Source organism: Strix aluco, chromosome 1, assembly GCF_031877795.1.
Source record: "Strix aluco isolate bStrAlu1 chromosome 1, bStrAlu1.hap1, whole genome shotgun sequence".
Taxonomy (NCBI): domain Eukaryota; kingdom Metazoa; phylum Chordata; class Aves; order Strigiformes; family Strigidae; genus Strix; species Strix aluco.
Window position 1 is genome coordinate 139,167,732 of NC_133931.1, and position 243,486 is coordinate 139,411,217.

The window sequence follows — 243,486 nt, forward strand, 5'->3', positions numbered from 1 at the left end:
CTGTTTAAAAGAATACTTGAAATGAGGGACAGTTGAAAATCAATGAGGATGTAATGCAGTAACTGATAAAAGGCAAGTAAGAAAATATTTGTGAAATGTGAGCTTACTGCAGCAGAGTCCAAATTAATTTGCTGTACCAGTCAGTAAAGGAATCAGCTAATGGACTTGCTATAGTTCTGATACTTATTCAGATAGAGCACTAGGGATGTGCTAGCAGACTGGGGAAATAATATATCTCTAGCAAGCAAAGGTGCTTATTTTGTTGATGGTTACAAATAATTTGAGGAGATTCTAAAGACAGATCATCTGGCTTGTAGTAAGGCATCTGATACAGGCATTTAAGAGATGTCAGATGTTTATGTACCAGTGATTAGGGTTAGCAATTAGAAACATTGACGAGGAAGTGAACACTTTTTGTTTATAGTCCACCTCCCATGTTCTAATGCAGAGGATAGAGAGGAACTGTGATTTGATATTTACCTGGACAATAGGAAGAAAGCCACAGGTTGTGTTTAGACAATTTAGTAGATATCTAGTTGTATTTGACCTAATAAGCGCCAGCTGCTGAAGGAAAAATCTACACTACTAGTATTCCAAGAGACAGAGAAAACTGTAGAGTTGAAAGATTCTGACGGTAAGTGAGATACGAAGCCACAATGGTTTAGATCAGTAAAATGTAGTTTGAGCTGTAGGAATCTCCTACAGCTGTGGTAACACTGCACTTAGTTCTGAGCACACAGTTGCCAGAGAGCTGCATAATGAGTAGAAGGAGATTCAGAGAGCAAGCAAAGTGATTGGAAATGAGGATTTAGGAGGGAAACTTAAGAGCTGAATAATTACTGATTGGTGAAAGCAGAGGCTGTGGCATGGGATGACTGTCTTATTGAAAGGGTATCCTCTCAGAAAAGAAGGGATTTTTTTTTTAAGGCATTTTGACAAGTAACCAGAATGTTGTGGTACTTCCTTAGAGATGTCTTAGACAGGAAGTTTCCCACCTGGAAAAGTCCATTTCTTCCTCTGTTAAGATCTGGCCAAACCAAAACCAACACACTAGAAACAAATCCCTACTTGTCAGGACTAACAATACGTGTCCCTCAGAGATGCAGCAGTCAAAGTAAGTAGATCTAATCCCTTGCCTTTGAACCAAAATAGTTGTGAAGAGAGTGACAAGAGTGCAATGCTGAGCATTTGGGGCAGGCAGTTGTATGTGCCTGTCACCTCTCCTGAGAATGATTTAGGGGGCTGCCCATAAAGAGGGAACCTCCCTCCACTGAGTTTAAAGAGGCAGATTAGCTCCCTAACACTGGGAGTGGATGTGCCTCTTGGTCTTGAAACTCTCACTTGCAATTGCCTGGTTTTCCTGTTAAGAATAATCAAATAAAAAAACAGGGTATTTCTCAGCAACTCAACCTTAGGCAATATTCATATTTAATCTGCAATGCTGTTGCAAGTTTTCAGTTTGGTCTGCAGAATAAAGCTAGGCCACAACAACCCCCAGCAGCGCTACAGGCTTGGGGAGGAGTGGCTGGAGAGCTGCCAGTCAGAGAGGGACCTGGGGGTGTTGATTGACAGCCAGCTGAACATGAGCCAGCAGTGTGCCCAGGTGGCCAAGAAGGCAAATGGTATCCTGGCTTGCATCAGAAATAGCGTGGCCAGCAGGGACAGGGAAGTGATCTTACCCCTGTACTCGGCACTGGTGAGGCCGCACCTCGATTACTGTGTTCAGTTTTGGGCCCCTCACTACAAAAAGGACATTGAATTACTCGAGCGTGTCCAGAGAAGGGCAACGAAGCTGGTGAAGGGTCTGGAGCACATGTCGCACGAGGAGCGGCTGAGGGAACCAGGGTTGTTTAGTCTGGAGGAGGCTGAGGGGAGACCTCATCGCCCTCTACAACTACCTGAAAGGAGGTTGCAGAGAGCTGGGGATGAGTCTCTTTAACCAAGTAACAAGTGATAGGACAAGAGGTAATGGCCTCAAGTTGCGCCAGGGAAGGTTTAGACTAGATATTAGGAAGCATTTCTTTACAGAACGGGTTGTTAGGCGTTGGAATGGGCTGCCCAGGGAGGTGGTGGAGTCCCCATCCCTGGAGGTGTTTAAGAGTAGGGTCGACACAGTGCTTAGGGATATGGTGTAGTTGGGAACTGTCAATGTTGGGTTAATGGTTGGACTAGATGATCTTCAAGGTCTTTTCCAACCTAGATGACTCTGTGATTCTGTTCTTACAACTCTGTGTCATGCAGTGGGCTCCTTGGTGGGACTTACCCTCCTGCCACAGAACAAAACCAGATCTTAAAATGGAGGGAAGAAGAGCAAGAATAACAAGATTTAAATGTCAGCAGGCTGATCAACATTTTTGTTTGGGTATGTGAATTACTTTGTCTTTCCTCCACAGTCAGTAGAGTTTGTTCTTACCATGTCACATGAGATGCATAAGAAACAAGTTTTACCTCTTACCCCTTCCAGCAGGCAGATCTGTTATGTTGCTAATTGCATAGTAGTCATCAGAAAAGTGATCTGGTGGTTTTAAAGTCCCTGCAGCAATTATATCCTGTTCCACCTGAATTTCTGTTTCATTATGGCAGTGCACTCTTAGCAAATTAAATGCTTTCTAGTCATCATCAAGTCATACTTCTGTAAGACTTCTGTGGAGATTTATCTTTGCAAATCACATGAAATATGCCCATTGCATATGCCCTACTAAGTATTTAGATTAGTTCTAATTATACAAAATAAACCCACCCTCCTGTATGAATCAAACAAGCAACATTTGCATGTGTGCATGTGAAACCACAGTACATCACTTTTAAAGGGAGACTAATGAGGTACAGTTTTGATCTCTGGTAGCTTAGCTTTTCTGTCTAACCAGTGCTGTTGCGTTTTTCTCAGCCTGACAAGTATCTGTACAGTTCTGGCTTGTAAGGCACTTCAGTATGAAAGCACTTCTTACAGTCACATGAGATTTTGTTGTTGTAGTTTACTTCTGCAAGTATGAGCTTCTCTTTAAGTATCTGTAATGATAAAATAGAACTAAAACTGTGTACGACTGAAATAGTAGTTTATAACCATGGGTTGCCTTTAAAAAAAAAAAAAGAAAAAGCCTGGTATCACTGTTTCTGTATGATAAATGTGCAGTAGATGAGGTGGAGAAGAACCCTCTGTGTTCTGTATACGTTAACTCTTCTGGGCAGGAGAGAACCTTCAGCCTTCTCCCATGGCCCACATGCTTGCTCAGCAGCTCCCACGGGGCTGGGGACCAACAGGCCCTTACAAAGCCAAGCACTGCTTGAACTTCACTGTAGGAACTTGGCATAGCATAAAAGGGAGATTCAACCTGCAGGCAGATCTGCCTGCCTCGAGATAAGGCTGTCTCAGATTTCACTGTAGATCCTCCTGCCTGGAATCTGCTTCAGACATCTCTGTCTCTAACGTACCTGACTTCCTGGAGCCTTTACCCCCTGCCCTGTGTGCCTCCCACTCTCCCCAAGCTCCCTGGTCCCCCACTTTTGCATACTGGGGGACACAACTCCCTTGGCTGCCCCATGCAGGTTTCGTGAAAGGAAATGGCCACCAGAAACCTGTCCTCTCCAGGCATCTGTGCCTCTTCCTGAAGCCTACATGAGAATTCACATGTGCCTACAGTGCTGATGACCCTGTTGGGACATGGTACTAATTAATTATTTGAGACACCTCCAAGCCAGCCTGAGAACACAAGCAGAGCTGTATATCACAGGTAGGTATCAATACAGCTCCAGCATGACGTCTTTCCAGCTGGTGCTGTTTCAAGCTTCTGTCCCATCAGTGCCCTTTACTCACACAAACTCCATGTGACATGAGATCTCTAGCAAAATGAATCCCCCTTAACCTTCAATGATCACCTATAACCACTGGTCAACTCCTCCTGCCTGTTCTTCCCAGACAGCTGTCTTTGCCTGTACTTCTCAAGACCACACCTAGAAACTCAGAGATACTAAAGCTACCCCCTGTCCCTGACAAGAGAGTGCTTCTGGTTCTCCAAACATCTGCAACAGGTCAGAAGGTTTCTTTCCTTGTAAAAAACACTGATACAGGGATGCATCTTCCTGTCAGCCTTGTCCTCTAGTTCCTGACCACTTCAGCAGGGAGAGAGTGTACTACAGGGATGGTCTCTATCCCGGGCTGTGTGGTGGAGGCAGAGGCTGCACCAGCGTTTTGTCATCCATCAGGTGTACAATCCAGGGAAGGAGGAAGAACCTCTGGGCCTCCACACAATAATGACTGTAATCTGTCTGCTAACAGTTGCTTAATTTTCTGTATCTGCTAACAATTAGATTTGTCCTATTTTTCCCTTCTGAGCAATACTGTACAGAGGATGAGGATAAGAAGGGAAAAAAAGGGCAAAAAATACTCAGGCAAGTTTGATGAAATCCATGGTACTGCCAGAGGAAAAAACCTGGACATCCTAACTTTTGGTTATATGGCTGGAGCACAAGTCCACCCTTTTCACAATAAAACTACAGAGCAATGCCTATCAAAGAACACACATTATACAAGCAACACAAGCAATATAGGTTAATCCTTGCAGCAGGAAATACATTTTGTGGCCAATAATAGGTCTGTACTGAGGTAACCAAGTTATGTTGAACATCTGATGACACATAAGGCTGTCCTATCTGTGCTGAAAAAACAGGGGGCTCTCTCTGAACTTTTCTTCTCTATCTACTTTCGGTTTGGAAGAATATTGGGTAACATTAAAGAGATTAGTAGAGTGTCTCAATATTAAGTACAGTACTGGAGAACAAACAAATAAATGCATATAAGATGCTTCTTGATTGCAGCTGCAATAAACTGGTTCTGGCGGCAAAGAGATTTTCTCCTACTTAAGTGGTCACTGGACACATTCCATCCTTATGATGATCTACTTTGAGAAGGTTTATTCTTCCAACAATAACGCAACAGAAACAGTCATGAACAGAGGGAGTCCTATAAAGTAACTAAAGAGTAGATGAGAACAATATGTGGGGTTTTTTGTTGTTTTTAAAAATCTGTTAGTGTGTGTGTGGCTGTAATTTATAGCTATGCCTCCTAGATCATTTACTTAGGAATCTGTATATGTTGCAGTACTTGGTGTAAGGGAAGAGGAAATAAATTGCTTTTTACAGCATTCCCACCTCTGATGCTGGGTCTGTGATGATTCACACAGCCCTCGAGGTCAGCTGGAGGACTCCATAGCCGAGAAGCCCTGGTGCACACTGTGTATTTTGCGTGCCCTGCTCAGCTCTCGCAGACCCTCAGTGCAGACCCATCTCTAGAAATGATGCCCCAGAGCTGTGATGCTGGCTGTTAACCATCTAAAAATTTCCCTATGGAAGCAGGACTTCCAAATGGCAATTTAAGTCTCTAACATGGTGCACAGGAGCAGAAAACTGCTGAGGTCCAATTCATGATGTTTTCTGGTTTATATTCAAAATTACTCAATTTTAGCAGGTTTCCTAAGAAAATAACATGGTTTTGATTATACTGTCTGATCATTTGTCTGTAATTCCTTCTGCACCAGTAACTTTTTTTTAACCCCATGGCCAATTTCCAGGTGCTTAAGTCTCAAAAATGACAATATTCTCAAGGCTGTAGTAAGAATTGGCAGTTGGATGAAGATGGAGATCAAAATTAATGTTGCAACTGAAAGGAAAACAGGCAAAACTCAGCTGCTATGAATACTGCTAACAACTGGCTGGCTGAGCAGCACACATGTAAATCTCGTATCTAGAGTAGTTTGCCAGACTTTTGCCCTATTGGGGTATTACAGAGGACAAAGGACACCAATCTATAAGAAACTAATTTTCATATGCACATTCCGTGGGTCAAAACCAACTTGTTTCAAATATCAGGGCAAAATTCTTCCTATGTTCAAACATGAAGTTAACCTAGAACAAGGAGCAATACTGTGTAAGTTTAAATATAACAAAGAATTGAGGCTCTTAACTTCACACTGGATTGCTAACTGGTTGCCAATTTCATACTTAACTGAAATCAATGAAATTATCCATGATCCAAGAGCTGTGCTGATGGACCTCAAGCCTCATTATTCCTAGGATCCTGCCACTGTAGAACCTTCCAGCCTCCCAGAGCTTATGGGGAAAACAGGTTCACTGCAGAAGAGCTTCTAGAATTAAATAGAAACCACGAATGATTTTTTCACTTAAATGAAACTGGAAATAACAATCTTACTAAAATAAGACAATTGTTACAATATTTTTTGCCTTCTGGCCAGTTTCTAGCAATAATTGTTCACTCACCCATTACTGTGTCACTAACCCTTTATCCTCTCATATGACACACTATATTAATTTGCTTGCTCTTTCCTTTGGCAAAAAATATAATTTCTGCCAAAACACGTGAATTTTTTCAAGACATTTCACATATCCTCAGATTATTTTTAATAAAGTGCTGGCTATAAATATCCACTGAGGAAATTTGCAACATATTAATTCATCTTCTAATCTTAAACCTAACAAAACTTCCTCCATAAAGCTTAAGGTATGGGAGAGTCTGAATGTGAATGAAAGATGATTTGAGATGTTTTTCCATCACACACAGCAGACTCGAGAATCCCAACCAACTACTAGCTCCCTCTGTTCAAACTGGAGAGAGTTGACTGTGTGTCAGTATATGTAGCCTCCTTTACTTTGCAGGGCAACCGCTGCCCCCTCAAAAAGGCTCCAAAACATTCAAGGCAACCCAGGTTTAAGTAAGAATGTTCAGACTCACCAGTAAACTGAAGTTCGGGCAGACTCCAGAACACAGCTCTGATGGGCTTTCCACAGGAACCACCACTGAACCAGTAACCACATCTCCTCTAACTTGACATAGCTTCTGCCTGCTCATATACCATCATCTCCAGATGGTGACCTCTTACACAGTTAACATACAAAGCTTGATAAAACTTTTGAAACATTCAAGCAAGACTTCCCTGTTCCCATGTAAAACAAGAGAAAACAAAGCAGAAAACCACTAGATCAAGCTTTCAGCCCTATTGCATTGCTTCTAGAATACCTGCACTGCCAGAGAACAAAGCCTCCTTCCCACTTCCTTCAGCTGTGGCCTTTTGCAGTTTGAGAGGGTGAAAGCAAGGAAGCAGGTGTTGAGAAGTCCCTTACAATGATAATGAGAAAAGGATGACTGTAAAAGTTTGCTTGGGTCCCTAGTAGAGGACTGTATCTCTATGCACCTTCTCCTCTCTGTGGGCACATACATTCCACTGGTGGTTCTGTCCTGGATCATCACAGCATTACCCTAATCATATGAAAAAAGGCGTAACTTTGCTACTTATTCTCTGCTGCCACACTCTCTTCCTGCCTCCCAAGTGTTGCTATTGCTACCTGTATTGGCCAAGTTGGAAGCCACCAGAGATTACCTGCAGGTCCTATGGCTACCACAAGATCTTGAGTTAATACAAGAGCAACCTTTGCTTACAATCAATGAATCATAATGGATCATAGGCAAGTACTTAGAAGGGTTGCGTTTATCCAGGGCACCAAAGCTGACATGGTAGAAGACTGGCTGAGCCAAGGCCATACCATAGAACCACAAGAGCACATGAAAACAGTCCTGCAATACTGGTGCTTGGCTGTCTGGATGATCATTATATGGGCATGAAATGTTTAGCACAAAGCAGTGATAGCTGATTATGCCTGCTAAATACTGCTGTGGTACTAACACTACGTGGTTCTATTAGCAAGTTCGTTTTGCCAGTTCTTAATTACAGAGAAACTTTGGAAGATAAAAACATCAAAGAAACCCTTTTCCCTAACCAGATAAGTCTTCTCTTTATTCCTATGAAATTTTATAATTTCTCACCCTATTCAGTTGGAAAACCTGCTGTAAGCTGTTAGGATTTAAATCAGTACATGCTTATTTGGAGACTTTAAAGGTAAATGAAAGGTAACATAGACTGGTACAAAATTGCTTCCTTTCAATGGTTTGCAGGTGCATAAGAAATAGAATTAAATACCTTTCTGGCCTCCCAAACTCTCCACTATAATTCCCCAGGCCAGTCATTTTTTTACTGAATTTAAAAGCTCTCCCTAAAGACTATGATGTATTTTGAAGCGCAGAGCTGCCTGCTCTCAGTATTGTCTCTGTAAATTCTTATTAGCAAAAAACTTTAGTCCAGCAACTCTTTCTCCACGCAACCTTTTGCAAAAGCATTAGAGGGCTGACTTAAACACCAGAGGAATCAGGATTCAGAAAGGAACTTAACCAAAGGTCACTACTGAGAAACAGACCCTTACAGACATTACTACAGCCCTTACAGCCATTGAAATGGCCCTAGACTGAGGTGTAACAAAAGCAAAGGACCTGTTCAGCAAGAATGTAATGAGTAGGGATGGAGTCTCTTTCAAACTGTCTGCTCTGTCTTAGTCTATATTTGCTCTGATTTAAATAGTTATTTATGTTCTAACCAGACGTAGCTCTAGAAAGCCAAAGACTTCCTTGTGTATCAGGGATGCCTGTTTTAAGGAGAAGCCATCTCAAAGCTCTGGATGACTTGGTGGTTCCCACCCAACAGGAAATCACCTTTCTTATGTTGTAAATAACCTGAAACATTTTTTTTTAATTTAAAAATAATATCTGTTACAAATACATTATGAGAGAGAGTTCTGTGTAGTCTGAAAACACATGAAAAACATTCAAATACTAGGAGTGAAAACTATAAAACCTGCTGTAGGTAAATAAAAGACTGAGTTTACATGTCCCTCTGCTTTCAGTACAGAGTTGTGATGAAGAGGCAGGTTCTGTAATTCAAGCAAAAATTTCAAGAAGATTGTATTTTCTGGGGCTTTTGACTGCTATCTGCATGAACACACCATCTTGAAGCTTTCCAACAAATGTCACCCGATGTCCAAAGCATGTGACTATGGAACAGTGTAAATGTCCTCCCCGTGACTTGCAAGATACTCAGATATTGTCCTTAAGCCTTGCTACATTTGACTTCAAAAATTTCATAATGCAGTTTGTTCCTTACTTGTTTTATTTATAGTTACCATAATTCTAAGAGCCTTGAAGACCTGGCACTAAATTCTTAATTAAATACTTTGTTATTTTCATACAGTTTTCCACTGAATTTAGATAGCCAGAAACATTTTTAGCTGCTTAAACAAATGACCAGTTGTCAGTGTAGTGTCCATCCTGGGGAAAGACTGTGTTAGCTCCTGGGAAGACCATGCTGGGTTACCCAGGGCAAAAGGGAGATGGCTTATGATGTTTTGGTGGGCTGCTTCACTGAACCAAAATGTCATTTTCAATCACTTTCTCTCAGAACCATCCCATTTCATATGAACTAAAGAAATAAATAAAAGTTGCCTTCAGACATTTCCAATCACTGCAAGCATGAGTCCTTAACAAGATATTAGAGGCCCTGGGAGGATGTACGGGGTCAGGAACACGCTACCATTCATCAGCACAGTGGGCAGAGCACTGATGGTGGTTATTGATAATTACAAATACAGCTGCATGATATTTTTACATAGTGTTATGCTTGCAGCCCTCATTTTGATTAAGGTGTTACTAACCCTCCCTCCTCTTGATTCGCCTCCCTTACCCAAAGAGTACAGTGGCAGTGCAGTCCCCTTCTTCATATTCATGCAGCTTTTTCCCAGCTGCAGAAGATGTTTTGAACACCCCACACCATCGTGTTTTCCCTCTTGCTGTTTGGATGGCTGAGATAGAGGATGATGAAGAACCCTGTCTTACAGACTCTCTGCAAAGCATCCCCAGACAGTAGTGATGTTTTTAATATTTTCTTTCTGAAAAATCTCTCTAGCTTCTTCCCTCAGTCACATGGCCCTATGCATTTACTATGAAGCTTTTTATCTTGATTCACTTAGACAGGGAGATATGCATCGTAAGTCACTTTTGTGCTAAGTGTTAAGACACAAGCAAAAAGTTAAAGCAAACAAACTGATCTCACAGTTCTGATGGTTTAGCTGTGGTTTAACAAGACAATTTTGAGATGTCTTACAGTTAAAGACATTTACCAGAACCCAGAGCTGGATTTCTTTTGAGGTATTGGTGAAAACTATATCCATGTAAAATACTGATCTGAAAAGTGGCTGCTGCTGCCAGCGCTCCAGCCCGGTGACACGGTGCCTCAGTGATGATATTTTCTCACCCTGCTGCCAAGTGGCAACATCACTGCAGCTAACGGCATCAGACGGTGTTCTCACCGTGAGGTTCATTTGCTCATTTTCACTGATCAGTGACCTCCAGCTGAGTTTTACTACTCAGTAGATTATTTCTGCCTAGAAGTGTAAACATTTGTATGAGCCAAGTAAAAGTATAGGGGCACAGTAGAGGAAGGGAACATAAATGGGTATCTGGGTGAAATCCAGTAATTCAGCTGCCAAAACAGGTAAGCAGCTTCATCAAGTTTGCTCTCAGCTTCAGACTTTTGAATTTCATCCTAGACAACAAACACCATGACAAGGTAAAGAAGTTCTGACTTTCCATTATATTCTAAATAAAATAAATATAGCCATTTGGGCTGTATACTACATTTCTTTAAATTTGTCAACATCTTGATTAAACTTTGTGATTTGAAAAAAATTCAAATACATGGAATTCAAATCAATACAAAAAATTCAAATACATGGGTATAGACCCATCTGATATAGTTTTTATTTGTTATCAGAACATCCACAGAAGTTGAACTGTTAAGAAAATTGCTCAGTGAAGAATGATTTACAACTTGAATTTCCTTGGTGTCTATGTCTTAGCAAACACTGATTTTTCTTATGTTTTTATTTTTCATTCTACAAAGCACCATTCAATAACCCATTTTCTTGCCTAAAGTTCTTTTCTATTGTGTAATAATAGAACTAGGTACTCAGAAATGTAGCAAACAATTGGTAACTAAGAGATCAAATTATCTCTAGTTTCATTTTATCATTTTGTTCTTATTTCATAAAAACATAATTTTTTACCTTCATCTGAACACCACTCACCACAACTGCAGCATGACAAATCAATGTAAATTTATAGAGGTCTGAATGTACAATCCATTTTCCTCCACTTACACTTCTCATTTCTTCATTTTCTTTTCTTCAAGACTATTCCAATTTTTATGCTTTGATATCAGAACTTACAGTACAGGATTAAATTCAGACCATTCAAATTGGGTATAATGTCCTTTACTGAGAAGAACTGCAACTATCTTACATTGGATCTGAATTATTTTTTATAACTGTACAACTTCTTTCCATGTGCAGCAGAACTGAACCATTTGCAGTGAAAATGTAACCCCCTTGTGCTAGGCACGGAAGAGCTTTCTCTTCCTTCCAGACCACTGGCATACAGCAGTGCTCTGAGTAACCAGCTGCAATTAAGCAGCATGGCTGAGGGAAGATTTGTTAAGCTATTTTGCTCTTTTAGGACAGACAATTTAAACTACACAGCTAAGAACCAGATTTTTCTGTTACATGATGCTCACACATTTTCTGTAATGATTCTTATCAAGTCATATAGTATGTCATGTCCAGAGCTCATAGCTCTGGTGATCAGTGCATTATATATGCTAGACAGAGAGATTTTACCCTTAGTATTTCACTTAAGCCAGGGATTGCAAGTAGACTGGTGTATTAAATCAATTTTTTGGTTCTCATACAGTAACACAATAAAGTCATGTTAGGTTTTCCAGTACTGGCAAAGAAACTTGAAATAAAATATCCATATTCCAGTGCAGATTTTAAAAAGAATCAGTGAAAATTTACTGCTCCTATCACAGAGAATATAAATAAAGGATATTGGTGTTTAAGACAAACTTAGAAGACCAACTCCTATATAATACATGTAATGATATATTTCTCTGCCCACATGTGATCGGAACTGTTAAAGATTATTATGTAATGCATTTGGGACTAAGTCATTAAAAATATACTTTTCTCCCAGTGAAGGAAAAACAGCAGCTTCCAGATTTTGCAAGCAGGAGCCCCTCCAACCATGCGTAAGAGGGCCAGAGCAGTAAACCATGCTGATCTGGGGACTGCACAGCTGCATTACCAGCCTGGACCTCCTCCCGTCCCCTGCCAGTGCCGTATTGCCACATCATGCCTGATCCTGTCACCCGAAGACGAGTCAACGTGGTGATGCATGTGTGCATGTGGGAACGAGCATGGCACAACCAGACTGCTCCTCCTGTGCCTCAGCGGTTAACCCATGGTCCCAGCAAGCCGTGGCCACGCTATGCAAGTGGCAGCAGGTAAACCTGGAAAAACCCAAACCAAACCCAAACCTATATGACCTTTTTCCTTCTATTTCCCTCCAGACCTCCAAATGACTCAGTGCTGTCAGCCACAGAAGGAGGATCCAGGTGGATTTAAGTCCCAGGGTGACAGCAATGCATCACTAGGAGCATAGCTCCACTTTCTCAGGCTTTGCCTTCCTTTTATGCCATAAATGTCACTATTTAAATTGGGCTTCTAGATAGAAAGCTGGTTGCTATATAATATATTAATCTTTTTTCTCCTCTCTCCATTGCCTGTATATTCACTGCTGGATCTAGCCTCTAAGGAAGAGATTACTGTCTGAATTAATACCATGAGTCAGTAGGAATACAGTCTAAAAGATGCAGAATTTTGTCCATATTTTTGCTGTTAACACATTAAAGGGTATACTATGCTAAAGTTCAGCTGCCAGCATTTTCATTTATTCTGACTCCTATTTCAGGGAAGTGCTAAGGTTATTTCTTGAGCAGTCAATGCAATTTCACTGGACCATAAAACAACTAAGCTTCTGTGCTGAACTCTTATCCCCAGCCCATAATAAATGAAACATACTATATACAGGGACTAAAGTAGAATTGAGTACATTCTATTTACATTGTTTCTTAGAAAAGCTTTAAAGGAGCAGACTTTGGCTGTAAGACTACTTCTCCTTCAGTGTCCTCCCACAAAAATAAATACACAGCAGATGTAAAGTATATTCTCTTTGATATGTCACATTTTTGGTTGGGTTTTGCTGATTTGATTGTTCCTGGATTGCTTTTTTTTTGAAGACATTTTTCTCTTTTTCCTAGCCAAAATATCAGTGACTGCCTTTAGAGAAAACAGAGCTTTTCAGCAACAGTTTGGTTGCTCTCTCCTGAGCTGAATGATACAAAACCTATCTTTTAAAACCTCTCTGAGCAACAGGGAGGCCTGAATGGATTTCGTTATAATATGATGTAAAATATGGGTCTCACACAGTCATAATCATGCAATTACCTGCTTTCCTGATTGGAATAGGACTGTGCCTTGATGAATCATTGTGAATATAAGCCACATAACTAACAGTTCATTAAATCAGTATGAGAAAAGTAGTACAGTAAAACCAGTGTCCAGACTGTAAATGAACTGTGGCAGCTTCAAGACTGCACACAGAGCGAGCCAGAAACTTACAGAGGCCTTTAGAAGACAATGGACTAGAGCAGCAGAGAACTGGGACTACCAGGATAGCTACACCTCCTTCTTGCAGTGACACCACAGTTAAAAAAACCACAAAACCTGCCTAGAGACATTGAATAAACTTTCTTTGTTTACACACCTTTAAAAAAGGATGCATGGTGTGGCCTGAAGGGTTGGTATCTGTTATGATGCTCTGTCATCAGCTGCTGCTCATCTGCACAAATTAGTGAGAATTCTCATGGGCAGGGAAGCCAAGTCCACCTGTGGGGGATGAGTGGACTAGGGTGCTCTCCGGGTCTGTATCTCAAGGCTGAGCTCTCATGAGGATTTGTTGATGTCAAAGCACTACAGATGATTTCTTGGGTTCCCTTATCTTCCCCACAAACTGCTTTTATGAGGCATTTTGGGGCACTCTGTCACACACATGGCTGTGACTGAGCAGTGAGTTTAGCATTTGTAGGGAGGGACTAACAGAGAGACACCCCCTAAAAAGGTAGAGAGCTGGCATGCTCATTTAAGTTTTTCCTCTAGAGAACATCAGGCCAAAAATTACTTTTTTCACAAAAAAAATCTCCAGAATTATACCAAGTTTGGAAAACATCAACCCCAGCACAGGAATTTGGAGAAAGTAAATACCTTCCCGTAAAAAATGGTAAAATGCATAACTTCAGCTACCACAAAAGCAAAAATTGAAGATGCTGGAATTACTAAAAGCCTCTTTGTCCAGTTGCAAGGGTTAATTTGTTTTTCAGTGACAAACTGAGCTGGATGGTGCCATAAACTGATCAGGGGCTTTTGTAGAGCTTCCCCCCCCCCCCCCCCCCCCCAATGCAACAAGAAAGACTGCAGACTGCTAACGTAGCTTTGTTTACGTGTTCAGTTCAGTCAGCTGATGGCCACTGCCACATGTGAAGTGAGACACACATGATTTCTTCCCAGAAAGGAAATTTGTCCATGTCCTGGTTTTGGCTGGGATAGAGTTAATTTTTCTTCTTAGTAGCTAGAATAGTGCTATGTTTTGGATTCAGTATGTGATTTGGTATGAGAAGAATGTTGATAATACACTGATGTTTTCAGTTCTTGCTAAGAAACAGAGGACTTTCCAACTGCCCATGTCCTGACAGCATGCGGGTACAGAAGAAGCTGGGAGGAAGCAGAGCCAGAGCACCAGACCCATATTGGCCAATGGAATATTTCATATCATATAATGTTATGTTCAGTATATAGAAGAGGGTCAGCTGGGAAGTGGGGTTTGTCTCTTGCCTCCAGAATTGCACTTTTGGAATCTTGACTTCTTCAGCATCGCTAGCCAGGAACAGGCTGGGTATCGGTTGGCAGGTGGTGAGTAATCTCATTGTGCATTACCCATTTGTATTTTCTATCATTGTTATTATTGTTTCATTTTATTTCAATTATTAAACTGTTTTTATCTCAACCTATGAGTCTCCTTAACTTTACCTCTCCAGTTCGCTTCCCTTTGCCCTGGGCAGGGGAGGGTGAGTGAGCAGCTGCATAGTGTTTAGCTGCCAGCTGGGTTTAAACCACGACACTCCAGCCTGAAGCAGAGTTCCCTCGAGAGACCACTGGTAATGGCAGACAGCATTTACCTAAAAGTACCTGGCTGCACAAACAAGATTGTTTCATTTTCCTTTGCTAGTTTGGCCAAAAGTCAAGTTAATTCTTCAAATCCCTTCTTTTTTTCTTTTTTTTTTTTTTAAAGTTCCCGTGAGCAGTGATTAACAATTCCTGTACTCATGTTGCAGCGATGGCGTTATGATAGTGGTGCAAGCATACCAGCTCTGTCACAGTCTAGACATGCAGGTACACATGATATGCTCACACCCTGTCATCTGACAGGCCTTCAGGTAACAGAGATGTATATCTCCTCAATGAGTTTTAATAACTGAGGCTCTAAAGCTGTGAAGTACCAAGTACTTCCTACCCACCCACTTCTTTGTCAGATTAAGCCCTAAATGTCTCTGAATGTGTGTTTCTTTGCTAGAAGAATATTTAGGATCTATTTTAAGTCTTTTCTACAGCTGCACAATTCAGTTCAGTTGTTTTAACTGCAAAGCTGCTTCTCAGAGACCAAGAATAGTAACGTAAAAACTGTAAAGTTAATTTAAGATCTGATGATGATCAACCAGTTTCAAGCAACTCTTCAGTGTTTCAGATGGACTCATTTCCAGACATAGCCAGTTACGGCTGGGACACTTACAGAAGTCAGCTCAGTTTTTGGATGGTCCCTTCAGTCTTCATTTCTCATGCTTTTCCTTGGCTTTTTTATTCTTCTCTTCACTCCTTTCACATCTCTGTTCCTCCTAACTCTTCTTCCCTTCTTATCCAGGTTTCTCCTCTTTTCTTGCTAATGCTATCAGCTGCACAAGTTGATTGAAACATTTTCTGTGTCAGCCCTCCAGGAATGTGTAGTCTAAGGCCCAGGAGGGGTAACACAAAGGACTGGAGCGTCACAGTACGGCCACCTTTTAGTCATTACCCCAGCCCTGATGGGTTTGGATTCCTCTAACCGCAGGCCTGATCCTCAGTGCCCCTGAAGTGTATTTACGACATGCTGAATAATTTCCACCAGCTGGCCCTTATTGAGAGTGTCACTCAATATTTATGTAACAATTTCATGTATCAAATAACATGGCAAAAAACTGCATCTTAACCAACTTATTGTTTTTAGGCTGATAAATTTTTGTTTTTAATTAACAGGCATTTGTTGTCCACAGTTTTCCTCTGGAGGTTCTCAAAACCCTGTTGGGAATGATGGTTCAAACTCCCTTTCTCCCCAGCAGACTTTGGATCAGGCCCCCAGTGCTGAAAAACAGTGTTTGAAGGTCACTTTTCACTTCTAGCATCAACAACCTTGAAACAAAGGAGTGCAATTAAAGTTAATGTCCCACATGGTTTAAAAAATAATTGTGAATGGCTTCGAAATCTGACATTTCAACTGGGAATGTAGCTGATTTAATAACAACAAAAAAGCAACAATCACATGAGGACGCTGCAGTCATATGATTTTTTTGCATAGTCAGTCACAGCTTTGACTTTGATTTATGCTCCCTCTCCTTTCTGCCAGATAATGAGGGCTTAGTTTAAACAAGCCTGGTATCCCTAAGGCTATTGCCTTCACCTTTTTCCTTGGCTAGCAGTAGGAGGGAAGATTGGCTCCAGTCCGGAGGGTGTTGAAGCATAGAGTCTACATATGCAAGATGCACAGGACTGGACATCAGAGTCTGCATTACTGAGAGAAATGCTGGCTGGGGAACTCCAGGTAGTGACAATAACTTACACAGCTAACAGAAAATGCTAGAAAAATGGAAGAAACTAAGAACAAAACAAAAATTAAAAATAATAAGTAGTCACAGTTCTAAAATCTCCTTCCATCGGGCAATCTCTTCTTTCTGTTGACAGTGCCTTGGATTTACAGACTTCCACCTGCCCTGCCCAAAATAAAAATGGATTAGTATTGCCCAACTTGCTGATTTGTGGCTATGCAGCATCTCAGTTGTCAGCGCTCTACTTTGGGATCACTGAAACCACTACTGGACCATATCTGCTTCTATGCCATGTTGTCTCACCAAAGCTTGTTCTTTGCTGCAAACAAAAGCAAGAAACTTCACGAGGCTGCCAGGGCTGCAACGAAATTCTGTTGCTGCACTGCCTGCAGAAGAACACCTGGGCTGGTGAAGCATGTTGAACCTGAATCTGAACCACTAAGTGCAGCGTTTGCCAATCTGCCTGTATTATCCTACTCCTCTTGAGCCATTGGTTATATCTCATTATTAGGTTGGGCAGCAAAGTCTATTTTTCCTTTATCTCTACACACCATGAAGTATATACAATGAAGTACTTGGCTGTGTGTAGGTCATGGCAACTTGTGAGCTAGATATTGTCTGGCCATCACTACATATAGTCTGTGATCACACTAACCACGGGCACATCATATTGTGCAACTGTGGTCAGATGGTACACGCATGTGCCCACTAAATGTTTAAATAACGTTTTCCTTAACAATCAACCCTGATCAGGAGCCAAGTCCAGAGATGTGTTAGAACTGGCCATTCTCCATTTAGTTTACAGTTGTTGCCTAGCATGTGGGGAGAGACACATGTTTAAGTAGTGATGGGTCTATCAAATGCAGTGAGCTGTTGCAGTAATACTTGCAAATCAGGCTGGGGCAAGAGTTAATTTGGATTTCTGGAAATAAACATTCCTAATTTAAAAATAAATTAAGTACAAAAATTGATCATAGTGCAAAACTAGTAAAAAATGCCTGCGAGGTAAATGGTGTGGCTCTAAACAGGTCTCTCAGAAATCCTAGGGAATGCTGAAAGCAAAAGGAGTGAGTCATAAGCACATGAGCTGAAAGAAGCTAAAGACACAATCATGCATCTCTGCTTAATTCCATCACATGATGAGTCCTGGGGCCCTTCATTTAATCGGAGAGCAGAACAGCAGAGAAACTTCATTCTCACTTCTCAGTGGGGACCAGCGGAGTTACCGTGTGCAGGCACCAGGCACCCTCTGCTCCTTGGCGCGGGCTGAGCCGACGCAGGGTCTCCGGCACCATGAGCGGTGTTCGCCGCCACCTCGGATTCCTGCTCCTGGCCGAAGTGGTGCTGTGTGCTGCCGCCACACGTGAGTGCTTCCTTCACCCCATCCTCTCTCCCTGCCTCCACAGGTTCGAAGTCCCAAGCCAGTGTGGTAAAAACGGCTGCTCCTTGAACATGCAGCGGTTGCTGGAGCTGTGCTTGGGAACTCGTGGGCGACAGCCACCTTCACCTCAGGGTTGCCTGGCTCTCGGTAGAAATGTCACCTGAGATGGAGAAATATGCCAAGAACTGTTTAGTTATCTATTTCCTGTGCTCCACAGATACACACAGCTGACCAGAGCTAAGCCTTGGCTCATTCTAACAATATTTCCCCAGCTCAGGCATGGCTAAAAAGACAGATGCAGACTGGACTTCTCCAGTTTGCTCTGCTCAATGTAACTGGGGGAGGTCAGGTCAGAGGCAGTGCTCCCTGCTGGGACGCCCAGACCTGTGGGTCCCCAACCTCAGGGAGCCCAGTCAAGGAATTAGATCCTCAAGCAATGGTGGGCAGGCACTGGGCTGGTCCTCTGCTTCTTTCTGGGCGCCCAGCTTGACTCAAGTCTTGGGTTGACTCCCTGAGCTCAGGGCTGGGAACCCAGAAGTGGGATTTCAGGCTCAAATTCCAGAACCTACAGTAAGGAAACTGAGGACCTTAAAAGCTGAGGTCCAGCTGAGCATCCACCTAGCCTTGTACCTGTCTCCAATGGGAAACAGTAATGGATGTATAACTGGGCAAGTGTATACTGGTATTTACTCAGGACATTTCACCAGCTTCTGATGATTTATAGCACCAGAACTGCCTCTGTCAGATGCGGAGTCATTGTATTTAGCAGTTTTTACTGGACTTTTCTTCTACCCGTTCATGCAATTGTGTTTTGATTGCAACCTGTGTAAATTTTTGACACACACAACATCCTGTCAGCAAGAAATCTCACACCTTAACTGTGCTTTACATGAAGAAATACCTTTTATGTGCTTAGAACCTGTAACCTGCTAGTTTCCTTTGATTCTCCTTAACTTTTGTACTTTCAGAAATAGTGACAAATTGCTTTTTCCCTCATGCTGTTCATGATTCTGTTTTTATATTCTCTGTTACCTCTTCTCTGGGCTCAAGACACAGTCTATTTAGCTGTTCCTCATGTGGAAGCAATTCTATCCCTTTCTAGTACCCTTGCCACCTTTCTCTGTATATTTTCAGCTCTCTTATACCCTGCTTGAGCTGCAGAGAAGAGGGCAATACACAGTATTCAAGACGTGAACACACATGGAATTACACAATGCTGTAATGACATTTTCATCTTTGTTCTCTATCTAGCCTTTTACTAGTTTTTCAACTACCAGTAAGCACTGCATTCAAAACTGGAAAGCTACAAGTTCTCATTGCTGAGTGGCAATAGCTAGTTTAGAGCCCCTCATTCTTTAAGTAAAGTTAACTATGCTGAATTTCATACAGTTTTATTCTTGAGTCATTGAGTCTCATTCAGTCCTCCCCTCTACTACTTTAAGATGCTGTCTTCAGCAGATTAAAGAACTTTACTGTTTACCACTTTTCCAGATTACGAATATTTTAAATTATTTCAACAATTAAGAAAACTATTTGTAACTTTTGGTTCATATATCCTAACTAATTATTTATTCAGGTTAAATCCTTCATTCTTATCCCACGGTAACTTAGTTCCTTTATGTGCCTTTAGCAAGGGACTTCATCAAATGCTGTCTGGAACTCAAACAGACTATAACAAGTGGGTCAGCCTTGTTCCCATGCTCTCTGGCTCCCTCAGTGAAACTCAAAATTTGTGAGGAATGCACTTCTTTTACGGCATATCATATTAATCCACTGTATCTGCTAATTCTGTTCTTCACTGCTGTTTCTACCAGCTCCTCCAATTAAAGCCTCAAACTTTCTGTAATCCTCTAAATCTTCCTTGGAAGGGTTTTTAAAAACTGTCATCACATTTGCCAACTTTTGTTTCTCGGCTACTGAGGCATTTTTAAGCAAGATGTTACATGCTATGTTTAATGGCTCATTTATTTCACTCTTGAATAACTTCCATACTTTTTGAGCCATCCTATCTAGACAACTTCATTTTGTTGATTTGTTCTATATTTTTTTTTGTGCCAACACTTCATTTTGAGAGAGATTCTCCATCATTGTAAAGAAAAATTCTAGCATAGAAACTTCTTATGCTCCTCCTTTGTGAATGAAAATGTAAACTATTGTATTTGACTTTCGTGCCATCCCTTTATCTTCCCTGAATGCTTTTTTTCATATCTACATAATCTTTTGGCCCTCCAGACTGTCTGGCAAGCTTTCCACTACTTTTGTATTTGAAAAAAAGATTAATTAGTAGTTTTTATGTTCTTGCAAGTTGTTCCTCAAATTCTTTTTTGTCCTGCTTTATTATGTTTCGGTATGTAACTTTAGAAAGTGTACATTATTTTCTGTCTTCTTAGCTTGGCCATAACATCAGCCTTTTTACTTCTAAAACACTTTCATCCCCTTTAGCTGGGCCATCTTTTTATTGCTGTTGTTCTAACACTGGCTTTCGTCCTCTCTTTCATGGCTAACACACTATCACAGGAAATGCTGAACTTCTTGACTTTGCTACATTTTTCACCAGAAGGAAAACCAGAATGAGAAAGAAGAAAGTCAATCAGAGTATAAGATCTTTTCTCCTATGATCACCTCACCAAAACTATTACAGTAATCAGTTCCTTGGAGTGTAATATTGCTCTGTCTATTTTGAACTGAATTGCTCTAATTTTGGTTATGACCAACATCTGTTCTTGAGTGCTTTACATTGTTGAAGAAGAAATACATTAAAGATTTTCGTTCCTTTAAATTCAGCAACTGAAAATCTTCAGTTCCATGTGTTAGGGAAACTAGTGCTGAAGTCTTTGCACATCTGAAAAATGTCTTTGTCTTGTCCTGAAGCTTGTGAAATGTTTTCTATTTGATTGAAATAAACAAAGCACATCAGGGAGGCACAGAAATGCCTAAGGAGCCTGTGATTTAGAAGCAGTGACCACAGTTATTACCAAAACTGAACAAGAAAATGACTTCTGAATTCAAGGATTGTTATTGAAAATTCAAAATTAAAAGCATTTATAAAATTAAAAGTGCCCCAGCTCTTTTTGACAAATTGAGCATTTGGGAAAAAAATAAGGATTGAAATGTTTTGATCTGACAAAATCAAAACATCTTTATTCATAAAATAATTTTTAGATAAAATCAAAGAGAATGCGAAAAAGAAATTAGGAAAAATCCCTAGCCACTTACTTTCAAATAAGATGACACATTAATTTAATGACCTTAAATATAATTGAGCTTGATAAGCCTTTGTGAAATACTTTTATAGTTGCTAATTTGTTTTTTTCCTGAGAAAAGTTTCTGAAGGACATTACCAAACTCTTCTTCTGACCAAGACTGAAAACAATACAGCATGTGATATGGGCCATTAAGTAAATACCAGTCATGATGTTATGCTTTGCTCACATCAAAATATATTAAATCTGCAGGAAAGACTTGTTTCAAGTGATTTAAATGAGACTGTGGGGAGTTCCTGTAGGGCAAAAGACCGTGGGAGAGTATGTCTCTAAGCACAAAATCTGTTCTTTTCCTCAAACATTTCGGTTCTCAAGACTGGGGAGACAGCTACCAGCATCAGTTCAGAGTGACCATTGAGATGGGACTGGCCAAGGGATGTCCTTCCTGCCCAGCAGAAATCTCACTGGACAATAAAACATCACGAGAAAACAGCTCCTGCTTCTTCTTCAGTGCTGTTTCTCTGGTTCTCCCTTGCAGTAAAATTAGGAGTCACATGCCCATAAAGACCGTGCTTAAACTGGCTATATTTGTTTTGTGTCATTTCCAAAACTCAGAGAAATTCCAACACAGCCAGTTACATTACAGTGCACAGGGCCATTCTTGCCCTTCTTACAAGTCTCTGCATTTTCCCTGAAGTCATCCAGCTCTTTGTTGCACTTGGGTATAAATCTCAGAAGCATTCAGCATCAGCTACCTTTTAAAATAAAGCCATGAAAAGCAGAAATCCTAACTCCCTTGATGTTGTGACAGAACGGCACACCCAGCAGTTACCTGATTAACATGACAGAGTTGTTTAAAGACCCCCAGGCTTTAATGGAACTCTGCCTATGAGCCTACTTACAAACATATTTTTATGGCATCCTACAGTGTTCCTACATGTTCCTACAGGTTACTTGGGCATTTACTTTGCTTTTCATTATGTGTACTTTGTGACAGAAAGAGGGATCCTAGAAGGTCTGGGAAAAGTTTGAGCCCATCATTTGTAGTAATATGAGAAGAAAGGGGTTATTAAAGTTATTTAGTATCTGAGCCATTTTAAAGTAATAGGCATGAAGCTAATATATTTTTGTTGTTATATTATAAACACATTGAGTTTACTATTCAGCTCTAAATTTCCTTCTCTGGAAAGACCAGCTTCTGCTACAATTGCTTCCACCCCTCCCACCCAAACCACCAGCCCACTCACCAGAGAAGCTTTACTGGCATAACTTCCACTAAAGCACAACTCAGACACAGAGTGAATTTATCCTGTTAGCCTTTTACTCATAGATCTATTACCAGGTGAGCACAAAGCAGTCAGCAATCAAGCAACCTCTGTACAACTAGTCTGATTGTTGCAGGGTTATGTCCATTCATACAATTGCTCTGATATGGTCAAAATATTGTAAACCTTTTTATTTTTTCTCTGGAAAGCTTGCAATAGTGCAAATAGAAAAACGTCAGTCTGTCAGTGGTGGAATTGTCTTTATGTTGGTTACAGTTGATGTGTTTATAGCTGTGATGATAAAATTCCATAACTTTCTACTGGTGAAGAGTTTTCTAATCAGTACAAGAATATAGTCGTAGTAAGAAGGCTGTTCAGCACAAGAGCAACATCTTTATAGGGTGATAGGGAAAATGCATGTTTGTTTTTCTCTCTAGGTTTTCAAGATGTGCTGAGCCATGAAATAACTCCTGTTACACCCTACAAGAAGATACAAGGCTGGTCTAGCGATCAAAATAAATGGGATGAAAAGCTTTATCCTTTCTGGGAAGAAGGTGATCCCAGATGGAAGGACTGCTGGAAAGGTGATTGCACATACGCATTTCAAAGACACTGAGAAAACTGGCCAGAAAGTCCACTTCATTGAAGAGTGCAGGTGCTATAGTACTTTTTCACAGGTGCAATATCCGCCAGTGCTGCAAGGAATAGCAAATTAGAGATGACTGGTTTTGGTACCGTTCCCAGTACATTGTCTGAGGAAGCAGAACAGTGAGTTGTTACAGTAAATGCTTTCCCATGACTCATAGTCTCAGACATTAATACTTATTAAGAAGTATTGATGACCAGGGCTCTAAGAAGATCCATTATTTGAAATACACCCTAGAGGACAGGTAGCTTCAACTGCTATCTCAGTCGGGCACTGTGGGCTTCAGTTTGACAACTTCTGTGAAGACCCTGTTTATTATCACCTGGTCTGAGCTGAGGTCTAAAGGCTGTATCTCTGGGGAAAAACAAAAATACTCTCCTTTGGAATATATTGACCTCCATGGGTAAAAAAACATATCCTTAGCTCTAAGAAGGAAATGAGTGACAGAGCAGTAAGTAATGTAGAGGGATATGGTGAGTCCCTCTGATCATTCTAAGTTGGGGTTTTGATAAGAGCGCAAGTGACTTAGGAGCACAAAACCCCTTGGAAACAAAGGAATCAATAAAGCATTTCTAATGTAAATAGTGCACAGTTGAAGGTAGCTCCTGCTCTGGTGCATCCTTTAGTACAGTGAACACCAATTTTCTTTTCTACAGGTGGAAGAGTGACAGCCAAATTGGACACTGATAGCCCAGCACTGGTAGGATCCAACGTGACCTTTGCTGTGACTCTCCAGTTTCCCAAGTGCCAGAAAGAAGATAATGATGGCAACATAATATACGAGAGAAACTGTACCCAGGGTAGGTAATGGCAATCTCCCCGCACTGTAAACATGTCTGACTATGGCGCTGATGTGAACATGTCATGAATCTCTGAAAACATCAGAGGCGTGCCCTATGAACAACAGCCATGTTGCTTTTAACTGATAACTACACTCGTGTCTAACCTGTGCCACACCAGTTTCTTTCCTCAGCAGATCACTGTGATATTTTCACTCTTCTACACCCGCTATATATAATGACCATGTAATTTAAGATTTGCCTTCACTATAAAATTACCTTCCCAAAACAGTGACATTAATTTGGCTTCCTAACAAAACTGTTACTGCTTTGCAGCTCATTCACAACGTTGCACAGTCACACTGTTTTCTTCCAAATTTATAAAGATGTCAATTTATAAAGTTGAGATTTTTTTTTTCAGTTAGGAATTGTGGAACTCACTAACCATCATCTGCATCTTGAAAAACCCTCAAGAAAGAGTAAATCTCACATTCCCACATTTTAAGAATTAAAAAAAAAATTACAAAAATAAATAATCTAAAGTCAAGCAAGCCATGATCCTTGATCCTGGATCACATTTTTTCATCTTATTTACTGTTACTCAGGGCAAAAAACCTATCATAATTCCAGTGTTTGAAGCTGCCGGCTCTAGAGTGAAACCGGCTGTTGTACCTTCTTCTTCAGAATTCATAAACATTCCAAAAATTTTTTTACTGATCAAAGTAATTTTTATTTCAAGGCATATTACCAATTTTTTTGTCAGCCTGAGTTCTACTTTTTGACTGCCTAATGTTTTGTTAACTGCTGATATCCATTCTCTACTTAATACCGGTTGTGCTGTTTGGGGAAGGAAACTGTCTTTCTATTATTCAAAAAGGAACTGAAATTCATGTCTAAGTTATTTAAAGGTGCCATAGAAAACAAACTAAATCACTTCCTCACAGTTCTTCCACAGCTGCTATTTCTACTTAAAATTTTATATTCTGCTTGCCAAATGCTCAGGTAGCCTCCCTAACTCCAGTGAAACAGTATCATCCTGGTTAGTTGACAGCAAATTTTGGGCAAGGAATTTTAAATTGTGTCTGGCCCGTGAGGCAATAAATTTTTTCTAAGCTTCTAAATAAAACAATGCCAAGCCAGAACAATTTGTTGTTTACAATAAAAACTAAACAAAGAACAATCTTAGAAAAAAACTAATGTCGGTCTAAAAATACCCCACTTAGTCTGTTCTTTAAGTGCAGTAACTGCTGTAACCTGGGGTGTCTGCCTCCTGTTTCCTGACTTTCTGCAAATTTCTCCATTGACCGGGAACGTGTCCTATTTCTACACTTAGATCCTCCAGCTTCCCAGGATCAGCAAGTCTATGTCTACAACTGGACTGAATGGATTGACAACTGTGGCTGGGAAAACTGCACAAGCAACCACAGCCATAACGTATTCCCAGATGGGAGACCTTTCCCTCATTATCCTGGGTGGAGGAGAAGGAATTTTGTCTACGTGTTTCACACGTTTGGTTAGTACTGCAACACATCCCTTGGTTTGGCTGATGCTGCAAATTCACTTTGTACACTAACTCATTTGTCGAGTATGTTTTATTAAAAGTCCTTTAAAAAGCATTCCATGCTCTTGAGCGGAGATCCCAAATCCATTCCCTGCTTTCCAGAGAGGCCATCAGCTGCTCGGTCTGGAAATCATGGATTACCAGGAGATTCTCTTTAAATCTGCATTCACAGTACTACCACTGAAGAAAATTAATGTCCTTTCAGTAGTACTCAAGATCCTTTTCTAGAAAAACAGAAGGTCCGAGCAGGTCAGTCAGATGATCTGTTGACTGCCCACTGCCACTTCAGATTCTTAAATTTAAGAAAGACCATAGCACTGTATATCTTTATATCAGTTTAACAGCGTAGAACTTCTTGCTTCTGGGGGGGTGAAAACAGACACTGACTGTGTGGTACTGCTCTGGTCTCAGATGCTGATTTTCAGTGTTCCCAGCTCCTGAGTACATAACGGTTGGGCTAGTCCTGACATTGGCTACATAAATCTTAGTATCCTAAGTTAGCTTGGCCAAATCAGTATTATCAGCAGTGTCAGCATGAGTAATGATAATAATGTCCCAAATTTTACATAGAGGTGATACTATTTATCTACCTCAATCAGCTATTACAAACAAAAATAAGCAAATGTATACAAGGTATACATCTAGGGTATGAAGCAAGAGGTATTATATCTTCTTGCTACATTGAAAGTGTACAGGCACAAGATAGCTTAAAATGCCTAGGAGGTAACATCATCTGCTCCATAATCCTAATGACTTAATGTAATGTAATTGTTTTGGAAAGATACAGATGCCTTGGCAATTTTTTCTTAGATTAGTGAAATTTGGGACATCTTTCCAACACCTTTGAAAAAAAACAGAAATAATGGGAGTAAACACATTGTAAAAGTATCCAGTCCTCCAAAAACACCTGCCAGATAACTGAACGACAATTCTAAACTATTGATTTAGACAATCCAAGAGTCCCAGAAATACTACTTCACTTAAAACAAATTGTAGCTAGGCTGAAGGGGAAAACATGTAAGTTCACATTCTCTTTCAGGTCAGTACCACCAAACAACTGGACGATCTTCCATAACATTTTCAGTCAACACAGCAAACATCACTCTTGGCAAACACACAATGGCGGTATCCATTTACAGGAGGGGGCATTCAGCATACGTTCCAATTGCAAGAGCAAAAGCCACTTACATTATAACAGGTGAGCGTGCTGGAATAAACTGTTATAAAATACTGGGGGTATTTGTTGTTTAGGTGTTAAAAGAATTCAGCAGATGCATCATCTGGCATGAAAAGAAGACATTGGCCTGAGAAAAGTTTTTAATATAAATGTGGACTCTCTAGTAAATTGCCTTGAGTAGTGTAATTTAGCTTTGTATCTAGCTCAGTTGTGACACCTCTACTTTGTAATGAAAAATGATTTACGAGAGGGAATGCAATCTTCCACAGATGCCTGTGATTCCTCATTCATTCCCATACTTTTCTGGATAACTGTTTCCTGCTGACATTCACTCCCCAGATCAGTAAATTGAATTAAAGTAGAAACCTGTGTTAAAGATATAAATGTTTCACGTTCTGACTGTTGCTGTTCAGGGACTTTGGAGCTGTTTGTTGTTTGCAGTCAGGTATGTATGCTTCATTTATTTATTACTTCTTTTTTCCCCTCCAGACAAAATCCCCATATTTGTGAGTATGTACCAAAAACATGACCGGAACATCTCAGACTCCATTTTTATCAAAGACTCACCAATCACATTTGATGTGAAGATCCATGACCCCAGTTACTATCTTAATAATTCTGCCATCTCCTACAAGTGGAACTTCGGAGATGGAAGTGGCTTATTTGTAGCCAGCAGTTCCACTACGTCTCACACCTATACTCTGCAAGGAAACTTCACTCTGAATGTAACTGTCCAAGCCATTATACCCATACCTTGCAGGCCAGTAACACCCACTGCACCACTGCCCACCTCAGCAGGTAAGAGTTTATCAAACACCAGTGATATTTAGAACTGTGCTAAAACTCTAAATTCTGCTGGTTTAAGTTCATATCTTTAGGAGTTTTACTTTCATCAATGAAAGAGCTGCAAGGCTCTGCAAACCCTCTATAAATTGGTTTAGAGATGGAATCAATAAGCATAAACTCTTCTATGATTCTGTGGTTGGCATCACTTACACATTCCACATCCAGTTCTACCACCATAGTGACAGCATAGAGAGGTCTTTGGGTGGACATGCTGTACATACAAATTTGTTTTTATACCCTCTACCACACCAGGTCAAGTGATTTTAGCCTTGCCTATTCAGGGTCATCTTTTGAGGCAAGATGTAAATTTTAAGTGAAAGAGGTATTTCAAAATACTCATAGCCAGTTTCTTTCTGGTTTGCATTAACTTCCACCCAAAATTAAATGAGATTGGATTGAACTACAAAAAACTTACTCATATTCCAAATATGGGATCTCCATATGGCATTAACCCAGAATGGCTTTTCCACTTTAAACTTATGCACTATCATATTTCAGAATAACTTTCATTATGTTCAGCACTGGTTTATCATCTCAGAGGGTTTGCAAAAGGCCTTCAGTTTCAGCCTGGGTGTTATAATGCTACTACTATTAAATTGTAAATGTGGCTATATTTTTCAAATTTCAGAATTTTAATATGTGCTTTTACCAAAATGTTGAGTGAGAATGAAAAATTAAAGGAAAGATATAATTTTCACCACTTCCCCTCTTCATTTTTCCACTAGCTGTAATGTAGAGCAATAGGAAAATACCTGCTTTTAAATAGAGCATTTTAAACTTTTTATTGGCCTTTGGATTTCTTCTATAATTGATTTGGGAATTTTAAAGAAGTGTTTAATTATATCAAACCTTGCAGTCTCACTTTTATTTCAGAGGTGGGTGACTAGCAAGGTGGCTTTTAGAGCGAGGCTACCCAGGTCATTCCAGGGTTCTACAGCTGGGCATATGTGTTTTCTTTAAGGATTATTACCATGATCCCACAGAGATACATACATGACTGCACAGCTGCAAACCAAAGTCACTAATGACCTATGTAATGAATGTAGTTGAAACATATGGCCATGTTGAGAATGCCTCTAAGCAGAACTTGTTCTAGAGCTGTGTATCTATTCTTTCTCCCTCAACTCAACAGTAACGACCGGAGCATCTTCTAATTTAGACTCTTCTACCACTGTTGAATCAATGGAAGATAATCCTGATGGAGGTTGCCATATTTACAGAAATGGATACTATGGATCTGGTATCTCTGTTGTAGGTAAGGGTATGGGTCAACACCTAAACAGAGTGATGAGGTTAATAATGTACAACAATGTATAGTAGAGATAATGCTTATTTAGACTCCCTTTTATGAACTACGTGAGAACCACAATAAGATCCTTCTCTTGGACCTAGCTGACATCTTTAAAGATTAGTGTACAGACAGCTAACTGGCTGACTTTGGTTTCTTTACATGCTCTGCCAGGATCTAGTGGCAGAGGTTATGGCCCCTTGGCTTCAGGTGCATGAGGCTGGGCCTTGGTCTGGATGCCTGCTGATGGCTGGCCCCATGCTACAAGTGGTGATTCCAGGCATTTAGGCTCGACAATGGCTGGTGGGGCTGTGCGCCATATCGCTACTTTCTGTATCATCAGCTTCTGAACCTGCCACACCTGAAGCATACTGGCCTGGGGGATCACATAAGGTTGAATTGACCTTGACATGCACAGAAGTCATGGGTAGTGGGATGGGGAAGTGATTTAGTAAAATAAGTAAGCAAATAATAATACTGGAAAAATAAAGCAGAGCAGATAGGAGCAGCCTCACAGGGAAAGCACTGGAAAATTTCTCAGCTTTCAAACCCTTCAAGAGGAGTGCTAAGGGAGGGAGGAGACTATGGAAAGCAAGACCTGAACTGAGCATCAGCCAAACACTTGAGGTTCTGTACACGCAGACTTCAGAGCTTGTCATGTGTCCTATCACTGACATCTGTTTCCTCTCCCAGAGGGAATCCTTGAGGTAAATATTATTCAGATGACGAGCATCCAGATGACAGAAAGTCAAGCTGAAAACTCACTGGTTGACTTTGTTGTTACCTGCCAAGGGAGGTAAGTGTGTGAATGAAACTGTCAATCTTCCCTCTTTAAAAATAATTAGGTGCTGGAACACTGTCTGCACTTAGATGCAGCTGCATGAACAAAAGTTGGGAACTGCAGTGTTTCTATTTCTTGACTGGAACTAAAGATAATGCAAGTCTCATTTGTAAACTATGGCAACAGAGGTTACTGTCAGGCTCTTAGGATTCAGAACAAATGTCAAACCTCAGTAAAAATAAGAACTAGATAGTGGGGAGAAACAATTCTATATTTTCCTGGCCAAGACAAGGTTTCAGCACTTACTGTAAAATGGGAAGCAGTCTACTGAAATTAGAAGGAAACCCTTTCTTTTTGGCCATGATTTTTTGACACTTAAAGTAAATGGGTGTGTCCAGGCAATTTCTTGGATAGGAAAACATTGCACTAATATTCCTAGCTCCTAGAACTGAATCAGATTTGAGAGGACTGAGAAGTACAAAAATCGTCTCAGTAATGTAATTGGAAAACAATTTACCTCTCTTAAGTTAGCGTTTACTTTTTTAGCACATGATACTACATGTAAGAATCCGCATTCCTTTCTTAATGATGTGTATTAAAGGTAACAGACTTTATAAGCTGATTTGAAGCAGGTAATTCTGTGATCACCATAAAATGTTACATGATATATAAAACAAGCAAATAATGTTATAGATTGCACATATGCATTTTAAGTAAAATCCTATAAAATGTATAGGCATGTATGAAATATATATATATAATGTATCAATAAAACACTCTTAAATCACTATAGTGCCACTGATTTCAGTAAACAGGCACCAGCATAAAACTGGGGCATCAGTGCAATGTGTCTATGAACTGGGCTAACAGGACTCCACAGATGCAGTGTGTTCTCTCTTCCCATCCCAGCCTCCCCACAGACGTCTGCACAGTAGTTTCTGACCCCACGTGCCAGGTGTCCAAGAGTGTGGTGTGCGACCCCATCATCGTCACTGACGAATGTTTACTCACCATCCGGAGAGCTTTTGAGGAACCTGGAACATACTGTATAAACATCACCTTGGGGGATGACACAAGTCAAGCCCTTGCCAGCGCACTGATTTCAGTAAATGGAGGTGAGGCCACACAGAGCAGATGTGGGTCATCTGTGAATAGCATCTCCCTGTGGTCATTTCCCTGCAGGGGGGAAGAGCACAGGAATTTATATGGGATTTTTATTATGCCTGGAGGCCTCAGCTGAGGCTGCACCAGCTTGTGTGAGAGTCCATGCAAAGATAAAGAGACAATTCTTGCCCTATGGCAATTTTAGATGCTAGAACTTGGTTTGATTTACGTTTATGATCCAGTGAGTAATTGTACAAACTCTTCAGTATCACAGAATATGAACAGTTCTTAAGCCATAATGTATTTTTCTACAGTATAACTCTGTTGAGCAGAAAAGCAGGTGGGGGACATGCCAGCCAGCCTACACCACACATGGAGAAATAGGAGAAACGGAGAGGAATTCAGCTCACTTGAGACAGAATCAAAGTCTGCAGCTGAGGTGGCTGCCATGAGCTTTCTTTGTAGCCCATTGACTTTGACCAGGTTTCTCCTTCTACATAAGGATAAGATAAATCAGATTCTGGAAAGGTCTGTGTAACATTCATTGACTACAGAGTTTGCCCAGGGTGACTATTTCAGAACAGGAGGTTTACCTTTGGTTGGATGAGTGTCACTGTGTCTTGCTCATGGTTATCCAAGCAGTCTTTGACAGAACCAGGTATTAAACTCCACCTCAGTCAGAAGTCTAAATGATCGTTCTGTCTCTCTGCTCCCACTCCATTGCCCTCCTGACCTCCCACTGCAATATAACTCCTCTGAATTACTATCAGCCAAGCAACCGACCCTTTGCGATCATTTGCCACAGTACTTTTGGCTGATTTTATTTAATATAGGTATAAATTTAGCTGTATCAAAATCAGTTCATGATGACTAAGGCACAATGCTTGACCTCTAAGTGCATTCCAGTTCCTAAAGATGAAAATAAGCATGCAGTAGGATTTTTCAAAACTGTATTCACAAAGGCTAACTTTAGCCCAAGGCTGGTCTTCCTAGGTTTCTTTCAGAGGGCAAAGCTAAGACGTACTTTGGGTCCTCCACTATAATCAAAGCAGAATTAGGGTCAAAGAGAGTTTGCTGCTTTGAGTCATCTTCTGGAGGAGCCTATCTAATGTTTGCAAACATTTCTCATGTGCCACAATTTTCCACTCATTTCAAGAGAAGGCAAGTATTTACGAATTTCTGAAAATCCCATAATTTGGTGCCTAAACATCTGGCCCTTGAAATTTGGCAGGACCGTGCCTGGGTTATGCAGGCAATGCACAAAACATCCATTCTTAACTTGCTTAAGCTGCTGTTGAATGGGTTGCAGTCCTATGATTTAGACCCATACCATCAGTATGTGTTGCTTTGCAAACTAGTCCAAGGACCTGCTTTATTCATAAAATAAGGTAAATCCCTACAGTCTTGGCAAAAATATTGTAAACCAGGAATGAGGTCAATCCTTCACAAACAATTGTATCAACAAACCGAGAAATATATGAGGCACATGTACCAAGTAAATGATAAACCCTGATCTAGTATCTCAATTTTCATGGGCAGCAATTATAAATTAATAACTGGAAAGGTAAGCCAACATGCACCTCTAGGTTACTTCATTGTATAAACACTGTTGCTAATATGAGGACCAAGAATGTGTCTCAGTGTCAGTAAACTCAGTAAAGGTGCAGTCTATGGACTGGAAAATTAAGATATTTAACACAAATTTTTTGAAAATACTTGTAATGATTTGGCTTCTTCCATCAGATATGATGGAATTAGGAGTAGATGTGAGTGAAATGGTTGATAGGAAACCAGAAGGCAGACTTCAATGACAGGCAAAGCCCAACAGTAATTTCCTAGAATGAGCACATTAAAAAAAGCAGAGCCCTTAGCTCTTGGATAAGACAAACAATCCTAAGTCCACCAAGCTCTCAGCCACACTCTGCCATCTTAGCATATGGGGCTGTAACAAACAATAACATTTAAGAAACTCTCAGTGTAAGAGCAATCAGCAAGGAGCAAATCAGCCTCACCTTGTGGGATACCAGCAAGACCCTCCATTCCCTTCCATGCTGGAAGGGCAGCCATGTGTCTCAGGAGCATGGCTCATGTGAGAAAACTGGCAAAGCCCAACTCACACTCACACTCTGGTGGAACTGAGAATTAGGCTGAGTAGGATGTGAAAGTACCACCTCCTGCCAAAGTCACTGACCTCCAATGCTTAGCATATTACAAGTATCAAGTGTGCTTCAATCTGTACAGCAATCAAGTAAAAATTATGTTTTCTTTAGAAAATCTATCTCACTGTATAAACAAGGCTAACTTTTAAACAAACTATTTTCTGAACTCTAGGGTCATCATCAGGAACAACAGAAGGTGTCTTTATCTTCCTTGGTTTGTTGGCAGTGTTTGCCGCCATTGGGGCTTTTGTCCTCTACAAGTAAGTTGCTAATTTCTAGGATTAAAACAGTTCAAGGAACTGTCAAAAATATCAGTTTAAATTAACAAAACCAACAGCTTAAATTTGCATTAGTTAGATATATTTTTTTTCTTTTTTATTGTTGTTCACAAGTATTCTGGCAAATATTCAAGAAAATTAGATTACTGTCTTAAGCTGAAAAACCATTGGAAAATATGCAAACGTTAAAGACGTTCACAGAAAATTACATTCTGTGCTCATAAGCACAAATAGTAATACTAGAAGGCCAGGGTAAGCATGTAAGCAGTAAGCAAACTCAAACCGCATGATGTGATTCACATATGTAGTAAAAGCTAACAAACAGAAATTTAATTTAGCTCTAAAACTCTTACAAGAAGTGTTTGTGAATGACTGACAGATCAAGAATTACTCTTCAAAATTCTTCATCAAATAATTGACAAATAAATTCTTTGGGGAAAAGGTGCTGGGCATGCAGGAAAGTAGTTAACAGAGCACATGTTACTGCATCATTAGCTTGGATGCTTCTCATGAAACTTTAAGATTGCACCGAGACTCCTCAGTCAAGAGTATTCTCAACCTTCACAGTCAGTGGTGAGAAAGAAACACCTCCACAGAGCAACAGTACTCCACCAAGCAATGGAGCCTTGTCATTAACCAGGCCTTAGTCAGCACTACTGACCTATGGCTGTTAACAATTAGATGGGATTGAAGTGGGAAGGAGGAGAATATATGTTATGAATACATGATTAATTCTCTTATGCACTGGTCACATGCTAAATGTGGATTTTCATTTAAATGCCTTTCAGCAACTAACTGTGCACATTCCTTGCAGGAGATACAAGCAATACAAGCCTATTGAGAGAAGCACAGGACAAGCAGAGAACCAGGAGGGACTAACTGCTTACTTCAGCAATTTCAAAGCAATTTTCTTCCCTACTAGCACTGAGAGAAATCCTCTGCTGAAAAGCAAACCAGGCATTGTTTAAATTTTTTGTCTCACACTATTAGGTTACGTACAGGACTCATACCTGAACTGTACTTTGATGGGGTTTTCTTGCTGTTATAAAGAAGCAGGGGGTAAGGTGAAAGCACATATAGATGGGATGGTAACTTTGGGGGCATTGGTGCAATTAGAAATATTAATATAGTCCTTCATAGAAAACAATGAGGTAGTTTTGAGCACTTGCTGTTCTTGCTTGTGATCTAGAATATACTAACACCCCCCTCCCTTATCTGGGTTTTCTTACTTCTAGGTTAACTACCTGCAAAACTAATCAGGTCTGTAATCTGGAGGCGGGGGGGGGGAAGATTAATTTAAAACAAACAAACAAACAAACAACTTGTAAATCTTAAATAGTCCAGTATAGCTGCTTACTGCCTTAGCAATGCCTTTGCTAGAAAGACAGACACGGGGGGCAGGCACATGTTATGTCTGTGGAATGAAACGTGCCATGGCCTATTCCCAGGCATTGACACTGAACTGCTGACACTGTTACACTGTTCAGGAGGTCCTAGCCCAGTCTTGCCCCAGGCAGCCTAGCTCCCCACCAAGCAAACCCCAGATTCTGGGAACCACCAGAGGCACTGTTCCCCACCGGGAGTTTGGCAGCAGCCACCCTGTTTTGCAGGGTTCAACAGCATGGATGCAGCTCATTACATGCCAGTTGGCCTCAGGATCAGAAAACAGGGCTGGACACATTTAGTTTCCTACTGGACATGGCTACCAGTGCACGAGCCTCACTATAAACTAGACCACAGACACCCGAGCAACAAGATGAGGCCCATCTGCTTGGCCCTCCCTGTTGAAACTTTTATTCTGAGTCCCATGTAAAATGCTTAGATGCTGTCTTTGTCTCCTTTGTTTCCATTGGTCTTGAGACACTGAACTGGCACCACCACTCCCCAGAGAGCAGATATGTGTTCTGTGTACAAGGGTCAGCAGAACAAGGGTTCTAGCAGGAAGGAGTAGCATTCAACTCCCTTTTCCCCCTCTCTTTTCATTCCTCTCTCTCCTGCTGTAAACATACATTAATTTCTGCTTGCTCCTCCATCCCTCTGTCTTTGACCACTTAATCAAATATATGAAAACCTCAGTATAAATAAAGCACTATGTCCAATTTCTGCTTTTGCATGATGCTTAGAAAGTATAAACTTCTGCAAAATCACCGTGCCTCCCCTTGTTCACTCTAGCTGCAATTCTGTGTTTAAAAACCTCATGTTGAGGCCTTTCCCAAGTGGTCTGGTCTTCCAGCCATCTGTGCTCATCGTTCTGCATCGTGGCATTTCACAGTGCAAGACCAGAAGTGAACTCCTGAAGGTGGGATTACTGGATGAGGAGAAAAGGAGGGCATCTTATTTGTAGAAGGGAAGAGGTTGCTAAAAAGGTTCTCCGAGATGAGAAAACAGATCAAAAATGCTTTAAATAGTTCCATAAGAGCCTTGTTGTTAATATTAAAGGTTATGATCGAAGTGAAATTAACTTTCAGTTGGGGGCTGGGCAAATGACCTTATGCAATCTATTTCTAAACCCTGAATTCTTTGAAGATCTATATATCAATATAATTAGCTTATTTACTGTGTCTTGGAACATCTCTGATACATACTGTTCTCAGTTCCTGAGGTGATATATAAGCATAATCATATTTTCCTGGTATCTTAGCAGACCTGTCAAATGCTTGTTGTTATCTGAATCTAGTCTTCACTACCACTTCCCCAGTGTGCACGGACACCTTTAAATGACTTAAGGATATAAAAAAAGCAGATTCAAACATTCCTGTGAGATTAGTTCTTTAGTTGTAATGTTCAACAGCCTCTTTTCTTCTTCTGTTTCCAGGTTCTCCAATTATTTTAATTCTTGTGTGGCCATTTCAATTATATTATTAAAGGCACCATATTTGCCATTCTTCCATCTTCCTATATACATAGCAGCCTATTGTCTAACCATAACTGGGCATCTAAAACTATTCTCTGACTTAATATTCAGGCAGTAATTTTTGGAGGAAAAGTGTTTTCTGTTTATGTCCTCTGTTATCAGCAAGGCTGTTGACAGGAAGGACCGTAATTTCTATTTGTTGCTCTAGCTTGAGGCAGGAGAGGGGTTTAATGGAAAGCTTAAGATGACCTGTAATGCATGAAAAAATTAAATCTGTCACAGCTATAACACTTAGGATTGGTGATGACGCAGGCTACCGCTGACCTAGGCTATATGCAGAAAGCATCTTGTTTCAACAAAACACTGCATGTTAAGAGCTCAGAGACATCTTAAGCTTTTGCATAGAGAACAGATTTCAAGCATACTTGAAGAACTGTTTTATCCTTTAACCTAAGTATACAGAATAGCTTGCACCATCTTCCTTTAAATACCATATCAGAATATTAAATTTTTATAATTTGATTTTGCCTTTTCAGCTGTAACTTCCATTTCATACATCTTTACTTTTATACAATGGAATCTAACTGCTGTATTGACAAATAAACCATCTAATGACTTTAAAGAGTACATTTCCTTTGTCTCAGAGAGATACCATCAGGTAAGAAACTTGATGAGTTGCTTAATTACCGATCACAACAGTATCTACCTCCAGAAAACACAACTGGATTTGCTTCAGTTCACTTACGCACAGCTGGTAGTACCGTGGGTTATCTAGCCATTTTTGCAGTCTTCCTCCAAGTGTGCTCAGAGCAACAGCACCACAGGCCTGAGAAGCGAGGAGACTTTCTTAACAACCAGACAACAGCTGAGGAACCCAATTTCAGAACAGATCAGGATACAAATGAACTTCATGTCCTTCAAAGGCAAGAACAGCTGACAAACAACAGATTTGTGAACGTCAGCAAATGTTACACGACAGGTTTCAGGCATCCCCTTTGGAGAAGTAACATGGAAGAATGACATCAAACATAAATGTATATCATCTTTAGAAAGAACATCTTTTCAAACATGTCACCAAGAGAAACAGAAACATTAGTTGGGCAACAAGTTTGTTAAAAAATACTTTAAAAAATGTATTATTTCAAACTGCTTGTTTTGTTCCTCCCGCCTTTTCTTTTTGAACACTTTTTATAGCACACAATTAAGACACTCATCAGATGTAGCATTTTTTTCTCACCTCAAGTATTTCTAAACTGAAACTAAGGCTAAAAGCCCCTGAAGGAATTGTAGATGAATCAAACTAAACCTTGCAAGAGGCATCCAGACACTGTGGCCTATTAGCGTAACTGACCACCTCCAGCCTTGTACAGCATAGTTGAATTTCCTTTAAAGCTAAAACTTTTATCACTACACGTCTCTATAATTCACAAGATTATGCCTTTTAAGTCTTAATAACTTTGCTTTACCATCATACTCAGCAAGGGAGGGAAAAACAGTCTGAACAGTAATTCTTTTATTTTATTGTCAGCATAAATGCCAATATCTTCAGGGGAAGGGGGTGGAGGGAAACAGGTTTCACCCACAGTAAATACAAATGCTTGAACTTGCCTAGGTCATAGATTTTTAACCCTTGACAACATTCTCCGTAGTGAAACAAATATAGCAAGACTACTAACCTGCGCCCATTAACAGTACATGGGAATCACACAAATGTAAAATACACTTTCCCAAGAAAAATGTGTTAGTTTCAAACCAGCTGCAGCTTTTTAGGCAAAACCATAGCCTTTAAAAAGGGGCAAAAGGCTTGAACTGGGATACGTGATTAGGGTTTATGTGGCAGTGCCCACGTTTTGTGGTCAGCCTCTTTCCAGCTTCCCAATAAACCATCAGAGCAGAGCGATGGTTACCGGTTACCGGTGTCCAGGTCCCGTTCCCTGCCCCCGATCCCTCCCCTTTACCACCTCGTGGCTCAGGCACCCCTCAGAAAACACTGACAAGCAGCGCAAAACGGGGACGGGGAAGGCGAGTCCGACCCCGACGCTCCCATCTACGCACCCAAACCCCCGCACCCGGACTCCGACAGGGGAGCGGGGGCGCCCCGGGGCTGGGCCGGAACACGGCGGCCCCAGCGGCCGTTCCTGTGAGAGAAGCCGCTGCTCAGAGGGCGCCCAGTCCCAGGGGAGCTCCCCAGAGCCGAGCACCCGAGCACCCGGCCGCCCTGCCACCGGCACCGCCGGCACCCACCCTCCGCGAACGCGCGGGCACAGCCCAGCGGCGCCCGCCGCCGCCTGGCGGTAGCCACTGCGCATGCGCCCAACGTGCTTCCCCGACCGACGGCAGGATGCGCCAGTGAGGGGAGAGGCGCGTCTCCGCCGCTGGCCAATCGCTGGGCGGTATGTCGGGGAGGGGCGGGCCGCGGTGCCGAGCGCGGCGGCGGGCATGTGGCGGGCGGTGGCGGGGGGGTGCCGGCTGCTGCGGCCCATCTCCGCCGCGGCGGGGGCCGCCCTCCGGCCGGAGCCTTTCCCCCGGCTGGCCGGGGCTCTCGGCGGGGTCTGCGCGGCGCCGCGGGGCGCGGGAGGCGGCGGAGCCGGGGCGCTGGGGGTGGCGGCGGCGGAGCGGCGCCAGGCGGCAGGTAGGGCCCAGCGAAGGGCGGCCTAGCCGAGGGGGCCGAGCTGCCGGCGTAAACCGGCGGGGCCTCTCCGTGCGCCACACCGGTCGTGGTCCTTGAGACTTCCCGCTTGGTACTTCGGTCTGGTTCTCTCGTGGTTGTTAAGTGTAATCGCTCTCGAGCTGTTCTCCTCAGGCTCCCGCAGGCCCCCGGCCTCGCAGCGGGTGAGGGAGCGCCTGTGTCGCGTGCCCTCCCCTGCTAGGAAGGCACGGCCGGAGCGCCCTCAGAGCTGGTAACCGCGGGGGTGAAGCGCTGGTGTCACGGCCTCGGCGCCAGGTAAGGCGCTGGCCCGGCAGGCCTGAGCGTGGTCGTGAGGCGGGATGTCAAGGGGACCGAAGGCCCTCAGCTCTGCCCCGCGCTCCCCAACTCTGTGAAATGGTGCCCTGAGCAAAACGTAGCCCCTCGGGAAGAAAGTAACTGCTGGGGATGCCTGGAATCTCATTCTGCAGCTGCGGGGGGATCCTGGGGGTGCCTGGTGCGATGGAATCGCCCTTACCTCGGCTGAGACCACAGGCCGCCGGGTCACGGCGTTTGTGCTGACCTGCCATCGCCTCCTAAGCCCTGCTGTAAAGCGGGGAGTCGGTGGCTAGCATAGACCAAGCCTCTGTGTAGATACATACAGGAACTTCTGTGAGGATAGTGGTGCCGAGTGGGAGGTGTGTTTCTCTGATGTACACTCTCAAAGAAATTTCCCTGTACAGGTAACAGTTTTAGCAGCACAATGGCTGGTTATGGATATAAAGCATTGTGTGCACAGAGCTGGCTTGTTGTTGTAGCTCTTCTGCAAATCTTCTCTAGCCTAGATCTGACCATGACTTGCAGTGTGGCAGAGTGTGCCTGGGGTTGTTTAGACCATTCGTTCTCTAAGTAGGCACTAGAGACTTCACATGTGGCTACCAGGCAAATATTTAACTTTTGTAACTGCTGCGTCCAGAGGAGCTGTGGCCACTGCTAATTTTCTGCATGTGTGACCACAGCAAAAGTTGAAAGAGTGCATGAGTCCCTAAGCTCAAAGGCTTTCATTTACAAAGATCTGATCCAATTTCATATCCCCATTCATGCATATAATATGTAACTATTGTTCTTTTGTTTGGCTTTTTCTTTATATTGGTAAATACAAAGCTTGGCTTTGTGCTGATGCTCAGTCTGCACTAAGGTTCACTTTACAGTGGCAGGCATGCATTGCTGACAGATTTAGATTATGCCTTGAGTATGCACACAAGTTGCATCTACATAATTAGAGCAAATTAGAAACAAACTGATTTCATGGTGTGAACAGAAGGTAGTTGCACAAACTTACTAGTTTTTAAGCTGGCTTGCTTAAACTGTTGAAGGACTGAAGCTTTGTCTGCAATATCACAATCCTCTGTGGCAGAACAGGCTAGGGAAAAAGAATTTAAGTGGCTTCACTCAATGTGAAGATAAAGAGTACCTTCACACTATATCACATCAGCTCTGTTTTCAGTATATTGATTTAATCTATTTAAGATTTTAGAGTAATTTCATCACCATGTATTGTCACAGGCCTGTTGAAAAGCATTGTTCTGAAATGCTTTTAATTTTGTCTGTTGTTTTAATAATGTCTGTTGAAGTACTTAGGTATCATTCATCTTAATTGACAAATACCTGATGATAGCATTGACTCTTAAGTACTAACTACATGAAATAAGTAAGTTACCTAAAAGAAACTTGATGTTTGCTAACTGCTATATCTAGTGATAGTGTTATTTATCTACCAGAAGAGTGCTTAGTTCTTCATTTTGATGGTTTTAAAAATTATTTTAAAAAATCTGCAGTTCATGTTGCATTGTCAGTATGAAACTAGACTCCACAATGAGTGACTAGCTTGGGCTATAATTCAGTTCATTGTCATTTTATGTAGTCTTAAGTGGTTGATTTTTGGAATCAAAAAGATAAATTGCCACTGTATTATTTTTTCTGTCTGTACCAGGTACTGTTCTTCCAAAGTTCAACATTGACTTTGTTGTAGCTCTGCTGAGGCAAGAAAATGCTAAAGACATCTGTGTCATCCAGCTACCTCCAGAAATAAAATACTGTAATTATTTTATAATTGTGAGTGGATCTTCAACACGACATCTCCATGCAATGGCACATTACATGCTGAAAATGGTAAGACAGTTCCCACTGCACTCTCTGGGTTTTGGGGAATGCTTTAATTGTTGTGAAAGGAATTTCTCCAGGATTGCACGTATAGGGGTGTACCAGACAAGATGAAACTACTTATCCTGATGTCATTTAGTCCTGAATACATCTAGCAACTACTTGTACTTCTTTCCTTTAGTGGTACTACTCAAAATGTAGAGAATATATTTTAAAAACAAACTTCTCTGTATTTAGAACAGTGGTGACGTTAGCACGGTTGGGTGGCTAGAACAAGAGTGATGTGAAACGGTGATGATGACCTATGTCCAGTTTTGTCTTCCATCCGGCAAGCTTCATAGCTATTTGCACTCATTCAAAATAGCTTAATCTGACTGTTCTCAAACCCTAATCCCTAAAATTTCCAGGTTCTTGGGTGTATCGTAAGGCTGGAAAAAAGGTGGCATGTTACGAGGCACAGGGACCCCTCATGGGCTTACTAAAGCAAATTGCTAGTTCATAGTCACCATACTGTGCGTGTACAGGAGAAAAGGAGAGGCAGCAGCAGCCATCCTTGCACAGAAACCTTGCACTGTTTGGTACAGTGTGAGGTATGTGACCAACCCCCATCTCAGTCAGGTGTCTGTACTCAATCTGTAGTTTGTCTTCTCTTCACACGCTTGCTTTCCCATCCTGACCCCATTTTTCCTTTGACTCATGGTTTTACTTTCTTCCTTCCAGTCCCATTGGTTTCAGCTGTCACTTGAGAGAGGGGGAGATGGAATTGCTTTTGAGTGCCTTTCTGAGCACGTGATGGAAGTTTCAGTTCCTGCAGAGAACACAAGATGCAACTTTGCAAACTAAAATTTTGCCTCAAACTAGAAGTTGTATTAGTGTGATTTGAATGTACTAAATTTAAGCACTTAATATGTACTGTATAACTTGCTAGTCTCAAATCAACAGCTCTTGGTATCCCCCAGAGCAGGAGAGAGGAGGGAATACCACCCACCCTGCAAAAACATGCCTGTGCCACAACTGGCTGCTCCCTCTGGTGGCTCTAAGAGCAGCTCTTTTGCAAGGGCAGAGCCTCTGGGGAGACGTGGCATCCTCCGGGGCATCACGAGAAACCGGGAAGCCTGGCTGAGTACTCAAGAGTGGTTCGGCTTGCCTGGTGGCATTGAAAGTTTTCTAGGCAAAAAGTAAGCTGAAGCTTCAGATGCAAAGCAGAGTGGGTGCTTGGGAGTGCTGCTAGGCAGCTGTCTAGCTTTACCATTACACTACCTAAAATGTTATGGTAAATCATGATTTACTCACACTAAAATGCAGAGGGGCTCATGTGTAGCATGAGGCCGTCCTGCTTCTCTTCCAGTAGCTTGTAAATGGCAGTCCCTAGTTGGGGACTGCGTACCCCTTCCTGTCTGGTTTCGTGTTGGAGGAAGAAACTAACCCTTGACTTTGTTATAATCTGTTCACCATTACAGAGCCTTTAAAGACAAGGCTGAAGAAAACTTGTAGCAGAGATCAGCCTTTCCAACCTGTGTTACATAGCTGATGGTAGTGCACGCTGGGCTCTTCAGTATTTTAACCAGACTTTCAGAGAGTCTTTGACAATTACGTGTTTTTGAGGATATCTCATAAGCTATCTTAAAGGAAGGTAGAGCTAGTTTTGAATTACATTTTGAAAGTTCTCCATTCTGTTTTGAGAACTGGGGCCATTGTCCAGCCGCCAGCATTGTGGGGGAACCGCCAGGAACCGTTGTGTTTTGTGATAATTGCTTTCCCAGTGAAGCGGGACTCACTTGCTAGCCAGCCATGCTGTTACAACCTGTTACTTTGTATTTTGTCTTTCATGGTAGGAAGAACTATTAGAGCCATGCAGTTTTACTCTCTGTTTCCTTGTGGACTTGTGCTGAGATAAATGTTTGGTTTGGCTTTTAATTTCAGCTTGAAAAAGATTTCCATGTTTTTTTCATTGACTGCTTCAACTAGAAATAAAGTAGAATAAAGAAGGTCTGTGAAGATGCAGTCGACTTTACTCCATTTTTTTTTTTTTCTAGTGATGCTTCTTGTAAAGAAACAAGTAGGTTATGGCCAGATCCCAAAATGACACTACTTAAGCCTCCAGTTGTCAAATTTCTTTAGCTCTGGTGGGTGCATAGGTTCTTTCTGTACTAGGTGGGGAGAGTTGAGCCTCTCCAGCTGGCATCTGTGAAAGCCACTACGTTGTATAGGGAAGTAACTACCTTGCCCTACCCGAGAGTTTGCCATCGTGCTTTGAGCTCCCTTTTCCCACAGTGGTTTGTAGCTTGGAAACCTGTGTGCCAGTCGTGCTTTCTCCCATCTTGCAACCTGAGTGTTGAGAGCGTGCGCTCAAGAGACAGGAGGCTTGTTTGAATGCCTTCCTTGTAGCATGGGTTGGAATTTGTTCTCTCCCCACTCTCATCTGAAAAGAAGATAAGCTTGGCATCTCTATTTCTGCATCCTTAACTGTCCAATGTAAAACAAACAATGAAAGGTATCTGAAAGGAAATAAAACTGAGTGGTAATGGCAGCTACAGGGAACCGATAATGGAAAGACTACTTTAATGCTAAGTAATTGTATTCAATATTCATCTTGAGAAAAAATGGACACTTATAAAATTCATGGATAACTGTATGGGAATTCTGAGCGCTAGGATTCCAGATTTGATACTAAATCCCATTGAGAAATCTGTACTTATTTTCTAGTGCTGCAAGTATATATTATTCTTTTTATGTGCAGACCCCAGAACCAACACAAAGTAATCTAACCCATTTAAGATTTAAAACAACTCTAGGTGACTCAGCAAAGCCCAGCTTATCTGTCGAATGCTTTTAAATAAATGCAAAGTATTTCATTTTCTGCCATTGCTTCTTCTCTCAGTACAAGCATCACAAAGAAGAAAGTGATCCTCATACTCGGATTGAAGGGAAAGAGACAGATGACTGGCTGTGCATTGATTTTGGTAAATATTTGTAAATCTGACAAATATTAAGTTCTGCATGAGCTCTTTGTTGAAGGAAGCATCTCACTATGGAGAGTTCACAATACTTTGCTGTTTTGGAATTCCAGTTGTTGCTTGAACTCAATGAGATACTAAATAAATTTTCACTAAAAGTCACTGGCACTAAGAAGAAAGCAGGAACTACTCTTCAGTTGCTAAAACAGGTCTTAATAAATTGAAGATAACAGTAGTGGAAAGAAAAGCTACTTCAGTCATTTTTCTCAGGTTTATGTAATGCCTGTTTGGGTGTGTGGGGGCTCTTCGTATGCTGCCCTCATAGTGAACTGTTGAACAGACTTTTCTACTGTCCAGATCATACCATGACACAGTGTAAAACCTCAGTCCTAAGAAACTGAGTTTAATTCTTTATTCTACAGCTGTGAAACTCTCTACACAGGCATAAAAGACTCTGCGTTCAGAAAGCATTTCTCCTTCGTTACTAGCTCTAGAATCTCACCCTCTAACTTTGTGTTTTGGCTTAAAAGAGAGCATGGGTGGGTGAGGGGCACTGCAGCCAGTGATGTTAAGCCTTGGTTACTTTACTGTCACTGATTTTGATAGTTATAACTGAAAACAGATTGAAATTTAAAGGCATGACTAGAAAAAAGTGCATTAGACATACACTGGCATTAATGTTCTCCACTATTGTTTGCACAGAATTAATGAAAACCTGTAAGAAAAACCTTATTATATCAAAGTTTGGACCTGTTGCGTTATAAAAACTGCCTGAGAATGGTGAGCAACACACCTCAGGGAAATTACTTGGCTAGAGCTGTATGTTGTTGGTCAGATAGGAAAGCTTAAAGTCCATCTATAACCTCAGGGAGGGGACTCTTTCGAGTAAAATTTCTTTTGATGTCCTTCTGTCCCCTAGAAGTCATAACTTCTTTGGTCTGGAGTCTCGTGATAGTTTTAATTTAAACCAGAATATTGTCCCTCTCATTCTCCTGGCTGTAGGCTTGGAGTCTTTTGAAGGACTGACCAATTCCTAACACTGTTCAAGAACTGGAATCTGCAACTTCAGAAGAGACCTCCATCAGATGACCCATTATATCTAGCCACAATGGGGGTGGAAGATTTAAACTTTGCAACTGGAAGTGTAGCAGTGCTTTACAGTTAACGTTAATTTGTTGTAAATTTCTGTTCTGTGCAGGTAGCATAGTGATACATTTCATGCTGCCAGAGACACGGGACACTTACGAATTGGAGAAGCTATGGACTCTTGGTTCCTACGATGACCAGTTAGCACAGATGATTCCACAATCATTGCCAGAAGACTTTATATTTGGACTGACTCCTAACAGCAGTGATCAGCTTGAGACAAGAACTTAATGCAGCTGCTGGGTGGAAAGAGAAATGACTGTGCCCTCACAGATGAGACAGACATATAGTCGTGATTACTGAATTAATAGTCATTACAGTTGATCAGCACAAAACAGTGTATTTATTGGATGTGCCTAAGTGAAGTTCTGAACAAGCTACAAAAATTATCAGAATCATAGAATTATTAAGGTTGGAAAAGACCCTTGAGATTAACCATAAAATATCAAAGAAGGAATCCTAGCATAAAGGAGCTTCCTGGGGGAGCCACTGTCTCAGTGGAACCTGTAGCAAGAAGAGTGGAGCAAAGACAGCTACTTAAGCTGCTTACACTGAAACTCTACAGTAATAGTTTTTCTTTGAAAGACATGCCTGGAGAGGCAGTGCAAAAAAGACTTGAGTGCTGCAAGGAAAAACTATGTGTAATAGTACAGTTTGGATGAGGCTTCTTGTATTAAGCCATTTGCTTCTGGTCACAATGAAGCAAGTCATGTTCTGAGTTGAAGGAAGAGAGAAAACAGACTGGTGTTACTGAGCACATAAAAGCCAAGAGCAGCAGTGACAAATACAAGTGTCTTAATGGAACAGTAAGTCAGTTTTTCAGCCAAGTCTGTTTTTAATAATAATAAAAAGAACTGAAGAGCTTCAATTCCTTGTCTTCATGTTAAAACATTCAATGTGCAGTCAGCTCTTCTAGTTTTCCTCTCACCTAGTTTCTGGAAAAGGACACTGAGGCAACGTGCTCTGGCAGTGTAAACATTCAGCTCCTTTGAAGTGGGCAAGAGTCCTAAAGGAAGTCCTTCGGCACTGAGCATTACTTGCTGCTAATGGCCTGTTTGGCACTTTCAGAAGTCATTGCACAGTGTGTTCTTAGTCCAACTGGTGCACAGTCTAATAACCAGTTAGAAGAGCTTCAAGATGGTAACAGAACTTATCTATGTAAAACAAGATGCTTTTCTCCACTACAGGACAGGGCTTTCATCACTAGATTAGGATCTGTTCCTTCTGGAGAAGCTTGCTCTGCTGTGCATCAGGAAGCAGGAAGAGTAGACACTGAGGGTAATCACCTTTTTTCCTCCATAGCCCCGCAAACTGCTTTAAGCCCTGTCTGCATCTCCTCCCTGTACAGCAGCTGCTTGTAATGCTCAAAGAAAGTGTCTTTGGTTTTCTGTGCCTGTGGTTGTGGTGTTGAGGGGGAATGGGGTGTGTATTTTTTTAAAAAAAACCAAAACAACACACAAACCAAAAAACCTTCTCCTTCATTTCAGACTGGTCATGTTTTCTTGCTGTGTCTAGCCTCTTCTTTCAGGAATAACTGCCCCTGAGCTCACCTGCTCACTGATACAAGGGAACAGATCTGCAAATTAAGCAAGGAGCATTTCTTGAATGTAGTTAAACTATGCAGATAAACCATCTTTGCCTACAAAATAAAGGTATTGGTGGTAAGTCTGACTGCAAAGAAAGATTTGTCAATAAGTAATCCACATGGGGGAAAGATAACCTTGGCCATCTTACAGAGCGATGGGTTCTAAATTGGGTGTTTCTTCCTAGGAGGGATACATAGGAGTAACTTTGGATCATTCCCTGAAACCATTTGTCTTTTACTGCTGCTGCTGAAGATAAGTAATGCTAGATGAATAGAAGCAGGTTCAGCAAACATCATGTCATTATATGAACCCATATCTAGTAACCAGAAATGCATACTGTATCCTGTTTCAAAGAGCACAGTAACAAAAGAAGCACCCAGAAAAGAACAGTAAGAGATAGGGAACAGCTTCCATGTGAACAGACTAGGACTCTTAGCGCCAAAAAGAGGTAATAGTCTGTAAGACAAGACAAAAAAAAAAAATGAACAGCGGAGACAAAACAGGAAAATAAAAAGTATAACTGAATTTACTGCCAAAGCACATTGTGAAAAGGAGCTATATGGAACATCCACTGGTTGCTGTTAAATAATCACAACTGCCAGCTCAAGGAAGGCACTTCCTCATCCCCTATTTTCACAGCAGCAGTCAGCCTGTCCTGAGTTACCGCGGTGCCCCGGCCAGGTTACCTGCCTGACCTCAGTGAGCCTTTGGCCTCAGCCTCTTAAAAACTGTGACCTAGGAACTAACAAAGATGGTCTGGATGATCAGTACTGTGCAATGTTAAACCCCTTTTGGAAGAAAAACAGGCTTCAGTTCTATGGATCAGGTGATTTCTGTGTAAAATAAAAATACTGAGCAGCTTGTCCATTGACTATAGATTCATCATTCAGTCCTCCTGTACTGATGTACATGCAGGTTTGGCTCAGTGCAGAATGCCTCGATGGTGGGATGAACAGGAGAAACAACTACCAAGGTGGGACTTTTGTCATCATTTCACTAATTTGCTGCCCCATATTCAAGTAACTTCATTACCAAGCAGTGTTTGCATCCATCAGTTGAGCTAACATCTCTGTTGCAGCCCAGCTCAGGTACTTACTCCACAATTTTTCATGTTTATTTAAAAATCCTATGCCCTGATACCATGTTGAGACCACACTGCCCTGCACAGCACACATGCTTCATTTAATGAAAACTAATACAAAGAGCGCATGCCTTGGAAATTGCAGCTTAGGAATAAAAGCTTTGACAGGTTAGAAGCAAATAAAAGCATCATGATTAAGCAAATGCTTAAAACAGTCTGGGGTTTAGCTGTCAAATGCACCAGAAATACAGAGGAAGGCTTCTTATGTTGCTCAAATGGCAGTGATGCTGGTTCCAAGAAGATAGCTCAATATCAGCATAGAAAAATGAGCACAGAGGTGCCTGTGAAATGCAATACCCTATGCAGTGTCTTCTACAGACATAATTTCAATTGCCTCTTTCAGCCGGTTGGTCCCAGTAAATGAGCTGTAAAGATAAGTGGGAGGGTTCAAGAGTTTGGAAAACAAGATTGGTTTTCCACTCCTCTTCAAAAGGTACAGAATTATATTATTCACGACAGTGCTTCACTCCCCAACCCTTCCCTCTCACACTAAAGTGCTCATCTAGTCTCATTTCTATTCCAAATAACATTAACAAAGATCTAATTGGAGAGGTGATACCGCCTCACTGGCAAGAGGTGTGTGTTCGGGTGGTGGGAGTGAGATACAGGTTGCCATCACATCTGTTTGCTAGTGTGACTGGTTCTGCCTATCCAAGCTTCTAGGCCTGTTACAGAGTTTCAATCACCCTGAGAGCACCAAGGTAAAGACTGGGTAAAAAGCAGCCCCCCGCCCAAAAAAAAAAAAAATTTAACTGCGATTCAGATCTCATTTCAAACCTGTTAAATATTCCTGCATGTTTGCCCTGGGTCAAGGCAGTTGAGTACACATCCCTTCCACAGCAAATCAGCCTAAGTGATCTGCTAAACACTGAAACCGTGAACTACAGGTTGTACCACAGACTATAACGTCGTTATTTGAGAGAGAGAAGGTGAATTGTAAGCCACAGAAGTCACTGCTTGTGTTGGGAAGTGAAAACTTTGTAACCTGGCTGCTGGATGCCCTGACAGCTATGGAATACCTCTGGGTGACTCTTCATCCTTATCCAGTTATTACGGACAGAAAACCAACTTGATCAAAGTACCACAAATACTTAGAACAGTCTGTCCTTATGCCTCAAATTTAAAAAAACACCACACAACTTTATCTGATGATAGGAGTTAAACTCTTTATTCCATTCAGAGGCATCTGGCAAGTGGAGCTGCATTGGGGGGCACATTACAGATGAAAAATGATCCATACTTTGTGGATATTGAAATCATTTACAGTATTTACTTTCTAGCTATTCCCAAATACTCCAAATTACCAAGTCTCAATTGAAAAGAAAAACATGATTTACCATACTAAGTCTAGAAATTTAAGAGAGATGACAGTATTTAAATCAGCAGATGTAAATGCAGCGCCTATTTGTAAAGGAATTTTTATGGAAAATAATGAAGTCAAATCCTTCTCAAACGTTAAGAAAGGAACGTCAGACTGACTTAAGCCTCAACAAAAATTAAAATGCTATGACTTTTCATACTTCAGTAATTTTAAATTCATTGTAAGAAAAAAAATTATCCTAAAGGCTAGATGAAGGTCACTGTCAAAAAAGGAAAAGAAACTCATTTTTCATTGCTAAAACTACAACATAAGTTTGTGGTTTTTAAACCAATTAGTAAAGAAGAGATGCAGGAAAAACACTTCAGACCATTTTCAAAATTATCTAATCTGTACAACAATGATCTTTGGGAAGATTATCTAAGTCTATGTAGTAATGCCTCTATTTCAACATGAACCTAAGAGGTAGATAACAAAATGATGAAACAAATGTTTTTGCTCGTTGTGCCCCTCAAATCAGTGCAGCATGGTGATTCTGATCATCTCATGCACAAAAAACATCACAAAAAAAGGTTCAGAGGTAATAGCATGGCTCTGTCGACCACACACATACAGGCGCGCACGCGCACACACACACACACAGCAGTCTTTATGCACCATGTGTTGCCACATTTTTTTTTTCTTAAACTGAGGTAGACTGAAGTTTATTGTAGAAACTTGAATGTGTCACTATTACCACAATCATCATTCAAATTACATTCGGAAATTAAAAAATTTGGTAACTTTCCTGTTATCCCTGCCTTTTGACATTTTTTTTCTTCTCTAATGGTTGGTTGCAGAACGTGCATAAATCCTGCTGCATCTATTATAAGCCAGGCTAGAGAGGTTGTTGTTTTTGTTTTGTTTTTTTTTTTTCTTGTAATAATTTTTAAAACCTTCAAAGTGGCTTAGTGTGGCCCATAACAGCGGCTGGATATGTAAACTTAGCCTTTCATTATCTTTCAATGTGATCAAACACTGTTTGACCTTCCCCCATCGTGGTAACTGAAAGCAGTATGATGTGATCCGCAGACAGCAGAGACCCTCGTGGCCTCAAATACGCTCTAGCAGATCAAGTGTTCTATCAAACTGAAGATGAAGCTTGCTCTTTGAACAAAATGGCAAAGTCCAAATGGGCTGCAAATGGTTAAATGTAGCATTATTAGGTAGTGATGGTCAAAGGCACAAAGGGTTCATGCATTCAATCAAGTAGCACAAAAAAAAATTCAGCCTCTTGCAGCCTTCTAAATTTTTCCCCCAACCCCAGCCTCTTGCCATCACTTCCTTGTCCTGTTCCCAAAAAAGTACCGTCACAAACTTTTTCATCCCATCTTAAAAGAAAACTAAACGGCATTGCTGCTATCAGAATGTTGGCATCATTCACTATCTTTTGAACATTCACTGAATTTTTTTTTTTTAAACAAATGATGGTGTTGAAGCCCTCAGAAAATCTGAGGCTATGTTTTTTTTACCCACCTTACTCCCATCAGCCAGCAGCTAGAAGTGCTCTACTATATTTTTCCCCGATAAGCCTGTAGTACTCCTGGCTGGTGGCTGATCAAATTTTAATTTTTTTTTAAAAAAATAAAATGCTCAAGAACTATTAGCTTTATAAAGTATACAAAATACCAAAAAAAAAGCAAAAAAGGAACAATTTCTCATTGAGGTACTAAATGCCTGAGGTAGTTTAGTAAAATGCATATTTATCTTTTTATGCCCTGGCCAACACCATTCAACACTTCCCTTAGGTTATTCATGGCAGTGTTATGTAAAAATGCAACCAAATTCTTCTTAAAAAATGCCACTTGTTTCAACGTTGGGACTAACACTTAAACTCTTGTCAATACCCTTGCTCTAACCCTAGCCCACCCACAATCCCACCCTCCAAATGTGTTTCTTCTTTTACAACTGGACCTATAAGAGCAATGCCTTTTCTTTTTTTTTGTTGGTTTTTCTTTTTTCTTTTCTTTTTTTTTTAAACCAGTGAACTCAGAAGAGAAAGCTTCATTAAACCAAGTTCTAAAATTGTTGGGGAATAATAAGAACAATAAAAAAGACTAACGAGTTTATGTTAAATTGTGAGAATAGAACAAAAGGGAAGTGAAGGGGTCCTTATTTTAAAGCTGGGTTTCAAAAGTTTGAGAGAGCCTAAAGAATACATTCTCAGAGACAGCGTTCAACGGTTGCCTGGTCCTCGAACAGGTGATTGGCTTGGTGGATCTTCTGCATATAACTTCAACAGGTGCTCACCACCCGTCTCTCTGTCGCACAGTCTGTCTTTGGTCTGGCATCTGTCTCTGATGGGCCATTTTCTAAACCTTTATTTTCGTCTTGGCTGAGGCTGTCCGCTTTGCAATGTTTTTTGCTGTTGCTGCTGCCTTCTTACCTGAGCCAATATTTCCTGAATTTTTCTCTGAGCAAGCTGAAGGACAAAGAAGAAGAAACAAGCTATCATGATGCCATGCTGCAGTGACTGCTGTTTATAACCGACTATAGATGCTACTTGGATTAAGAAAATCTGGAATAACTAAGTTCCCAGTAGTGACAAGATTACTCATCAGTTAAAATACACCTGGGTTAGTCATGATGTACAACTTAATTTCTAATTTTTCTTCTTTTTCCACCTAGCACACCTACCTGCATGGTCAGTTTTCACATCTGCAATATAGAAAACATCAGCATAGGAAAATGACTACCAACATTAAGATTACTGATGCTACAGGCTACTTTCATTTTACTGCTTTGAAGATACTAATGTTTTATAAGAACCACTGTTTTAATAGAGTGGACAATATTTTTTTTTTTTTTTTTAAACACACCAAGGAATCCAGAAGGTCAAACTTACAGGATTTACCAGCCCTCCCATCACCTTTCTGAATTACAAGTCACCTATAGCAAAGCATCAAAAGGAATTGGTCTGAACTAAGAATGTGGTGAGGGGAAAGAATCTTGTGATCCTTTTCTTTATGATATTAAATCAACAGATTGGGCAATGTGGACAAATTGCATATATAGGTGCAGTTCTTGCCAGGCTTGTACCTCCTTTCCCCATCTGATTTTCAGTCCAATCACAACTTGGGTTTTCTTTTCCTCAGAAAGTTTGAGCAGTGCCAGAGCCTACATATATCAATAGGACAATTTAAGAAAATTGTTTTACATATGTAACAGTGCAATATTGTTATAAATGTGTCTCAAGGCATGAGGGAAGTTTATTGCACCAAGACAACTAGAGGAGCCTGGCAAGCAGTGCTTTCTGTATCCTGAAAAAAAGTCTTCCATCCCTTGGCTCTAGCACATGGATATAAAAGACAGACCATGGAAACATCAAGGTAATACAGAAAATCATTCCAGTCCTCCTACCTGGCATGCATAGAAGTGACCAGTTATTTTCACAACCACCTGATCATTTTCATCAGGTGTCTGGTCACGAGGGACTACAACTTCTGCACTTGTCAAGTTTTGAAGCTCATTTACCTGTAAATAGATAGAAGAAGTCAAAATCTTAAACAAACAAATATCCCACAGCCACCAAGCCTCAAAGATACTGCTCACCACAGAAACATCATCCTCTAAGTTATGTTTAAAATAAGAAACCCACTAACAGAAAGCATCTTTGTGCAGCAGCGTGCACGTGGCAAGATGAGCTTCTTGTGTCTCTAACATAAATTAGCACCAAGTTCTCTAGATTTGTAGAAGTGTTTTAAAGACTAAATACAACACACAGAAGGCGTTAAAATACATGACTTAAAAAAGGAAATAGATGCCACAGTGTTTACAGTTGAGTTTACAAGTTTAAGGTCAGAAAACTCATACAATGTATGATGTAGGGAAGAAAAAAAAGTCAAAGTATTTATACGTTTTTCCTTGAAAAACCACCACAAGATGGAGAACTCCAAAAAGAACAATGAGAAGTGTCCACATTATTTTCAGTAGCCTATCAGCTTCCATAATGTTAAGTAGAGGTAAGGTTAGAATCCTTGCCCTGCTTACACTAATCTTATTTTAGAAATGCACAGCATCATTTAATCAAAAAATGTTTTAGATTAACAACTTCTCACAGATGTTTGTCCTTAAACCTCTTACCACTGCAAGTAAGGAAAGAGGCCATGTTTGTCTCCTGACAATTTCAAGACCCTGTTGCACTCAAGGAGGGAGACCCAAGACTGAACTTTGCTAGTAGCAGCTAGCTCCTGACTTGAAACCATATAAAAATATTAGAGTACCAACACCTTTTCGGGACTGAAAAATCTGAGTGATGTTACTTCATGCAACAAACTGAGCTTAAGAAGTGCCATCAATTAAGTTGAAGCAAAAAAAAAATTCCCCCCCCAATATTGAGGTCTGAACATGTCAATTTCCTACCACTTATTTAGAAATTATGCTTTCACTAAGTTTTGGCCAGAAATGCCACCTTTGGACACACTGGATTTAGTTTTAGTTCCATGAGATTAGTGAAATCTTTTTGCAAAATCTGGCATAAGATAAGGTTCACAGAAGCAGGTCTTGAGTGGGAGTGTTTTCATTTTAAATAGAAAAACTACATTTCTATTAAAAGCCCTGCAGATCTAACCAATTTTTGTTAAACTCTGGAGTTTTTTTGTTTTAGATTAAATAAATCATTCTATGAGATCAACTTCTCTTGACTCCACACTAGAAGAAAGGAAACCTTAACAAGTACAGCTAAGAGACTAGCACCTGCTTTAATAACTTCAAAGGATTAGCTATTAGTTAGCTAAACATTTAAACCTTATACATGTATACACACACTGAAATAAGAAACATAACTGAACAACACTAAGAGTTTTATTTCAGCTACTTACTGTTTTGCCTCCTTTACCAATAACTCTACCAGCAGCATAGGATGGCACTTTTATATGAGCCTCAAGTTTCACTTCTTCTTTAGGTCCAAAGAAATTTTCTTCTTTAAGTTTTCCATAGATTCTCCCTTGAGCCTGCAAAAATGCTTTCAGTTAGAGAATGTGCTTACTAAAATCTAGTTAACTTCAAGACATTCCAAAGAGGAGAATTCTTAATACATAACCCTAACAAAGCATTTTCCCTAATAAATATTTTTCTAAAAGAAGTCTCTGTAGTAAACTAGGAAGCTGACTGTTCAGCTTTAAAGATTGCATGACAAACCAGGGAATCATTGAATAATTCAGAGATCATTATTATTCTGCTTTTCAGTAGAAATACTGCTTTTAAAAGAAACTATTGCAGCTCTATAGAGGTAGAGTGTGGTGGGAAAAAGAACTGTCATTTTTTTATTACACCCAGAAACACAGAATGCAATCAATTGGTTCAGAAACCCATTCTTTTAAGGATACTTTGCTTAAAAAAAAAAGCAGCCCCCCACCCTGCCAAGTCATGGGATAAAGACTCCAATTAGAGCAAATAGCTTACTTTTACAATCCATTACAACATACTGTTTAAAAATGAATAAATCTGAGCTTTCTCAATTTCCCAAAGTGAAAAATCAAACTACCTAGATCTAAATAGCACCATGGGAACAGTATTACCCCAACCAGCACACAGTTCACTTTTCTGGGGAACACGCAAATGCCAGGTAGCAAGAAGAATGTCCCGAGACTAAGCTCATGAATCTTGACAATTTTTAAACATATTTATTTCCTTATTCCCTGCCATTCATCAGTAAATTCTTGAGAAATAGTAACGAGATCTTCTACTCCACATCTCCTAGAGCATCAGAAGAACATTTCTGTTGAGATACTGAAGAGAGATGCTCTGTAAAGACCATAAAACCTAAGACCATAAAGCCTTTCCACTTCAGATTCTTTATCACCTTCTTTAAATCACACTCACCAGCCCTGTCACTGCATACATGCTGAAACCAACCATCTTACAGGCCACCACTGCCACAAAATAGAAGTCCAAAAAGATTGCACAACGTGATAATGATTTTAAATAGTGGCAGCTTATTTTATCTTATTTCTAGCTCACATTCTAAAAGCCTACTCAAGTTCATGCTATTCTAGAAAGCGTAAGATGTAAGACATTTTGTGACTTTGGAGCTGGAAGTACTCAGTATTTTGGGTAAGTCAGACTCCACCTGAAGAGTATGGAAAAATCTCTAATGCATGGCTTTGACCTAGATGGGATACTGCAGGTCATGGGACCCTGTCACAGAGGACAAAAGCTATCATTTTTTCAGTGACACAAAAGACAAGCCATACAAGAACTACCATGTTCTGTCACCATCTACAGCCCTAGAATCAAAGATTCCTGTTCCAGGAAAACTTCAAAAGGGTTTGCCAAGAGCAGATAAACCACTACTCCCAGCCATCATCTTGAGCTGGAGATTCTGAAACTATTTCCAAATTTGTTAGAGACAGACAGTAGCCAGCATAGCCCTTTTTATTTCAATAGCAATACTTTTCACGTGCATAAGACCTTGACAACTTGCACAGGCTGCAGGGCTCAGTGGGAGAGGTACTATAGGAAAAAAACATGCATTACTGCTGAATTATATAAAGCAAGGTGAGATGTTGACTTTTTAAAAAGACAGAAGATGTATTTCCAACATCCCAAATCTTTCAGCTCTTGAACAAGTCTCAAGAAAAAGAAACCACCTAACTGGGCTGCAGCTCCTTCACAGTAAAATAGTGGCTGAAAGATGTTGCCTACACTAGATTCCACTTTGCTTGCATGTGTCCCATATCCAAGGCAACATGATCATCTCTGAACATTCATGTCACAGGTGTGCCTAAACTCTAGGGAGCACTGCAGCAGAGGCTGTAAACAGTGGCATATTCTCTTCCCATTGCCTTGCTAATAAATAGCCCTGCATACCACGACATCCTCAGACTACTGCAGCTGAGGAAGAAAGGGGTGCAGCCACTGCAGCTACTATGGACATGAATCACAGACAGCAGAACACAACGTAGTAGGGAAAGGATGCCAAATTCACAGGCTCTGGGATGACACCGCCTCTCCAAGAAGTGGTTACTCATCTGAGCAGCACCTATACCCTCTTCAAGTTGTGCACCCAGATTACATTCTTGGTGCCTAACAAGCAATAGCTTATGCTCAAAGATAGAGAAGACCTTTCTTAAACAGAGCTTAAGGACAGCATTAATGAAGTTTAGCCCTGACTGTAGGGCATGCTTCAGGTTAATACTGGTGATAAAAGAAAGGACTGAACTCTACCTCTGCCCATCTCAGTCAAGAGGGCACTGCTCAAAGAGTAGTAAAAGACTACAAGGACTGGAGCTGAGGGAAGCCCCAAGGCATAACCCTTCTCCTTCACAAGGCCAGCATACTCAGAGGCATCAGCTGTGCTAGTACATTGATCCCTCTTTTGCAAGTGGAAGTCCAAGTGTAGAGAATTGACTGATTGATATGGTTTTAACCAATGTATGGGGTGCAGAAATGGGAGACTTTCCTCCTTGCATGATCCAGAGTGGGGAGAAGAGCTGGCAAAAGAACTCTGTGGGAATTCAATTCTATCTTAGGGAGGAAGCCTGAGGACAAGCCTTTGCCTACATGAAAAGTCAGGATAAGGGATGCCCAAATCTACTTCGGCCTGCTACTTCTTGAGGGTAAGTTCACTGATATCTGATGGAAAGAAAAGGTAGCCAGAGTCTGACCTTGTGCCGATCCCAGATCACAAGAGCACTCCATGTATGGACCATGCCCTGTGGCCAAGCCCACATGCACACAGAAAACCCCAAGGAGGCAGAGCTTCTAAATTATCCTTTGCCTTCAATAGCTTCTTGAATGTATATGGTAACCAAGCAATAATCCCAAATGTATCTAGTTCTCTGTTACCACTGCAAAATACCTGCCCTGATGCTTCTCCAAAATTCCTAAAGGCATTAATGAAACTGATTCTAGATATGCCTGAAGTTTGTGCACCTCCTTCTTGCAAGATGCCCCAAAGCAAAAATACGAAGACAAAAACGAGAACAGGCAGGAGAACGATGCCAGGACATGAACTCTCAAGTGACTTTCTACCTGCTCTGGGCCTCATCTATGATGAGGCCAGGCTGCTGCACTGAGCTGTCTGCATCACTCCTAACATAGTCAACTCCTTTTGGGGTAACTAGATTTACCCCTTGGCACTTAAGGCAGATGGCCACTCCAGGACTCAATTTGAACACAAATGGGATAATCAGGTTGAGTATCTCCTTGCAGTTGTAGTGTAAATACAATTAGAAGTTCTGCATTTATCTGCAGAGCTACCCAAAAAACATTTTCCGTTTGGCACATAACAGTAACCTCGGAAGACTCAGTCTCTCATCTTGTCAGCTTTGTTATTCCAATTAAACACACTAGACTGTTGCATGTATTAAAACAGGCTTGAAAGACTGAACTATTGTGCTTGTAGATAAAAGGGAAAAAAGGAATGTAACATGGCCATATTTTCATGCTAGACTTGGTTCTAACTTACATGAAACTCCCACCAGTTTTCAGGTGACCAGAATGTGGCCTGTGATAGTACTGTATTACTCAAATTCACAGGATACCTTTCGGCAAAAGGAAAGCAAAAATCAAGTGTTTACCAAACTTCTGAATAAAATGGTGCTTGGAACCAAGTGTTTTGTTTTCAGTATTGTCCGTTACAGTCCAAAGGCCACTACAGACTGACACATTTTTATATGTTGTACCTTGAACTGAGCTTCTGGAGGTCCAGTGATGATAACCATTCTCAGCTTGGCATCTGGTCCTTCAGCAGGGGCAATCTGGAATGGATAAACATAGTTTTTGGTTGCTGTCTTTTGAAGGAATAGTTTAAAGCCACCTCCTCCCCGCTTCAGTCTCACATTCTGTTCAAGAGTGAAAAATTATTCGTTACAGCCGCAGCATTACACTTCAGTCACGACGGGTTTGTTCTCTTTAAAGTGCATTAATTAGCTATAATGAAATACGGAGAAATTGGCTAAACTGTAGCAAATTTACTTCTGAAAATTAAAGGCATAGCTACTCATCCACATATGGCAAAATCCCACAAGCCATTTTCATGTGGCTATGAGTGATGCAAGACATGTAGCCTTCAAAAAGACAAGTATGGTTAATAGACCGAGATTCTCATCCCTACCCACTAACTTAAACAATCTTTCTAACAAGTTTGGCTCGTTAGCAAAAGTTTGCATCTGTGCCCCTGAAAACAGAAGATCACTTTACTTTTGTAACTAACCAGATCCAAAACATTCCTCTATACTGGACAATGAGTTCACAGTTTCCAAGGGGTTTGTATCTACAGACATTTATTTGTGTGACCCAAATAAAAATTAAGCTCCACCAGAGCTGAGACAGAGACGCCTGTAGGGTCTTTAGCAGTTCATGTCACCACAAAAGTAAGATTTCTGTGGGTGTTGTTCTCAGACTCCAGTGGCATTAAATAATTCAAACTAGCCTCTGACATTCTGGATGAATCTTTTGTTTATCACAACTGACATTTCCATTGTTGCATCTAGTATTACATAGCTGCTGTTGAATGGGCAATATATTAAACACTACAGGATTTCATCTTAGCTGTTGGCATAGGGATGTTATTCATATTTAACAGCTGTAGTTTATTTCAGACAAATTACCAGTCACCATGCATCATTTTCACTAAAGAATTTTGCTAACGAAAGTTTATATAATTGTTCATATTGTACCCCAAGATGGAGAAACCATTACATACTAGTTATCTGGTTTGCATATTTATTTTTCATGCGATTACTGTGTTCCAGTTGGCTATATCTAAAAATACACATTCATTTTACAGCCATACATTTATACGACATGACGTTGTGGTAGGACAAGCACAGACTAAATCCATTCATTCTTTGAAACACAAGTATTTTAGAGACACAAAATTTCGAGGCACATTTGGAGGCAGCTGACTGAACAGAGCTCAGCCTGATAATTGCCATTCATATAAAATGGACATAGTAGTTTGCCTCTCAGTCACCTCATGTTTTCTTAGTGAACACCAGCACCTTCATTGAAATTTTAGGAGAAGTATTTTCCATCAAGCCTTCATTACATCTTACACATGTTTAAGTATTCTGGAACATTTCTTGCTTTGCTTTTATCTTAGAATATCCTGTTCTCAGCAGCTGGAGTAAAACATGGCTGAGGGCTGGGAAAGAAACATGTACCAACTAATATTTCAATGTCTGAAGGGGCAGCCTAAGAGACTTCAGTGTGAATTTTGTCTGTCTGGTCTTGGAGGGAGAAGTTACATACATACAAATAGTATCCAAGTGGTGAATTTTTAACTTCTGAGAGAAATAGTTTTACATTTCTAACTGGAAAACAACCTATCTTCCATATGCCAAGTCACAAGCTGACAACTTCATACACCCAAAACCTACAACGGTCATCCCAACTCCTTCAGGGACGGGAAGGGTGTAATTTATAACCAAGATGATGTCAATAGTTCCCAGCACTAAAGTACAGGGTGGGCAACAGACAGCCCAGAAATCTCTGCCTGGCTCCTTTGCCAAATAATTCCATCTGCTGGTGCCCGTATTAACCACGCAATGACCCCCAGCACAGGGATGCAACCTGAACTCATCAACAGCCTCATGCACCTCTTTAAGTGATGGGCTGGACACCACAGCCTTATGCCGAACCCCTGTGTATCCACACAGTTTATTTATCTTACTTTGTGGCTAAAGAGTTTCATCAGATCTACAAAGCTCAGCACAAGAACAAAGACAATGCACGGGGATGTAAAATGTTCTCATCTGTAACAATCTACAGCACAACTCAAAACAAGTTCAGTGTTGTGCACAAAAACTCACTTCCTCCACAAACTAAAATTACTACAGTTGGGCAAGTTAAAAGTTACTCAGGCAGCACTCCCTCCAACTCTTAGTGAAAAGCACAGACTCCTTGATGGTTCACAATTTATTATTTTGCTCAAAAGTTATGATAAAGGGCAGGTGGTCAACAAAACGTGGTCAACAAAACAGAAGTTTTGAATAAGTTACTACTGACACATTTAACACTTCACACAGAAGCAAGTGTGCTGCTCCATACTGTTCTGTCAGATTACTGATGAATCTGCATTTTTATTTTAGTTGATCAACATACATACAACTTCCCAATTTAACAAGCATACCCTGTATCTGTACAGTTCTGTTAAGATTTAATCCCATTCCCACAAAAATCGTCTTTACTTTATTCCTCCTGAAGGAACAAAAGACCAGAGCTTTAACAAACTTTTAACTGAATTTCAATTAATACAGATATGTTAAGTGCGTAGAGTAGAGGGGTGCCAGCCAGCAAAGGAAGCCTGAGGCCACTGTTAGCCAGATGCATGAGAAACATGGGAAACTCCCTTTCCACTAAACTGTCTTCCAAAGACCAACTAAAGAACTAGTTTGAACGGGTTCTTGGAGGTCCAGGTTATTTCACATTTCTCTCTCCACCTAGCATTACTTTCCATATACCACTTAATTTTTAGACACAAACTATGGGAATGGAGAAAGAGGAAATACATGCGATACATCACTCCTCCATGCAACACAGTTTTGATAAAGAAAATTCAACACCTTTCACTTTCTTCTATTCCATTTTTTTCCCCTAAAAATATGATTATTAGTGCTCTACTAACATAAACCATCTGGGTAGTATAACAACTATTTAATATACTGCTCAATAAAGGATGGAATTGGGCAGTGTGCCAGTTGGTTGATTGGCCAGTAAATGGATCTGCATTCGGCAAACCACACACAAGATGCATTCATCAGGGTTCCCCAATTATTTTTCTCTGCACACTTAGATGAACACCTTCCAAGCCAAGCCCAGCCTCACTGGCTTCACCAAGCTCAACTCAGCACAACCAGCTCTGCCCCAACCTTTGGCAGATCCCTGCCATAGCATTCACTAAACAGGCCACATCTCCTGAGCAAAAAGAGAACTGAGAAGAAAATGTTTGCTTCATCTGTGCCGGAAAATGTCAGTCTAACAGTGCATAACAAAGCTACATGCTGTGGGTTTCTTTCTTTTTTAATTTAGGCCAAAACATTATCTTTACAGCACAGAATAGCAGAACTGGCTATTTACAAGAAGCTCAAGCATCTAGAGAAGATGCTTGTGGTTACAATGGCATTAGTAGCAGAAACTCCAGGCCTTCCTACAAACCACAACTGGTACTAAACCCTACACACAGCCAAGGAGGATTTCACTAAATTGACTAAAATTCGAACTTAAGCTACCATTAAGCCAACCTCTGCAAACCATCGTCTTCTCAGCTACATTGAGGCAGTCAACAAACAGCTGGATGTTAAAGCAGGGTGCCAGGGGTAAACATAATGTTAAAGAACCAACCAACCCCAGGAGCTTAGAGTACATGGGTGATTTCAAGACAAACCCTTCAGCGTGAAGCCATCCAAGCCAGCCCAGACCAATCCATCTGGAACAGAACAAGAGCGTCCACAGCAGTAGGAGACTTCACCTGTGCTGCTGTTTTTAGAAGGGGAATTTACCTCACCAATTTTCACTTTACCAAAAGCAAGAATAAAGCCTTTAAGCACTGCATCATTAAGGCTTAAGTCTGTTTCTAAGAAATCAAGACCACCAAAGTAGTTTTCTTTGCAGCTTATATTTCACACCTCAGGAGACGTTTGAAAACATGCTTCTAATTATCTTGTCTCAAGGAAGATTAAAAGATGATTTATAAACAAATGTACCATTTATCACATCACATTCTAAGCACGGAGTGGGGGAGGACATTCACGAAAACATGGCTTGTGCAAACTTGCTGAAAGTGTCATGTAGAATAGACAGAAAGTTAGTCAGTGTAATAATACCTTAATAGATGCGCCTGCAAAACGAGAAAGTTGTTTGATGTGCTGTCCCTGCTTGCCAATAATAGCTCCAACTGCCAAGGCTGGGATGAACAGATGAACAGTCTCAGACTCAGGCTGTTGCTGTGGGGAAGAAGGAAATATGTAGTGAATGTTTTTGAACATTACGAATCAGACTGACAGGAAAACGCGTACAGAACAGGCATGCATGGAAATGAGGGGGAAATCTTACTATGTCCTGTGATGTCTGAATATTAGGGTCTGGCTTTTTCTGGGAATCACGAAGTTCACAGAACATGAAAGAAGAGTTTGAGCCAAAAGAGGATTATTTTATCTTTTATAAAATACTTACAATTTTAATGCTTAGGAGTTTTTAAAAAATGATTGAGGTGTTGCTTCTTTGCGAGGCTTTCATTCTTACCTGTCACTATCTGGATTCTCTTCCACATGCAAGACTGCAGATGAGGCTGCTACAAGCAGAGGGGCTACAGCCTGAGCAGGCAAACTCTTTCTAGTTTTCCTAGTTATTTTTTTAATTTTAGATTGTGCTGAGAGTGGCACAAAAAGCCTCAGAGTTACATATATGCTACAATTTCCTTTGTGTGGGAGTGATCTGGAATGATAGCCAGCTTGAAAACTGCCAGCGATTCCTCCTGTGTAACATTATGCAACAGTTGGAGCCTTGGCAGCAGGCCTCAAGCAGGCTAGTAAATTAAACATCAGATTAGGCGTTCTTAAAAGCAAGAGGACCCTAACGTTGCACCCACTGGATATCAGGCACCACTACAGCTTCCTATTGCTTTCAAGCAGATGCCCCAGCTGGAGAGCACATCATAACACTTGAGATCCTCTCTACATGCTGCATAGCAATGATTGAACCGCAGGGTTACATATGCCACAATAAACCATAACTATTTTACCAGCCTCAGAAGAGCTCGTCTCGGACTACTGGAGCACCACCAAGTACCCACTACGCCAACCGTACCATTAATCCATCCACTTATGTCAGGGTTACTTCTCAAAAGCATTTCACACAAGCCTTTCTTTGAACTAGAAGGTATTTAAGACCCACCTCTTTTAAAGCATTTCTTCCTCTATGTAGCCCTCGTGTATTTTCAAAATTTGCTTTGCTCATCCTCAACAAGATCAAACCAACAAGCCCTTTTCCTGCAGGGGTATTTGAAGACAACACAGCCATCCTCATCCTCACTTTCTCTGTGCCCACCATGCAGACCAGCCCAAACACCAGTGAGCAGAGCATGTGGGACCAACTGTGCTCATTTAGATTTGCTCACTTGTATATTTTGGTAGGGACACAGACCCACATACAAAAGCCTACCGAAGCAGCTTTTTCTGGGATATTTTCAGAAAAAGATATGCTATATGCAACACAAAGCAAAAACCAGCTGCAATCCTAAAAAAGCTATCTCTACTTATATTTAAATTTCAGTAACTTATTTCAAGGGGAAGCAAAGTCCCAGTGCATTAACCATAAAAAAAAAAAATCAGAACAAAATGCTTGTTTCCAAGTTTTACCACTGTATTTTTGGTAAACGCAAGTCAACTGTAACCTCAGGGGAAACAAATTCCAGGCACAGCTCCATGTACCAGGTGAAGAAACCCCAGAATAGGATATTGAGAATAGAAACACAGTCTGCCAGACGCTTTAGGTGATCGCAACAGTTGCACAATTTACCCTGTGTTTTCACACGTACAAGGCATCAGGATTCAGTCAGTTTATGCTGGTTTAAACCCACATTTTCCCCAGACACAGGTTGCAGCCCTCCTCACCCCGCCTCCCCACTGCCCTGTGTGCTTTGGGGCCAGCAAGATTGCAGGTCCAGCCGATTTTTAAGGCACACAGTGGGCCCCTGACCCAAATAACCAGAGCACCACACAAGCAGCAGTCCTGGAACAAGGGAGGAAGCAGCAGCAATTAGGTCATGGCATGGGAAAAGGTGGGAACAGCCCTTTTAATCTGCCTACAGATCAGTTTAAAACGATCTCAAAACTACGCCCTGAAACTACATATTTGTAATGAAAGATACCAGTCACTTCAGTATATATGTTAAACCGCTTTCCAGAAGATTACTCACTTTCTCCTCCTATTATCACAAACGTCCGGTGAATGTACTCGTAGTAAGTCCTTTTACATGTTCATTGTGAATCCAGCAAGATTTCCAGTAATTCGGAAATGCTACTGTGGGTACTTGGTTGATCTCACCACTTCAGAAAACTGTTTCTAAATGAATACAAATTCACGAGGCATTTGTTTTTTTCTGGTTTTGTTGACCCATACTAACTGCAACGTATGTAGAGGTAACCTCTTTCTGGTCCAGGTGGAGACAGCTTAGCCACCCCTTACTCACTTATCTCCTTGACCTCTACCTTCAATTGTCCACACATGCTCCAGCTCCTCAAAAGTCCACTGCCAAAGTTTGCCCTCCAACATGCAACTCCAGCCACCCTCTTCCAGGTAAACTTTGAACTAATGCACACAAGCTTTCCAGCTAATTCATACAACACTGCTACAAATCAAACACGTAACCTGACTTGGTTTTCAAGAATTTACACAGCTTCTACCTAAATCCACCTCCAGACACATTTCTCTACCATAGAAACAAATCAAACTTCATTACTTTTGTTTGCAGATATTTCCTGCCTTCCCTCTGTTGCCCATCTGCCTGCAGCACAGTTTTCCCCTCTCCTTCCCGAAGCTTGATTTCAAGCCACTTTCTTGGCTAGATTCAATTCACCACTGAAATTCCTTTCTGCTGCCTCACCCTTAAACATGGGCAGCAAATGCAATGAAAGACAAAAGATGTACATGTGTCTTTCCAACTGTACAGTCAGCTCACTGTAGCACTCTCCCCTCATCCCTCCTCATAATTTTGACTTGTTGATACATTTCAACTTCTTTTTTCCTAAAGGACTACTTTTATTATTTGTGTGAGTGAGATTCTTTGATATTACACTTCCGTTTTGATGTAATAGTGATATATGTTTATTAAGGAACAGTGGAGAATCTGTCAATACTGAACTGTTTATACATTATCATTTTTCAGATTCTTGTCTGCAAAACACACTGGCACATACGTAAAACAAAATTCATCTCCAGTATAACATCACACAGGATTTAGAGAAATTATGTCCATTTCTTTACCCACAGTGATTTTTAACCACTCAAAAAACCATACTGTTTGATTTGTTTTAAAGCATGAATGTCAAAAACAACAGCTCTTTCTTTTTTCTTCTGGCAGAAATCAAGTCTAGCTAAAGCTTTTAAGAGAGTATCATAACACCAAGTTCAATTTATTATCTGTCCACCTCCTTACCCACAATAATTTTAAAATCCTTTTGTATTTACTGGAAGACTATCCTCCAAAAGAAACACATCAAAACATAATGCAATGACTACACCACCCATCAATCTTACAGATGCTTCTGAGGATCTCAGGATGGAAGAAAATCAACTATAATTTAATCTTCCCCGTGCCATGCTGCATAAGTCATAGAGCTTTCCAGGAACTTCTAGCATAAGTTATATCAGAAATAGATTCCTAGATCTTAAACATATGTTAGAAGCACTAAATTTAGGGAACTAATTTCCCACTGTGTGGAATCTGAGCTTCAACGTTCACTCCCTTAACAAGGCCAAGTTTGCTTAAACATATACTTAAAATTTAAAAACTAAAATATATATGTGTATATATATCTTGGAGAAGATCTGTCTGTAATGACTCGAGAGCATCCTGCAGTTCATCTTTTACACTTCATAATTTTAAGGCCCTTAACGGTATAGTTATAAATTTAAATACTTTTTAATCTAAAAGTTGTGTGCATTAGTTACTGAAGTTGTAAAGTTCATTAAGTCATGGAATTAGTTGACAACAGTAAGGTCTCCTGTACATGGAGAAGTCTGTGCAATTTTCTTCTCTTCCCCATTGACTTTATTCCCCACCCACCCCCCCCAAGAAAATAGTTTATTCAAGACCAGCCCAGCCCTGGGAACTGACCAAAATGTGGAAAAATATCTTTTTAAATAGTAACCTAGGTTCTCCAAGATGTGTGGTCCACACATCCATCCTAATTCATGAGTAACTCTCTCAGAGGTCTGTGATGCACTGTGATGTCTCCTCTGCCCTAGCATATTTGTGGGGTGGGCTCAGGACTAGTCCACCCTAACACTGAACAGGTCTAAACAATATAAAGCAATCTACATACTCCTCTGGGTGGTGAGGTGGGAGGCCTGCATACACTTGAGGAATATGGCTTTGGGGAGAGAAGTTTGTCTTGCATAGCCAGAGCACACATACAACACCAGGATGTTCACTCAGATGGAGAACTTAAATTTCTTAGAATTTAAAAAAAGAGCTCCAGAAAGCAAGATTCAGAAACCAAGATTTCTTAGTTCTAAGAAACAGATTCTTGAAGAGCATGCTAACCAGAAACAATTAATTCAGTTCATAAACAGCTGATAATACTTGCTTTGTTTCTACAAAAATCAGTATGCTTTAAACACAAAACAGGCTTGATAAGGAGTTTTCGTCTATATCCAGCACATTTAACTAATGAAAACAATTTTAAATGCTAGTTTTGTTCATTAATTGGATTCCAATTTCCATCCAAATGTAGCCTGATGAAAATCAGAAGTTAAAAATTAATCAAGCAAATAAGAAAAGCACCATTCATCATTTTTTTAACAGAAAATGGAAAAAATATATTAACCAAAGCAAATGGTAAACTGCATACTTGTTTAAATAGAAAGATATATTCACTATGTTAGCAAAGGGTAGCTGTGGTGGTACAGACTACAGTAAGGCTTTCAGAAAGGTAACTAAAGTACAGATGTAAAACTTGATAAGTCAACTTAAATCAGATTTCCTGCTTGCTCATTTAAATCATGATTGAAAACAGTGATCTAACAGAGATGTAAATTAATCTACCCCATCGGATGAAGCTAAGCAACTGCTTCTGCACACCAGTAGCTCTTAACATTTTAGACTAGTTGACTCTTTCCTGTAGCAGCTTGGATACACCTCCTTCCATACCTCCTGCAAGTCCCTGAACACCAGCCATCTGTCCCTAGCCTAACAGCCCATACCAACTATTTCTTTTTTTTTTTTTTTAAATATTATTTCTCTATTAAATTCCCATCAATTCCATCCAAGATCTAGCCTAATCTGTTCCTGAATCCTGTAACCCCTGTCATCTTTCTCACTATACTGGGCTTGCCTGGAGCTCCTGCAATGCATGTATCATCAGGATGGTCCCCCTTCACTCCAGTCAGACTCTGCAGTCCTACAGAAGATTTTCTCAGAATTGCTCCTCTGCTGACATCCCTACCACATTATAGTTTACTCTTAACAAACTGGCTTAGCAGAGCAGTCATTTCTTAGTTTTCCTCAGCTGGCTCTTCCCCTCCTTGGGATATTTCCCCATGCCCTTCACCATGAGGGTTACTGCTCCACACCAGAGCTAGAAGCTGAAGACTCACAGCCAAGAAAATTTGCAGATTTACTCTTCTTTCTGCAACTCTTGCTTGCAGAGTTAGAGCCCAACAGGCTGCCCTTGGGATAAGCTTTCTGTTGTAACATTTCTTCTGCCAAGGCCTGGTGCATCAGTCCTACAAACTGCCCAAAATCACATACAAGGAGAGCTTTTCCCTTACTTGATATATCAGAAGCAAAAACATTCCTCCTCATCTGACACTTGCATAACAGCCAAAGCATGGCCAGGCAAGGATGAAAACTGGGAAAAATAAAGCTATGATTCTTCAGACAGATGGTGGTAGGTAAAAAAGTAGGTCCCAAGCCACCAGAGTTAGGGGAATGGACACTGTATTGGGGAAATTATATTAAAAAAACCACACCCCAAAAACAAACACAAAAGGAAAAAAAAAAAGGGAGTTTACCTCCTTGGTTCTTCCCCAAGATGAACCCCCCTCTCTTGCTTGCAGCTGACATGGCTGCTAGGTCAGGCCACAGCTCCCTCAGTCAGTATGACTGTGTGATCCCACCCAATGCAGGGCTAGTAAGGGGACATGTTTGTTCCTTGTGTTAACTTGACCATTAATCTAGGTCTTTTTCTGCAAGCCTACCAACAGTACAAATTTTTTTTCCAGTCATGTTCTTAAGTATCTCCAGGCCCCTTGCTCCATCAAATGTATGTGGTTGGTAAATCCATGGCAACATTTGGGATAAGGTTGTAAACCTTTAAAAATATTGTACCTATTGAAGTACATAGGATTTTGTGCCAGACATAATGGAAGCAGAATCAGATCTTTGTTGGTTTCTAAGGCCGTTATGCATCTCCAATATATGTTTTCATTTACTCTAAATGTGTTGCAAATGAATTACCTTAGGATGAGGTGTTTATTTTAAGTCAAAGTCACATTATCCATTTCTAGCCAGCATCAGTTTTTTTAGCTGTGAGGGAAATAATTAAAAACTATTTTAAGACTGCATGCAACAGTCTCAGCCAATGTTTGACTACCATCTAGCCTAGTGGGTTATTGGTGGTTTTTTGTTTCCAGATAGTAAACAAATCCACTACGTAAAGTAAAATATACAACTAGTAGATGGCTGCATCAAAAACTTCTCTTTTACCACTCTCCCCTTCCTAACTGCCATGACCACCACTGGCAGACTTACAGATGACTTCGTCTTCAGAACACCATAAGCTTTGTCAGGAAGGGAGGCATCTTTTTATTCAAACCCTCTACCAGACCCAAAGCCAAAATTCAAACCATGTTTTTGAAATGCACTGTGAAGAATTATCCTGGCCTACAGCTATACTAAATGCTCTTATTTATTTAGTAATAAAAACTTGCAGCAAGGGGAAACCAACATTAAGCCAAGTATCCTTGAAGACATTCCAGTAGGATTCAATGCATTAATAAAAAATAAGCTTTTGACACTGGTGAAAGAAATCCTAGAGTATTTATTTTCCATTGCTAACGCTGAGAGTTTAAGCCTTCATTGGAAACAAGAGGCTCATTAAAGGAAAACATTTAAAGTCTTGGTAGATAAGTCTAACATGATCCACAGTTTCACAACATCCTTGCAAATACCTCTTGGGTCACCATCTTGTACATCAGCTAAAGTGGTGCTGGCAGGGTAAGTTAAACTGAAACCTGAGCTTTCCCCACCCAACGAGCTTTTCTGGTTTATTTAGAACAGATTTAAGCCCATGCTGTGAATCTAAAACCTTCTGCCATGTTCCCTATCTGAAGAGCCGGGACTCAGAAGGTAACAGAGTTCTTCACTGCTGAGTTCAGTCAGTCAAGAGCTAGCAAAACAGAATTTAAAAGGAGGAATGTGTATTTTTAACTTCACTCCGGACACCCTGAGGCATCACCCATTTTCCTGCACACAAACTGCACTGCCACCATCCACCCAGGGCTTCATCTTCACGTGAACCCCAGATTGATGCGAGAGGCAGGAGTGGTGGGAAGGGTGTCTAAGTATGACAAGGAACTCCCCCACAGCAGCTTCAGCATCACACTTGCAGCAACCTTCTCCTAGGGTGGCCAGGAGCTCATCACACCACCTCCCTCCACTATTCAGGTCCCTGGCCTGGCAACATGCTGTGTTCAGAGCAGAGCTGGCTCCCTGTTACCCTGCACGCATTATTGCTGCATCATGTAAGAAACACTTGTGTCACTAGATGAACCAAGAGCATGACCCTTTCTGAGGCAATCAGCCCATGGCAAGGCCATGCAGTTCTACTCCCTCACCGCCCCCAATCAGTCCTGGACACCCAGAAAGTATGCGGTGCAGGTGGGAGCCCTCTGTCCAACTAGCTGAGCTGGTCATCTCAGTTGAAAACCTAAGCAATAACCCCTGTCTGCGTTTCCAGTTTGGGGACTACTGCATTTCAACACCTGAAACTCAGACACAGTTGGTTATTACACAATGGTCAGTACCTTAAGTGAGATGCTACTAAAATCATCTCACTTAGTACTACTCACTTCACTTCTTGGCTCTCAACTTGAGTGCTTTTCATCACCATCGTCTTCTACCTGGCAAGCCATGGGGATCTCCTCAGACTACTAGAAGTCAGTAACAGGACCACACCTATCAGAAGTGTTTCCAATGTGAAAACCTAGCCAGGAATGAGGGGGTAGAAATCGCAGAAGCAGAGAAGGAACATTTTCTGACAGGCTGGTTATAAGGCATTTCACAAGCAGGAACAGGTCTGACATATTTCTGAACATGACATGAACTTTTTGTTTTTGCAAAATCTGATTGGCCACAATGCCAAAAAAAGCAATCTGCCACCTTTTATTCTGAGTAGACAGCCAAAAGCAGAAATCAACATAAGGAACAGATTGTGAAACTACGTAAGCAGGAATTTTGCTGGTCATTCACAAGCAGCAAACATAGGTATTTGGTGTTGCAACACTGCACGATCACCAAAACAAAAGTGTTTATGTATAGAAACTTCCACTTCAAAGATTGTGTCTGTGACACACCAGCCACATGGGTACTCCAGACTCCTAGAAGTTGCCCATGAAATCTGTGGCTTTGAAAGATACAGGTACTCATCAGCTCTGATTTACAAAGACACTGCTCTTGATTCCTTGGCAGCTGCAAGAAAAACAGGTTGTGAAAACACAGAAAGGTCACGTATTTTTCTGTCACATTTAATGAACAAACAAGCCAGAGATGGAGCCAGCTACACCAGAATGAGGACTTGACCTGTTTTTGTTTCTGGCCTGAAGGAGCTCAGCATACTCTAGTAACAAAATATTATCTGGCACCTTAAGGAATTAAATTTCCCATTTAGTTTAACATTCAGAAGATGCTGAGCCTGGTACTTAGAGCTTGGGAATCTGAGATGTTCAAGGAACGCCAATTAAATCTTCTTCCCACGACAAGCATTTGGGAGCAGGGGAACAACACAAATTCTTATCTCTTGTCCCAAGGAACTACAAATATCACTACAAGTATTGAAACCTGCAGTGACAAAGAAGCCATTTTTATTTTAAAAAGTGTGCATTAGCAGTTAGCGAGCAATGCTATTTGCATTATGACAACCTCAGAACTGTAAAAAGAGCTATTAAGAATAACCAGAAGCTTCAACACCTCAGAAAAAATACCAACTGTCAACTTGCCAGATCTTTGTACATCATACAGTGCCAGTTGCATTTCTGCTTCCCTCACTGGGGGCCAGTCCATCTCCAGAGGCAGAATAGTTTCTGACTACTCCGGACATGGATCCCTGCCAACACAGCATGGTAGGAGCAGGAGACTTCGAGGCAGTGGGAGGACCAACCATTTTCTCCACAGGGCAGAACAATCCCACAGTGTTATGCACTACAGAGCAAATTTCTTAGTTGTCAAAAATACATCATTAATGAATTTAAGAAACTAAGCAGCAGGAAAGGTGTATTCAAGGCACTGAGGTTACAATCTTCAAAAGAAATCTAATTAGCTAGTAGTAATTTTTTCAGACAATGTTGTTGTCCTACAGTGCCCTCGTCGAGATTGTGTGCTGTACACGTATGGTTTTCATTTCACTAACATAAAAACCATTTTCTAAAAACACCGACAAATCCTTCTTCACCCCCCAAAACCACATCCTCTTTTGGCTATAGGACAGCTCCTCTGAGTATCATCTACTGCTTAACAAGCTAGCCAAATTAGGGTAAAGCCACTTATGACTACGCACATTATAGGTGTACATATATTACTACCCCTGGGTAGTTTAGAGAAAACAGTTGCACAAGCTAATCCTATCAAACCCAGACATCCAAAGGAGCCCAACTCCACCAAGTAAGAGTCAAAGTACCTGGAAACATAGGACAGTTTTTCCTCTTCCTTGTCTCTCATCTATGCTCAGGGCATCAATGAAGGCCCTCAATGAAGCAATTTTTCATTTTAAATTACTTTTCTTTCCTGCCAAAAGCACAATACAGTTATTTCTTCTCTTACATCTATGCGGTATAGAAGATATCTTCTTTACTATTATTATTTAAGAAAATTACTGGAGAATAAAGAAGGAATCTCTCTCAACCACAACATCTTCTAAGGAAAAAGTTTTCCATTGACACGTTCCTCACCTGCAACAAAAAGCTTCAAGAGATGGCAAAAAGAGTAAAGGAAAGCAGCCTATCAGCCTAGCTGTACAAGACTTTTTTGTTATCAGAAAAAGGTGGTTTGATTTCTTGGTTTTATTTACTGTAGGAAACTACTTCCTCCCCTCCCCACCCCCACCCCCCCCCCCTTTTTCCTTCCTAGAAGCCTTTATGCATATCACAACCTGAAAATTAACTGGGACACTAAAGAAAAGGTAAGGAAGAGTGCATTTTGAGGGTAGAGCTTCAAGAAGCTACAACAGGTATGCAAAAAGAGCAGTAGAGAAAGCAGTCCTACTGCGAGTGGAGGAGTGTCTCTTAACCTTATTTAACTTTCACACAGCAGAAGTTCAGCTGTCTCTTACAGGACTTTACAGATGCAGGAGCAGCTGGTGTGAACTCCTCTTGTGGAGGAAAGTTGTCTACTTCTCACCTTCCTATATGTTTGAGTACATCTGTTATGCGACAAACAGAGAGAATTAATTCTACCACCCTGTTTCAGGACATTCAAGGGCAGGATGAGCTCTCCACAGGTTAGCCCTCCTTCCTCCATACCCTTGGGATGTCACATTTCAAACCCAAAGGCTACAGAAGAAATTCAGTCAGATGTAGAATTAAACATGCAAAGTTTCAATTACAAAAGGAAAGGTGCAATCCAGTTAAGCCCACCAGATGGGCCAGGTGTATTTAATTGCATGACTGTACACAGTTGAACTCTTAAGACAAGGATTTCTTGTTTGTGTGGAACTTTAAAATATTCAGTGTTGCATGAGAACAAACTTCTATTCTTGAGACACAAGTATGTGCATATTCTCCCCAAAGTTCAGAAGACAGAAGCAACAATTTCACCAAAGCAGCTCTCAGCAGTACAGCACTACATCTGAAGGAGTTTGGCTGGGATACTTCCTAAAACATTTTTTGTGGCAACATATCTTCTGGAAAACAAGCACAGGGCATATCCACTTTTGCAGAATCTTACTCTCCTCACACAAATCCCAATTCTTTGTGCTCAGCTCATGACATTCATTACAAATTACAGCAGGCAGAATAATGAAGCTATTTGCAATTGTGTCAGAACTGCAATACACACAAGCATTCAACTGCAGAGTTAAGGAGAAAGATTTAAGGGTAAGCAGAAAGTGGTGGTTCTCCAGGCCCAAAAGCAGCTGGATAGGACATCAGCTACAAATAGGCACAGAAAGGCCTTAGTATGGTCACACAAGGGCACGCATTCATCAAAAAACCCCATTGATTTTGTCATATCACCAGGATAAGAGTAAAATCATGCCCGTTTGACAGTAAAAATAATTTTTAACTCCTAATATTCTTAACAGAGACCTTTATTAAGTCCTACTTTCTCCTCAAGCACCTTTCAGTGATTCCCACATGTTCCAATTTACTCGTCTTTTAGGAGACCAGAAGAAAGTATACAGATCTTCAATGTTTGCAAAAAGGGATAGGAAAATTCAGGAATCAAAACACAATATGGAATTCCATTGCATCCCTTTTAAAGGGCTACACAAAATGAGTGCTTTAAACAGGCAAACAAGAGCTTGGACTTTGCAAATAAATTATATAGTTGCAATATCAAGAATTATTGCTAGTGACAGGTAAATACAAAAAAAGAGAATGGTTAGCCTGCACTAGATGGGGTGCTCAGACACCGTTAGCCATGTGCAGCAGACAAGTGCACACACACGTGTGTTTATATCTAAATAGATAAGTACCCGGGACAGCCTGTGCCTTCCTGCATGGACTCTACTGTCAGGACCAGATTCTTAGTAAAACAAACTGCATCTCATTAGATTGAATTAGATGAGGCTCTATGCAATAAGACTTTGTTGTCATACACCAGTGTGAACCATCATGGAGATGGACCATACAAAGTGAGGTATCTCAGTCACATGGAAATTGTTCTCCTGAACGTGACTCAGTCCAAGGAGCTAAATGCAAACCAGTGTTTGATAACATCACCATCTCCCAAATTCATGACACTGGACTATTCCTGAAGCAGCTGAACAACAGTGTTTATGCTCTTATCAAATATGCCTTAAAGTTTTGTATGAAGAGAGAGAGGATGAAGCATGACACAGGTCACATTAACACAGCCAAACTTGCCTAATTATTCAGTCCCAAGCTCTGGATACTCAGTTTTAGGAATGCTTGGCTACAGCTGTATAATATATGGGTGTTCAGACCTGTCATTTTAAGCTCTGGCAATATAACAAAATCCTAGATCTGTTTACTATGCAGATTTTTCTCCTTCCACCCATATAAAAAAGCAGTATCAGGAATGTGACAGACACTTGTTTCAATAATTAAGATGACACCTCAGTTTCCTTGGGAACAAGTTCTACAGAAGGTCACAGCAACACCTTATCACTAGAAAATACATATGAAGGATCAGCTCCACACGGAAACTCTTCTGCAAATCCCCAGAGCTCACCCACCTACCTCTTTTGACCCAAGGGAGAGCCACTTGTGAGTTCATCCCCACAACAAGGTGAAGAAAGGGTCCATACATTCAAAGGTATTCAAACAAAGGCTTCATATCTCTCAGGCACATCTCAGTGGGGGTCCCATGGCTCACTGTATGGTTTGTTAGCACACATTCACAAAAGGACTTCAATGACATCAGATGCCAAGAGGCCCCTGATGATAGTGTAGCTGAAATTGCTGAGGAACACACCTTTGCTCAGTCAAACAAACAGGAGACAGGGAAGAGCCACTCATGTCCAGCTCTGAGCAGAAGGTAAAATTTGCATAAAATAAAGCAAGAACAGCAGCAGGATACACTTCTTACACCCTGATGCCAGCAATGTTTTCAGAAACAATTTTCAGCTGCCTGAAAGGGATACCCTCAATGCCAGCTAACCAGTGCTCACAAGCGTACAAGGACATCTGCTCAAAACAAGTTAAAGAGACTTGGGTTGCCCAAACGCTTTTGCCAAAACAAGGAACTTGGTAACAAATAGCTCACAGGTAAGTGAACATAAGTGTCCCTGTGATTGTCATTAATGCTTCTTCTAAAGACCTCCTTTCCCTGAAACCTCTTTTACTCACACAGATTTTTATTTTTTAAATCCCTTAGGCACTCTCCTAGATCCCCCTCTGCAGTTACCTTTAGCCTTTCAAATTGTTTCCTTTTCTTCTTTAAAAGAGCGCCATTTGCTCCTTCTACTCCTACATGCCCCAATACCCTATTTAATCAGTGTCTTAAAAACTATTCTGAGACAAAAAGAATTAGGAGAGGAGTAAAACTCAGAAATTACAGAAACTAACTTCATATACAAACAAGATTTAAAAGTCTTTGTCCAATAAAGTAAAAAAAAGGAAACTGTTTTCTAGAAAAACTGCATCCATTAAAAGATAAATTCATACTTTTCCTTGTTTTCCTCTTCCCAGAGAGGCACAGCTACTCCAAGTAATCTGAGGGGCTGACTCGCCTGAAGCACACAGAACCACCTGCTCTTTTCCAGATAAGGTCACATATAAGTAAGAAAAGGTGAAATAGTTTCAATTGTTCATACATTTGTTTCAGAAGCCCTTACTGTCAGGCTCAGGGACTGTCTTGATACCACCCCCAACCTCCACAAAAGCCAGAGTTTATCCTCTGAATGTGTGAGTTTGTCCTTTCTTTTTGCATGTTAGCTTGTCATACATCTAGACTACCTGGAATGAAAGCTTATTGAGAGGACTGAGCAAACAACATGAACAGGAGCAAGAGAGAGTTCAGATAGTGTGGTCCTTCCAGCTGCAAAGTTTCTACACTTTGGCACAGTGACACTTGTTTCTTGATGCCTTTTTCCAGATGTTGCCACTATCCTATTTCCAGAAACATAGAAACTGCCAGAGCTCCTAGCAGGCCAAACATATACATATTGGCGGGGGAATAAAGGTGCACTAGCAACAGAGGGGCAGACAGGAATAAGACTGAAATCACCGAATTCAGCACTGTTTAGGTGCATATTTAAAGCAAAAGCAAGAAAGAACCACAACAAAAGGAAAAAGTGGGAAAGAAAATAAACCAAGCGAGGAACAGAGCTGTAGGCTTACAGTACAAATTTCAAGAACAGCAAGGTAGTTTGCAAATCTGGAGTAAAAAGAAAGAAAAAGCTACACTTTTCATTACTGCTGAAGTTATATACTGTTAACAAATCACCTCTAGTTTCTCTTAAAAAAGAGGAAATAAATTGAGGCAATCCATTACCATAGATGGCATTTTATAAAATACAATGAAGCAAAAACTTTTATTTTTTAGCTTAGTCTGCCACTCTAATCAAAGTGCAGGGGGACTAGAGCAGGTAGAATTTATTTGTCATAGATGCACTGGTATTAGCAATAAAATAACTGAGTATAAACATATTTCCCTTGTAGTTTTCATTGGAGCACTTTTTCCTGATAAAGCCACTATTATACTCAATATTGTTTATAATACATTCATAACACCCAAGTTGTTCATTCCCACAAACAATGCTATGAGTGTGGAATTTTTCCTGTTCCTCGCAGTGACATTTTCTTGGCTTCTTCCTCTGGGAAAAATATTTAGGCAACAACTACCCTTTAGTGCAATATATATAGACCCACTTGAGTTATTTGATAAAGTTCAGTGTGCTGTGCTGCATTTTCACTTTTCTAGTTCAATGAAGAGTCTCAGACTTAGCTCTCTAGATGTTACTGTTGAACAAAGAAGAGGGCAAAGTCAGCCATGTCAGAGTTTGTAAAGCTCTGTCATCTACTTGTTAGAGTTCATTTTGATAATTCATCTTCCATTGAGTTGCTAACAACCACCACCACCGGAAACAGGGAAGAGATGAAAAATTGCCTTCTCTGTGCAACGAGGTTGTCTTTTCTTGAATAGCAAAGCACCATCTCTTTCCAGAAAGACTCTTGAGCTTTCTGATACAACAATTTATCTTCTGCTCCATAGCAAAAGACCTCATTTATGATTATTAATCAGCACTGCATTTAAATAAGATCCTATTGAACTTTTTCACATATTTCTTAGAGGGCAATGTGGCAATTAAATCACAGCTCTCTGGAAGTTAATCCATGGAATTTAAATCCTATATATTTAGGAATACGGCATTTCAACAGGCCTTGTATATTTCTAGAACTACTACATTCAAACAAACATTTTAGCTACATATAGATCCCCACTCTATGACAAGAGAATTTTTTTTCCCTTACATATCAACAGGAATAAAATTGCAAACTAACATTACTAATTGCAAATTCCAGCAATTTTAAAATTCTATTTTATATGAGACTTCCTTCTGTAACATTTCAGGTTCTCTAGAAAATAGGATCTAATACTTTAAGAAACACCGTTTTCTGGTTTTACTGAGCATTTCATCAAGTGACCAATGAATGTCTGCTCCCAACTGCAGACACATGAAACGTTTTCAGTGTGCAAGCAGGAATACAGACAGACAACATTTAGAAAACTGACAGAATACAGCTACTAAAAACACTGTTCCCAGACCTTTGAGGTGATTTGGCAAGAATACAACAAACTGATTAGTTTTGAATAGCAGCATTGTACAGATTAGTACCACCATCCACTAGCCATCCAAAATCAGAGACTTCCCTTACCCCAAATGGTGGATATGAAGCAGCAGCAGCAGCGGAAGCAACACTCACTGCAGGAGGTGGTATTCCTGAAGAAGAAGGTGGGAACAGACCCAAGGCATTCAGATTTAATCCAGGAATTAAATGTGCTTGAAGCTGCAATGGCAGAAGAGTTATTTAAGATTTACAATCCTGGTTATTAACTTTAATCAAAATCCTAGTTGGCATAGGCTATTAACCTTTTGAGAAGATGTCAATATGTTATTTAAAAAAAAAAAAATAATTTCCATTACCCCAAGGACTCTGCTTCAAACCTGTTTCCTAGACATATGCACAGACCAATTAAAAACATGTAGTAGGAAAGGCAGCTGGGAATCACTTGCTACAACTTAATTGGTAAATATATGACAAACTTTATAGCAAGAAATTCAGGCAATAATACAGTTTATTTTCAGAGTGAACAAAATTATCAGAGAAATAATATAACAATTTTGGCTTTATATTAAAGAGACAGCCCTGAATAAACAGAGAAAGCCCATGCACAAGCCCTGACTTTTCATACACTGGGGGTATATGCCACACTACAACCCCATCCTCCCTTCCATGCCTTGCAAAAGATAAAGTAAGATACCCCCAGAGTTTGCAGGGAAAGTAACAACTATGAAGTTGCACGTCCCTTACTTGGCCACACCTGAGAAAAGTGGCAGCATCATTTGGTAGGAAGCATTTCTTGTTCACGATGAAAAACTTGTTAGTACCCTTTTTCACTTTTCCAGATTATTGCCCAGTAATATGACTATGCTTTAGTTTCAGCTAGAGACAAACACCATCTCAGGCCATCCAGATAAGCCAACCACAAGACACCAAAAAACCCCCAAGACTTCACCAGCTAAAAAACTACCCTAATAATCACTACAAACAAAACTTTAAATCCATCCAGTAACAGAGGTAGCTTTCTGCTTACCATACCTTTGCCAAATAGCAGAGCAGCCTCAAGCTCACCCCGTGTTCCTGCTTGCTATATGAAGTAAAAATGGACCACTATAAAATACTTTGTGTCCTTGTGTGTAGCTCGTGTCATGCAATTTGTTTATAGTGTGGGAAGGAGTGGAAAAGCAGGGAGAATATTCTCTCCAGCCGGTAGGAAAACCACACAGAGCAACCATTTCTAGAAAATCAAAGACTACCGTAAACTGAGAAAATATTTCCAGTCTGATTCTAGACCATAAGATTTGGATACACACACAAAGAGTTCTTCATAGCTTATCAAAAAACTGGATCATTTCTCAATACGCGTTGGTAATACTTTGGCAAACTAATGAGGTGTGTTGTTTTTATTCTATAATCACCAATCATCTTTGAATAACTAAATGCCTTTATCACCTATATCAACAAAAACTTTAATAAAGCCTTCTTAAATTAAATACTTGAAAGCAGGAGAGATCCTTCTTCCAGATGTTGATGTGCTTTTAACATGAAGAGAGTGGGAACCACTACTTTAAGAAACATACAAACTAGAGCACATAAAACCACAATAGTACATAAACACACATTCCTTTAGGTTTTTGCAACAAGAAAAAAGTGAAATGCTCATTCATTCAATCTAAATCAATTTCTCAATCCCCCTTGATTGAAACCAGAAAAAGCCTTCATTAAAATAGCATAAATAAATAATAAAAACACTCACCCAAGCCCTGTGAATTAATACAAGAGGCAATAGAGAAGGTTGCAACAGGGAAATTCTGACGTGATATTAGGAAAAATGTTCACCATGAGAGCACTGAGACAGGGCACAGGCTGCCCAGAGAGACTGCAGACTTCCTACCCATGGAGATGTTCAAGAGTGGACAAGTCCCTACATAACCTCATTTAACCTCAAAGCGGGCCCTATATTGAGCAACACCCTTGCTGGGCCAGGTAACCTCCAGAGGTCCCTCACACCTAAATCTTTGTGATTCTAGTTCCATAAAGGGCCCATGTTACAAGGCAACTCACATTCATAGCAGCAATATCATTTTCATAGGACTCCCTGATTTTCTTCATAATTTCTTCCTCAGCCTTGGCACAAGTTTCAATACTGCCTTTAACTGTAATGGTCCTTTCCGGATTATAGAGTGTCAAGTCCTGCAATCTGCAAATGAAACAGAAGCACAGCTAATTAGCAAATACCAGAGCGTAATCCAGGTTTATCATTCAAGTGCAACAACATCTGAGTGTGTCAAGTTTGCTCTCCAAAGAGCATAATATCAATTCATAACAGGGCTCAAACAGAGAATCTGGAGAAACTCTGTCCTCACAGCAAACGCAACAAAAACCACCACAGTGAGGTTTGGGATCAGATGGTTGAGATGTACTTAGGTGTAACACAAGATGGAAACCACCATGCTCTGCAGGAACATGAGCTGCAGAGCAGTGCAGTACCGTTCAGCTTCACACTCCACACCAGCCCTACTAACAGAGAGAGGGCTTCAAACATTTTAGACATCCCAGAAACACAGACCATTAGACCATTTCTTTCCTTGAGAGAGGAGGGGAAAAAAAGCCCAACCCTCAGGGAAACTGCAGGAGAGCCTCCAAATCCTCATAATGGTAAAACCAAAATCTGTCTGCAAGTCAACATTTGCTGCGAAACATTAGTAACTCCTCAGGGAAAATGAAAGTGTTACAGCATTAAACTAGTGCTTTGTTAGGTAACAAGTGCTGACCTACTATGGTGAAATGGAAGAAACCAACTGGGAAGCCATGACATTATCTATGTACTAAGAAAAGGTGAGTTGAAGAGGTGAAGACCAAAAAAAAAAGTCAGAGCAGGATGCAGGAGGGGTGAGGAAGTCCATGGCAGGAAGGAGAGAGGAAGAAGCATGCAAGGCTTGCTTTCTTGCACAGCAGGCAGCATGGCAACCTGCACATCTCAGCTAAGCAGCAGCGAGCACGAAACACATCCACAAAGCAATCTAAGTTTCCAGCGTGCGAGCACTGAGTTACTGCCTCGGGAAAGAAAGTGGTGGAAAACACCCCAAAGAAGAGGGGAAACACTTTCCCAAACTAGCTGCCTTACTTTAACTTTATGGACAAGCTTACCAAAAAGCCTAAATGAAGAGATCAGGAGAAAGGCTAATTAGACAAAGCAGAATCAATGGGCATACATGCTCTCTGTTATGCACCGATTAAACCAGGCAACTTCATGGGGCTATTTCAGGCATAGCATGACAAGTATAATCTTGAGGCCAAGATTTTAATGCAAATAAACCATTAACTTGCTAAATTAAAAAATATTCTGCAAGTGTTTACAGACAATGTGTTCTGTTATCATCAATGAAGACAAGTTGGTTTCACAGAATGAAGACCATTATCCCATTTACCCTGTACATATTTTCTTTCCTTTAAGAAACAACATTAACAGCCTGTGTACTGTTTGCAAACAAAATGTTCATGCCAACACATTTGAGAGAGCATGGTGGCCTTACAAAACCTATTCTTGAAACACACTTATTTGGGTGTTGCTTCTCCAATTGATTCACTTCTCGTGCTCAGACCAATTCCATAAAAGTCTACATACCTTTAAGGAAGGTCTCAGGTTCTTTAACCCAATTTTGAATGTGTTCTTTTTGAGGAGTTCTCTTAGCTCAAATAAAGGCAAGGAAGCTATTTTCTGCAGTATACTTTTTTTTTTGTCTCCTGTATGTATTCACACCTCTTCAAACATCTGCGTGTGTCTTCCAAACTTTCTCCCTTTTCTACAGCCTATAAGGCTTATTCTCACCCTTTCTGACTAAAGATTAAGTCCAGGATGCCCTCAAATGCTTGAAAGTTCATGCCAGAGTATTCGCTGTTCAAAACAGGAGGTTCTCTGAAGATATTACTCCAGGGTAAAACTACTATTAACAGCCAAGCTTCTACAGAGATGTTGATCTAATCAGTGATTTGCAGATTTCCAGTGAAGTTGAAAACTCCTGTTTAATCTCAGCTAAATTTGCACAGGTTTCATTTACCTTCACAAACTCACAGACTAAAAGCTATTATGGTGAAGCAGACTAGTCGATGTACCCCAGTTCGGCTGTTAGTGGCCAAGAGAGGCAGAACTGCCACTAAAAATTCTCTTTCAATATTCATTTGATTTCCTTCCCTCTTGTCCAAAAATTTAATCTATACCAGAAACTAAGACATCACTAGTTTCACTCATTTTCACACATAGATCAGAACTGATCCAGGCTTATAGTTTCAAACACTCATCATTACATATGGTATAATATGTTAAAAACAACCGACGCTTAAAATATAGTCTAACACAGGCTTTACATAGCCTATGTTATTTTTAGACTTGCTCTTGACTGAGTTTACAGTGAAGACTCACTGTTTACATTAAATTTAACTGAGCTTAAGTAACAGTTTAATCCACATTATGGAAAGCCCTCTGAAAGGCTGTTATCTCAGCCTTCAAAAACACATGATATTGTTGTAAGAACTCTGTACCTGAATGTACCACAGTGGCATTGCTACTATTTGAGACATCTCACCAGAAGAGTAGGCCACCGAAAACTTACGGAGATATCGTGATTTTAGTATCTGTATCCTGTTCAATTTTCTTCAGGTTTCTTCCTTCTTTGCCAATAAGTCGGCCAACAAAGTTGTTATGTGCCAATATCTTCAAGGGAATTTCTTCTGTACTGTAACGGAGGTTACACCCAGTGAGACTTTTGGAGACCAGAGTGCAAGTTTTTATGCATGTTAGAGATAAATTTTATTTTCATAGAAATGTCTACAACTCCCATTCACTTACACATGTTGATACCAGAAGCAGAATGAGTCCAAGTACAATGCACATTTCAGCACTATCATCTATAGCTTAAAAGCTTTTAGTGAGAGCTCACAACTTGTTATGCTCACTCTGATTAAAAGCTATTAGTTGCTGAAGAAACTCCAATATTTGCTCCAGTTCACCTCAAAATCACAGCCAAACAATGGCTGAAAACATAGATGTGCGCTGGGGCTAATTAAGCAAGTGGAATGTCCTGAAGGTAAAAAAGTCTTAGTTCCTTTACCTGCTTAAATATGGATAATGGCAACGGATTCACTCGTTAAGAGTTTTTAAAGACTAGATCTTTAAATGGAGTCAACATGAATTCAGAATTTTTAATGCTTCCACAATGAAATGCTTTTTACTCACAATTTAGTATCTTGAGCTTCCTTTTGCATGATCTCCATAATAATTTTACAAGCCGTTGAGCAGCCTTCAGGAGTTGAGTGGATAGTAATTGGTTTCTCAGCAGCACCTGCATTCTCTTTACGATGAATATCAATTCTTGAAAGAAAAACACTAACTGTAACCATGTACTGTATGGTAAAGACTTGTATATTTCCAACTCTCATAAAACTAATTTATTTTGAGCTAACACTGACTACATTTAAGTGGTTTAATTTTACAAAGTATACAACAACTTAAACATCTCCTAAACACTATTTTTGCATGTTATGAAAAGCCTCTCCTACCCCAATTTCACCAGCTAAACCCTATCTTTGTAGACACTGGGATCTCCTTTCCTCATTAAACTCCCTTTAAGATATTCAGGGGAGTTGTTAGATAGACAATGTGGTAAACCACTGAAGACAACATTTCATCAAGCTTTCCCAATACTCTATCACCAGTCCTGTCACTCCACTGATAATGACTGTGCATCTACAATACAGTCAGGCTTTGTCCCATCTCGTCTTTTTTGACGATTTCAGCAACAGAGTTTCCTAGCACTTCTCTGGTAGCAAGTAGCATCACAGTACTCACATTCATCCTTAAAATTACTTCCCTATGCTTTTTAAGCCCGACATTTGTCCTGACATTACCTTTCCTCTAGCTCCACTCTCTAGCACCCTAAAACTACTAGCCTTAGTCTACACCACTGCTTATTTAGCTCTAGGAATTTAACAAAAATTAATTATGACCTGCATCAAGACAATGTCTTGGATATTATTTGCCCTCTAACAATAACTACAGATCACATACACTCTCCATCTCTGCTTTTTGCTTCCTCCCCTCACCTCTCCCCTGAATCATAGCTGTTTCCAAACTTAAACAACTGTGCTGCTTTTCAATAAGCCTCTTTATTTTTCCAGTTCTTTCTGATATTGAAAATTAATTTTGTTTCACGATGTAACATTTTCTAAGAAGCCCATGGCAATCCTTGGTGCAACTGGAAGTAGATGACATCTCTTTTTTTATCCCCAAACCAATGAAAACATCATTCTTGAAGTCACATATCTGTGAAGTTAGCAACCTGAGATTATTTCTGCTCTAATCAGCCTTCTTTTAAGAGATAAAAGCTTTCCTTATGCCAGTTTTTCAGGATTTTTATAGTCCAAGAATTAGATGTTTTAGATATCACCTGAAAAATTGGTTACCCATAGGCAAACTACAACCAAGTCTTGTCAGGACACCACAAATCTCTTAAACCTGTGTTGTTAAACACAGCAAATAATCTCCTGGGTTACGTGCTAATGAGAGGTTGGAAGGCGCATCATGATCATCCAGGGTTTGGGGGAGGAGGGGGAACCTGTTTGTTGGGGGTGTGGGGTGTGTGTAATTAGAGAGGACTGCCTTATCCTCATTAACTACTCTTAAAACTGAAGTTGTCCCCCCTCGTACAGCTCGCACACATACAGCTCATTTCCATGTCCTTCCTGATGTAGCTACAGAGCTGGGGGCTCATACCAATGTACTGCTGAAAGCAGCATCTTTCACTCTCCACTCTTGGGGGTATCCTGGAAGAATTCTTTGAATATGATTCCCACCTCTCTCTGCATCTGCACTGAAATTTTCCTTGTGGGTAGGGATTTAACACACACTGAGAACAATCTCCTTCAGCATCTCCCGACCCTAGTGCTCTACACTTCTTAGGTCACTTAGCAGCTTGCTTTTTGCCTCCCATGCATTTCCTTAATCTGTGTTTTGGTGTGGTCTGCAACTTATTAGCAACAAATGTATTCACCAGAAATGCATGGGGGTGAGGCATAAGGAGTAGCAAGAGGAGATAAGGTTATTTTTTCCTTCCCCCACCCTCCTCCCCCCTTGAATTGAAATAATTTATAATCCTAAGAATGCCCTAAATTAAACTAAAACTAGAATGAACACTTAAAGACTTGGATATGTCACTGACTGTATGTCCCACAGACCAACACACTACAGCTCTTTCTGTTTCACTTTTTGTGCCAGAACCTTATTAGCACATCTGTAAGTAAACTCTCCAGCATCAAGTACCATCCCACTAATACTGCCTCATTTCTTTTTTTTTTTTAAAAAGAAAAGAGAGAAACAAGTCAGCTAGTATTTGAACATGTGTCAAGGGCAGAATCCAGTCCTTAAATAAATCTTGCAAAATATTTCCTATTCACTGTTATCTTCATTTGCTCTCTGACCACACAGGTTAGTTGTGAAATTTTACAAGTTTCCTTTACATGGGAGATGAGGACACAGTATTAGAGCTTACAATTACAGTTCTGTAAAATAACTTACTTGGACTGTGTCTGCTTTGTAATGTTTCTGATTGTCGCTCCTTCTTTCCCAATAATGGCTCCTACGAACTGCGTGGGAACCAGCATCCGTAGAGGAACGTCCGACTGTGGTTTCTGCCTTGTGGTTGCACCGGGTGACCCTTGCCTCGGAGGACCCCTCTGTCCAAATCCACGTCTTCCCTGGGGATGTTGTTGCGGAGGTTGTTGGGCTGCCATTTCATCAGGGATATATGCAACTTTCAAGGAATAGTTTTCAAGCTGAAACCCATTCAATTTTTCTATTGCTCTGTTCATTTGCAAAGAGGAGGAGAGAGGAGGAAAAAAAAATAATCACAATCACATGCAGGGCCTTATGAAATGACAAGTCATTCAGGTATAGACTTCTGCTCACTCTAAATCACACAACAAAGCTAAAAACTGGTTCCAAGATGAAAAGTTGCATTCAAAATTCTCCAGTCAAGATTTTGATTACACAACTTTTTTTTAAAGTTGCCATATTAAAGACTACAAGTTAGTTCTTGCTTGCTCTGGGCTTCTGTGCACTTTAAAGGTTTTGCTGGTGCAATCCTATCAGCAAAACCTCACAGAAGACAGAGCTTATACACTCAAAAGCATTCTTTTGCCTGATTTAATTTAAATCAGTTTCCCAAATAGAATTAAAGCTGCACCAGAGGGAAAACTTTTTAGCTGCTATCACAGCACCTTCATTAGGTTTTTTGCCAGCACAGCTATTTGGCTGGAGTTTTTGCAATAACTGACATAGCTATGACAGGGAAGGGAAAAAAAAAATATTTGAAAGACAGCTCCTGGTTCATTCTCAGCAGAAAAGAAAATATTCAAAGCCAGTCAATGGCATTTGAAACACCACTGAGCAGACCACGACAGCACCTTGTAACTTACCAAATAGCCATGTTGTAAGCAGGTTTAAAAGTTAACCAGGAAATTAAAGCCAACACATCTGTTAAACTCTTCATAGATGCAAAGGTGTTAGAAAGCATTTTAACAGTTCTCTTGTGTTTTTAGGCAAAGCAGAGCCCCCTTAAATATGACAGAGGGGTATTGCCCTTGCACACAAGGCCCTTGGCATCATGGTCCATCATGAACAACTGAACAACCACCCAGTCGCTCAGTTCTGCCTCTGCCCAGCCCCCCTAACTAAGGTGGGGCCAAGTTTGCAAGTCAACCTGACCTGCTGGTCGTCTCCTCTTTGCAGAGGGAGTACAACTTTAAACTTAAAAATGACAGATTTCTGGAGAGTTGAAGATCTTCCACTCACAAAGTACAGTCAAGACAAAGATCCAGGAAGCAGTAGGAATAACTAAGCTACACACAACACACTGGTAAGACAGCAGTATAAAATTAACACATATGCACAAGACAGACATTTCAAGTTTTGCTACGGAAGGCATGTTATTCAGATTATAAGCAATACATTGATATCATCAAAACATGCATTGATTTGGGGTAGTTTATAAATGTCAGGCTTAATCTTGGACCAAAAATTACTGATAGATTTTGTTTAAAGATAAAATTTAAATTAAAAACTGCAGTGGGAGTGAGGAGAGAATCACCAACATTTTCATTAAAAAGCTCCAATAACTGTTTGCTCTGGAGCAAGGCCTCTGAAATTCAGAAGCTTAACCCAGTCCCTCCATTCATGCACATTTGCAGGTGGTTACTGCCAGTTTATCAAACACTACTCTCAGGAACACTTGCACTCCTGCCTCTACTGCAGAGATAAATGACAATGCTGGCCAATCACCAAAATTTTTAAAGGTAGCCAGCGAAAAGTACTATTCATCTCCTGGGTGTCCCATTGAGTCTGGGTCTCAAGCAGCTGTTGAAACCAAGCAGCAGCTTTGCAGGTAAAAAGTGTTATACGGGTACTGAGGATAACATGCCCCTCATCTCCCAGTGGTTGAACCAGCATCCTCAAAATACACCAGTCAGACAATAAAGAGCTTATGAGAAAACAAGTAATTTGTGTCTTTGAAGCACTTTGTTTAATAAGGGTTGGTAATAAATAAGGCTCAAGGCAATGTCAATGAACAAGGAAAACTAAATATTGAAAACCTGATCACTGCTCATTAAATACTTCTGTTCACCAAATGAGACACAGGCCCTTGGGAACAGGACAGAAGTGTAATTGCTCTCATAACAGAAGAATCTCTTAATGACAAAAGAGAGCTGGATTAAAATTTGCTGAGGCTATTTCAAAGCTGATATTTCTTAACTTTTACTCCATAGACTTTGAAGAGCATTTTATTACACAGAAAGCCATATTTGCAAAACGGTAAGGGCAGTGAGCAGCCAGATCAGTGAAACTTGTGTTCCTATGGATTTGTCTCTCAAGTTTTAGTTTCTGCATAGATTTCCAATGTCTGAAAGGCATTTCACTGAAATCTCTCTCCATGGAGACCCTATCTGGGAAAGGGGTCTGGAGCCTTTCCTTTTCATGCAACCTGAACATACTAAGTTCTTACTGGTTGCAAATATCAGAGACCTCTATTTCCAAGTTGAGTTTTACTGAAATCAGCCAAAAAGCTGAATTGCTACCAGGGAGAGAAACAGCATCACCAGACAGTGCAGTTGCATAAGTCCTGGGTTTTTTGGAATCAAACCTCAAGATGCTGGAGAGATGAGCACCAACAATTTTGTGAATGTGCTGGTAGGCTCTGGATTGACATCCAGCCCAACTCATTCCCTTCCATGCATTCATTTGACAAGTTCAGACATTGTTTCTTTCCCAAAATGCTTCAACCTCCTCTGGTTTTAAAACATCTTAGACCAGAATCCCAGCACTAATACAAAAACTTACATTAAATGAGTGCACAAGACTTCTCACTCTTGCTTAGAAGTGGCAGGGGAAGAAAAGACTAGGCTTTTTGTTTGCAACCAAGCTACATAGCTATCATGTTTTCACAACAAAAATTATACAGCAACAACTGGCATATATATGCACCATACTTTCTTGGAAAGAAGGTTGGAATTTTTCTACTTAAGAACAATTTATAAATTCCTAAGTGGTTCTATATAACTATAAGTATCTTAAATTCAAAGCAAGCTGAGAAAAGTTCATTTGCCATTGTGGACAATCAGCTATGTCACAGCAGTGAACAATCCCTGGCCACCAACACTATATGATGAAATGGAAAAATAACACACTAAATATTTGATAGGTTGGTTTTGAGCAAGTATTTGAAGGTAATTCTGCTTTAAAGTTCACTTGTCTATTTAGACACTAGAGATACTACAGTATGTGTAGAACTCTCTACTAGATTCTCTAGTATAATAGATACACTACAGCAGTATTACTTGTTTAAATTAGTTTAGATATTTATAGAGAAAACTTTAAAACAACTAATTCACCCTCTGAGTCAGAGTTCTCCTTATTTTATAAGTGGACTTGTTTTATAATTTGACTTGTTCAAGTGATGAGAAGTCAGAAGAGTCAATAATTAAACGCTGCTCTCCCAAGCCTTTTGTGGAACTGACATTTCCTGGGTAGGTGGTCCCACATTCTGCACTGATTCGGGCACACACAGGGGAATGCCAAGATAACTCATTTTCAGTGATGCAGCAAATACACAGTTCTGGTACATTTCTTACAGAAGACACAAGCCTAGAGCTTTTGAAATGTCACTTTGGCTTTCACATTCCAACACCTGACAGTTTTCACTAGGTTTTTAAAGTATTGTCATACATCTTTATTTAACCTTTCTGAACTTATTTTTACAATTTTGTGGCACAAAACATAGGGCTGGAATTGGCCAAGGTCATGGCTCAGTAGTCCTTCAGCATCATAACAAGTCCAAAATTTTAGAGGCATCTAGGCACTGCTTCAGAAGAAGGGGAGGGAAGAAAAAAAAAAGGAAAAGGAAACAAAAAAAATAAATGAATGATTAAGAACTGTCTTCTAGATGGATGCAAAATATGTAAAACATAGAAGATGTAAAACAGCATCTAGGACAGCACTTACTACCAGAAGAGCCATTCCTCAATCCCTGGGAAAGCCAGCATCAGAGGAAAGCAAGCGACTGGTTCTTCACAGCACTAGTGGCACCTGTTTCAGTCAAGGTTATCACATCATTGTTGCAGTCCACCAAACACAAATTAAATCCAGCTACTTTTGTAAAGCCCATACTCGCACTGACTGACCACCTTGGAAAATCAAGTCCAAACCACAGCAACACCACCTTTGCCTTCCCAAGAGGGTTGGGGGTCTCCTTCCATGATCACAAGTTAATAAAAGCCATACAGTTTACCTCTGTCAAAGTGCACTACTGGTACCTGCTGAAACAACCCACAAACCACCTTTTAGGCAAGCACTAAAAGTCTTAGAGTCACTTAATGAGGACAAAGATAGAGAAAAATTCAGTAAACTTCCTCATTAAGAGGTGCCCTCCTCCCCCAAATCTTCTTTAAAAAAATTAATATTTAGTGGAAATGGAAAATGTTTCCATTTCATATATCAGCAAGAGCAGTACACAGGAATCTCATAGTGTAGTTCAGAATTTTTTAATAAACCAAATTCACTAAGTGACTGCAGTGACTACTACCTATACTCTGCTAAGTTGTACAGCAGCCTGGCTTATGCTCACATGACACCTGCCCAGAAGTAAGAGGATTCCTACATAAAAATGAAACCTTTAAACAAATATTTTTTAAATTAGTCACCTGAGTTTTTCCCATCAAAATGACATCTCACCACTATCCTCTGGTGAGCTCCCTATGAGATGATCTTTGCCCAGCCTTCTCCCTTCTGATGCTAGTGGAGGTTAAACATCCTAGATAAATGAATACAGTAAAAGCACCGAGTCTTGTGCTGGAAATCATTCATCCATTGATAGCGCAGTGACACTAAGCACTAGATGGAGAACATATTTCACTCCCACATGCAGCTTGTACATACACCACCTTTCTTTTTTCCTCCCTGAACAGATACATTTGCATACTGAGAAGACAGATATATGTGGTAATTTTTCTTTGGCATAATGATTTTTTTTTACATTAAATAAAAATATAGTTTTCATTAGTATTTCTGAAAATAAAACCAAAGAAAAACATAAATCTAAGCTTATAATCATACACCACTGAATTTTCACTATTATTGTTCCTATGGCAACATTAGCCCTGACCTATGATGGCATGTAAAAGTATTAGTTATGTGAACTCTTTTTCATTCATCAAGGGTACGTGTTGTGTGCGCACACACACAGCTTTGTGGTTCACTGAGAAGGGTAAAAAAAAAATGTTTCTTTTTGCAAGTATTGTAATTAAAAGGTGACCACTAGTGTCTTAACACTCAAAGTAATATACCTACTTATATCTGCAAAGATGCAGATCCTGAGCTACTCGCATTGCAGCCTGCATTTAAAATACACTATCAGTTATGAGACACAACCAACACACATGCCTCATTCCTGAGCTAAAAAGGTAAAAAAATAACCCTCTAGGCCCATACTAAAACAATATACACCTACACCGTATATGCGAGGCCAAATTTGCACAAAATTTCCCTTCCAAAATCCTGGGTAGAGCTAAATCCTGTAGCATGCACTAGACACCTACACACTGGAACATTCTGGGGAGGGAAAGAGGAGGTGGTGTAACTTTTGAAGATAACAGACATAATTTAGGTGGCAGCACGTCACAAGGACACAGTCAACACATCTTGCTGGTTGCAATCAGGGATCAATATTGGGAGAAGAGCAGGTGCCCTTTGGCAATCAAGTCCCAAGCTGCCTCGGTACCTACGTGCAGCTGGTTGGGTTGTTCACACTGAACCACAGGCTCCAGGCTCTGACGTTGACCCTCTAAAGTCCTCTCTTCCAAATATTCCATAGCCTGCCTCGATGTTCAGTAATCGCGTGTGCCACAGCAGCATGCACATGCTTTGTGAGGCCCACTTCAGTTTCCAGGAAGGATAGTGGGAGAGGCAGTTTCTGAGTTGAAACAACCACCACCACTTTCCCCTCCCAAATGCTTGCAGGAAAGGAGGGCGGGGATGGGGTCACAGAGATGCCCTGGCAGTCCCAGACTTCTCCTTGCTACCCACAGTCCTGGAGAGCGAAGGGTGGTTTTCTCAGGCCCATGCACGGCCCTGTGCTTGCTGTACACCTCTCCACAAACCTACTGAGCTTCCCACAAGTACCTGATCTGCCACGCTTGCTCCCCTGATCTGGACACATAAAGACAAGGAACACCATCCCTACTTTTCCTGCCAAGACAGCCTCATGCCTGTGCAGCCAGGAAAGAAAGGCATCACTACAACAGGTCAAAGTCACAGATCTCCATTGCACCTAGAAGTCAGTAACTGTGCACATCTCAGATTTTGCATGCTGTGTGCTCGGTCCAAGACTTGTTTCTCAAAACGACTGCAGCATTCTTCACTGATTTCAGTTTCCAAGTTAATTTTGGGTCCAGCCCTATATTGAATATGCTGTAACTGCAGAACCAGCCTAAAGATAAAAGGCCTCTGCCACAACCATTAGACTTGTAAGGCTCACTTTCCCAACTGGGTGGAACCAAAAGTTTTGTTCAAAAGTAACATCCTCCAAGCAATGCATACCACACTTGTTTAGAACTGCTTATGAAAAGTATCTCCAGATTGTGTTACAATACCTTCACCGCACAGCATCACCCGTACACACTCCAACACAGCAATGCCACACAGTCTATCCAGCAGGGAAGTAATCAACACTGCCTGTTTTGTCAGCCAGCACTGCTAATTTGTGAGATTAGTACATGTGTTGTAAAAAGCACAGAAAAGGCACAATTAGAACTGGGAACCCACTGTATGCAGAGGCATAGAAAAGTTCATAGCACAGTGTTTGCTCCAGAAGTCATGGCCAAGATCATTTAACCTAAACAGCTACATTTCAAAATGCAAAGCTTGTTATCAGCTCAACGACACTAAACAGCTTTCAATAAAGTCAGTTCTTGTTATTCCTTGTACTGCATAGGCTGACCAACACTGCCTTTTATCAGCTATAGGCACCCATATACCACTCCCCCTCCACAGTCACTGCTCTCCACCACAGCCAGTTCCAAGAAGCAAAGCTAGGTCATCTCTGGGAAAACCATTCAACTGAAACACCACCACAGTCACTACGGAAAAACAACACACGCACAGATCCTGTAGTGATTCTTCATTGCAATTCCTCGCAGTTTTTGCCTAGAAAAATCTCCATCCTGCCACTTTTTCTCTTAGGGGTTTCCAAATAGTTGCAAGGTTGTGTCCTGAACACAGACGACCTGAGCTGACAGAAAATGGACTCATCCGCTTAGAAAACCCTGTGTCTGTATCAAACCATTCACAAAAGCAAATCAAGGCTCCTCTTCTTGCTCTACCTGTTCAAGGAAACCAAACTAAGTCATCATTCAACCTGTGTCACTTCAGGTCCTCCTCCAACATTCATGCTGGATGCTAATTCACCTGCTTCAGACTCAAGATGTTTTCAGTTATTGTCATGTGATTTCCAATGCAAAACAAAATTATCTTGAACACTTCTCCAGAGTCTTGTCTTATCTCGGCATTTCCTTAGGATTGACCTTAAAATTTAGCAAGTACAGTTTGTGGGGGGAGAAACTGTACATTGTTGTTTTCAACTTCAGAAGCAAGTGCACAAGTCCAGGAACCTACTACACATGAAAAACAGCTCAAAAATATGTATCATGCTTCTCTCCATGGTATTTTAGGTACTTTCTTCTTACATTTTCGAAGGAGGAACTGGCACATGTAGCATTAATTTTCAACACTGCACAATAAGTTTCTTCAGAACTAGAAATTCAACTTTTTTCTTAATTACTGTGCAACAGAATTAAAACCAACAGAAGAACCTGAAGAAGAACTTGTTGAACAATTCAGATGAGAAAAGTTAAATAGTGAATTCAAGTAGAACATTGTTTCCTTCCACTCCAGTGTACACAGGAGACACCACTGACACAAGTTTCCCATCACATTTGCTTAGAATACATTAACAAGTAACCTAACACTTAAACAGATTAAATGCATGTGTTGCATTCAAGTTACACAGAAGTCATAATTACTTAATTATATGTACAAATATTATTTCATTTGTAATTATGAATTAATGCATACCATAAGCATACTCTGCATCTTAACTGCTGATTTTAGTTAGCCACAAGGTGGCAGAAATTTCAAAGTTAAAATAAAAAGATCATTGTAGGCTATTGCATGGGTTTGGTTTTGTTTAACCTGTTATGGCTAGAAAGAGGGGAAAAATATGTTTATGTCACCAGATTAAAAATTAAGGAACACACAAGTCCTTTTTCTACCTGTGGTGGAAAAGCAAAATGAAACCTATAACATAACATGGATATTTAAGGGAAAAGAATATACAACCATTAAGCGTTATATTTTTCAATTTTAATATCTATATTAAAAGTTACCAATTACTGAAGATATAAGCAAGCATAAAATACGCGACCCAAAGGTCAAAAAGCTCAGATAAGTTATTTTAGGTATTCAGATTATGACCTTTTGTGTCTGGAAGCAGCATTAAATTTTCTAATTAAAAAAAAATAATTTAGGAGAAAATTGTAGCAAAATAACAGAAACAAATAGGAGAAGAATGCAGCTGCTAACCAGAAGACAGACACAGAACAACAAACACCGTAAAAGGGCATCACAAAACTTTTTTAGGATGTGACTAAAAATTATTAAGCAATAACTCCTATCCTCTGTAACTGACAAATCACTAACTTTCTGCCCTCCCCAGTCAAGGAATTTTACCCAAATTTTCAATTTTAAAAATTATTAATTTATTTTGAATCAAAGTGCAGGAAAAGTTGATGACAAAAAATAACAAATTAAGGTAAAGCACACAAGACCTGGTGAGGGAAAGACCAAGAGACTTTCTTAAAAGTTAAAGCTTACATGATCATTTTATCGATAAATTAATCAGAAGCAAAGTCGCATATAAAACTGCAACACTATTTCCAAAATGCAAGTTAGACAACAGTAACAAGTAAATAAGATACTTACTGTCTAGCCTGGTCCTTATTGCCATATGTTACATTTACAACTGCAGTCTCCGTGTCAGTGTTCACTAGAGAGGAAAACACATTGAAAAGAGGTTAAGTTCCAGTGCACTCACTTCCCACTACAAATTTAAAAGCAATTTGAGAGTAGAGCCGTACCTTGCTCACAGTTCTCCACTGTTCCATACTGAGCTAACAAACTATCCAGCACCTATCAAGAGGTAAAAGAAATTACAGATTTCAATTTCAAAACAGATTAACAAAACTAAAAGTGTAAAAACACTGAAATTTGTAACAGTTTTATCAGAACACAGAGCATTCAAGACATCTGCTCCAATAAGGAAGAAATTTTAACTATTTTGGGAAGAACCAGCACACAGTTTTCCTTCTCACGTCAGAAAATCTGCATTTAAAACCTCATGAATGTGAAAATATAGAACATAACTCCAAGAAGTCACACTGCACTGTAAGTCCCAAACTTTGAAAATAAACCTCCAAGTCCCCTGTTCTTAGAGTGGGCTAAAGCAGAGGTGGGAAGAATTACAGAAGAGCAAAACTGGAATAAAATCTTTCTGTCTATCCCAAGCACGTATATATAACTTTGCCACTGTTTGGCGTTTGGGGTTTTTTTCCTTCCATTACACTTAGGTCATACATGAAAATGTTATTCTCTTACGTAGTTGGGGCTTATCTACATAGAGAAGTTAACCAGAAAAACCAGCACATCAAGAGCTGTTCCACAGTTATTTTGACAGTTTTCCCAAAGATCCATTCCAAAGGAACCTCTCGGAACAGTATCTTCACAGTTATTTGAGGGTCACAATTAGCTTTCTACCAAATGACCAATTAAGGAGGAACAGGTAAAAACGTATGACAAGGGGAAAAAGAAATCTGAATAAAGTAGTTGTATTTGGCATAATTTGTTTTATTTTCTTCATCTTCCATTTGACTAAGCTGCAAGAAACAATGAGACTTCTTGGAAAATCAAAGTGTCAGAATATTCCATTAAAAACATTAAAATACCCACAGTTGTATCGCTTTAAAATTCACATGGTATATACTTTCTTCCTGGTGAGAAATAATGTTCCAAAAAACAGTGACTGTGGCAGTAACTAGCACAGAACACAAGTACATCATTGTTGTTTATCATATCCTCATGTTTTGTCTCAAGAATTAAAATGATGCTGGAAAAGTTCAAACACCAAGAAGTGAAAAAGTACACTTGCAATCTCTTCCATGACCAAAGTGCCATTCTTCACTTCAGTCAGTCCCTTAAGGCAAAATGTCAGTATGAAAGGGAGGAAACCCTTTTGGGAAAGGAAGGAAACGAGGAAGCAGGGACAGAAGGAAAGCAGTAGGCATAAAACCACGTATGTGTAGTTTGTCATTGCAGTATGCTTCCACTTGCTATAACCAGCAACTGAGTGTGCACAAAAACCCAGTCCCTAAAAACGTAAAATTTGGAGTCCTTATCCTTGTGAGATTAAGAATTCAAAATTATAATTTATTAATGGACTGTATACTTTTACTACAATATAAAAGATGTTAAGATAAGTTTGGCATATAAACTGCCATTTAATAACAACTTACATCAGTATAATTTCCAATCTTTACCACACTTCTAAAATTGAAATTGCACGCAGACATTTCAACAGTAATATTTCAAATCAGGTATTTAAAAGGCGACACACTGCTCACCAAGTTTGAGCAATGCATTACTACTTCTAACTGCAAAATTTCCCCATCCTTCTTGTATAGGTTCTAGTAAGTTTTCCTGGCAACTGTTTTGTTTTCATAGACAAGTTATTAATTGTCCTCTCCTCATACAAGTAGAGATTAGCCTAGTCTAAGAGAGTTTGCTGTTTCAATCTCCTAAAAAAATTATTTTTCTGCCATTCCTCAGATCTGACAATTTGAAACTTTCTAAGGAAAAGTTTTCTCTGAAATTGGTAAATATTACTGAAACAGAGATGCTCCAGGGGGTTAAAATAAATTAAGAGTCTGTGGAAGATCCTTTTAAGACAATTGAAATGTTGGCACAGACAAGTGGCAGAAGTGCAAGGTCTTGCAGGTCTGGGGTCATACTTCCACACAAGCCGGGAGAGTCACTGCATGCGATTAGAGGAAAGCCTTCTTCCACAGACAGCTTAAGTGATTGTGCCACCACTGAAACCAACAGGTGAACAGAATCTCAGGTGGGGTCAGGGTTTTAAAACAAGAAAAGCAAAGCAAGTCCCAGGCTTGGAGATCCACTCTGAGATGTTTACTTGAAATAGGATACTGAAGAGCTCATTAGTCTGATAAAGCAATTTCTTTGTCCCTACAGTATTGTCAACACCCATGCTGTATTACACAGCAGACCGTATCACAGCATGAGCTAACATCTTTAGTTAAGACAAATTTTTTATTACATTTGAACTATGCAGACCACCAGGTCATGTCTACTTTGCCCCAAAGCTGCATCACTTCAAAATCACATAATTTCATTTTCATCCTTAATGATACAGGAAAAGAGCAAAGCTGGAATGTCAGCAGTACCAACAAAAGACTTTGCTGGATAATAATTGATACTTTGTAAGGTATTTCCGTATTAAATTTTTATTCTGGACTAAACATACCTTTACATTAAGACCTATATGTTAACGTCACCAGCTTCACCAAGCAAATAAATGCTTTAAAGCTAAATCCATACAACTTTTTAAAGACACTACATCCTCTCTAAAAACTACTACTTTCAGAATGTTTCTGATCAGCCATCAAAAACTTCTCAACACACTAGCCTTGCATCTGCTCCAAGAAGCCTAAGAACCAAAAGGGTCTTTTGCTGTTAGTGCTGAGGAATAACCCAGGGTAGCACATTCAGCATCACACCCCTCTTCACCAGGAGTTCTCCACTTATACTGACCCTTAATCCTCTTCTGAGCCGTTTCAGTTGGAGACAGTGTCCATCTGGGCGTTAATCCAAGTGATTTGAGCCCCCATGTTCTAAAGAGTTGCTTTACCAAACATTTATGAGAAGTTTCCTCAAAGGATTGGAGCTTTCTTTAAACGAAATGAGAAACAATCCTCTTGGGTCAAAGACACTTGCTCTCCACAGCACTGTCCTCAGATGCTTGTATTTTCATCACCATCAGTCTCAGGCAACAAGGTTTTAAGTGTGATCAATACCTCAGGGGTAGCCTTTTAACTAGATTGTATTTAAAATGAACTAGTAAAAAAGTTTCAGCAGCAGCTGGGGTATATGTGTGTGAGGAGCAAGCTTCATGGGTAAGAACACTTTTAACTGTACCAGCTGATCCAGTTGGGAGAAGGCATTGCAACTGTATTCAAAGCCAGATCTCTCTCGTAACTCACTTTCAAAACACAGAACTCAACTCCTGCATGTGTTTCTTGCTTCATATGTATTTACTGCAACAGCCAGTTTCTAATCACATCCTTCATTTGTTCATATTTCTCTTTGCAGTGTCTTTTCCCTCTCCCCAAATTTTTTTCTCTCTAGCCCAAAGCCTCTAGTTCTGCTGCAAAACAAACATGTTTTGTTTAAGCTGCTCTTCCGTAACACTCTTCGTGTACAGCCTTGTTGGGCAATCAGAACAAAATTCAAAGCCAAGTTGGTGGTGCAGCAGCAATTCTGATGAGCAGCTGAAAAGAAAAGTTTATTTGTACAAATATTTAATCTAAGCTAGAAAAAAAGTCTTTCCTTTTCTTGAGCTCTCCTTCTAGCAGTTGTCTAAATTGGGTCTCCTGCTCTTGTTATAGCACAGATGTCTCTCTCACAAAAAGCTGCAGTCTTATGCTGTGGACTTTCATTCATGAGGCTCTAAAAGCCAATTCTGACTTCATTATAAACAGCATTACCCTACACCAAGCCCCACAAATCAAGGCTGCTTTACAAGGAAAAAAGAAACAAGGAAACATTACTCTTCAGTAGAGCCGAGGGCTCGAAGAACACATTAAAATATCCCGGTTCTCATGCAGATTTCACAGGTTTAGAAAGTAGTGCCTTTGAACAAACCGGAGCAGTTTTCCGCACTTTCAGAACAGACTATTTCATACACATCATCTTCCGGTGCTGCAAGATTTCTGCCCTACACTGTAAGAAAACTAGTCTCAAGATGTCTGGTCCATAAGCACAGTTATCCATACTGTTTCTCTCTCTCACACACACACATTTGTCAATAGGAACTTCACAGTGGTGCTGTAGAACCTTAAGTTATTTCCTCCACTCAGAGCAAATCCATGAGACCACCACCCTTGCCTCCATGACTTCTGGTATGTTGACTGGGAGTTACAATTAGACAACACCACTGAAATCACAAATAGCAGAGGCAGAAAGAGACTTAGGATCATTCAATGAAAGACCACGTGGAGATTTTTGGCTGCAAAGACTTTGAGTGTTCTCGGTGATTTAACAAAAAAGGAGGGAAGAAAGAGTCAGGCAACAATATAAGAAAAGAGAAGTTGTTAGTGCAAGTGGCTTTTTGATTTAAAAGAGGAGAGCTGGGGTGAAAGAAAATGAAAGAGCCAGGTAAGGAAAGGAGGGGGTGGGGGTACAGAGCAATGCTGATATCACTCCAGACATAAAGCCTGGCTGAACCGCTAATGCCATCTGCACACCTCAAGTGCTCTGTCTGTATATTCAAGTCCACAAAAAACCTGCAGTTTTAAATTAATTATATTAATGCAGCACAGTGTGAGCAGAGCTGACATTTTGTGACTTCAGTGTTGAAACAAGACCTCGGCAGAGCCACCATCGCTCTCCAGCCCCATCAGCTGCTGACAACGGACAACGTTAAAAAGGTTTTTCAAAGTGCCTTCAGTTTGGCATAGTCCTTCCATTGGTAAAAACCACATCCCCAACATGGGGCTAGCACGGCTTTACAGAGAAAATTAAATAAGAAGCAGCCCCTAAAAATCCCTGAGGAAGCAGTCATTTTTGAAAGGTGTAATCAGATAATGCTGCATCACCTATGTGGAGGCCACGGCAGACCTGTGAGCTTGGCACCAGGACATCTGGCACACCTCCCAGCCTGCCAGCCAGAGCATGAGCACTGCGACTTCACCCATTTCCACCAAAAAGAAGGTCAGAGCATGAGGGCCCCTTGTAAAGGCAGAGCAGCATGGACATGGAGCACCCAAACCAGCATGCAGTCTGCTGGGACAAAATTGTTCCTCCAAAACCTTATGAAGGCATTTGAATAGGCAACACCAGTTTGCAATGGCTCAATGCATTGCAACATGTGGTGATGGTGTTTTTCATCTTGTAGGCCCTCCAATACCCATGTCTCATGAAACCATGACCATAGTCTGGAAGAATCAGAAAAATAAGTCTGGAAGCTGCTGAAGTCATTGTTTGCACACACCAGAAAGGCAGCGCCTGAAAACAATAACTCTGGCTTATTTACCACATCCCATACAAACCCTGGAGTGAATTCTTCTCCTGGGAACTTACAGTTATATCCAAATGTTCAAAACTATTAATAAGTTTACCCTATAATACAATTCTGTTTAGGTGGCATTACCAGGGTTTTAAGAATGTAAAGTTGAACCACAGAGAACAAAGCCAAAATTGTCAAAGGGAACTACTAATTGAGTGACCAATTTGGACACCGAGGGCTTGATTTTCCACAGTGCTCAGCATGTCTGCATTTTCAAAGCACAGCTTCAAAGCCACTTTCGGTAGCAAGGAGAAGACAACACTTCTGCAAGAGAGACCTGAGGCTCATCACATGAGACAAACTGAGACAAGTCACACTGTTAGCAACTGATGGCAACTTCTGTTTAAATAGTTCGCCCAGCACCAGAGACTAGAAGGTGCAGAATTCAATTTGCCATGGCAGCATTCAATTCCCCTAACCGAAGGGGTTTGTCTTCCTGAAAGTCCTCGGCTTGCTGCAAAATTAAGAAAGTGTGTGGTAACTAGGGCACAACTCTTACATACAAGTCATCTTCACTGCACACGCTGGACTTGTTAGTTGACAGCAGAGTCATCCTCCAGCCCAAGCCACCATCACTCCCTGTAAGTGCTAAGAGCAAACACTAGGTCCCTATCTACCTTGCTCTCATTATGGAACATCCAAAATGCTCAACTAAAAAATAAGGAGGGTAAGAGACGATGTGGTCTATTTCAACTTCAGTTTTTCAAATTAAGCAAAAGATATAAAGCAACTGAAAATAGGGTTCAGGCAGAGCATCACGTGTAACCATGACTACAACTATTGTAATCAACTCCACATACCACATGTGTTTATAAGTATTTCCAGATAATACTGCTGGACCATTTAATTTTTTTTATATATATATACACACACACATACACACACCCCTATATATATAAAATAAAAAGATAATGGAAAGAGAAGACTAAATGCTTTAGAACCACACTAGTATTCAAAAACAACATTTAAAAAGGACCTGCCTGTATAATTAGCATAATTTACAGATAGAAGAATGTTAGCTTCTACAGAAAAAGTTAAAAGGAATCCAACAAATGTAAGCAACATGGTAAACCCTTACAGATGAAGATCAGCATCAGAACCTCTCTCCCTCCTTTTTTTAAAACAAAAATTCATACAATGAAAAGAATTCAGAGAGAGTATTCTGATGAAGCTCTGAAAATAGAAGAAATTGCAAAAGAAATTTTTGGGCTACAAAGTTAGTCCAGGTACTGAATGCAGCAGGCTAAAAGTTCTTGCATGCTTTCATGCAACTTCCCACATAAGACCCTAAACTGAAAATAGTCTCCTGAATGTGTGATAGGGAGGAAAGATTAGTGTGCATTACACTAAGGAGGTATGGGATGCAAAAAAAAAAATTCATAGCATCAAGGTTGACAAATGGCATGAAATGGTCTCCAAGGTTAAAAAAAAGGACTTAAGAAATGTTTAGAGAAAGGAAAAAAAACCTTATTAGATGCATGGGTGGCCTCCTTCACAAAGAGATTAAAGGGAGCAGGATAATTCAGTTTGGAAAGGAGCGAGAGGGAATATGATACAGGTATTATGAAATAACGAATCATGTAGAGATGGCCAAATTGGCAGCTTCTATTCACCCTTCATCTAAATTAAATGAAAACAAGTTTGAAAACACAGAGAAATAAGTATTTATGCAACATTATCTGAATGCAAATAAGCACGGCACAATATCTGATACAATACTTTATTAATCTTCTCTCTCCTCATGCTAAAGGTATAACTTCAAGAGCAGTTTCAGATAACGTCAGAGTTTATGAACCAGGTTCGCACTAATGCAAATGCCCCTGATTCAGTACCCATCCTGATTTCCAGAAAATTAAAAAGCACCATCATGCAGATCAGTCCTTACAGGCAGCAACTGCTGTTTTAAGCAGCTAATCCTCCTTCCCAGGATCTCCTCATGGGCACTGCTGGGGCCCCCTCCTTCTCCTCCTCCCCAGGCAGACAGGCTACCAGGACATTTCTGTGGCTCAGTGTGAGGGAAAGATCACATGCCGGGCTGGCACATGGGTGTTGTGAAACGTAGTGGGAAGCAGCAGCAACACTAGCTCATGTTCATCTGCCTCCTCTCGCACTGAGACAGCCAGTTTAAGTGGAAACACTCTCCACTACTTCTACGATCTCATTTGTAGTTTGCCAAAGGGAAGGAAAAAAAAAAGGCCATAAAAGCATTACTATCCAGTGAGCATCCATTGCTCAACTTTGATTAAGTGATAGACTACACAAAAGCAAGGGAGCCAGCAAGTTTTAAAAGAATGTTTGGAAAATACACTGGGATAAAGGATGAATTTTCTGCTTTATTCGCAGCACTATATTGAAATACAATTGGTGCTTTATTGACAGTTTCAACACCTTCCCACAGAAGCACCCAGCAGTGATCTCTGTCAGGAGGACTGTTGCTCAGCCCCACAATGCAAGTTGCAATGTCCTTCTCAGTGCCGTGAAAACCAGAAAGGAAACGGTTATGTTTTTCCTTTCCCCCTCAACCTTTCAAGTCCTCCCAGTTTTGTTAACTCCATATCATTACAGAAAATATGTTCTTTTTAACTGGAAGATTTATCAGGGAAAATTGTATTTCTCATACACTTTACTCCTTTCTCTGTGTGTGTGCACATGTGTGTGAAAGGCACTTCTGAAAGCTATTTTCTGTACCTATTAAAAAGTCTTGATGCCACTTCGTTACAGCTCTACAAGGCTGGTGCTAGTCTGATATTTTTAGTTTCAGCATAATAATAGTTCGTTCATTTAAAAAAAAGCCTTCTTTAAAGTTAGAAACCTGCAACTATAACAAATCTGTCAGACTAAAAATCAATTTTTGAATCATCTTTTGGAACCGATCAACAATTACAGGTTCCAAGAAACCTCTCAACAAGAGCACACGGATAATTTCATGAAGAGACCACATGTATGAAAAGTGTTTCTCTGGTACACGTATGCTGGTACACTGCAGAAACAGAGCCAAGTCAGTGCTTGATACCACAGAGATCTTTCCTGGGAAGATTGTTCCATATTCTAACATTAAGCATTTTCTCTAGGATCTGCTTATAACGATCTAAAAATGGTAGAGGGAATCGTAGAGGAAAATCCTGTAAAATGGATTTAGTTCACAGATCAGTGCAGATAAAAATAAAGTATATTAGAACTCAGAGGGAGATCACATCTGAGATGTTCCCTCTGTTGCGCACAAGACTGAAGATGACAAGCTTTCAGGAAAAAGATAAGTCCTTAACAACCACTTCATGAATATCTTAGATCTCTTTATAACCAGGAAAAACTATAAAAAGATTGAAGCATTTTACATGAGTTATATTTACAGGATTCCCCTTCCCCCTTTTTAAATTGGTCAACCATAAGGTGCATGCTATGCCTTTAGCTTCCCAGCAGTCCTACTAATGGACAGCATTGCTGTGGACCAGACATTTAAGAGAAGGTTTGGCCTCTAAACAACGAGTCTCTGCAATACAAGAGACTACTGAAGGGATGGAATTGTTATCTGCATTTACAGAGGCTTACAGACACTTGTGGTGGGTTGCTGGATATTCTCATACAAAACCTTCCCTCAAGATGTCAGTGCATGTCACCTACCTCACCTCCCTAGTTATTTTGCTGGCATGACAAAACTCCTGTACCTGAATGCAGATCAGCAGCAGCAGTCTCATAACACATGGGGCAGCTCAGTCACTTGAGTAGTGGTAACAGCTACACCTGAAATTGTTAAAGTCATCCCAACAGCTGGAGGAGACAAGTTTTTCTTAACTCACTTCTCCTGTATTGTATGGCTATTTTCAGGGAGAGGGGAGGAAGGGGGACAACCTTATCTAGTCCCTGCTGTGGGGACTGGACACTGAAATAAATAGAGGAGGCTGGAGCAGGACTCAAGAATTCAAGCCTGAGGTCAGACAGAAAAAAGTTATATACACTTAGCAGCAAGAATGAGAGATCTTGGTAGAGCAAGACCACCACCTGCAAGTATTTTAATTACTTCGAGCTGCCAAATCGGATTAAAATAAAATCTACAGTAAAGGTCTCTACAGGGCTAATACAAAGATGAGAGCTTTTCAAACAACAACAATTAAGTGCTGTCAAAGCCTTCAAGCTGCAGAAACATGAACCTTGGAGCAAAGGGAAATCACAGGATTTTTGAGCGTAGAAAATTTCTGTGGTAAAACATATTAACTAACAGCTACCTAATCATTTAGTCATAAAAACAAACATATACATATTTAAAACATTCAAAACCAAGTTTTAAAAAATTTAGAGATATTATAATGAAATTCTGTTAAACACACATTTGCCAAAATCTATGAGATTTCCAAGTCTAGCTTAAAGTATCCCAGCATTATGGCCAACTCATGCACTAATCTGAAAGGTAAGATTTAAGAGGATGTTTACAAAAACTCAAACTTCTGAATGCTATTATCTAAACTAGAAATTAAGATTGCAAGAGATGCACTATGCTAATATCATTTGACCTATATATACCCAAACAAAACAATTCAGAGTGTGAATGCTGAGTGCTAGCTGACAGATTGCAGACTATAAATTACTTCTAAGTGTCAATTTTGAAGGATCAATTGAATGACAAGTAAGATGACTGAAACAATTCAAGGAGAATGGCCATAGTTAAATGAGTTAACTACGCCTAAGGTGGTTCAAGAGCAATCTTTGCTTCCATCTACTTGCATTCAGAGCCTTCTACAATGAGAGGTGGAAGAGTTTTCCGTTCAAAGCCTTGCAGGATCTATTCAACCACCAGCAAGTGCTCTCTGAAGTTTATTGTACAGCCTCATTATTATAAAATTAGACTATGTTTTTCCTTCTTACAAAGATAAAACAAAAGACACAATCATGAAGGAAGCAAGTTTACTCCGTTCCACTCGCTTTGCGGTAATATTCTGTGATTGCACAAAACTGAAAACTGAAATACCCTTATTCCTCATGAGCACTGGAATTCATAGAAGAAAAAGGGACTACCACCTAACATGGTTGATATAATTTTTTGGGTTGTTTGTTGTTCTTTGACTCAAAGAGAATTGCTTGTCTGGAACATAGTTAAATCACCTGCTAGTCCTCAGGCCTACTTATGAAAAACACAAGAAATCAAATACAACACAGCAGAGGTCTTCTCTATTCTTACTGGTTCCAGTGGCGCCACAAGAAAGTTTAGACCCAAGTCTCTGCCTTTCATAGCCAAGTTTTCAGTTCAACTAAATTGTCAGCTCTGCCCAAGACGTCAGGCTTTAGCAGCTAAAAAAACCCATTAGAGCTATCATTTGCAAAAGTCACCCTTGTGCAAGCATCTGAGCAGTTTGGTAACACCAGGTGCAAGGCTCATATGTTTAAAAAAAACCCAAAACACCAAAAAAACCCCAAAACACACACCCCACTTATTTTCCAGAAACCTGGACACTCAATTTCAATGAAACTGTTCTTATTTTCTGAAACAGGCACTGCAAGTATTCAAATAAGTGGCTCCAGTCCCATTTCACTGCTGCTCTGTAAGTAGCTCCACAAGCTATCCTCCACTAAAAGTACTTTAGCTCTCTACAGCAATATTCCCCTGAACATGAATCAAAAACATCTGTAGTAGTAATAAATTAAGAGTAAAGGTGAACAATACTGCAGGGCACGAAGAAGTTGCATGCCATTTACCAGTTTCACATTTACTATACAGTAAACAACCTCTTCTTGTCAAAACAACTTGTTCTCCTTAAAAAGCTTAAAATTTAAATTTTTTGACATTTAAAAAGCCAGCACTGTTTAAAATAAGGGAAGTGGGAGTGTAAATCCCCAGTATACGCCTGTATGAATGTACACTTCATTCTGATTTTTCACTGATTCATAGCGAAATGCTCAGCCCAACAGAAGGGGAACTAGATTTTTAGGCACAGAGGGAAAGAGTACTTCAGTGCTTTGCTATTGACATGAGAAGAAAGAGGAGGCGGTGTAAGAGGAACTAAGAAATCTTGGTTATTCGCCTGCTGAATATTTAGGGAGCCACAGCTCTTAAAACCCTGCTCATGGCATCTGGATGAGAATGAAACGTGTGCTATTCAGAGCTGAGCATAGCAAGAAGATGCAGAGAGCGGTAGTAGAGGACTGCTAGAGCAGTGGAAAAATTGATTTCAAACCATTAGCGGTGCACACCTCTTGCATTAAACAGCGGCTGTGCAGAACAAAAGCAGCAACAAGCCAGGGTGACTCTCACCTCAAAGATCTTGCACAGTGTAGGCAATGGGTGCAACAACTACACAGGGAAGTATTGGGGAGGGGCGGGGGGACAAATGGAAACATCCACCTGATCTTCTGGTTGAAATTCAAGGTTGTCCTCAGCTAGTCTCACCTGCTCCAAAAGTGTGAAGTGGGCTGTCCTTCCTGCCCAACCATAGAAATGAAGAATAGACAGCCTGAGTGCTGAAGGAAGTGTAGCCTGGCTGGGAGGCCAGGGAGGCCACGGCAGCAACCCAAGGACCAGTGGCCCAGCCGCTGCCTGGGCTTCTGGGGATGGAGGTGAAGAGTGAGGCAAGAGTACCCAGGAGAGATTTCACAGGGAACTGGTTCTACGCCATGTAGGAAATGCCACAGGGGAAGTGAGCGGCTACTGTGGGAGTAATAAGTACTGGAAGTGCTTCTAAGCTATGAGGAGCATTATGAAAGAAAGCTCTCCAAAAATCTGGACAACAGTTTAGGGACCAGCTGCATCACAACCAGGTCAGAGAAGGGAGCAGATAGGAAGATCAAGATCCCAGGTCAGTGACCATGCAAGAGCAGTTTCTGAGTGTAAGGGAATATAGGATGAATGTGAATGAGAGAGATGGAGACAAGCAGTAGCAGAAACCTCAGAAATCAACTATTATACACTCCTGTATAACTACATACCATCACACATACACGCCAATGCTTGGTTTGAAGGACATGGAAACAGCTCAGCATACAAAAGCAGCCACATACAAGACACCTTCAAGCTGGAAAGCACGAGACACAAAATACTGATGACACGATTTTCATCACCCAGATACTCGAAAGGATCAAAACTAAAAAAAAAAAAATCAGAAGCATGACAGACAAGACCCTCTAACAAAGTGTTGCAGAGCTGTGCTCATCACTGAGATGATGAGCTTCAGACAAGAGTTGACTGAATAAAGATGGGCCGGTTGCACATGTTCTTCTATAAAGACAGGTTCTTAAATTATGAATAACGACCACAAGATGCATACAGCACGGCATCCCAGAGGAGACAAGAAATATTTAAAATGCCAAGAAAGCAAACATGAAAACCCAGATCACCCTCTTCCCCTGTGATGCTAGAAGCAAGCTTCCCAATAAACAAGAAAGCATCAGAAGCTCTAAATAAAATATGGACACCGAATGTGAAGAACAGGCATTTGCACCAGCACTGCTCCTAGAAGCACTACAAACAGCACCTTTATGTAAACTTACTGCTCCTAACTGCAAGGTGGGTGAAGAAGCCAAGGACACCCCATTTTCAGATGCTTTTTTTACTTTAACTTTTGAAGTGTCCCACTGCTTTGGGGACCTTTTAACAACATTTTTTAAGGTCTTTGACTTTAAATGGATTTGAGAGGTTCAGTCTAAGAGGCTGCCATATTGTCCCCTCCAGGACATCACAACATCGCTGGCAGCAGGGCTGACAACACTACAAGAGCTGCTGCCAGCCACAGAGGCTGGCTTAGAAACCTGAACACCCTTGGCTAGAATTTAAACTCTAAACACTCTATACCACCCCAAAAATACATGCAAGCGTTTGGCCATTCTTCCACATAGCAACAGTAAAATTACTTTTCCCTCTGCTTACCCGAGAGCATGCTTAACTTTCAAACTAGCATAAATAGTAAGCTCAGCTATGGCAGAAAAAAAAAATTATGGGATGGGGTAACATGGCCGAGTATGCTGCAGCAGCCTGTGGAAAGCAATACCCCATGAGGTCTGGCAGCAGATCAAGGGCAGTCACTTCAGTTGCTTTTCAGATTATATAGCTTTGTGAAATTATTTTGGTAATATTCAGCCTTCTAAAAACCTCTCTATGGAAAGCAGTCTTTTCCAGTCCCTTATTGTTGAGCTCTTACCCACCAGCGCACAATGTGCTACTGTAGTTGTGCTGGCTACCATGCCAGCAGCGCAGTAGTGGTGCATGCTGCTGAACCAATGAGACCAGCCCAGAACATGAGGAATGTCTCCCTTTCCAGCCTCCTCTTTAATTTTAGCGCGAGCACAGCTCTGCTGCCAGGACAGGCCATGCCAGGCCGATATTTGATTTGTAAACAGACACTCCAACATGCTCATCTTAGCTGCGGGCTCCAAGTTATCTGCTGTTACTCCCAACTGGCATGTGGGAAGACTTCTGCATGTAACCTTATCTGCAACAGTGAGCTTTCACAAGAAAAAGGCAGATAGTTAAACATATTTTGATGATGATATTAGCTTTTCCTAGAAGAAGGGAAAAATAAACCCAACCCAGACATTCCCTTTGTCATCCTCCAGCCCAGGTTCGGGGGGGTTCAGGAACAAAAGCACAATTAACACTTTGCCTCTGCACACTACAACATGCATGGAGGTGTGTCTTCTTTGTGTTTAATAAAGGCTCTCATGCTTTCCAGTATGATAAAGGAATCACCCCAGGGTTAACGCTCTGAAAATACGAATAGATAATGACATGAAGACATACCAGCTTTGTTCCTTGTATTGTCTCCCACCAGTACAATGCAGGGTGTCCCTTAACCTGTATCAGCACTGGCTATCCCAGAGCAGCTCCTGAAGTGCACACCAGGCATTATCACAGATAAACTTAACTTTTAAAAATTAGCTTGGACTCTTGTTTTTCTGCTAGCCATTTGGATACAATCTTTGATATCCAATTTCAGTCAACTGGAGTCTTCTGAGGTTAAACTTATAAAAAGAGTTCATTTTATGTTCATGGAGACAAACAGATTTCATTTTCATTTTATATGGGTTTTTTTTAATTGCCCCTTTCAGAAGAATCATCACAGGGATGGACATACAAAAATGGCAGCAACCTATTTCTAGATTGGAAAAAGACCCACCTTCTGTACTGATGGACCAACTGGTCCACTTTGGCAACCATTCCCTTGAACTCACATCAATACTAACGGTAATGCTTTTTTTGTTTATGGTTTGTTTTCCATCTGTGAGTCTTGCCTAAAAATTAAGGGGAGAAGCTTTTTTCTCAGTATATTTACAAGAACAGGAATAATACTTGCAGAGATCAAATATGAGATAACTAAGCAATAACAAAGAACTGAAAGGTAGTAAATAGGCTTTTTAAGGGGGGGTGGGGGAGAAAATCAGAAATCACTCACCTCACCCCATTTCTCCCCCCCCCCACTCTTTTTTTTTTAAAGTAAAAAAGCAAAATTAGCTCAATAAATCAGGTTTTTTCCAATATCTAGCTAGAGAAGAAATGAAGAAATGCTCACTGATAGAGAACTTGGGTCTCTGAACAAAGATGCCTGTACGATATTATGTTCCTCACTGTTTTGGCTGCATTAAAACTACCTTTAAAAGTCTCAGTACTTGTGGTATTTTTATACCTTCAGACAAGAAATCAGGAAACAATAAGAGATCTCTGTCTAAATTCTGGAAAAGGGAAGCATGATTTATCTGCACTTTGATTACATTTGTGACTACATGTTACATAAATAATCAAGTCCTTAATTTTAAAAAAGCCAACAAACAAGCATTACCCCCTTCCTCTCATCAGCTTCTTGTTAAGGTGCAGGTACCAATGCCTTCAACTGGATTTTCATCACAGGAGAAATGCTAGAAGCAGGCTTTAACAAGAAGAATACGAAGATAGTGGTTTACTCACCTCGAGTTGTACTGTATGGTAATGAAAACAGAAGTACTTCACAAGTACAAATATAGTTGTCATATTAACCATGTTGGTACATTCTCCTAGAATCCTCTTAGAAGAGCATTCAAGCTGGTTTCTGCAGTTGACAGACATAAGTCCTAGCAAATCCATCCTCAGGATAGTTTAAAAGATTGTTCACAAAGGTGGTCCAGCCCCCATTTCTCTCCACACGCCTGCATTTGTCTTCACTACCACTGCTACAGATGTGGATTACAGCTGCTTGTGCTTCAATGTGTGCAGCTGACTACTACTATTTTTAAAGTTTAAATAGCTTTCTTTACATATTTCTGTGTACATATGCATATATACACACATAACATTATACATATTCATTCATATCCCGCCCACTTGAAGGCTAGAAGGACTCAGAGCATGGAAGAGCAAGCTGATATGAGAAGCTGCTTCAGGCGTAAAAATATAGGTTGTGGGATGTGTGCACAGCACACACATCTCAAAGAACTCTGTGTAGCATTAGCATAAGATGAATAATGTTCACTTCACTCATGATTGGCTCATTTAAAAAGTGACATCTCAAAGTCTGGTAGGACATATGGAATATTGTTTAATGAATTCAGCATCTTATCATAGGCTTAAACTATTTGATAAATAGAGCTCAAGCTGGCCTCCTGAAGACATAAAAAATTAAATACTTCTCAGTCAAAATGGAAAACAACATGACTTGAACTCAAATCAGCAGTTGAGAGCAGGTCTACCAGGAGAAGTTTTACAATGTGATAGAAACACCAAAAATGACTAATTCCGAAACAGATGTATAGATGTATAGTAACCCCATGCACTGTCAGGTTTCATGTGCATCTTATCGTGAGACACAGACACCCTGTACTTGAAGACCCGAACCCTGTACATGTACACACCGTGTACATGTGTTCCCTTACCCTAACATTAAGGCACCTGCCGTCTTCCCCCTCCCCTACTTCAGAGAGAACAATGTCAATACAGACACAGTGAAAGCTGCTTCCAAAGAGCACTGACTTAAAGTTCAAGTGCTTTTAATGACCTTCCATATCTGCTGAAGTCCAGTCAATCCAACCACCACTGTTCACACCACAGTAAGACTGCAGCTGGAAGACCAGGTCTAGAACTTATTCCATGACAGCCACAACTACCTGGTTTCAGAACCGAGATTTGTCTAATGAATTAGATCTTTGACTGAAGTTGGTTTTGACTTTTGGTATATCCCCTCCCAAAATTCCAAAAACAGACAGCCATATGAATCACCACCACCAGAGCTATTCAAGATCTAAACAAGTCATTTTACCCAGCATAAGGTACAATCAGATATACCTCAGTAATTTCAAGCCAATGTTTGAATCTGTACCACTGGAGATTTTTTAAGTCTGGATGACCTTTAGACACTCACCACTAGAGACACCCTTCCCATACCACCACAGCTTTTATAGAGATGCCCTCAAAGGAGTGCACATACTTCTTACAATGGCACACAAAAAGCAAACCCAGGGGTCCTGAGAGACACTTGACTAAAGAGACTAACATGACAGGACTAGCTGAGAGGAGGATGTTCATCTTACAGACGGTGGCAGTATGAAGCGAAGGGAAATACCTACAGCCATTCCACTCAGCACTGGGAAAATATCATCTGCTAAAACTCCTGTCTCTACAAATATAATTTGATATATCAGTAACTGGTTTAGAGTAAGCCTATATCCATCAAATCCTTGAATAAATTTCACTTTTAAATCATCCAAGAGACTTCAGAAAGTGAATGTTTAGACTCTGCACTTCATCATTCTCTATTGCTTTAGAAACAGTACCTTAGTTTCATTCCCAGTTTGAGCCAAATATAAAGTGCAAGTTATGCAGCATTAAGAGACAGAAACTGGGACATAAAGCAAAACATGATCTGTTAATACAAATCTCTATTTGAGTGCATAGGCATATCATCCATCTATTATACAGTTCACATACTGGGGGAGCAGACATGTACATGAATGCAGGCAGCTGTGTAAACACACTTGCAGTTAAAATACAAAATATGTAAGGAAAAAAAGTAATGTTACAAGAAGTTAGACATTTTCCTCCCCTTTAGTTTTTCAAAATCTACTTTCTATTGCGCTCTTAAATGGAGATGAAAAGCGTTGTTGAAAAAGTATCAGGTAGGTATGCAGTGGTTTGAAGAAAAAGGGAGAACAAAGCTCTAGATCTGGTGAATGCTAAGGTTACATGGAGCTGTAAATACTAAAGGGTAGTGAAGGTTTGGAGGTTGGCTTTTTTTGCATTTAAATTAATTTTTTCCCATTGATTTTTTTCAGGTCTATAAATATTGCAATGGGAACTGACAATAAACAGCTTAGCACTCAGGACTGCAGAACAGCAAGTAACAACAAACACCTTATCACTTGTAACAATGCCACAGAAGACAACCTGCATTTGTAACAGATGCACTGAGATACACTAGCAGGGACTACAAAATGCCTTATGCTTAACTGTAATCAGCTTTGAAAAATAAAGTTATTAAATTTGCTTAGAAAAGTTGGGAAAAAACTTGCAATTCCAGCTTTAAAGCTACAAAGCTTAAACTGCAATATATAAGCACACATCACCAGCCCATCACCCCCAAGAAGTGCTACAAGCATACCTACCTGTATGTCTGTCCTTCATTTGTTACACCATGAGGAAAAAGACATTGGTCACTATAAACCATTAAATTAAACACTCATTTTCTAACCGTTAGAGAAGACAAATGGTTCAAGTTCTGGAGTTACCAACTGCAAGCTTAACTAGAACCATAATTACAAAATTCCAAGTGGTAAATTATGCGTGGAGAGGATGAAATATTATGTTTTCTCATCTAAAATACAATCACCTCCTCACACTGGCCAATAATAATAAAAACTGAATAAATGCTCCATTGTGTATACTTCTAAACTACACCATGCAAGTAGAAGTTGTGCTGTAACAGTGGTTACAAACCACCAAACTATCAGATCAAAAAAAAAAAAGCATAGTTTTCCAACTTGGATGTCAAAAGTTAAATTCCTTAATCCAGAACAAGTCAGCAGAAGAGCTCACAGCACCCCTGCCCTTCTTGGCAGAAACAGCAAATATTCCAGACCTTCAAAAATGGGTCCAATCTTAGTTATTTAACTTTAGAAAACTAAAGACCCCAGCAAGTATATTGGGATTAATTTTTCTGAAGTGTCAGCTGCTAGATGAAGCAAGCTGCCCTCTACTAGGCACTACCAAAAAGAGTTGTATCTGTGTAACCTTTAAATACACGGGCAACTACACAAACACCACTCGCACACCGCTCCAAGTCTAATAATGAACACGCAGTTGTAAATCTAGTATGAAACAGACCACGTGAGGATATGACCATCTGTATATCAACTGCAATGCACATTACTGGTGTAGCATGTAATGTTCTTCCCTCATTAGAAACACCAGCACAAAACCATATATGTGAAGCACATGCCTGTTTACAACAATAACTTCCCCAGAAAAGCTAGAAAGACCACAAAGCTGGTGACAAGACAGAGCAGTTGAGCCTCACACAGCTGTGTGAAGTGTCATGAAAATGAGCTCATGCCCTGCCACGATCATCCGTGCTGAGGAGGCTGCGCTCACAGCACACGAGCACAAAAAAACAGACCTCAAGACTTCCCATGCAGAATCTCCTGGTAACGGCAGCCACGTCAGGCAGAGCTTCATTTTGCCCGTGCACCTCAGTGCAAAGCGGCCAGTGGGCACATGAGCAGCAAGACGGGAGAGGCTGCCTTACAACTGGGAGAGAGGAGGGAGGAAAGTCAGAGGCAGGAGCTAGACGTGTGCCTGCAGCTCCACCGGCAGCAGCCCACGCTCTCCTACACCGCGGCTCCACACCACAGCTCCGGCTGAGCCTGCAGTGGCCGATGCCAAGAGCCATGGCAGATGGTGATCGTGGGCCGAGCGGCTGGAGAGGGCAGCTGGCCCCAAGTCTCACCAAGTGAGCCATGCTACTGCTTACAAAGCGTCCGTACAGCCAACCCAGCAAGGGCGTCAACCTGTTGGCTCCCAAAGGAAGGCCTTTTGCCCATGGATATTTTTTTTCTTTAAAGCTGTATTTCTTCTCCTTTTAGATTGTTGCTTATGAGCTGTGAGAGATTGGAGTGAAAAAATATATTTTCATGCACCACAAGTCACATTCTTCTTCCTCTTTATTTTGTCCCAGCCATACACCATTTCTGCATTCGATTCAAAAATGTCAAAACAGGGACAAGCGTTTCTCTCATACAACAGGGTTTTCAGAATTATTCATAATTTAGAAACGCACAGCTTAATTTGGACTGCTTTACAGCCTGGTCTCTGTCTTTTAATGCTGAGTAACTTGTACTTTATAGTGGATCAAGCTGGGAAAGAGACTAAGCACAGCTTGCAAACTCCTCAGTTCTGCTTCTAAAGCAATAGAGAATGATGAAGTACAGAGACTAAACATTCATTTTCTCAAGGATCTTGGATTATTTTAAAGTGAAATTCACTCGAGTTTGATGGATATAGGTGTCAAGGAATCCTGTGCAACACTAACAGTTGGTATAAGGCAGGATACAGTGCAAGCACCAAGAGCTATTTTGTTTGCAAAGGCACTCAGTTTGGAATAAGCCAGACTATATTCACAGAGACAAGATTCTCTGCAAATGCTGTTTCCCAGCACTGAACCTGCAAGGGCTCTTCCCTCTCCCTAGCTAGTCCTATCTGGTCTTTCTCCAGAGCCCTGCTTGCTCACCATGTGCCACCACTTGAAGAAACACACAGACTGCTTTGAAGGCATCTGCAGCACAGGAGTAAGAGGCCTCCAAAGCCCACAAAACATGACCTCCAAGAAACAACCAAAAGACTTACAGTCATGCCAGCAACAAAAAAGAAGCCTAAGGGAAGTCTCCCATCTGCAGATGTATACAAGGGAGCAGAGAGAGAGTGGGCACAGGGAATTTCTCCACCTCAGCAGTGGATCTGGTGAGCAGTAAACAGGCTACAACTGCACCTAGGGAACGGGAGGTTGAACAGCGAGGCAATGCAAGGAGGCCATGAGATCCCTACCACTGCTCTCATCAGCAACAACAGCACCAAACTAGCAAAATGAAGCCCTGCCCTGCCAAAACCAGCACTTGGTCTCATCCCCCCACGCTTTCACAGTCCAGCCCTTTGTGCTGCTGCTCAGCCTGTCCCCATCCCCACACACTATGCTCCACTGCCTTCAAGGTTTCCCAGCTGCCAGCGTGCCGCATTTCCTTTCCTTCCATGCTGGGGGGTGAAGGTCGAGTCCTCACTCAGCTCCTTGCATGGCAGCCAACCCTGAGGGCAGCAAGCTGAACTGCAGCCCCAGCACTCTCCCCTGGCCAGAGACTGCCCATCCGTGTGCCACCCAGACACCACCACCACGCCACCTGTCACAGGCGCCCTGGGGACAATTTGGGGCAAAAACACCTATTCCTTTTGGGCAGCAGCAGTAACTTGTATCCTGTTACCATAAAGGTAAAGCAGAGGGCAAAGGAAGGAAGGAAGAAAACTACATAAAGCTTACCATTAGTTAAAATAAATCTCCCTTCCCCTTCCCCCAGGACTCATACACCCAGCTCCAAACACCCCCCTAACTACTCTGAGCACAGCAAGCCGCCTGTCTGGTTCAGGCTCTACTGCAGGCTTTGTACTTCAATCAGTCCTGAGCTGTGCTTTGAGGGATAGCTTCCTGCAGGACCCGGGGAAACGCCATTTGGTAACACAGCAAACCGCATGGGTCCGAAGTACAGGTTTTGAGGAACGCATCTGAGGGAGGATGGCAACCTTCATGTGATGTACATGGTGTCACATTGGTAAAAAACAGCGTGAAATGCTTTCAGGGGCTTAACTAGTTCAGCTCTGGGAAGAAAGGCATGACGAAAGCGCAGTCATAAAAATAGACAAGCTTTGGCTAATATAACCGATTATTCTTCTAACGAGGTCTCAACTGCATCTGAAGTAGTTTCAGTAACAGTGACAATAACCAGCGTGAAAGACAATGATGTGACTTCACAAGCAAGAATAACAGTGCTTAAAAATGCTCAGAAAAGCACCAACATCATAAAGAAAAACCACAGATGCCTTAAAAAGACTGAAACCAACCTCTGCTCTCTCCCAGTGAGATTATACAGTTACTTGAGAGCATTATGAATAGACATGCCACCTAAATTTTTGGATATTGAAGAAATAAATTCAGTAGCTCTATGTATTAGAGTCAAATACAAAAAACCCAGAACATCTGAGTACTTGAGAATATTTACTCACTTTCAGAAAAAAAAACCTTGGCCATTCAAATGATTGCTTAAATAGGGGAGCATCTTTTTAGACAACTAGGAAGGCTACGAGTCTCTAGCGATGTCAAACTGCCCTATTTTTAGCATTGTGTGTCAAGGGCACATGCCTAGAAAGCACTTTCACTGCTTCAGCAGTTTACAGGAAAAACGAGGTAGACAAGCACATGCTTATTTACAGATAGATGAGCCTGAATCTCATGGGACTGTTTCGGTTTTACTGGGTGACTCACCGGGGCAGCCCCGGAACTCAGTGCTACTCTGATGATATCAGAAGGAAATGGCTGCATAGCACTCAAAATCCTGAAGCAGCATAAGAGGACTGGGGCAGTATAAACTGAAAGCAAATGGACTAAATTAATTTCATTCAAGTGAAGAGTAAACATTTCAGATAAACAAGAATGATAAAGGGTCAAAAAAAAAAAAAGAGTAGCGAACCATTGTAAAAAGCCTTGCATTCCCCACTTGTCTTCTCTTTTAGGTTTCACATATGACTTTTTCAAACTTTTCCTTACCTCTAGCATCAGCTGTTCAAAAAACCCAGAAAAATGTTTCATCTGTGGATGAAAGTCTGTAGAGTCATCTAAAGGAAGCAAGAAATCTTATCATCTTGGCCACCATTTCTAGTATTATTCAATACTTCCAAAACTAGACCACAGTGTGTAATACTGTAAAGCCATGCATCATCTGGTAGCTCTTGTTTGTTAATAGAAATAGTTATCAAACCACAAAGGTTTTACCAATAAGTACAGTGCTTAACTTTCTACTTTTGAATAATATCTATACACCCACAACCATCTCTAATCACTCTCCCAGGCAAGTTTGCTGCATTTTTCACTAGCAAGTGTCCTTTATTTGAAATATCATTTGAATAGTTTCAAGCAAATTCTTTACTGTGCAACACTGGCAGACTCACTGACTATCCTTACACTTACTAGTTAATAAGCTATACAGTGAGGAAGACAAGGACTAAAAGATGCACAAGGTTGCTATGAAAGTATGGAAAACTGAATGTAAGTTCATTTTTCCTCCATTCTAGTGGCACAGGGGTGCCAGAAGAACTATGCTTAGGCCATCTCCAAGCAGTTAAACAAATGCTTTGGCAGAGGCAAGGTCAGATAGCCAAACACTCACTGGTTGAATCAGAAAGCTAGCAAAAGGATATGCCATATATAAATGAACAGAACAACTATGAAGCCACCTGAAACATGGCAATAAAAGCAACAATAAATACAAAATAAGATTTTAATAGGACAAAGGTACAAACTAGAAAAGCAGTATTCTACCTAAGGGTACTAAACAGTTTCTGTACCCAAAAATTGGTTATTATTTCATTATGTCAGTGCCTATTCCACCAAGAAACCTTATAATTTAGTAAGTATATGGTTTGCATCATCCTCAGCATGTTTGCAAGAACAGAAATACCAGAGCAGGTAATTAGTAGCCTCTGATCATTCTAAACAGAAAGATCTCGTTAGAAGATACCAACATTAGCTGCTACATGTGCTCCAAAGTCCTAATGGAGGAAGTTGTTTGGCTGTTAGGATGACTGAAGTCAGAAGACAGAATCTGTAGGGGGGGGGGGGGGGGAACACAAAAACCACACCACACCAAAAAAGCACACCACAAAAAACCCAACCCAACTAGCCAGTTTGCTTGAATGTTCTACTTGTACAGAAACTCTTCACAACTACACTGACTTCATCATCTGTTTTCACTAGTTTGAGATACTACCTTAAGTTATGTTTTAGGAAACTTTACACAAGATTTTCAAGAATATCTTTACAATTTTTTTTTTCTTTTTAAACTCTAGAAGATAATGAATCATTAAGTGTTGTGTGCTGACCAGCATGGTCCCAGGCTACATATACTCCAACAGCTGGTACCTGTGACAACTACATCCAGTGCTATACATACAAAGATCAGGAAAAAAGACAAGGTTGGAAGACAGGAGCGGCCATCACAAGATGCAGACAGACATGGCTCTGAAGTGTTACCAGAATGACAGTGTTGCTTTAACAGCTTCATATGGCCTTGCATGCTGTGACTTACCTGCATAGTGTGATGTTCTTAAGAACAGTAAATAAGGACAGCACAGGAACTGCTGTGTAAAATTACTGTTGCCAGCAAAGTGAGCAAACAAGCACAACTTGGAGGGGGCGGGGGGCACACAGAGAGGAGAAGATACTTGCATCTCCTTTTTGGCTGCATTAGTAAATAAGCTGCTGAGCAACATAAAACCCATTAATTTTCCATAGGAACAGATGTTTGCCTAACAACACCTCAGTTTCAACACTCACTCATAGAGAACACATTACACAGAACATGCTGCTAAAACAATAAAGGAAACCAAAAACCAGTTCTGAGTTACAAGATATTTCTGTGCCTGTTTAAACAAAGTGGGACATAGGCTTAAACCCCATACTACAGCTTCTCTCCTGAAATACTTAAATATGGTCATATTCCTGTATTATTACTCAGGTGACCCGTACAAACCATTAGTTACATTTTAACAAACTAGTCCAGCGTGGCTGCTTTGTGAGCATCCACATGGCTGCAGTTTGGAGAGTCCAATGCTTACTAAGCTTTTGGATGTCCTCCTGCTGAAAAAACACCCAGCTAAAACCCACAAAACCGAGGGGTGAAAGGCAGAGGTAATCTACCCTCCAAGCCCAAGCAGCTACTAATTGCTTAGCTGCACGTTGCCCTAAAAACCTTGAGATCAAGTATTGCATGTGGTTACCTTTGCCCTTCTGCCCCCACCTCTCCCAATCACGAAAAGCACAAATCATCTCACCCCAGGCCACCTTTAACCCTCAGTCCCAACATCACAGCTATCCCCTGCCAGCAGCAAAGCCTGCCAGTGCCACTGGCCCTCCAGCTCTGCCCCTCTGGGACCCTCTTGAGAGGGGGGTTTGCACATGGGAGCCAATTTGATCAGTGCTTCACTCTGCTAGGAAGGAGACCAGGGAGAGCAGGCGAGAATAAGAGAAGAGAAGCAGCAGCAGCAAAGGGGAAAAGCAGCAGGAAAGCAAAAAAAAAAAAAATAGGGGGGAATAGGTATATAGTTGCATAAGGTTGAAAGAATCAAGGTTACACACATGCTTGTTATTTTTCCACTTTGCCTCAAACTATTAGGTAATTCAAAAAACAAATTCTTAATTCTGAATTAATTTACCTAGAAAAAGAAGGCAAATATTGATTTAAGAGTACTACCTGTCTTAATACAAAATGCACCAGCTTTTCAGTGGCATCTGTTAAAACTGTCAACAAACTAAGTGTCCAACAAATCAATAGCTTGCTTATAAATCAGTGTTTCTGATCTAATAGCAGTAAAATATTACAATGTTATACAAAGCAAGTGTTTTATTTTAAAACTTCAGTTAATACTCTAAATCTTCATTGGAAGTGTTCTGAAAATGTGGGGGTTTTTCTTTCAGATGAGCAGAGGGTCTGACAGAAGTTTCACCCAAAACCGTTTACATTTTTTAAATAATGGAAAAGCACTATGGATTTCAAGACCTGATTATACACACATGAAGAAGCAAGGCTGAGAAAAGCAGACTGGTTTAGAACCTCCCACGAGTCACTGAATTTGGAGTTCCCGTTACTTTAAGCCCAGCCTAAATGCCTATCTTTAGAATTAAGTTCTGCTAATTGGAAGATGTGAAGGCAACAATATTCCTAAGAGACACATTGCTTCAGTGCAGAACCCAGCCTCCATTAATTGTTTTTCCTGAAACTTCATGCATAGACAAGCCTTTGTAGAAGAATGAACAGGTAGTGACACTTCTCTGATATTTAAATACATTAATTTTTTTATCAGTGTAACTTAGTTCCTATATTGATGCAAATTTTAGAAGATATGCATACTGCTTTTAAGTCCAATACTCTCAGCAAAGTGCCAAATAAAACAGAGTGATTTATATAACTACTCATAAAAAGAAGCCTCACTCTTAAGAACTGGTATTACAGCAAATATAAGAACAGATGCAGAGCTTTAACTCTTCTCAAGCTTAATGACAGCTGAACTACTTCTTGTTAAGATTACTACCAGTGTTCAAGGAGAAGAATTTTCCTATATGTAGTGGAATTGGTCAACCAGGTATCACTGAAACATAAAGGGAAGGAAAACTATATGCATTAAGTTAGGCAAGCCAACAACCTCACTCACTGAGATGACATACAAGAAGTTAGAATTACACTGGCTTTTAACCATGACTTCAGTACAGTAACAGGATATGATCTAGTACTGCAACAAATAACAGAAGTTACCATAATGTTAAGACTGGCTTCATTCTAGCCCTTCCTTTAAGCTGTACATTTGCCCATGCTTTACTTTCCTGACATCAACATCTCCCAGTTTGCTGCCACTGCATTAAAGGCAAAGAGAAAACCGGTGAGGTAGGCAGTCATGGTTACACCATAGAGAATGGTTAGAAGGATTCCACTGGAAGTAACTCCCAAAATAACTTTAAAAAAAAAAAACACTACACAAAAATAGCTCTCACACACACAACCAAGTTTCTTTTTACTATACTGCTTTTAAACCATTAATGAGTCATCTCTTAAATCACTAGCTATATTTATAGGGAATTATTCACACAGTAAACTAGACTTCATAAAATGAAACTGTATACATTTCCAATACAAACTATTTTTCCCCCCTTAAACTAGAGCCACACAGGAATACACTGATTTAAATCCTTTTTTTTTCTTTTCTTTTTTTAAAGATTTGCTCACTAATGACAATTTTAAAGTACATTTACCATAGAGGTTTTGTTTCACCTCACAGCAAAAAATGTCTCCTACTTAGCCTACACAAAATTTTCCTCTTTACCAGAAGGACATTCCACCAAAATAAATGAGACCAAGAGAGATCATGGTGTAGCAGAACAACATAAAAAACAGTTAGTGGTAAAGCTTTTGTAGGTTGTGTCATTTCATATTTTTTCTGTGCCTTCATGGGGCAGCAAAGACTTCATTAGAACAAACTCTGAGCAAAGATCAACTCCTGCAATCACTGCCCACTTTGATTAGTCTTAATCTTAGTGGAAGCCTAGCAATTTTCACTGATTGCTTGTTTGAGGGACACACTATTTGCGCAATGTTTATTTTGGGCCCTCACTGAGGGAGGGAGAGAGGCAGAGGTGTAGCCAAATGGGCAGTCTCCCAATCCAGATCACACAAAATACAGCATTCGCACTCTAGGAACATCTCAGCCTCAGCCGAACCCAGGGAGCCTGCCGGTGTTAGGGAGGGTTGCACGCCTCAAGACCCACCCAGAGGACTCCTGCCAAGATGGAAACCACATCTCTGTGGCAAGCCCCATCAGCTGCAGCACAGCCCAGAGAAGGCAGGGGAGGATGATGTGGGCAGCCTTCGTAATGAAGTATTACAGGTTACAAAATGAGGAGTGCAGATATCCCTCGAGTGTTGCAGGAGGAGCTATGAAGAACTGCAAAACACGATGTGGACTCTTTGTGAGCAACAGGGGGCTGCCAAGAATGTCTAAATACCCAACACACTTCAGGAATGTTAAAAAAGAAATTTTATTCCTCACCTAAACCAAACTAGAAAGCCACAATGACAAATACCTTTACTTCCAGAGAGTCTTGCATCCACACACAACCTCAGATTCCATTGAAATCACTGAAATATCACCACCCTTTTACAAGGCACACATTAATAAATAAATGCTCTGCTCATTCAAATTACTCTTTATGAACTCAAAACAGATTTAATGTGGATCACACCACTTCGGTGCAAGCTATATGTACCATAGTATGTGTAGTCTACAAAGTGCTGGCTCTGTGGGTCGTGTATTTTAGTGATAGCACATGTACTCCCAGTACTCAGTGATCATTCTGATGAAATAACCATTAGGAGTAAGAAACAAATTTAACATTCATCTGCACTCAAAAGTGACTCTGTATTTTATGTCCCAAGGAAACAGAAAGGAGGAAGCTATGTGTTTTAGCTTCCCACAGTTCCTCTTCAATTTTTTTGTCTTCTTGCTCCCGGGAGTAAAGCTCTTCTCACCAATAAACTGCAATGGGGTGGGCTGCTCAACAGATACACAACAGAGGAAACAACAGCTACAATAGCACAGGACAACAGAAAGGAGTGAAGACCATGTTAATGACCCCCTTACAGCTGCAGCCAAAGTCAAGCAGCAGGATTTCCTTAGACAGCATTGCTACATCTGGATCGCTCTCAGAAGGAAATGAAAAGCAATGCTTCTGCAAGATATGCTGTCAGATATGCCAAAGCCACAAAAGCATGCAAGAGACAGCTGTAAGATGAATTAAATTGCTAGCAAAAATAAAGGAGAAGAGAAGTTAATGCATGTTAATGTCATAGTTACCTCTGTTCAGGTGATCACCATACCTTGTCAAGAACATTTTGATCACTAGAAATCAGTTACGATCAGCAACAAGACATGCAGTGGGGTGAGAAAAGCAGCTTTATGAACACAACCAGGTAAGGTAGACCTGGAAAAGTGTAAACAAGGAAAGCGTTGCTCGTGCTTTTTCTGAACAGATAGGTCATCTGCAGAACTGCAAGAAATCCCTCCAGAATTTGATTCCAGAAGTGGCTTGCAGAACCATGTAACCCACAATCAGTTCTGTAGGAAGCATTTGTAGTGCTGATAATTTTTATTTTATTCCCTCCCACGCCCCAGAATTCAACTGATATTCTTCTAAAACCATAGGGCAGTATAACTTGATAGTAACAGAGAATTAGGAGCCGTAAGGTTACTTATGGTGACTTCCCTCCTCTATATTCAATTTTGTAGATTTTTGCATTCTTAATGGACCACAAACAGTTGATAGAGGCAGAGTATTATATACATTATAGCTTTATTCTCAAGACTGCCACAACATATCAAATCTTAATAATTTCGGATCTTGTGTGCATCTGATAGACATGCTGACATTTATCAAAGGCACAAAGATGCCTGTTGTGGGTTAACATGGAATTTGTATTAAGAACACCTCCTTTCATCAGTACAATATAAATTGTACTCATCAGTACAATATAAAACTTCCTTGCAATTCTAGTTATACAGAAAATTTTTTTTATTTTAGAAACTTATTTCCAGTTTTCTTTGAAATGAAATAGAAGTAGGAATTTAAGACTGAATTCATAGAAAGCATCCACAAAGTTGCTAGTGAAATAGTCATCTACTAAGTCTAAAGTAACATTTGCAACATTGTCCATAAGTATTTCTTAAGCCTACAAACAACTATGGTGTTTCTATAACTTTAAGTCATGTTCTTAGCAGAACAAGAGAAACCAAAGGGCTCAGAAAGACTACCTATTCTTGCAGAATAAACACTCACAATTATGTAGTTCCAGCTACTAATTCCTCATATTCCCAAAAAATAATAGGTTTAAGATTGCCCACCCCTTTGCTGTATGCATCTTCAAGCACTGCTGGTATGGTAGATGTCTCTGTATCCTCCAGCTTTCTGCTATCAGATGATTTGGAAAGCATTACACCTTTGGCATCAGGATATCACAAAAACTGAAAAATCCATGTGCACAGAATCAAAGCTCTTTAGTTTAAGCTCATAAAACATCTTCTTCCCCATACCAATGTGACTGGACACTGGTCCCCAGCAAAGAGGACGAGGATAAGAGATGCCCTCTGCCCCTACCCCTGCCCTGGTCTTTGATGGAAGCAAGAGCCCCAGGAAAGCTGCAGGTCCTACACATCCCGGGAGGATCTCTAGTATCCAGAGAATACAGCATAAGGATGTTACCATGTAGCTGCTGTGATTAGAGAATAGGGGGGGGAAAGAAGAAAGCAGCTTCCTCCAACAATGAGTTGAAATGAAAAGCAAAATGGAAATTACAGAGCACTCTTATCCACCAAAAAGGACAGAACCTTGGCTCACAGGCTAGGAGTTTTATTTTGGGGCAGTAAGCCTTTGGGTACAAAGCCTCACCCAATAGTTTGAGTCAGTCTGAAAGCCTACAAGCCACAGTCCAAACTGCCTGCTGAAAAAACAAACTCATGTGCAACAGGATTGTGTGCATCACCTGCACTTGCTTTTCTACTAACATCAACATCAGAAAGGTTAAAAAACAGGTAAGTTAATGGAAGCTTATTCTGCTTGCTTTTTGCTCAGCGCTGAAAAAAGAAACTGAACTGGTGAATAGCAAATACTTTGCAAGGAGGAAGGCAGGGGCTTCAAATGAGAATAATTCATGGACAAGCAGAATTGTTTTGTTTCAGATAATGTTATGAAAATGCTTATTAGCAGCTTTCAAGAGAGGCAAAGAAGGGGTTTTTTTGGTTGCTTTTTGGTTTTTTGTGGGGGTGTTTCGGTTTTGTTTAACTTTTCTTCTTTGCAGACAAAATTTGAGATTCATCTCATGGTAGAATTTTCTTTTACTGATTTATAGAAATACCCCTGAACTGTTCATCTGGCATCAGACTAACAGTCTGGGAAGATCTATTTAAAAGCATTTTTTTAAAGTTTAAGTAACTGTGCATGAGATGTTCAAACTCAACTAGAGACTTCAATTTTCAAATTTTTTTTTTTTTTTACAATCTACATTTTTCTTTTGCCAAGTTTAAGATGTCAAAAAGAAAAGCAGAACTAATATACAGTATCTATAATTAACTTGTTAGTCACAATTTGAATGTGATATCACTGTCCTGCAACTTATTATTAAAATGATCCCTCGCTTGATTATAAACTTACCATTGCCTGAATGAGAGAAAACTTATGAGGAAGTAAACTGGTATCTTTATTTGCTCCAATTAGATCACAAGAGATAAATACTCTCAACAAGAATTCCTTTTTCAACACTTTCAAAAACTTCAAACTCTTCACTTTTACCACAAAGTACTGATAAAGCACATTTGCTCCCAAAGCAGCAACAATGAACCAAGCCAACGTGCTGCAGAAGTGAGTAGGGTTTTTTTAAGGGGTTTTCCCGCACATGCATGCTGCACTCTGGCAGAAGAGTCAGCAGTGCCCACTCTTACATTTTGCACACTACCTCTATCATTACTCATTGAAAATTTCCCATTGAGACCGAAGGCAACTTTTTCGTATTGCTTGCAAAGTGAAAATTTCATCTGTCCCAAACCTAACCACCTGAATTTGTTTAGAAGTAAGAAGGCTGGAGAGACCATTTCTACCACATACACACTAGCAAGTAGTCAAAGTGCTGCTGGAACAGCTGTTGATCACTTCTGGTTGCATTTACTTCCACTAAAACGAGAAATCCAAAGAACAAGTGTCAAATGCCACTGCAGCTCAGATTTGTCACTCCACTAATTACAGTGCAGTCTACAATCTGCTCACTCCCCAAACACAATTTTTTTTTGGTGTCAATAGAGAAAGCAGTATATAACTTCACTTCCACTTCACCATTTGACAAAACCTGTACCCACCTGCTTCTCTGAAAGGGGCAGATTCTGCTGCAAATGAGAAGCTCCATGATTTTTTCATTTATTGGTGGTATTCATGTTTATTAAAAATATTTTTTAAATGGGCCTTAAAAATGCTTGGATATATGCTAATGCTGCAGAAGTGCTTACCTGTGACCACACTAACAGGGTAATTCATGTGCACGTGGTGACCCTTCCTGGCTCAGGGCACTACAAGGGATGGCTGTCAGGAGCAGCAGAAGTGATCTCTGACAGGAGAGCACCCCAGACACTTCTGTGCTCTGCCACCAGAAAACTGTTGCCCTTCAGCCCAGGACAACACCTCCTGCCTTGCAGAAGCCTGGGGTCAGCTCCAAGCAGCTTTGCATCAGCAGCCTGGCATCGCCAGCAGCAAATTTTCAGGTTCACCACTACCCCAAGCACAAGAAAGCACATATGGACAGACAGACCTGATAAAGTCCCTCCCTAATCTCAACTCCAGAAGGCCTTTTCTCCATTTGTGAAGCTCCCATCAACTACTAAAGCATCTGGTCTTGCTGCAACAAAAATGCAAAAGACAGTATTGTACCTTCTTTGTCAAGCAGAAGACGGGCATCTAACAAGCTACATGTAGTAGGGCAGTGCTTTTAATCCCACAAAGCTCAGAAGCTACTACCACACAGAAGGATTAGGAGCAATGCTGGATGTAGTCCAAGGATACTGGAGGCTGAGCCTCCAACATCCCTTACATGTTACAGTCTCATTGACCCATTGCTTGGCTCACCTCTGAAGCTGTATTAATGCACTATCTAAAGGGTGGGGAAATTAATAACAGTTTCACAATGGAAACGAGCAACCAAGCAGAAGGATGGCCACTAAACAGGTTGGTTCTGGCAAACTAATGGGAATTGTTGGACATGCAGGTATACATGATCTCAGAAAATCAAGTATTCCCGTAAGAAAATAAACCCTTCCTGTCTTTGCTTTTACAACAGACAACTTCGCAAAAGAACAGAGGAGAGGATTGCCTGCAGACTTTAAACAGCAAAGCAAAAGGCAGTTGCGAGCACATCAATGCCTCACGCAAGCCAGGGAAGCTGCAACACCACAGTTTGACAAGCTGAAACAGAGCATTGCATAGCTTCTATTTTGTAAATAAATTCACACTTCCATAATGAAGCAGGTTAACATATTTTGTTAGTCAGGTAATGACACTACTTTGAGAGCTCTCCTATCTGTTTCATCAAGACAGAAATTATTTTCATAACATACAGCCACACAAAGCAATCACCAACACGTGCATTTCTACAGAGACCAAAGGCATCACTGAACATTGGCTTAGACCAGAGGCTAGGTCATGTAGCAGAGCAGTGGAAGCCATGAGCACTTATCTATAACACCTAGCAGCAACATCAGATTTCCCTCCCCCACCCCCAACTCCTGAACTAGCAAAAGTTCTGGTTCTCTTCTGATACATTTTGTAGTCCTTCTACACTCCTTCTAGATCCCACAATGAATTTCACAACCAGTCAGCTGTGGACCGGAGATCTGAGGGCTGGTTGTAGTAGGTATGCACAGCATAGCTAAGAGAAGTTCATATCTGCTATACAGCTACCTGCATATATTCCTAAAGGTGTTCATAGTCCATCATATCTCATTGGAGATTGCACAGTTGGAAGAGTCCCAATCACAAATTTAGCATGAATTCCCTCTGCACACACCCGCTGCAGTCCCAGACACAAAGCCACTTCAAGTCTTCCATATCCCATCACCACTGCATTGTTTCTTCTACTTACTACATGTATAAAAACCAGGATGTCACCAGGAACAGATGCCTTCTGGGTATGAGACCCAAACCTACTGATGGATTACAATGCACACTAGTTACTGAATATATAGTAAGAGGCTGATATGAAGGGACAACAAGAAAGTTTCCTATAAAGATGCAGTCACTCAAGTATTTAACAAGTCATCCCAGCCTGCAATAGTAACCTAAACCAGCAACCATTTGGGGTGCAACAACCAATACCCACAAATCATAAAGTTAGGGATAATGAGCTGATGTCACACCACCTGCAAGAATGCTACAGGTCCACAGACGTCCCATGTTTAAAAAGAGAAAAAAAAAAGTCCTGTAGTTGGGATAATAAACATCACTACAGTGTACGCTCACATGAATGGTTCCTGTAGACTTCCACACATTTGGATGGAGAAACAGTTAACAGAAAATAACAGGCCAAGAAAAGGAGAAGTGTATTGAGAAGGCAGTATGTGAAAGTTTCCCAGACCAAAAGCCTGCTGAACCCACACAAGGACACTAGCACTCACTAACATCAACTGCAGACTGGTAACTCAGACCAAATATAAAAACAGTGACAGCTGCTGTATGCAGTCAGATGAAGGCTACAGATTTAATTATACATCCTATGCAACAAAGGACTAAGCAACACCTACCTAGAAGCCACTGGTACATTATTATAACCCTCCAAGAGTACATACTTGAGTCGGCCTCCTGGTTGCTGCTCACACTGGGTAACTATGAGTTCAGTAAGGGAACTATGTGAGCAAATAAGTGAAAGTGTTGCATGAATAGCTATCTACTACTCACATAACAACAGCCTGACTCTATTACTAAGAGCAACAAAAAACCCAACACCCAATAAAAGGTGTCCCAAGAAATGTTGATTTGGATTTGGTTCTTACACATGCATTCAATCCCCTATTAGGCTTTGTAACAAGGCAGCTATTTGCAAGGATAGTTTTAATGTATCTTCCCTCCCCCCCAAGTTAGTGGTGGGATAGAGTTTTCAGAGTGATTTCCTGTTTGTATTATATTCTTAAAATCCTGCTCATTTGCTCCACTAGAAGGCATGTGCTTGGAAGTGGTTTTGATGACTTTTAGTCACATCCCCCCTTTTGATTGCCACAACATCCAAAGCATCTGAAAATAAGGGAGCTATTTCCAGTTACATTCCCTTCCTTCCCTGCCCACATGTACTTGGCTACCAATTTGGGACACAGGATCAGAGGGAGTTTCAGGCTTTAGAATAACACAAAAGCTTAAAAAAGGAAATACATTAACATAACTTCATCTCCCTCCCCCTGCTCAGCAGGCTTTGGCTCAGCTGGTGTTCACCTACATCTTAAAGATCTCCTACCTATTTCTCATGTCCTCATTGCCACTTTCCAAGGCCTCAACCCAGCAGCCAGTATCTGACCTGCCACAGCATCCAGACTCTTGGAGTAAGCACTAGCTGCTGGATGAAATGGTAGAATGCAGGTGCAGATTGTGTTGGCATCTTTTGCCTTCCCATAAGCCTGTGGTGTTTCCCCTTGCTTGGTACAACAGCTTCACTGCTTGCCTGTCATGCGTCTCCCTCTTTCTGCAGGATATTATGCAGCTGAGCTCACCTTGTTCCTTTTCCCCATGCATCCAAGAAATAACTCAACATTTTTCTGTAGCACTAGATGAAAGCAAGTAGGAGCTGTAAGAAAAGATGGATGGGGCCTCAGTCTTGAATGGTCTAGTTCAAGACCACAACCAAAACTGTCACAGAGGAAGGGGAACACAGAGACAATGAAGCAGAGTGCTTGTACAAGTGGCTGTAGGAGACGTGTAGCTGCAGCAGCATCACAGCCTTTGCAATAGTCTCAGCAGACTTGCTCATCAGATAGGTAGCCTGAGAGACACTTTCTACTTGTTTAGCGAACAAGACAAAAAAATCCCACACGCCTAAGCACAAGTGTGAGGAGAGACATGCTGACTACCATTGCTTTATAGAATCAGCTGAGCTGAAACTAGCCAGCCTCTTGGAAATAAGCACATTTTGTTTCCCTCCCTCCACACAAGAGCCAGTTGCATAAAGCTAGGTCAACATGTGGTACACACATGATTCAAATGTAATATTTCCTGGCAACCAGCAGCAAGCCCAGAGGAGGATCTAAACTATTGATAACGTCAATTTTTCCCATGGTTGTCAAAGTCTGCTGATTTCTTGAGACATAAGCAGCAAGCCCCATTCTCTGACCAGCTTTCCACTTGTTTCACTGCAGGTTTTGTTTGGTGTTTTTTTGGTTTTTGTTTGTTGTTTTGTTTTTTTTTTTAAAAGGAGCAAAACGAAAGAGATACACAGAGGCCTCCAACAGCAACTACCTTCATAAAATGAAATAACCTAAAATGAATGATATAACTGTGTGCAGATTCAGTCCCTCAGCTCCAAATCACTCTGTAAAATTCCCAAGAATAGGACAAAGATAATCAAAGTATGGGGAACAGCTTCCACACAAAAACAACTAAGCAGGCTATGGCTGCTCAGCCTGGAAAAGAAAAGGGTAAGGAATAAAGGTCCTTAAAATAATAAGGGAAATCGAGAAAAAGGTCATGGAGCTACTACTATTCACTCTTCCCTCCAAGACAGAACCTGGGCAGCAGGTGGAAGTTCAAAGCATGTGAGATGAGATGGTTCTTCCTGCAACATGCCCTAAAACCATGCAACTCTTCACTGCAGTATATTGTGGATGCTAGGAGTTTGCATTGGTCCAGGAACATGTCTGCAGAAACTCTAGATGACTTTCTCAAATACAAAGGCACCATTTCTGGGTCAGTAGGTTAACAGGGCTGCAAAGTGCTGAAAGTCAGGAGGACGCTGCTCTGGTGAGCTATCACTATATCCTTGTCCTTATTCTTGTACCCCTTCCAAGGCACAGCAAAGGTAGGATACAGGACTATACATAAACCTTTCTTCTGACCTGGTGTTGCTGGTTTTATGTTCTTTATGCACAAACTAAGTGGATTAAGAAAAGAGTCATTGAGGCCGCTTGAAGTTAACATTTTTCTATTCCTTTGGCTACCATCAACAAGAGCTCATAACATTTCTCTTATTATTGCCTGAGGCACAACTCATTTATGCATTTCCTTCAATTCTTTTCAAATTATACAACTGGTAAGTCTGAAGAGACAGTCCCTGCTAGTGACATCTTCTTTCAAGGCAGGTAACTGAAATTACTTCAGAACTTCTCCAAGAGCAGGACATAAGTAACTAGTTTTTTAATCACATTAATTTTACAACACTTGAAGTGCATTTTTGTTTATAACAGCATGTTGCTTTACCAGCTACTTCATACATGCCAACAAAAAAGGTTCTGCCATCTAATTTCATCAGGAATTTTTGGGCTGCACTCCCAGCATCTAAAACCAGCACTTCCACAAAAGACCCAACACCAGTAAGAACTACTGGTTCCTTATTTCAGAGAAAAACTAAAATGAACAAGCTTTAAGGTATGAGGCAGCATGAATAATTAATTAGGAGAGACTAAGTTTACGCACAGAAAAGCTACATCAATAGATGGGGATAAGAATACATTCTTACCAAAAAGTGTATTCTTTCATAGGTCAAAAACATACTTTGGGACTTCTATTACAGCTTGCTAATTCAAATCATAAAGAGTTTTCAGAAGCTACAATTTTCACCAAGTAGTCCCTTGGTGGTTTGTTTTTTATGTTATTAGAGTACCAGTGAGAAACAAGATCATGTGATTACATGTGAAATAAAGCACCAGTGAGTTGATGCTGCTTATTTCACTTCCAGGCTGTCTCACTTAAGGGTAGTTTGAACCATGGGTTAATATATCCTTTTGTTTAAGGAAATTTAGCCAGCAATGGCATGCAGCCTAAGTTCTATCTGCAGAGATGCAATACCATTTCCAGACATGTTTCCCCTCCTATGCATGCAGGTGACAAACTGGCAGAGATTCCACATCCAGATTAATTTCCAGTAATAACACTATAACAAATAACAGTTGGGCTCAGAGGACAGTACTCTACCTGGCAGCCAGTAACAAGTGGCTTGTCCCAGGGCCCATCATGCTTAACATCTTAGTCGATGACCTGGAGGTGGTGTTGCAGAACACCCTCCTCAAGTTTGGGGATGAGACCAAACTGAGGGAAACAGTCAACATGCCAGAAGGCAGAGCTGCCACGCAAAGAGACCTAGGCAGGGTAGATGAATGGGCCAACAGCAACCTGATTAAACTTAACGAGGACAAATGCAATGTCCTGCAACAGGGAAGGAATAATCTCTTGCACATTGGTACAGGCTAAGGGCTGCCTGGCTGGAGAGCATCTCTGCTGAAAAGACTATGCAGGGTGTTGGAGGACAGCAAGCTGAACATGAGCCAGGTCTGTGTCCTGGCAGCAAAGGTCAACAACAACCTGGACTGTATTAACAGGGGCACAGGAAATGGATGGAAGAAAGTTAATGAATGCTGAGTGAAAGGAGATAATCAATCACATGTAGATACTGCATCCAGTTTTGGGACCTCCAGTGCAAGAAAGACATTGAGAACCTGGAATGAGTTCAGTGACGGGCCACCAAGATGGTTGAGAGCTGGAGTACCTCACCAGTAAGGAGAATCTGAGGGAACTGAGATTGTTGAACCCAAGAACAGACAACTTTGAGGGAAGCATAGCAGCAGTCTGCCCCACAGGTCATTGAGCAAACAGAGCCAGGCTCTTCCCAAAGGTGCAGGGTGGAAGGATAAGAGACATCATGCTTAAGCTGACACAATAGATGTCCTCACCAGGTATAAGGAAAACAATTCTCGTTAGCAGAAATCTTAATCCTTCGAACTGGTCACCACAAGGTGAGGTTGCACAAACTGTGTTCCTAGGGATTTCCAAGATTGGACAAAACCCTAAGCAATGTGGTTTCAATTCAATACCTTTCTGCTCAAGACCTTGCTTTGAGCAGAAAGTTGGACTACAGATCTCCTGAGTTGCCTTCCAACCTGAATGGTTTTATAATTCTATGAAGGGGTATGTCACAACACTGGATAAAAAGGTTGCACATGATTAAAGTGACTCCTTAAGTAAAAATTATAGCTAAGGGGTGCAAGACTTTGACAGCTGTGCCCTTGAACAGAGGTCTTCACAGACACCTTTCCAGAATCGCAAATAAAAAGTAAGATTTGGTGGCTGGCTTCCCAAAAAGTGTTTTGAACCAAGCAAGCTTTGTGTGCCTTTTAAGATTTCTCAAGTTTTAGAGTCACTGTTAGTGACATGTTAAACAAGTAACCATATTATTGTAGGCTTGTGAGCAACACAGTGTTCTAACAGTGCCAACCAACCCCATGGTGACAATGCCAAAATTCTTGCACACTAGCAGCTGTTTTAAGTATTAGAACATTTCTGAAAAGTTAAGGGATCACAGGTTGTGCCTTCCTTTATCCTAGAAGATCAAAAACTGGTCGTGAAAACAGATTTTTCTTCATCTCAGTCACAGGACAATGGAACACATTTGGATGGGGGGGAAGAGTTTGGATCAAACAGTCATGCTGAATCTTTTTTTTTTAACCCCTTCACTTAGCTATTCCTTCCACTGAATGTTGGAAGGAAAATAAGATATAGGCCCATAAATGCAGTCTCCAAAGACATAAAGCTCCTGTGTGTCTTAGTTGGAATGGCCACATTTAACACTTAAAACTCACTCACTCATTTTCTGTGCTTTGACATTAGAGCCCATTACAGCCAAAAGCATTCATACTCCAACATGGAGATCTGACAACTCCCTGAATCACAAAGCTGTGTGACTCAGATGAGACAAGAGATTAAAAGTCTCAGGTCCAAGTGGGTGCTTCCCTCCACCCTTTGTCCTGTCCCCTTCACAGTAAGGTTGATCAACACCTCGCAAACCATGCCCTGAAGTCACTGCAGCTTACTACTCAGCATGTTCAGAGAAGCCAGTTTTTCCTGCTTAATATTCTGGTCAAAAAGCTGTGGCACTTCAGCACCTTCTTCAAAAGTTGCTCAGTCAACCTTCCTGCCTCTGCTACACAAGTCAAAGTGGCTGCCTGAACAACCACACAACACCACATTTCCTTCAGCACAAGCCCAAAATCTTCCACTTCCTATTCTTTCAACTTATCACCTTAGCCACCTGGAGGAAAAGCAAACTTCACACCTCTAAACTGTGTCAGTCAAGCCATCTCTGACCTGGTGACTCTTCTGATTTCTTTGAAGCAGACTACTAACATTATGTGGAGTTCTTGTGGTTGGAAGACCACCTTTTGTATCTTCTAGGTGCTCAGCACAACAGAGCCCTGACCTCACCTCTAACTCATCTATTCTTTACTTAAGCTAGTACAATACAAGCTTCCAAAATAAATTTAAAAAGTGTTAATTAATACAATGCTACCTAAGTATCTTCACTGGGGGCACCTGGGATATTAACTCTTAAATGGGTGCAAATGTTTGATAAAACTTTTAATAAGATCCCGATTTAAGTAAAAAATGCTGTAGTGCAATTCTCAAAGAAAATTACTTTCCCTGTTAGATTTTTCCCCTTGTCTATAACAACTGTAAGGCGATTATCAGCACTGCTGTAGCCAAGACAGTCGTATGAATAAATCATTCTAAGTGAGAAATATGCTTATTGCATGTTTATCCAAGGACCTTTACTCCCACACCCTGTATTTTAAACACCTGCAAAGGTGTTTATTACCTCACATATACCTGTAAATATCACCCCCTATAATTAAGCCAGGCAATTAAAATCCCAACATAAGCCAGTATGTCTTAAGTGCAAAACTGAGTGGTCTGACACAGACACGGTCACTTTCCTATGTCAGACTGACTCACCTGCTGCTAAGCCCAGCTAGACCATGGGAAATACCTGCAGCTCAAGCAAAATAGTTAATTTGGAGTATGGGGCCAGGGCAGATAGCAGAAAGGAAAGACCAGTAGCCTCTCTTTTCTCTTTGGCAAGAAAGGAGCAAAGGCAGCCCCCATGTTCCCCTGGCTATAGATCAACACCTGGAGGAGGCAGTGCTGCCCAGGGGCTCTGCATTGCCCCAGGGACTGCTCTACTCTCTGATGTAGTTAACATCAACCTTTGTTTGATGTGCATAATTCTTGATAAATCTCTCCAGTTTCTCATTAGAACATAATTCACAGTCTATGTGTGTGGGTATCTCTCTTCAGAAGGCTTTTGACACTGTCCCCCTACAACAGACTCATAAGGTAAACACAACCAAAACTACAACAGCAGGCGAAAAGTTGACCTCATGATCACTGCCAAGTAACAGTTATTACCAACCTACTGTCATACTAAAGAGCTCTGTTTCATTGGGTTTGCAGGGACCACCACATCTAGTGTTATATCAGGTTTCTGTTTATTAAATCTGAAGATGGCACAAGGCTGAAATGGAGTGCAAATATACCAGAGAACAAGATAAGAGCCCAAAGTGATCTTAAGCTACAGAAAATAAAACTACAGAAGCTACTCTGGAGAAGCCTTATGGGACTTCCCAGGTGAGAGATCTAAGAACAGTCCAGAGAAGAGATTGAAAGGATTTAAACTTTCTCTTTAACCCTGCCTGAACATCACAGGCCTTCAAATATGTAAAAAGCTGCTGCAGAAAACAGACTAACATGTTCTCCATTCTCCTGCTGAGGAGGACTATTAGTAAATGGCAAAAAGTACAGCTTAGTGCCTGATGTAGCACTTTGAGGAAGAAACAGAAAACAAAGATCCCTACTAGAGATTCCCACACCTAGTAGACAGTAGCAGATAATTTGTGCATGCTTAGCATTCTACTAGCATTTTTATAGCTATACATTATTTTTATAGCACTACATTAAGTTAGGATTCTTGGAGGAGACTTGAGGTGAAAGATCATATTTCAATACTTTTTTAATCTCTTTACTGTTGATTTATCTTTCTTCTAGAATTCTTGTCATTGTAGCTCAGCTCATTCCTACATCTCCCCTTTACATCCTGCTTTATGTGCAAAATCTGCTTTGTATAATCCTCATTTATTCTTAATTGCAATGGTTTCAAGTTTTTCTTTTCCTTTCTTAATACCCACAAGTTCCCCACCTGTTCTCTTCATATCCTTGGTATTCTAGAATGAACTGCATTGTAACCATTCAGCAAGATTGGGTTTTACACTGCATCTCTAGATTAAAAAACACAAACAAATAACAAACAACCCACCCCACCCAGTTTAGCTGTTTCAATCAAAGAAGCAACAGAAACTACTACAAATCCTCAGGACAAACAGTTATTTACACTGTTAGAAGACTTACCAACATTTATTCACAATCAGAATCAGTCTCAATTCTTTTACAGAAACTGAAAGTTGTCTTACAAAACATGCAGATGGGTGGAGATGGCTCAAACCATTCTTGCATTGGCAGAAATCTCAATACAGAACCTGCACTCACATTGCAACCCTGATCCAGAAATCCTTTTCCATTACTACTTCTGCTTGGAGAACCTAAAACATCAGACATCTCAGCATAACTATGAAACTTTGTTTTTCATTTCCATGAAAAAGTGAGGAAAAGCAAGCCCTGTTTAGTAACATCCTTTTGCCTTTGGAAGAGCTAAATCAGACCTCCCTTCCCACACATTTCTGTCCCCAAAAGCAACCTGCAAGTCTCTCGGCAAAGCTAGAAATACACATCCACAATGTTTTTCTTACTTCTCTGCTCACTCAACAGGTTCACACTCCACAGACTGGGCTCTTAGTCTACCTTTTTTGTTACGAAGTTCATCAACACTGTATCTGTTTATCTGTTTTTCTGCTCCATACAAACTGATAAGGAAATAAGCCCACAGAAGATAAGTGGGAACTCTTCAACAGCTACCTTCCTGCTGAGCCAGCAAGTGCTGTTTCTGGCACCATCTGTGTCCTGAAAGTCTGTTCTCTAGCACTTTTTTCACTAAACATGGAAAAAAATATTTGAAAGAAAATCTCTTAAAACATCTTCTACACTGAGGAAGCTAGTTTTAAGATGTTTTAAAAGAAAGAAGAAAGGTAACATTTCACATAACAGTTTCTTCTCAGAAGAGCTCTACTTGGATCCCTATCACGATGAATCAGAAATAAACTCCAGGTACTTCAGTTTTAAATCACCACACCTAGACCTCCTTCTAGAATGCATATCATCTTGTCTTGTAAATACACCTCCAGTGCTGAATACTCACAAGCTAAGTGAGAGATTACTTGCAGTCACATATTAGGACTCAAAACAGTATGTTGCAGACTGCAGTTCAGGAAAAAGTAATAGAGATCGATTTACTTTTCTGCAGAGACCATAGAACCAGGGCACTTCTCTCCTATGAGGCTGGTATGTGTGGAGAAGAGGAAGAGGTGGTGTGCCAAATCCTTCACTTATCATGATCTTTACCATCAATCTGTACTTTGTATTTGATGAGTAAGGAGAGGAAAGGGGAGGAATTATACACACCTATCACTAAAAAGGTGTACTCATTGTTTGATGGCTTGCTTCAAGCAAGCATCATAACAGCTGAAACCAAATTAAAAAAATAAAATCTGATCATGCACATGTCCTTCAAATTACTAAATTGATATAATAACCTCTATATGTGATTTATATGCAAACAGAATAAAAGGAAGAAGATGCATTCCAGAAATGATGATGCTTTTATGGAACTGGTCCAGAGTCCTCAAACCCAGAGGATGGACGAGGGAAAAATGCAAGTGACCTCCTAGATGAGTAGAGAACATGATCCTGGATAAGCCCCTACCAGTCCAGACCCCAATTTCAGTCTGAGTCCTAAATTTTCTTGGTTCGGACAGAGATGTTGCCTTCCCTCCACCTCCAGTTTCTCCTAGCTGGGCAAGGAGTACAAGAATACCCAACCCACAGGTATAGAAATCTGCAGAACCTTGCCAAAAATATTCTTGTGAAGTTCAAATTAATTACCAGGCAAGTTTTGTATATACTTAACCTTGAATGCCTTGGAATACATTAGAATTTTATCTTTTCCAGCTGCACTTTAAGAGTGAGCTCCTCAATATAGCAACCCTGTGGTTTTGTTTCAATGTAGTACTCAGCAGATTATAGCAGGTCATTATCTGCCTTTCTTCTACCACTTAGCCCTGAATATGGTCTAAAAGGGTTATCTTACCTTTTTTACTTATACCATGATAGTCTGATAAGTACACAGTGAACTCTTATATTACCCAGAGGAAACAACTACAAGTCCAATTGCTCTGGCTGGTTTTAAGAGTCAATATTTTGTTCAGTAACTTCAACATATGTGAAGAAGAAAACTAGTTCGAAGACTTTTCTCCAGAAAAGCAAATAGTTAATTTGAATTTCTGTACTTGAAAAGTACATGAGAAGGCTTATTAATAAACGCTTGTTACTCTGTGGCCATTTGCACCCACTGCTTATTTCCCAATCTGTATGTAATAACTATGGGTGAAGTGTCCTACCTCACAGGAGTCTTCAGGATACCCAGTTTCTTCCAAGGGGAAGTCAAGGTTTCCTTAACACCAAAGTTCATTGTTTTCTCTCTTCTGTGCTACTACAAGGCACTAGATTTTACTAAATAGGTGCACATGCCTCTTCAAAAGCTAAGGTATACCAGTGAAACAGTTTCAAAGTTTCCACAGTAAACTTACTTACTTCAGCATTTCATGAATCTTAAGAGACACCTCCCATCTGTGTGGGGAACAAAGCACTTTTATCAACAGTGGGGCACCTTCCTCAGCTGATGTATTGCAAAACAGTCTCAATTCAGATTAAACTTCAGTTTAGTCCCTGAAAGGTTTTCTGGTTTTGAAAACCAGGAGGCAATACTATTCTCTGGGGTGCTCAGGAGTGGGATCTACTACCAAACTGTTACACTTCACACTACAAACACTTTGGCTGCATTCCTGTGGGACCAGCATCCCCACCACTCTTCCAGGCCTACTTTCTCCAAACCTGATGAGTTGCATTTCAGAACATTATGAATGCCTTTCTTATAATAAGAGGTTTTGTGGGTGATTTGTTATAAGCCAAGAACCATCTCTGTTGGGTGTGAGTGTGCACAGAGACACTCACTGGGTCCCAGTCCCACGTGGTGCAGGACTTACAGATACCACTGTGTGACATGCTGGCCACAAGAACATCTGCAAAACACCAAACTAGAGACATGTACACCAACTGCTAGGGGCACACCTGTAGGCTTCCCATGTAAAATGCTTGTTTTCTGTAAAGAATAAAATTAAAACAAGACAATTATTTCAACAGAGCTGAATAAAATACTTCTGCAAAGAATAAGGTAACCTTCCTGGTAACAGTTATACTAGGAAAAAAATTTCACAAGAACATTAATCCTTCTTCCGTTCTTGTCACGTATCCCTATGTCACTGTAAAAAGAAAGGTGTTGCAGGGTACTAATTGTGTTTTCGATATCAAACATACATGAGGGCTGATAGACTGAAGTAACCTATAGATCTTTCAGTGGGTATTTTTTTGTTTGGTTTTAAGGATTTCACACCCATTAGAAGTCAGTCTTGATTCAAGCAATTAACAAAGGAGCAATGAGGCAAGCAGATTGGCACAGAGGGACTATAAGAAACAATTTAAGTAAAAATGCTCCAGCTGCCACACGTGCATGCACACACACCATCGCCTCAGAAAACATTATGCAAGAACATTGCTTCAGTATAAATCCCTCTCTGTATGTATAAACTTTTAGTCTCCTTACCAAGCAACTGGTTGCAAAAGAGATTTGATTTAAGGAGGAATCATCCAAAACTTTGTTATGGAGCTCAAAGGAAGTTTTTACAAGCACCAAAAAAAGAAATAAATAAATACCAGAACCCAAGGTAAACTTGACATAAGACAATTCCCTGATTTAATCACCAGCTTCTGTATTTTGTCATCAGCACACTTTTGAGGACACACAGAACTTACCTGCTTAGTGCAGAAGTGACAGAACACCAGCACTTACAAAGAAAATCTTTAGGAAGTTTGTAGACAAACCATACTTGGCAAGCAGCCTTAATGTCACAAGAGAATGCAAAAGTATTGTAGACATTATTTTGGGACCTCATCCCCCTAAATTCTGCACCCAGACAAAGGGCCAGGTCTGTACAAGCAACTTCAGGACATCTAGGCAAGGTTGAGATTACAACCTTGGGAAAGGTATGACAAATAGGGACAATTTTAACTCTTCCTTGGGAACTTTAGGAAGACACTGTGTTTCAAAAAGTGGGGCAGAGGGAACATCTGTCTGAGACCAGGTGTCACCACAGAAACTGCAGCAACGGAGAAGGAGAGATAAATAATTTAAAAATCAGTGAGCAGATAGGAAACAGGGTAGATACCTGTAACATACAAGCAGTAATAGCTGCATACATGTAAGGAGGGACAAGCAGGTGAAAGCATTTTGATGTACTCTGCTCAACAGTGCTTACACAGGTGTTTATTCACATTTTTCCCACTCATATGCCTCTGCTCTGATACTCACTATTCCTACACAAAATCCTCAGGGCAAGTTTGTACCAAAATAATTATTCCTCAAATCAGCCACCCTCCACCATTTCTATTACTAGTCTTCCCAAAAGTTTGACAAAAAGCAGTTATGAACTTGAAATAAAAGGCATCAGGTGGATACAGTTCCACTGAGGGGAGCACAAGGTTTGAGAAGTGCAGAGGAAAGGCTTATATGGACAGCACACACCAGAAGGACAGACTGAAGCCATGAGAGGTGGTGTGTGCCGATATTTTACAGAACCCAGTGGTTGACAGCCTAGGTTGGAGAGAGCAGTGCCTCCGTTTTTCTCCAAAGCTAAGAAACAAGCAGGCAGTGCAAACAAAGTAGTAGCTGCAGATGAAAAAAGTCAGATGAAGAAGACAAACCAAACCTGCGCAGAGAATGCTACCAGAGCTTTATCCTCAAACCCTCCACCATCTAATCTCCCTCAAGCAAAAGGATGACTTATCACTAGCAAAACGCAAAAACGTTTTAAACACGCACAAGGTAGAAAAAACAGTAAACAGATCCGTTCTCACAGTAGCCCATCCACTGCAAAAATTGTAACACTATTTGAGGAGTGTGAACAGCAAGTATACAATATATCAGTGAGAGCCATTATAGCATGAACAAACAATTTGCCATAATGCCACCACTATAGAAGAGCGAGGAAAAACAAAAACACAAATGAAAAAAAAAATCAAAGAAAAATGATCAGCATTAAATTTCTGCTTTTGTAAAGGTTTTGGCCAGGTATTTATATATGAACTTGTGTTAAGTTTCCTGAACTCATACACCAGGCACCAGCAAGGTCCAAAACGGACCAGCTTTCAGTCAAAGAGACTGCATCAGGAAGTCAGCATTCACCAAAGAATCCATTTCAACATTTTTCATGGTTAACTCGGAGAGCAGAAATGAAGGCAGTTATCTGAATTGCTTAGAAGGCTCTATTGTTCCCTCTTCCAAAGGATTTTTCCCCAGAACAGAATGGGTGGTGTGTGCAAAGCAAGTAAAAGGTGGGGGAAGGGGAAAAGTCTTGTGGATAAAGAGAGAAACAGAAACATGGTTTTAAGCACAGATATCAATTTTTAAAGTAACTTCCTACCTCCCACTGCAAGTGAGGCGGGATATTTCTGATCTGAAGCTTCCGACTCCTGCAGATAAATTAAAGAAAATAGTTTAAGAAAAAACAGAAAGAAAACATTGTTGCAAGATAGACTATACATAGCAGTGTCGTACATTTAAGCATCTGTTGTACTAAGAGGGGCAAAACCAAATACACAACTCAAAAAAACCCAACAGATCACGGGGGGGGGGGGGGGTGGGGGGGGGGGGGGGGAGAAATGTCAGGTCAAAACCATTTCAAGTCCAAAGAGCTGTTACAGAAATACTTGTTACACATTTGACAGCTGTTACATTTCATAAAATCTCCACTTTTCTTGAAGACTATTTCTATTTCAATGTTAAGGCCTTCAGTATCTAAGTCTCCATAATAAATGGGTGTGATAATCCTATGTATTCCTACTGCGTTCCCCTCCACTTTTCTTTTAATTCACCCGGATGATACTTCAGGATTCTACATCCCTTCAAGGAAGATAATATAAATTTGAATAAAAACATTTGCTTTAGTATTAAGCTTTTTGTTAGCCTAATGACAGCCTATTTTCTAACATTTATATGGTTGACTTTCTCCATCCCCGATTGGGAGGAAGGGGTAAGAATCAGTAAATTCCTTGTATTTTCACCCCAAATTTACATCAGTTTTCACTTATCTAGTAAACAAAACATTCACTTTGAAGTGCTACTGCAAAGGCTGACAGTGTGCTGGCTGCCTTCACAGCCAAGTCCTTTGTCTCCTCCCTTCCCCCAAAGTGAGAGAACAAATAAATGCCAGAGATGCCACAAAACCCTTGGGATTTGCAAGAATGTGTAGATTAACACAGTTTCAGCTGGGCTCAGGTAGGGCATGCTGGTTGGGTCAGTCTGGCTAGCATGGGAAGATCTGGGGAAGGGAGAGGGGACAACAGAGTGGTCTAGCTTAGAAGGATCTCAGCTGCATTTTGGTTCACCAAAGCAGCTAAAGTGTCTTGTGTTCAAACACTCAGCTTTACTTAGTGCTTTAATTGCTCAATACTGACCTCTCACAGAAAAACATTTCACATTTTAAGGACTTTTTATAACAGAATAGAAGTTTGTTAAACTTATACAGGCCAGTAAAATCTTGCAACAAAACAAGTTTTAGAGATGTTCCTGTCTAGCAATAAAATCGAAAGCTTTCGTTTTCCCCCTCAGATCCTTTTAAAATACACTCCTTTCCCTAACACCACCACCACCCACACAGGCCTGCAGTGAGTGTTTTACATCTTGAAATGCTCTTCTCAACAGGCTTTTTTGGGGGTGCAGCCAGAGCTTACAGCACAAAGCCACCTTGCCCAAACTTCTCACATGGAGGTGTCACCCCCAACACTACGGCGACCATAAGATCAAGCGACAAGCGTGTTTTCTCCAGAAAAGATGAACAGGTCTCAGTTGTGCAGCATTTCTCAGCTGTTTTCATTCCCCCTCAAGCAAGTAAGAGCCAATTTCAGCATTTGATCATACAAATAGGCGAGGAAGGCAGAACAAAAACTCAAACTGCACACAACCCTATTTAAGCTTTCATTTCCAATAAAGCAAAGAAAGAACCAGGAGCTGCTTCTCTGTAATAGGGAGGGGGGAAAATTTCCTTGAAGTCTGCAAAGATTTCCTTAAACTGTAATCTCGGCTAGTGATACCACTACAAAACAATCGCCCTAAAGTAGCAATGCACTGCTCTAAAATACCAAAATAATCTCACACAGCAACCTGAAAGTTGGGTCCTAAAGTAGAACATAAAAGGGGATGTTCATTCAATATTAAAAATACTGGGAAGTTTTAATGCAGAAAAATCCCAAACCACAAAATTGGCAGCCAATATGCTATTCAATGTGCTTCAAACTGTGTCGTGCCATTAGTCTCTCACACTTGTAGATTCAAATTAAAATTCATGAGTTTCGTAGCAAGGAGTGCCACTCGCAGAAAGATCCAAGCGCGCAATAGCCCAGCCAGCAGACCAACAACAGGTCTCACCACAACTCAGCAACAAATGCTCACACTGAGAAGTGTATATCCACTGGTGAGAAGAGGGGGAAGTGTCCTTTCCAGAAGAACATACACAAATTTCATGCACACAACTGCCAACTCACATTTCATTTCAGAACGAAAAACTACATATCTTCTCCTTTATTGCCCAACACCTGAAAGATGGACACAAAAAAAAGCAATCTCTACATTTAAGCAATCTCTACATTTACTCAACAATAAAGGATGTAACACAAAGTTTGGAGTTTTTTCTTCTTCCCACATGACTTCGAGGGACTGAAGAGTTTGACACAATTTAAAACTTCTGTCAGCCAACATTTGTAGCACAGAAATAACTGAACATCCTGAAAGAGGGGAGGAGGAGGAAGGGAGAGGACCAAGGAAGAAATGCCACCTTAAAATTACCGGTTCCTCTACCACATTCATAAAGAGCCAAAGGAAATGCAAGCCAAGTACAAAACGGGTACAGTCCACTGTGCACCTCAGTTTATGGCAATAGTGAGACACCTATTGTACAAAACTGAAAGGTCACCTCAAAAATACAAGAATAGCTATATGAACCATTTAATTTGAAAGTATTTACACCTTCATCAGTCCCTTGGCTGCACAGCAATTAATTTCAGCTTGTCACCCAATGCACAAGTTTGAAGTCTGGTGTTTATTGATGCATGTGAACATTTTTTATATATATATATACATTATTGCTGTATCACAATTAGCAATAGCAAAAAAAATGAGTAAAGCTTTGCATGGCCAAGAGAGGAATCGCACAGAACCGGTGTCAAAATAAAAGATCACGAGCACCTTTGAGACTTCTCCATTTCAGTTACTATCAGCTCCTATTAAAAAAAAAAAAAAAAAAAAAAACAAACCTAAAGATATTCCTTAAAATTACCTAAAAAATACACAAAGCTTGTAACCCCTTTCCCCCCCTCTGCCATCCTCCCCACACAGAAAGAATAGATAGAAATGACAAAAGTGTTTTTGTGTTCCCAGGACCAGAACGAGCACTGAGCTAGCAGCGAGGAGAGACGGAATCCCCCACACACTGCGATAACCTGCGCAGCTCCTCTCGGAGACATCGCTCCTCCCGTCCTTCTCCTGCACTTCGGCAGCCCCGTACAGCTCCTTGCTGCAGAGCAGCATTAGCTATTTGCAGTCCCTTCTACTGTGTGCACGTGAATCAGCTCTCAACTTTCTCAAGAAAAACCCCAAACCAAATGCAAACGTACAGCAAAGAAAAAGGGACAAAGCTGTGTCTGACTGAATTTACCAGAGTGGCAACAGCTTCCATGAGGATGGGTTCTGACTTCAGAAAGCATCCTTTTGCACAGGGACAAAACTCTACACCATAGGTGGGGAAAGGAAAGAGCGAAATATAGGAGCAGCTTCCTGGAAATACTCTCTCATCTCAGACACTGTCAGCTCTTTTAGGATGTTTTCCATCTTCCTCGTAACTATTTTCTTCAGCAAAGTACAGTATATGCAAAGCTCCTATAGCTATCACATCCCAGGCAGCATAAACCTACAGAGAGTTTTGTTTTATTTTGTTTTGAAATAATCTTAAGTTTCATTACTTTACAACTACTTGCAGTCATACCAGGTATGTAAGACAAGAAACAGTCCTTTCAAATTCCATGAAGGTATTTTCTTATGATATTTTCATTTAATATATAGCTCACCTAGACTTAATAAATCTTCAGTAAATAAAACTTTGCCAGTGTATCTCGATGCGACTCATATAAGTCTTGTGTATGCACTTTTTCCAGTTTAGTCAGATTTCCTCATTCATTTCTTCCATTCTAAATAGGCATTGCAAATAGACGTCAACTGAAAAAAATTTTGTGATCTGTATCACATGAAGGTTTTTGAAAGCTACCTATAGTTCACAGCATGTGAACAGGTATTCCCACTTGTTTCTCTTCTTCAAAGACACACCTTTTATTAAGAAGAAAACAGACTTCTCTAGTTTCTATATAAAGTTAGTCCATAAGGAATTATTTGGCAATAATTTGCTTTTCTTTAGATGAATTGCACATATTCCAATTCTTCTTTTCAAGTATTATACAGGTAACTGGATTCAGTTACTTCAAACCGCTGCTGATGACCGAACATCAACATATTTATTCTGGGGATGTTGAGACATTGAGCCTTGTGTTTGGGGGACATGCAAATCTCTGCAACAATGAAATCAGGTAAAACAAAAATACATCATTGTGCCCCTTCACGAGGAAAGCAGCATATTTGTGCTACATGTGTGCACAGAGACAGAAAGGGCAAAGCACCATAAAGATGGATAATTTACTAAAAGCCATCTTAGTGATCTCACATGTAAATAGAGAACACATGCACAGAGACAACTAGTGCTCTGGACCCATGAGAACCCTCCACACATAAGAAACAATACTAAATGTTTTAGGAAAAAGGTGATGGGAGGAAGGAAGACACCACCTCACAATTTCAGCATTCTTTCTTTTATATGTACTCTTTCCTTCTCTCTCTGCCCTCACTATATACATCACTTTTTCTTCAACCTATCAAAATCCTCTTGGATTAAAAAGGTCTTGAAAATTGTCCATTTTTGCATCCTTGTGTTAAATAAAATCTCACACACTTTCAATAGTACAATCTCACTGTATGCTTTTATCTCACATTTAGCAAAGGCAAATCACATAAGACTTGTACCTTCCCTTAAGGGATAATAATTTTAAAAAACACAGAAGATAGACAATTATAAAGCAAAGAACAATAAAGGATCATGCTTTTGCTCACAGTTCCAACTTTTTTGTATCTCATAGGTGTGTCAAAATTTGACTGTTTCAGAGGGGAGCACACATACAAGTATCAAAGCAACTGCACTTCCACACTTTCCTGTACCCATGCTCTTATCAGACCCTTCTCACCATCCTCCCTCATTCCCCCCAGAGACCTGCTGCCTTCTGCTCCTTGATTCCCATTTCTCAACAATAACGCCGCGTAACAGTCTCTTATTTCAACAGCCATATTAACTACACACAATGTTAATGCCTTAAACCAGCACAGTGCAAACCTACTCTTTTTAAACAAGAGTCTGTGGTAAAAAGAGTTAAACATGTTTGAGAGGAGATCAAGTGAACATCGGCAATGTTAGTCCATTCAATTGTTTGAACTCAATACCTATGGGATAGAAAGTAAATGGTCTACCTTTTCCACTCTTCGGAATGTGCTTATTCATTTCATCCATTCTAGGTAAGCACTACTACACTGGTTACCTGGAAAAAGTCTTGGCTCCTCACACCACCAGCACAGACACAGAGTATGCCAATATCCACCAGCTCTGAGTGTTGTTAACTCCCGAGTGCTGCCTCCGAGCTCACAGTCCCCCAGCTCTGACAAATACACATAACGCCCCTGTAAACCCACTCACTGAAACAACCCTCTTTCTCCCTGCATGAAGACAAACCCCATAATTTCTCAAGCTTACTTCACTGACAACACAAGCTTAACATAGACATCTGGAGATGAAATATTAAAAAAAAAAATAACAATACACAACAAAAAAAAAACCACACTATGGGCTGTGGCTAATACCATATGGTAAGAAACAACTTCTGTATAAAAAGTCCTGACATGAACAGCCATAGAAGCAAAGTTAACAACTCCTATAGCCAAATGGAAAACTGTTGGTAATCAGCTGAATTTATAAGGGAAGGAGAAGTGTCTTATTGTTTACTCTGCAGCTAGCAAAATAAAAACAGGCAAGAAAAACCCAACACAAAAAGCTACCCCCACACACAGAGTTTATTAGTTTCTCCCCCTCAGGTTGCTCCAAGTAGCTGTTGCTTGATCACAACAGAGTGAATCAGTGTTTTTAATGCTCTTCTAGTGGGGAGGAAACAGGTTTACAGGACAAAACAAACAATCCTTAGCTCTCAATTCATATTAGCACAGTTGAAGAAAACATCAGCAGCAGTTTTTTAGTTACAAGGTGAGGAAGGGAATTTCTTTGCGGTAAATACAGGTAGTAATACAGATTAAGCCACTGGAGTAGCTTGTCTTGTAAGAGGTGCTGCAGTCTCTGCCTGCGTCCTGACCTCATACAAACTAGGGGTTTAAGCAACCTTTTCAGTCTTTTTAAGTCGTTCACATCTGAATCCTGAAAGCACGTAACAAATAAGTCCATCCAAATAAATTTTACTGAATATGCATTCTAAGCTATCCTTTTCTATACATAAAATCATATATAATTGTGTGTGTATATACATATATCTCAATTTGCTTATTCCTAACAAGTAGTTCTGATAAATACAAAAGCAAAGGGTCACACTCCTTACCTAAAAATAAGGTATACTGAATTTCTGTTAAAAATCCACTCAGGTTCAGTAAAAGTGACAGAGGTTTCTGTACCACTCCTGTTAAAAGGTAATTAATTTCTAGTGTATATTACAAGGCACACTGATGACACAGTTACTGTATTTTATCAAATCAGGCCATTAGTTTGTGAACCAGAAAGTTCATCTTGATGCCTTACTAACAGAAGAAAGGAGAATGGTTTCAAATACTGACTTGTTAACAAACTTCGCTTTTTATTTTTACACACTGATCTGGACAGCAGAATACTTGAAGAGGAAATGTTACTGCTCCAATTTCAGACCCAGTTCAGCAATTCAAGCACACAAAGCTTGGCTAAACCACAGACAAACTGCAGCAATACTTCTTTGTGTTGCCTCATTATTTAATCCCAGACCTGGATTTAAAAGCACTCTGTGTTACCCCTCAGAATAAGGATTTTCCATAAAATTTAGACAAAGAAAATTTTTTCTCAAAGCTCATACAAGACATAATAGTTGGCTCCTAACTACACTTTTCCCCTTTCATTTTGCACATACAACCCACCAAAGTAGCCACTTTGGAGAGGTGTATTATCTCAGCATTCAAGATGAAAATCTGGCTCCTGGATTACCTCACCAATCCCTCTGTCCCGATGATCAAATTTCCTACCAGTGCCTGCGAAACATCGCATCTGCTTACTACTTTCCACCAGGACAAACAATCAGAAGGCTGTCCATGGGGCCAGTAGACCATACAGCCCCACTCCCTGAAGCCACCAGCCAAACAACTGGGCACAGGCCTGCCCTCTCCTTGCAGGATAAACTCAAATACAGAGAGACTGGATATTTGTGGACAGGATATGATAGCTCAAGAAGCACAACCAGGAGATTTATAGTGGCACATCCAAGTTACTTTATACCAAATCGGTAAATCAACCAGTGTAAGACTGACTGTAGTTCTTATGTTTATGTAGATTAGCCAGATAGTAGGCTTTCATCTATTACCATTTGCTTCAGGATTTCAGTTCGACAATTCTTCACATCACTAATTAGACTAAAAGCTTATATTCATTATTTGTAAATTCCCTTGAGTGGTCCAGAAAGGCATTTTTAAAAGAAAATTCTAAAGCTTCTGCCATTACCATATTAATGTTGAATTTCTCATTTTAAAAAAACTTTCATTTTCCAGGTGTTGTTAATGAGAGAAGGCTGTTAAGATTTTTTTTTTAATTAAAGAATTAAGCACTGCTTTAAATTTAATGGGAAGTTCCAGTGTCCTTTAGGAAAACGGACTTTCATCTACCTTTGTGGCTTCTGACATTTCAGGTCTTTTCACTCATGCCAAAGTTTTTTGGAGAAACTGAAATGGTGTTTTTTTGTTTGTGTTGGTTTGGGGTGGGTTGTTCTTCTCCCCCCTTCCCAGGCTGGGGGGCAGAGGAGTGGTGTTTAGGTTTTTCCTAAGTGCCACAGTTTCTCTTTCCCACCTCCTCCTCAGTGCAGGGGGTCTGTATCCCTTAAACAATTGTACCACTGAGCTGATTTTGTTGACCAAACATTTTAGAGCTATGGTCACTTGCCATTTATTCTCCCACCCCACCACTAACTTGCAATTAGCTAGGATGTGGATAAAAGTAAAAACACTCAGGAGGTATATGGAAGACTGAAAATAACACCTTTAAATACAAAAGTGCTTCTAAACATGCAAAAAATTGTCTATTTAAAATCCTAACCAGTATGAACTAGTAATTCCCTAATGACAACACAATGCTCACCTTTTATCTGTCTCCTCCCCACCCCTCCTTTCCTTCGGCCACCAAAATAGCTAAAGGTTTCTTCTTTCCCTTCACCTGTTTTCCTAGTGCCCACAGGGGCTGCTGGCTGGAGCAGTCAGTATTTCCCTTATGGATTAAGTGTGAAGTTTTACATCAGCTGTAAGCAGCAGCTCTGGACTGAAACTTGCATATGATGTCCTTGCAATACATGGCCAAGTTAGGGACTGGGGAGCTCTAGATAGGGAAATGAAAAGAAGGAATTTACTACTTTTTTTCTTCTTCATTTTCAGTGAATTTGGCTCCTTTTAAAGAGCTCAGGGAGCAGAAAGAATTGGTATAGGATACTTCTATGTCATTTCTGAAGCAAAAAAGGGTACCAAGACTTAAATAATTTAAAAACCCAACAAGATACTTCGTTCCACAAAGCATCTGCTGGATATACCCTCACAGTGCTTTTAATTTCCATGTCTTCTCTACTACCATCACTTACTGCACAGAAGTTTGCTCATCAGTTAGAAACTCAATGGAACTAAGTGACACAGATATGTACAATGTAAAAGTTTTTGCAACTTTTTTTTGGTATGGGAAGTATGGCACTAGATTAGATCTTGTCTTAACAACAGCTCAGTGATTCATCCTTTCTCAGATTGAAGTATCTAAATAAAGTTAGCAGCGTTCATAGACAAACTCAGTAGCCACCATGCTGCTGACACCAGCTTCCTCAACCATGAACCAGTGTTTGCAGAGAACATCGGAAATGCTTTCCAGATGCCCTATGCCACAGCTACAGACAAGGAGTCTAACCCATTTTGGTCTCTTTCAGGTCACGCTCAAGTGAAACTAAGGTTGTTCATACTCAGTTTAAATTCACTATATGCTCCAAATTAACCAGTCAGAATCAGTTCTGGTTTGGGGGGTGGGGAGGGAGCAAAAGAAGGCTTGAAGTAAAATAGCAGGAGTTGCTGCGTGTATACGCTTATAGCATGCTACAGGCTCAGAGAGCAGGGGACCTCTGTTCTCTACTTTTTTGCTATTAAATATCTGATTTAAACCTTTCAGGTTGAGAGCAAGCTGCTTGAGAGCTTGAATTGAGTGAGGTGTTAGGGTAGTTCAGGGACTCATCCCAGCGTGTACTCCTCCACTGCCTCACTGTTTCACCCCACACACAGACTTTTTAAAGAAAAGCCTGTTTGCTGCCTCTCTCAGGCTACTCTACCAAAAGATGATACAAATTAATCTCCAGTTCCTAAAATGATCTTAGTAAACGAAGATCCTGTGGGGTCTGGGAAATGGAAACACACTGAAACAGTTGTGCTGCTGAAAGCACCATCTAACTTCAAAAAGCTTATATGCTATAACTAAAGTAAATTAAAATCTTGCTTAGTCTGATTTTAAGTGTATATGTAAACTTCAGCTAACAGACAGGCTTGCTAACATTTTCAAGTCTCTTCTATGATATAAAAGGATATTAACAAGGGCAAACTACTTCATTTAGACTACTGTCTATGTAATAACCAAAAATATGAATAAAGTTCTTGTGCTTAAAAGAACAAAATAAACTAAAAGCAGAGTTAACAAGACCACAGAGTAAACCAACACTTTCAAATGTGCAGCCACACATTTCAGGCTCTTTCCAGTGTTTAAAGCCCCTCAAAGAATGTAGTGGATGTCTGTGTGTACATGCACATGCATACATGGCTTTTCTCTGCATCCATCCCGGCCAAAGCTTCCGTTTTTATTACTTGTTTCATAAATATGTATATTACTCAACCTTGCAAGAGGACAGCTTTATACTGACATAATTGAGCATTTAAAAAATACACTATGCTTATCATCTGATGTTCTAGAAAAGCTTAACAAAGACCTGCAGTGAGCCTGCTCATGTGGCTAAGATTTTAATTTAAAAAAAAAAAAAAAAAAATCTATTTCCTCATTACTACTTTCCACCCTTCAATCTCAAGACAAACCAAGAAAAGTTTGAAAGGCACTGGGGCAAGACAAATAGCTTCTTTTAACTCTTCTAGACCACACTAACAAGAATAGATTAAGTAGAATCCTTCACAACTTTTACAACAGAATGTCAAATTTACTGTACATTTCCTATTATTTTTGCTTTAAAACAAGTTCCTCGATCTCAAAGGATTCAGTACAATAAACCTTATTCACACAAGTTTAAAAAAACCCAGAAACTTTTAAAGTATAAACTGATGCACATGATAACTAAGACACTGCACAGATACCAATTCTTGCTTTGATGTTCTAGTAATTATTTTACTTGTACACTCTGTTGAACTAATTGAATACCAACAAGAAGAAATAGCACTCAAGTGCTAGCCCTTACTAATGGCAATTCCACATGGCCTTCAACTGATTAAGTGACCTAAAGCAGATGAGATATAACACCTCTACCTGAGGAGTGCTAGAATGTGTGGGTTTTGCACTTTCACCACCAAATAGTGTTCCTTCTTTTCTCTTGCCCTGTCAAAACCCAAAAGTCATAGAAAGTGACCACTCTGCTCTTCGGCTTTGCCATTTTTATGCTTAATATCACCAGATGCAGAATTAAAAAAGAAAGAAGCCTTTGCTTTTCTCTACTTAAATTACTTGCAAAGAGAAACAAAGTAGGCTTATGATTTTTGGACGTTATTGTAACTTTTTTAAAGTAATTTTCTCTGAAGAGTTTTCCCCAGAAAATGAAATCCTATTCATTTACACACACACACAAAAAAATGTGTGGACAGAACAGCATCAAATAAAATTATTTCATAGCTGTACTTACAGCAAAAAGTTACATGTTAGAACAAGTGTGTACTCTCCCCTCAAAAAATTTTATACCCTCAAAGTATAGAATGCACCATCTTCCAGTTGGGATATAGAGCTAAATAACATACACACTTTGCACATATACACAATATTTTCTACATTAAGTTTTGATCTAAAGACAGGTTACTGGAAAAAAATTAACTTTTTATAAATTAACTTCTGAAAACATGTTAAAGTAATAACGCAAAGTTTTCTGTTGTCTACAAAGCTTATTTTCTCCTTTTTTGTACTGACATAGTTAAATTATCACAACTTGTGTGTAAAGAGCCTTTTGCAATTTTTTTACATTTACTTAATAGAAATATTGTTGATTATATCTTTCATTAAACTTTTTTAAAAATTACCAAAACAATCTTCTGTGCTTTTGCCATAGCACCTTTGATTAGTGCACACAGGCCTACATATATTATATGAAAGCTCGGGGATTGCTTTCACACCAGGCCTTGATGAAAGCCTTAGAGTATCATTTCATTCTCTTCAACTGGAAAAATCAACAGCTAAAATTAATTGTTCACAAATTTTAAATTATGCAACATCTCAATATTACAATTTCTTTCAAAGGCAAGTTATGCTGAAAAATCACTTGCATAAGAGGTGTAAGTATATTTTCTTTAGTAACCTTTGCAGTTAATATTTAATAATTTCCCCTGCTTTCATAATGCTATAAGAAAACTGCCATGACTTTCAGAAGTGGCATATAAAGCAATTACAGGATAGTCACTATCACCTTTCAAATAACTTCATTATTTTTCATTTCCTTTTTTACAGAAAACATGGAATATAGTGCATGTTTTGAGAATGAAGATCACAGTAAGCGTTGACTTTTTCACTGTCACTGTGGATTTAAATACACTTATGATCAGAGCACAAAAAAATAGAGTTTACATCTCTGCGCCGAAAACCTCACTGTCTACATAGGGTAACATGTACACTATTTTGGTTCACTCTGCATTAAACTGAAATTGTGAATTCGGATCACTTAGTTTCAAAGCAGAGAAAAGGCCTATACCATGCAACAGCTAACCAGTTAATTCATAAGTATAATTCACAAGGTAATCATCATTAACATCAAGGTTATTTGCATTTAGTAACTTGCAGTCTTCACATGCATAACATTTTGCTAGATATTTAAATCAAGATTAGGAACAAAGTTTATATGAGTGATGATGAAAATTTTGACCAAGTTTAATAAATTATTTAGCAGTTAATTACTTCGACTTTAGTTTGTATACAGATGTGCAAACTTATTATCACACCAAGACAGTAATTACTATCTTATTTTTACAATCATACACTACTGATTTGTTAACAGAGATACCTAAATTAAGTGGTACCTGCCCCCACTAGTAGATCAAGTTGCTTTTACCTGAGCATAGCTTAGCATAGTTTAAATATGCCTTTCAAAGTTTTGAAATTGAACTGTTCCATCTGCATATAGATATGCTAACAACTGAGGATTTAGGAAAAACATTTTAAAGAAATAAGAGCAGAAGAAAGCTAAAAATACAGAATTACAAAAAAAATCAGCATAAGGAAGACTATGATGTTATAAGATAAATATTCAACCACAGAAAGTACTCGTCCTTCTTTAGGGGCTACTGATCGTTTTTTGCTAACACTGCTGTTCGTATGTCTCCACTCATCTCCCCCACCATTACCCCCCAAAAATCAGCTCATTTCAAACCATGCTGGCACCAGCTTGGTGCCTAGTACTGGACTACACAATGAGGCACAACTACCAGTAACAACCAGAACCAGAGCTACCAAAAGCCTCAAAACAAAGCAGTCGCTCCTTCCCTCTCCTCCCCCAAACCTCAAAGACATGCTTTAATAGTTTGTAACCACATGCACGTTATCCACAGAGTGCAAGGAAAGTTCACGGAGCTGGATGTTAGAGGAAAACGAAACAGGTCAAGGCACCTGCTCAGCCCCCCCAAACCAGGCAAAGCTCTCCTCATCTAGCCCAAGCCTCACCAGGCAGGACACACACCACAGCCACCTCCAGAAAACTATCACTGCTCAAACGCCATTTCTTCATCAGGAACTTGCAGGGCTTCATCGTGGTGAAACATGACCAAGTTTTGGACAGACTTTTCTACGCCTTGCATTTTCTCCACCCCCCCACCCCCCCCTTTTTTTTTCCAAAAAAAAGGGTACCACCCAAAATGATACCCTCAGTGACACAAGTCAGAACTATGTCAAAGAGCAGCTTTCTGAAATACTGAACTATGTGTGATTTCCAACAACACTCTTTAGCTAAAAAGTTAAGATAGCTTGAACTTTCATTTGAAAAGCCATTTTGAAGAGCTGCAGTACAAAACACAGCACTGCTATACAGCAGGAGACTGACGTAACCACACGTGCAATGCTGGATCTGTACTGTCGTTCATGCATTCAGAAGTAGCATTTTCATGTTAAGATGCTGAACTTAATCCAACGTATGCAAAACCAGTAACAGTCATAGTAAGTGAACTGTGTGTATCAGGTGATGTGAGCAAATGGGCCAGGAAGAAAAGCAATGTACATAAGCTTATTATTTGCCACAGAGGCAGACAAAAGCCAATCACAGCAAGTGAATGCAATTTTGTGATATTACTGAAGCTAGTCAAACATAAAGGTAAAGCAATCTAACTCAATCTAAAAGCTTGAAGGGCTCTACAAATTATAATGATAAATCTTTACCCAAGATTGGGATCACCACTTTTAAGGAGTGATGGGTAGCTTCAACTTTATGTGGGTTAATCACATGCTACATACCTGAAAAGATAATTCTGTTGCTCATGATTTGAGTTTAACTGAACAACTGTCATCAAGTCCAGTTGTACAAAGGGGGTGTACTCCACAGCTTCAGGTAAAAGTTCACAGTTCTATGTTAAATGCAAAATTTGGGGCATTGTCAACAGTCACTTCTTGTTTAAGAGAGCAGCCAGCGTAGAAATCAAATTATTTATAAAAATTCCCTCTCAACTGCATAACAGAAAAAATGAAAACTTCTAAGTAGAGGTAACAACTCACTCTAAGCAAACACATTGTTAATGTAAACAAAATAAGCAGCAACCCAAAACAAGTTACCATTTGCTGTTAGGACTCAGACCACCAATGAGAAACAAACTTAGTATTTCATAAATAAATGAAGGGTCTTTTGATTACTTTTTGATTATCATAACTTAATGTAGGGTGTTTGGATGGGGGGGTTGGGGGGTTTTTGGGGGGGATGGTGGTGTTCTTGTCTTTAAGAAAGATGATTTAATAGAATAAGCATTCTGGTGCATCTTGAATGAATCGGTATTAGCAGTATAAGAGCAATTATACACCACTGCTACTCAGCACCAGCATTAACCTCTGAAAAGAAATTTAATGATGAGTACACAGTATTTTAAAGAGATCTCTGCTCTGGCTTTAAGAGCTGTCAATTTCTCATGTATTTTGTACAGGTTATTAGAAGCAATTTAAATACCTGTACTGTACCCGAGGATCCTCCAATTCCTTCATTAAGTGTTAGTAAATCTACAGAGCACATGCTTACCATCGTCTCCTAGGAAGCATTTAAAACTAAAAAATAATCTGAATTTGTAGACAGTTTTAAATGCTTATCATTCTTGAAAGTTGCACATTACTTAAAATTAACCTACATTAAAAATATCTATGCAGGTACAAAATTCATACAATTGTGAAACAAGTATTGAGATATTCCAACACTTCTGTTAGGGTCAAAAGGAGTAACCTCCTTGTTAGAAATGGCAGATTTTAGCTCTCTGTCACCAAGTTACACAGCTGTCCACCACCACCTAGAATTTGCTTAAATAACTGAACTTCTATTAATGCAAAGCTCACCCTGTAAGAACTCTTGTTGTTGACCAGCACCAGCACCCACTGTGGTCAATACCGCTAAAAGACACTTAGCATTGAATCCCTCTCTTGACCCTGACGAATAGCTCCCTCTGCACACCGGAGTGCTGTTTTTCCACAAAGACAGATGTGATTCATTCAGGGATCCAGTTCCCTTGGCAGGAAAGACCCGTGTGCTCTTTACAGCGCAACATTACACATCTGTAACAGACCAGCACCTCAATGGCAAGGGGAACCTGTGCAAGCTGATATACAATTTGGAAACTCATCTGAAAAATCATTTCAAGATTAGTAACAATATTCCAAGACAGACAATTTTTTTTCCCCCCCCCCAACCGTTACACGCTTGAGGTTGCCACAAAACTTTCACTGGAAAAATCATTTAAAGCACATTTACCAGAGTTTTAATTCACATTAGGAAAAAGACATGGTTTACAAGTGTAGTCTGTTATCTTGGATTAAACTACTACCTAAATTCCTCAAACATCCTACTGATTATGTTTTACAAGTACCATCCCAAAGAGACATTGTTTTGAAATTTTTACTCTAGATGTAGGAGGAAGAATTGAACTATTCTTCCACGATAACCAGGAAGACACCATGACATAGAGAATCTGCCCTATGTGTATAAACCAAATAATCCACTCTCTCACTGTAAATAAATTTCTGGATGATCTGTTCTGTAATTGTTTTAGAACCGCTTTTAGAAAACAGACCCTTGTATCTTTTGCCTTTGCTAGATGATATATGCATTTTCCCTGTCAAAGCTAGAGCAGTTTTGCAAACTCAGTTTCCCAAGAGCCTCCCCGCAGCACGCTGGGGACTTCCTCTGAGGGCAGGGGAGAAGGGGCAGAGTGCGCCCAGGATCAGGCCCCAGGATGAAAGCTGTGTGGAGCAATGGCATAGTAACACTCACTTGAGGTGCTTGGGGTTTTTTGTTTTTTCACCCCCTCCTTCTCATAGCTAGCTGTCCAGCCCTGCTTATTCTTAGATAATTTTAGTCCAGTCTTGATCCATGCATGCTAGATATTCAACAGATAATTTCAAATCCAAATGCAACAAGCTTTTTACTTCATTCCTAACCACTATTTAACATGAAGTTTCAGTAAAATAAGTAATTGTGAACCCAACTAATAACTTAAGACTTTTTTTTTTCCAATAGAAATTTTTGTTCACACAGACTAGAGTTCCCTCTATCTGGAATTTTGATTTCTGCACTACAATATTTAAGGCTCCATTAAACTGAAGGGAACTCCATTTTTGGCAGAAAACCTACAGGACCTGTACATTTCATATTTAAAAATAAAACCAATTTACCAAAACAATAAAGCAGTGCTATTTTCACAAAGAGGAAAAAATGTATTAGACACACGGTGTGGACTACGTATTTTAAAATAGCGTTCCTAAAGTTCAGCTGAGCATGAAAGTTAATCTTTCAAAAGTGAACATTCAGCTCCAGTTGTGTTCAAGTGTACTAGTACTAGCAAAAAAACCCCAACCTTACTATTTTTATAAATTCTCCAGATATTTTTAGCTGGTCTCCTAAACTACAAATTATTTTATGGTAATATAATCTTCTGAAATGCATGTGTGTGTATATATATACACACACACAGACACATACACATTCTCTTTGAAACACTTCTCTGCATTTATTCCTCACCAATCTGACTACAGATCAAGATACAGAATGATCAAGATACCAAAAAAAAAAAATCAAAATGGAGTAAGGCCCTTCCCAGCTGAAGACCTTTCATTTCAAAGCAGGTTTGTTTTAATATTTAGTCCCATACCCAAGAAGAGTCAGATCCCTCTTTGACTCATTGTTATCTGTGCTCTTAATCCAAATTTTAATTTAATTAAAAATACAGAATGCCTTATTTCACCTGTTAGAGGCAGCTTTCCATCCATCCAGATTTGAAAAAAGGATAGTTTTAGTTGATGCTGATTCCACTGCACCATGAAGAGGCAGGCAATAGGGGAGGAACATTGCTAGGGTTAAACTGCACAGGAGTCAGCATTTATACTACAGGTTTCTCTTGTGCCAGCTGCCATGATAATACACTTCAGCAAAATAACATTTAATGTTATAATTTAATATAATTTTCCATTTTGAAGTTTCAATGTATTTGCAGAAAAAAAAAATGGAGAACAACACCTTTTTTGGTCCCACTCTTATTGTCATTACATATACAGCATTTTAACATTTACCCCAATATTGACCCTAGGTAACACACTTTATTTGCTAAGTATCCAACCGCAAACATGAAGATTTTCTTTGTGGCTAAACATGTGCATCTTTCAACACACACTCACAAACCTATATTGCAGATCTGGAAAGAAGCAAAACCAGGAGAGAATACAATAATATATTTTTTTGTTAGTTACCTGAAACATACTCAAACACACAGGAACTCTTGCTGCCATACATAAACTTTTCAAAGCCAAGTTACTTACTCCAGGTGATGAGAAGAAATAACTGTCACTGAAGTACCCACATGGATAAACATGCCCAGAGAGGATGGGTAGCATCAGTAAGCACTGGGCTTACTTATCTCCCCAGCACACCCCAAACCTGGATATCTGGGGAGATTTTGGATGGCTCATTCAACAAAATTTTTCTTTATTTAGACAGAAAATGTAAGACTCATACAGCAAAGATACAGAATGAAATGATATACAAGTGTATACACTTGACATACCCAGAAAAAAAAAAAGAAAAAAGATAAGAATGGAAGCCTCAGACTAAAACTATAAAATAACACACAGGTATTTCTGATAACATTGTCACATTTCTAAACAAAATAAGAAAGAGTTATAGTTTTATCTCAGCTTTCAACAGTAATTAGCATATAACATAATTCTATACCCTGCATCATTCAAGGTAAAGAATGGACTGACATGCAGATAAAACTTTTTGCATATGAAAACAAAATGAGAGAACACACATTGAAAGAGAATTGTATTGAAGCACACTGGAACTACATGCTAAGTGCATAAATCCAATACAAACTCTTCTATCTATCCCTCTCCCTCTGTAAAACATGAAAGTTATCTTCCTTACTTAGATTTTATAGCATTTGATTTTTGCACCCATTCTCCATCTATTTACTGATTCTGAATAATCAAATTCCAATAATAAATTTGACTCTTAAGTTACAAGAAAAAAAAAATCCTACATCAATATTGCCCTGGGCCCGTCTCATGGGGCTTGTGTAAGGATGAAATCACCAGAAAAGAGTCTCTAACTGTAGTCCATGGCACTATGTATTTGTTACCAAAATCCCAGTAGGATAAAATCCTAAAAGCTGAGATGACATTAAGGAGAGGAGCAGGCTTAAGGAGTGAGGAATCTCTTTTGTGAGGTTCCCTGAAGGGCTAGCCCTGTCCGTGGTTAAGTATTAGGTGTATTTTAATTCCGCCTGGGTTCCTCTCTCATGGCCATTATAGGAAGCTTCACATTTTCTATTAAGTAGGTAAATCCCAGGCCATTTAAGATTTTTTCGGGTCAAAACTACGCATTTGAAGTCCACCCAGTAGCTAGCCAGAAGCCATAAAAGGACTCCAGCACTGTAGAGTCCTATGCTCTGCACTTAAAAGAGCAACTGAAATGAACACAGCCCCATTTTACAAAAATACCACCTTCAAGGTCTCAGAAATGTGGAAAATGTTATTACCCCATGCTTGAGAAGGAAAAAAGGGAGAAATAAAAAAATTTTAAACATTTCCTGATTATATTTTACTACCCTTGAATTACACTTCCAAAATGTTATTTTTTTATTCCACCCCTTCAAAATTCACCATATCTACACACAATTTAAGGTTCACTACAAGTATGTTCTCAGGGTACCTTCTATAAAGCGAAGGTAAAAAAAAGTGCAGGACCACCCTTTCAGGACATGCTTTTAGAGCTGTGTTTCATGTACTCCTGCTTATTTTTTAAAACTGCAACAAGAAACAATTTTTTTTAAAATGATCAAACAGTATGAGAAGTTATAAAAATTAAACTTCCAACAACATAACAGTTAACATGATTAGTGAAGAATTATCTGTTCTTGCCATAACAATTCGTTGTCTATATAAGAATCATCACAAGTATCCAGGTTTGTTTCCACTCTAATTGTAAGTTTTCAAAGATTAAAAAAGAAAAAAATTAATTTCCTGTTCACATCTGCAAAAATAAATGTGGAAACAGAGAATAAAACCCCCAAATCACTATGCATAGTTTTGGACCTTCACTCTCAAAAACATTCTAGTTTGGACCAAGGCATGGTCCTCTACCTCTTTCTGCAGAAAAGAGCACAAATACAGCTAATAAATGACATTTTCTATCATGTCTTCTTACATTTAGCATGTTTCTTCCTACCTGATATTTACAGAAACCAAACTAAAAATCAATGCCACTGAATTTTATTTTTTATTAACTGTGACCACTGCAGCCACCATACATACTTCAGCCTCCAAAGTCATTTCCCACCACCTTGCACACACAAGATACAAGCCCTCATTATACTGAAAATTAACAATAAAATCTGATGCCCATCCAGCAGCACAATGATCACCCCAGAACAGAGATGGTTGCACAAGGGATTTTGGGCCTGTTTTCCTCAAATCAGCCTTTGGATACTTCAGTATTACAGATGACGCACAGCTGGCAGGTCATTGCGCTCCCCATAGCATGGCACATTAAGAGGCAACATTACCTACAAGATGCACCTTTGCTACCCTCTTCTCCTGCTCCTCTCCCAAACGAACCCCCCCAGAAGAGATGCAGTGAATTTATTTTCTCAAAGAGCCCTCGGGGTGGGGGGAAGAAAATTAAGCTTCTAATTGGAAAGATACCTCATCATTGCCACAATTGAGGTGTTCTGAGCATTTTAGGCACCTGAAGGCCCCAGGAAGAGGCATGGTGGACCACGTCTGGGTGGGAAGCCCACCTGGACACGGGAGTCAGGGCCAGGAAGCTGCACCAGGCACATCCCCAGGTGCCCACAGTTAGCACCTGCCCTCCCCCCTCATCACACACAAGTGACATCAGGGCCAGTTGAATAATCAGATTGCAGCATCCATCACCTTGCAAGATACCAGCTGCTCTTGGATTGCAGCAAGGTAGTACCCAAAGCCTTGCACCACAAGTTTCATGGGCACAGACTCACATACACTATGGGTTGCCACCATCCTCCTCCCACATTGCTACTTTGGGAGAAGAAAACCCATCTAAGTAGCAATCATATAACTAAGAGCACCCTGCCTTCCCTCACAGAGCATGACTACCAGTCCGAATTATTACAATACCTTCTTCAACTTTCGCATAAAGTGACCTAAACCTTTAAATACTGCAATAGCCTTCCTCCACACCGAGGGGTCTGAATGCAGAAATGCTGCATTCCTTTGGCATTCCCTTGAGATTTCAATAGTAAGTCAGGAATCTACTCCGAGCTTATTAAATACTTTGCACCTCCCCCAGAATAATTCTCCACCCTTCCATCAAGGAAACCTTGACCAGGCCCCTTCTTTCAACTGCAGTGTATCCCCTTGTCTGTTTTTAAATGCTTCCGGGGGGGGGGGGGGGAGTGGGGGGGAGGAGACAAGGAGACACACACCGGCTCTCTCCATTCCACAGCAGGTAGGAAGGTAATTTTACAAACCTGGGTGTGCCCATTTCAAATCTGAAGATCCAGCAAGGGCTGGAATGCAGTGACTACTGGGCCCAAGAATTTCACCCTGAATAACAAGCCAGGCACACTCCATCGTCTTCTGGATTCAGCTCAACTTTATGGCAACCCTAGCTGACACCACCTCTTGACCTTCCTTTATGTGACAAGGATATGGATTACCAAATCCTTACCCTTTCCTCCCATGCACCTCAGCTGCCTCTGAAGAAAGATACCCACAAACTACCTTTGTGAGTGATAATATATACACTCTACTAAAAAAAAAAAAAATCGTATTTAAGGAGGTTGTAAGGAGGGGAGCTAGGACTCTCTATGAAGCAGCCTCACAGCAGCAGAGGTCAATACAATGTATTGAATAATTTCAGTGCACTACAAAACAACTTTTGCTCTTATGAAGTAATCATTTGACCAAACTATTAATTGTACACTCATGCTGAAAGGCAGACTTGACACATTCACTTTTTTTTTTTAATGGCGTCACCTCTCTAACAGTATCTCCCACACTGGAGTGTACAGGGCTCTCTGGAAAGCGCTCCCCGGCTCTGCAGCATGCAAACACACTGGGTGGGCCTAGTGAGCAACACCCCCCCCACACCCAGCTGTGTCGACACCTTTCCCTTGTGTGAAAAGATACAAAGACTTCAAATAAGTTACTTTGAAAGCACCTTAATAACCAGTTTTACCAAAATACTCAACATTTGAAAACTCTGTTTTTACAGTACCTAACAACTCTAAATACACACCCAGTAAACAATGTTTATACAGACATGGAAGAAGTCTCCAACTTTTTGACACACACACCCCCCCCCCCCAAAAAAAAAAAGTATTAGACAACTATAAGAGGAATGAGAGAGTCACTTTTACATATGGAGGCCAGTGAATGAATTTTAAGTGGCTTTCTATATTTGATTTTGGGAGAGGGGGAACAGAAACAAAGGGGAAGGAAGTGCAGTTATGAGAAATGCAATTTAATTTTCTGTTAAACAGCAGTATAAATCTGAACTATATCTAATACATTCCAAGATGATACTGCACGATGAAACAGTGTTTTAACAAATAAGGGCTTTGGGAGAAGCAATATGGGTATGCTGATACAATTACATTCCAAATTTTTTCAGTATGCCTATACATAGGCAACGGATGCCTAGAAAAGTGCTTAAGTTCATTGCAGAATTCTTTTCAACAAGTTAGATGCGTTTTTCTGATAATTGCTAATTCAGACAAATAGGAAGACGTGCTACCCAATATGAAGAATGGACTTTTACACCATTTCAGCTGACAGCTGAAAGCACAAGAAAATACTTTTAAACACATTAAACAATGATTTTAAAAAGTGGGGGGGCACCGGTGATTTTAAATTTACCTTTATATGAGTAAAATGAATTTGTTTTCAACAGCATAAATAGAATACTACTTGTGCAAGTTTAAGATTAATAAGCATGATAATAAATTTATTTATTACAGAGACTAATAGGAAATTATCAATTCTTATATGTCCCATGGAATTTTCTTCTTAAATCTAAAAATATATTCCACCTACAACAGAATTTTTATGTATAAAAGATCTGAAATATAGGCTACTGTAAATCAAAGCCATATACCTTGCATATTAAATGAGAAAGAGCATATACAGCATATTAATTTCCAATGAAAAGTATCAAATAAATATAACCATAAAGATTAACATGCTGAGTTGGTTCAGAGAGGTGTTCCCCCCTCCCTAACTAGAGCAAAAATCCTCACTTTCTCACATGAAGCTTTCCTCTAAGACTAAATAGTGATTAAACTTCTAATTCTCAAAATACCAAGATACAACATCCATCAAGACAGCTATTACACCTTTTCAAATCAACTATTTCAAAAAGACTGTGCTTTTAAAAATAACCCTGAAATAGTAGAAGCCCCTTCTAACAAAGTTACACAGACAGACATACTTCCCAGATTGAATAATGGAGTACAGGAACAAGCACGTGGAAAGTTTGATCTATTTTGCTTTTAGTGTCTAGTGCACGCCAGGTTTTCTATAATCTAAATATTTCTGAAAGAAACAGGCTGAATTGCTATAGGCAGTATAAAAATACTACCCTGCTTTATTGTAAGTATTGCTTCTTTACATGAGGCCCAACAAAATTACTGCTTTGCAAAAATTAAACATACGTTTAGAAATTAAGGATGCATAAATCCTGTCCTTATTGGGAAGAAGTCATTCTTCCTGCTGCTTCTATAGACCAGCTCAAAATAGTGATGAAAAATCCTCTCAAATACAGATGAGACTTCTACTACGTGCCTATAAAACGCTGCAGACTCCAACATGGCAGGATCAAAAAAATATGTGTACCAGTATATTTACAAGATGATTTTGCTGCTGGAGCACAGCTCATGTGCTTGCCCGTTATGCAGTTCACAGCACCACATTTCATTTCCTGCTAACACCCAGATTTTAACTCTTCTCACGGAACTTTAAATTTTAAAATCTTTGCAGTCATTTGCCATCAGACCGTAATAACTTGCTTCTCCCACAAAAAGGCTTTTTTTTAAAAAAAAAAAAAAATATAATTAGATACTACCACTGGCTGCCCGGCCAAGACGCTACATTAGAAATACATGGGGTGATTCTAGAAAACCTCTAGGACAGCACAGAGTGCACGCCTGTGGGTTTAAGAAAGCGGTCCATTTATCTACAGGGAAAAGAAACACAAACCTAAGCATTTTTCCAATCGCTTCTCACTGGGTAACTGAGGGCAAAGGGACGGGAGGGGGGAATAAAAATAAATTACCTTTGTCTTTTAGGGACTGAATGTTCAACTTCTATGAGTTTCCCATGCAGCTCCACTTTACCTGCAGAGAGAAACAGAAAGGGGGAAATATCTGAGCGCGGCTGCGCGCCCCCCGCGCCCCCGTCTCCCGGAGGGGTTTGCAGGGGTGTAAAGCCGGGAACGGGAGCGCAACATGTTATCGCCCATTCATCGGCAGCCCGGGCACCGGCGGAGCGAGGACCCGGCGCCTGGGAACGCGACGGGGCCCGGGGCCGAGCCGCCGAGCGGGGGAGCCGGGGCCGCCCGCAGCGGGGCCCCCTCCGCCGCGCCAGCCCCGAGCGACCCGTGAAACGCCGTGTGCGGGACCCGGGCTCGGCCCCGGCCCCGGCCCCGGCCGGGAGAGCGGGGGCTCCGCCGCCCCCCGCGCCGCCGCCGGGCCTCCAACTTCGGGCGGTTTTCTGCGCGGAAGCGGGTGGGAAGGGAGCCGAAACGAGACGCCGAGCACACAGCCCGAGCCCATCTTTTCCGAGGGAGCCTCTCCCAGCAGACCTCCGCAAAGCCGCTTGACGCGGAAAAAAAAAAAAAAAAGAAAAAAATTTCATTTATTTTTTTTTTTAAGCACACAAAAACAGGATGTCGGGGCCAGGAGCCGGCGCGCTGCTGGAGTCGGTGATGGGTGCATGAGAGCAGCGAAGAGAAACCGAAATAAATAGCAGAGCAGCGCAGGGAGGGGGGGGGCAGGTAGGGCTCCCCCCCCTCCCAAGTTTGGGGCAATTCGGCAGCTCGCCCCCAGCCCTGCGGCCTGCGCCAAGCCGCGGGGAGCCCCCGCCCGCTCCGGGGGGAGGCGGCCCCTGCGAGGGGCTGCGGGGGGGGGCCAGCTGTGCCCAAGAAGGGGGGGGGGAGGGGGTGTATAGTGTGTGCAGCCGCTGCCCCGCGGAGCGCAGCGCACCCCGCGCAAGGCTCCGCGCCCGCAGCCCGCCTCCGCCTCACTGCGCCCGCCGCCCGCCCCCCCCCTCAATGCAGCGAGGGCCCCTGGCCGGGCAGGGCTGGCCGTGGGGTGTGGAAAAACATGGGAGCCGCCGCGCCGCGGGTCCGTGGGCCCAGGCTCCCGCCCCTCCCCGGCCCCACTCCCCCGCCACGCCGGGCCGGCCCCTCCCGGAGGGCCGCCGCCGCCGCGCAAGCCCCGCGCAAAGCCTCCGCGGGAAGGCCGGGCGGCTCCGGCCCCGCTAGGGAAAACAACAGTTTGCACTTCACCTGGGGGCTGGGGGGCAGGGACACCCCTCCCCAACCTTCCCCCCACCCCCCAAACCGGCGGCGCCGCGCGGCCCAGCCCGCCGCTGCAGCGGCTCCGCGGCCGCGGAGGAGCGCGGGCGGCGGGAACCGTCGGGGCTGCAGAGAGAGGGGGGAGTGGAAGGGGCCGCTCACCTGAAAGTGCCTCGATGGCCTTCATGGCCCAGGTCTCGTCGGGGCAGTCCACGAAGGCATACCCCGTCTTCACCAGGAACTGGCCCGAGAATGGGATCTTGGAGTCCTTAAAGAGACTTTCCAGGTCGAGGGGGCTGACGTTCTCGCCCAGGTTGCCGATGTAGAGCTTGTTCATCTTCCTGGCGGCTCGGGGAGGCGCGCACCGCGGGCTGTAACCCTCGTCTTGCGAGAGGAGGTGGGGAGGAAGGGGGAAATAAAACAAAATGCGATGGAGGAAGGAGAGAGAGAGAGAGAGAGGACAGGGAAAAAAAAAAAATCAGATCTGCAGCTTGTGTCCCTCCCTCTCTCTCTCAAGGGGTAAAAAAAAAAAAAAAAAAAAAAAAAAAAAAAAAGCGTAGCCAAACGGGAGCCCTAAGTGCCTGCCGTGCTACCCGGGCGCATGGGGGGCGCGGGGGAAACACCCAGCGCCGGGGCCGCGGATGGCGGGCTGAGGAGAGGAAAAGGAGGAGGGGAGGGAAAAAAAAACTACTTTTTTTGTCTTGCCCCCAAGCCCCTTTGGCAGCAGCAGGCGGACTATGAAAATGTCACACTACGTGCGTGCAGGCGCCGCCTCTCAGTATAAAAAAAAAAAAAAAACAGAGAAGGGGAGGGGGGAGGGAAGGAGGGAGGGAGAGAGAAAAAAAAAAATTACTTGAATATTCCGGCTTTTTGAATGAGCCACGTGTTCAAACTACAAATCAACTTCTCACGTGAGGAATCCCAGCTCTTCAATTAGCGAGTGGATGGGGCGCGCACACACACACACACTCACGGAGGAGGAGGAGGAGGGCCGGGGTGAAGGACGGGGAGAGGGGAGGCTGGACAGGACAGGACAAGTTTAGAGAGGGCCGTAAGGCGGGGGAAGGGGAAACCGGAGTTGGGTGGGCGCCGGCCTCGCTCCGCTCTACGCCGCCTCTGCCCTTCCAGCGGGGGAGTCCGCTCCGCTCGCCCCCGCCGCCCAAAAACGGCTGGGCGGCCGCACCTCCCCCCGTGCGAGCGGGGTGTGATCCCGGGGAGGGAGGGGAAAAGGCACCGCAATGCCCGCCCCCCCCCCCGCTCCTCCCCCGCCGTGCCAGGCTGTGGGGATTATTCATCGGGGTCGTGCCTGGGCGATCCCGCTCCCCGGCACCATGGGTCGGGGGGGAGGGTGGGGAGGAGGAGGAGGAGGAGGAGGAGGAAGAGGGGGAAGAAGAAGAAGAAGAGGGGGGAGGGGGGGTGCGGGTGTGGGGGGAGGCGGAGGGGGAGAGCGGGGATCCGCTCCCGCGCAGCGCTGCCGCGGCTGCGTGCTGGGGGGGCTGCGCGGGGCGGGGGCGGAGGGTCCCTCCAGCCGCGGAGGAGCCCCATATGGTAATGTGTCTGCATTGCTCGCTGTGCCCCTTGCGCTGAGCCTTTCGGAAAGGAGGAGAAAGAGAAGGAGGGGAAAAGAAGGGGGAAAAAAAAAAAAAAAGACAAAGGGGTGGAGGACAGTTGGGGGATGATGAAGAAGGGGAGAGTCCTGGGACGAAGGAGCCGCGCTCCGGCGCTGCCCGTCCCGGGGAGGGGCGGGGGGGACCACGCTCCCTTCCCATCCGCGTAATGGTGGACGGCGCGGGGGGAAACGCGAAGGCACCGTTGCCCTCGGCTGGTAACGGCACACAAAGGGATTTGGCGACCCCCCTCCTCCCCCCCGCCCCCCCCCCCCCCCCCCGCCCCCGGCCCGGTTTAAGGAACCATTCATAATTCCCCACATTCGTACAGATACAATGGTGGGCTTGTGGGGGAGGGGTTTGGGGGTGTGGAGCCTTTCCAGTGCAAACAAAATGTTGCCTGAAGATGAAGAAAGGATACGGAAATGAAAGCCAGCACTGTGTTTAATATAGCGATCTAGTAGGTTTTGTTTAATAATTCAACGCACTTTAGCCGAAGGTTTCATTTATTCCGTGGTAGGCTGCTTGCGGTACGTTTTAATAGGTATATCCATGGAAAATGGTTAAATACTTTTATTAGTGAGCAGTGAATGGATTTCCACATGTCCTGTAGTACGTCTGGGAATCCGTAGTAAACAGGGACGCTTCCTAGTTTTGTGGCTAACTTCTACCAAGTATACAATTAAAGAGGGGTGATTTAAATCTCCTTGGAAGCCGTGCGGGGGGCCGGCTTTTGTTACCCGGGCTCCGGCCGCGGCGGCTCGGCGGTGGTGGCGGCGGTGGTGGCGGTGGTGGTGGTGGCACGCAGGGCTCGGAGGGGGCGCGGGGGAAGAAAGCAAGTCGCGAAGGTTTCGCCTGTGGTGGTATGATGCAAGGAGACATGTCCTCGCCATGAGGGCTGGAGCCCCAGACCGCTGGGAATCATCAGGGGCTGGGGGAATGTTGCAGTCAGTTGGGAGCACGGCCCTTTTGTTGCGTGCATCCAAGCGCTTGGCTTACCGAAAAAAACTAATATTTGTGATTTCAACCCATTGTTTAATCTCAGTGTCGTTTTTTCTGAACTTTTAATTGTCAGCTTGCGATTGAGGAAAGCGAGTGTTTCGTGCTCCACTCCTCAGAATTTAATCACAACTTCCATTTTGTAGAAAATTGGCAAATAATTATCTTGGGGATAGAGAGAAATATTTTTTTTTCCTACGGTATTAACCTGTTATGACTTTTCGATGCTGAATGTGGCATTTTTCCTAAATGAATTTGTATTTCATAACCCCGTCCTGTGTAGTCTGGCTAAAATAAACAACTGCCTGTCCAAGTTAAAAACAGCCCCCTCCAAACTACTGAATTCTGAGTTAAACTTGTGAAAGGAATCAGTCACTGTTCTTGCAGAATAATGGCATTCTGTATAAATGTGATTTGTACTGAATCTACAAGGCAGTCTGCATGTGCTCATTTCTACATGGTTGGTCTATAGCGTTATCTGGCATTTCCTCTCAAAACTGCTAAAGAGGGTGCATATATTTCATTTAATATTCTAGTTTGATAATCTGTTTTGCTGGAAGATTTTTTTTTTAATTAAGAAATGAAGATTGAGAGTTCATGATAACAATATGCATCAGTTGTCCAACAACACCATAAACCGCTTTGTAATCAGATGATTGGAAAAAAAAACCCTTGCTTATTAGCAATACTCTTTTTCTGGTACTCTGAAAACATCTTGCTAATAAGCTGAAATATTTTCTGTAAACCTAAATAATGTATAGCTTTGTTTGTCAAGAAGTGTGGGTTGGTTAGTGGTTTCAAGAGTAAATCCAAATCCTGAATGCCAAAAAAAAAGGCAAATCAACAACAAAAACTTGCTCATGCTGCCTGACAAATCTCCGCTTCACTGTGTGGATGAACACAGTTCAAATCAACTGGGCGCTCCCAAATCTTAACGTTATTGAGAATATAGTTTTACAATTTGAGATGTAATTTATTTTGGCAGTCACAAATCAAATGCATGAGCTCACACCAGAGCATTCTCTCAGTTAACGTATTGTTCGAGCCACCTCTGTAAGAAAAGGCATTATAAATTTTATTTTTTTTTCTGTATTTCAAATGTTTATGTTTATCACCCACCCAAACCAAGAAGACATTAAAATACTTACATAAATATTCTACCCAGGGAAGCAAAGCCAATCTTTAATTAGCAAGGGCTTTTACGACAGTCTGCCATTTAGAATTAAAACTCAACCATGTGCTTCTTCCCACCTCCGGGTGACACACCGAAAGCCTCCGCCGTGTCCGTCCCCCCCCCCGTTCCACGGTCACGGACGGGCAGGGCGCTCCCTCCCTCCTTCCCTGCCCCCTCCCCCGGCCAGAAGCTCCCCCCCGCTCCCGCGGGGTCCCCCCTCAGCGCCCGCTGGGTGTGGAGCACGTTGGACCGTCCGCAGCCTCGACATTTACCATCAAACGTCTTTTTTGGGGGCGGTTTTGCTGTTGGGGTTGGTTTTTTTGTTTTGGATTACCGCCGCCCACGGAAGGCTCCCGCGTGGGTCTGCGGCCGAGGCGCGGCTGCCTACGCGGTGGGCAGCGGGGGCCGGGCAGCCACCGCGGGGCGCAGGGGCGGCGGGCGCCTCCCGCGCTGCCGCGGGGCCTAACGGCCGCCGGGCGGCCACCCGCTGGGCTCCCGGCCTCCGCCCGCCGCTACGACGGCGGGGGTGCCGCTGCTGCCGCCGGCCCTGCCTCCCCTCGGCGCCGCGGGCGCGGAGCCGCCGCCGGTCCTCGCGGGGCGGCCGACCCCGCCGATGGGACGGGACGGGACGGGACGGGACGGGACGGGGCGGCCCCGCCCCCTCCCGGCCCGCGCCCCGCCGCGCGGCGGCCCCGCCCCTCCCCCGCGCCGCGGCCGCGAGGCGCCGCCAAGCCCCGGGGGCGCGGGGCGGCCCCGCGCGCGCCCAGCCGCGGGGCGGCCATAGTCGCTCGTAGTAAAGCGGTGCGGGCCGTGTGCGCGGCGCCGGCTCCCATTGGCTGCGCCCTGCGCCTACCAGCGCCGCCCGCCGCCGCGGCGCGGCCGCCCATTGGCTTCCGCCCCGGCCCCTGCGGCGCGTGGCGCGAAAGCGGCGGCGGCGGCCGAGCGGCGGGGGGCGGGGCGCGGCGAGGGGCGGGGGGCGCGGCGGCGGCGGCCCCGGCCCGGGCAGGGCAGGGACGGGACGGGGGAGTCAGCCCGCTCCCTCCCTCCCTCCTTCCCTCCCTCCCTCCCGGCGGCGGGCCGGGGCTTTGTAAGGCGGTAAGTGGGTGCCACGCCGCAGAGGTGGTGCCGGTTCCGGGGGTCTCCGGCTCAGCTGCGGGGCCCGGGCGCCTCTCCGCAACTGTGCCGGGAGGGCGGCGAACAAAGGAGCGGCGGGGCGCGGGCGCCGAGCGGGAGCGGGGACGGCGGGCCGGCTCCGCGGGGTGCCCGGACTGGGGAGCCGCGGGGCGACGGTGGGTCTCCAGGGTCTGGGGGATGGCGGCGGCGGGCGGCCCGGCGGCGCTGGAGCGGCGCTACCGGCGGGTCTGGCAGCCCTTTATGCTGCGCGCACCGCCAGCCAGCCCCGGCGGCTCGGGGAGGTGGCGGCGGCCGCGGCTCGGTGCCGGCGGCTGGTTCGGCTCCCGGGGCGGGGAGCGGGCTCCGCTCGGCTCCTCCTCGCCGCCCCGGCTGGGCGGGCGGGCGAGGCGCCCCGTCGAGCGCCCGCAGACCCGCTCCGCTCCCCTCCGGTCCCAGGGCTGGGGCTGCGAAATACGGCAAAACCCGGGGAATTAGGGACCGGGAGCGCGGCGGCCGGCTGTGCTGACGTGAAGTGAAAGAAATAAATTACACGGTTGCATCGGAAGTTTTAGGGCTTGAGATTAATATTGTAGCCAGCTCTGTTCGAGACGGTTTTTTCAATAAAAAAGCATTCTAAAGAGGTTAGCTGTCTGTGCTGTTTTGCTCACCGGAAAGTTACAGGAATTCTTTATTTTGTAATGCAGTGTTATCACAGTATTATGGTATTAAAATACTACAAACAATTTCTAAATAAGTATTCTGGTATATAAAACATTGTGACTGTGGCTTAGAATGCTTCTCTGCATGCTGATTTGAAAGTAAGTATTTGTTTTTTTCCATTTTGTCCAGGGATCTCTTTATTCAAACACTGATTGCTCATTTACCTTATTTTCAGCTTTCAAACATTTGCAAACAGACCTTGCAAAACAAAAATCTGATCACGTACTTTAAATTATGTGAAAATAGCTTACAGTCTTTTTTGAATACTTATATACATGAACTTTTCATCAGTGTTCACTTTGCTTGGCACAGCTGGATTTAAAATGGGACTTTCGGAATAGAACTTATCATATTTCAGTTTGATATCTGAAACCTGAGATCTTTGCAATTGTGGTGGAAAGAGAATGTAGGGAAAAGATAAATATATCATGTATAATGCAGCCAGACAAATTCAGAAGTTTATTTGATCAAGTGACAGGAAGAATTGCCAATATGGCTTCCTCTAGCTACAAAATATTTTGTGGGGCTTTTACAAGGAGTGGAGAACTGAAAATGAAGGCGTTATTTCAGAAGTAAAAGTGTTTCTCACTAGTTAAGTGTATTTTAACTCGATTCAGATGGGGTTTTGTTCTGTTTTTGTTTTGGTTTATTTTCTTACATTTTGGAGAAATCAGAATATATTTCTTGTTTGCTCCTCCTTTGATCAAGGAGATCTTTTGCAAAGGGGGAAAAAAATATCCAGTAAGGGAGTAAAATGGGGCAGCAACCCAAGCATGAAATCCCTTTGGCGAGAACAATGAGACCCTCCTCTCCAGAATCTGTTTTGCCTTACTAGTACGATAGTGGTGTTTTCAGCTAGCAGTATCATAGGTCTATGGTGAATTCAGCCCCTGGACCTTCCATATCTTAAAGTTATAGGGAAGGAATGTTAAATTTGCTTTTCAATACCTGGTAGTGGTTAGATTTTGATGCACAGAGTTCCTTCCAAGTAGCCATTATTTATTAATAAGAAAAAATCTCCACTTCTTTTCCTATAAAAATTCTGGTGCAATGCTGGCCTTTGAAGAGACTCTACAATGTTTGGGTTTTAGTATTAAAAAAAATATTTTTTAATATATAAATTAGTTATTTTGTTATATTAAAACAAAGTTGGAGATGCTAGCTGATGAAGTTTTATAGTTTATTAATTTTTTGGTTTTAATTTGATTGAGTATCTTAAAATATATTTATTCTGTTGCCTGAGGTTGATAAGAATTCATTGCCTTCCAGTTCAGGCAATAGTTTGGTTTAGATTTTGGTTATGCCTTTTACAAATTTCATCAGGAATAAGTGTTTCAATTTCAGTGTAACATTCATGAAAATAGCTGTTTAAATTGGCCATTAATACATGTATCCTTTGAAGAACGTGATCATGAATGTTTGTATTTAAAATGTGTTTTCCCAACACAGTATATATTTTATCATTTCCTACTTATTATTTTTCTCAAGATCAGAAAGCAACCTAATGTTAAATACAGTCAAGTTTTTGTTTCTGCTCTGTTTCTTAAGCAGACTGAATCGTTGAGCCTGTGAATTATAGAGTATATGGTAATCTTAAATTACCTGTGAGGCTGAAGGTTGAGCTGCAGGATTGTTGGCTCCTCCTGCAGACATTAGTGCTTATATCTGAAAAATTTCATTAGTTTGTTTCAGTTATTCTTTATCTGGTTAAAATAAATTAGGCTTAGTCTTTTGTGTTTCTCATGAAAGCCACACAATATAACTGTTTCCTTTGCAACGGGTTACCTTAATATAGTGTACATATTTTTATGTATAAAATGTTAGGGAACTTTTATTACAAGAGATCTATTTGGGTAAGTATTGTCAGCATAAAATGGCTGGCACAATCTTTTATATAAGGAAATACCTTTTTTTTTTTTTTTTTTTACCCCAAGTTACGGTTCTCTGACAGTTAACTGGTCAATGAAGTTTGACCTTATTTTTTTCTAAAACATTTTATGTACAGCCTAGTTATTGCCAAAAGTAGCTAAGTAACTAGAACTTCTACAAAAGTAAGTATTTAAGTAGGAGAAGAGAGATCTGTAAAACAAAAATCCGCTGCACCCCCATAAGGCATAGCCTGTGAAAATAAATACAAGTCTTAGTCTGACAAAATTGAAGTGCATACATATAGCGTTACTTTCATGCTAATTAATTCCTGTTTTAAAGCTCAATTTACATCTCAATTGAGCAATCCTTGATACAACTGGAGGCACACAAATATATCTTAGACTAAGTAGTAGTTTGTACAAATTTCAGATTCAAGTTTTTCTTCAAGAAATGCTTTTGGTTTCTGTAAAGTTTTGCAACAGTAAACAGTTTATCTGAGCTTTTAAATGCTTTTAAAGTACTACTTAAACCAAAGTTGGAGAATCAAGTAGGAAAATGTGAAACAAATTATATATTTAAATAAACCTAGGTCTGCAAGTCTAGTTTGAAGCTATTTTTTGCAAGTCTGTTTTGAGTCCATTGTTTGAACGTATAGTTGTGCTGTAGGAGTGAGGCTGAGCTCACAGAATGCACACTAACAAGTACCATAATGGGGTCACAGAGGCCAGAGAAAAAATTCAGCTTTCTTGCATCAGACCTGTGATAAAGCCCCAGCCTATATGTAAACAGTCAGTGAAACATTCTCATAGGCAACAGCTAGAGGCAAGGCTAATACCTACCTTATTTGCCATCAGCTAAAAATGTAAAAATATAGCCAAAGTTGTGTTAGCAAAGAAATGCCAAAATTTGTTTGTTTTCGTTCTTTGGGCGAAAAAAAAACGTTAATTGTATGCTTCAATCTACTTTATTACATTAAATGATGGATCCAGAAAAATTCAGAAGTGTTTTGTACCCTTTTGTTTTAGCTTTGTGTGGGTTCCTAATATTAATGCTCAGTGCTGAAATTCTTATTTTGAACTGAAATATGGATCTAGTCAAAAAATGATCTTATTTTTTCAAAACAAAAAAAATCCAAATATCAGTTCTGATGTCAATGAAACACAGATGTAAAGTAACCTATTTGAATTGAGTGTTCAAGTTGCTTAGTTAAACGCTGAAATTCAGGAAATTCTAGTTAAAATTCCTGCAGTGCTGGCAAGTTAGTAAAAATAGAGTTTTCTCAAAGAAAAAAAAAAAAAAGTCAAAATAATTAATTCTGTATTTCTAAGATGATAAGAATAAATGGGGATGTTTCATATCAGTACTATAGTCTAATTATTTGATTGAATAACTTTTTTATATCCTGACCTTTTAATTTTAATTGCACACTTTTAATGCTGTCTTAAGTTTTGGAAAGCTAAAACTAGCTCAAATGTTGCTAGTTTTGAATGTGTGTATGTTTTCAGCAAGTTGTGGTTATTTACTTTGAGAAAGAAAAAAGTGTGGGCAGAGGGAGTTAAGCAGTGGAAAGAATAAGACAAAAGTGTTTCCTGGCTCCGCTAAGTCAAAGGCCAACAGGTGCCCGCTCAGTTTCTTAGGAAATCGCTCCCTGGCCTGGCTAAAAGGTTATGCTTGAGAGCTGCAAATGGGATTTTCAAATGCTGGCTTTTGAAAAAACAGAACAAACCAGATCAGTTTTCTGGATGCAAATGCTGTCAACCTAATTTATGGTTTTTGCCATGTCCTGTAAGGAGCTTGCAGAGGTTCAAAACTAACTTTGAAGAGGTTCACGGATGTATTCCAAAGAGAAGCAGCAAAATGTCAAGTTTCAAAGTTCAGTTGTCTTAATAATTAGGAAAGAGGGAACAACCCTTTCTTTTCCAGTAAGAAAAACAATTTTTTGCCCCATACATGCTTCCAGACAGCTTAGAAACTGTTTTGAGCAGGAAGAAAAAAAAACTTGACAAACTGTAGCCTAAGGGAAGATTTTGTTTTCTCTATAAATTATGAGTGAAAAAGGGAGTGAAAAAAGATATGAGGTTTTATACCTGAAATCCCCACAAGAACCCTATTGTGCAGGCATACACTGTTTCCATCTGCTGCAAATGAAGTTGCAATTGATTAGTTTTATTCTTGTGCAAAATGTTGAGGTCTGTTTCTTTTTTCTTTTTTTTTTTTTTTTTTTAATACTGGACACCTTGTTGGAAACCTATAGCATAAGACATTGTATCTGTGCACGCATGGTCTCATCTTAAAACTTCTGCAGAGCCTGGTGAAGAGGCAAAACAAGCCAGGACTTGCTTTGCAGTTCTGAAGTTGTAGGTCAAGCAGTGGAAAGCTCTGAACACCTTTGAGATCTGGTTATCAAATTACTATTTCTAGTTGTAAACATCATACATGTAGAACCCATAGTCAAAATTTAAGAATATATACTAAATCGAGGGTTTATTTTTAAAACTGTTAAATTTCTAAAATAATAAAGCTAATATTTTCTTTGAGATCTGCATTATACTTTGTAAGTGTATAGTTTTTCTCCTGTATTAATTTGTTCTTGCTAAAGTGTTAATTTACCAATATTTTTTACTAACACATTTTCTGATAAGTTTTTTAAAAACTTTTCTCACAACCAACTTCATAGATTATTTCTTTTGTTATTCTTCATGTTCTTTTTATACACTTTAAGAATACAAACATTTCTTAAATCCTGAACAAGTACATCTAAAATTAAGAAATAAACTAAAAAAATCAAGAAAGAGTAACAAGGGAGTAAAATAAAAGGGGTGTTTTGTTATTTTGCGTGAGAGGTGAAGCATTTGTTGCAGTTAAATACTGAATACAGCACTTAGTCTTTCTAGGAAATCCATTATTTCTCATAACTCTTTTTACATGATCCCTGAAATAAATTGGGAATAAGTTTTAGATATGACAAAATACTGTGCTCCTGACTGCATTAGAAATCCCCATCAATGACTAATCAAATGACAGATAAAAACCTTTCCTTGCCTTGGAGTGAGAACCTGCATTATGGTTAGCTGCTATTTTAAACTCTGATCTATATGTAACTAAATTAACCAGAAAACAGCACCGAGAGAGAATATATTAACACAAAATCTTACATGCCTTTCAGCTGTGGCCAATAATCTCTCTTAACAGTAAAGAGTTGTCCTAAAAGAGGAAGGGGTACCTTTCTGGCAAATTTCTTCATTGAAGAAGTTCAACAGTTCTCAGGAAAAGAGCTCAACAGTGTAATGTTGTAAGGAATATCCTGGATAGACGTGGTGGGGCTGCCTTTGACTGGAGACACCAAGTCGTAGAGGAAAAATAGAGCAATAGTGGCCAGTGCAGCTCATTAGCATCACAGATGAAATGCTGCCTTTTCTTTGACACATCCCAAAACACCTGCCTGTGGGCACAGAGAACTGCCCTTTGGGAATGGGGGAAATTGTCCTTTTTCCACTCATCATGTAGTATTTTTTCCAAAAGAACAGCCATGCCCCACTGATGGAGTCAAATCTACGCTGGTACTGTGGGTGGTAGGTGGCTCCAGATACACCATTTTAACTCTAAAATGTAAATTTTCTGTATTCCTGTTTTACTATGGAAGTCCCTGAATTGAGGCTGGATAGAAATGTGCATTACCTGCTAAAACCCAACAGATTTAATGGCGTTTACAAGCCCATAAAACAGGTTCTGCAGACACATGGCCAATCTAACAGATAATTTAAGGGCAGTAGTGGAACTTGGTTTTACGTCGGCCCCATTCCCCTGCAGCGGGGTGTTTGGACAGAAAACTCTTTGGGGTGAGTTGGGTTCACCGATGTCCAGTTGAGTAGGTGGGGCATTGACTGCAACGACCCTACAATGTACCCAAAAACCGAGTGGGGAGGCTTTAAAAAGGAGTAGATGACACTTTCTCCTCTCTTTTTTCCCCTTTGAGATCAACAGTTGCCTCCTAAGGATCAATTAAACAACCTGCCAAAGGGTCAGGGGAGGCAGGGGACCGGCTTGCTTGGGCAAGTTGGGCAGGAAAGACATCTTCTGTCCGGGGAAGGCAGGGCAGGGCTGGGCGAGGCAGAGCTGCACCGGCGATGCCCGGGGTTGGCGTCGCTCCGGACCCCCGGGGAAAGCGGTGGGTGAGCAGAAGCGGGGAGCGGGGCTGCTGGGGACGAAGGTGGCTCTGGGGTTGTCGGGCGCTTCGTGGGATCACCTCGGGGCTCCCTTCCCCTCCAACAGCGGTCAGATGCTTTGGGAAGAGGGGTGCGGTTCACGCGCTGAAATCGCGTGTGAGGTTCCGCCCGCAGGCGTGGATGTGCAGAAGAGCCCCGGGAGGTGGGGGAGCCCCCCCCGCTGCCCCCCGCCCCCCTCCCCCTCCGGGTCGCTGGCTCGCTCGCAGCCTCAAACCCCACATGGCCGGGGAGCGCGGGGCGCGCCGCCCCCCCGCCGGCCACCCAGACAAAGCCGGGGGAGCCCTCCCTTCAAAAAAATGGCCGGTGGGGCTTCGCGCGGCTCCCGCGGGCTGGGGGCGGCCCGGGCGGGGGCTGCGGGCCGGCCGGCTCCGCCCGGGGGGCAGCGGCGGGAGCGCCGGCACGGGGAGGCCTCCCGGGGCGCGCCAGCGTGGCCCCCCCGGGGCCCCCCTCCCTTCCCCAGCTGCCTGCTGCTCTCCCATCCCCCCTCGCCCGCCCGGTGCCCCTTCACACCCCACCGAAAGCCTTCCCCAGCCCCTTCCCCCCCCGCCCAGGCCGGCTGCCCCCGCCGGGGCCGGGGAGGGCTGGCAGATTGCGGCGGGGGGCCCCCGGCTGGAAAAGGGCCGGGAGGGCAGCAGCCACTGGGGAACAAGCGCACGGTGCCTTCTGGACGATGCTCCTTTGCAGTAGTCACAAAAGACCGGGAATAAAAACAACAGAGATCCTGGTTTCAAAGCAGCGGGAGAAGGGAATACACCAATATTTTCCTTTGCATTGACCTCGCGGAAGGTGCTCTAACCTCGCCGCCAAGGGAAAGCCAAACCACCCCAAAATGTTTTAGCCTGTTCGTGCTTTACATTAACAATTCACAATTGGCTCTATACATATTTAAATAGGGACATTATTAAGCTTGTGCCTATTCAGACATATGCCCCTAGCAGGGGTGCTGGCTTCTCTTATTTTCTTTGGCTGTGGTCTTGAAGAGAAGATAGTGGAGCCAGAGGAAGAGTGTGTACATGTGTGGTTCCCAAGAAGGTGGATTTTACATCCCTGCATAGATAAACCACACCATCCTTCCCAAGTGCTATACATAAATCTCATCTTAGAAAGACTAATGTCCTAGGCGATGATTTTCAGAGTGTTTCCTTTTCTTCCAGCAAAAGCCAAAGGGAAGAGAGTAGCGAGAGCTAAAACAGAGAGCAAGTCACCTTGTGGGAGCCATACCCCACAAACAGTCTGGATTCAACACACCCGAGGTACTGGCACAGTCACTGCAGACCTGTTCAGCATCTCTTCTCGTAAAATACAGTCCTGTCCTCTCTGATGCCTTCGCATTCGTGTTTTCAGGGCAACAGCATCTTTGCTGTTCAACACAAGCAGCTAGTTGTGAAGTTTGATGACTGTTTACACAGAAGAAGCATGAGAAACCTCTGGTGCTGCTTATTTTCATACCCAGTCCACTTTCCTTTGCCCAGTTCATAGCCATGTCTTTCCTGTTTCATCTGTTTTACTTCCACCCCGCTTCCCTTTTCAACTACTGACCTTAAGCTCCCACCCAATTTTCTTTCCCCAGCTGTTATCCCCTGTCTCTCCATCTCTGTCCCTGCCTCCCTCCCCTCTCCCCCTTACTGAACAGTATTTTGTGCCTCCACCCCTCTGCTCCTTAAGGGGAGTTTGCTTCAGTCCTGTTGTGCATCTGTACCCATGACCCCTGGTAGGAGTTTTATCTTGACACCATCCTGATCCATGCCAGAAGGCTGAACTCAGAAAGTGAAGTCTTTTGTCAGGATTTCTATGCACCGCTCATGCCCTGGGAGCCCTGTGCAGGGCACTGCCTTCTACCTGTACGCCACTTTTAGATTTTCCTGCGCAGCAGCTGGTGCAACACTTGTTCCCATCAGCACAGATATGATGGTGCTTTAGGCAATGAACTATGGGGAAAAGCAATCCTCATGCCTCTGTAGGTTTCCTCATTTGCAGGGCTCCCACTTGCCTCTGAGAACAGATTTGGTGAAAGTCAGGGTTTGCTGGAGCCTTACTGCTGCTCTAGGCAAACCCTGTGTGTTCAAATCGGGTTTTGGAGAGGGCAGAGAAGCAGCAGGGGTGATGAGAGACCGGTTCGATGTAATGTGCTTGAACAGTCCCTCCAGGGGATTGTTCTTCAAAAGCAGAGCTTGGATATTTTACAGCTCTGTTTTGATGACTTATCTCCTGTGAGTAGGTCTCCAGTGGTGGTAACGTCTCACCAGAGGTTTGGGTGGAGCAGCTGTGGGCTCAGGGAGCTGCCGCCGACGGAAAAGCTGGGGTCAGCGTGCTCTCAAGCTCAGGCAGATGCTAGCTACAGCAGAACTGGTTTCTGGCAAGAAATTGGCACTATGCTGGAGAAGAAGCAGTGCAGACCCTGAGCCGAGAAGAGGAAGTTAAAAGCAGATGAGATCTTTGTGGGTTTGCACTAACTGATGTCTGACAGGAAGAGCGAATTCATGCCAGCATAAAGTAAAGAAAAAAAGGAGGAGGGCAGTAGTGAAAAATCCATATTGTTCACTCAGTAAAGAGTTGTCTGACTCCAGAAGAAAAACAAGGTATTAGTTGCAAGAAGAAAAATAAAGAATATTTCTGTAGCTCTCCCTGAAACTGAAGTTTTGCTTCTTTACTATTGCTAACCCTTTAGGACTGTAAACATCACCTTCTCCTCTCTGCAAATCTCTCTGCTGTTTTGCAGTTTTACAAGTTCCATGGTTATTGATTCAAATGTTAATAGTCTGTACTCAGCAAAATACCATACAAATGGATTCAACATAAAACAACTTTCTGTAATAAGAAACTTCACTGGAGCTGGAGGTGAGGAGGTGACTTAGTTCTCAGTGCTGCAGAGAGACAAGGGGACATGAGAGGGCTTGGCAGGTAGGGAAAGTCTTAGCGCTGAATGCGGACAGTGGATAAAGCGGAAAGCTCCAGGTAGTGTCATCCACTGCCAGAGGTGACTTCTTGGACAAGCATAATGTCTTCTGCATCTTCATCCTGCTCAGTCCCACTCTCCTCCATAGGCAGCAGTCACAAAATTTCCACAGCCACCTGCTCTCACCTCAGTGTGATCGTCCCCTGGTGTGTCCCAGAATTTCCTCTCTCCACAAACCATTGCTCTCCGGTTTCATCTGTTCCCTGTGTCCCCCACATACCTTTCCTTTCCTTTTTCCTTCCTGCTTCTTCAGTCACTTCCTGAGCTACTTCTGAATTTTCCAGTTTGCACTGCCGTCTTCAGCCTTGCAACGTGTTTTCCTCTCTCCTTGTCCATGTTCCAGTACGGTTTACAAAGCAACAAGAAATACCTTCCTTACACCTCATTTCTCTCTTCACTTCTGGTGTGTTCACTGTTCTTCCCATCGCTGAAGCTCATGAATGCCATTCAGCTTTTGCCACACACCCAGACGACCAGCAAATCCTGACTAACTCAATCTCTTCTGCATGACACTTTTTCTTTTACATCTTTGTCAAGGAGGTGAGTATAAAGGCAATGCTGACTTAGATAACACTCTCTCTTGTTAGAGAGGAAGACCACCTTCCCAGCTAAGGAAGGGAATCAAAGCTGAGCCTTCCCTCATTAAGTCTGATCTAATGCACCTGGTGAAATTTTGGAACTCCTTGGGTAGCTCTTCAGAGTCCCACTCACATTCCTCCTGATTAGTAGAAGATTAGGGGAAGTTTTTGCATGGATATCACCGTCAAGAAAGTAAGCTGGCAGCACCCCTCAATGAGCAATTGTCATGCTGATATTTAAGAAGTCAACTCATAAAATTATCACTATAGCCATGGAGGCTCCTCTTTCTCACCCAGAAGAAGTTAGAGAAGAGACTGTGACAGAAAGATCTTGGTAATGTTTGGAGCCGTCAGAGTTTCGGGGCTGCTTCCTCCCTGGGACTGTTATTCAGCAGGGACTCGACACTGGTCCGTGCTGCTTTTCAGCAGCAAACGGGTCAAACAGCTGCTCGGATGCATTTAGTTGCCTCTGACGTGCCTTCGGTAAAAGGCAGCGAGACATCACAGTGTAGTTGTGGTGGAACTAATGAGCTAAAAGTAGAAAACAGGAGGAGACAACAGCAGGTGGCTTTAGCAGGCGGGAAAATGAAGGTTTATATTTCCACATGCCGCAGAGGATGATTTTAGCTATTCAGATAGCTATTTGAATAGAAATCCTCTCTGCTGCTCACCAGGCTCAGTGGAAGCCGAGCAGAGACGCTGCTCTTAGACCCTGGTTACCTCCCCAGATCCATTTCACCAGTCCCGATGGGGTAGGTGGGTGGTGAAGCCCAGAGCTGGATCCATCGGCAGCTGCTCTCGGTTCAATAACAGTCAATAACAGTCCTCTCCCTCGGTTTTGCTAAGCTTCCCCATGAGGCATGCTGCGACGGAAGCAGCAGCCAGAAGTTACTTTTTCCTCCCGAAGCTGTAGAAGGGAGTGGGTTTCATCTCTGGGACACAGACTTTGCCAGAGACAGCCATCATTTTATCACCCACGGGGTGACACGTGGAGGTGGCTCACAAGCTCGTGCTGGGGGGGGCGCAGCTCCTCCCTCGGCACTGTGCGGCCAGAGGAGCTGGGAGGGCAGGGGACAGAAGCCAGATGCTCCTCCTGAGAGGGACAGGGATTGCTACGACACAGACAACAGGCGTTGGAGGGTTTGCGACTGTAGGTCTGTGCCAGGAGAGCAGGAAGCCCAGCTGGGCAGGAGGAACGAGCTATCTATCTGTGGTGCTTCCAGGGACACTCCCTGAGCTCCCTCCCTCTGTGCGCTTTACAGGACAAGGGGAGAAGGGGTAAGAAAAGAGAAGGTGTTGCAGGAAAATTCACCCAGACCAATCCCCAAAAGGGAGCAAGCTCTTATAGAAGCTGGAGGGGGTTTTATTTTATAGTGTCCTTGTGATATGTCCTTGTGATATGCATCAAACACCTGAGTAGCTTTGTGCTCGTAAACCATCCCAGTTACACCTCTGGAACCACACTGTTCTTGTAAGAGTGCAAACTTTGCCATGATGTTACTAAAGGGGAACTCCTGTACTCAAACAACCTGCAAGCAACAAGTATGTTTCCAAACTTGTGAAGGTAGCAATGACACTTCCACAGCACTCAGACAACACACAGAGCACTCCTGAGACACTTCTCTGCTTCTTCATCCTTCTGCCAAAAAAAATCAGCATAGGCAATGGGTTTAATTCCTGTAAAAATACATTCCTTACAAAGGGGATATCTTACATGATTGGCGTGTCAGCAGTTTTGCTTGACATCACAGACCACACTGCCTGAACTCTGTGTGGAAGCCATGGACCAAAACAGTGTCTCGACTCCAGACCCAAAGCACAGAGGTGGGAAGCCATCAGACCTGTTCTGCTCATCCTCTGCGAGCCCAGCCCAGCTCATCGTCAGGGTAACACAGCCTATCTGTGTGGAGAGACAGTGACACTGTCTCAAAAAGGGTATTTGGTATGTGGACTACTTTTTTAAAGAAGGTAACACCATGACATCTTGGTTTAAAAATACTGTTCAGTGCTTTTTTCAGGGCAGGGGAGGGACAGGCAGAGGTGAGATGACTCTCTAAGAGTGATTACTCCAGGCAATGTGGACTTGGAACTGAGCATTGCCATTCAGACGGTTACTACACTTTATATAAATAAAAACACTTTGCTGAGGATGGCTGAACTTCACCAGTTTTGTTTAAAAATAAGAACATAAATAAATACTACACTCTGTTTTACCACACCTCCCAGTCTACTGCTCTAGTGAGCCAGAAGAAGCTGCAGCTGTCTCCAGGAAGCGAGTGGTGGGATACATTCCCGCTCCCATCCTCCTCCTCCTCCTCCCTTCTCTTTGCACCTCTGTTTCGGCAGACTAACAGATGTCAGAGATTTACAGAAACTGCACCTATTCCAGAAGAAAGGGAGTCACCACTAACATTTCCTTAAAAAACAGGTATCACCAGATGTTCTGGTCAAGAAAAAGACAAAGATGTGTTTTAAAAGAGATTGAATCCAGGCTGGAGCAGAGTTTGGTCCTACTCGGACAGGCAAAAGCTGGGGTCCTGCCCCCAGTGACACATGGGGTGTCAGGCAGTAACTCAGATCACAGCTATGCTTCCTGAGTCACTCTTGCTGTCTCCTGCCTGGAAGGATGAGTCCCAATTGCTGCAGACAGTCAGCAGGTTTCTGACCACAGGGTAGGGGAAAGGAGCCCCTGTTTTGCTCCTCATGTCACAGTGGAGCAATAAGAAATGCGTTTGAGTGACATATGTCACTAAGAGCAGGACATGACAGTTCCTATTTGTCTGTCATTAACCTAACCTTCATCTCTAGCCTTACTGAAGGAGTCTTCTCCGTGACAATGCCTGAAGGATGCCTGAAGATCTGCCTCCTCCAGATCTCTGTGGTGCCCATCTCATTAAAAAACCTTCTCTCACATTGTCTTTCTTGCCCTGCTAAGCTCCAAAGCTGATGTTAATGGTCTCCACCTCCTCAAAGGTACATTTGTGCATGGAAATCCCCATGTTCTGAGGCAGGTTAGTGCAAAACCATCAGCTCTTCTGATCATTCCTCCATGGGGTTTGGGCTCAGGATCCCTTGCAGAGGGATAGGTCCACAGTTAGAAAACAAAGCATTTGCTTTTAGATAAGTTTTGACCTGCCCATTTTGCAGCAAACTTTAGCTAAGTCTTCATTTAGCTGGTTCTTCCACACTTCCCCCACCCTGGATACTCCAGTCCCATTATCTACTTAATTCTCATTATTTTTGCTTACTTACTCCTCCTGTGCATTAGAGATGCCTCGCCCACTTTCCCGTTTCCTACACAGCTTACAATGTCCCAGAAAGTGGGACACTAGTGGCTGCAGCAAGGACTGTAACAAGGGAGAACTGTACAATGCCCACAGTGGAAAATATTTTGAAGAAGCTAAAGGAGGAAATAATTAAGCAAGGATCTGTCCACTGTGAGGGCTTCATTTAAAAAACAGGCATGTCCTTCATAGGTCTAGCAATTTCCCAGCTACCTGCCTCCATTAGTTAATTAAATTGATTAATGATATTCTTAGTCAAAGAAGACTTGCAGCAGTCACAGAGAAAAAGATGAAGAAGCAGGGGGTTGCTAGCCTTTGCATCCCTTGTGCTGTTCTAACAGGTGATGAAGATTTAATTTCAGTGAGTAGCTGGAAATCCACTATTACCCAGAGAAGTTGTTTCTTTTTGCAGTTTGGGAACTCAGGTAGAATTATTTCATCCAAAGTTTTCCCAGTTTGAAGTTTTAATACATCCTAGTTGGGTATCAGCCTCCTGGTTTCACTGTTCTCGTCTCTTCCCCAGCCAGGGCTCAGGATTTCACGTGTCCACTCTGATCAGGGTTTGACGTGGCTGTTTCACCACACCAGGCTCTGAGCAAAAACCTCCACTTTTCTGCTTTTGGAAACAGCTGAGATACATGCGGGCATGGAAAGCCAGTGACAGCATGTTTATCCCTTGCTCATCTGTGGGTACACATAGCAGATGCCAAACCATCACTTGGTATTTTACCTGGACACAGCCCAGAGGGGCTGGCAGCAAAGCCTGGGGAGTGCCTGGGTGTGGGGTCCGAGCCCCCGGAGCTCGCCCTCCATGCCAGCTGGCTACTGTGCAGGCTCGCCTGGAGCCAGCGCTGTGCTGCAGCACCCCTGTGCCTCGGATGAAGACTTCGCTGACTCTCTCCCACGGGTGCAATACAGAAATCTCTTTCTCAAACTGTAAAGAAAAGAAAAAGGTAGCAGACTGGAAGGCATGGATAGGTGGGGGTTAAGCACAGAGGGAAGGGGGCTGGCTGTTGGGAGGCAGAAGCAGACATAGATGCTGGGGTGGCTGTCCCTCTGTGCTCCCCTCTCAGAGGTGGGAACCAGGCACCCTCACAAGAAATATATTTATTTTTTTGTTCATTCACTTCTGGACTCCTCTGGCCATTTAGAAAGAAATAAAAATCAGGAGCACAAGTAACACCTTCCCACAGGACTGAAACAACAAAATTCAATGGCCACATCCAAGTTTTCCAAATGCTTCCCCTCCCCACAACCCAAACAGGATACCAGTTACTCCCAGTCCTACCTGCCCAGGCAGCCACTGGGGCAGCTGGGCTCACAGCATGGCTGGGTTGGTGGGTTTGGGAGCTGCCCCAGAGCAGGGAAAGAAGCTGCTAAGTCCCCAGCAGGCTCAGGGCTGCAGTTCTCACTCCCTCTTCCCCTGCAAGTGGTGGGGCAGAGGGTGGGGGTCCCTAGGGTGCTCCGGGCTGGTGTTGCTCACTGCTCAGCTGCATGAATGCTTCAAGCTTAGAAATGCTCCAGCCCTGGTTTTGGCTGAGAGAGCAAAGAAATGGGAGAGTGCTCTGTCTTTCCCAGGGACGGGTGGGAGAGAGGATCCCCCAGGCCTTGCCCACGGCAGTGGCAGCAGCCCCCCAGCTTGGGAGGAGGGGATGGTTGCAGCCCAGGGATCCCTGGTTCGCAGCGGGCAGCTGCACTGGGGAGTTGGCCAGGGGAGAGCAAGCCTAAGCTCACTTGGGTGCTACTGGTGGGAAGTCTGTGGGCTAGACTGTATGGTCAGCCTCTGGACTGGGATGTACAACTGCTTTTTGATTAACCCAGGGATAACCACTGTCCTGAGTGATCCTGATTTCTGTAGCAAAGATCCCAGGTTTCTCTGGCTTTGGAGAGTTGAACTAACTGTGTGGTACGATCAAAGATGCACTAAAACCCAGAAGTTTAAGGGAATATTAAAACATGGATTCTGTAATATTTTTTAAAAGTGTTGGCATTTGAGCATGTGTTTCCAACTGCTCTGCAATGTGCATCTTGCAGGCACTGCACAGGTGCTCACCACCAGCCACGGTCCCTCCCCAACAGCACTGGGGTGGGGACATCAGATGGGGTGGGATAAGCATGGGCTGAGAAATGGGGCTCAGCCCCTTCCCTGGACTGAAGTAAGATGTCTGTTCCTTCATCATCTTTATCCATGTGAGAAAGAAACCTCTTGGTGTTTTATTTCCAGAACTGGATTCTCTGAAAACGTGTCCTCTGCTGCAATATCTGCTTGGGACCAGATAGACTAGTCCTTAAGGATATCACTGTGCATGTGTGGCCACTCTTGTATGTTCTGCATCTGTCAGTACTGGCATAGACTTTATAAACTTATTTATAGATTTATATAAAGTTGTTTAATCATCTTTCACAGATCCTCTCGCAAATCGCCCACTGTCTTCCAAAGCTGGAACAGGCCAAATTAAAAAAATTATGGAAGAAGAGTATTTATTAACCTCATCTTCATACATGGAAAACTGAGATTAAATATTCTGTCCAAGGTTACCCACGCAGGCTGAGGAAGGAACTGAATCCAGACCTCCTACATTCCCACTACATCGGGTGACTCTGTCCCAGCATGAACTTCCCTTTCCAGGGAACATTCTCAGCTATATCAAGATCTAGTCCAGTTGTTAACTTCCATAAGGTTTTGTCTTTTTATATTTTGAAGACGTACTGTTCTTGTGTCCTTTCTATGAAATCCTCAGATGTGTTGCTGCATTGGTTCCTTTCTAGCCTCTAGTAGATGGAAATTAAACACACTGTCTATAAGACTGTTTGAAACCTAGACTTTGAAAGGATGTTTTATTTTAAAGCAAGAAAAAAATCCCTACACTTCATGTTCCACTGTGAATGTGAGCCCAGCACTAGATTTTTGGTTTTTAGTGAAGCTTTGCCCTTGCTACCTTTTCCCTCCAGCACTAGCAGCTAATATGATGGCATCAAACACTCCTTGGGAGAGCCAGCTCCACCGGAGGGAGAGTCAGGGCCACCCCAGCCACACAGAGACAGCCATGGTTACTCATGCTGTCATCGCTCCTCAAGCAGATTTGGCATCAGTCACTTTATTATTTATATTTGTTGTAAACTTATGAAGGACACCTTGACACAAGCAAGAAGCTAGTCTTCAGCTTGGTAAATAACTCTTCCTTACCTGCTCTAAAGAGACAGAGCAGGCCTGCTAGACGTTCCTTTGGACATGGTCCACCAGGATGAGGCTGGAATCTTCACTGTTCAAGTGTCCACCAATATATTAGGAGGAAAGGCTTTGGAACGTGAAATAAGGTTAAGACTTGTTATCTCTACTTTTTTTTTCCCCTCTCTTCTGGCCAAGGAGAACAGAGCACTCAGTGCATTATCCTGTGCACAACACCATGCAGTGGGGGGATGGAGAAAGATGGTAAGAACAAAGGGTGCCAAGCAGCAACCCTGTACCTGGCTAGGGGCAGCAGCCAGGAAAGTCAGTGTTCAGCTACGGGGAAGCTTGACTGCCTGTAATTAACCTTCCTCTAAAGTGAATTAATTGCTCTGAAGGAAGAAAAACTGTTAGAATTGTTCATGTCCTGTGGAATTATACAAATAATTCAACCATACTGAAGTTGTATTTGATGCACTGTTAAAATTTTGAGGGAGTTGGGGGTTTTTTTGTTGTTGGGTTTTTTTTTGTTTTGTGTTTTTTTTAAAGAGACCAGCTTCTAAGCATTTACTACACAGTATTGATAAAGCCACAACCTAGAAATCCAAATTGGCAGCTCCTTATGGAAGAGAGGATCCTCAGCCAGGAGGAATTCAGCTGTAAAGTAACCATGGGATTTGGCATCTGGGATTTTTCAGTGTGAAACAGATCACCTTTTGTGTTCCCTAGGTGTTGCTCCTTTCTGCTCAATCCTGCACTGAATCCAGTAGCTTGGAGAAATGGAAAAACCAACATCTAGAGCAAGGAGCAGAAGAGAAATAGGAGCATTAGGAAAGCACGTTAGACTGTGGAAGTTGACAAGCAGGAGACAGCAGCTGCTGATAAAGCCCTCCATTCTGTTGCCACCCTGCCACAGTCCAGATCACGCCAAAATATCCCAGCAGTGCGTGTAAGAACGATCAACCACTTGAATGTTCCCTGATGAAGGCATTTCATGTGTTTGCTGTGAGATTAGGTAGTAAACTGTATTTGTAAAGATCTGTGCTGCCAGTGTAGTGGAATCACATATCATCAAGAGTGATATAGTTATCAACATTCAGTGGTTTTTCTTTCCTGCACTGCTGCGAGAATTAGGTGTCTGCTTCCACAGAAGCTATAAAAGATAACGGAGCCACAGCAAATTATTAAAGCCTAACATCATATAGGGTATAAACACTGGTTACCTTTAGCCATCCTTCAGGTTCTCTTTATCTCCATGAGTTTACACGGTTCCTTCCAAGAGTCAGCTTACAGCTGGTCAAGTAGTACTGTAAATAAACATCTCTCATAACCTTGGAGCCACAAACCAAACCAGTAAAAGACTGGCTAGTTATCATCATGCTGACAACAGGAGCAAAAATGGAGCAGTGAAAGAGGGGGTCCAAACAGTTCCTCCATCTATAGATTTGCAAGACCAGTCTCTACACAGCACTAATCCATTGTTCTACCCTAATGAGTTTATATGGGGGGTTTTGCTTCGGGTTTTTTTTTTCTTTTAAAGCAAATATAAAGACCTTTGCAAGCTCCTATGATATGCAACTTAAGCAGTTCTCCATCAGTACTTTCCTTTGGGGTAAATCTTGAAAGACAAAGATATTGAAGCATCTTAGAGTTATCTTGTGCCTGGAAGCTTTGGCAGGTCATAAGTTACTGCATTTGAGATGTTGTGCAGAGTCTATGCATCCTGGTCCTAATGCAGTGCTGGGAGGAGGATGAGGGTGGAATCACAGACCAGGCTGGTGGAACAGTTATATCAATATTGGTTCTCGGTGACCACAGTTCTCCACTCTTGATCCCTAATATATCTGACATCTTCACAGTTGAAAAGCTCCACCAAAAACATTTTTTTTTTTTAAAGGGGAACAACATAGAAATAACTACTTTTTAAGCTTAAAGAGTAATCTTACACAGGAAGCACTGCTAGACTTTTTCACAGTGGGAAACTTATTTCCACTATAGCCACTTGTTCTTCAAGAACTGATTTAAAAAAACTTTTGCGGATCTTAGTTAACAAAGATCTTCTTTAATGTTTTGCCAAATACATTTGTGAATTTGCACGTGAAAGATATCTGCTATTAGATACCAAAGATGAAACCATCACTTGCTACCACAAAAGTTAAGAAATCATCCTGTGTAAGGTGGTCTCTCACTTCCTCATGAAATTCAACAAGAGACCCACTGAGGTGGCTCATAGCCTTTTTTAGGCAAGTGTAACTGCCAGTTTTTTTAATGAACGTTTCATCTTGTGTATCTAAAGCAGTAAAAGTATTTAGACTTATGCGTTCCAGTTTAATAACAAGTTTAACCCAAACTGAGGCAGTGTGATGATGGTATTTTTTGCACTGTCTGGACATACTACTGACCTAAGGGAAAAATCTGCTTTTTACCTAAACTTTATCAAAGTGTTGTATTTACAGCTTTGTCTGAGATACAGGAAAACACCCCTCTGCTGAACCTAACAGTCCTTACCTGCCTGTAGGCAGGGGTAGTCCTACCTGAAACACTTCATGCAGAAGTAAAATGCAAGAAATTAGGTCTACAGGTACTGCAGATGGTGTGGCTAGAGTCTGCATTTCACATTCTCCTTTACATTGCTGTTTAAAAGACAAGGGTGCTGACTGCACATGAGGAGAATTTGTTCACATCATTTGCCCAACCAAAAAAGTTGCTTCTGTAGGAAGCAATATAAAATGTTTATCACAGGTCGTTTTCCTTCTCTGGTCCAGAGAATTCTCATTAGTTCTAGAGGACTGCAGCAGCTAAACAGAGCAGACCACTAGTAAGGGGCAGCAGCAGTGTAAGCACGCCTGCTCTCCCTCGGTGAAGCCATGCAACAGAAGGTGCTTTTCCAAAAGGCATTCCTCAGCTGGCTGGGTCACACCTCTTCCACGTCACACAGCAACACACTCAAACGCTTTGGTCAGTACCACAAGACTGAAGGCTGTGTGTCACTACAGATTTGGAGTACAGTTATACAGGACAAATGACAAAATGATAGCCTTAATAAACTTCACCCTATGCCCATCATCTTTATACACACACACACACACTCACTCTCAGAAGCTATTTTGACCCAACACATAAATCAGTATGTCTCCAACTGTTGTCATGGGGTGCACATTTTCCATCACACAGCCTCCCGCTAGCCTGTCTGGCAGCTGTTCTGAATTTCTTGTGGCCACTTCTTTGAAGCATTTGGGAACACAGTATGTTTAAGAGCAAGTATTACCTTGCATTCTATATACTAAGCCTAGAATTCAGGCTATAGAAAAACCTAGATGAACAGTCATGTTTGTCTGAAGTCAGTATTTAAATTTTCCCTGCAATTCAACTGTGAACTTAAGCTTATCATATACTATCACTAAGTAACACTAAGTTTTGTTACTTAGATTGACTTTTTACTTTGTTGCAAAACTTTAGTGTATGATCAGAGATGACTATGCTTTCCTTATCTAGAACTGAAGAAAATATAAAAATGACTAGAGAATGTTTGTATCTGTTTAACTAGCTGTGTTCAGACACAGCATAGGAGTTACCTGGGCTGTTTTATTTCATAAACAGAATCAGAAGTTTATCTAAATGGTGTTCCTAAATCCATTCACAATGAAGCAGAGAGGAGGCTCCCATCCTTGGGGAGAATATGCAAGCCACAGAAGTTACAGGAAACTACTAACAACAAGATCTCTGCCCAACTGATCTCAGTTAAAAAAAACCAACCCAACAAAAACCCACATGAATGAGGAAACAGCTACAAGTTATCCTTCCCATTTCAGGATTGGTAAGTTTTATAAATGGTCATTTAAGTCTAACAACTATTCATATGTTACATACAAGTATGTTCAATACAGTAAGAATTACCATTTTCAGCTGTTCTTCAAATGGACTGTATCTCACCAGTCAACACGAAGCACAGAACACACCATGTAATACCACGCTGTTGCCACTTACAACTTTATATGGACTTGTGACAAATAGGATCGTCAGGTTTAGGTGTAGCTGTTGGAAGAAACAATTTCCAAGCTAAGGACTGAGACACTCCTTTCTCACTTTAGCTTCCAAGCAACAGGTTTGTTGAACTGTTCCCTAGCTAATACAACTTTTCAACCCTCAACAATTACAGGTCACAAATACCATACCCTGGCAAGAAGTAGCCACTTCTCTCTTGCTTCCTGAGCCTGGATGCTCCCCCAACCAGCCCTGCAGCAATTTCCCCAGCTGCCTATTTCTGCACACTACTCTTCTTAATTTTGAAAGAACAAAACCAAAATTAAAAATACCAACAGTTCTCCATGTAGAGATTCTGGCACTTTGGTTTACAGCGGACATTTGTCTAGATCACCAACAAACCAGTAAAATCATCTGAGTTGGAATGTTACTTAACTTCAGTGTTTCAGATTCTTTGTTTTCACTTTATTAAGTTTTCAACTGCAATTTATGGATAAAACATAATGGATAAAAAGTATTGAGCAATAACCAGTAAGTTAGAACTTGTCACCAATTTCTCCTGGTACATTGTATCAAGCTTTTAAAATAGTTGGATGTGTGTTAGCGTTTCTTTTCATCACCTGTTAATAGATCCTGGCACTGGCATTCAGAAATAGTTAACAAAATTACATTTCATACACTCACCCTCCTAAAATGACGACAAACTCTTCTGGTGGCATTCCCTGACAATGAGGATGAAATAGTTTTGCTGCAAGGGCTTTGTAGTCCTATTCCTTTTGTTGTGCCAACATCGATGTTCAACCAGCCGCATGGCAAGTTATTTTAGGGGGCAAAACTTGCCAGAAATCTAAACAAAGTCAATAGTGTTTCTTCCCTTAAACCACCTCACCATGACTCCAGCAAGTGCCAAAGACGGCAAAAGAGAAAGCTGGACTACCCGCTCTGCTTAGCCATCCCACAGAACCACATGCTGACTCTCAGGGAAGACACGGCTCCAGAAGACAGATAAATACTGACTTTATTAGCCACACCACAATATCAAGTCTTGTTTAACCTGTATTCCTGGGTGAAACAAAATGCAGAACAAAAGACAAGAATCCATATCTCAGTGGAATTAACTTTTATTGAGGGGAAAAAAGGTTTACATGTAGTTGTAGTTTTTTCCATCCATACTTTCAAAACTCCAAAAACGACTGGAAAAAAAACTTGCTTAATCATTATTGCAATACCAAAAAGTTGGCTTTTTTTTTTTAAGATCAACAGCAAATCATATGACTAATTGCTATGTTCAATAAATATTTTTTCTCCTGCACCAATTAAGGGGAAATATTCAAAGTACAATAAAAAACCCTAGGATTTTTACAGTTTTAACTTTAAATGTTATCCACTGTGTAGCAATCCAGAAACTTTATCTATAAAACACAACCTTAATTTTGAGTGTACAAGGATCTGTTCTCCCAGTCAAATACCAAATTCTGCTCTAGCTCAAATAGTCTACGCTCAAAGCAACTACCTGACAAAAAAAACAAACCAAAAAACAAAAAACAATCAACCCAACCCTCTGGTTCATGACTATCTAAGTAAATTTGTCATTACAGAAAAGGCTCAAAGTCATTACTTGTTTATCAAAGTAATAGGTAAACATTTTAACAGAAAGATTAACGAGTTACTTGGAAATGCAGGTTTATATTAAAGTATCTGAGTGTATACTACATATGACATGCAAGCTTTAAAAATATCAACGCTTTCTTCTGATTAGTCAGGAGTCCAATTGTTTTAAAAACAAAATAGGAATGACTTCCAAAATGTATCAGCACTTTGGGTTCTCCATTTCATTTTGCTTAAGATGTTTTACTACACAAAAACTACAACAATTACAATATTTAAGAGTATTACAATAAGAAGGGATGGAAAACAGGAATACTTCAACTGAAAATATGTATATTCTAAATGAACCAAAGATTTGTAGAAGAGCTGGATGGAGGACAAGGAAGGGAGGATGGGAAGGAGAGCAGCAGAGAAGCTAAGATCTGAACTTTGTATTTAAAAATCACGTCCTCAACTGTAACTCTTCCCCCCTCTTCAGTAGCGCCCTGGGGAAAAAAAAAAAGATGGCACAATTACTATAAACTAACTGTACACACATCATCTCAGCTTTAATATGCCCAACATTTTGCTTTCACATTCAGAATTCCCATTGATTGATTAATACTAGTAACAACAAGGTTTAAGCCAGCCAGATTCTATTTATTCACTTGCATTTACTTACTTGGACTATAGGACCGGGATCTTGATCGTGATCGGTATCGACTATAATAAGGCGATGGTGATCGTCTCCTTTAAAGGAAATTAAAAAAGAAACCCAACAACATCCATTATGAAAGAAGCCTTATTCACATCACTTCTACAGAACAGAACCATTTCCTTAGCACTGAAAGACTTGGCCTGCATGAATGATTTCAGCTTTATTTGGCTGTGGCTTACAGTTATTTAACAAGTACTTTTATATTTCTCTATTTGATGTGTTTAAAACTGTAAGATATTCCCAAAGAATTGCAAGGCTAGTGGAAGTTTATGAAAACACATGAAGTGCTTTCCCAGATGCCTACAATTCTTGTTGAACATTCTCTGAAACTAGATAACTTTCAAAACACTGAGATGGTTATGAAATGTCAAGCATTAAAAATCCCATCTACAAATAACCCCTTTTTAAACAGCACTGTGTATCAGCTGTCTCTGGTTCTATATACAGCATGGAAAAATGAGCTCCCTTTCTATCTGTCCCCTAGATCCATCGGACACATGCTCTACCTCCTTCAGGTAGCAACATTAACCCCTTGCCCAACTGTTTCTGGATAACCAAATTACATAAACAGTGATGATTATGACTTTAATCCCACCAAACCTAAAGTAATGAGGCTCTAACACATAGCAAGCATTTGTAAACTGATATTCATTGCTACCTGAGTAACCTTTTTGGTCACCTAACTTTTCAGTTTTTCCAACAAATCCACTGTTCCTACAGAAATAAAAATTAGGTACCTGTATCTGTAGTCATATTCTTCATATCTGTCATATCCTCTGTCATACCCTCTATCATAATATGAGTCACGGCGACGACCTGCTCCACCGCCACCACCTCCTCCACTGCTATTAGGGAAAAAGCAAAAAAAAAAAACCTACTTTAGATACCTACTCTTCATCTTGATTTAAATTATTTAAAAGCTTTTTTTAAGTGTTCTTGTAAATCAGACACTTAAGACTATGCCACGAAACAATCTAACAATGAAACATTTAAAGAAAAACACCTTCAAAAAACCCCCAGAAAACCCACCAGGGATTTGAACCTAATTTGCATCAAAATCAAAGGCAAATGGGCACCTTAGCATTTCAGTAAGCTAAGGGTGCATTAACTGACCATGTTGGATATGTATTTTTTTAAAACTCCTCCTTCAGTATTTTTTTAGAAACATACAATAAACTACAGTAGGATTTAATAGTATACGTGGGTCACAGTAACGCATTCTTTATATTCTGTGATAAAATACAATTGGTGTAACTCTTAAATTTCAAAAAAGTATCTTGTAGCTTTATTTCTTCAACCAGACTCCAAGCATTCAGTTTAAATCCATTCTAGTCCCATTACAGGAAATGAGTGAACTCCTTACTGTGTTGGCCTGCCCATGTAGATGCCTGGGGTGGGTGTATGTGCTCTCTTGGTGATCGAGTAATCCACCCGAATCCTCCTGCCATCCAGCTCCATACCGTTTGCATGCTCCATTGCCTGCAGGAGAGACAAGGAACAGGGACGTCAAACCTGCAACCTACTGGTACCTATGGAAAGCTATGCAAAGAATACTTTATTTTCCATCAGAAAAACAAACCCTGAACTTGTTTTATTTAGACTGGTTACTAGTGCCCCACTGTGGCGAATGGCTCATCTCTGTCCCCTGGCCCGTTTGCTGGCAGTGTTACAGGGCTGCACTGGGGTGCTGGAGTAACGTGACACGCAATCCCTTCGTAAGAGAGCACGGTGCTAACCACTAACACAGTCACTCCCCCTAGACTTTGTCTTCCACCCATTAGAAAGGTAAACTGAAAGTCAAAACAGCTTTTTCTGAAAACTGCATCTTTCCGACCGCCGTCTCTGACCCAGAGGGGACGGGCGGATTCAAAAGCTGTGCAAAACAGTGGCTTCCTGTAGGGTGCATATGGCCGGATTACTGCTAGTCGGCTGCCATTTCATGCTCTCCCAGCCTCCTGCCATCTCCCTTACAAGGACCTACTCCAGCAGAGCTTAGTAAAATGGCGGGTTCAGCCTACATGGATACCTAATTACAACCTTCCTCCCCACTCACTCTCACAATAGCAGCTCGCTAAAGCGATACACATAAGGGTCTGCGCTTTGAGAAGCCTGTGCCTTCAGACCCGCCCGCAGCCCCTGCACACGCTCACTGGGTGTTCTAGCCCCTGCTTGTCTAGTCTTTGAGAATCAATACAATGGCCTTTCAAACTCAAAATCATGAAAATAGTTTTTCAAAGGAGCACAGTGTACTTCTAAGAATTATATTCATACAACATTAACTTAAAAAAAAACCCCAGACAAACCCAAAAACCAAACCCACAACCATAAAGAATTTAACAAACAGTTAATGCTGGACTTAAAAGCTATTAAAATCTGCAAAGCAATTTTTTTTTTATCCTTTCATCAGCTGCTCTAGGATCTCTGAAATACTCTACACACCACTTAATTCACGACATTAAGCACAGCACTTAGCCCACTACTTATTATTTTTATTTTTCATGTGTGGAGAATGGACACTCTTGCAATCTTGAGTTAAAGAACACAACCACTTTGCTATTAACTGTGAGGAACAATACACCACCTTAAAACATAAGGGTGCCTCTAAGCAAAGCATTTTTTTCTTTTTTTTTAATAATGAAACAAACAACTATCCAGAAATGCAACTTTTTGCAGCTCTCTAACAAGAACCTTACCGAATTAACATACAAGTTAACATACAAGGAGGAAACAAAAACCTGCCACCCACATGATTTAACTGTGATGTCCCCAAACTGGAAGTGACTGAATCATTGCTAACCCATTTAACTACACTTAGTTTGTGTTTTAATAATGCTTTTTATATCTATGCTATATCGCCACCTAGTGAGTTCTGTTTCCATACAAAAATATAACAACTACATTTATCTAACTGCGAGGCCGAGCCAAAAAGCATTTGAAGTCTTTCAACATACACTAAAGTATGTTTTGTGACTAAAACAAGATCCTCAGCTTTGGTTTCCTAGCCTTGAGACTTTTTTTTTAAATCCTGTTCCACAAGGATGATATAAATAAAAATAAATCTCTGCACACATCCTAGGAATGTACATGTGCACAAACCTAAAAATGAAGGCTGCAAATAGATGGCTGAAAAATTAGCTTCATGACGAAAAGCATCCTTCTGGAAATGCAAGTTATCTTGAAAGGTAAGGAATTTTCTGCTTCATGGCATTTTTATTTCCAATCAACAACTTGCAGAGTAATAACCTTAGATGACAAGAAACCATCTTAAATCCAGAACATTTGGCACATGTGTCTTAGAAGAACAAAAGGGAGCAGTGCAGAGAAGAGCAACATACCAGCAAGACAGATGAAGAGTTAATTTTGAGACTTGATTGTTTTGGAAGTACCAAGAAATGTGTTACATTTCAGTGGATCCAGATTAGTTCATAGTTACCTGTCTGCATGAAACTCAGGATACCTTGGTCACACTGTCTAATGACCTATCCAATATGAAAATTTCAATTTTCTTAGCTTTCAACAGCTGTTAACAATAACTGCCAACTAAAAAATTTAAAATAATAAAAATCTTTAATAGATATACAGACATAATAAAGCCTTTTACTGTTCTGACTGCATCCCCTGAAGGCAGAAAAGTCAAAACCTACAATAAGCCATTATGACCCCAACTGATAGTCTGTATCACTCACATTCAGCCATTAGCAACTGGAAATTCCTCCCAAAGATGCTTTCAAAATCTCTACATCATTCTTAATGTGCATGTCAAGTCTTTGAAACAAAGTACTTAAGCTGACATTATTAGATAACAACTGCTTCAATATGACCAAAAGCCCTACTTGAAAATCTGGTTTCAGACAAGTGATACAACAGTATTTATTTTGTACAAAGGCTGTAAAAACATATTTGTGATTCTAATTACTGACATTTTTGTGTCTTCATTCAAGTTAAAATAGTGTATAATCAAATTTTGGATTTTACCATTTTATTAGACTAGCTAGCATGTCACACTCAAACCACATTTCAGTTTGCATTTCTTGCTGGCTTTGGGTATGCATGAATGCTGTCTTAAGAACATTCAAACGTCAAAGCGAAAAAAATTGCACATTCGCTCTAACAATGCAGAAGACATTCTCAAATACTGTTTAAGAGATAGAAGTGTATTTTCCAGACCATCAAATGAAACATTTTGATAAGAAAAATCAAATTATATGGGGTTTAAGACACACAATACCCTCTTAGGAGCCTTTAACTGTCAACAGTCCATTTTTATTTCAACCTGGATTTTCTTCCAAATATCTGAACGTTGTTAAGACTTGCATGGCTTTTGCAATGTGATAGTAAGCATGCAAGCAAACAAGATTCCTATAAACATGTACTACTAGTTTTGGTTGCAAATTCTAAGGAAAAAATTGATTTTGTAGGCCAGAATACACATCTGTATGTTTGCAGTCAGAAAACAGAGAATGAGGATTGGGAATGCCACAGGTAATAATTCCATCTTACATCGTAGTTTTAAACCTACAGCAGCCTATCCATAAAAACAAGCCTCCTTCAAATTACTATCTGTAAGGTGTTAGTTTGACAGAATGAGCAGTTCCCAAACTACAGGATGACAGCAGCCAGTGGCTCAAAACTGTTTGAAGAAAGCATTAAATTTAAGAGATTTCAATTTCATTTGATATTTATTACAGTATGCGGTGTTTTCTACATGTATTAGCATTTACAGTCAAACAAGTTTGGAAACACCAAGCTTTTATTTATATGCACAAACTTACACAGGTGACTGGTATTAGTTAAGTAATCAAGAATTCACTGAAAGGAATTAAGTAATCTTTCAGTCTGGATGATGTCACAAAGAGCAGCTTGGACAAAGAAACAACGTGGGAAATTTCTGCAACCTGTGCTGTGGTCACTGGTGGAAGGGTACAGGGAGGAAGCAGGGAGAAAGGAGGGAGAGAACTTGACTTGGCAGAGCTTGATGTCACAGTCACTTTTCATTTCTACTACAGAGTTCAAGATACCATTTGTATTATACAAGAGATCATCAAGCCTTCATTACAACTACGTCTAACTGCTTTGAATTACTTCAGTAATGTGACGTCACTACAAAGTTAAGTGACGTGCAAACTGAATACACTTGAATAGTCACACGTGAGCAAATTATGTTGGGACTCATTTTGAAAAGTTATTTCATGATTTCAAAAGAACTATGTAAGACACTGTCTTTTTTTGTTCACTGCATTTTTTAGATGTTTCTTGTTTGTTTTTTACCTGAAACACCATGAAAGCCTTAATGTTTGATTTCTACCTTGATGCCATGAAAACATCATCTCCACTGTATCACAGGTACAGCATGGGATGAACAGACATAGCAGATTAGCTTTTCTCTCCCCAGTACACTGGTATCACTAGTTTAGGTCTGGATTTAACAAGGACATCTGAAAGGACATTCTGAAAAAAAACCTGATGGGACGAAAAAGGAAATTAAGAAACCCAACTTTCTGCACTTACTGCAGTCTGCCAAGTTGAATTCAAGTGTCCATTTCACCTTTGAACAAGTGTCAATTTATACTGTAGCCTGAGGTTTTGTTTTTTAAAAATATTATTAGAATATTGTCAGTTATAATTTTTAATATATAATTTATGATCTTAAACATATCTTGATTAAACGGATTCTCTTTCAAGCATACTTTAAAGAGTTTCAGAGTTGAGAAACACAGGACTTCAGAGAACCAGAATGAGTAACTGGGTATGTTTCTGCAAGTATTAGAATTTCATGGTATTTCAGAGTCTCCAGAAGTCTGTAACTTTTAATTCCAAACATCTGAGACCTTCTTGTGTTCTTTTCTGGTATATCAAGGGTCCTTTTTGATACCACAAACAATAGTTAAAGCATTTCTTCAACAAGCTATGGGAGAAGCTTTGGTCAATAATGACGCTTCTAAACCAGTCTGCTTGCACCACTGATTAAACGTCTTGCAAATTAAAATTATAAACCCAGTTATTATTCCAGTCTTTGGCAAGTAAATTATGTTAATAGTTCAGTTTGTATAAAGTTTGTCTTGATTGCTAATGAACACTACTTCAGAAAACTTTTCTGAAAGATGGTCAAAACTGTAAAGAGCACATAACTAGCGTTAGAAAATGGAAAATTCTGTATTGCCAACTGCTGCTGTGGCTAATCTCCTCAAATGAGTTCCTGCTATAGACACAATATATTCAGAGTAGCCTCGGTTTAAACAACAACTAATACTTCATATTCTGAGTTACTGAAAAGCTGGATAGTGGCATATGAAATCCCTGGTAACTGTAGTGAGAATCATGTCCCTAGAACAGCAAGCATTTTTTACTCATAATCCTCTCAATTTATTGTTAACTCTGAGACAGTCACACCGCCCCGCCTCCCTTTCTTTTTCCCCTCATCCTAGTACATGAAAGTTTGTGTTCCTCTAAACACAGGAAAATCCTAATGTGACCGGCAGGTGAATATCCTCTATAATTCAGCAAGAATATTGCAAAACTGCAATATTACAACACTGGCTCAGTGCCAGAGCTGGCAATACTGAGAACTATATAAGAAACAATGCCAATCTTGAGAAACATGTCTTCAGCAGAGCTTTACAGTTCTTGCCCTTTGCATAATGTTGCACATGTGGTTCTGAAGACTTAGTAGAATGGCTAACATAAGACACCGCCACACAAGGCAAAAAAGCAATACCAAATATTACTCAGAAAAGTGGTTTTTTGTTTTGTTTTAAGAAAATGTAACTTCACAAAAAATGAAAACCACTACACCTGTAAGAGAGAATATCCCTTCTTCTAGAAAAAGGTAAATAACGTAAGCTTTACAAATAGGCTTTGAACAAGCACACCAAAAAGAACATTAGCACAGCAAAATCTCAGGTTTTCTGGACAACCAACCATCAATCCTCAACATTTATTTCCTACTATCATGCCTTCAACTAAAAGATAGTGTCTGCAAGCATCTTCAATATGGGTCAGAATGTAACAATCTAGTCATGTGCTACCTTGCAGACACTAGACCATTGCAATAAAAGACATTTGATGGAAAAGGAACCTTCTGTCAGACCACAAAGCTTCATCTCAATACTCAGTGGAGTTTCAAACAGAGAAGAGATTCTGTAAGAAATCTCCTTTAGAATGGATACATGAATCCACAGCTCTTTTCCAGTCCTGTTAAGGTGGAATGACTGAAACTACTGTGATGCTGACAGCTGCTCTACCTAGTAGTTATCAAAAGCTAAATCTGTGTTCCTCTTTATAACCAAAATGATCATAAACACCTAATGACAAGGGTGCTATGGTGTCATAACCAATCTGAAGTTCTGAAAGGCCAGAAGACTGTAAGCAAAAATAAATTTACTGCTGCCCCATTGATATTTTTAGGACACTGCAAGGTATCACCTTTAAGAAATGCTATTTTACATTGCCTATGGACTTCCACAACATCAAGTTAGTTGACAGTTCAAGATGTCTTTACCACCATATGGAACTAGAAACACTGCATCGCTTGGTTTCAGAATCTTGACACATAGCAACACTTTAACCAGCTCAACAACTGACCCAATTTGTAAGAGTGGTAACTAGTGCTGACAAAGATCCCGAGGGATTTCAGCTGCAACAGAATCCACACAATATTGATACTGACCTATCTTAACCCAACTTATGAAACAACTACTCACAATTCATTTGGTGTCAAATTTTAATATTCACATTGTTTGAGAGCATGTCAGCTGAGAGGCTTCCCTGTGTTACCGCTCTTAGAAGGACAATAGTGAAGATTACAGGAAAACAAAGATTTCCCATAGAGTTCTACACATTCCATCTATGAGTACTTTAAAAGGGCTGGAATTTAGTTCAACATCTCACCTAGAGTTTTATGTTCTCTTTACTTGGATGCTTAGGGTGTTGGAGGTTTGGGGGTTTTATTTGGGGCTTTAAGATGAAAGGTATTTACTCAGAACAAAAATTTCAAGTGTCACTGCTGTTAGGCATACTCAACTTTTCAGATCTGATCTATCTTCCACACAGAGAATTACTTCATGTCCTTCAGTGTTCTCCAACAGGGTCTGCCACAGTTTCACACCTATGCTACATGCCCTTTTTCTACACTAGCCGCAATTTATTGCCATCTTCAAATCTGCCCTCAAGGCCCATGAAATAAGTCAAATTAACAAGTTTTTCTCCTGTCCTTTATGACAAAGTATTTAAGTTATGTAAATTCCAAGTGTTGGGAGATGTTGCATTCTTTCCCTCTCTTCACACACTAGCCCACCATTGGGGAGAAAAAAAATGGGTTTGTTTACATTCCTAGTTATTTCAGTTCCTGCTTAAGGTGCATTTCTCTATTTCTGACTATAAGTAATATCCCTTTTTCTTTGCATTCCACCTTTGTAGTATCGGCCAAAACAGCTTTATACTGAACAAATTACTTCATGCTATTTACATGGAACATTTTAAGAAATGCATGGCATCATGCATGACCATTGCCCATGGCAACTAGGAAAGAACCCTACTTCTAAGGACATATGAAGTTATAAAATAGACAAGGCTAGCATATGAATGTGACAAGAAGTAGTACGCAAGTATTTTGGATATTAAATGTTCTACAAAACAGTGGCATTTTCAAAATCCCACTGAATTCGGAATAAAAGTTAGAAGAGAGCAGGCCACCAAAGATGGATATACAGCTATCCACCCCATTAACTCCTCTCTCAACCTGTCCAAGTGATAGTGGGAAAATACAGAAGGGACACTAAAGGAAGTTTTGTGTCTTTTACTTACCCCTATAACTTGCAACAACCACACATATATACATCTACAAACTTACTCTTCCCATAAACTGATTCTCTCTGAGATCACACCAGAAATCAGTCAAAGATAGAACTGAATCTAGTTCAATCAAGTCATCCACAAAACAGGGGGGTTTTTTGTTGTGTTTTTTGGGGGTTTTTTTGGTTTTTTTAAATGAAAATATCAACTAGCATAAGTTTCCATTTTTCAGCTACTGACAGTAGGTTCCACAGCTGTCACTCTCCCTCCCTTCAATGCTACATGAGAAGAGTCATATCCAAGCATTATGAATGTACTTATCAAATGTAAATCTGCATATCTGAAACATCTGCCCAAGACTATTAATCTGTGAACAAGATACTTGAAGTCTGTGACTCACTTTGCCCAAAAGAAAGAGATAATCTCACAGTGAAGGCTTAAAGAAAAAACACCTTTTTTTTTTGAAAAAAGGATGTCTTTACCTTTAAGAGCAATTTTATCCAGATGTCAGTAAATGTAGTAAAGCTAACAGTATCCTTACACAGGTAAAAAAAAAGTACTGCTTAACGCAGTGAACCATACAGGCTGCTGTTCATATATACTAACAACTCAATCCAGCTGTAAACAGCTATCCATGTAACGAGTAAAGTCACTGACCAAGGCACAAGTCAAGACAAACCCCACTGTTTTTCAAATGCATGATGACATGCTTTTAGAGAAGAAAATGCTAAGCAAAGAGAATCTTCAGAATTTTGATAGATACAGAAAACTACTCTGAAAAGTTCACTTCCAAAATATTTCAGAATTACTAGGCTTCTACGCCTGCCTGAAGATTTACTTTCACTTTGAAGGAACAGACTAAAATCAAAGCACAATACTCATTAGTGATTCAATACAGACAGCTCATGCTCAAAATTTGCCCAAACATCTGAACACTGAACTAAAATGCTTCATCTGTTTAGAAGTGTCATGTTGTCTGAACAAAATATTTTAAGTTAATCTCACTGTGAGAACCTGCCAGTGAATATACTCTCAAAAACATGGGGTGGTTTTTTTTTTTTACAGATATATTAATGAAGACAATGCATAAAAAGCACACCTGTTAAGTAGTAGTAAAGCATGAATTTACCTCTTTAGAATCATCAATTCTCTCAAAATAAACAAATGCAAATCCTCTTGATCGTCCAGTCCGTTGATCATAAACCACATTGACGCCAGTCAAGGGTCCATAACGGGAGAAGACTTCACGCAAATCTCTCTCAGTAGTATACAAACTGAGACCAAACACTCCAAGACATGTATTAGGATCTGGATTAGCCTGGTAAGACAAACGTTCAACTCCAATTAAGTTTATAAAAAACAAGCTACACATTCTCATATCAAAATGTCTCAGTTATTAACAATTTTTAATATGAATTAAACATAGCTTATTAAAAGCTTAACACTTCAACAGTTACCATTCCAATTTCAAGATCTTCTCAAACAGTGACTACTGTCATGATTTTTATTTTAGAAAAAAGACAAAGATGAACTACTCATGCTGGTGAAAAATTCACGTTGATAAAAATTAAACATACTGATTACAGAAAAGCTACAGAATAACAGGTACCTATTTTATTAATATTTGACACTCAAATCACCAGCAAGCTGCAGACATGACAAGCCTGCGTTAAGGACAGGTCTGCCAGCCTGAACTCCCACCTTCAGCCTTTCTGCATGGTCCCTACTGGTACTCGAGAGTGCACGCTGCCTCCAGCTGCACACACTAAATGCATTTGAGCTCCTAAGCACAGACAGTTGAACTATAATTTAGCTTCTACCAAAACCTCCTCCCCCCTCAACATTTCCTATCCAACTATACTGAAAGTTGGTATTTACATTTGAAAGTTTCTCTCTTTCCACTTGTAAACTGGATGAAAATCACCTCTTTTTTTCATCTAGATAGTATCAAGTGTTGAAGGCCAGTTCTGTGAAACTGTAATCCAAAAGTATGCATGCTTTTCTAGAGCAAGACTCTTGATTCTTTAACATGATACAAGATACAGATCTACTTAATAAATTTGCTTCAACTAAAGGAAGTCAAATATGAAATTGTACAATGCACAATCTCTCTTTTAGGTTCAAACTTCCTCTACATGCCAGAGTTCATCTAATGCCAGTTCCACTGTAAGAATTATTTTGATCAAAATTAACATTGTTTCACTTAAGCTTCTGGCATCTGTTCATGTTTCTGCTAAAATAGTAACTGGAAGTTGACACAGTCAAAATTTGTGTTTCAGTTTCATCAAAGCCACTGATGCACAGTAATTTATGCCTCAGAGCTGTTCAAAGAATGAACAGGTTTAGATCTTTTGTCATGTTCTTTTCAGAGCTTTTGTTCAGGAACCCATTGTGAAAATAAGATGGCCAAACTACTTATGTATTTGAAGCTTCTTTCTTCCCATTTGTTAAAACAAAAGTTTGAACTTTAAGACATGAATCTTCTACAATTCCTTATTATAGTTGAAGAGCAGAAACTATCAACTCGCAGTGTCATTTAGAAGTTTTAATTATACAGATTTAGGTTTCTTTTTTACTTCATATTTCAGTCTCTCTGATAATTCAGTGCATTAACAGCTATACTCCTCTTATTGCTGAAACGCTGGCGAGTCTAAGGAAATGTCTCAAGTCTTTTGAATCATTGTTTGGACAAGTCCCTCCACACAGTACCTATCAGTATTGTCCTTTTTTTACACCCCCTTACCCTTAAACCCTATTACCTTTTCTGAGGTAAAGTAGTACTGAGAATCAGTCTCCGCACCCTAAGTGCCAAGTGACAGTTACATCACCACTGGAGGACTAAAAGCCAGCTTTTATATTAGGTTTTTGTACTGCCTCTCATCAACACAGTATGCAAGCTCTCTCTACGAGGTCAGAAGTAGCAAAATTGCTACCAATTTTCCTGGTTGATTTGAGTTTCGTTTTGACACTACTAGAACTACTCCTTAGAATTAATGTGAAGTTCACTGTGAAAACAAGTTTTGTGTTTCACAGAGTAATTTTCAAGGCAAAAAGATTCTTCACAGAGCAGAAATATTCTAGTATTACCTCAAGTAGTAAAGTGGATTCATTCATCTTTCACCAGGAAGTCTGCTAACCTTTTTGAAGTTCAGTTATTCCTACCAATTCTTCAAGACATTAGATGCGTATTTACTACATCATGATCACACACTGGCCACAATCCACAAAGTAACTATGAATGCTGCTTCACAACAGCTTAAGCCACTGTACATTAGCACTGCTGTAGGTCTTGCCCTTTTCCACACACTCTTCTCCCTCACATTGGTATTACCTGGTCCTAGTGAGCTGCTACACCAAGGTAAGCCTGCAAAAAAACTATACTCTTTTTGACAGGATCAGTAAAAAATTCAGAGAAACTAAACCAGATTAAAACTGAAAGGATTGGAAAAATACTGTGGCCCTCACCAAGGAAGAGGCAGACTGAAGTGATGTGGAACCAGAAGTTAAGGCACTGAAACAGATTATAAAGGTGTCCTGGTTTCAGCTGGGACAGAGTTAGTTTTCTTCCTAGTAGCTGGTACAGTGCTGTGTTCTGGATCCAGTGTGGCAATAATGCTGATAACACACCAATGTTTTAGTTGTTGCTAAGTAGTGCTTATCCTAAGTTAAGGATTTTTCAGTCTCCCATGCTTCACTGGCAAGCAGGTGCACAAGAAACTGTGAGGGAGCACAGCCAGGACAGCTGTCCTGAACAAGCCCAAGGGGTGTTCCATACCACAGGATGTCATGTTCAGTATATAAACTGGGGGGAGTTGTCCGGGAAGGGCGGACCACCGCTCAGACATCAGTCAGTGGGTGGTGAGCAATTGCATTGCGCATCACTTGTGTTTTCTTGGGTTGTATTTCACTCTGTTATATTCCTTTACTATTATTATTATATTTTAGTTACTAAACCTGTTCTTATCTTAACCCACAAGTTGGGGTTTTTTCTGATTCTCCTTCCCATCCCACGGGGAGGGTGGATGAGTGAACGAGCAGCTGCATGGTGCTTAATTGCTGGTGGTAATGGCTGGTGTACATCTACTTCCTCCTGTCCATACAGAGATACTTCTCATTTACATTTTGAGAGGCTGACTGATCCTTTTCATAACTGTAAATTTTTCTGGTCCATTAAGACTTACACATTAGCTAGTAACACATGGGTTTATTTCTTCAAGTTAAAGCAAATTTATACTCAGAGGTATAAAATCCAAGCAACCTTCAACATAATATGCTGTATGTTATAAGCAAATAAAACACTTGAGAATTTACTACTTTGGCTCCTCTAGTCAACCTTATCAATACTGTCAGGTTGCAAACATACACAGGAAATGCCTCGTTTTTGTGAAGGGTAGATATACTTGGAACTGTAACAAAGAAACAATCAGAAGGCTTCAACTTCTAGAGCTGACAAAAGCAGATGTCAGCCTCTCTGCACACACTGACTTGCAACAGCATGGTTTTCAATTAATTTCTTTCTACAACTGCCCTGCCAGTGGCAGGCCCAAGAAATAAGTGCCCAGCTGTAAGGACAGAGATTGCTCCCCAACCCCAAATTCCCGTATCCTCCAGTGAGAAGACAGCAAGTCAGATTCAGCCTGCAGGTAACCTGGACTACATTGCTGTAAGCAGCAACTGATTTGTTGGTACTCAGCCTTGATGAGCATGACATACTCTGCTGCCAGTGTGCCTTCTCCTGTTCGACATTGGAGAATGACTACGGCTCCTTCGACGACGGTATTCTGGCGTGTACGATCTGCTTCGAGAACGTCTCCTATGGGAATGAGAATGGGAATGGGATCTGGAACGAGTGTAACGTCTGTGCGAGTGTCTTCTGGACCTGGATCTTCAACAAAGAGAAAGCTTTTAGTTAGGTCATATGCACATAATATATTGAATTGTAAACCTTACATTTCCTAAAGAAAAATATGTAGTTTTTTAAAGGCTCTCTACAAATAAAGTAATTAAGTTTCTTCTACTTTGCACATCTAAAGATTGCACGGATCTCTAACAATGTACTCGGCAGCACCACTTTTAACTTTGCAAGAGCAGTTCTGGCAAACGCTGAAGATTATATTCACGGCAGTTTTGGGGAAATTCAAAGTTTAAACTTGTATCAGCTTGGCTGCATATGTAACCAACACTTGCACAATGATACAGAAAGCATACACCACACTAAAATACTCTCTTGGCTGGAAAGATCTACCAGCACCACAGTGCTGCAGAATCTACAAATGAAGTTCACCTGGTCTTGAAAATTATTAAAGGCAAAGACAAACCCAAAAACTGCTTAACTCCTCAAGCATTTCTTTGCAGACATGTAGCCAATGATAAGCTCAGTTTTAAAGAGACATCATCCCATCCCATCCGGGCGTTATTAACTAACTACCTGTTGTTAGGATATCTGGCTAAACACTGCAAGAAGAGAAGCTATAACATTAGGCTGAACTTTTGGAATTCAGAGCACAGTAACTCTTTTTTGACTGCCCTGGTATGAAGTGTATAAATAGGGAAGATGGATTATTGATCTCTCCCAAGAACTGGGGAGGAACAACAACATAATACTATGCAATTCCTCTTCCCCCTCCAAAGCTACAAATGCTGTTTTCTGGTTTCTCTCTCATTGGTGGAAGAAGGATTCAGTAGCTCTCCCCATTTTCACCAATATGATGGCACAAGAGAAGAGAGAAGATTGGTAGTGTAAGCCAGGTAATATTTATGACATATTTAGAGGAAAAAAGACAGACATTCCTCTGCTGTTCTGAGCAAGCTCTCTCAGAACAGAGAACTATAAAACTTTGCCTCTGCACACAGACAGTTGGTGTAAGGGACAGAGAAGGACATACGGAGCATCAAAAAATTAATTTAAATCTTAAAAGCTCTCATAAATCAAGAAGCTATTCGCACCCTATTTAAGCCATAGTTTTCAGATTTTGTTTTTAAAGCCTCTAATGAAAGAATGTCAAGAACTTCTCCAAGTAGCATCTTCCAATATTTCTTAACAGTTACAGAGCTTACTCCTTTTGTCTAATCCAGACTACCTTTGCTGCAGTTCTCACATGATTTTTCTTTTTTTCCTAAAGGAGAAGTCCATACAAGAGTTCCCCACCAAAAGATTTTGGTGGAAAGAGACAGGAGCTTTTACAGAATTGAGATGCAATCCCTTCTCTCTCTTCTGAAAGAGATAAACCTACAAATTTTAGTGGTGAATTCTACATTAATTCTATTTATATTACCTTCTCTATTCATACCCATGCTTTATTACTTATGGAATCTTTCTCCAACTTTTTCCACCCATACAACCACTGACATGCAAATTAATATAGCCCTGTTAAAACACCACAGAAGGTTTATATATTTTACAAGTGGAAAAGAAATCTCATCTAGGTACCAAAAGACTAGGCATATGCAGTACCACTGGATTAACATGACTAACTTCCTGGACATACCTTGATTTTGATCTTGACCTAGAATGCGATTCAGAGTGTTTGGAAGCCCTCGATGGACTGCGAGATCCAGACCTGCTCTCCGATTTTACACGAGCAGGACTCCCAGCTGGAGATTTTGACTGGGAGCGAGACTCCTAACAAAAAAGACAGTATTAAAAATGGTATTGGTTGTATAAATGCCTAACTCCTAACATTTAAAGTACAGTAATTCTATTATATTGATTGCTCCTGAAAAACAAATGGTTAGGCAATACCCTCCAAAACAAATTTCATTTTGCTAACCCACTGTTAATATTGTATGCTTTCCTCAAATAGGTCCCTGCTTGAACCAGATCACCAATTCTCTATTAACTAAGTAATCATGCAAATTCATCTACAACTTGATCATACAGACACTGGAACATAAACCATACATTTACTTAACCTAGGACCCATTCATTCTTCCAGATTCTTTTAATTCTACTTCACTCTTGCTTTCTACTTTTCTTCATTCTTCATTGAGTTTTTCATTTTTCATACTTCGTGTATTCTTCCCCAATTCAAACAATTCCTTATAGCCTTAAAAAAATATTCAAGTGCTTCTATCTGACCAATCTTCTGTTCAATTTTTTCCCCCATTCAATTTTAATTTTCTGATCTTTAATACTTTTCATTAGCCTTCTTTTATCTTGATTTATCTTCCACATTCTTGGAAAAAACTCTTCAATTTCTTCACGAACATTAACCTTAATGGAAAAAGAACATTTAGTATATTTAAGCACGTGGGGATTATAAAACTCTGCTGGAGTTCAGATGTTATCTACCAAATTGAAAAGCCAGCAGGTAAAGTGCAAGAAACTATTTTATAAAACAACTTTTAAAAAAAAAAATCTTTAAAACTGTATAAGTGTCTACGTTCTAACAATGAGCTTACTGAGTTCTCAGTGTTTTACTGTATTTTCAAAACTACCCTCCTCCCCTTTCAGATTTTAAGATACATAGATACACTAAAAACTAATTAGCACAAATATATTAAAGTATTGATATCAATAACTGTGACTTCCCCCCTAAAATAGTAACTATGTACTTCTCAGTATCAAATATCCCAATTTCTACTCCTGAACATTATTACTAAGACACTCTCAGTTGAACAGAATGGCCAAAGATTTCCAGTCAAAACCTATCTATGCACATACTTACTCACATAATACATGCACATAGATATATGCAACAAGTTACTTTTCTTCCTACTTTTTCGTCCTCATTGTTACCCTGTTTTCCTTGCATACAACTTAATCCATATAAAACAAGTAGTATAATAGTACAGTTCAAAGCAATCCAATAAGAGACAAGACAGGAGGGTTTTTTTCTTGCATGGTAACGCACACAAGAGAAAAACTAGGAAAACAAGCAAACAAAGAGCAGGTTAGAATTTCCTCATATTCTTATATTGGTACAGCATTTCTAGGGAGCTCAGCTGTAACAAAACCCCTACAGAATAGTATGCTATATACATATGTAACTTAACAAAAAATGTGCAAAATTATTAATGAAAAAAAAATGCATAGCAAGCTCCCCTCCCATAAGTGTTACATTTCATGTTTATTTGCATCATTTCTCCTCCTGCCTGTTCTCACGTGTTTTTCTCAATTTATTTCTTACTCTATGTTCAGATTTGCATTTTCTTTTACTGTTAAAATTCTTCAGTACTTTGCAGCACTAAGGTTCTTTTCAAAAGATGCTGTCAGATTTCAAGACAATAAATCCACCAGAAATGGAACCCAAGGGACTGCTTACCAACAGATATTACAGCTACACTATCTTTCTGCTTTACCTCAAAAAAAAGGACAAGGGACACATGGAGAACATCACCTACTGGGATAACAGGCCTGCCAAACTTATCAATGAAGGCCAAATTCAAAGCTTGGCTGTGATGCATGGACCATAAGCGGGTTTGCAGTACAGGTTAGCCTTATCAAAGCTGGCTATCTGCTGATCTAGCTACATGACTTTCACTGAAATAAAAGGATATATGTGCACTTAACTATTAGCAAATGTTATTTGGTGTTTTTATTTTTACATTTGAAATCCACTGTTCACTATAAAAAATACATTTCCTTTTATAATCACTAACATGCCTTTTGATCTATTTTTGTACTCTTCATTGTTTGATAGCCTCCTTAATTCTTCCCTTTACACTTCATCCCCTGCAACAATTGCCAATTTCTCTGGGAATTATTTCCACTTGCCTCCCTAGTAAGTGATCAGCAATACAGGAAAACATTTAATGTGGTATCATTCAGATTTAGAAAACAACCTTCAATAAAGACACCCTCCTCAGTCACTCCTTAATGAAAATACTGTGTTGTCCATACTTTTTACATTCGAAATATCAATTCTTGAACAAGAACTTTGGGAACTTGAACAAAAGAAACAAAAAAAGCCCAGATACCGCTCAATTGAAAAGTTTTGGGAGGTGCCAAAAATATCAAGGACCCAATCACTCCCATACAATGTAAAAATTAGCTTAGTGTCCTTATCTATTCAATTGAAGCATCTTATGACACCACCCACAGAGTTTCTAATAGTATCAGTTATGACAACGAACCTCTATTAAGTTGCCAAAAGCAAAAGTTACACCATTTCACGTAGGTCAAGTCCTTTTGAAAATATCTGTTTAAGACCTTTAGGAGCTGCACTCACAAACATACAACTTTAAAACTGGAGTAACAGAGGTAATGGCATAAATTCTTACACATTTCAAGCTTCCTCAAACAAAGTCAGTGTAGATGTAAACTGCAGCTAAAGAGAGATTACCTGTTAGCAGTTGTATACTGTGTCTGTCATTGGCAGGCAATTACATCTCATCTTCTGATGCAACATAGATCACCTAGTTATACCTCCTACAATGCTTCAAAAGGAGAGACTAAGGGAATCACAATAATCTGCAAGAGTTTAAGGACTTAAGGCTGATGCTGAAAAAGTACCTAATAAGATTTATATCAGCAAGACTACAGGCAGGGATTAAGAGATTCAGAGTTTCAAGGAGTCACAAAGGGAGGTTTTAAAGAATTCTCTTCCTCTACTTCCTACTGTAAGGAAATAATTAGGAAGCTATATTTTAGTCTATATCACAGACCAACCCAATTGTTCTGCATAAACAATTCATATCCATTCTACAATATGAATGAGAAAATTAAATAATTAACATTCTTAGTACACCATCTTTAACGAGAGAAAATAGACACCTATTACCCAAAGCATTAAAAATCTCTCAATTGTGTAGTAGTCTTTAAGCAATCTATGCATTCTGATATTAGTTCCATTGTTAGCACAGAAATTAAATACTGCCTAAGAGAGAAAAGACTAAAATTTTGCTCTGGATCCTCAACATTTTCTTATCTGTCTGATCTAAGGATTCTCAGTCATTTAAGGGCCACAGGTAAGACTGCATTTCTTAAATTCAGCTTCTCATCCCACAACTATCTTACAAAACAGTACGTATTTTAATGCCTTCGGCTTTATTACACAATTGTCCAATCACTACTTTCATCCTCACAAACTTATAGGCAGATACTCACTGTGACAATGTCAAACTATGTACATTTGCTGTCACTAAAGCCTGTAGGAAGAGTCAGTCTTCCTAATACTTCCTAATATTCTCAGATCAGACTTCCCTTTCAAAACAAATGCTTTGTCTGTCAGTAACACTTTTCCCAGGACAAAACTAAAATAATAAAAAAACCCGCATAACACTCGCGAACAAAAACCACACCAAAAACCCACCTAAAATAATAGTAATTTAAAAATATCAATCATAACGGTGTGCTTCCTCACAATAAGATGTGACAGCTTGCTCAAGTGCATACCAGGAAATGGGATTAATGATTCACCAAGAAGTGGAACTTAGAGCCAAAGAAATTATTGTAGGTAAACACAAAATCTAAAGACTGCAGCTTCAGTTACTGATTCACTGGGTAAGAAGATGCACAGCTAGAAGCATTTAAAGAGAGTACTGAAGAGTATTTTTTATCCTTTCTACCTTTGCCCTTCCCAGAAAGAACACAAAACAAAGTGGTATGGAAAGGACATCCCCCCACTCCATGGTCACATAAACCTAGTCATTGAACAGCTATCAGCAACTTTAAATGATCCAGCTGAGCAAGATGTCAGTCATGTCAATGCATTTCATCCATACTGGTACGACTGTTTAAACCATGTAATTGATGCAAGCTATATCTGCCATTTAACTTCCTTGCATCCTTCAAAAGAAATGCTACTTTCTGATATAATTACTATTTTAAGAGCATTCAAAGCACTTCTATGCAAAGTAGAGTTGCAAAAGTCTTTAAGTATTCTTTCAGTCTTCCACCTATCATGAGAGGGTATGATAAAGACCATGAGGGGAGGGAGAAAAAAAAAAAAAAGGAGAAAATTGTTCTCTTTTACACCACTCTGTCCTGAACTTCTGTCATGCCTTACCTCACCTCACACCTTATCAATTAGGAGTATGACAGAAAGGCTATCAAACTTTAAAGTGAGACAATAAACAAGAAGAACTGAATAAGCTTAAATTAGGCTTTCTACAGCAAAGCATGGGAAGGGAAATGGGAAGGAAAAAAATAATCAGAAATTGCAGTTGAAATTCATTTAACCTTGTTAAGAAGAAACACACACACAGGGTGAAAAAAGGACAGGACAAGTAGCATAGCAATACCATTAAGCCAGCAAAATGATAGCTCAGACTTTACAAAAATCCTGCTAAAATCTCCTGCCCAAACTCAAAAATTAAATGAAGTCCAACTTTATAAGGGGACAAAAAAATATAAGTAATCAAAAAAGAAACAGAAATTTAGCAGCAGTCTACATTCACCAGATAAAACTGCCAATTTAGTTACATCTCATTTATGAGAAAGAACAAGATTACATTTTAACCACTTTTTGACAAGTATCTACCAACTTTCCCTGAAACTCACAGGAGAAATAATCACATATAGAGTGATGTTCTATCACTCTATACTAAAAATAAAACTGATCCCTTAATTAGCTGTTCTTCTATAAATATTTCAGTAGTATATGTAATAAGCTTCTGTATAAAAAGAAACTCATAAATTGTGCTATCTTGAAGACATGTATATTTTTAAAAGTTACCAACATCAGCAAACTTTATACATTTCTCAGCAATACTCACTGATACTGATTAAAAGGAAAAAAAAAAGGAAGTTTCAGCAATAAACTTTTTCAAATTACAAATTAATCTTCACACTGAAGCTGGAAAATATGCCTCTACAGAGAGGGTTTTGTAGTCACTTCATCACATATGGAAGATAGGAAATGGAATTTGTTTTCAAAAAGAGCAGTCTTGCCAGTTGACATGGTCCAGAACCATCTAGAATTTACTAAGCTTAATTAAAAAAAAAATAAAAATACTGGCTTCCAGAAAAAGTCTCCTTTCCCACACTGGTCATTAGAAACCACAGGGTGATCACAGCACTCCCGAGCAAATGCTAACTCCTGAGCATAAGCAGACCATCATGCCTGTATTTCAACAGGTACAGAAAGCAACATGCCTGCCTTTCCACAGAGACAGCAGACTGCCACTACAGGAGAGGTTCAATACAATAGCGAAACAGACTCCCCCCGCCCCCCCCTTTTTTTTCGGTCAAAGAAACGATCTCAAAGCTGATCAGCTTTAGGTAACGAACATTAGAACACATATGAAATTAAGTTTTGCATACAAGTTTCATGAAGCAAATACAAGGCACAGTTAAGCTAATCCAAAAGCTGCTTGCATACATATGAACTATGCATACTTCCTTCAACAAGATGACTCGCATGCAAACCATGTATTTCTTCAAGTGCTTTGTTAGACTAAGATCATTGTGAGATTCTGCACAGAGCATAAAGAGGCATCTCATCAGAATGAACACAGACAACCAAACTGAAGTTCTAAAACGGAGTTCTATCTTTGTTCTGCTAAAAAGCTTCATGTATTTAGACAAACAGCACATTAATACTGGTATAAAACTGCTAAACTTTTACAGTTACAGAAACCAAACATTATCAGAAGCTCAAAAAAATAATTGATCAAAGTTTCAAGTGGAGCTTCTTAAGTGTGAGTTTGTTCAGACTCCAACTTGTTCCCTGTTCTGGGAAAAAAAGTTGCATCACAAAGCGTGCATCAGATGAATGTGTTATTAAAAATAACGATGAATATGAAAGCAAGTAAGAGTTGCCTGTCATCTGACAGCAATAAAAGATAAAAAAGCCCCATTTGCCTAAGCTGCTCACAAAGAACATTCAATGGCAATAAAATCCTATGACTTTTCCAAAAGTCAAATCACCGATAAGAAGCACGGCTTAAAATCTTTTTTCTTCTTAACGTCCACAAACTTAGCTCTAGCACATGCACTATATTTCTAATTCTTCTGCTAATTTCTTTCCATTAAATCACCGTGCTTGCTTGGGGGGGGGGGGGGGTCTGGTGGTGTAGGGGGTGGATGATTTCTGCTGTTCAACCAGCAACATTCTTAATACTGAACTTGCTTAAGTTGAAACACAGTGACACAAAAACAGAGCAGATGTTTATTAGTCTGAACATATTTGATTAACATTTGCTTAAAAAAAGTCAAAGAAATGAGTGAGCTCAAGAATAAAAATATCTACAGTGATTACAATGATTTTACCCAACTATTTAGAAATGCAAGTTTTTAAATAGCGCAAATTACACATTCTCATTGAAGTTATTTCCACGATCATTCTAAATTTCTTGTTCAGATTAACATTACGATTTTAAAATCATGAATTAGAGGCAAAGCATATACATGGAGAGTATCTTAATGCTCTTTTTTTTTAAAAAAAAGTAGAATTCCTGATAATATTGTGGGAAAATTAAAAAATATTTACTGATTTATATATGAGCATTTTTTCTTCACGAAGTAGCAAAACAGGAAAACACTTTCTAATTAATATCTAAGACAAAACTTCCCACATATCAATAAGCACCTTCACCTTGGTATCAGTTTCATCACTATTTGCAAGAACTTTCACCGAAGTGCTTTTGGGACAATATGCATCTACACGGATAGAATATAAAAGGACTTACAACTCCCTTACTCCTTTGGCATTTAAGGTTTCTAAAAGCACATCACACTATTTAGTATTTAAACTGAAGTGGGGGGAACTGAAAGGGTACTCAATTCTTTTTTGTAACAGTTTCTAGGAAAGCAGGCTCCTTACAAACTTTTTTCCAGTTTCTGCAGTTTTCTCCCATTGAAAACTTACGCCATACTGTCTCAGTTCCACATGCCTGCATACAGCGAACTGAAGCACTAGGACAACATTCAGTGTGTAACAGAGTTCTATCCCACCGGGAACAGCAGACTAAACACTAAAGCCCAAAAGTTACACATGCTTAATTTCATGCCTGTGAGCACTTTCAGTGAAAATAAAGTATGAAATGCTATAGCCTGAAATATAATTTCTTATTTCAAGTATTTTAGTAGCATCAACAACAAAAAAGCATTACTGAAGAAAAAAAAACTGCTTACAAACGCTCTTCCTTAGTAGAAAAAAGAAGCAAAACTATAAACACATCAAGTATCTGCCATTATGTTCAGTTATAAAAAGATACCAGTAGACAAGACACTGCCACATGCCAGATTGATTGAGAAATTCCAGTGTTAGGGAGAGAAAAGAATGAAAGTTTTCCAAATGAAGACCCAACACGGTGAGCAGCTCTTTCCAACAGGTACATTTTCCACCACAAAAAAAAAAGAACAAGCCAACTAAGAAGTAGCAGTCACAGAAACTCCTACATTGGATTCCTCAGACTTCACTTACTCTCAAAACATTATTTTACTTCTACATTTCGCAGAAGGCATGCAGAAATACCGAAAACACACAGCTATATCAGCTTTGTAACACGGAACAACAGATCCATCAAGGAACCTAATACAGAAGTTCTGTGGATGAACCTAACAAGTATCTCCTAACAATAAACCGCAGTGGGAATACGGACAAGAAAATAATTTTTTAAAATATAAATCTTACTGTAAAGTGGGAGACTGAAGTAAAAATCTTGAAAAATTAACAACAAAGCATACTTGGTTTTCAACTTCCTCGGACTTAGGTGGTTATCCCTTCGGAGATTATTTAGCTGAAAAGAGCTTAGCTATATAGCCATCTTTATCCAGGCAATCAACACAACAACAGATTCTGTTTACCTCACCCGAGGAAGCAGTAGCAGTCACTGCACAGCCAGGTACGGCACACTTAGCCCAAGGAACGTTTGTTTTGGGTTTTTTTTTTTTACTAACACTACAAAAGGGTAACAACATTAGTGTAAAATGGGACACTGCTCTTCCAAAATTTCATTGGCAGTAAACCTGTGCAGTAAACTGCAAAGCTGCTGTCACTGGTTCGTTAGAGAAAGTCACCAAAATGATGCTCAGGTGTTCCTCTAAAGAATCTCTTAGAGAGAACAAAAAAAAATCTCTGCAAAATCTAAAAAAAAGGAAATAGTGATGAACTGAGGACAAAGCACACATTTCATTCCTGTTTCCTGCAGCTTCCAATTCCTACTTGCCCTGATCATCACTAAGAAAAAAACCCATTGAAAATGGAAAGGACCAGTCATACGTGTACATAAAAAACCGCCGCAATCAGAGAGAAGAGAGAGAAACAGGCCTAACCAGGTTACAGAGCCACAGCAGCTTGTTGAGACAAGAGTCTTCAGCCGCGTTATCAATGAGTTTCAACGGTTTAACCACGAAGGCCATACCTCCCCGATGGCTTCAGGAAGCCTGGCCCGAGGAAGATCCAGTTTGCGGGCCAGCAGCCAGGAGAGGCAGCGCACCTCTCACAAAAGGACCCCGGTCCCTCCTCTTTTATGCTGGCGGAGGCCTCGGCTCCACCGCGCGGGACCGCGCTCTCCCAGCCACGACCGGGAGGCCGGCACTGTCCGCGGGCACGACGGGGAGGGGCAGCGACCCCGAAGCCGAGACCGGCAGACAAGAGGGCCGGGACAACCGGCGGGAAGAGCAGAAAACAAAGAGCGAAGCGGGGTGAAACACCGGGCTACACCAGCGCTCTAAGCCCTGTTCTTAAAGCCAAAACCTGCGCTAGCAGGGTAGACGCGAACCTGCAGTACCAGAGCTCAGGGCCCGCACCCCGACGGAGGGGGATGGGGACGGAGACGTTGTGGGAGAAGGAAGCGCGGTGAGGGTTAAGGCAGCGGAGCTCAGCTCCGCGATGGGCCAGTTCCTCAGCGCCGGGTCGGCAAAAACAGATAAAAAAAAAACAAAACAAAACACACAGAAAAAAGGAGATAGGGGGAGGAGAGGGAAGCGAGTCGCCCACGGCCCAGTCAAAACTCGTGCGCCTGAAGAAGCCATTTTAGAGACAAGCTGCGTTACCCCCACCCCTACTGGGCCGGAGGGAGAAGAGCGCCCCCCGCCACCTTCCCCGGGTCCGGTCACCCCCTCTCAGCACGGCCCGGGTAGGGACGGCCACTCACCCTCCCCTCGAAGTTGTTCTCCTCCACGTCGCTCATGTCGGCAGAGTCCTGGCCACGGGGCTGGGCGAACGGGGACGCTAGTCCCGAGCTGCAACTGTACCCGCGACCGCTACCGCTATTATTGTTGCTGTTATTGTTATCGCTACCGGTATCGCCGCCGCCACCTCCCTCCCGCCAGAGCCTCCCAAACCGTCTCCCGCAGCAGCGCAAAATGGCGCCTCCGCTTCGTCTGCGCCCGACACCGCGCGGGGGGCGGGGCCCGCCTCGGCCCGCCTGTCACAAAGGAGGCGCCGCCGGCGGGACAGCGAGCGCGGCTGCGACAAGCTGCGCGGAGGCGCCTCTGCGCATGCGCAGCCCCCTCTTCACGGCGGGGTGGGGGGCTGCCCGTCTCGCCCCGCCCCGCCCCGCCGGCAGGTATGAGGGCCGACCCCGCCCCCCCCCCGTCAGGGCTGCTCCTGCCCGCCGCCAAAATCGACCCGGCCTCTCGCCTCTCGCTATCTAACCCCCCGCCCCCCTTCTCTGGGGTTCTGCTTCTGCATCCCAGGAAAGAATTTTTGAAGTTAATACCTTTAGGTCCCCGTTATCAGTGGTGTTTTGTTATGGCGAATGGTTATTCAACATTTATTGCTTTTATTATGCAAATTTGAAAATGAAGCCGTGTGATTCAGTCTTGAATACTTCTAGGAAACAAAGGCCTACATTTTCACTTTGCAATCTTGAGAATTTCCTTTTAAGCAGCGTTTTACTGAAAAGCTTATCTTTTCTGCTCAGTCACATGACAAGAGCTTCCCTATTCCTCCGTACCCAGTACAGTTTTGGCACTTCTTCCTCCAGCACACACCAATAACTAGAGCAGCTCGTACCTTGCAGGCAGCTCAGCACCGAGGCCAAATAGGTGGTTCCTTAGGTCAGAAAATTTCCAGATGACGAAACAGCCAGACTTGCTCTGCCTGTACTGGAAACCCAGGAGAGCAGGTGAAGACGGGTGACCAGCAGCTGCCGCTGGAGATTGCCCTCTCCAGGAGCAGCAGCCTCCCCACGTTCCCACACTCTTGCTGGTCGTGGCAGCAGAAAGCTCAGCCACTTGTGCCTTCCCATGCTTCTTCAGGGGCAGGAGCTTCTCTTTGTGGCCGAGAAGCTGTTTTGCTCCAATTCCCGCGCTGGCTGAGGCTGGTTACCCTCAGTTCGCCATGGTTGTCACCAAGGAACGACGAGCCTAACGCCTAACGGAGTGCTCATGGGAGTGAGCATTCCCAGAAAGGAATGAGGCGCCCAGGGGGTGATTCACAGGCAAGAGATGGTTCCCTAGAAATCAAATCCCTTTGCTACGTGAAGCACGCTCTCGGGGCTTTAGACAACCTGCAGCGCTGGTTGCTTCTTCCGCAGCCCGTGACGTTGGGTCATGGGCAGCTGCTGTGGTGGCACAGCCCCATTGGCAAGGTGTCCCAGCAGAGAAGCCGTGTTCACGCTGCTCATCCACAGACAGCTCGAGGTTCTAACAAAGCCTCGACATACGCTCGTCTTTACGGAAATGGTTCATGTTGCTTCCTACCTGGACCATAAATCTGGATTATTTCTTGCTTCTGTTGTAAATGGAAGGCTGGAACTGTACATGCCAGCCCTTCCTCTTTTTGCTTGCTGAATCAGAAGTAAATAATCAATTGAAGAGTAAAGTAGCTCACAGTGGTAAAGAAGGCAGTATTGGGGAAAAAGCTTCCTTGTCCTCTAGGTTTGCAAAATATTTCATTTTGGCTGAAAGTTTCTTGCATGTCACTTACTTCAAAAGTTTTAGTCAAGCCCTTAGCCAGTTCTTGTTTAATTACAATTAAATTTTAATTCAGGCTGGCCTGAGTTTTAGCCTCTGCTGATGTCTCACTTTCCAAAAGCCATTCTGAATCCATGTCATCATCTGTCTTTTATGCCAGCTCTACTCCATTCAGCTCCAGTGGATTTGCTCATCTCCCTTTTCAAGTGTAACTTTACTAATAAAGCACTTATTCTACTGCAAGATCACACACTGTTCTGGTGTCATCTGATTCCGATCCTGGTTGATGTTGCCTATAATTTAACTCCAGGAACAAAAGGGAACAATTATGAAGGGCATACTTAAATTCTGAGGTGAAAATGCTTATCAGTCTTCTACCATAAGGTGGATCACTGAAAACATGTAATATGAAGAACCCACTGAAAATACATAATGGTTACACTAAAAACTGATACAAGGAAATGATCACCTACTTTGCAACTTACTTATAGCAACTTATAATGATTTCTGAATATTGCTTAATAATCCTGCTTGCCCTGACTGTTCTGTGGAAGCTCACCAAGGACTACTGTGTTCAACAAAACAAAGCAGTTTTCTGTGGAAACTTACCAAGAATTACTATATAGGACAAAAATATGTTTCTTGTCCTTGGAAAGCAGATGTGCTTTAACTAGTTTAGTCTTTGTAATGAACAGATAACCGTATATGGACGGTAGAAATTGATACACTGGTACTTTTAGATAATATAGAATGAGTAAACCGGCTGAAACCACTCTTGTTGTTCAAGAAATTGGCTAAGAGAATCTGTGCATGCTCGGAGGAAAAGTACAAGGTGAGAAAGACTACGAGCCTTCCTCCAAAAGACCCCCGAAGACTGCCCACCAGGAGGCAATGTGCAGGTGCAAAGATAACATAAACTGCTGACACCAGCCTTTCAAACTAACCCAGCCTTACTCATGCATATGTATGTTTGTGTTATGTAATCCAGTGAATATGTATATCCACACTCTGTAAGTTTTTGGTAAAATGTGCTGGGGGTGTGCAAGCTTTGTGGAGAAATCCCCTTGCACCCTGGCGCTGGAGTAAACATACCTGCTTTATAACTCTCTCTGAGTTGTAGAGTCTGTTTCCGCAAATCAAAACAAACAAGCAGGAGAGGGAGGGAAAAATTCTGGAGATTATAGGACAGGAATAGGCTTTTTGTTAACATGTATGTATATAAGATCTAGCTATAGCCCACATTGTGATTCCAACTCCTGAGACTTACACTAATATTAATGCACACATTCAAAATGTTTGCTTTATTCCAGCAGGACTTTTTCATTGCTGTGATCCTAAAATGTTCTGGCAATGTGCTGGGTTTGTGTGACGGGAGTTTTTGGTACCGGGGAGGGGGCTACAGCAGTGGCCCCTGCGAGAAGCTTCTCAAAGCTCCCCTGACTCCAATTTGGACACACCTCCGGCCAAGGCCGAGACAATTAGCAATGGTGTCTGCACCTCTGTGAGAATGCATTTAGGAAGGGGAACCTGAGCGGAATGGTAGGAATTGTGAGGAGGAGTTGTGAGGAGGACACCTGTGTGAACACTGAGGCCAGTGGAAGGAAGGAGGAGAAGTGGGGGAGGTGCGCTGGTGCAGAGGTGAGGAGGACATCTGTGTGAACACTGAGGCCAGTGGAAGGAAGGGGGGGAGGTGCAGTGGTGCAGACCCCCCCTGTACCCTGTGGTGAGACGGCAGGGCCACCCCTGCCACCCATGGGGGTCACCGCTGGAGCAGATGCCGACCTGCGGCCTGTGGAGGACTTCAGTACGCAGGGGTGACCCACATTGAAGCAGCATGGGATCGGCTGCAGCCCGTGAGAAGGACTCATCCCAGAGAAAGTTCATGGAGGACTGTCTCCCGTGAGAGGGACACCACGCTGGAGCAGGGGACAATGCAAGGAATCTTCCCCCTGAGGAGGAAAGAGTGGCAGGACTGACCGCACCCCCCATTCCCTGCCCCCTGCGCTGCTGGAGGAAGGAGATAGAGATATGGGGAACAAAACTGAGCCGGGAAGAAGGGAGGGGTGGGAAGAGGTGTTTTTAAGATGTGGTAATGCTTCTCACTGTCCCACTCTTGTCTGTTTAGTAGTGTTCTTGTTAAGAGTTTGAATTAAAGTGATGTTCTTTTATTTCTTCCCCTAATGAGGCATCTGCCTTTTGCCCGTAACCATAATGGATGAGTCATCCCTCTCTGTCCTTATCTTGATTCCTTGAGCCTTTTGCTTTATTTTCTCCTTCCCAGCCCTGAAGGGGAAAGGGGTGAGCGAATGGCTGTGTGGTGCTCAGCTGCCCTCTGGGCTCAAACCATGACAGGCAATTAAACTCCAAATAAAAATGGCAATCACTGATACAAATACCTATTTTTAAAAAGTCTAATCAAGTTTACATTTTAAATTGAAAACTACAAGCTCTCTTCACCATTTTTTCCCCCATAATTCTTATGCCTTCATTGTCCTCTACAATAACTTCACTGTAGCTTCCTGAAGTACAAAGACAATAATTATTTTGACACTACATTTCAGCTGTCACTGTTTATGAGTTAGTAAGACTGCAAAGTTGATCTGCATCTTTGGGAGCCTCTCTACTAAATGGATGATGGTTCAAACACAGAAAACAGCTAGAGATGGCCTAAAGGATACACTAACATGACATAAGTATACGGACTTCAAGGATGCCTTATGGAGGTTTTTTGAGCAATATTAATATAATGTTAACTTTAATGCAGTAGTGAGTATACAGTATTCACAATTTGGGGAAAAAAATGTACTTTGGGAGGAAAGATGGGCCCAGATCAGGCCCATTTCCTAAAGTGAAAGGGTATAAACTACTGGTAAGGGATCAGGAAGAGAGAGAAAAAGGAGTGGCAGTAAGGCGAGTATAAGGTTGCATCTATTCTTATCTATGTACACAGATTAGAGGGTTCATCTGTTAAGTAAGAAGGCAGCAGGCACACTGATCACAAAGCATATTGATTCTCTAGCCATTACCATTAAGCAGTTTAAACATACTACAAGAGAAGAAATTCTTAACACATATTCGAAACAGACAGAACAACAGCTATGCAAATTAACGTCAGGACAGTCTAGAGATATTGAAGGGTGTGAGAAAGGAATAAAGACAACATTGCAGCAGCAACCTATTTTTTCTTTTTTGGATTTTGAAAAATAATACAGAACACGGTCAGTTTTTACTCCTGCAATCCTGCGCTTTTATCTATCCCTTGAAATGATGCTGAGAATATTATTACCCACAAATATGAGGCCCAAGTAAACACTAAGGTTTGATTTTCATATGTCACTGAGGAGAAACAAGATATTACATTCTGATACAGTTTTTACCACACATCTTGGATAAGGGGAAAAAAATATCACATAATATTGGGAGACACATGTTCATGAAAGATGACCAAATACACGAGGCCTTCAGGCAATAGGAACTAAGAACGTTATTAATAGTTGAGAGTTCCTGTCAACAGAGGGTATGTTTGTAATGGAGACAGATTTCTTAATAAAATTTTGTGACCTCCACAAGCAAATCTTCCTGTGATTACACCATTGACAGATTTCCCTTTCTCTCCCTATAAGCTCTAAATACCATATAAATTATATTTGCAAGGACATTACAGCTGTTCACTGCACATCTGTGAAAATAAAGGATTAATCACTGAGCAAATAGTACAGTAATAAATGGCAGCAAATAGCTGCAGTATGTTTGTTATGTGAAGTCCATTTCAGACCATCTGGTTTTGATCCTTGCAAGAGGAAATCTTGATGAGAAAATACCCACAGAAACAGATGAGGTGATTCTGCTTTAGAAAACACTTCTAGCAACAATATTATTGATGCTGCACAATATACAGTCAATCTGTTCACTCAAAAGCTTACTTACCAAGTATTTCAGTTTTTAATTTTTTGCCTGTCCTCATTCAATATTGTATAATTTAGCAAGACTTTTGTCCATGTGATGGATTGCATAATTAAATAAATGTATCATTCCTTTAATGCAGTCTCTTCTGAATTCTCTGTGGGGATACGGCCTTCTATCCAGTTCAACAGTTGCCTAATATTCTCAAATTTAAATTAACTCTCAGCTGAACACCAATATTTTCCAGACTGAAAAGAAAAAAAACATTTCCAAAATATGTTTCACAAGACTCTGAAATAAGGGACTGCAAACTAGCCAACATTAGAAAAGTTTTATATGCAACTGATTCACTGGCTGACATAATACCACCTGCCAAAAGTTTTGTCTGCCTACGTAGGTTTAGACCACTAACCCCTCTGATGTATCAGTAACATTTTTTCTATTAGAGCAACAGATTTAAATGCTGGATTTTCCTCCACATAATCCGTGGAGAAAAAAAGTTTGAAAACCAGAGAGAAGCCAGGTAGCCTCTGACACACATTGGAAGGGAGGGAAAGCTGCAGCGCAGTGCGGGTGTGGGGGTACCGATGGGGAGGTGGAGCGCTGATGGGATCAGCAAGCTGCCAGGACACTTGCTGTGCCTGTTTATTTTACCGTGGATGCAACGTTGCAAACAGAACCTTCCCCTACACCCAACTGCAACATCTGACATGCAACTGGTACCTCAGCTTGTCTAAGTAGGGACAATCCTGAAGGAACTGAGCTAGGGTGAAGAACAGGTACTCCAGAGCCTTAGCAACACTGCAGCTGTTAAACGTGTCCTTATGTTCACCTTTAGTTAACCGATACCAACTTCCCTCAAGTATCACCTTGCAGGAAGGGCCTGAGCACAGTCCTACACCCACAGTGGATTTTATTGACGTGATTATCACGGTGGGAGTTTATAGACTGTCCCAGCCACGAACAGTGCAGCTGGTGCAGCTGTGGGTTGCAAGAACGAGTGTACGGATGAGGACAAAATGCCCCTGCACCAGACCTGAGGGCCAGCACTCATTCCCGAGGCCAGTCACAATTCACTTACGCCGTTAGAGGGCAGAAGCGATACCTTTCCCGGTTTGTGCTTCTGGCGGCAATCTTTACTTAGGGACGTCAATGGGAATTGACAGCCACGGCCACGCAGCCTTCCAGCTTCCAAGGGGGATCCTCTTCGGAGCCCGGCGGTGGACGTTTCCAGGAAGAACTACTATGCCTGCAGTTACGTATCGCCCTCCCGGCCCCCACACCGCCTGCCTCGCTCCCCCGACAACGCATGGCGGCAGTCCTGCGGGCGAAAGTCCTGCGGGCGAAGGCCCTGTGGCCAGGCTTCTGGCCCCGAGCCAAGACCCACGCCCGCAAGAGCAAGAGCGGCCGCGGTTACCGACCGCCACCACCGTCTCTCTTGCTCCCACCTCTCCCGCGCACCGCCCCTCAGCGCCGAGGAGGCGGGGGGCGGTACCCGGCCGCGCATGCGCCCCAGGCAGCGCGCTGGGGGGGGGAGGTGTGCGGCAGCGGTCCTGAGCGGGACGGGGGGGGGAGAAGGGGCGGGGCCTCAGGTGGTGCGTCGTGTTGTGTCGCGTCGCGAGGCGGGCGGGCGGAAGCGGAGCGGGTGAGCGGCGGCTGTCAGACGGGTGTGGGCCCGGAGCGGAGGTAGCGCGGGGCTGCCGGGGGGAGGCTCTGCCCCGTCCTCCTGAGGCGCCGTCCCGGGCGGCACGTTGGAGCGGAGTGTGGAGGACCTGTGCCCCTTGGCTGGGGAGGAGGCGAGGAAGGGTCTCCGGCTGAGTGGGGGCGGCGGGAGGGTGGCGGAGGCCCGGCGGTCCGTGTGGGGAGACGGGGAGGGGGAAAGCGCCAGGCTTGGCTGCGGGTGGCGAGGCGGGGAACCGGGCGGCCGCAGCATGGCTGCGGCTGTCGGGGGAGCCCAGGTTTTCATCTCGCCTGGGCGCCCCGCTGTGTTCTCCTCCTCCGGCTCGCCCTCGGCTTCGGGGCAGGTTTATTCTCCTTCTGGCTTCGGCCGTGCTTCTGCCCCCTCCCCCGCCGGTGTTTGTGTAGCCGTCAGCTTTGCCCCCGCCTTCCTTCTCTCCGTTTGTCCTTCCGCAGCGGGTCGTGCTGCCTGCGGGTCGGTCTCCTTCCTGCTCTGCCCGCTCTGATCGTCGGTAGCAGCGCGGGTCTCTCTGGTGGGTCGTGGCGGAGTTACCGCAGGCCCCTCTCATGGGTGGGGGTGTTCTGCTGCCCGCCGTGGCTATATGTGCCCTCCGGCTGGATAACCGCGTTCCAGGGCTGTGATGCCATGGCCTCCGGTGGTGAGGAAGCAGCGAAGGAAACAAGGGTTTTCTGGTTTTCCTCATTGGCAGTGGCCTTCCTGTCATAAACTATGACTGCAGTGACTCTGCAAGATTGACGTCCTGTACTGTAAGGACTTAACTTTCAGAGAGGCAAAGCATGCTTAGAGTGATGTGAGGGAACTTAGAAGGAAGAAAAAAATGTTTGTTTCATCCATATTCAAGCAAAGGCAGGATCCTGAATAATGTTAGGTTGAGTCATCTTCTGGCACTGACAGGTTTGCATAAAAAAATAATGGGCAAAACATTTGTTTTAATTTTAGGAGACTATAAAATATAAAATTTCCTGACAGCAAGAGTTGAGGAATAATGCGTCCTTCTTACAGTAGAATAAAATTCCTTTTATATGTAACCCCTGATATTTTAACTACATGTTTAATTTTCCATTAAATTTATTTCTGTGAATATTTATAACCTACTATTATCTCTACCTTATTTCTGTAGCTCCATTAATCATTCATTATTAATAAACTTTCTCTTCAGTTTCATAATCTAACATGGTAGCATGCTGTACATTCTCTTTTATGTATCTTGTCATCTAAAAGAGACTGACAGCTAGAATGGAGTGTAATTTCTGTGTTTGTGTGCATAAAGCAAAGCAGAGAGAATTTTTGTTATGTCTTATGACATGATGTGGAGTTTCCTTAGTGAGGTTGTTTTGGGTTTTTTTGTTGTGGTTTTGCCCCCTCAGTGTGTGAAGGGGGGACAGTTTTTCATTTTGAAAAGTGGGCTCTGCAGGAACTGTGACTTTAGTTTTAACAGAACCTTCAGGATATGAACATGCTGAACATAATAGCTAAGCATGCATGTGATTTGTTTTAATTGTAACGTAGTGTTTATTTTGGAGCAGATGTCATGAATTGTTTCACTCTCATGAGAATATCAAAGAAAAGAGGCAATATAAACATGTTAACAATATATTGTAAGTAGCATTTTGTTCTAGTGTCAGATGAGGAGCGATTGCAGTTTTAGATCAAATGTGGAAACTTATTGCTAGCTTTGTTCCTGTTTTGACTGCTGGAGATACCCATGTGCACAAAGCCTAAATTATTCTGGCCTGTTTTTATTATTATATGTGTTACAATATATAATTGGTTAATAATTCATTCTAGGTACTTGAGAACTCCAGATGATTAACCAATTATGCTGGAATTCCTTTGGTCTGGTAAACGGGTCTTTTTCCTAAAGCTTTTAGAGTTGGAAATCAAGCTACTTCCCTTTTTTTAAAAAAAAAAAAAAAGCTTTTGTAGTGTGCTTTTAGAGACTCCTTTTGGCTTTTAGCTTCTTGAAGGAGGCAATGGTATTAGGTAATCATGTATTGTGATTTAGCTTGGGGATTGGATGTCATTTAGCTGCTAAAAGTAAAATATTTCCCCTGGAGTTCATGATCACTTGTACCTCTTCCAAGAATAGTTAAGGGCACTAGTTCTTGTATCTTGCCCAAACTGTAAGTAGGATAAATGCATGCTGTCAGCTTAAATTGTCAGCTGTGTAGTCAACATATCTGAAGACTAGTGTCAAAAATAGCCATTAAATTGTTTCCAATAGCTGTCAAAAATCTGTGGAGCTCAGTCATTCAAATTATTGTGTTTTGTGCCGATACAAGTTTACTGCTAAAATGTATTTTATATGGTATTTGTTATTTGACAAGCTCTTTCACCTGTGGCTGAAAACTTGTACCATTAGGTGGGCTGAGTTTCCTCAACTGAGCATTATTAATGGCCTCCTTAATTTTCTTTTATGATTGTCAACTTTACAAGAAATTATTTATGTCACCATTCGCCTTTAATTTAAAAGATTAATTTTGGATTGCTCAGAACTAAGTGGGTACTTTGCCTATGTAAAACAGGTCCCAGACTAGAGGCCTAGACAAGAGGACTTAAAACTTATTCCACTGAAATTGGTCTCTTCAGTAATAACAAAGAAATAAGAGGCTACCATGATATAAATAATCCAGGTACATTTCTGGGTACCTTCTACTTTAACAATAAAGTATTTCGCAGTGCACACCACTGTAGTGGTTTGGTTAACTACTGTCTGTCATAACTGCTGCTATGCTAAGATAAACCAACAAGTCAATATAGAAATAATAAAAGATGTAGAAGAAAAGAACTTGCCTGTCTTTGACATTGCCTCCAGTGCTATTTTTCTGAAATCTTTGTCTGGATCAACCTCCCGGGAGGGAGTGTGAATCTGAAGCCCGGTCTGTATTGTAGCTTTACTGCTGAAATGTACTTGAGGTGGACATCTTGCACACATCCATACTCAGTTTGAATTCTGCAGGTTTCTTGAAATAAAACCAGACAAGTTAAATTCTTCTTCTCTCCCCAGTGGTACAAGCCCTTTTTTGTCACTGTTCTACGGGAGTAGTGTCTGTGTGGATGCTGCACTGTGTGTGCATGCATGGCCAGGTCTGCGGTGGCAATCTCTCCACTATTGCAGCCACCACTTTGTTAGTTGACTCCTCACTCCCCTCCCTTTTTAGTTCTCTTTAATGGCACCCCTCCCTTGCTTTTAGTTCTCTTTAAAATGTTCAGTGAAAATCCCTCTCTTCTCAGTAGCTTACCTTCATGATCTTGCAGGTAAGGCTCTCTGTAAAACTAGCTAAAATTAGCTAATCATTATCATATCAGAAGGAAGTTTTGGAGTCACAGGGGCTTTGGAAAGAGTGATGCAAATACAGCTGTGAAATTTCACAAGGGAGTAGAGGTACTAGTCAGGTCTTTGCAAGGGAGTACTTGACATAGCCTCGTGTTCAATTGCAATGAAAAAATTGTGGCAATCTTATCGGGAAACGAGACGCTAAGAAAGTACCTCATGCTCTGTCATAACTATGGTTCTTACCAGCAAGGGTACTACTGTGACCTGAATGGCAGCAATAAAGTCTAAAGAAAAAATCAAGAAAAGTGTCCCAGATGGAATGAAGCGGAGATGATTTTTTTTTTTTTAAGAAGCTGATACAGAGATGTAGAAATGTTTTGAGGCCCAGATGGACCCAGTGGGAGGAGGGGAGCTTCAGCAAGTATAATATACTGTCCCCATTGGTATCTGCTTTCTTTAATTTTCTTCATAACCCTTGCCAAGTCATTTCCCCTCTCAAAATCTTGAATCTTGGCTGACTGCCCACAGGCAAGGAACAAAGAATTTCTGGTTTTAAATAGTTTATTTTAAAAGCATTCACTGACAGTAGTAGGCAAAATAAAAGGGCGAGGGGGGGAAGCTGAAAAAAAGCCAGGGTACTTTAAGGTACCAAAAAGTACTTCAACAGACTCCTTAGACATAACGCAAAATAAAAATAATTGTTGGCAAAAAGTGTAAAATAAAAACAATACAAATAGGACTAAATGTATTCCAAATAGAAGCTGATCACCATTATTTCTAAAATACTGAAATAGAAAAGGTGATCTAGTGTTTGGGCGCTCAGATGATTTTATGCCAGCGCCACTGTAAATGAGATGTGTGGGTTTTCAAGTCTCAAGTGATACGTTTTTGTTTTCAACTCAAAAGTCCAGCTACAAAACTCATTTCATTGTGTGCTGTTCTTAGAAGCCTCTAGAATGTAAAACTGTTCCTGGTTTAAGATATATTTGAGGTAGTCCCAGCATCTTGGCAGCAGTGACAGTATCTATCTGCTTGGTGAGCTGTGACTTCTGTTGGCCCAGATATCCTTTGGATGCATTGAGAGACAGGGACTGGTGGGAGCACACAAGGAGATTTTCTTCCTCCTTCATTGCAGCACTATAGAAGAATAGGTATTCTTGGTAGTTACCCATCTTTGCTATTCCCTTAAACCTCATATCTTCCTATGATTTGGCTTTGAATACCATTAAAGGTATTCCATGAAAGGCAGGTACCAATAAGGCAAAGGGATAAATTTCCTGCCCCCCCCCCCCCCCCCGTGTTCCTTGGTAATTGCAAGTCTAGGGCATGCATAGACAGGGAATGAAGGAACATATGCTGTGGGAGAAGGTACAAAGATAGATGTCCTGGAAAAGACACCAAGCACTAAGCAGACTCCTTTGGCAGTGCATTCCAAAAGTGGTACGGAACTGCTAAAACCTACAGTCCAGCAGCTGTCATACTGATGGCAGTCTTTTTTTTTTTTTTTCCCCTCCAGAAATATACCTTCTTACCTATTCTTAAGATGGCAGTGTGTTGTATAGTGCTGTTCTTTTCGCTTGAGTCTAACAGGTATTAATATAAGTTCTTTCTTCTATCGACTGATGTATGATGCAGTCTCGAAAGGCCCTCAAGTCTCTTCAGCACACAGGCAGTGCATTTTGTCAGTAGGGTATCCTTCTCTTTTCTGTCTCTGATGGTGACATTTTTCTGTTAACCAAACTTACAGCACAACAATAGGAATTTTTAACATGCTGAAAATTGGTCTCTTCAAAAGACAGTTCAAACATGGTTTCACTTGTCTGGGGACATGCATTGCTCTTAATCGTTTGCTTATGAGTAGAATATTGTGCTCTTTCATGGCGTTGTGCAGCTGTCTGAGTGAACCTGATTGATGAACCTGGGATCCAAAGGGCAGTGTTGGTCTGCAGAAGTCACCAGTACAGAAAAATGGTTTTATTGGCATCTTTTCAAGAACTCATGTGTTCTTAAAAATACGAGGAGTGTGATTCTTCCTTGGGCACCAGTTTTAAGTATGAATGATGTAGGTAAGATGACTTATTAAAGGGAATTTGCATTACATGTAGGAACAGAGAACTCAAGTTTCTGTGTATTGCCAGGAATTGTGGTCCTGTGTAACAGGATATACTTAACTTCTTTGGGCACCTGTTTGTCAGCTGCACCTCATGCAGATTGTTCTCCTACTGCCAAACGCATAGCCATCTAAGACTGCAAATTACCAGAATGCAAACATAATTTCTGGTGTTCCAAAAAGTCTAAGCCTGTAGCTCCTGGGCTTGTGGGTGCTTATTTCATTGTCTCTGTCTTCAAAGATTAATTGGTCAGTGAGTATGTTCTATGTTTCTTTTGTGTGTGTCTGTCATTCTTTAGACTTCCATTTTCATTGCTGCACAGCGACTGTGCCAATAGGTTTCCAATAGCATAGAACTAGCCTGTCTGCTCTCAGAATGGGGAGCGCAACAGCTGTCGGCTGAGTAACTGTGATGCTCAAAAGTTTTCTGTTGAAACATCAGAAAACAAAAGATTTTGGAGGTCACAGAGGTAAATGGGCTGGAGGGAGCACACATGCAAAAAAGAAAACTAATAGAATAGAGCTGATAGAACTGTGGAAGTATTGCCTGGTATTCTGTAATGCCCTGTGATTTCTGTCTTCCTGAAACGTTTGTTGGCTATCGCAGTGAGATATCGTCATGCCTGTTTACAGCACAGCTTATTGTTTACTAATACAGTACCCTCACTGTACTGAGAGATACTTGCTGCCATGAATTTAATAGAAATTTCTCAGAGACATAATTTTAGCATGTTAATTTTAAATCCTTAATAATTTCATAAACTTGTTAAGCTCCCACTGAGATTGTAATAAATTCTAATTTTGGACTGTACAATTATTTTACAGCAATTATTAATGTCAGTTTTTATTTGTACTGTCCTAATTTCTGTCTCCCATCTTCTGTTACAAGGGTTGGTTTTTTTTTTCCCCTTCATCTGTCCGTAGTTAAATGAAGTCTCCTATGACTATATCTGGCTTTTTTTTTAAATCTTGATAAATCACTTCTTGTGTTTATACAGTTAATAATTGGTTGCAAAGCCGGACTTGCTTTTGAATTCACTGTGTCACACTTTTGTTGATCATAATTTGGCAGTGAGGAGCAGATAAGAATTATGATGATAAGTAATAGATTGAGTAAAGTTTTCACTTATCAAGGCTACTTTCTTAATATATTAGTTCATTAGAGACCGATATAGGTCTCTAGGGGATCACTGAGGAATTACTGCCTCAGTATTTGGCATTCTACCTTTCAAAAGATATAACCAAAGAGGTGGCTTTATTGGACTGCATGTTAACAACCCTATTTTCAGTTCATTTTTCTTGGCTTTATCTTTAAAGTCTTTTTGATCCTGGAATGGAGTGGGGTTCTCAGGTTTCAGTTTTCTCTATTCTTCACCTCTTGTTGACTCTGTGTTGTTAGTTTTTTGCTAAAGCTGCTCACTAATAACTACCAAAAATACCTGATGGGCCTGCTGCTTTCTTTTTCTTTTATAAATAATCATCTTAATCTGTCCTGTACGTTTCTCAAAACTAGAAGGTACACACCATCTCAGCAGCACAGCACAGTTTTAAATTTGCCCTGCTGATGCCAGTAACTACTTCTAGTGGTTTAGGAAGGCTGAGGTCTCTCAGACAGACTAGAAAAACAATGACAAATATGTACCAGTCTTTCATGAGCTGACTGACTAGCAGAACTGACAGTGCTGTAAGGTGTGTTGTTACTTTTTAAGGGTTTGGGTATGCCTTGTTTTTGTGATACCCTGAGATTGTTTCAGAGGATGTGTGAGGCATTCCTTTGCCTTATAGACTGCTGCGTTTTTTGTGTTGTACACGAATATAATCTCTGGGTTTTGCTGGGAAGAAGTAAAGTAGAATCTGAGACAGACTTTGCAACAAAATTCAAGTACGATGTTTTGTAAGTATGGGCTGGTTTCCATGAAGAAGGGTCAGTATTCAAACTGAAGTTGGTTGCTACTGTTTAATTAAGTAGCATCAGAGGTACTAGAACTTTGCTTTATTACGGACCATATAATGGATTTTCTTTTGCTTTGACTTTGGCGCTTGTTCCTTTCCTTTCATGTACTCAATAATATATATATATGACTGATGTTGGAATACTGCTCAGAGGCTAGAGATTATTTTATGTTGGGGAGGATGAGTGCCTTAGTTCATTGCTTTCATTTCCAGGTGTATGTCAGTGTTTGTTGTGGTACTGCTGGACAATGTTAAATCCACATTGGCAGGCTTTGCAATACATTTCTTGGACAACCAGCAGTGGCAGCAGTGAAGAAAACCAAACTCTTTGTATGTCTGTGAAAGGCAAACCTAGTCTCAGATACTCTGTTCAGGAATTCCATGTCGTTCCAAGTTTTAATGTTGCCCCTGGTTTGGGCTTGTAATTTTCAGCATAATTTAGATATGCCTGTTGATTTTAAAGAACTTTGAAAAATTGCCACTTGAATTTGTCACTTCAGGCTGCCTATTGAAAGGATTACCTGCAAGATACTCTCCATGAATTCTTGGATTGCCATTTTGCTGGCACAGTCAAGTCAGGGGTTTTATTTGGATTTGCTTGGGTTTTTTCTTTGTTTTGGGGTTTTGTTTGTTTGTTTGTTGGTATTGTGTGGTTTGGGGTTTTTTTTTTTTTTTTCCTTTCACTCCTCAGATTCTCAAATTTTATCCTGGCAGTACTCCTTCATCTTCATGGTTGTCTTCCTTTTATCTCAGTCCCTATGATGAGGGATGGTAGGAATTCCAACAAGATGTAGCTCTGATGCGCCCTTTTTTCCTGTTGGTCTCTGCAGTGCTTTGACTTCCTTTGCCAAAAAAGCCCTTCAGCTGCGGTTGGGAGAGTGGTAACCCTGGGTTCCTACCCAGACTAAGTCAGCGTGAGGAAGGAAGTCTTAGCTTCCTTTTTCCCCTGCTCAGGAAGCGGTGGGTAAGGAGGAGTTGAGAGAATGAGGGAGAAGAAAGATTAGAAGAGACAGTGTTCCTTCTTACATGTATGCTGTTATCTCACAGGATACTACTTCTGGATTACTGAAAACAAAGATCCATTCCGAGGACAAGTTTTGTTTAAACTCTAATGTTCATGTACAGTAGTGCTGACTCTTCAGGGCAACAAGAAGTAAAAGAATATTCCCATCCATCCATCTTACTGTGTTATTTTTCTTCCTAATATGTACACCTGCTGCTCCAATAACCTTTTCCTACTTGCAAATCATGTGGGTACTTGCAAATCATGTGGGTATAAGCTTGCTTCTTTTTTTTTTTTTTTTTTGTTACTCTACACAGTAGTCTTGGGAGGGTCTTGCAGGGAGTGTGTTATGGGTTGCTAGAAGTGCATGCTTCAGGAAGAAAGAGGAGACCAAATCTCCAGATTTTTTGAAATTACACTGGAATGCATTAAGGGGAAATGGCCTCTAAAAATGCGTAGGGAAAGTGACAAGTAGAAATAGTTGTCTTTTTGGTACACCTTACTCCCAGTTCCTTTGCCCAGCGTCAGTATTTGGGTGTTACGCCATTTGCCCAGCAGGTTAAGTCCTTGATTTCCATTAGTTTCAGTAGTCAGCGTGTGCACTGTGAATCAAATGTACATGGTAAAGACCTAGTCTGCAATTCCTACTGCTCCTTGGCGGGAGCTTATTCAATCTGTTCCTCTTGGCTAGGACTCTTATCCTGGCTTGTGGTCTTATTTACAGCATGATGGCAGAGTTAATTTCCACTCCAAAGCTCTGTAGTGATATTGTCTAAATGCTTCAGGATGAGATATGGCTGGGTATCTGTGGAGAGCTGAACTTAATTTAAATTTCTGCAAGAGCTGTCTGTTATTTTCAGACAATTTTTTAAATAATATAAATTGTAGACTCTTGGGAACGGGGATTGAAACTTGTTGTCTCTCCTTGAGAGATACTGCTTGGTCTTCTGAGCCATCATGTGAATACCCTACTCCTGGACCTCATAGGTAAATGTTTTTCATCATATTTGATACTACTCAGGGAATACGTAGATGCATAATGATGTGCAGTGTATGCTTTAAAGGCTGAGTGCAGAGCCATGGATTTGGCAAAGAGCTAGGGAAAAGAAGTTTTGGTTAGTTCATGTTTGTGGAGGATCTGTTTCAGGAAATCTGTAACCACACATTCCAAATATTTGTGCTGATACTGTAGAATATAAGTTTTTATTGTTTTCTTTCTTATGTACTTATGACAAATTTGTGTTTTAAAACCAGTTTTTGGGGGAATAAGCACAATTTTTGAACAAAGTACATCCCACTGAATTTACAGTGGGGTTTCAAGTTTGCATGTTGGCTATCTGTCCATGTGCACGGTCATATCCCACAGTGAAGGTAAAATAAGCTCTTCCTCATTCAGTGACTTATGATTGCCACTTACATTAGTACACCCAACAGTAAAAGTAAGATTTTGTGTACTGGCAGTTACTGTAGGTCATTTTATACACAATAACTTGTTACTTCACAGCAACTTCAGTGTCCATGTCCTAATATTGCTCCTGCCTTGGGTTGATCATGTTCAGAATAATTTAGATGTGCATGTTGATTTTAGAGCACTTAGAAAATTTGCCTCTTGAATCAGTCATGTTGGCCTGCCTATTGAGAGGATTATTTGAAGAGTGAAGGTGAAGGGTAAGTGACAAGGATGGCTTGGAATGCTGCTGGCAGTGACACTTGTGTTTGGAGCAGACCGTGGTGTGTTGGCATAAGGCTGCTTGAACTGGTCAGCAGAGGCCACGAAAAATACCCTGGAAACAGAGTTATGTTTAGATGAGTGCTTAGCAGGGTAAAAAATTCAGTCTCAATATTCTAATAAAAACAGAGACCTAAGTACCACTATAGAAAGTCTAGTGGGAAACTCTATTAAACGTGTAACTTGAGTCTGAAAAGCACTCATGTCAGATAGTATGTCAGGAATAACAGGGGAAACATAATTATTATGTAAAATCAGTACCTTTATCCAGACTACATTAAATAATAGAAACTCCCTCAAAAAAGTATTGACTAATTGGAGAAGTTTGAGGTAGCTGAAAAATTAGTAATATGAGGTATACACATGTAAAAGGACTGAAAAGATTGGATTTGTTTGAGGGGAAAAAATGGAGAGAATGATACATATGTAAATATGTATGTATAGACATATATGATGAATTTGGAACATCTGCTGTCACTGTCTTGTAACACAAGAAATGGGACACATTTCAGTGAGATTCTTACCAAGTTTTTTTTTAAAGTATGTTGAAATCAGTTATTGGGCATTCAAATGTATGCATTTGTAATAAAATGGAAATGGATTCTATGTTTTTCCCTAACAATTGCTTCAAGTTAAGTTTAAGAATGTATTTCTGTTTTAAAAGCATGTGGCACGAAGGCCTGAACTTCAAACACTCTATGTGAAAATGAAGGTCTCTTTAGTCCTGCACCTTGTTTTATTTATTTTTTTTTTTCCCCCCCAATACAGAGCTCCCTGAAGATGCCTGACTCATATTGCTTCAAACTGCCCGGACATTTGCTGTTTAACTGCTGAAGCTTTCATACCATTTGCTTTTCTTCTGAAGCCTTAATGTATTGAGGGATCAGAATTGGCTGCTATGGTAAGACTTTTTAAAAATGGTAGCAAAATGCTAAAAGTGGTTGCAACGTGCTGGTTCATTTTGGTTTTGTTTCATTATTTACTAGCAAGACACCAAACCAAAAAAAAAAAATCTCCGTGCTGTACAAAACCAGAAGAGGATGATGCCCAGCTTCAAACTAACTAACCAACCAAGAAACTTTGTTCTTCATTTTATCTGTTTATACTTGCCCTGTGCTTCTGAGGAATAAGAATGAAGAGAATAATTTCACAAGATCTTTTCCTTGTGTGTAGATACATGTGTATAACTCATCAAAATGTTGCATATCAGTGTTTTACAAGTCTCTTCTAGATAATGCATTTTGTTTTAAATGCATTTGAGTTTAATGTCAGTTCAAATTATGGTATTTAAAATAAAATGATTCATAGAAGCATAGAAGTTTTGATTTGTGGAGAATAAAAATTAGTAAAAATAAGAAGGGGAAACCTTGTAAATAAAAGGTGAGATAAAGATGACTGCACCTCTAAGCAGATACAAATCCACAACTATTTGCTAGATTATGCAGTAATGCTGCTTTTGGAAACTTATACTTGTCCTTGATCTCAACAACTGTGCAGTTTTGAATAACCATGTGATGTTTTACAAATTTCAGGAATCAAGACCAACTAAAACATGAGATGTATTCAAGATGATCCAGCCAGAAGACTTTTCACTTCATAGAAATCTTATTTCTGGTTAATATGTAATATAATTTGACAGAGCCAAGTTCAGTTACTTATCTTGAAATTAAGACACACCTGTGGCCTTTATCAGAAATGTTTCTAACATTTTCAAGAAAAAATATGTCCCAGAGACTGAGTATGTTTTTACTAGTTTTTGGGATCATTTGGGGTTTGATGTTGCTACGCTACACTTTCCAGTATCCAAGACGCCAAAGCAGTGCCGAGTTGCGTGGACAAATACTAGATCTAAGTAAAAGATATGTCAAAGCACTGGCAGAAGAAAATAAAAATTTAATGAATGGTGGCGCTGGAGCCTCTATGGCAGGATATGGTAAGAGGAAAAAAAAATACTAGTTATTCAAATACCTTATTTTCCTGAAAACTGTAAAGTTACACTTTTTTTTCTTTTTAATATATACTGCTCTTCAAGAGAAAAAAGTGTGTTAATTGATTTGATTTTAGTTTATTCACTGAAGTTGAAGATTAAGATGTGGTGCAAAATCAAGCTTGAGACATGAGATTTTTGTTTTCCAGGAATTTTTTAGATATCTCCAGGTATATGACTACTGTTACTTACAGGATTAACAGTGACAGTTATTGCACTTTTTCTGAATCTTAAGCTATTGAGGAATAAGCACATGCTTGATATGGGGATGAAGTTTAGATTAAGTCACTTCAATATTCTTGTGCCTCATTGCTAACTTCCTGCTTTTATTTCTTTATTTTTTGTCGCTAAGTAGTAAAAAAGAAGCAGAAAGCAACATACGAGTTGAGTTTGCAGTCTTAAGACTGCAAGGCAATTACAAATTTAGCAGAATCTCCCCTTGCTTCAGAAGTAGCCATTAGAGATAAGGTTCCTTGTCTCTAGAGCTTTGATACTTGCTGCGTCATATCTCTCCAGTTTACCTGTTAACTTGATGAATGTGTTTCCAGTATTCACTGGTAATATATTACTAGAGCCTGTGCCTGTCTTCTGAAATACAGAAAAGATAGTTTTGAGATTATATAGAAAAAAACTATAGAAATGTCTTAATAATTTTAACTCTTTGGTCCCTCATAGCTTCTCTTGAGGGAAGGCTGCAATGAGCTCTAGTTAATCACTTAGGGATTAGGTTTGCAGAAAGTACCTGTGTTCTCTCATAAAGGGAAAAAATGTATCTCTGGAAATAAGGGTAGTACAAGGCTTAAAAAGGAAATATTTTTTAAAAACAAATATATGTGAATATTTACATTAATGTACTTTGATCCCCTTCTTAAGGAATCCGTAAAAGGTTGAGCTCTACCAGTAGTAAGATGCACTCTGTTAAGAGTACAAACAGCAAAAATGTGTCTGAACTCTTTTTGCTGCTGCTCAGGAACAGGGAGGCAAGTCTGTGATGACAAGATGAGCAGGAAGCAACCCAAGAGGACAGTATCAAAATGTCTTAGCCTTTAATTCTTTCATTCATTAACATTTTTACCACAGTAAGAGACTACTTTTCTTTTCCTTCCCCCTTTTCTCCCCACGTGCCCTTTTTTTGTCTTCACTGATTTCCTGCCCCTACTGTGTAGTTTTCTGTGTAATTTGTTTTAAAAACCCCTTGTGTACTGCAGCTTTCTACTGCTGTAGAAGTCTTACAATGTATTTCCAAATGAGATTTGCCTTCAGAGGTTTTGTCTGCAGGTAATAAAAAAGATTAAGTCAACTCTTGATCTACATGCTGATTATCAGACTTGCAGCTTGAGTAGACAATTCCTTCCCTCAGACTGTTGAGCACAGAATGGTACTCCCGGGCACATGACCCACAGTGTGTCATTGACAGCAGACCCTGCTCTGGCTCAAATTGTAAAGCAATTTAGAAAAAATTATTTTTTCAAAGATGACATTACTAAACAAGAACTAGTTTATGTTAGAGGGAGGGACTGACTTGAGGTGTGGCTTTTTTTTTAATATACTACCAGTGTTTTAATTTTATCTGGGTTACTCTTCGTTTTTCACTTACATACTGTGTTTTTTCTCCCCAATTTTTCTGGTTAGTCTGGGGAGTGGAAAAGAGAGAGAGTGTGTTTGTGTGTCTGCATCTGTGTGTGTTGGTGGGATCTTAACACCTTGTAAGATCTGGTAAGTTTGTTCACTTTTTCCAAATCTGAGAGAAGATGGTGATGTAAATATTGACAACAGTGTAATTAGCTTTTGTTGAAAGGTCACTTACTGCTTTTATGTTCCAGAATATGGGAATTTCTTTACTGTCCTTTCTCTTGTTTTTCAATCAATATAGGCTTAAATATATAGATTTTTTTTTTCCTGCTTTATAGCTTATGTAAGAAGTGGTAAGATACTTTCTCATAGCAGTTTTTCTATGGGATAGATCTTTTATTTAGAGTAAAGCTATTAAGAACTACCTTTTTCATCTTGGAAAGTTTTTAAATATATTCTGTTGCTGTCCAAGGCTAAAAGGGATCTAGCTGGATATTCTAGTGGTGTTCTCTGGATGATTTGAAATACTGCCTTTGAATAGTCACTAGTCTAATGCTCCAACTAGTGGTTTTGTTCTTACAAGTGAATATTTAATTGGCTTCATTCACAGTTCACTATTATGGCGATATCTTCCTTGCCTAAAATAACAGATAAATGGTATTAAAGAAAAATTAAGCAGCTATTTAATTCTATACTTGTATACTAATCTGCACTCTTTCCCAAAAAGTATAGTAGGAAGGATAGATAGCAAGTCTTACGATGTGAGTATGTTGAAATAGTGGTTCTCTTCCACATACAGTAAATAATAGCATCTAATTTGATTTTTCTATTATCTTTAGCTGATCTTAAGAGAACAATTGCTGTTCTTCTGGATGACATCTTACAACGCCTCGTGAAATTGGAAAACAAAGTTGATTACATCGTTGTGAATGGCTCTGCAACAAATACCACTAATGGAACTAGCAATCAGGTGTCAGTAACTTCAAATAAACGTGCAAAACCAGCAAGCAACATTAGGTAGCAAACAGGGCCACTTTGTGTTGCCACATCTATGATCGGTAATATTTAAAATAAGCTTTTTATCTCTGGCTAGGGCAAAGCAGTAGTTGACTCTAAAAGTGTAAACTATTCTGTTATGCAATGTGCTGGATCTATGTAGGCCTAACTTACGTGCACAGGTTCTCAAAGCATTATTTCATTGCCTTTGAGCAGTACTTCTGAAGTGATCTTTGTTGTCTTTCAAGATATTTTGATATTATGATTTGATGTAGTATGCCATTGGATAATAACAATAAATGAAAAGCAATGGGGAACTTATTGGTAGGTTTCTAAATATATTTATTTAAGTATAAATATAACATATCTTTTGGATAGGTGAGCAGTATTGTAGCTTATTCATTTTTTGTGATCTACGTTAAGCTGAGGTAACTGAGAAAAACACATTGTTAAACAAATGTTAGAAAATGTGTATACTTATAATATTTTGTTACTCATTTACTAAAACAATATTAAATTGAGGATAGCATCGGCAGTAATATTTTAAAATTGTGACCCAAAGAATGTCTTTATTTGCACTATCTGTCAGAATAGCTAGAGAGAATTTACTGTATATTTAAGAAAATTAATTATAGTAGGAAAACATCCTAGGTAGTAACACTGTCCAGGTATATCTTTACGCCAGAGTTAGGGCAGTTAGATTATCAAAAGCAAATCATAATCTGTGATATCTTAGATGATTATTTCTTACAAAAGATATTTAAGTGTATGTATTTTGTAATTGCAGATAAAATTATTTAAGTGATGGAAATAAGTTTTGGATATGTGAATACTGTTCATTGCTGTTTCTTTTTAACTTTTTAGTACCTTGCCATTTGTGATGAGTATAGCACACCATCTCTCTGAATTGCTTTTTTGATCAGGAGGAAAAGCAATGAAGGGAAACAAGGCATCTCTGCATTTAACAGAGATGTATGTACTAAGGGTGTCTTACGGAATGTTTGAGAGCTAAGGTGATGTTTGCCTTATGTCTAAGTTAGCCTTACAGCAAAGTGAACTGCAGTGTTGATGCACTGTATTTCAAAACGTTACTGAAGTCATATTAAAGAGAAAGTGCCACTGAGCCTGTTTTTTAAAATGTACTGAATGTCTGGGGGGGGGGGAGGGAGGGTATGTTCAGGGACTTCTGCCAAAAGTGTACTGTGAGTGGGTTTTTGGGGTGGGTGGGGGTGGTCTAAGCCTATATTAAGGAAAAAAAGCCCACCAGGAAAACCAGAGGTGTTGGATAATATACCATCCACAGTTACGTGTTTCTTCTTTTTTTTCTATTTCCCTGCTGATATTCTGAACTGTTACAAAGGAAAAATAAACTTACAACCTTAGCTGTGACAGGAAAAAAATCATCTGATACTGTCGTGTGTAAAAATGTACTCACTTTAATGCAGAAAGAGAAGAATAAATTTTTAATTGTACTTGTAAAGGCTCCTGTTTGTGGGTTTGTTCGGGGTTTTTTTAAGTCATATAATTCTTGCTGCATGTGCTCTAAGTGGTTCTGGATTGGAAAATTGTATGTCTCTGAAGTTTAGTAGTAGTCTATCTGATATTGTTCTTGCTCAATCACTGAGTTCTTTTGCTCTTGAAATTCGAATGCCCTGAAACTTTCCTCACGTTAGAGGTGAGGGAGGAAAGAAATGAAAATAACATAAAATGACTGTTCCATCTTTAATGGTAAAGACTTCACCCTTTCATCTAAGGGTGGAGAAGACAGGTGCATAACTTTTGAATCTGCGAGTCTCTGTTGACAATGTGAAGATAGATTTTTATATCTATCTATCTATGCTTTTTATTCCCTGGGTACTTGATTGGTACCAACCAAAGCCTTGGTAGGTGGTATCCCTTTGTGCTATAAACAGTAATAGGAGTAGTTTTTGTGTGCGTATGCAAAGTGAGTTGTTCTTCTTTTCTTGTAAGAGTATGTGAAGTCTTACAAGTTACTGAGGATGGTTAAACAAGCGTAACAAAAGTTGCAAGGTGAATATATGTCACTATGTGCACACGCAGCTTGTTTTATGCAGGGATTTTGGAGGCTGGCATACTAATTTACATGCAGATATGTACACCTCATAGTAATTCATGGTGCCATTAGGAAATAGTTGCTTTTCTCTCAGGTTTCAGTAGTACAGTGGCTCATTGGAATTAGCTTGTACTTGACAAATACAGAGGGAGATCTGTGAACTACCTATATCTTATGGAACAAATGTTTCACTCAATATAGTTGAAACAACTGTTTATCAAGAAGCAAATTAAAAACACTCTAGTAGCATCCTACATCTAATTTTACATGAACACAGCATTATTAGCAGTTGATACAGCAGTACATCAGTGTCCGTGATACATCTTGCTCCTCTTTTTGTGTCCAGTCTTGGTCTGTGCTGTATCACTATGCTGTGCCTCTGACTTCTGTTCTCCCTTCACCAGCTATCTGGCACAGTACTACTTCCATGATTTCTGTGCTCAGCAGTGCAGAGGGTAGAAGCTGAGCTTCATCCTTTTTGCTGAGATGACGGCACTTTTCAGAGTGGCAAAACTAAACTTCAAGTGTGTGGACTAAAGAAAAGAGGGTAAGGAAGGGGTAAGGGGAGGGTCTCAGCTGTGTTTTCTATCAAAAACAGTAGCAAGAAAACATCTGTGTGTTGTACCCTGCAGCTTCTTTTATAGGATATTTTGAGAGGTGAAGCAGCCCTTCAATGGCAGGAGGTTGTGTGAAGAACCCAAGGGTTTGTGTAAAAGGAGCAAGAGAAAGCCTACAGCTCACCCCAGGTCCAAAATGCTTGATAGTATCACAGCAATTTGTTGCGTTGCCAAACATATAAAAAAATTTTAAAAAGGAATATTTAAATACTACTTCCGCTGTGCTACAGCTTTTATGATGCAGCTATGTATTTTTCATTTCCGACGACATCACAAATACCCCCAAAGTGACCTGCTTCAGGTTTTATGAAATACGGAATCTCCTTAAGGTTGCTTGGTTCTTAGGCTGGATTGGATTTGGGTTTTTCTTCCTTTTGAGGGTAGAGGGACATATAACCTCCCTTATATAAAGAACTCCTTATTTGGGGTGGTGGTGTTTGTTTTGGTTTTGTTCTTTAAATCTTTTGGTAAATTATGAGACTCAGATTTTCCCAGCTGTAATTTGCCTTGTGTTTACCAGCTGATTTCACTATGTAATTGGTAGTACTTCAATGCCTGTGAATGATTGTTCAATGTAGGTAGCAAAAAATGTTCAAGATCTTCTCCCAAACAAAAGTTCTAATGAAGAAAAATGGGAAGAAAAGAGCAATATTGATTGCTGTCTGAACAGCTAGAAGCACCACAGGTCTTAATATAGCTCTGAGTTACACAGCTAAATTAAGTGGCAGGTAAACATCTATTTTAGGGAAGATTGTCCTGATTCTCTAGTTGTTTTTGTTGCTTTCCTCATCTGAGTAAATAATTTTTGAATCTCACCATGGTAACCTTAATGTAATTAAGATATCCAAGCATTGTCTCACAATTGTGTACGAAGAAGTGCTGAGTGGTCCCATGTTAAAGAACCTTTGGGATGAATTAATGGACAGACAGATATTCCACTGAAACACACTGAGATGGCTCTTGACAAGCTGCTTATCCACTGTTAGGATCACAGAAGTTTACTGATCTGTTTTTAATGAAATAATGTTAAAAATACAGAAACATAGCACAAGAATGTAGAGGTTCTTGGAATCGGTGTTGGTGAAACATTAGTATCGTTGGCATCCAGTAACATGCCCAACATATTGCACAGTTGTCTGTTTTGCCAAGTAACTGCTAAATACTTCTTTTTCATTAACACAATCATTTTAAGAGGCTGGCTAGATAGA

The 243,486-nt window shown here is 40.9% G+C and overlaps 5 protein-coding genes across 13 annotated transcripts; 3 read left to right on the plus strand and 2 right to left on the minus strand.

Annotated features, from left to right (window-relative positions):
- The first annotated feature begins 17,993 nt into the window (after positions 1-17,993).
- GPNMB (glycoprotein nmb) lies at positions 17,994-34,523 on the plus strand. The gene is made up of 11 exons (XM_074837374.1): positions 17,994-18,063; positions 22,987-23,133; positions 23,852-23,995; positions 25,308-25,487; positions 26,575-26,733; positions 27,202-27,510; positions 28,691-28,813; positions 29,540-29,642; positions 30,537-30,742; positions 33,063-33,150; positions 33,983-34,523. Exons 1-11 carry the CDS (start codon positions 17,994-17,996, stop codon positions 34,134-34,136), a joined length of 1,683 nt encoding a protein of 560 aa, XP_074693475.1. The 3' UTR covers positions 34,137-34,523.
- A 3,894-nt stretch (positions 34,524-38,417) lies between these two features.
- On the plus strand, positions 38,418-47,363 carry MALSU1 (mitochondrial assembly of ribosomal large subunit 1). The gene is given in 5 exon segments (XM_074837343.1): positions 38,418-38,442; positions 38,445-38,654; positions 40,642-40,820; positions 43,693-43,774; positions 44,967-47,363. Coding segments are annotated over 5 exon segments (675 nt in total). The 3' UTR covers positions 45,146-47,363.
- Positions 47,364-48,793: 1,430 nt separating this feature from the next.
- IGF2BP3 (insulin like growth factor 2 mRNA binding protein 3) lies at positions 48,794-165,791 on the minus strand. 2 transcript variants are annotated; one of them, XM_074837362.1, is made up of 15 exons: positions 164,998-165,791; positions 163,594-163,654; positions 140,373-140,421; positions 94,086-94,137; positions 93,931-93,994; positions 84,922-85,206; positions 82,585-82,719; positions 81,962-82,084; positions 79,413-79,548; positions 77,490-77,573; positions 61,769-61,888; positions 57,626-57,700; positions 53,819-53,950; positions 52,359-52,472; positions 48,794-51,420 (listed from the first exon to the last, which is right to left on the minus strand). In XM_074837362.1, exons 1-15 carry the CDS (start codon positions 165,170-165,172, stop codon positions 51,319-51,321), a joined length of 1,707 nt encoding a protein of 568 aa, XP_074693463.1. In that variant the 5' UTR covers positions 165,173-165,791; the 3' UTR covers positions 48,794-51,318. The 2 variants fall into 2 exon arrangements, with proteins under 2 accessions (XP_074693463.1, XP_074693454.1); XM_074837353.1 differs by having other exon boundaries at positions 77,442-77,573.
- Positions 165,792-191,619: 25,828 nt separating this feature from the next.
- TRA2A (transformer 2 alpha homolog) lies at positions 191,620-217,836 on the minus strand. Of its 5 annotated transcripts, none has more exons than XM_074837400.1 (8): positions 217,594-217,836; positions 208,098-208,231; positions 206,323-206,422; positions 202,739-202,927; positions 194,183-194,298; positions 193,557-193,664; positions 192,784-192,851; positions 191,620-192,607 (listed from the first exon to the last, which is right to left on the minus strand). In XM_074837400.1, the coding sequence occupies exons 1-8, from the start codon at positions 217,627-217,629 to the stop codon at positions 192,597-192,599; spliced, it is 762 nt and encodes a 253-aa protein (XP_074693501.1). In that variant the 5' UTR covers positions 217,630-217,836; the 3' UTR covers positions 191,620-192,596. The 5 variants fall into 5 exon arrangements, with proteins under 5 accessions (XP_074693501.1, XP_074693493.1, XP_074693507.1 ...); XM_074837392.1 differs by having other exon boundaries at positions 206,323-206,494; positions 217,594-217,834; XM_074837406.1 differs by having other exon boundaries at positions 206,323-206,494; positions 208,098-208,822; positions 217,594-217,831.
- A 7,004-nt stretch (positions 217,837-224,840) lies between these two features.
- Positions 224,841-241,067, plus strand: CCDC126 (coiled-coil domain containing 126). 4 transcript variants are annotated; one of them, XM_074837442.1, is made up of 4 exons: positions 224,841-224,906; positions 235,801-235,933; positions 236,565-236,965; positions 239,431-241,067. In XM_074837442.1, exons 3-4 carry the CDS (start codon positions 236,728-236,730, stop codon positions 239,610-239,612), a joined length of 420 nt encoding a protein of 139 aa, XP_074693543.1. In that variant the 5' UTR covers positions 224,841-224,906; positions 235,801-235,933; positions 236,565-236,727; the 3' UTR covers positions 239,613-241,067. The 4 variants fall into 4 exon arrangements, with proteins under 4 accessions (XP_074693543.1, XP_074693537.1, XP_074693552.1 ...); XM_074837436.1 differs by having other exon boundaries at positions 224,850-224,947; XM_074837451.1 differs by lacking the exon at positions 224,841-224,906 and adding an exon at positions 224,931-225,057.
- Positions 241,068-243,486: the final 2,419 nt, after the last annotated feature.

Coding starts and splice junctions, on each gene's coding strand:
- GPNMB (XM_074837374.1), top strand. CDS start 17,994: ATGAGCGGTGTTCGCCGCCACCTCGGATTCCTGCTCCTGGCCGAAGTG. Junction 23,134..23,851: donor ATGGAAGGACTGCTGGAAAG/GTGATTGCACAT, acceptor TCTTTTCTACAG/GTGGAAGAGTGACAGCCAAA. Junction 23,996..25,307: donor CGAGAGAAACTGTACCCAGG/GTAGGTAATGGC, acceptor TTCTACACTTAG/ATCCTCCAGCTTCCCAGGAT.
- IGF2BP3 (XM_074837353.1), bottom strand. CDS start 165,172: ATGAACAAGCTCTACATCGGCAACCTGGGCGAGAACGTCAGCCCCCTC. Junction 163,655..164,997: donor GGCCATCGAGGCACTTTCAG/GTGAGCGGCCCC, acceptor TTCTCTCTGCAG/GTAAAGTGGAGCTGCATGGG. Junction 52,473..53,818: donor TTGGTAAAGGAGGCAAAACA/GTAAGTAGCTGA, acceptor ATCTATTTACAG/GTAAATGAGCTTCAAAACTT.
- TRA2A (XM_074837392.1), bottom strand. CDS start 217,629: ATGAGCGACGTGGAGGAGAACAACTTCGAGGGGAGG. Junction 208,232..217,593: donor AGAACAACTTCGAGGGGAGG/GTGAGTGGCCGT, acceptor CTTTTTTGTTAG/GAGTCTCGCTCCCAGTCAAA. Junction 202,928..206,322: donor GAAGGCACACTGGCAGCAGA/GTATGTCATGCT, acceptor TTGTCTTACCAG/GCTAATCCAGATCCTAATAC.
- CCDC126 (XM_074837442.1), top strand. CDS start 236,728: ATGTTTCTAACATTTTCAAGAAAAAATATGTCCCAGAGACTGAGTATG. Junction 236,966..239,430: donor AGCCTCTATGGCAGGATATG/GTAAGAGGAAAA, acceptor TATTATCTTTAG/CTGATCTTAAGAGAACAATT.